General features: G+C 40.7%; 12 protein-coding genes and 1 long non-coding RNA gene across 25 annotated transcripts; 5 read left to right on the plus strand and 8 right to left on the minus strand.

The window, feature by feature from the left end:
* Positions 1-24,900: 24,900 nt before the first annotated feature.
* fgf20a (fibroblast growth factor 20a) lies at positions 24,901-26,787 on the minus strand. Its single transcript, NM_001104739.2, is given in 3 exon segments — positions 24,901-25,765; positions 25,862-25,965; positions 26,118-26,787. Coding segments are annotated over 3 exon segments (639 nt in total). The 5' UTR covers positions 26,410-26,787; the 3' UTR covers positions 24,901-25,522.
* A 269-nt stretch (positions 26,788-27,056) lies between these two features.
* Positions 27,057-54,823, plus strand: LOC101164731 (calcium uptake protein 3, mitochondrial). Of its 3 annotated transcripts, XM_020706783.2 has the most exons (16): positions 27,057-27,377; positions 27,964-27,999; positions 30,204-30,321; positions 34,188-34,219; positions 34,380-34,458; positions 37,729-37,776; positions 37,863-37,945; positions 38,710-38,781; positions 41,484-41,525; positions 44,218-44,313; positions 45,674-45,762; positions 45,893-46,064; positions 47,391-47,499; positions 48,699-48,856; positions 49,268-49,336; positions 54,084-54,823. In XM_020706783.2, exons 1-15 carry the CDS (start codon positions 27,150-27,152, stop codon positions 49,334-49,336), a joined length of 1,431 nt encoding a protein of 476 aa, XP_020562442.1. In that variant the 5' UTR covers positions 27,057-27,149; the 3' UTR covers positions 54,084-54,823. The 3 variants fall into 3 exon arrangements, with proteins under 3 accessions (XP_020562442.1, XP_004073627.1, XP_020562443.1); XM_004073579.4 differs by lacking the exon at positions 27,964-27,999 and having other exon boundaries at positions 27,071-27,377; XM_020706784.2 differs by lacking the exon at positions 44,218-44,313 and having other exon boundaries at positions 27,074-27,377.
* Positions 54,824-56,763: 1,940 nt separating this feature from the next.
* Positions 56,764-71,391, plus strand: zdhhc2 (zinc finger DHHC-type containing 2). 3 transcript variants are annotated; one of them, XM_020706785.2, is made up of 14 exons: positions 56,764-58,222; positions 60,476-60,502; positions 61,982-62,076; positions 63,739-63,859; positions 64,008-64,077; positions 64,190-64,222; positions 64,618-64,738; positions 64,872-64,910; positions 67,309-67,441; positions 67,893-68,019; positions 70,025-70,108; positions 70,222-70,340; positions 70,756-70,823; positions 70,912-71,391. In XM_020706785.2, the coding sequence occupies exons 1-13, from the start codon at positions 58,096-58,098 to the stop codon at positions 70,794-70,796; spliced, it is 1,137 nt and encodes a 378-aa protein (XP_020562444.1). In that variant the 5' UTR covers positions 56,764-58,095; the 3' UTR covers positions 70,797-70,823; positions 70,912-71,391. The 3 variants fall into 3 exon arrangements, with proteins under 3 accessions (XP_020562444.1, XP_011478823.1, XP_004073628.1); XM_011480521.3 differs by having other exon boundaries at positions 57,029-58,222; positions 70,904-71,391; XM_004073580.4 differs by lacking the exon at positions 64,872-64,910 and having other exon boundaries at positions 57,074-58,222; positions 70,904-71,391.
* Positions 71,392-73,944: 2,553 nt separating this feature from the next.
* Positions 73,945-80,277, minus strand: LOC101165240 (CCR4-NOT transcription complex subunit 7). Of its 2 annotated transcripts, none has more exons than XM_023959372.1 (7): positions 80,076-80,277; positions 79,552-79,675; positions 78,749-78,942; positions 77,433-77,594; positions 76,175-76,319; positions 75,477-75,587; positions 73,945-74,884 (listed from the first exon to the last, which is right to left on the minus strand). In XM_023959372.1, the coding sequence occupies exons 2-7, from the start codon at positions 79,666-79,668 to the stop codon at positions 74,753-74,755; spliced, it is 861 nt and encodes a 286-aa protein (XP_023815140.1). In that variant the 5' UTR covers positions 79,669-79,675; positions 80,076-80,277; the 3' UTR covers positions 73,945-74,752. The 2 variants fall into 2 exon arrangements, with proteins under 2 accessions (XP_023815140.1, XP_023815139.1); XM_023959371.1 differs by having other exon boundaries at positions 79,846-80,277.
* Positions 80,278-82,932: 2,655 nt separating this feature from the next.
* LOC101161735 (myotubularin-related protein 7) lies at positions 82,933-98,051 on the minus strand. The gene is made up of 14 exons (XM_004073646.4): positions 97,826-98,051; positions 95,327-95,449; positions 95,070-95,232; positions 94,774-94,931; positions 94,561-94,689; positions 93,691-93,825; positions 93,378-93,510; positions 89,712-89,821; positions 88,859-88,984; positions 87,896-87,945; positions 87,615-87,815; positions 87,345-87,479; positions 85,307-85,433; positions 82,933-85,229 (listed from the first exon to the last, which is right to left on the minus strand). Exons 1-14 carry the CDS (start codon positions 97,847-97,849, stop codon positions 84,912-84,914), a joined length of 1,932 nt encoding a protein of 643 aa, XP_004073694.1. The 5' UTR covers positions 97,850-98,051; the 3' UTR covers positions 82,933-84,911.
* Positions 98,052-102,297: 4,246 nt separating this feature from the next.
* LOC105354974 lies at positions 102,298-104,072 on the minus strand. The gene is made up of 2 exons (XR_909483.3): positions 103,643-104,072; positions 102,298-103,558 (listed from the first exon to the last, which is right to left on the minus strand). It is a non-coding gene; the product is annotated as an uncharacterized LOC105354974 (long non-coding RNA).
* A 315-nt stretch (positions 104,073-104,387) lies between these two features.
* On the plus strand, positions 104,388-119,167 carry slc7a2 (solute carrier family 7 member 2). Of its 2 annotated transcripts, XM_011480522.3 has the most exons (12): positions 104,388-104,677; positions 105,419-105,805; positions 105,883-106,038; positions 107,690-107,855; positions 107,956-108,092; positions 108,171-108,393; positions 110,739-110,878; positions 115,674-115,776; positions 116,308-116,519; positions 116,594-116,760; positions 116,838-116,946; positions 118,325-119,167. In XM_011480522.3, exons 2-12 carry the CDS (start codon positions 105,436-105,438, stop codon positions 118,477-118,479), a joined length of 1,938 nt encoding a protein of 645 aa, XP_011478824.1. In that variant the 5' UTR covers positions 104,388-104,677; positions 105,419-105,435; the 3' UTR covers positions 118,480-119,167. The 2 variants fall into 2 exon arrangements, with proteins under 2 accessions (XP_011478824.1, XP_020562448.1); XM_020706789.1 differs by lacking the exons at positions 104,388-104,677; positions 110,739-110,878 and adding an exon at positions 111,110-111,246 and having other exon boundaries at positions 105,436-105,805.
* A 1,541-nt stretch (positions 119,168-120,708) lies between these two features.
* pdgfrl (platelet derived growth factor receptor like) lies at positions 120,709-124,999 on the plus strand. Its single transcript, XM_004073583.4, has 6 exons — positions 120,709-120,949; positions 121,379-121,652; positions 121,726-121,877; positions 123,391-123,684; positions 123,922-124,058; positions 124,135-124,999. Exons 1-6 carry the CDS (start codon positions 120,895-120,897, stop codon positions 124,321-124,323), a joined length of 1,101 nt encoding a protein of 366 aa, XP_004073631.1. The 5' UTR covers positions 120,709-120,894; the 3' UTR covers positions 124,324-124,999.
* Positions 125,000-127,405: 2,406 nt separating this feature from the next.
* mtus1 (microtubule associated scaffold protein 1) lies at positions 127,406-149,543 on the minus strand. Of its 7 annotated transcripts, none has more exons than XM_020706792.2 (15): positions 149,293-149,543; positions 143,070-144,898; positions 142,331-142,565; positions 141,622-141,819; positions 140,607-140,696; positions 139,899-140,015; positions 136,502-136,713; positions 132,487-132,553; positions 131,160-131,374; positions 130,735-130,840; positions 130,589-130,662; positions 130,406-130,501; positions 129,885-129,998; positions 129,701-129,798; positions 127,406-128,263 (listed from the first exon to the last, which is right to left on the minus strand). In XM_020706792.2, the coding sequence occupies exons 2-15, from the start codon at positions 144,786-144,788 to the stop codon at positions 128,041-128,043; spliced, it is 3,564 nt and encodes a 1,187-aa protein (XP_020562451.2). In that variant the 5' UTR covers positions 144,789-144,898; positions 149,293-149,543; the 3' UTR covers positions 127,406-128,040. The 7 variants fall into 7 exon arrangements, with proteins under 7 accessions (XP_020562451.2, XP_011478826.2, XP_011478829.1 ...); XM_011480524.3 differs by having other exon boundaries at positions 129,885-130,001; positions 149,293-149,542; XM_011480527.3 differs by lacking the exons at positions 141,622-141,819; positions 142,331-142,565; positions 143,070-144,898; positions 149,293-149,543 and adding an exon at positions 140,915-141,162 and having other exon boundaries at positions 129,885-130,001.
* A 1,271-nt stretch (positions 149,544-150,814) lies between these two features.
* Positions 150,815-158,986, minus strand: vamp7 (vesicle associated membrane protein 7). Its single transcript, XM_004073584.4, has 8 exons — positions 158,767-158,986; positions 158,191-158,371; positions 158,026-158,083; positions 157,763-157,900; positions 154,867-154,957; positions 151,992-152,059; positions 151,769-151,861; positions 150,815-151,682 (listed from the first exon to the last, which is right to left on the minus strand). The coding sequence occupies exons 2-8, from the start codon at positions 158,334-158,336 to the stop codon at positions 151,614-151,616; spliced, it is 663 nt and encodes a 220-aa protein (XP_004073632.1). The 5' UTR covers positions 158,337-158,371; positions 158,767-158,986; the 3' UTR covers positions 150,815-151,613.
* Positions 158,987-159,368: 382 nt separating this feature from the next.
* On the plus strand, positions 159,369-168,606 carry LOC101162457 (DNA-directed RNA polymerases I and III subunit RPAC2). The gene is made up of 5 exons (XM_023959374.1): positions 159,369-159,488; positions 161,636-161,733; positions 163,126-163,202; positions 165,173-165,255; positions 168,397-168,606. The coding sequence occupies exons 1-5, from the start codon at positions 159,450-159,452 to the stop codon at positions 168,442-168,444; spliced, it is 345 nt and encodes a 114-aa protein (XP_023815142.1). The 5' UTR covers positions 159,369-159,449; the 3' UTR covers positions 168,445-168,606.
* Positions 168,607-177,382: 8,776 nt separating this feature from the next.
* Positions 177,383-193,649, minus strand: ednr (endothelin receptor). The gene is given in 8 exon segments (NM_001104844.1): positions 177,383-177,739; positions 177,826-177,934; positions 178,031-178,164; positions 178,239-178,388; positions 183,389-183,593; positions 183,684-183,796; positions 184,604-185,063; positions 193,465-193,649. Coding segments are annotated over 7 exon segments (1,242 nt in total). The 5' UTR covers positions 184,994-185,063; positions 193,465-193,649; the 3' UTR covers positions 177,383-177,598.
* Positions 193,650-226,985: 33,336 nt separating this feature from the next.
* cysltr1 (cysteinyl leukotriene receptor 1) lies at positions 226,986-232,232 on the minus strand. The gene is made up of 3 exons (XM_011480530.3): positions 232,058-232,232; positions 230,494-230,684; positions 226,986-229,606 (listed from the first exon to the last, which is right to left on the minus strand). Exon 3 carries the CDS (start codon positions 229,590-229,592, stop codon positions 228,558-228,560), a length of 1,035 nt encoding a protein of 344 aa, XP_011478832.1. The 5' UTR covers positions 229,593-229,606; positions 230,494-230,684; positions 232,058-232,232; the 3' UTR covers positions 226,986-228,557.
* Positions 232,233-262,349: the final 30,117 nt, after the last annotated feature.

Here is a 262,349-nt window from a genome sequence, read left to right on the forward strand (position 1 = left end):
ATCTGTGAATTCCTGGCTGTTGGTGCGTTTCATCGAGCTAAAGGCTGCACACCGTCCTGTGCAGGTTTCTCGCTCAGGAGCACAGGTGCTTATCACCAGCATCCTGGGACTTTGAAGGCTCAGGAAAAAGTTAATCAACAGCTAAACTTTCAGGGCCAAGTGTGACAAATAGCACAGATTTACTCAGGTTTGGTTGTTCCTACCATTTAATCTTGTGCAGCTTAAAATGCCGAAAATTAGCTCTTGATGAAAGACTTTAGAAGTGGTTTTTGTTGTTTTTAACACGGTTGGTAAAACTAGTCACCAACCAACCAACTTGTGCTTAAAGTTTTGGAAAAATTCTTTTGTTCAGGTTGCTTCTTTCTTATTAAAGTGTTAAATTGATTAGCAGCTGTTTACAATCTTTTTTGTAAATGCAGCTTAAAAAATGAACTACTCGCACGAAGATTATCATGTTTTTAACTAATAAAAAAGGAAATACTGAAGTATAGTTCTCTAATTTAATGTTCAGACGTGTTTAAACTTTTATCTTTTTCAAATGAAAACTATATTTTTTTAGCAGTGCATTATTTCTCTTCTGTTAATTTATCATAAAAGAAATGTGTTTGGTTAAAAGGAAAACTGCTCAGAAGAAAGAAAGTTTGGCTTGTTTCTTTTATTTAATTTTTGTAGGTTTAATGTACGTTTTCACATGAAAGATGTCACAAGTTGCAACAGTTTCAGTGACAAAAAGACACAAATGACATTTAGACATTGTGTGTTTTTCCATTAGAACCTAATCCCAGATTTTCCAGCAAGAATAAATGAAATCCATACAATTAAAAAGGTGCAAACTGTTGCCAATTTGCGCATTTCCATACTTTTCTGGATTTCTAACAACAGCTGGTTTCACTTATTTTGTGTTAAGGCGTATCTGAATGTTCAGCAAATACCAAGTAAAAAAAAGAGTTTCCACTTTGTGCTTTTATGTAGTTTAAAATCTTATCCTTTTATCTGATCAGTATGGAAGCGATTCTGTAGCACAATTAAAAATAAAAGTCAAAACCAGATATGCTTTTTCATTTTCAAAATGAAGCTGCATTTTTTAACTCAAAATTAAAACGAAAAAGCAATCCCCTCTTTGCATTTTCGTTTTAATTATGACACAGAATAAGCGGTTTTTAAGTATAAAATGAAAGAGCATTTCGAAGTATTGATTTTTCATTTTAATTTTGAGTCATTTGATGCAGTTACATTTTGAAAATGAAAAAGCATTTCTGTTAATTCATTTTAATTGTCAAATTAGACATTTCTAAATGAATTTTGCTACACATTTACCAGAGAACTTTTTGAAAATGAAATGTCAAATACCATTTTCTTTACCATTTTAATGAAGTGACAGAATAAGAGCTTTTGAAGAAGAAAATGAAAAAGCATTTTGGCGGATTGCTTTTTCATTTTCATTTTAAGTCAAAAAAATGCAGCATCATTTTGAAAATGAAAAAGCATTTCTGGTTTTGACTTTTATTTTTAATTATGCTACAGAATCGCTTCCATAGATCAGGACATGGAAACATTGTTTCCAAGTTTTCTGACGCTTATAATACTTTAAGATAATTGGAAACAAAAATCACAGAAATGTTAAAATTAAAGGAGGTGAACTAAAATAGAGAAAATACCTTAAAAAAACCAGAGAATTTGGAGTAAAAAATAACTTAAAGGGAAAAACAATCCTTTTGGGTGATTAAAAACATTTTCTTTAAGTAAGAAAACAAATGCTGTGATGTCATGTTTCATCTGTTTGTATAGAAAGTGGTTGCTCATGTATTTTGTGATATATTGTATTTGTGTGTTTACTTTTTTACATCACGGCCAGTGGACGACACACAAAAACTAGCCTTTGGTTAGCTATTAATCTTAATAACAAACAAAAATATTTTTCTAAACTTGATTATAATCATTGCATCATTTTTAAATAATCCTTTTCTTTGGTGCTAAATTAAATTTCAACAAATTGCACAACAAAGATGACAAAAAGGATTTTAAGATTTAATTAGATTTGCGTGCAACCTGTCAGAATGTGACTAAACCTCAACGTTTTTCACACTTAAGTAATCAAAAACCCCAAACACACGAAAAACAGCATTTTACAAACTTTAAGGAAAGGAGAAGATATGACTGTAAACCATTTCTCGTCAACTCTACCATGGAAATTGTGAGCAAACCTTTTTGCTGCTCTGCTGTGAGCGGCTCTCTAAACCTTGAACTGGAACTGTCTAGTGCTATCTATTCTGTTTGTGTAGGAGTGACTGAGCATTCTTTCGGAGTTGAGTCAATTTGTTTGACTAAGCTGGATTTTGGAAGACGGCCCGCAGACCCAACGCCTTTTTTTTTTAGATTTAAGGATCTCTCCAGACTCCGTCAGCATTTGAGGGGGGTCTCAAAAATGCAGCATCTCTCTGTAACACAGCTAAATATCATTTCTCCTCTTTTCCATATCTCTATAATTTTTCCTCTTTTTTGTGTGGTTCTTTGAAGTAAACAGAGAAAAGGTCCCAGGCTGTAGCAAATTACCCGAGGACTGAAGCATTTTTGACATAAGTCCTACGAGACGAGGGAGAGCCACTTTTCCTGGCGGCCCCCCTTTGGCGGTTTTAATCTGTGGCTGAGGGAGACAGCGGCGCTGACAGAGTGATGGGTCAGCTGGACGCGCTTCCAGGCTGAAGCAGAGGAAGAGCCAGGAAAAGGGCCACTGCGGACAGATCAGCACCGAGACAACATCCCAGGACGGCGGACACAGGCAGGTCAAAGCAGGATGAAGCTCTGAAAAACCCTGATTTTAAAAATCTGAATTCACTGGACTGAATGGCTGCACGGTGGTGCAGTGGTTAGCGCTCTTGCCTCACAGCAAGAAGGCCCCCGGTTCAAGTCCCGGCTGGGGGACATGAAAAACACAACATCAATGGGGGACCTTTCTGTGTGGAGTTTGCATGTTCTCCCTGTCCATGTGTGGGTTTTCTCCGGGATCTCCGTCTTCCTCCCACCGTCCAAAAATATGCTACATAGGCTGATTGGCAACTCTAAATTGTCCATAGCTGTGACTGTGAGAGTGAATGGATGTGAGATTGAGGATATTCTACCCTGCGACAGACTGGCGACCAGTCCAGGGTATCCCTTGCCCATGCCCAAGTGGCCGGGATAGGCTCCGGCAACCCCGTGACCCCGAAAGGGAATAAACGGTTAAGAAGATGAATGAATGGACTGAATCAGCAGGAGATTTTAAGGTCAGAGATCAAAGTTTCTTTCATCCAACACCATATGCACATTGAAAGACACAAACACAGTATCTCCTGCAAAGTCCAGAGCCTTAATAAAACATTTTTTTCTGAATGTGGATGCACATTTTTGCATTTTTACAAACTTCAATTAATTTTGAGATGTTATATTTAATAAAACAACAACAACAAAAGTTTCCACCTTAAATTAAAACCTGGAGTGGTGTAGGATGGCTCACGGGTGCTACCCGCCCGCGACCTCACCGCCTCTTTTGGCTGCACTCATTGGCTGCTACCCTCCCCTTAACATCTCCTTCTTTCCCTACCACCCTTGTCAGAGCTCCATGCGACAAATTAACAATAAAAACACCTTTTTTACTCCAAAATGGCGGCTTTTCTGTTGGTTTTATCTCCACATCAACTTTGTTTCCAACATTTTTTTGATTAACAGTTTCCCAAAGTTTCTCTCAAGGAGTTAGGAGCGAGTAAACCGAAATCCCTAGGCATGATCAATGTATGGCAGCCTGTTCCTGAGGTCAAATGTTAACAAAATGTTGGCCGTGGTTGTAAACTTAACCAAAAAAAAAAAAAAATTAAGAAGAAAAAAACATGTTATATTTTGCATGTCATATTATGCAAAAATGTGGAAATTTTGGGAAAATGATTTCCCAAAATTTGCTTTGGTTATCCCGGATACATACATGTATGTTGGTTTCCTTACTGGATTCTGAAAAAAAAAGAAAATTTGGCCCCATTTTCTTTATTTCTTGGGATGGTTTCTCACGCTGTGATGTCATCATATTCCCCAAAAAAAGTATGTGGTGGGGGTCAAATCTTTGCTAAAACGTGCAGTCTTAAAGTTTGACTCCACGTTATCTGAGCTTAAAAAAAACTAAAGTCATATCTCTGTGAAGAAAAACGGATGGTATAATACTTCAGTTTTTTGCAGAAAGTGAGCAAAAATGGTGCAACTTAAAGTTGTGGAGTCAGGTTTCCGGAGGCTTTAAAGGACAGCAGAGGTCTTCAGTTTCATTGGACTCTCTGGTGGGTAAAGCCCAAACATCCCATCATTGGGGGCTTCATTGTCATGGAAAACATGCTTAAAGCAGACAGGAAGTAACTTGAGCCAAATAGGAGGGAATCGAATCAGACATTGCTAGCTTGTTTTTCAGAGAAGGGGCAATTATATTTGACATAAGGCGCTTTTCCCTCATGCATCAGTGCTCCCCACTTTCAGCGGCTGCTATCACGTTGGTCCAACAGTCTGGGTTTCTTCCTCCCAATTTGACAAAGTCATTTTGCTGGAGCGGACGAACAATGGCTGCACTTTCAGAGATCCTATAACCTTCCTGATTCATTGTGCTCCATTCAAGTGCAGCTCGTTGTTTCCAGCTTTGTTCTACTGTTCGCCTTTGACACTTCGTTTAATGGAAGGACGTTTGTTAATTTGCTGTTTTGAATTTTTACAATCACCTTTTGTGCAGTCTGCAAGAGTTTTCCTGTGAATTTTTGCTTAGGGTTGCTGCAGGTCTGTCCGGCCTTCGTCACCCCATCTTCTATGCCCCATGGGTGGGCTGTCGCCCTACTTGCCTGCAGCTAATGCGAGCTGCAAACTCTCACCTTGTAATCCGTGGGATGTACTTCTAGACGGCCCCCTTTTTAAAAATTTGGTGAGAACCAAACAGGTCAGCGAACTGAAGAGAAGCTGCAGGCTAAAATAACCCCAGAGGCCATCAAAACATACGAGCTGCTGTCTATCATTATCTACAGGCAGAGCAACCTGGGACCTTTGACACGTACTGTTGATGTGGAGGAGAGAGATACAGTTTTCTTTAAGAAAAAAGCTAATTTGATGATAATTTTGACAGTTTTTCTGCTTCATACTGTTAAAACAAATTTGGTGGAAGTGAAAAAGTGTGCAGACATATGTTCAGGGATGCCTGTGTCGCCGTAAATAGGGTCTCTTTGGGTTTAAGTTGATGTGTCAACAACTAAGTCTTGTTCTAAATAGCCTAACAGTTTATAGCATCAATGCTATGAGCTTGGAGATGCCCTGGATTGGCTAATAGAGACTTGTAAACATCTCTGCGGAGCAGTTTACCTCAGCCTTCCTCATTTTATTATTTAAAAAAAAAACAAAAAAACAAATTTAGCTTCAAGAATAGTCTTGTTTTGGTTTGATTTGTCTCTGTACTTCTGGAGGAGAGACGATGAAGGTTCTCATTCGTGTTAAGGTTGAGTCGTGGACTGAAAATCTCTTGAAACGTTTCACCACTCAACCAAATGGCTCCATCAATCACTTCATCAGTCTGATTGATGGAGCCATTGGAGGAGTGGTGAAACATTTCAAGAGATTTTCAGCCCGGACGCAGGGACTGAAAATCCAGACGTCATTGCATCTGGACTGGCTGTTTGTGTGGACGGGTCCCCCAAAATGTTGTTACCCTACTTAAATATGAATGCAGTCTTTCATGGGCTCTAAATTAATTGGTTGGCCCCGCCCAGGAAGATGGCCACTTTGACCAAACAAGACAGACAATAAAATATACAGATTTCTTGCAAACTAAACATTTAAACTCCTGCAAACAAAACAAATTTTCATTAAGTAAGAAAAAAAAACCCTCCAATCCTTACAATCCAAAAGGTAATCAAACAAATCCGAACTCCCTTCCCTCTCTACTTCCTTTTGCCCAACCCTCATAAACAGGAAGTGAGAGCCTTGGCTGCCATTTTGTCATCTGGGAACCAGGAAGGAGAGGTAAGAAACTCAACAGAGAAATATCGGTTTACACAACGAAGGAAGTCAGACCCCTTAGGAATATAGTTTGCTCAGAATCAAGACCATCGTCAAAAGTGGCTATTCAAAATTTAGCCGGAAATGGAACAGACTGCCTTCAACCAGGAGGCTTTGAGGTAGCATTTGTGTGGGCGCCGTGCAAACGTTTGAGGGAAAAGATGTATTGTTCAAATAATGGATAGATGGCAAAGACTGTTGGAGGAAGAGCAGAAAGTTATTACAGGATACAAAGAGTAAATGGGATTCAAGGCTAAAATTAGACTCTAATGCAGGACATTGTCGGGATTCAGGTTTGGTGAATCAACTTAAATACAAGCTTTAAGCCCCTGGTAAACATACTGATAGAAAATGGGAAGTTTGTGATGAGTATGACATCATAAAACATGTTTTATTAAAATGTAGGAAGCACACTGATCAAAGACAAATACCTAAAAAAGAACCTGTAAGCCCCGATGACTGAAATGTTGTTTATATAAATGTATTCTTTTTTCTTTTTGAGGAAAACAAAGATGTTTAGAAAAGTTTGAGAAGAAGAAATGATGATGGGAAAGGGGGGAAGAAGGAAAAAAAAAAGACAGAAGAGAGGATGGACATTCACTACAGTTATAGATGTAGGACTTAAGCTATGTTTACACTCGGCTCAGCAATGCGCATTGAGGCTCCCGCGTAAACGCGTGGAAATGCAATTTTCAGATTTCCACTTTCAAAACTCTTGCGTTCACTCATTGTCACGCAAGTTTTTTCACCAGTTTTGGGGCTTTACATACAAAATGCACATCCGCTGAAGGCGCGGAGAAACTTTGAGTTGAACTTTGACCTGTCAGATACTTGGATTTGGTAGTGGCAAATTGAAGATGCTCCCTTTAATTTGTACCAACTGTTTGAAGGTTGATCACGGAGGAGGTACTAATAATTGCGGTTTTTGCCTGGCTGGAATTATACGACACAAAATCTTTTGCATATTGGAAGAGAGATGTGAAAGATTAAACCTGGAGCAAGATTTGCTCGATTTGCACCACTTCCACATTTTTGGGCCGAGACTTTTCCAACTCAGAGCATGCACTAGTACCGGCAGTATAGTTGGACAGCGCTCACATGCATCACATGACGGCTGTGTACGTTCCGTAAAGGACACAAGTAGGCAAAACTACTTTGTCACAAGTATCAAGCCAAAGTTCTACTTTGCATCTTATTCATTTATAATCTAATGTTCTTGTGTGCGTTGAGGTTGTGGGGAGGATTGTGGGCATTTTGTGTGTTTTTCTAATATTTTTTGCGTTTGTGTTTGTGTGAAGGTTTCTGGTTTTGACTTTTAAGTTGGAAAAGATTTTTATGATAAACACTTTTGTGTAACACCTAAAGTGCTTTATAAATAAAGATGGATTGGTTGAGTCAACCTCAATCAAGTCATCAAAACTCCATCTACAGTGAGTCCTGCCAGGCATTTCGGAAGCAGCACAAAATGCTGCAGGGGACTCGGTGGTAAAAACCTCATCTCCAAGGAACTGGTTGAGCGTGAAGCTCTCAGATTGTGCGTTCGGTGATGTGCGCCTTCCTGAGGCCACAGCATCCATGTCCACATCCAACGCACGGAGGACAACTCTTCCAGTGCGCTCTCCTAACAGTGTCGCGTGAGACCAGCACTTTTTATCATGGCTTTGCTTTCTCTCTTTTTTCTTTATACAGCTCCTTGTTTCAAGCTTCTTCAGAACACATAGATGCCCCCCCCCCCTACTGTCTATGACTTATCTGTTTTTTTTTTTTTTTTTTTTTTAATGCGTGGACCACCAACCTCTCATCTCTCCTGATGACTAAAGCTGAGGAGATATGATGAAACAGACGAAATTCAGCTCACAGCTACGGGATCTGGTGGTACTTTGTCTGTCCCATCTTGATGGCTCTGATAGAATACCACGATAAGGAACATGAAAGTACACTCTGATCAGCTTTTTTTTCTTCTCTTTTCTTGCTCTACAACTTCACAGCAGGTAGGACAGACTCTATTTTGGAAGTGGGGTGGATGCTTGTTCGCCCAATTATTCTCCTCGTGGGTTTTATGCACATAGAAATGCATTATTCTTCAGCCCGGAAAGAAGAAGAAAAAACCTACAGATATTAGCAATCTTTGATTACTGAGCTGCCGCTTTTGTGACTGCAGTTGGGATCGGGAAGATACAAACAGGATCAGGTTGCCGTGCCAAGAGGCAAAGCTGCTCAGTCCTCCTTCAGCTTTATTTCTTTCAAGTTTTCTAATCTCAGTTTATCTTCTGAAAACAATGATGTATGTCTGTCAGGCTGAGAAATGTATTTGATGTTTCTCTGGTTGTCTTTGAAGCGTCCTGCTGCTTCGTCCAGTGTGTTACCTCCTTGCTGCAGATTCCAAATAAAAGAACTCAGAATATTCAACTCTTTTAGGCTCTCCTCTCTGAAGTCATTTGTTTCAATTGCAAAGGTCTGTTTAAAAAAATAAAAAAATAAAGGCTGTTAAAGTAATTCCTGTTAATACCTTTCTAATCCACTGGCTTAAGCTTCACTGAAACGATCTTTTTTCAGATTGGAGATTTTTGGCTGCAGTTTGAAGGAGGAGGGAGTTTCAAACAGCTGCCAGTAGTTGTTTTTTTTTCATTTCTAGGATTTACTTTTGTATCGCACAACCAGAACAAAAAGAAGGTTAGCTGAGTTTGAAGATTTACTCACTTTCGATTGCAAATTGTTGAAAGATTTCAAAGCAACAAGGAAGCAATTTACTAAAAATGAATAAACACTTGGCTTATACTAAAAAAAAAGATGTATAAAATTGTGCAGTAAAGAAAAAAATGTGAAGAATCAGCATTTTTTTAAAAGTGACCTAATATTTTATGGTCTTTTCTTGAGAATCAGTGCTTGATAGGATAGATCTGTTAATGTTTACTAGAGCTGACAGAAAAAAATCAGTCAGGGCTGTAAAATGGTAAATGGTGTATACTTTAAGTCTGACTGATTGTCTGAGCAATTTTAAATGCAGTGGTCTTATGCTGCTTTTAGGCAAAAACTACATTTTCGAGAACATAGTTTCTGCAGAGCAGCAGTAGTTCATTTGAAATTTCCCTCTGAGTTATGGGCGTGGCTGTTGACTTAGAATAAGCCTGCTCCCTCGCCATTTTCCATTTGTTTACATGCACTCCTGTTAGCTTGCAGCCCCTCACAGCTCCAACTTAACATTACTGGTGCAACAAAAACAACAAAGAATATCAGAGCTATCTATCCTGCAGTTCTGATCCAAATGCCAGGTGAGACGAGGAGAACAGAGAGGTGGATGGATCTTGTCTTCTACAAGTGGATGCATCAGAATGGAGCAGAGCAGGGAGCCTCTGACTTAACACTCACAAGCTAATTTGGAAAAGTTACTATTTGATATTAGTTTTGGCAAAACTTTGTTGTTTTGTATTGTTGTTTTTTTTTCCTTTGAGAATACATGAAAAGTATGCATCTGTGTTCATTGAATAGTCCAATTGCATTTAACCTTATTAAAATAGTTAAAAACTATTGGAGAGTCCGTCCAATAGTCGAACCTCAGATCCAGGAACAACAGTGCGGTTTCCGTCCTGGTCGTGGAACAGTGGACCTGCTCTACACTCTCTTTAGGGTGCTGGGGGGTTCATGGGAGTTCGCTCATCCAGTCCATATGTGTTTTGTGGATTTGGAGAAGGCGTTCGACCGCGTCTCCCGTGGTTTCCTGTGGAGGGTGTTCTGGAAGTATGGGGTCCAGTGAGCCTTACTAAGGGCTGTCTGGTCTATGTGTGACCGGAGCAAAAGCTTGGTTCGCATAACCGGCAGTAAGTCAGACCTGTTCCCGGTGCATGTGGGACTCCGGCAGGGCTGCCCTTTATCACCGGTTCTGTTGATAGTTTTTATGGAGAGAATTTCTAGGCGCAGCCAGGGGCCAGAGGGGGTCTGGTTTGGGGACCACAGGATTCCCTCTCTGCCCTTTGAAGATGATGTTGTCCTGTTGGCTTCATGTGTGCATTGGGGTGGTTTGTGGCCGAGTGTGAAGCAGCTGGGATGAGGGCCAGCACCGCTAAATTTGAGGCCATGGTTCTTAACCGGAGAAAGGTAGTTTGTTATCTCTCGGTGGGTGGAGTGTCCCTGCCCCAGGTGGACGAGTTTAAATATCTTGGGGTCTTACCATTTGAGTAAGAGGTTGACAGGCGGATCGGAGCAGCGCCCAGTTATGGGGTCGCTGTACCGGTCCGTTGTGGTGAAGAGAGAGCTGAGCCCGAAAGCAAAGCTCTCAATTTACCGGTCGATCTTCGTTCCAATTCTCACTAATGGTCACGAAGTCTGGGTGATGACCGAAAGAACGAGGTCCTGGATACAAGCAGCTGAAATGAGCTTCCTCTGTGGGGTGGCTGGGCGCTCCCTTAGAGATAGGGTGAGGAGCTTGGTCGCCCGTGGGGAGCTCAGAGTAGAACTGCTGCTCTTTCAAATCAAGAGGAGCCAGTTGAGGTGGCTTGGGCATCTAGTCTGGACGCCTCCCTGGGGAGGTGTTCCAGGCATGTCCCACTGGGCTGAGACCCCGGGGAAGTCTCATGACATGATGGAGAGGCTATGTCTGTCGGCTGGCCTGGGAACGTCTCGGGGGTCCCCCCAAAGGGGCTGGAGGAAATGGCCAGGGCAAGGGAAATCTGGGCATCTTTGCTTAGACTGCTGCCCCCCGTGACCCGGTCCTGGATAAGTGAAGGAAGATGGATGGATGAAAATGGTTAAAAGCATGTTGGCCTCAAACATTTTTATCTTACCAAATCTGACCCTTTTTGCAAAAAGTTTGGACACCTGTGAAATACACAGTCAAAGAGTTACAGCATTTCAAAGAGCATGTATTATTTAAGTGTCATCTCTGGTGTAAAGAAATGCAAGGATTTTTTTTTTACTGGCCAGGAGTCTTTGTCTGTAGAGTGAGCACAGAATGTACATTGTGTGTTGCGGGGTATTCAACCAATCAACAAGTTTAGACTGAAGATAAAAGACCTAACAGGAGGAAAGTATGACGGGAACTGCTGTGAAATGATCACTCCTGAACAACTTCAGCCTTTGTATCTTTTTGACTGAAGGGGGAATAAAAGGATAGCCAGCACAAACAAAAAGGTTTAGTATGAACCAGTTTTACCACATACATATGATGCGGCTAAAAAGCTGGAATGAAAAACCCAAAAATCCATGTCTCAAAAAGCACATATGTTGTAAAGGTTTGTGACAAAAAAACAACATAGAATCGAGAGGAATGACCCACAATAATGTGACAGACTGATAAATACTGGAAAAAGCCGACTCTAGTCTGTTTTTCATTTGTATTTTCATTTTAGGTGATGACCGGGTGGTGTGTTTTTATTCATCCATGTTTTTCACCGAGCGTAAAGCTGTATTACAGAGCAGATGACTGTTAAGTACTGACCACACTACTGAATATCATTTTTCACAAGACGGTGTTTGACCAAAGCATGACATCATGAAATGCTGTCAACTTGTAAAAATACATCTCCTTTAACTGTTCGTTTACATAGTAGCCACTGAAAAATGAAAGAATTTATGAATTTAAAACTGATTTACGGATGACGTTTCTGTAACACTTGAACTTTTTATGGACATTTTTGTTTCCTAGAGACTGAACCTCATTGGTCACTGACCCTGAAAATGCCAGTTTTGGTCTGCTAAAGTAAGCACGCACGCCTTGGCAACGGTTGGGGAGGTCAAGCCGTGCAGGCGGTGCTTGTGTCCAAAGGAGCTGCACTGATACTATCAGCAAACAGGGCAATCAAACACCCGGCGGTTGGACCTTTGCCGTCTAGTCGTGTTTAACATGCGCGGCTAAACTTAAAGTTAGCCGTTAACATTTCAACTTGACATCTTGCTTCTTGGCACGGCAGAAGCTGCAGCTGTAGAGGTTCAGACGGGCTTTTGTCAACGCTGTTATGATTACATGCTGCATCTTTCCGGGTCAGACCAAAGGAATGAGGTAGTCCCTGTGAAAATAAACACAACCTGCAAGACTTATCACACCTGATTGTAAAACATCCTCCAATGACAACATAAACCCCTTGCCTATATGTTCCTTCAGGGCCTGGGATTGTAGGTGCGGTCGTGATTGGTCACCACAGGTGAGGCATGTTAGGGAAACGGCGTGCCTTCCTCCTTACAGAAAACTGTCTTTGTTTGCCTCTGACAGGGGGAATGTGTGGCTTAGCATCTATGTGGCACTTTGAGCGCTTGAAATGAGTCCCCTGTATTTTCTTAATGTGCAGGGAGAAGCCTTTTGATCCTCCCGAGCAGGTGGGCGTCGACCATCTGACATAGAGGTTTTGTGGATCATTTAGCTTCAAGGTACATTCAGAAAATGTTTCACTTGTGAAATTGCAAATTTTCTTCCAAATTGGGATCTGCTAACCCGTCTTAATTCAGTGGAAGCACATTTTTAGGTCAACGAAGAAACAAATTTCGGTCAAAAAAGTTTGAGGTGTGACCAAACGTTATAGATAAATCCAAAATTCAGCAAAGTCCCCGTTTTTAGAGGAAACATTCTATCATATTACATGATCTGTTTGCGGTGAAAGCATGGGAAATCATTTTGTGAAGCTCCAGAAGGCCTGAATATGATATTTCCTGTGTTTTTCAGCTGCTCTTTTCAAGGCTAAGATCCGCATGATGATTAGTTACTGGGACGTGAAAAGGTATGCGTGCCGTACGAGCGAGGGGAAAAGGAGGAAGAGGCCAAAGCCCCATCAAAACCCCTCTGTGTCCAACAACTGCTAATCTGCGTGTTCTTGTTACACTGCTCACTGAGCTGTGAAGGCTCTCGGCAACGACCTTCCACATGCTATCATTACTCCTGCTGACTTTAGTGACTTTTTCTGCAGATTCTGTTGAGGTGGACATCTGAGATGCACTGGATGGGTGTCACACATTTGGGTCCCTGCACTAATTGTTACAGAGAACTTCGCTCTTAGGCGGAAAGCAGCAATGTATAAAATCATTTATTTCAGCGAATCAAAAATAATCGATGCGTTTTTTTTTTCTTGTTAAGCTATGTTCACAGCCCCCTCTGTAATGCACGTTAAAGCTGTCCCCTCTGACGAAAAGTCTACGTCTACTATGTAACTGTCAACAAGTGTTTTGGGCTTCTGCGTTCAGGCGTTGCTACACAAATTTCTATGTCTGTTTTTAGGCTCTACCTGTACACGTGTCGAAAGTTAAACCGGTTGAACTTTGACCAATCAGGGAATCATATTTGGTAGTGACATATGGATGGGGTCCCTTTTAGTTAATTTGAAAATTAACGAAATTTATAATTCTAGTTTGTGTTCCCCAATAGAATTGCAGGACACCAGTGTCTTTCATATATCTGAATAGAGCTAAGAAAGAAAAAGCCTTTCCTGAATTTCCACTTTTCAATATTATGCACCTAGCTTGTTTCAACTGATAAGAAGAAGAAGCCCCTCCCTGCTTGTCTAGTGTGAACACCATGGGCTATGACGGCGTTCAAAATGCATGTTAAACGCATTCTTGAATGCATGTCAAATGCCTGGTATATGTGTGTAGCTTTACATGAGTAAAAAAGGACTGGCGTGTCTTAGCAGGGCTTTAAAATCAATTAATGGATCTTCTAAAATGCATGCAAAGAAACCAGTCTTACAGAGTCCATTATTGAAGAGTGAAAAAGATGTGCAAATGGACTCAATCCAGTTATTCTGCAATCTTCCCTCAAACCGAAGCCCAAAATTAATACAAGTTAATTATTTAGATTGTTATTCATTACTAATTTTTATTTATTTGTCTTGCCCAGCAGGAGCAAACAGATAGGAGCCTACGGCCTCTTGCGTTGAAATGTTACTATCAGGGGGTTATTAATCTTTGGACACATGAGGTGTATATTTGAATAAATCCTTTTGGTATTTAAGGGTTAACTGTATTTATATTATTTGCAAAAATGTCTTTTTGGACTGTATGGAAAATGAAAAGATATAGAGAGTAGGATATTAGAGATACAGAAAACAAAGTTGGAGAATGATTAACGTAAAGGAGGGGGTCAGGGCAAATAGTTGCTGGAGGTTTATCATTATTATGGTCAAATGTAAGGGTTGAAAGGGCGGAGCCTGTCAACCAACACATGCTAATGTTACAAACATACCTGTTTACAGCTCACACGCACATACTTATGCATATGTACACATCAATTCCCTACATATATTTACTTTTTTTTTTTTATTGAGATAATAGTAAAGAAAAGCAAATTGTGAACATACTTCAAACCAAATGCTAGACACCGCAGGAGGAATAATTGTGTGAGCTCTTTCTCCTGTCCCCAGAGTTCATAATGTTTGATTAATTACAGACTTCCTTTTTTTAATTTTCTAGAGACAAATGTAGAATCATCCATGACAAAAATTACCAGTGCAGCAAATACAAAAATGAATCTCAATGTATTCCACGCGTTTCAGAAGTTAACAATTACTGTTGAAATAATCAATTGGAAAGGTTCATAAAAAAAATAAAAGTAGGCAACAAACCATCATTTGGAGAATGCATGTTTATTATTTAATGGTGTTTATTTTTAAAGTATTGATCACACACACTGACAGATTTTTGTAGACTAATTAAGCCTTCTGTATTCTCTCCCTCTCTTCCAATGATTATTTAAACTCTGGAAAGCTTTTAAACTTGTCCATCTTGTTCCATTTCTTGCAATAATATCTATGCATCCCTTTTATATATTTTCCTTTCTTTGAATTTGATAAACTAACTTTGCAACAACTGCAGCTCTGGTGAAAAGAAACTGATCTTTACTGGACTGTGTTTCAGTTTCAGTTTGCATCTGTCTGAGGACAGCTTGGTTTCATCTTTACAATTCTGTGTTTGACCTGAATTTTGTCCTTAAAAGTGAATTGTTAACAATTCTAACCTAAATGGAACTCTCTGTGTTTTTTTCATGCAATCAAACCAAATTTAAGTCAGAAGTGATGTTTGTATGTCTGTAGTTTGGAGGTGAAAACCTAAAAAAACAACAATTGATTTTATTCTTTAAAATTTTTCCAAAAGTTAAGCAACTTTAGAATCATAAAGCTGCATTGTACTTTCATTTTTATGACACTTAAAAGCAAATATGATTGTTTTTAGGTGCATATCTGAAGGGTTGTGATCAGAGCAATACTTTCAATAGCTGCTTTCATTCTCTCCATATATTGTTCTGCTTTTTTAAGTGAAATTTTTACTACAGTAGCTTCTGTTACAAATCCCTATGTAGTTTTTTGTATTTACCGTTAATGTAAAGTAAAGTAGAACATGATTGAATCTTAAACTAATAATTTTTAAGCCTTCATGGCCTGATAGAACTCTCGGAAACATCTTAAAAGCTTTTTTTTACTGACTTTGAAAAACACAGCAGTGCTTCTGTGCGAAAAGAATAAACTGCATCCACTGCTACTTGGTATACATTTCCTTTAAAGGGTCTATACCATGCAAAATCAAAATGTTGCCTGTCAAACCTGGAACACAATCCCAGACAGCATTGGACAGCTCTCCGAACTTCCATCTTTCTCAAAACAATTAAGATCATGGCTGCTGGAAAATCAAATTTGCACTCACAACTAACTCTGGGGAAAATGCCATAAAACTATGTCCTAAACAAAAGTCAAAATAAAACATTGGGGGGGGGGTTGTAGTTGTTCGTTGCATTGCTCTGATTTTGATTGATGTATACCGTGGGGAACTATGTAACTTAATCTATGATATGTTAATTTTTTGTAATTTTATTTCATGCAATTTCATGTTAATAATGTACTTTTTTTATTTTGTTTTATCTACAGTCTCTTGGTGGCTAGCCATGGTCAGCACGGGACAGATGAGGTAAATTAGCTAAGGCTATTAGTATGTACAATGTTTCTCTATTTTTAGAGCACTCCATATTGTTTTTTGTTTGCATTGTCCCTTTATTAAATAAATAAATGCAAATACAAAGTATGCAAGACATCATTGGTCAGGAGCCTGACTGCTAAGGCTTATGGATCTATCTCATGCCCATCTTTCTGGATCAAAAATACTGGCATTCCCAAGACTTCTCCATGTTGAAATGAAGCTAAATAGTAAATCACACTTTAAATTGTAAATCTGTAAAGCTTCACTTCCTGTATTTTTTTTTTTTATCATATTGTTTTCCAAAAAAACAAATTAGTTAAAGGTGTGGTGAACTTTAGATGAAGTGTCAATTTGAAATTTGGGTCCTCTTGACTTCAATTTGGCATGCAGCACTAGAAATGTGTATTTATTTTGATGAAAAATGGATCAAACCAGAGTCTTCCTCACATTAAAATGTGAGGAGGAGGGGGGGGGTGTCATTCGTTGTGTGCTTTTGCTTCTGCTCAGCAGTTCATTGCAGTTCATTTGCTGCGTGTTGCTGTTCAGGGCTGCAGGTTGGCTGTGTTCAACCAGCTGTCTTGCAGCCTCTGTAGTTGAGTGATCTGTCTTTCTTGGAAGGGGGATTTCCTTCCTGCAAAGGCTCTCAAAGTTATTACTGCGGAGGAGGATCTGGGCTCTGCTGCAACGTGTGTTTGAAGTTCCCCACTACATTTGCCCTGCTAACACTCCCAGAGATCACAGTGAGAGCAGCCAAAGCAGCACGGAGCTCAACCACCAAAACATCGGCGGATATTGTTTTCATTTATCATGCACTTCGTGTGACGCCTCTGCAAACTGTTTTAATCCACTTTCGCTCGCCTTTGATGCACCGCGTGGCACAATTAGTGACTAAAGGTAAAGGTGTGAAAGCAATAGGTTACAATTTTATTATTCCCACTGAATTAAAAAAAGGAAAAAAAAAGAAAAAGGAGGAAAAAAAGGTGGCTTTTGGGCTGCCCTCCTGGGGCCTCACGACTCGCCAGGGCTTGTTCATATTTAGCCCTGTGATTTGCACAATATTTCTTTAACAGCTCCACAGCTTTAATAAGTCCTGGTTCTGCGCTGGCGCAACCGTTTGACAATTAGTGAACATTTCCTAAACAATTAATTTAGTTTTTTAGAGAGGATTTCACTCTATAAATCCCTGCCTCTGATCATGTTTCACTCTAGCCGTTTTCTTCTGTGGCTCTTTAGTCTCTGAACTTTTGTTATCATTTAGGCGCTTTATTAAAATCACAGAGAACCACTGAGTTGAAAAAGTGAAGCTAACTTTGGAACCTGCAGTCCAATCTTCCACGACTGCAAGAGAACTTTGAGAAATATTGCTCCCTATTTCCAATGAAAAGAGGGAATGTGTCTTTAATTTGGTCGGTTTGCTGCAGACCTGGAGTTTTGTGGTGTGGACCATCAGCGTTGGACCTCCCTGAGCCGTAGAGGAGCCGGACGGAACTTGCAGCTGATGTCCTGGTAGATCTAAAGATCTCATGGACAATTGTCTGTGAAAATACCATGACAGTTAGGTCGCATTTAAGATTTCCAAAATAAAGTAATAATACAAGAAATAATAAAAGGCAGGAAAATTCTATCTAAGGAGCTGAATATTTAATCTGAGAAGGGAAACGGGGAAAAACTGTCTTTTAAAATGATCAATTTTGCATTTTGACATAGAAACAAATTAAAACAAACTTGCTAGACTAGGGGTCTGACTATTCATTTTAACACCAATTTAATTCATATCACAATTTTTGGTTGACGATACGATTCACATTTAATGTTCGTTCATTTTGAACCATCTGATTCACGGACCTAAGATCGATCCAGGCAATCGGGGTGCTTTTCAGTCACTTTGTTATTTTTGAAATATTCACAGATGTATACAAAAACATCACCCTAAGTTCAAACCAACACCCAAATACACCCAGTCTTTATATGATTTACACTCAGCGCTTTAAGATCGCTCTTAGGACAAAACAGTCTCAAAGATTTTGGGACCGTGACGCTCCGTCCGTGTTCAGATGGACAACGGCTTCTTACCAGTTCGTTTGAGTCAGATACCGTATGACTTTCCGGTCAAAGGGAAGACCTTATGGTGCGTGGCAGGAAGTTCCGGAATACACTCCAGCGATGAACCCAGAGAAACATCCGATGTTCATTAATCCATCCCAAAAGCGGCAGTGATGGCGTCTTTTTCAGAAAGTTTGTTTCTCTGGGACATCTGTTAGTTTAGTTTTCTTAAGTTCAGCCCGCTGTCATTTTTTTTTTTTTTTTTGCTGCTGTCACATGTGTGTTGTCTGCTGTGATGGGATTTCATCTTTTTTTTTTTAAATCTTTTAGTAAAATAAACCTGTAGTAAAATATGGTATTTTTCAATATTGATATAATTGACAGATTAATCTGGTTGGATTAAATATCGGTAAATCGTTACAACCCTATTATTTAGGCATCCACTGTGTTCTGATCATGAAAACTTGGATGATGCATAAAAAATGAATTGACAAACGTTTTTTTTCTTTCAATGAAAAATCGTTCAAACGCAATGCATTGTGGTCTACATTTGCCAATCCGGTGAGCATCAGAAATTTGTGGGGCGTTGGATTTTTGGAGTTGTAGATTCAGACACCCCGAAAAAACAACGAATGCCCTCGTGGGCTGAGCAGTGAGTGAACTCGGAACAGGTCCAGGTGTCGATGTTGCCAGATGTTCGACTTTTTGGGCCAACTGCTCGAGCACGTCTGGGTAGATTTTCATTACTGTTCGTATTTCTTGCTATCCTATCCTTGTAGTTAAAATGTTTAATAATATTATCAAAAAATAATTAGATTGATTAGCTTTCATCTGCTAAAAAGATCCAGCTTAAGGGTAAAATAAAACAGTTAATGTTAAATTTTTAGTGGAATTAAAGGAAGTCCCTTTGTGGGTCTGCGTGTTCTGCGGTCACATGCAGAAACTGTTACTCTCCTGTGCTGGATGTTGGCCAGAAACTGGCATTTCCTGCTCTCCGCTGAGCCAAGATGGCCAGTGGAAGAGCCGCTTTTCATGGCGGATTCTTCTCATGTGTCGTTTTTTTCTCTCCCCTGTCTTTAAGTCGTTTGCTCTAAGCCCCCTTTTCTCCTCTTCTCACCTTGTTTTGTTATTTTACCTGCAGTGCAGGTGTGAAAGGGTGAGGCCGTGAAAAAACATTTGATTTCGTAAGCCTGTCATGAACAAATTCCGTTGACTGACCTCCGCATCTCGGCACACGATGACAAATGGGTTTGCAATTTTCAGCCTGACTGAGGGGCAACAAAGCACATTTCCACTTTCACTGGTCGGCAGCGCCAGGGTAGAGTCTCCCCTTCGTGGACATGGAGCTTTTCTCAAAGCCGGACTCTGTTTTTTTTTGGGCTTTTTGTTGGCCCCATGGTTAAAATAGACAATTACACTTGGAGTAACAGAAAACAAACATACTTAAGAGAAAGCCTGACTTCACACAGTGAGTCATCTGTTGATGAAGAGAGAAAGGCTTGTTTTTCTTGCAGCAGACTTTGGTCTTTTCTTTTTTTTTACATCTGCTTTTGTTGTACAAAGATAGAGATCCTGTCCATTCTGTCTGCTGTAAACATCTTGCTGTCATTTGGCCGTCACCCCTTGCTTTTCCCTCGACAGTAAGAAGTAAACAGAAGATTTGAATTTGAAACATAGCTTCAGTAAATGTGAGAATATCTCAAATGACAAATCTTTCATATGACTGTTTTTGGGGCACAATATGGCCTTTTTTATTTTATTTTGGCAGTATGGGAAGAAAATTCCGCCCATATCTTCTCCCAGTCAAAGTTGCATTCATCTATATTGTTTACTGCCTCAAACAGACATTGACGGTATTGGAGAACATTAGAGAGACTTTACTAGAGATCATTTGCTGGACTTTAAATGTGTAGTTGTAGGGTTAGATGAGCTAATTCTTCTCTATGGGTTCTGGTAAATCGCCTGTCCGTCCTGGGGGAGGATCCCTCCTTCATGTGGACACCCCTGAGGTTTCTTCGTTTTTTCCGGATTGCGTTTTTTTCAGGAGTTTTTCCTTACCGCGAAAAGGGGTCTAAGGGCAGGGATGCCAGTTTAGTTTAGTCTATTTAGTAAAAGTTTAGTATTATCCTATTGAATGATCCTTTTTCATTGTATGTTTACCTTACAATTACTGGTACGAAGCCCACTGAGTCGACTGTTGTGAATTTGGGCTATACAACTGAAATTGAATTGAATAGAGAACTGTATAATGACTGGTGTAAAGCCTGTTGAGACGACTGTGTTGTGAATTTGGGCTATATAAATAAAAATTGAACTGAATTGGACTGAGTGACCCGTCTGCATTCCTAACAGGAAGTACCTGCTGGCTCCAAGAAGCCAAACTCCCCAAATAAACAGCTGTTGCTCAGTCATTCTATTTGCCAGAATAACCATTCTTGCTCTATTTTTTTTAAACATGTTCTTGCTAATTATAATTTGTTTTTGTGATATTTTTTGTCTCTGTAGTGCAAGTTTAAACTGGCCAATCAGATGCCTCAAAGGTTTCATTAAGAGTTTTTGTGTCGGCTGTTGTCGATTAGCAGGGGAGCTGACTTTGGTCAAGCTCACTCCTGATTGGCGTGAGCTTGTCGTATTTGTCCAACATAGATGCAACAATCCTTTAAAAACAAAATGCAAAACACGTCGACAACCTTTACATAAACCATTTTCTAAGGGTGACATCACACTCTATCCAGGCCTCTTATGCTGTCCATGCTTCAAACTTGTGTTTTCCTGCTGATTGGATGATTTCTAAAATCTAAAAAAGAGCTAAAAGCAGTCGCTGTGGACAGGAACTAACTGACCTTATTTTCTGGCTCTTGTGATCTCCTGGGAGCACAAATTGTTAGGCTGCACCAAAATCAAAGGGACTTAGCACAGCTGCACTCTCATACTCACAGACGCTTCCTTGGGTCTGCGTGTTTTGGGTGCATTCTGATCAGAAAGAAAACATAAGAGAGCATGTATGTCGCATATTTTTCATGGGGAAGATTATCACTCGATTCAAGCAGTTAATGGATGTTTATGAGTTTGCATCCAAACTGCGACCGTCCGGCGTGGCGATTGTGTCCTGTAGAGATGGCCTTTGCCGACAGACTAATTGATGCCTTTTAGGGAGCAATTTTCCAGTCCAAATGTCAGGAGCTGATTTGGGGCTCTGTCATGTGGACACAGGGGTCTTAGGAAGGGGTGACACTTCGACTCTGAAGGGATTCCCACACTAGTTAGTTGCTGCTTTCGTTTTATCTGTATGCTATCCATCTTCTTAAGGAAGAAAGATATGAACCTAACATCCATTTGTGACCAGATTAGATTTTTTTGTCTATTAAAAAAAAAGAAAAGAAAAAAGGAATAAACAAATAAAATATGTGGTAAACATGCTTCTACTTGAAAGCCAGTTCTTTTTGGGTCAGTTGTGTTGTTTTGAAACATAAATTTTAGGTTGTAGAGTAGCATTAGCAATCATACATCTATCTTCAGAACACACTGAATCCCTTTTAGGGTCACTGAGCTGCTGGAGCCGATCCAGATGCTGTTGGGTAAACCCTGAGCCGGTCACCAGTCTATTGCAGGGCCACACAACCACACACATGTAGAGACACCAATTCACCTGTGAAGCATGTTTTTTGGACTGTGGGAGGAAACCAGAGAAAACCCACGCATGCACGGGGAGAACAGGCAAACTCTCCACAGAAAGGTCCCAGTTGGGATTTGAGCCCTTCTCGCAGTGAGGCAAGAGGGCTGATCACTGCACCACCATGCAGTCCTTAAATAATCACAACAGCAAATTAGGTGAAAACTAGACATTTATGTTGGTGAATGAGAAACTTCTAACTACTTTTTTTTTTTTACATTTTCCATTGAAATTAAAAACATTTGTTGCAAAAATCCTGAAGTCTATCAAAGATTACATACAGGGAAGGAGAATTTCTCCATCAACCTTTATAGGGTTTGGATAACAGAAGATTCACTTAAAGAACTGCTTCGAGAATCTATTTTAAAGGGTTCCTAGTGGTCAAAATCCAAAAACTTTTGTCGTTTTGGAAGACACAAGTTCTGCAGAGTTGCAGGAGGTCATTAGATATTTGCCTCTGAGTTGTGGATGAGACCAATTCTGCCCCCTATTCCCCTCCACGAGAGCTCAGATTAAGGGATCGTGTGGCTCGAACCCTGTATTTTCTTATACCGTGTATTTCCTTTGTCACAAATACAATCTGTTTCAAACTGTCTGCTGGTGATTCCCACTTCTTTCTCTTTCGGCTTTTCCCATCAGGGGTCGCCACAGCGAATGATTTGATTAAAATAATTCACAGAAATACAAAATTCAAGTTAAAATTTACTTTATATATGTCCTCCATCATCAGGAAAAATGCCACAAGAACATGTTTAAAAACACCCAAAACATATTTTTTTGTGCAGTGGGTCTTTCAGTTATCTCTTGTCTTTACATTTTGGTTAGATTATAAAATCTTCTTACGACATAAATCCATCATTCGGCTAAAGATCTTGATGTTCCTCTAGATTCTGCAGGATTTGAACAAACACTGTCAGGTGATGACACGGCCTTTCACACAGAGTTATCTTGCTTTTTGTTCATCATCCAAACATCTCTGTTTCTATGTGTGTATCCATGGAAATTCAACATGGGAGCAGTTTTTTTTTTTTTTTTTTTTGGAACCTGCACTAAGCTGGAGTTTCAGTAAACCAGAGGTCCTAATTGCTGCTTGCAAACATTTCCCAGCAGTGACAGCAAAATTATTGAAGTGGAGTGCAAAGCAGGAGGTGTGTGGTGGGGGAGAGAGAGGGAGGAAAGTGAATTTTTCAGATGAGAAAAAAAAAAAAAAACAGGGAACAAATATGGAAAGAGCGGTAACTGGAAGTTTTAGACACTGGCCGTGGATTTTTGGCTCAGATGAAAGCCCAAAAGTGTCGAGTGGATAACGCTATACTTACACTTCTGCTGTAATCCCTATAAACACGCACTCAGCTAATAATTTGTGCGCACAGCAATTTACTAAGGAATAAACAAACAACAAAGAGCCTGAAATCAATAGTTGCAGGATTGCAATGACACGAAGCTGCAGACAGCGTCCCAGCGCAAACACACTCTTAGAAGTGGCCTCGGCTTTAAAGGAACAGGTGAGCTCCTGGGTACCTCCCCTGTCTTCTTCGGCGCAGCCTTCTAAATATAGAAATTATGCTCCCTGATAATTGGGGGCAGACAACAAAGCCACCTCCTCCCATCTGCTGCTCAGTCAGATGCCCAGCTGACAAACAGCAGGGCTGAGATCAGAGTGGGAGAGTTCCAGGGAACACCTGTGCTGTCTGCCTGGACCGTGAAGACACCTGCCTGTGGACCCACGCCACGCCACGCCACGCCACGCACACACATTTCATTTGGTTTCCTCCAGAGGCCTCTGAAGCCGAGGAGGTGCTGAAAGTCAGGGAGGGTCTTCTAAGCGTGTGAACCGACCCTAAAGTGGGTTCGGATGAAGGGGTTTAAGTGTTTTCAGTGGGAAGCCACAGACCACCTGCAGTAGGAGGAGGAACAAAAGCATCTGTCCCGGGGCAAAGCAGACTCCTACAACACGGATTAAACAGGTGCCAGCGAGCACTCCTGGGCATCGGGTATCACCAGTTAGGAGGTCCTGAGTGTTTCAAGGGATGGCCACAAAAGAAGAAGTCAGGAGAAGAAGAAAGGGGCTTGATTTGCACAAAGTCTGCTTTGCGTTTCCATAAAGGTGCCAAGCCTTTGGGCGGAAACTTAAGACTTTTTGGAGTTGGTTTCCACAGAACACTGGTTTTTTTTTTAAATCTTAAAACATATTTTTCTGCTTCTTCTGAAAGACAAGCAGCAACATCTCCCCCCAAAAAAACAATCAGCAGTTATGTCTTTCATGCCATAATGAGTCTGTTTACTGGACGGACGGGGGATGTCCACGTGTGCGCAGCTTATAATACACTTCAGGATGCTGTCATTAATCGACAGCAGGAGCGTGTTGATGTTCAAGGTGTGCAGGTGGGAAAGTCCCGCCGCGCTGCATCGTAGACGGGAGAGAGTTGGCAGCAGGGTTGATTATCCATATCGAAGCACCCCCACTGACTCTCCCCCTCACACACACACACACACACACACATGCTGACGCTCAGATCACAGACTGCGCTTTCATGCTTCAACAAAGATCTGCTCCCAACCGTGAAGGAAACTGTGCACAGACATGAGCGTGGCATCCAAATTTACAATCAAAAAACACACTTTAGAAAAAAAAAATTCATATTTGACAGCAAACGAGGTTTTTGAAAGGATGCCGTAGTCTCTTTGGTGGTCCAATAGGACAAACAATAATCTGTAAATCGTCTGCAGGGGTTACTCGGTCCATATTGCGCTGACCTCAACTTTTCTATAAGCTACAGGACCTCAGCGAAAGGTCAGATTTTATTTGGCCCTGATGGTCTCGTTGCTCACGGCGTTCAGGAGGGCAGCTTTGAAGTTTTTTAACGCGCGCTCCAAGTGGAGGATTCATCCGCCAGCAGAATAGCATCCATAAAGAAAGACAACAGTGATTTTGCGAGCGGGTTTTATATGTTTAAACTTAGAAAAAAGTCAAGTTAACTCTTAAAAGTGGATTTCTTTTTCCAACACTGGTTCATCCGTTTTTTGACATTGATTCCAAAAGCTGATGAGGGGAAGGCTCAGGGGATGAAATGCCTTTTTCTTCGTTTTTTATTCCTTGGAAATTAGAAATTGTACGAATTGCAGAATTTTTTCAAAAATTGCCTGATCTTAATAAAAATAAAAAGTCAAGTGGCTTTTTTTGCAGGTTTTTATCTAGACCTCAGTCTTTTTCTGGTATTTGATTGTTTTTTTTAAAGGTTTTTTCAGTATAAAAAAGTACAATTTTTATATAGTGGATACAGTTTCTAGTGGTGTTTCTATGTTTCAGGGTACATGTAAAAATATATTCTCAAATAAATAAATATATAGCATAAATACATGTATTTGAAATGAATAAATAAACGTCTATACTTTGTTTCCACACAGTTCTCCATACAGGTAAAAGGAAAAAACAAGAAAATTCCTTCAAAGTCCTTCTAAACAAACGATGGCTCCCTGTCAGAGCACCTTGGGAACATTGTGGGAATATTACAGGTTCCCACCGCTCCATGCCAGCTGACGTCTCAGTTCAGCAGACAACAGAGGAGATGCTCCGCAGCCCCTCAGCTCTGTTTCCCATTTGTATCCATTTCCACACAGTCCCTTTGAGTCCGGTCTCAGAAACAAACGAGCCCCTCATGCAAAGACAATCTAGCCTGTCTTCGTGGCTGCCGAGAGATGGCCCCATGCATTCCTACAAGAGGCCCCGGTGCCTTTATCCCTGCCGGTTGGCCTGCTGTCCACCAGCCTGCGTCGGCCTCATCGCCGCCTGCGTCCCTCTCTTCTCCTCCTCGCCTGCCAGGGCTTTAGGCAGCTTTTTCCTGATCTGAACCAGCGGGTCTCCGTGTCTCAGCTGTGTCCCAGGATATCCCTGTACAGCTCTGGCACGCGATCAGGGTCCACAAACCTGGGCAAGAAGTGCGTGAATTTCTGGTGCCGCTTGGATTTAGTCCCGTTCCTCGGCGTCCCATCTTTATTTAATCCCACAAAATAAGGTTCTTTGTCTCTGTGTTTGTAAAGGTTGGAAGCGTAGGTGTTATACCAGTTCTCCTCAAACGTCTCCTTGAAGACACATTCAGCGGTGAGCCTTTCCTGAAAAAATAAGACAACAGCAGACGTCTTCAGTTGGAAAATATAAACATTTTTTAATGGTCTTGACAACATTAATAAGCAAATAATGATACCTACAGAGCCGTACAACTCTCCTTTGTCGTTCATCCCCAGGTAAAGCCCACTGTCCACACCTCTAATGCTTATCAATCCTGCAGCAACGCTTATGAATTCCAAAATACCTGCAGAAGAATAACAGTTGTTCTCTACAGATTTAAACAGTGATAAAAGTGAGAAATCCCACCAATCCAAATACAAAATAAAAAGTGTCCTCTGCTTTTTGTTTTGGCACTTTTTCCTTGACTTTTGAGAGAATACAGATCTAAAGATTTACCAAAGCGGTTGTGGTCCCTCCTCGTCCCCTGCACTGTACCATCCGGAAGTATTTGCAGGTGAAACCCAGTTCTGCAGTAGAGCTGCCTCCTCCTCAGAGTGCCTTTCAGGTGCGTCAAATCCGCCTGGTTGCTCTGGTACAGCTTGTCCCCAGGTAAAAGGTGCTCGCCCAGGAGAGTCGGGCTGTCCCCCGGAGGTGTCAGGAAGAAGTGGGACGCCACCTGAGCGACACCGTGGATGCCATGCAGGACGCCTCCAACTTCCCCCAGAGTTGCAGCGGGAGCCGCGGCCATCGCGCCAAAGCTCGGCGGGTAAAGTTCAGAAAGAAGGTCCGGTCGGACGGAGCGCTCTTGTACCTGGTTGTCAGATTTCTCCTTTAGTGCATGTTGATACACCCCCCCACCCCCGCCTCCTCGGTTACTTAGCACATGTCCCCGAAGCGAAAAGACGCACAGATTTCTCCACCTCTGCTGGTTCTTCTAGCGACCTGTGCGCGCTCGCCGTCTTCATCAGCTGGAAGTGGGCTGCATTTTTCGCGCATACCTGTTCACCCTGTAGCGGGTGACGCGTGATTGGAGCCACGCACGAGATGCAGATTGAGTTTGCTGTAGAGCTGAGTGAGCACTGCGGCGCAGCCAGGTGAAGGCGCTCTTGGAGGGCTGAGCTCAAAGTGGCAGGGGTGGTGAGGCAGGTGCAAAACCACAGGACTACTAATGGGCGGGGCTGTCACAGTTGAGACGTGCCCTGGCAGGGATTTTTTTCTTCTTCTCCTGGGGCAGAGAATATACTACTACTCACACGTTGGGGGCAGAGTTGGGAGCGCCTTAAAAATAAAACCAAAGCCAGAAAATATGTGCCCCCCATGCCATGTGTGCGTCGACTCTGTTTGTGTCAACAGTTTGTTCACTTTGAACCCATCTGACGCGTTTAAATTCCAGAGCGCACTGAAATACCCACCGCACGTCTCGCGAGCTCGTGGGTTCCTGAACGGTGGCGCGTGATCGGTTACGTTACGACAGCAGTGTAAACAGTCATGGCAGCTATGCGCAGGCTTGTCTCGTTGCTCGGCTCCAGAGCACGAGCGTTTGCGTCGCGCGGAACGCCGGCAGCTTCGACCAAGGCACTGAAGGTCATCGCAGCGGGAGCTTGCGTCAGCGCTGCAGCCGTGGCCGCCTATTATCACCGCTGCGGCGGGGAAGGCCGCATCGGCGCGCGGCTCCCGCATCTGCTGGGGCTGCCGTCCGTGTCCGCCTCCGACAAGGTAAAAGAAATCATCGCGACGTTCGGTTGGAAGCGCGCGGGTTTTACGCACATGAATAAACGTCTTGGATCGCGGTTTTTGCGTCATTTTTGTCGGGAGCTGTCCACGAGGTTTGGTGCTGAAACAGCAAAATGGTCAGAGACTTTATGGGTCACGTGACAAGGCAGCTGCGACACGCGACCGTTTAATTTGCGTTTATTGTTTTTGTTGCAGGAAATGGCCGCGTTGTGACGTCAATAAGAAAATAAACATGCGCATTGGTTCTCTCCTTATAGCGAAGTATGTTAAATAAATAAAAAAAGTTATCTACATGGAAGACATATAGTATAGCACATTTTGTGTACAATTCAATCAAGTTCAAAATAATATAGGAGTGATCATTTCAATGAACTTTATTTAAATAAATGTAACAGTGCGGATGAAAACTTTTCAATAAAAACTAATCAAATGCAGTTGAGAACAGGTGGGTCTTTTAACTAAATTAAAAAAAGTGTTCTATCTGATCTAAGGCTTCATGAAAGTCTGATCCAGATCTGTGGAGCATAGAAGTTCTAGAAGCTGAATTGATGTCTGGTTTCTACTCTAGGAACTGACAACAGACCGGATCCAGATGACTGGAGAGGTCTGTAGTTTAATCTTGTATTTTTGTGCCAAATCATTCAAGGCTTTACAAACCAGCAACAGAAATCCAGTCTGTCCTCTGGCAAACAGAGCCAGCAGTCCTCAGAACTGGACTGATGTGCTCTACCTTTTGGTCCTTGTCACAACCCGAGCTGCAGAGTTGAGAATAAACTGCAGTCTTCCGTTTTATTGGTATTGTCCTGTTACAATCAAGTCCACTTAAGATGAACATGTGTGCTAGTTTTCCAAAGTCCTGCTTAGACATCAGATCATTAATCCTTGAAATTCATTTAAAGACCCACTCCAATGAAAAGTCTGTTTTGGGTGTTTTCTACATGTTCTTGTGGCATTTTTCTGATGATGGAGGACATAAAAAAGAAAACTAAGATTAAAATGACAGTATTTCTTTATTCAAGTCATTGTGAATCAGGAGCAGATGAAAATATGCCGTTTGAAAAAGATCTATTTGTGATGTAGAAAATATGCACTCCCTGCTCCGCTCCCTTCTTCATTTTTCCTCGTCTGAGCTGGCATCTGGCTCCAAACTGTACGGCTGGATAGCTCCAATATTGCTTGTCATTGTTGCTTCACCGGTGAAGTTAGGTTAGGTGTGGTAGGAGTTATGCTAGCGGGAGAGCGTGTAAAACAGAGAGCTCTCAGTGCCAACAGAGCCACCCACAACTCAGAGGCAAATTTCTCATGAACTACTGCTGCTCTGCAAAAACTGTCCTATGCAAAAAATGCCTGCAAAATAGACAAAAATATGATTAGAGAGGGCCTTTAAGATGGTAACTGGCTAATTTTGAGACTATTAATATGTTTATCCAAATTTAGGTCTTTGTCCATCACTGCACTCAAGTTTGTTGCCTGGTTTGTGCTTCTTTTTTAGATGAATAGTCGCTCTGGCAACCTCCAACTATTTCTCTTTAGCCCCCAAAACAATAAACTCAGTTTGTTTAACTGACATAAGTTGTGACTAGATTTATTTTTAACGACTACAATGCTCTGCATTCTCCTGATAAAAGAAAGAACTCCACATCCTAATTTGTGATTATTTTTCCAAATTTAAAGTTTTAACATAAATTTATCTTACAAATCTTCAGGTTAGATGTGAAAAATAAACTCTTTAAACTTGTGGGGGAAAAAAGTTTTTGTTTATTTATTATACATTTTTTGACCATCTATCTTTAAGACAAACATTAGAATCAGTAAAAATAAATGGTGAAAAGGATAATATGGAATCATTTGACTAACTTGGAGCCCAGTCTTGTAAACCAGAACTGCTGTAAATACAGCACGAAGTGTAAACTTTTAGTTTTGAGGATTTATAAAATGTAATATTTTAGGTTTTCAGGCACAGCACTGCTATTTCTAGAAGGAACAAGCCTCGGAAAGGATCTAAAACATTTTAAAACCCTGATTTTTGTTTTGTTTTTTGTTACAAAGCTGTTAACTTCATTTGTTAGCTGCAAAAACCTAAAGATTTACAGTTTTATGAAGACATAAAAAATCCTAAATACTGCCTGATTATCAGTTCTTATCAGTCAGTCCTGTGCTAAGCCTCACTCAGGCTTCTCTGTTTGCGCTATTTTAGTTGCTCGTGCTATTTCATCCGGCCGACTTCTCCCCATTGTTCCTCATCAACACATCTCTCTGCTTCAGCTCAGGCGTGTGCTGACAGATGCACAGGATGTAAACAAATAAAGAAGTCATGTCTCTTGAGCACGCTTAATCCCACGCAGAGCAAACACGTCTAGTTTGATATGTGTGGGTGGGAGGGAGAGACGCTGGATTGGTGTCCTTACAGCGGAGCTATCCCGGGACGCAGGAAACTGGACCCTCGTGCTTGGCAGAGGGTGGGGTATTTGATGAGGGGAGAGGGGGATTAATGGTTCTTGCATTCCCTGGGTATTTGCCGTGTGCCCAGTGGACCTGGCGGCGTGCCACTTTACAGAGTGAGGAGCTCTGTCCTCACCGGCCCAAGCCTTCTGATCTGGCTAGGTTTGAGCAGTTGTAGGGACATTATCTTCTGCTCAGAGACGAAAAATAAGTCTGACATAATGTGCGCTCCATTATTGAATTAAAGTATGGGGCCTTTGTTGTGCCATGCGAGCAAGGCTTTCCGTGACAAGAAAAGCCTCAGACAAGGCGTCATTCAGACAGCATTATCATTATCACTGATATGGTTTCTGCGTGTCCTTTCAGGCGAGGCCCTCTGGTCTGGAAGACAGATTTCGGCTGTTCAGCTCCGTGGAGTTCGAGGGGCAGCTCTACATGACTCCACTGAACTTTATTGAGTCGGTGACTCTGAACGAACCCAGAAGTGAGTCCACACCAAGCATTAGATCTGGGGTCTGCAACCTGTAACTCTTAAAGACCCATTTGGGTTGAGTTTACAAAGTTGGAGTCACCAAGTCTCACTTTACCCTTTGGAAAAATAAAACATTGATTTTCATTTTGTTAGTGTCACTATTAAGATAAATATATATGAACTGTTGTTTTTTTTTGCATGAACAAAATGTAAACACAAAGATAAATTAGCTTTTTTTTTTCAAAATATGAAATAGTATATAACTTTTGACAGAGGTTCACGTTTTCCTTTCAAAATAAAAGACACCACGTGCCACATGGTAGCATCTCAATGCAGCAAATGTAGTTGAAGGTAGCGTAATGTAAGCAGTGATAAACCAGTTTACAGTTGGTGGAGCATCTGAGCCAGACGTTTGTAAATCTAATTCAATTCAATTTTATCTATATAGCCCAAATTCACAACAAAAGTCGTCTCGATGGGCTTCGTATAGGTAATTGAAAAAGTTAAACATAAAAACCAAAAGGATCATGAATACATAGAATTCAATAGGATAATACTAAACTTTAACTAAACAGACTAAACTAAACTGGCATCCCTGCCCTTAGACCCTCCTTCGCAGCAAGGAAAAACTCCTAAAAAAACTGATTCTGGAAAAAACGAAGAAACCTCAGGGGTGTCCACATGAAGGAGGGATCCTCCCCCAGGACGGACAGGCGATTTACCAGAACTCAGAGAAGAATTAACTTATCTAACTCTACAACTATATATTTAAGGTCCAGCAGACGAGCTTCATCCAGACGGAGTTTGGATGAAGGTTAGTTAAATCTAACTAACCAAAATGAAATCTGAGCTAACTAAGTAATCCTTACCATATTTTTTTAACCATAAAATCCTTGAATTTGTTCAAAAATAGAAAATCTGCTTTATAATCCAGCACGCCTTAAATCTGTTTGTGCTCATTGACCTCTCACTGATTTTCTGTGATGTTTTAGTTTGACTGTCTGTGAATGACTTGAATAAAGTTTTAATAAGTTTACTTTACTACTTTCTTGCTTTACAGTAACTTTTTAAAATAATAAACCTTTTCTTTCCACAATGGGGGATGATGCCGCAGGTGGCAGACCCCCGCTTCATATGCAGGAAGATTCATGTTTGAAGCGCTGTAGCATCAGGCTTCTTCACAGCGCTCAACCTACCATTTGGTTTATTGTCAAAAATTACACATTTAGATTTTTGTGAGACATTTAGAACTTCAATGATGGGATGTGTTTTGTAATTTTTTTGTTTTTAGACAAAAAAAAAACGCATCAAGAGTTACACAGATGTTCATTAAACTAACAGTTCAAACAAACAAGAATTTCCTATTTATGTTAAAAATATCTATGGATTTTTTTTACTACTGTGGTATTGCAATTTTCTAAATTAAGTAGAGATTTAAAGACTTTGGAACAACTCTTAGCTAAATGTAAACAAACTGTTTTTTCCCCTTTTTTTATGTTTTTTTTTTGTGGCTGGAGTCTTTCCAGTGACAAATGTCTGATTCTCTAGTCCTTCTTAAGATGATCAGATTCACTTCAGTCGTCCATCCATCCATCCATCCGTCCGTCCGTCCGTCCGTCCGTCCGTCCGTCCGTCCGTCCGTCCGTCCGTCCGTCCGTCCGTCCGTCCGTCCGTCCGTCCATCCATCCATCCGTCCATCCATCCATCCATCCATCCATCCATCCATCCTAGCCCCTGTTATCAAAGGTGGGGTACACCCTGGATGAGTCGCCAGTCGTTTGCAGGCCGATCAACCCTTCTTTATCAAAAAGGACTTTTGTTTCTAACACATTTACGGAAAGTTTAAGAGGATCAGACATCTTTAAAGAAGTACAGTTTAAATATAAGAGTTTTTAAACATCTTGGCTAAACAAACAAAGAAAAATGAATACATAAATTGGAAGAAGCTTTATGACAGACTCGAGGTCCATTTGCTACTATAAACACAAAACAAACAAAAATACTTAAGGATAAAAAATTAAACATTCATCGAAGTAGAAAACAATGACATAAAACTATAAAAACAATAAACAACCAAAGACTAAAACTGCTGCTGACTAAAAAACCTAAAAGGAAACAGAAAATAGGAAGTTTTTTTCCAAGGGACACTGTTGTGTTTGTGTCTGAATTCGCTTATTGCTACATACTTAGTGCACTATATTGGGTGTTCGCCATTTTTTGAGGGGTGTCTAAATCCACTATTCCAAAATCCAGTGGCCTGAAAATATCCCAAAAGTCTCTGTTAAGACCCAGCGTAACAAGAAAAGATACCAAAGCTCTCTAGACTGGTGAATATAGACCACAATGCATTGCGTTTGAACGATTCGTCATTTGAAAAAAATTCTTTAAATAAAGTTTTCTCAAATCATCTACATTTTCATAATCAGAACACAGTGAATAAATAATCATTCTTTGTTAAATATTCATATTTATCATGTTTTTACTTCAGCAAAAGGGCGACGTCATATTTGCTGTTTCAAAACAAAACAACACAACACAAAACACGTAGTCGGAATGTGTCCGAATTGCATGACAAACCAGGGCACTGATTGTTTTTCTTCTTCTTCCTCTAAATGTTCCGCAAACTGCACACATTGTGGCACACTACTGCCCCCATAGGTAAAGCTTGGAGTTGCTTTTCTCATTGAAAAATGAAAACGACCATCAGGAGTGAAATATTTTTAAACTTATAATCGATTTGCCTACTTGCAGTTACTTTTTTTTACTCATTGGGTTCTGCATTTATATATTTTAAGCGTTTATCAACTGAATGGTATTTTTTTTTTAAAGGAAAGCTGGATTAGCTAGCTTGCTCTCTTAACGTTTAACCCGGCTACTTCAATCTTTTGGTGGTTAACAGTGAGATTTCAGCGAGGGGTTTATGTTTGACCACTCGGTGAGCGCCACTCATCCCAATCGGTTAAGAGCTGCTACAGCAGGAAAAACTCCTGTTTCCTGGGAAACGTAGTCAGAAAAGTTCCTGGATAGACAGCAGAGAGCATCACCTAACAAAAAGCCCATCGTTTTGTTTTTCCCTAAGTTTTAGGTATATGTTGTCTGTGATTTTAAGCCATGAATCTTACAGTTTTTAGGTGGCCACTCTAAACGACTTCCTTCAGCCTATATTAGCTCGATTAATTATTATAGGCAACAACTAAACAGCAGTTTTTCTGTTGATTTCTGGAATATCTGTGCTGCTGTGGGCATGTGAAGTGTCATGGAACAATAAGTCAAGGCTTGAAGTGCTTTAGCCATAACACCTGCATAAAGATAGAAATCTTTTTCAGCAAGCCCACTTTTATGGCTCATTTATGTGGCAACAAGTTTGCAGGGACCCACAAAGACCAAATGACTTAGCATGGATGCCATAAATGTCCTGATAAGGGAAACGTGGAGCGCGATGTGAGGTGTGTGGCCGGCTTTATTGATGTGGTTTGTCTGGGATTTGCAAACAAGATGCAATTTATGTCAGTTTCAAACATTTTTTTGTTTTGTTTTGTTTGTAATTACGCTGTTTAAGAAGCTGGGTGATGAAATACCTGTGCAGATTTTGAAGCGTTGATGAAAAGGCTCCGCAGGGCTAATCACATCCAAACTCCCAGACACAGACTTTTAAAAGGTGTCAGGGTTTTCTCTGTTATCAATGGGAATTTTTTACAACACGCCCCTCTTATCTTCCACTTTACAGGCCATTGGAATGTGCTCACGCCAACAGGCAGCTTACCTTTCCGGACATTTAAACACCTGTTTTCACTTTTGCTTCCAGGCTGATTCCTTGTTGCAGAATGCATGAGACAAATGTATTTCCATAAGACTGACCTTTAATGTTGTTGTTTTAGGCAAGAAAGGACGGAAGAGTCTCACAAAAAAGGTGAGCCGGCTGTGAAGCTGCAGCGTCACAGAAACCCCTCCTCATTTGTGAGAATTTGCTGCGATGGCTGTAATGCAGACAACCAGCACACACACTACATGATGATCACTTAAGCCCCAGAAAAGAAGGCATAACTCGGGATTTTCGTTTATTTTCACAGGAGTTAGACAAGATTCTGTCGGATACCCCGGCTGTTTGGAATGGATCATCCAATTTGTTCAGGAACCTTCAGGAACGAGGTGAAGTTTGATTTATTGCTCGCGGGTTTTGCAGAACGTCAGGGATTTCCTTCTGTCGCTCATTTCATTCATGATTTTACCCGGGAGCTGAAGGTGTGGGCTGCAAATGCTGCCTTATCTCCTTATCAGTTTGTTAACACCTCGTAGTTTTAGTTGCATGCAATCTCTGCAACATTGAATGCTTTGTTGATAACACACAGAATGATCCTCAGTTGTTTATTTTAATAGGAAAGACTTTTTTTCCCTCTTATATCTCAGTTAAACTGAGCAAAAGAGCTGAGAGATGTAATTCAATGAAGACAAATTTAATTTAGTACTTTTTTAATAAAAAAAACAAAAACAAATAATGTACTACTTACTGTGCGCTTTGGCTCTTCCTACTTTGCAAACTATCTTAAAGGGCCTTGATCATGCCAAATCCTAGTTTAAGTGTATTATATGTTCATTCCTCACAAAAAAACAACCCCAAGCCCAAAGCAGAATTTTGATTTATTGAGGCAGATCTGTGTTTTCCTCTAAAAGTCTGTGCTCTCAGCGGCAGACCCTCCCAATTCACAAAAACGAGCGGGTTCTCACATTGTGAGGTAGATAAGAACCGCCCCTTCCAGGAAGAGTGCGCTGCCAGCTCCGCCCCCAGGCTAAAACACACACACACCACTTTGTTCGTTGAGCTAGCGGTGATCGGCGAAAACTTTAGGGTGACGTCATGAAATGGGCGGCACCCACAAGGAGCGAATGATCAGAGCCCGAGGTATTGAGTCGTCTTACTTCCGGGTAGGAAAATGAAATGCAAAAATAACACATTTTTCATAAAAATGTGTTAATTAGTGGGCCAAAGGGAAGGTATGATCATTGATATATTTTAGTCGTAAAGGCTTGAGACTAGCATGATACAGACCCTTTAACAGGCGGAAATAGAAGAATGTCAGTTGATGCCAGCCATAACAAGTCTTAACACTGCAAAAACAAAGCATTTTTGTCTAGTTTCTAGTAGAAACGTCTTGTTAGACTTGATATAAGAACTTTAAATTTTTAGTAGGATGTTTTAACCCTTGTGCTATCCTAGGCACTTTGTCATTTGTCATCTAGACCTACTAGACAGTGGGCTGAACCTTTTTTTCTTCAATGATTTGTGATCTTCACTGGTTGTCATGGTAAGAAAAACCCGCCAATGGTCATCTTGACCCCATAGGATAGCACAAGGGCTATGGAAACTGTCTGTTTAAAAAATACAACTTTTACATGAAATTTTAGGGACAAATTTGTCCTAAAATGTTTAATTCTTGTCATATTTTAAGACAATTGTGGTCTATAAATAAGGATAGTTGGATTGTTTTAGTACCATAAATAGGATGCATTTGGGGGAAAGCGTACAAATTTACCAACTATAAAGATAAAAACTTGGTTTGAGCAATATAAAATATATTTTAAAACATAATATTTCATAAAACCAGAGGAATACACCTAAATATGATTGTTATAGCCAGATTGAATTTGTCTTAGAAAGGTGGGACATCGCTACTCTGTTGGCTGATTTTCCCCCCAACTTTTTTTAAAAATCTTGTTTTGAGAAGGAGATGTTTATAGTACTTTTATTTGATTAATTTATTAAATGAGATTAACAGTTTATTGTTACTCAACCAATCAGAATAAAGACCTGAATATGATTAATGTTGATAAAACAGACCATCTTTGAAGGCTTTGCATTCTTCCTTTAATAAAACGTCAAATACATTTGGCTCAAATGGCTCCATCGTCTTCCCCTGCAGCTTCAGGACTTCATCTTTGTTTGGTAACATTCTGCTCATCGTCCTCTCAGGCTTGTCATCAGCCGGCATCAGATACAGTTGCAGCGCTGCGCCGGGCCTCTCCAGATGTTTCTGAGAAGAGTCTGATTTCATTCAATGCGGGTCGTAAAGCTCCGAACACAGAATGCCAGTGTGAGCGGAGGCCTCCCCCCCCCCCTTCAGGGTTCCGTGCTCCTCCAGCCGGTGTAGCTGGGGGTGCACCAGCGACCGCTGTGTTGCTTTTGCTAAGTGGCGGTGTCGGGATTTGAGGCTTTTAATCCTGCTGTTAAACGCGGCAGCTTTGTCAGGGGAGAGAGGGAAAAAAAGGACGGGATTGATCTGTGAACAAAGCGTTTCTTCAGAAAATGAGGGAGCTTTCTGAACCCTGCTATGTCGAGGCATGTCCCACTGGCCAACAACCCCCCCCCCCGCCCCAATCACCGTGGACATCATGAAGCCAGGGAAGGGCATTGGATTACATCTCCGGGACTGCCACTCTGTATGAAGTGTTTCTGTGGAATTCTTTGTATTGTCTAACATCTACTTGAGCTCAGGGGAATGAGCTGTTGGGTGGAGGAGGAGCTGGTGGGGGCTCCCTGTAGGAGTGAAGGTGTGTGGCATCGATGATTTTTTTTTCTTCTTCTTTTTTCTTTAAAGCTTAAAGGCTTTGAAGGTAAAGATCTGTTGTCATCTTAGGGTTGGGTGAGATGACGGAGCGGGTCACTTTTTCCCCCTAAAAACAAACCAGCTCTGATTCTCTCTTTCAGCCCAACAATTTGTACATTTATTTTTCTTACCCCCCCCTCCCCTGGGGGGGTAAAAACTTTTTATTTTGCCGCTTGTTTCTTCCCGTGGGTGTTCCTATTTGAGGAAATCTCTCCCTCTCTCCCTGCAGCAAACTGGGTACCTGGCTTCGTTTCCCATAACAGGCAGAGCAGCCACCCAGAACTATCTGCCCTCAATTCTCTATCTTCCCGGGCGAACAAAAGCTTGGGAATGCTTTCAGAGGCAGGAGGGAGAAGCCTCCTGAGATGTCCTCTGACACTTACTCTTCCCTTCTCCGTGTCACACAACAAAGGGAGCTGGAGAACGCCACACAAAACCTGAATCGGCCGTTCTCAATCAGTGACAGATCACTTGAGAGTGTATTACACCTTGTTACCCAAGCATGATCAGAAGCCAGAGGCTTTAAATTTGTTTGGGTTTGTGTCCAGATAGGTCAGCTCGGTTGGGAAGCCCGTGTTTGTGTGAGTGGAAGCATGAAGTAAAAAGGCACCTTTTAAGATCTTATCTGAAGATTACTTATGTCTACAAGCCTGCCCCCTGTTTCTTTGGACAGCTTATTCATCCCACCAGCATGACTTTGAACATCTGTAAACACCTCCAGCTAACCAGTTAACGCCATTTGATGTCATCTTGAGTGCGAAAAAGGAACATTTTGGTTTTTGTTTCTTGCTTTGATGCGTCCTTCTCTTTGTTGCAGGTGTCATCAGTTACACAGAGTATCTCTTCCTGCTCTGCATTCTAACAAGTCAGCATCTATTATTTGACGTAAACATCATGTCGTGTTTCGTGTTTTAAAGGATTCGCTTGAAGCCCTTTTGTGTTTGATTTCAGAGCCTCACGCCGGCTTCCGGATCGCTTTCAACATGTTTGACGCTGATGGGAATGAAATGGTGGATAAATGGGAGTTCTTGGTGGTATGAGCCTCATCTGGATTATCATGGATAACTGCATTCGCTGCAAAAACAGGCAGCCCCAAATTAGGAAAAATAACACTAATCTCAGGATGAAAACCACTAGATAGTAGTAAAATGATCTGTCCATGCAGAAAGTTGTTTTTACTTGATTGAAAATCTTATAAAAGTTATCAAAAGTATTTAAAAAATTAAAAATAAGATAAAAAAGCTAACTGTTAGAACAGTTTACAGTGAATGTTGTTCAGATCATTAAGTATTTCTGTGCTAGTTCTAAGCAAATGGTGTGTATTTCTTTAGTTTTGTGCTTTACTGTAGTTTATTTTGATCACAGTGACAAAATTCTAGTGTAAAGAGTGGAAACAACTCACATTTCAGCAAAATGAGAACACATTTTTAGTACAAGTTGGCCCACCTTAATAATTCCTGATCAAATCTAAAACTAGCACTTAAGCTTAAATCGAAATGTTTGTTTCCGAAGTAAGGTATGCCAGTCTGAACCCCAAATACAGTGAAATTTGAGTCTTAAATAAAGTTTTTCTATTGTTAGGAGTAGAGGGCAAAAGGCTCTTTTTGCTAGATCCTCACTCTCACTGAGTAAAAATCTCTCGACTGTGGTGATTTTGAGAAAAACTTGGAAAGGTGTTGAGTTAAAATGACTTCAAACTTAAAGTGTCTTGAACGTCTAAAAGCGAGGTTTTAAATATTTGCATTCGTTTGCAGCGTTTTGGTTTGCAGTCGTTCTTGATTTGTGTTTTCCATTGTAGTTGGAAGAGATTTTCCGCAAAAAAAAGGACAGAAAAGAGGTCAACGAGGACTCTCAAAAACTGGACCAACAAGTGAGTTTGGAAAACTTTTTTAGTGTGTTTTTTTGTACTTTTAAAAAAACTATATTGTGTCTGTTCAAAGACAAGGAAAAAAAAGTACAGCTTGTGTTCCACCTGACAGAGAGCCCAGAGCATGCAGCCTCTCTTCCTCTTTTTCCTCACTTTTAAGCCCTTTATAGTGGAGTCGGCTGTGTGTGCGTGTTCGTGCACGCAGGCCTCTTTTAAAACAGGCCAAATGCCGGCTTTCCCTTCCACTGAATGCAGCACCTTTATGCTTAACATCCCTCAAAGAAAGGGAGGGATTTGAATCCGTGTCAGCCATTGTTTTACCCGGTCACAGAGATTGATTAGCTGTTTTAGTAGAGACATGTGCATTACTGGTGCACAGTTCGTGTCTCTCCTGAAGAAGATGGTAATCAGAGTGCATTGGTTTGGCATGTCAGGAAGGGGAATGCCAGGCTAGCAGCTGCTTTGGTTTGACTTTTTCCCCTTGGAAAGGAGCTCAAACCTCAGTCAGTTCTTTCACAGTACTGCATTTCAGTTTTAGTTCAGTTCCGTTCACTTATTTATTCCGTTTTAGCGGCAAAATAACAAGTTAAGTTGTCTCAAAAGCTACATAAAAAGCAAATTAGATCAAATCAACCCCCTTGCAAAAAGTAGTACACGTGAAGTTTATTTTGTTAAGTATAGTTTAGTATAATTATAGCAATTATACTATAGTCCATGTACGTATCGTGTAGGAATTTCAATTACTAAATACTTCTTCAGACTAAACCTTTGATGTCTACAATATATAGATAATCTATGACGAGTAAACTTCAAGTATACTGCCTCACTTTTATTATAGACTAAGTATGGTTGTAGTATACTTGAGTAGATTACTTTTTGCAATGGGCCACCACCTTACTCTTTATTTTTAAGTAAATTCTATTCAAGTTTTTACACTAAATGGCCTCTGAAAAGGCTGTTAAACTGATTTGTTTTAACATTTCACATTAAAACAAATCAGAGTTGGGTTGCTGATGCTCAGCGGATCCGACAGGCAGCTTATCGATTGGTCAGAGATTCAAAAGCTTTGGAAATAAACATTCTTCACCTCTGTGAGATATACAGTGTTTTAGCTGAATAAATAGATATTTTTGTCTGTACTTTTACATTAGCATCCCTGAAATGGGGATTAGCCTCACGGTATTCAGTACTTCAGTATCTGCCAATGCATTGTTTATGGTCAGGGAAAAGGTCATAGTGTAATTACCTAAAGCTTGCTTTAAATTGTTGGGCATTTTCTTAGTTATTTGCAGGGTAAACAAAAACTGGGGCACAATTAGCAGGATGTAGGGATGTAAAGGATACAGATAAAAACATTGATAAAGTAAATCATATTGATAATCCTTATAAATGTTTTATTTTCCCTGTAATTCTGGTGTATCCCCATAGTGCACTATACGCATAAATTGAACTTTTCTGTGGTACAGAAAGTTATTTTGCATTCATGTTGTGTTCGAAAATGTGTTGTTTGTCTGACGTTCGTGTGTGTCTTCTAAGTCAGAGCGGCATTTGTCCCGATTTTTCCAAGAGCATATGAAGGTAGCATTTCTCTAAGTTAGTGTTTTCACCTGAGGGGCATCAACCCATTGATGCAATTGGCGCTAAAATGAGAGCAAAAGCCACAGTTTTCAAAGAAAAACCTCCAAAATATTTCATTTTAAAACACATATACACATTTTACAATCAAAATTAGAGCATGTTTTCGTCCAGACTCCATGTTATTTCTGGTTCTTGAGAGGTGGTTTACCAAAACACCTTAGTCATCTCTTCCTGGTCCGCCCTTTCTTTCAATTTTTTAGAACCCCTGGTGGCCCATAAGTCAAAAATGTTGCCCACACCTGGGTTAGGGAGTAGTGAGTGAATTCAGACATTGCTAATTTCCGCTTCCTGTCAACGGCGAACTGTTACAGGTGACAACTGTGCTGGACGAGTAAATCTTTTGGTCAACAGCCAGTGATTCATCTCTACACCTTTACAATCACAGCTGTTTTTATGAAGCCTTGTGTTCACACGTGTTATAGTTTTTATAATCCCAACGTTTCCTGTTAGCCCCAGTCTCCCTCCAAACAAAGCTAAAAATCAGTCTGGAACACCATTAAAACTGGTTTGACGTCCCCCACTGGGCTCCTGCAGGTACAGGCAGCTGTATTACAAGATTTCACTTTGTAGGCTTGCTTGTTACTCTTGTAGTGAAGCCAGAGGTGCAACTCCAGCTGCGTAGGGGGAGATTGTGGTCTTGCAGGGTAAAACATGCCTGAAGGCTTTCATCTTCTTAGGGCTTCTTATGCCGCATGCAGGTGGATGTAAACAGGCAGGGATGAACCGAACGATAACAGATACTCTTTGAGGTCTTATCACACAAACACAACATGGAGGAGCTTATTCTGCAAAGGGCAGATGTTTGTATCTCTGGACGGTCTTCAATTAATCTTTCACCTGTATAACTATCAAAAAGATCATTAGAATAGGCACTCTAGATTTGGGGAAATAGCGATGGGGGTAAAAGCTGGGGTCAAGAGGAGCAGGAGGAATCTGAAAACATACAGCAGAGTCATGTAAACGTAAATTTCTCTATTTGAAATCGCTGCCTACCACCTTCTTTGTCTTTGTGAGGAATGAATGAGTCCTCAGTTCTGTAAGCATTTTCTCCCTCCTTTGTGTTTCAGAGCCTGGAGCTTTACGGTCATCGCCAATCTCAGCCGCACAGTGTACGTATTGTTCTTTCTCCCTGAAGGAAAAGGAGCAGTTCTGCTTGGTGCATGCGCTGTTTGGACCACGGCCCTCCCCAACCCGAGAGAGTGCAGGAAACATAGTTGCATCTCAGGGGTTGACACCGCCCGCATTTGTCTCGGTTAACAGCCGATAACCTCCCTCCCCGTTCGCTGCACTCGAAGAGCATCACTCCGCACACGGTCTGCCAACGTCGGTGTGGAAGTTTAGGAGCTGCTGCTGCTGTTTCATTCAAAAAACCTCTCCGCTGAAGACTGACGATGTTTGACTTCTGCAGTGTTTCGCTTCAAGTGACACGATCGAGATCGATCGAGATGTCTGTCTGGAAGGAGCAGCTAAAGTCTAACAAAATAACGCATTTGGTTGTTATTAAAGGGTATCATCTGTTCAAGAAAGTGGGGGAAAAATACATTTCCAAGATCACGCGACTGTTTTGAGGGCCGTGATTGGGCTCGTTTTTAATTTTTCATTTTTATCCATTGATTGCACATGAGAACTGGATTGAGTGAGTGTGACGTCACCCATAGAAAATGGCTCACTTCCAGCTCCAACGAAATGAAGTCAGAGAGCCTCTTATGTCAACATGCGTAGAACACAAGGTGCTTGACATAAAAGACATACGAATGTAGGTTAAACAATAAAAAGTCATAAAACACAATAGACCATAAACACTTTTATGTGAATAAACAGTTCAGTGTGCAACATGAGCTTAAAGAAAGCAAAAACAGTCATCATTTTATTCCTTTCAAAAAGTATATAAACAAAAGTGTTCAGATTTGTAAAACTGTCTCAACCGTAACTTTTCAACCCTGTAAGCGTGAACCAGCGCATTGTGCTGCGGAGAAAAGCGCCGGTATGTAACACGCACACGAGTGTTGCGGACCGGCGCAGAGCCGCTTTTCTCTGCCAATCAGCTGATTCCCGTTGATTGCGTAAGAGGAGCAAAGCAGGCTTTGACAGAGACATCATTCATTCATTCATTCATTCATTCATTCATCTTGATCCGTTTGTGCCTTTCACGGGGCTGCTGGAGCCTGTCCCGGCTACTTATGGGCAAAGGCAGGGGACACCCTGGACAGGTCGCCAGGAGAGACATCTCTGGTGTTAACGTTTTTGACGTTTAAAGCTGGAGGAAAAAAAAAACTGTAACTGTAAAGGTCGGCATTTAAATACGTGTTTTTGGATCAAAAAAACAGTGCGAGACGTGAACGTCCGGCTCCGGCTGATGATGTCAGGGCGCCATGTCGTTGTGTGCAACCAGGCCATCTTGTCTAGAAGGCACTGAACGGATTCAAAGACAGAGGGTAAAAATGTACAACTGATAAACCTTAAAAGCCAAAAAACAAAACAAATAAACAAATAAATGTATTATGTAAATGGTAGGTTAAAAAGATGAGTCTTCAATTAACATTAAAAAATTCCCTTATACACATAAATTCTGTCGCCAATTTCTTATGTCTTTTTTGCAATGTGGACGCCTTGTTGAAGCTAGACATCGTCAGTGAGAAGTGAGTGGTCATAGTCAACGTCTCTATGGCAACCCCTCTCACCAATCAGGAGTGAACTTTCTGGAAAGCGGGCTACACACAATCTGTCAATCAAACGTTTCGATTGGTGGAGCAGCGTGCACCAACTATTTTTATTGAGGCATCTATGTGGCAAGTTTATAACTGGCCAATCAGAGGCCAGTTACTAAAAACAGTTATCTCGAAGTGTTTTATAGAAAAAGTATAATAATGATAATAATAAAAAAAGGATTTTTAAGAACATGTTAAATAAAAAGGTAGCAGAGCGAGAATGGCTATTCTGACAATCCTAATGACTGAGTAATAGCTGCTTATTTTTCCATAAAAGTCTATGGGATTTTGACTTCTTGGAGGCAGCGGGTACTTCCTGTTTGGAACGTAAGGGGGGGAGGAGTCACTCAGTCCACTTCTCATGTACAATCAATGATTTTATCCATTAGGCTTAAAAGAGGAAAACCTAAATATTTAATGAGATATTGTGTTGAAGGCAGCAGAGGATTTTAAGAGGCTTTCAGAAAAAGGAAAGAAATGATTATGAACAAACATGCTGTAGTTCAAAAGTGGGTCTAAAAGTCAATCTATCATTCTCTACTCAGAAATATTTACACTATTCTTTCCATCGAGCATGACGCGAGCACATTGCACACATACTTATGTGTTGCAATATTTCTGTAAGTCCTCCAGAAGACGCCTCTTGCTTCTCAACTGCAGTGAGTGTATGTTAGGACCCAAAATCAGAATCTGAGCATTCTTCCTCAGCAGTTTGACGTTCGAACACCGTGTGATAACCTGCATTTACTTCGCAGCTCGGCTTCAAACGATGACATGTGCCTGGATTGAGTTACATAGCTGAGCTGGCACGAATCCTCCTTCAGCTCCTGCATGCTTTGGACATTTGCTAAGCACAAAACGCAGCCAATGGGCTGCATGCATGGCTGCACAGCACGCTCAAGTCAGGGCTGCCTCGCACGGTTCCTGCATGCATTTGTGTTGAAATACGCTTCACCTTTCTGCTACTTTGTGTGCTTGTTTCTCCAGATCCTTCTCCTGTTCCTGCCTGTCACTTTTTTTTTTGACCTAATGATAGTAACATGTTGAAGGTGTATTTTGTCCTCTAACCGCTGTGCTTCAACTGCTACCGCAGGTGCTTAGAAAAGACGGTCAGCATGTGGCGGCCCCTGGCATGTGGGATGTTCTAAGGCGGGGTGCGAGTCAAGTTCTGTTTTCTGATCTCTCTGAGGTAGCCAGACACTCTTTAAGATTCTCCTTCAGCAAATAAAATCAATAACACACGTAGTTCAAAGAAACTGCTGCCAAGAAATAAATCCGAATGTAGAAGTTTCTTGAAATTAAAAGTGAATCTTTTAAGGAAACAGAAAAATGCATCCAAGACGAGAGTGATGGCATGTTTACCGATTCTGCTGCATGGACCGTGTTTGGATCATGCAGAAATGAGAAATATCTGCCCACTGCTTGGATGGGAGCTTACTGGAAAAAGGCAACTTTTTATGACAAAACTGCAAGATCATTTTCACAAACTAGACAGTTTTTAAAGTTTTAGTTTTTAAAAGTCAGTAGGAATCATGCTATATTGGAAAAAACTTGTTTTCCCTGCTTTAAGTTAAAAAATCTGTTAAAAAAATTGTCTTGGTGACATTTCTTAAAATAGGTTTTGATGTCCTGCTCTTTTAGGACAAAATATAATCTTGATATTAACAATAAACACTCGTTTTTAGTTATTTTAAGATCAGCTTGTCTTAAAACTGATATGTGAATGTATGTTTACCCCCCATATTGTCATTATAGCAGTAAGTTGACACGATGGTAGAAGCGTCTTAGCGCAAAATTCATTAACTTTACATGGAAAAAGCCGGTTTAGCCTCAAAAAACTGCTTCTGTGCACCATACAAGATTGCGCCCCGGGCGACTGCCCACATTGCCCATAGGAAAAACCGTCACAGATACCAGGTCTTTTATATATCGGTATAGAGCTTGACCCCAAAAGGGATTGAGGGGTGTCAGAAAATATCTTATCCTGCTGTTGTTAAATATCTTTTGTTAGTAGTCAAGTCAAACTTCCCGGTTTCCCTAAATCTAGCAAGTGTGTTTCTTGATACAAGATCCCTCGAATAACAAAAGTCTATTCATCTTACTGATAAGCTACAAGTAAGTTAGTTTTGTCTTATGTCAAATGTAAGTGTACTTAAACAAGAAAATACAAAAACACTTGGTGAGATTTTGTGTTTTTGTACAAAACACCATCTCACCTCTGCAAATTACTCAATGCTATCTACAGTCTTTACCCATTTTGTTCCATTTTTTTCACGAACTGTTTTCAAACTTCTTTGTCTTGTCTTTTAGAAAAAACACTTGCTCCTTCCACATGCAACCTTAAACCATTAATTAAAGTGTCTCTCTATGGTTCTTGCACTTATTTTTTAACATTTTTGACAATTATGAGCCCTAACCCTAACCCAAAAGTTGTTGTGAGATGGAAATGTTTTGTTGTTTTTTGTGCCGCCTCTTGAAAATGCGAAAAGGTGCTCAGTTGACCTACCTGTTTAAATAAATGGACAAATAAATTCTGCTCCTTTTCACAGCTCGGGGATGCCAAAACAGAGACAACGCTGCTGGTTCATTTTTTTGGCAAAAAGGGAAAAGCTGAGTTGAAGTTTGAAGATTTTTACAAGTAAGTTCACAAATTCTGCCAACTTTGGGATTACTGTAGCTGTCACGCCAAAGTTCAACCTTCAACAGCTTCGTTTGTGACCGTGGGTGTCTCCTCACCCCTTTCTGCTGTCCTCCCCTCTGTCCTCCAGGTTCATGGACAACCTGCAGACGGAGGTGCTTGAGATAGAGTTCCTCTCCTTCTCAAAAGGCATGCCCACCATCAGCGAAGAAGACTTTGCTCGCATTCTTCTTCGCTTCACCAATGTAGACGACGTCACGGGGTATCTGGAAAACGTGCGTCACAGCATTCCAGATGAGAAGGTGAGCTTTTAAGCTTGTTGGGAAAAACTGGACGCTGTTTAACCCTTTATAACAATGTATCATATTTGATACAGGGATTTCTGAGACTCCTATCTCATAATGTAATCCATGTTTTTGGTCCTGTAGTTCATGATCCTTCCTCTAGAGGCAGTAGAAGGGGTTTTCCCGCTAAAAATATTATTAGTTTCTTAAAATGAAAAAAGAATTCAGAATTTGTTGACATTTAATTCTTTATAATACAGCTACCATGTTAAGAGTGTGACGGTGGGTAAATAAGGTGCTTCTTTTTTGCATCTTAAACTTACATTGTTGTAGCAAAAATGTAACAAATCCCCCAATGTATCATAATTGATACTACTTATATCTTGTAAAAAATAATATTGCAAAATTACTTGGGTTTAAAATCAATTTTATTCCAAAAACATTTTAATTTTCAGTCAATTCTTTGGGCTTTAAAAAACCACTGTGCAGGTTAGAGTATAAAATCATGTTCTTGTCTTTCTGTAACCAAATCGGATGACTAAAAAACAACAAAATGGAGAAGAATGGGTGAGTTAAAAAAAAAAAGCGTCATAACACATTGTTGGGCTGCATACTTCAGCTGGGCAAACGTGTAATTATTGTGTTTCGTGCTTCTCTGGAGAACTTTTCTTCTGTGAATTAGCTGTTGAGTGAAGCAGCTTCATTTCAGCTTTAATTTGTTTCCTCTCTTTGCACGCTGACCCGAGTGAAAAGGTGCCAGCAGCTCCTCAGCCGCCCGGAGTAGCCTGTTGCGAGATCTCTATTGATAACCAAGTGGTTCTCGTCATTAAGCTAAGCGATATTTCTTGGCTCCAGCGCGGTTAAAACAGCAAAGCATCACAGATTAGCCTTCGCTCCGTTTGTCAGGCTGTGTGTTGTGCGTTCTTCTGGGCCCCCCGGCAAGAGAAACAGCTAGTAGCCGCAGGACGGTTGAGTGGACTTCAATGGACTCAGTGTTTGAGTCATCAGCCAAGCCTGAGATGTTTGGGGATTCATCACTTTTGTTTTTGTTTATTCAAGTATCAGGTTAATCTGCTTTAGAAAAGCCTGACCTCTTCCCAAAAGCTACCCCCCAACCCTCCCTGGCTGCTGACAGCTCGGCGTGTCCATACCGCACAGGGAAAATCCAGCGCTGTATACTTTGTCTGCTTGGGTGTGTTATCTACCTGATGGCTTCAAGCTGCTGCACACACCAAAGGATTCCTTGCAAGATGAAAGGAGCCAGATTACGTATTGTGTGAACATTAGCACCATCCTCTGCTGGAGTGTCCACACAGGATTTGTTCTTTTCTTTTTTTCTTTTAGGGAATCACTTTTGAGGAGTTCAGATCCTTTTTTCAGTTCCTGAACAACCTAGAGGACTTCACCATCGCCATGAAAATGTACAACTTCGCCAACCGCTCCGTTGGCCAAGGTAAACCCAGTTGTTCAGATGCAGGTTCAATGACATGAAATCCAAGACCTTTCTGATGACTGTGGAATGTGCTAAAACCATTTACTGTAAAATAAAATAACTGAACTGAGTGACTCCTCCGCCTCGCCTTCCAAACAAGTACCCACCGCCTCCAAGAAGCCAAAATCCCAAAGACTTCTATAGAGAAATAAACAGAATAACCATTTTCGCTCTGCTACTTCTTGAAAAAACATGTTCTTCTGGTTTGCAAGTTATAAACTGACCAATCAAATGCCTTAATTAAAGAAGGTTGGTCTCACGTCGAACGTTCAAAACGTTTTTGTGTGACCCAATTTTAGGTGGTCGGGGTGTTGTCTTCCAACGAGCTCACTCCTGCTTGGCGAGAGTGGTTGCCATAGAAACATCGACTCAGACTGACTCTGAACTAGAGTTGTCTGGCTCCAATGTGGCGGTGTCCATATCTGAAAATAATGGCGACTGAATTGACTTTTGAGCCATTTCGTTGGAGCCGCTAGATGACATCACACTCACTCAGTGCAGTTCCCACATACAGTCAGTGGTTAAAATGCTACATTCAATACACCAAGCCTGTAATCAGAGTTAATTTGATGATTTAATGACAGTTTTACGCTAACATAAACCAGAAATGGGTTGAAGTTAAAGGTGTAGAGCTGCGGTCACCTGTCAATCAGGACTGCACTGTTCGAGCACAGTTTCACAGTTAAGTGCAAAGGGAAACTTTTGCTATTAGAAATATTAATACATTTAAATCTTTTAAAAACACAAAAAACGTTTCAAATAATGCAAAAAAATATATTTGTCTAAAAATTGTGTAATTTTACATTAAAGTTCCTGTCTTTTCAACAAAACCCCCTAGAAATCTGAGTCAAGCCACTTTCAAATGAGCTTCAAACAGGAAGTCAAAGTGTTGCCCTTTAAAAAAAAACAGCTTGTGCAAACAGTGAGCAGCTGGATTAAGCAGCTTGATCTTTACCCACTCCCTCAAAACACACAGAATGTATTTTTTTTCCTTTCATAGTATGTGAAGACATATTTGCATCGTAGCTTCAAATCACACAGGGTTGATTTATACGGCAGATTTTAATTTTCTCCTTTTTACATTTAGCTTCAAAGCCTGTGATTTGGCTTCCTCTCCTTTCACAGGGCTATTTATAGGTTGTGCCTCATCTTTTTTTCAGATGAGTTCGCTCGAGCTGTCTACGTTGCCACGGGGATCAAGTTGACTCGTCACCTGGTCAACACCGTCTTCAAGATCTTTGACGAAGACCACGACGACAAACTGAGCTACAAGGAGTTTGTTGGTGTCATGAAGGACAGGCTGCACCGAGGCCACGGGGTGAGGCTCCTGTGCGGGCGGCAGAGCCGTTCTCCTCCCTTCTCAGGGTGGGAGGAAAGTGATGCAGAGGTGCTGGTGTTAGATGTTGCTCATATCAGCTTTCCTAAATCTCCTCTGGAACTCACGGGTGCAGGAAAGGAGTCCCACCGAAAGACAGGTTGATGATGAGCTGAGAAATTCAGGAATAATTCCCTGATTTGGTAGAAATCAACATGTTCTGTTTCCCCAAAAGTTCACTTGAAATGCTATGAAATATATAATACCTTATAATTGTTTCTAAATTACACTTCTTTGACGTCTCCAAACACCTCATCATTGCTTCTAATGTGTTGATTCAAGACATGGCAGTACACTGCCCCCTAGTGGAGGATGTCGTAAATGTGTGGCTTCACTTGTTTTTGTCTTTCTCAGGGTCTCAGAGTGGAGGAAAAGTTTACTTCGTTTAAGTCCTGCATGAAGAAAGAGCTTTCAAGCAAATAGGTACACTTTTTCTGACTTTACCCACATTTACTGATCGCCTAAACATTTGATCATAGTTGGGGGGGTAAAAAAATGCATGAACTGCTTCAATATTTCTCCCAAGCCTCTGACACTGCAGCACCTCTGAGGCCCACGCTCTGCTCACCACGGGCATTAAGTTACACTGTAATATTAACGCCTGAACAACTGCCACCGGATAGCAGCTTAGATCTGCATACATGAGCAGCACAGTTTGGAGCTGGATCAATGTTTCAAAGGAAATGCAGTTCTCAGGACAGAGCTTATTAAGGAGCCAAAATTTAAGATTGGAAGGAATCTTGAGGGGGAAAAAATCCCCCACAAAAGATATATTTTAGTTTTTAATTATAAACTTTGGCCCAGGATGTTTCTGGATAAAATGTATTTATCTGTCCTCACAAAAAGTGCGAAAATCTGAGATAATTCCACAGAAAGTGGATTAACTTGATAACTTAATGTCTTTAACAAACTAAAGTTTTTGCTCTAAAGACACGACATACACAGTAAAAGAGTTGAATCTTTTCTGATTCAGTTGTTTTATGTTGTCAAAAACTTCCTTTGATATTTTTATAAGACTGTTTGCCTGGAGAGAAAAAATTAACGTTTTGCTTTAAGACTAAACTCCTAAACTTACTTTTTTTTTGCCCACAACACATGTTTGCTAGTTACTAAAAATATTAAAGTTGACTTTATAACAAACATTTCATATGAAAATAATCTAAAGATCACAATTTATAAAATCTTGATAAAAATTGTGAGCCAAAGCTTTTAAGATATAGCTTTTTGTATTTAGAAATGTATTAAATAAAGGCAACATCTCCACATGTTCGCATGTGTCGGCATCTTTTGAGTTTTAGATCGGAGGCTATTTATCAATTTTGGTTTTTAATAAAATAAATAAATATGACCCCATGCAAATACACAATCAACCAATAAATCTCTCATAAATATATAAAAAGATCATGAAATTGTGAAAAACCAGCACACTGATTTTAAATTAGCCATTGTATTATTCAATATATTTCATTTTGCTTTAAAAACATGTTCATTATTTTAAAACAGCATTTTAAAATATTCATTTTTAATCATGTTGAATTTTACTATATTTCTGTCTTTTTTCAGAAGCTCATATTTCAAAATCGAATATTTTCCAAAGTAGCTTTGTTTTTATTTCATGTTGCTGTTTTTCACAATGGCTGATTTATTTCATGAAGAGCTTTTTCAGCAGAATGGGTCTTTCTGTCAATCAGTGAAAGTGGGCGGGATCTAAACGCTCATTGGCTGATCCATGGAAATCGACTCATATTCCTCGATACCCGCTCAGCGGTGTGCCAGTCAGAGATGACATATTTCAGTGATATCCGCGAGGCTTTGCTGACATTAGAGGATCAAATAGAGACAAACTATCTGTCTGCTGCAGAAGATGCAAACATCCACAACTCTGTTTTTGTAGTTTGAGGGTTTGTGTGGACCAAACCACAAAGGAGCTCCGGTCGTCAACATCTTTCACACTCCTCATTCTTACGCCATTCACTCACAGCTCACATCGTGACATATGTCGGCTCGCAGGAGGATCGACAGAGTGAGACCAGGCAGCTGTGCAAAGCGGGACAAGCCTGCTCGGGCCTCCTGAACCTTCTGATATTTTTCTATTTTCAATGAGACAATGATTATAATCAGGTCCTCTGGTTTTATTTTTCCCTCTCAAGAAAAATGTTGAACCTTTCCTGCGATGACGTTTCTGACATCTTAACACTCTCCATGTACATTGTGCATCCATGCATTGTTACTGAGATAAGCACAAGCAACCGCTCCATGTGGCTATAAGGCTCAAAACATTAGCTTGTTGCCCCTCCCACACGCGGCATGGTGCGTTCATGGAAACTCCAGTTCATAGAAGCTTAGTGGAACTCCAACAACCACTCAGCCTAACTTAGACCACTACTATACGTTCATGAGAAGATGAAAATTGCCAAACTGACCACAAAACCAACTGAATTATGCACACTCGCCCAAAGCCACTTTTATCCGCAAATTTAGAACCAAAACTGCCCAATTTCTTGTAACACTGTGGATGTGTTGAGGTGCATACTCCCCCTACTGTTGAGGGGTGTGCATTGCGCCATCACGTTTGCTGAAGCATCTTCGATCGATGTAGACAGGGGAGTTAGGGTGCTGCTGCTCATGTCTGGGTAAAGGAATAGCCAATCACAAAAGTGTCTCCGCCTTGTCTAGTTTGATTGACAGACAGACCCATTCTCCTGAAAAAGCTCTTCATGAAATAAATCAGCCATTGTGAAAAACAGCAACATGAAATAAAAACAAAGCTACTTTGGAAAATATTGATTTTGAAATCCGAGGTTCTGAAAAAAGACGTAAAATTATAATATATTCCACATGATTAAAATGAATATATTTAAAATGCTGTTTAAAAATAATGAACATGTTTTTAAAGCAAAATGAAATATATTGAATAATACAATGGCTAATTTAAAATCAGTGTGCAGGTTTTTCACAATTTCATGATCTTTTTATATATTTATGAGAGATTTATTGGTTGATTGTGTATTTGCATGACGTCATATTTATTTATTGAATTAAATATTTATTTATTTAATTATGAACAGTATAGGACTCCATACAAATGTGGCCCTCTTTTAATTAATTTTTTTCCTATAAATGTTTTTTTCTTCTATTTTTCATGTTTTGGCTGTTGTTAATTGCTGCCTCCCAAAATAAACGAACAAAACCCACATTTGTTTGATTAACTTTAAAATCCCGGAAGAAACTTGTCGTTGGGTTCTTAAACAACTACTGGGAGAACATGAATAGTCTTTGTTTCTGCAAATTTGTAAAGGCAATTACATCAAAACTGAAAACAGAAATCTCTTTTGAAGAATAAAAATAATTTTTGACAACTTTTAATCATGATCATGCCGCAGTAAATTGATTCTGCGGTTGCCAATGGTTACTTTTTAAAGTTAAAAGCAACTTAGAAAATATTCAGGTTTTTCAAAACATGCCGTAAGTTGTTTTCAAGGACATAACAGACATAGTTTCTGCAGAGCGGCAGGGGTTCGTTAGAAATTTGCCGCTGAGTTGTGGGTAGGACTGTGGGTGCAGACCAACTCCGCCTCCTCTTCCCATCGCCAATACCTGTGAGCTTTGTGTTTTAGATCAGTGTTTTTCAACCTTTTCTGAGCCACGGCACACTTTAACCTTAAAAAAAATCCCGCGGCACACCAGCATCCAAAAAAAAAAAAAGGAGAAACTCATGGTCTGTATTGATCTACAGTCCCTCCACAATCTCACATGCATTTTTGAGATAATTGTGTCAGAAAAAGCTGGAAACTGCAGCTGTTTTTTTCTAAAAGATGCAATAAAAGTTAAGTTAGAATATTTAAAAACAGTTTGATGTGTGTTCGTTGGTTTCAAGACGTTTAACAACAGATCTCCTTGTGCGCTTTCACTCTCACAACCCAATGCATCATGGGAGATGTAGTGCATAAAACGGCCGGAGATCGGTTTTCGGAGCTTCATTGTTTTGTTCACTTGTTCCACGGTCTGATACCGGATTCTGTGGGAAGCTACACCGCAAAAGACGAGCTTTAGCTGGTATTTTTGTTAGAACTGAGCGACTTTACGAGCTAAATCGGGACAAGGAAGTGAAGACTTTAACCACTTCTGATTGGTCAGACTGATGACATGTGATTAAGCCCCTCAAGAATGATTGGTGGAGACAGTTAAAGGGACGGGACTTTTCCAAAATACAGCCGAAGGTCCAGCTGAATCGCGGTACGTCATTCTTATCAAAATGTCTTTAATAAAATAAAATAAACGCAAAGAAAAAGTAATTTTAAGATCTTTTATATTCCTAACTCCTCAGTGTTTTATCAGGGCCTGTTTGGATGAACAGAGAGCTGAAATCCTGGAGATGGTAAATGTTTTTAGATCAGTTAATGAGGGCAATTTCCCACGGCACACTTGACCATCTCCCACGGCACACTAGTGTGCCGCGGCACACTGGTTGAAAAACACTGTTTTAGACAATCTGCAGCTAGCTTACAGCTCCTCACATCCCCAAGTAACATTAGCGGTGCAACAAAAATGACAAGCAACATTAGAGCTGTCCAGAGGTGCAGTTTTGAGCCAGATGTCAGCTCAGACGAGGAAAAAGGAGATGGACGTCTAGTTGTCTGGAAGTGCATCAGAATGGAGCGGAGCAGGGAGCTCAGCGTATTTTCTACTTCACAAATAATCTCTTCTTAAAATGGGGTTAATTCTTCTGCTCCTGATTCCCAACAATCTGAATAAGGAAATACTCAGAAAAGCAATTTTAATCTTAGTTTTTTTTTTAATCTGTCCTCCATCGTGAGAAAAATGCCACAAGAACATGTTAAACACACCAAAAACCCAATTTTCACTGGAGTGGGTCTTTAAAAAATGACAATGTTTAAATCCACTCTGAATATTGACATTGTTTGCTTTCCAATGACCCACCTTATTGCTGCAATACTTATTCTGAAGCTCAAGTTTTCTCACAGTTGAGGTTCTGCAGTGCTCTGCTGTTCTGCTTTTGTGTTTTTGTCGTTCCGTGTTCCAGTTTCTAAATTTGTCCCCAAAAACGACAAGACATCGAAGCTCAGCGTTGTTCATCCATCTGCTTCTACCCGGACGGCAGTGAAGATGTCTCTTTTTATTTCTTTTCTTGTCTCTGCTTTGTCACCAGACGAAGGCTTCGGCTCCCCGCCTCGCAGGCTGGACGGGTGAACGCATGCTGCAGCCTCTGACGGAGCTCGTGCCTCTATTTGAATCGGAAAAGCCCGCTTACGGAAAGCTGTTACATCCAAAAAGTGACCCACTTGCTTGGTGATACTTTACTTCAGTTGCACTGATCATATTCCTAAAAAGATCTTTAACGTTACATTATTTGTGACTTTATTTATTTCCCTTTAAAGTGAGAGACACTTTCTTATTTAAATATTTATTCATTTATTTATTCTGAACTTTCTTTTGAACATGAAAGTTAAAAAAGAATCAGAGTTTTCTGCTTCCTTTCCACGTTCATCTGGCTTTTTCACCCTTTAACTACGGGCAGCTAACAATGTTAATCATTTCTTGGCTGCTGCAGCAAAGTGCTATTATGCCACTGGCAGGGATGACCTCTTTACAAATGAACACTCACAATAATGAAGCCATATGTTTGTTTCTGTCCTGAAACATTGAGATTAAACTGCTTTTAAGCACTCCACCTAATAGACGGATGAGGACAAAATGATGATTTCCATAAAAAGAGTCTTAAGTGACGTGAATAAAAATGACATTTTGCTCCGGTTTGACTTGTAAAGAGCATTTAAGGACAGTTTGTGTTTGAAGTGTGACATTTAGAGTAAAGTCTACCTCCTTCCTGAATCCGCTTGTTACATCGAGTCGCCTTTGCAACACAATAAAGACAAAACTTTTGTCGTACTCTGTGTCTTTTGCAAAATTTTTTTTTTTTTTTGTGTTCTTGCACATAGGAATCGAAGAGTCTCCTTCCTCCCTGCAGCCGCATTTTTTCAGTGTGTTTACAGTGGACTGATGGCAGGATAAATGCTTTCAGCTCAATCTGAAGGGAAATCATTAACATTATTAATCACCAGGAACCTGCGACGAGGCGGGTGCTCCAGACCCATCGGGGACTTTCATCTTCTTTAAATGATTAATTTGATGGGGTAATTATTTGCTCACATTTGAATCTTGCACTCAGGGAATGGACACAAAGGGGTCTTTTAAGGATTTCATTCACTGCAGGTCATATATAAAAAAAAAGGAGATTTTTACAGCAGAATTCCTGGCACTTTGACATCCTGAGAGTTGAGGTTAGAACATATTTGATATATTATTATATATATATACAATATATATATATATATATATATATATATATATATATATATACAATATATATATATATATATATATATATATATATATATATATATATATATATATATATATATATATATATATATATATATATATATATATATATATAAAACATATATTATTCTCCTTGTAGAGAAGGAGGAAGAGGAGGAAGAAGAGAGCAGCTTTACTGTTTTATTGTACTTAAATTATGCTAATTGTTGATAACGAACAGGTGAAATTAGTTTGGTATGAAAGAAAAAAAGGTTTTACTAGCTAAACTTTTACCAAGCAAGTTTTCCTGTAGATGGAGGGAAACAGTTGGGCTTTTAGGAATGAGAGGAATCAGGACCAAGCACGGTGGAGGTTCTATCATCATTTGTCCTTTTCTGCAGCATGGTTTTCCTTAACAGCTGAAGTACCAGAATCTGAACCAAGCAATGTTTAAGACTCAGCTTCATCCAATTAGAAGCCAAAAGGATATATTCTAGTAAGAAAACTTCAGAGCAGCATCACTTAGATCAAAGTTAAAAGTGTTGTGACCTCAAAACAGGTAAAATAAAAAAAAGTTGTAGTTTCCCTTTCGGCTTTTCCCATCAGGGGTCGCCACAGCGAACGAGTCGCATGGTAAACTTGGCAATGTTTTACGCCGGATGCCCTTCCTGACGCAACCCTCTCAAAGCAACCGGGCTTGGGACCAGCACAGAAGTAGAGAAGGGAACAGGGAGCAGCCCGGAGTCGAACCCTGGGTTCACGGACGGAAGGCGCCGCAAACCAGCACGAGCTAAACCGGCTCCCTAGGTAAAATAAAAAAAAAGTAACTGGATTAAAATAAACTGAATCTTAACTCAATTCTGATTGGCTGATTGTCCATTAAAAGTGATTATAGACACCTAAAAGAAGAGCCAGAATATTTTATGTACTGGTAATTGCGCTGGTCTAAACACCAGTTGGTTACTGGAACAACACAATCTTGGACATTGGTGGACACACAATGTACCACAATCGGAATGTAATACTTGATTTTTTTGTGCGTACAGCAGAAACAGTTCAGTTCCACTTTAACTTCTAAAAAAATCATCATATTTTCACCTTGTTTTGGTAAAGGTTTAGTCTGATGAACAAATGGTAAAAACAAAAGGAAGACTAATGCAGCAGAATTAGGTGGGAGTGGGACTTTATCGCAATTATCTGCCAAAATAATAATACCTAGTATAGCAAAAATTTCAAACAAAAAAAACCCCCAATAACTTCACAAATACAGCCGTATGTAACTAAGTAAGAGTTCTGTTTTATTGTCATAAATTCAGTCACCCTTTTCCAAAATGTATTAAAATAAATATGTGAGTAAATGTAAGCTCTTATTGCTCACCTCCGATGGTGACAGAAACGTAAAGAACTTAAACTATAACTAAAGAAGAACTATAGGAGAAAACAAAAAATCTCCTCAAACCCTGAACTTTTGCAGGATGAGGCAGCAACTACCTGCACAGAAAGCAGCGGAGATAAACTGTGGATTCATGACTTGACTGAAGAAAACCTGAAGACAAAACAAAGTGTGAATAATAAAAACCCATCCAAGAAGACAAACCCCAAAGAGAAAGACCACTGTACACATTTAAGTTGGATGTTTTGCTGTTGCTCAAATCCTGGCTGGGTTCTTTGTGCTTGCATGCTCTCCTTTGACACGTGTTCTTCCCACAGGCCAAAAACCCGCTTCATAGGTTCGTTGGTGTTTTAAATTGCCCCTAGGTGTGCATGAGTGCGTGTGAGTGACCCTGCAACAGACTGGCGACCTGTTCAGGATGTACAACCAACTGTAGGTGGGATGGGCTCCAGCACCCTGGAAGGGATTTAGTGGGTTCTGAAAATGCATGGACGGGTTGGGTTTGGGTCTTCAGAGAAACAACTTTTATTTTTCATCACCCTCATGCACACAATTTTGGGCCCACAGAGAAACATTTTGTGTTATTTGAACATCTCAGGTGATGAAATGTCATGAATCAAACAAGAGGTCTCCATGATGAAACCCTTCTTTTTTAAAATAAACCTTTCATTTCAGGTTTTGCTGCATTTAAAACAACTTTCGTTCCAAACATCAGCAGACATTTGTGATTTCTGTTGGTCTAACTCTATAATGTGTCTGTCTGCAGCCGCCCACTCACCTCTTTGACCACTTAAGGTAAAGCGACATTTGAAACAAAGAGGGAGAGGGGAACAAAAGCCTCTGTGGATGCTGCAGATATGAAGCAGCCGGGACCACGTGGATCTGTCAGACGCGCTCCTCCACGACAGGAAATGAGAACATTCTGGTTATAAAATATGGAGCTGATCATTGTGCATTCAACTGCAGACTTGTGCATTTAGATGGGAGGTAAATACACAGCTTGCGCGTGTTGAGGTGTTTCCCTCACGGAGGGTTTACACTCCCGAGTTTGAACCCGATGAACTCCATCTCCTGCGCACAATGAATAAATAAATCCCCTGACTTGCAGCATCTCTCGGACGCCATGGCAACCCTGAAGGGGGGCAGGAGGGGCGGACTCCTAGCCCTGCATCCGAGCGAGAGTAACGAGCCTTCTGGTATTGTGTTGTAGTCTGTGGTCAGGACGACTAAGGGGAGAGCTCCGCGCAGGCAGCAGCGGCTGCAGCAGCAGGGGGGTGGAGGCAGGCTGGAGTCTGGCGTAGGATGTTGCGTCTGAAGCTGATCAGACTCGGAGCTGCGATGCAGTGACAGCCTACAAGGCGGCGCACACAGACTCACGCACGCAGCGACGGAGACGAGGGCAGGAGCAGCACACGAATGCGCACCGGGAAGGATCCGCTCCTGGACCATGGCACCGTCGGGATCGCGGAGTATCAAGCGGGGCTGCCAGAGAGTTCTGTACTGGATCCCGGTCCTGTTCATCGCGGTCATCGTGGCTTGGTCGTACTATGCGTATGTTTTGCAGCTTTGCATTGGTAAGACGCAGCTGTTTGCGTATCCGGCTCAGAGTCAGGTGTGTTGGGGATGCAGGGAATTTACGCAGCAGCATGTGGACATGACAGCACATTTACGCAGACCGCAGGAAAATGTTACGCTGGACTTTTTAAGTATGCATTTTTCATGAGGGGTCATGAAGTGAGTTTTCCCACAAATGCAAGGGTGGAACTAGGCGTTAACAGGGATGGACCTGTACCTCACTGACAATGACACAGAAAAACAGATGAAAAATGTCCATACAAAGATGATTATTATTTACAAACCATAAAAGCATGGATTCAAAACTCAAGATTATTTAAAAAAATCTGCAGTTGGTTCCAATATCAAAGTATTGGAACAATTGATAAAAATAATTCCCACATGAAGTCAACAAAACACATCAAATGCGGCATTTAAAGAAGGCATTATATCGAGATATTTGACCAAGTAAAATATAATTCAAAATTAAACTTAAAAATCCAAATTTATTTTTTAAATAAAAATATTTAATGGATTTAAATCTGACATTTTATTGTGTTGATTTTGCATATTTATTTCTGCAAGACTGGCAATCTGTCCGGGGTGTAGCCCGCCGTCACCCAACATCAGCTGGGAAACGCTTCAGCAAGAAGATGGATAAATATTCTATTTAATATTAAACTAAAAATGCATTGGTGAACATATTTTTCTAAATGCAGCTCCACAAGTTGAATGGTCCAAGTCCTAACAACTTGCTTAAGTGGGGTCAGGCTTAAGTCAGTAGAGGCACTGGACTCCCCTTTTAGCTCCGCCCCTGCATTTGGAGTAACACAGGACGTAAGGAAAGGATTAGACCATCTCCCTGCTGTTACTATATGAGCAGTAGCTTAAAGTCTTACAGTATTAGCTGCAGGATTGTGCACTCGTCCAGATCTGAATTTATATGCAATGCCTCAGACAGCATTGGTTGTTGGCGAGGATTCCAACCTTAATGGATGTTTGGGTCAGAGCTGCTCTCTGACTGCTGAAGGTTGGATGTTGTGGTCAGGCCTCCTCGATGAGCGCTGAAGACGGAGTTGACCTGGATTGGAACGGTTTCTAGGATGTCTCAGAGGGGTCCCATCTCTTGCGCCCCATTTGGCAGCCAGTCAGACTACTTCAAAGGAAGTTCTTATCAAAATACAGGGGATGTAACTAAAATGGTTTAATGAGACCAAACCCGAGAATAAAGGGAAGAACTCTCAGGGAATGTGTTAGCTTTTCCCTGAAGGAGTTCTTGTTTCAAGGCTGATCCGACTTCTATGCAGTTGGTCGCTTTAGTTGGTCACCAGATTGTCAAGAGAAAATTCCACTTCTTTCTACTTTGGTTTGCTTTTTGTAGAACCAAAGTAAAATTGTGTATAACTTTGTTTACACGGGACATAGCGATGAAAATATCATCCTGTGAACATGATGCTCAGGCACCAAGCATGTGCTCAGTGGACAGACAGAGCCAGTTGTGTGAAAGTATCATCAGCTGATACTCCTCAACTGAGTTAATCCCATTGTCTGGCTTCCATGATTCACCCCAAGCAATCTGCCGCTGACCCACTTCCTTTGAAAGCAGCGAACTCCAGCGTCTGAACAGCTGGTGCTCTTTTATCAGAAAATGTTGAAATCTGGAGGTGTGAATGGGTTTCGGGGGTGCAGTACCTTTTTGCAGGCACTTTAAAACTCATCTTTGCACATGGCCTTGATCACACTCACACGCTCACTGTCGGTCTCTGGAGGCATGTATGCTGGCAAGGCAGCATGCTCACAGTTTTTGGCCGCATGCCTTGACTCAGCTCCTTGGAACACCCTTTGCATGGGTTTGTGTGTGTGTGTGTGTGTTTATGTTTGTGCACTCAGACGAATGGTGCGCTCAGCCTATCATTGCAAAGATATTAGGACAAATGTGAAAATAATGTCTGCCAACCCTCCAGTAGATCTCCATCTGTCTGTTTTCATTTCTTAGGATGAGGTTTTCAGGTTTATTAAGGCTCCTCAAACAAAGATGTCTTATTTTTGTCTAGCATCATAGAAATGCCTGAATGTACTATAGAAGTATAATCATCTAAACTGGCTGCAATGTTGATTTTGTGAGAATGGATGCTCAATTCAAGGACAGAATCATCTTTTTTAAAGTCTGTTCTCAGGTCCAGCAGTTTGATTTTGTAATGAAAGACAATATGCGTTTTATTCTGTTTTTTAAACACAAACCTGACTTTATCTCTCAATCACATATTTTCCAGAGTCCATAGAAGACACGGGAGAAAAGGGTAAGTGTTTTAAAATGCCTTCTGACATCGAACGAACCCTCAGCTGCTGTGTGTTTGATGCAGAGCAGAGTTTATGGGACAGAGGAGGCTTAGCAGCCTTCGAGCCCCATTACAACACTTTAATCAGCTTTTATCAGCGTAAAGGGTGTCATATGATTTCAGCAGGATCTCTGCGGTGGCCGGAAGGCTTTCATTCAATACCTATTTCATACTCAGAGGATGACTTGCAAGGAGGCCAGAGCAAATTTGCACTTCTGCCTAACCCGGCGTCATGGATGCTCTGAGGGCACACAAGGAACAAAGGAAAAAAATGCAAACATATATTATGGATAATTGAACCACCATTTTTTGCTGTTCCACATATGAAATTTCTGGGTTTTTTGTGATACAATTGTGATATGTGTAACTCATAAGTGTGTTTTTGCGTTCGTCATTCGGCGATGTGTGCAGATTACCATTGAGGGTTACGGCCGACGGGTCTTTACGGGAATTCGGTTTTGAGCTATTCAAAACCTGTGGTCGGTTTAGATTAGACGCCTATTTTACATAGTTTATACATGATTGCTACGTAAATCCAAAATGTGGGAGATTTTTGCGAGACGCACAGCACCATTGGAGCCGCACGACATCAGTAAGCAGTAATTGGTCCTAGTCGCTCTGAGTCAACTTTTCTAAGGTGGCCACCCTCACCAATGCCAAAGGAGCTTGTTGGAAGTCCACACCCCTACCATTTGAAAAATACACAAAATCTGTCAATCAGAAGTTTTGAATGAACCAGCTGGTGCTTCCTGTTTGGAACTTGAGGGGATGGGGTCACTCAGTCCAGTTCTCATGTCAAAGTCAAAACAAAAAATGTAAGTGATTAAAAATGACAAATGAAAAAAAAATATGAACGGTTTTATAGCGTAAAACAACAGTAAATTTCTGCATTAGGTTTGATAAGCACAACAGAGAGAACCAAATTGTTACAGAGACACTTCGTATCCATCCTTGGTCTCATCCTTGTGCATAAATAGTGGTATTTTTTACCCTTGGTAAACCAATTTGTTTCTGTTTTTCAAGTAAGATGAGAGTTGTTTTTTTTTACTTTGCAGGAGTTTCTGCTTCAGTTATTTTAGGTTCGACTTTGCTTAAAAGCGAGATGTTAAAGTTTGATGGACAAATAAAGGAAAAAAATTGCACCCTGATTATCAGTCAGTCAGCAAAATCTCAGCCCAGCCGACATTTAAAAGCGTCTTTCGTAATCCTTCTTTCAGCTGCATTTTTATCCACATTTGCAGACAGGCTGGGTGTGCATTACCACACTGAATAATGATCACTGATTTCAGCGCTACATTGATTTTCCAGGAGAAAAGAAAAGGCATGACAATGAATCACACTAATATTATCGACACAGAGAGAAGCTGCAGACCTTGAGAGACTGGTCAAGCCTGTGCGAGTGAAGGCTCACGGTGCCGTTGTGATGTTTTCCGTTTGCAGTGGTGTACTTGCTGGCGTACCACGTCATTTTCCTCATGTTTGTGTGGGCCTACTGGCAAACCATCTTCACCAAGCCGATGAACCCCCTGAAGGAGGTGAGTGTGTCTGCTTGTGACTCGACTGGGATGAGAACGCTTAACCCTTGTGCTATCTTAGATGACCCCCCCTTACATTAACGTGTTCTCCCTACCATGACAAAGGTGGATAAAGGTGGAAAGATTTCATGTAATCCATGGACACCAGTGAAGATCACAAATCATTGAAGAAAAAAGGTTCAGAGCACTGTCTAGTGGGTCTGGATGACCCCACTCCCAACGTAAAAGTGCCTAAGACAGCACAATTACAGACCCACTCAGTTATGATTATCATCATCATCATCATCATCATTTGTTTATTTATAAAGAACCTTCCACCACTAGCCAAGGGTGTACACATGGAGAGCAAAGCATACAAGAATTGAAAGCACAAAACCAAATTCAGCATCGTAGAGACGTGAATAGAATAAATAAAAACCATAAAAACAAATTAAAACATCATAAAAACAAAGAAAGAAATTAAAACCAGGGCTAGGCTGATGCTAAAACGCTAAAATGGAGGAAAAATTATTTCTTAAAACTCTCCAAGAGCGTGACCTCTCTAGTTGCCGGTGGCAACTGGTTCCATAGTTTAGGAGCCAACACAGCAAATGGACGGTCCCCCCGAAACGTACGTTTTGTTCTGGGAACCATTAACACAGGCTGGTCCGTGAGGACTGTACTGTCTTAAAAGCAGGCTGGAGAGGTAGGAAGGGGCTATCCCTGCCAAGGACTTCAAAGTAAGGACCAGAATTTTGATAAAAAAACAAGTATTCCACTGGCAGCCAGTTCAAAGAGGCCAAGATTGGTGTTATGTGGTCAAACTTCTTTGCCCCACAAATAACGCTTGCTGCTGCATTTTGGACCAGTTGCAGTCTGGCTACAGACGCCTTGGGAAAGCCAGCATGTGAAGAACTGCAATAATTTAGTCTGGACAACACGAAGGCATGGATCTCAATTTCAAGGTTCGTTTTTGATACGGACTTAATCCTAGCCAGACGTCGCATTTGAAAAAAGCAGGACCTGGTCACAGCGTTTATTTGTAGGTCGAGCATCAGGGCAGCATCAAGTTTCACACCCAGGTCAATGATGTCGCTTTTAGCCAAAATAATCGGGGGGGGGGGACGGTCGCTTTCTAGGACATAGTTTCTGCAGAGCGACACAATTTGAATAAAACTAATGATCAAGAAAAATGTTAAAACCATAAAAAAAAGGGTTTCCTTCTGGAGTGGGACTTCAAGGAGAACATGTAGGTTACAGCTTCCCACTGCGGTTGATGGCTGCATTTAGACTAATAAAATTTGCAGCAGATGAGTCTGGGGCAGCAATTGGCCTGAGAGCAAATATAAATGCATGGTGGAGAAGATGCCTCCACTTTTTTATTTAAATCCACATGCTGACCGAGAAGGGACAGATGGATTCCTTAAGTTTTGGGTTACATCAATGCGTTTTCTGCATGCTGTGTTGTTTAAACTCTCCGTTTCTACCGTTTCATCATAAATCCCCTCCATGTTTGAAAGTAATGCTTGAGCTCTGTGTTGCTCCTCCCCCTGTTTTCCTGCAGGGACGCCAGGAGCCAAACAAATGAAATAGCCTCTTTCTGATTCTCACTCGCTTATCTGGTAGAATTTGTCAGCTCTTGTTGAAAAGCAGTTTTATTTGTCTTTCTTCTGCCCTACAAAGTTCCACCTGTCGCACTCTGACAAGGAGCTGCTGGAGAGTGAAAACCGGGGGGAGTCCCAGCAGGAAATCCTGAGGAGGATCGCCAAGGATCTGCCAATTTACACTCGCACCAACTCTGGAGGTACAGCACACGCTGCTGATGACGCACGGCAGCTGGAGGGGTCTGGATTTGAGTGTAGCTCATTCAGAACTTGTGTAATTCTGCATGCTGAGGTCAGGGGAAGCTGCTTTTGATGGTTTGTGTGATTGAATGGACTGTGTTTTCTCAGCGATCCGTTATTGTGACCGCTGCCAGCTGCTGAAGCCTGATCGATGCCACCATTGTTCAGTCTGTGATAAGTATGGCTCTGAGCTCCCGCTTGTATAGAGAATAGCCTGCGCAATATATATCAAACTCTGGCAGACGGAGTAAAATTTAATTACACGTATGTCTGACCCTGCTGCATTACAGATGCATCCTAAAGATGGATCACCACTGCCCCTGGTACGTACTATGCTCTTTCATTCAACAGACACCTGTGACACCGTTCCACTGCATTTCAGTGTTATGAACTCCTGCAGTAAAACACCTACATCACTCCTCAGGGAGGCCAGAGCGCAGAGGTAGAGCGGACAGCCTTTGTTTGGAGGACCAGGCTGTGTTGAAATGCAGAACCCCTTTGCTCCAAGTTGTCAGTGCATCTCTGCCATGAAAAAAACTATAAAATAAATATTTACCATTTAGTTTAAAGTAAAGTTTCCTTTTTTTCTTTAGCACACTTAGACTTAAATGGATGTGGACACTGCAAAAAGAATGTCATCATAAAGATGCTTTTGCAAAAAAACAACAACAAAGGATTGGCTTTCTCCCAACCTGTCTGCACCTCTTTCTTTCAACAGGGTGAACAACTGTGTGGGATTCTCCAACTACAAATACTTCATGCTGTTCCTAGCATACTCACTGCTTTATTGCCTTTTTGTAACAGCAACCGATCTTCAGTACTTCATTAAGTTTTGGACAGTAAGTACTGCAAATCGCAACCCACATAATTTATTTTCGGAAAGTTTCAAGACGCAAAAATTGTTAAAAGAAATTAAATATATAGTTTAATATTTGTTTTAAAAAATGTGTTTTAATGTGTTCTTTTTGCAAGGCTGGTGGTAAAGCACATTTCCGTCTGAAAGAATACCTGGTATGCATAAATTAGATAGCTAAAAATACTAAAGTAGAGGCTGGCAGCCCAATAGCGTTGAGTTCTTAGCTGACTCTTCCAAAGCTTTTCACACCTTCACTAGTTTTTTGGGGGGCTTTTTGTGTTCGTCCTGCCAGCAACTCTGGGAGCATTTCCCAGAAGGCCGATGGGGTTTAATTAAAACCAGAAAAGTCTGTGAGAAAACAGATTTCCCATCTGTAAAAAGGAGAATGGAAAAGAAAAAACAGAAAATGAGGAGAGGAATCTACTCAGAGATGCTTCTAAAGATGTTTGCTGGAGTTTCTGCAATTCCTGATCTGAGTGTACGTTTAGTTTTAAGAGCTGAAAACATCAGATTGCACAAAAAAAGCAGAAGTTATTGTGTTCTGAAGAAATGAACCAAAAGATTCATTTTCATTTCATTGTACACGCGTATGATGCAAATTGTACATGTGCACAGTGACAATAAAGGCAGTCTATTCAATTCTAAAAAAACACAAGTTTCCAACTGTTTGGGTTGGATTAAGACTAAATTTCGCCACGGTTGACCATTGAAACAACGACAGTGACCATGGCTGAGAGCAGTTTCCCAATTGTCCTGCCTTTTTTTTTTTGCAATCCCACCCTGCTCAAACATACCTACCTCTAATGACTGTCATTATTAGGGTTTTGCAGAAGCTGATGATGAACTGAATCCAGTTTGCTTAACCCTTGTGCTATCTTAGATGACCCCACCCTTCCTTGAGGTGTTCTCCCTACCTTGACAAAGGTGGATAAAGGTGGAAAGATTTCATATAATCCATGGACACCAGTGAAGATCACAAATCATTGAAGAAAAAAGGTTCAGAGCACTGTCTAATGGGTCTAGATGACCCAACTCCCAACGTTAAAGTGCCTAGGATAGCACAAGGGTTAAGCAGGGCAATATAGAAAACATGCAGGACAGTGTTCCTAGAGCCAGGGTTCGGAAACACTGCTTTAGAGAATTGTTAAGAAAGAGTCAACATTTAAAAGAAGCTTTGCAGATCTAGATCTTTCTATTCTATTCTATTTATTTTTGGGTCCAGATCCTGCAGAAATTTTCTAAAATGTGGATGTAAAAATATCCCTATTTTAAAACAAAAATACAAACGTCATACTATGTGGAAAACAATCAACTATAAGAAAAAAAGTCCTTTATTTAATTCAGAGATGAAGTAATTGTATATGTAGTTTTCCAACAAAAAGAGTAATTTAAAGTGAATGATGTCTAAAGCAGGAGCTGGGTTAGTGGCTCATTATTTGTATGCTGGTAGAAGTTTATCTTTATAAACCTCTCCTGGGTGCACCCTCTTATTTCAAAGTACAAATAACAGGAACAAGAAATAAGTTAAACAAATTTTAATACTTAAAAAAGTTTTTTTTTCAAATAAGTAATATTAATTAATTGATTAATTTAAAAAAATCTGCTAATGAGATGAGAAAATTCGTCTTACAGAAAATTCTTACTTTAAGGAAAAAAATTATTTTCTTAAACTAAGATTTCTTTGCTGTTGAAAAACTGTCTAATTATGTAGAATTACTTTTCTTGCAAGTCAGAAAATAAGAGTGAATTTTGTCTCCAGTCCAGAACATTCTCAGCAGTTTGATTGGTCATCCTGAAATGAACAGACTTTCTAGAGACTCAGTTTTACTCCACTAAAGTTGCTGTTTAAATGATGGTAGGAGTTTATCTTTATAAACCTCTCATGGGCGCCCCGCCCCTTCTGGCCACACTGGTAAAGATTTTCTTCAAAAAAAAGTTACAAACTATAGGATATAAGACATTTTTCCTCTGTTAGAAGTGAAAAAATGTGTCAATAAAACTCAGAACTTTTCTTGGGAAGATTTCTTCACATAAGTTGTGCCGTCCTGTCCTTTTGGGACAAATGAAATCTTTAAATTAGCCATTAACACTCAAATTTATTCGTTTTGCTCTAGTAATTAGAATACACAATTTTAACCCTTCTTAGATGACCCCACCCTTTTATTGACGTGTTCTCCCTACCATGACAAAGGTGGATAAAGGGGGAAAGATTTCATGTAACCCATGGACACCAGTGACGATCAAAAATCATTGAAGAAGAAAGTTTCAGGCCACTGTCTTGTGGGGTCTAGATGACGTTGGAGGCACGTTAACGTTGGGAGTGGGGTCATCTGGACCCCACAAGATAGCCAAAGGGCTAGACATGTAGTTTCTCTGACTGGAACTTTTTGCTGTAACTTCTAGTGAGCCTGAGAGTCGAAAACCTTTGCAGCCCGCTGCTTGCAGCACCCCCATAGAGTAGAATTTGTCCTGCGGTCCAGCTGAGCAGCCGGCAGGCATCTCCGGTGTTTGTTCTGGTGCGTGGCGGCCTAAATCCTGCTTCTCTTCCCTCAGAAAGGCCTCCCGGACACCCAGGCGAAGTTCCACATCCTCTTCCTCTTCTTCTCGGCGTCCATGTTTTCCGTCAGCCTGGCTTCGCTCTTCATCTATCACTGCTGGCTCGTCTGCAAGAACAGATCCACGCTCGGTGGGTGTGCCCCCCACCACCACCACCACCACCTTGCTGCTGCTGTTTGCAAACTAATCCCAGTTTACCTTTTACTATAAATCTGAAGGAAGGGTTCGCAGCATTTTTGTGCCGCTTCTTAAACGAGATGAGCTCTGCTCTCTGAGCCATTGTCAGTGTGAGTCCCTCATTAGGAGGACACAGTGGGACACTTTGTCTTGAGGGGAGTGGATAATCCAGGAGTAAGTTACAGAGTAATGCAAGGAAACAAGGCTCACAGCAGCAAGCGGCTTGGAAACAGACACGATCTGCTGTTCAGAAGGAGAACTCACACCTGGTGAAGATCAACAGACACTTTCTCTTCCCGTTGATGCCATTCATCTGCCGCCTGACCGATCTCCTGTCATCACACAGATAACAGATTTTATGAAGTCTCAGAAGGCTGACCGACTTCCTATCTCTGTTTTCCCAGAGGCAGTGCGAGCTCCTGTGTTTCGTCATGGCACGGACAAGAACGGATTCAGTTTGGGGGTCAGTAAGAATTTCCGCCAAGTCTTTGGAGATGAAGCGAAGTACTGGCCTGTTCCTGTCTTCTCCAGGTAAGACCATCCACCGGAGGCTCCTTTGGGAGTTTCTTCAACTTTCCAGTTTGCTCTAACAGTTTATCTTTAAAAGCTGTTTTTTTTCACAATGCTTTTAGGTCCAACCCCAGCTTCTCTTCTAAAAGATTTTTTTCATTGTATTATACAATAATTCCACAAAAAACCTGAAACTGTAAACAAAAACTAAATTCCGAGTGGTAAATTTCATTTTTTTTACTGCAAAAATCTAAAAAATTGTGACCAAACTGATTTCATGTTTCTACAACAAATATCAAAATTGTCAGGACACAATAAAAATGTATATAAAAAAAGCAAAGCAAAGACAAGTTCTAAACAATATGTAAAAGACTTAAAAAACAGAGGAAGCTTCCCTGAAATATTTAGGAAGTTACAGGGATTTATTCCAACAGGTATCACAATTATGTGTCAGAACTGTTATCGTGTTTGTTCTAAACAAAACATTTTGACGTCCATAAACCTTTTTGGTCTGCATCATTGTAAACCACCAACATGAGCAGAGACTAAGGATTAAGTAGATGATTATTGAACGACTGGAAGAAAAATATTAAAATATTTTATAGTTTTAAACTCCAATCATCTTTTGATCTATTTTAAAAGCCTTCCCAGTGGTCTTTTAATCATGATTGTGCTGTTTTTGGCCAAAAAAGAAACACGTGTGTCATCCTGAGACATCGTTTCTGTGTAGTGGGCGGAACTAATGGTGCAGAGTGAGCCTGCCCCCATTTCCCATTATCTCTTTGTTTATATTACATACATTTTGTTAATTTAGGTCTTCCAACATCAGAAAAAGGCTACAAAATGTGTTAAAAACACGTTGCAAATAACTCACAGTACGATCAGTGAAAGCACGACCAGAAAACAGACGAGACAGAAGGATTGCCGGTGTGGGTACCGGATGTTCTCGGGTTGCCGGATGTTCTCGGGGTCCTTCGGGGTCCTTCGACCAATGATGACGTCACACTATTTGATTGGCTGTAAGTTGCCACGACCAATGAGTTAACGTCGCTAAGTTTTTAAAAAAACTTTATTGACAATTGCGGTATCATACATTAACAATGACATTAACGTTAACAACGAACAATTACGATGTAATCAATATTGCCTCGAAGATCAGTCACCATTGCCAAATATAAAATAATGACATAGAAAATAAAGAATAGAGGGGAAAAAGAGAAACAATGAACATAACACACAAATAAATAAAAACATAAGTAAAATAAAATAAAGGAACATAGAAATAAATCTAAGTAGTCTAATACTAGTTAAGTTAGGGGTACTCGTGAAGTTTGTATTTCTGAACAAAACTAAGCAATTTCAATCTTCTTTTTCATATAATGAAGTGATTGAAAGCAAAAACAGAGCTCTTTATTAAATGTTATAAAAGTGGTTTGGTCTTCAAAACTTGACCTCACCAAGATGGCGGTGCTCTCCTCCCATGAGGAACCACGTGATGTCTCCTCTAGTGATATAACTCATTTGAAGGGCCCTGAAGGACCCCGAGAACATCCGGCAACCCGAGAACATCCGGTACCTACACCGCGAAGGAGGGTCTAAGGGCAGGGATGTCCAGTTGAGTTTAGTCTGTTTAGTTAGTGCAATTTAGCTTTTTCCTATTGAATTCTGTGATTCATGATCTTTTGATTTTATGTTTTACTTTTTCAATTACCGATACGAAGCCCATCGAGACAACTGTTGTGAATTTGGGCTATACAAATAAAATTGAATTGAATTGAAATTGAATTGAATTTCACAATGAAGAAAAGGTTTATGCTTCAGGTCAGCAAGCACAAAGCTCGGATGCTGTGATCCAGTCCATGTGCTGACCTGTCAGACCTAATTGATCAAAATTTGTTAATATTTTTTGGACAACTGGAAAAGGTAACCAGTATTTTAACAGAAAAAGATTTCGAAAGCATTTGTAAATGTGTTGGATCTGAAATTACAGTCAGAATAAAATGTTTCCTCTTTAATGATTTTATAGTTTGGGCGATGGCTGCTCATTCCCAACCTGCCTGGTAAATATGGACCCCGAGTCACCCACGAGCTCCAACTCTGCCAGCAAGAGGTGAGCGGGAACGGCTCCAATCCTTTCAGATCAAAGAAGCCATTCATTCCTAACACGCAAGGTTAAATTGGATCTCTAAGTGACGTTTTGTGAGTGTGTGTGGGTCATTTTAGTTCAGCAGAGGGCCGCCATCAGTTCCCGTCCAAACCGCTGAGAGAGAGCCAGAGCAGGCTGCTCACCAGCACCCCCTCCTGGGCAGAAAATGAAAGTGCAGCAGACAAGGAAAGGAAAGGTAACTGAGTTCACCTTGATTTATGCAGCACTTTTTTTTTCTTTTAACACGTACGTTCCTTTGCAAAGGAAATGCATAATGCAAGACAAAATGATAAATGGCACCAATAAAATGAAATATAGATCATTAAATAAATGAGCAAAAAGGCCATAATGATAACTTTTTAATCATAAGTAAACATATTTGTACTTTTACATACAATGCATGATGCACTGAATTCAATAAATATCAAGTTAAAAGAGATAAATTGTTTGCATGGTTTTATTATTGGAATTGGTTAGGCTGCTGAACTGGAATATCCTTTAAAAAACGTTTTTTTTAACCTTTGAATTAAAGAAAAACAGCCTCCTACCTTTATAATTCATGCCGAATGCAATTCATGAAACACATTTTACTTTTCTGTGTCTTTACTTAGGCGCCAACAACCCTGGAATGACCATAGAGAATGAAGCTTGAGTCCGGTCGACAACTTTGAACCACAAAGTGGGTTTACAGTCACACAGAAAACATGCGGCGAAAAGTGAGATAAAAACATATTTTTGTTTGGTTTTCTCCTCCACCAGATGGATGGATGGATGGATGGATGCCGCCCCCCTCTGTGCCTGTCAGAGTGTGACGTGGTGTAGACATCCGCCCCCTGAGGCGGAGTTATTCTTCTTCTCGTTAGTTATCATCGCTATTCTTATCACCTGTTTGTCTGAGTCCGGCAAACGGAAATCCGAATTGCATTCCAGCGATCGGCTGTGATCTGTATGTAAATATGCACACGGCAGTGGTGGAGTTGATGTTTTGTATTTGTCTTTTCTAAATGAGCATCAGATGAATTTTTCCTGAAAATTCTGTACAAAATAATTAGAAAAAGCAGTTTGCCAAATGTTGAAGATGGTTACAAAAAGTAAACGTGTGGATGTGCAGACGGTTAGTTTTCGGCGTGTTTCTTGAAGGAGGCGGACTCTTCTTCCCTCCCCATGGAGTATTGTGTAAGTGACGCATGTTCTCATCTCAGGATGTCAACACAAACTTGTTTTCGAAGCAAAAAAAAAAAAAAAAAGTGTAGTCATTAGTAATATACAACAAGGGCTCTTTTGACTCCTGACAGCACGAGTGAGGACATTTCACCCAAAGGTGCTCTGTGCTGCTAAAGTGTCCAGTCCCCCCCCCTCCCCTCTCTCCTCCTCTTCCTCCCTCCTGCCAAATATCTGAAGTACTGTTTGGCAGTTCACACCAAGCTGCTGGCCACAAGCTTCCTGACTGTTTCTTTCTCTGGCGGGTCGGCCGACCCACTGCTGCGGGAAAAAAAAAAAAAGTTTCTGTGAGTCTGCTGCAGATTTGTTCATCTTAAAGAACCCAGATTGCGTCAGGTTTTGTCCGGTTTCACCTGCTGTGGCTGCGCTGAAGAGTAAATTTACTGTAGTTACATGTTTATGGACAAAAGTATTGGGACGCCTGACTATGACATTGTTATTTCTGTCTGAGTCCGTCTGCTAAAAACTCCACACCAACCAGTGTTTTAGCTTTAAAACATGTGGGTCTGTAGTAGGTAATTTGCTGGATGTGATTGGCCCACACCACTATTTTTCTTCTGTGGAATTTCCAACCCTCCATCTGTTTTCCAGACCTACTGAATCCCTTTTGGGGGTTGCTGGAGCCTATCCCATGTCTCATTGGGTGAGGCAAAATCCACCTCATTGTGTTGCAGGGCCACATGCACATTCTAGGAGCAATTTAGAGAAACCTATCAACCTATGAGGCATGTTTTTGGACTGTGGGAGGGGGCCCAGACTTGAGCGGGGGCTGGGATTTGAACCAGGGGTTTTCTTGCTGGTAAGCAGGGGCACTAGCCACTACACCACCGTTCAGCCCCATGGCTGAAACAGAGCAAAAGGTCAAAGTGTTTTTGGTGCACCTCAGTGGAGGAAGTGTGTTCTGCATCGTTTCGTCGCCATTCTTGGCTTTGGATTTTAGGATGTGCAGCTCAACGTGCAGCGGCCACCGATGCTGTGATTCAATAGATACTGATGCCAAGTTCTGAGTTTGTTGACCCCACAATGTGAAATTTGAAAAAAGGTAAATGACATGCACTTATACAGCGCATAAGTGCATGACCCAACTCCCAACGTTAACGTGCCTAGGATAGCTCAAGGGTTACCCACCAGGAGCAGTGTGGGGTTCTTGCCCAAGGGCACTTTGACCTGCAATCTTCCGATCAGAGGTCAACCGCTCTACCTCTGCACCACGGCGTGATGAAAATGTGATGAAATGATACAAACACATACAATCTGCTACTGCAGGCCACCTGTTCATCACAGGGCTAAATTGATGCAAATTAGCTGGAGCACACTCCTGCAGTCTGATGTTATCTGCCAGGATAATGCACCAGTTTGACTATTTCTCATGTTTTGCCCTGGTTAGTGTCTCTGCGGCCTGTCCTCACGTGAACAGGTGCCTCATGTGGACGGACACACAACCCCTCTCACCATAGGGGCAGTTTTGAATGTAAATCTATATTATAGTCTGTGAGAAAAAGCTAGCTGCGCAGTGGTTGGCGCTCATGCCTCACAGCAAGAAGGCCCTTGGTTCAAGTCCCTTTTTGTGTGGAGTTTGCATGTTCTCCCTGTGCATGCGGGGTTTTTCTCCGGCTTCCTCCCACCGTCCAAAAAACATGCTTCATCTGCTAATTGGTCACTCTAAATTGACCCTAGGTGTGAATGTGAGTGTGTAATGGGTGTGACCCTGTGACAGACTGTGGACCTGTCCAGGGTGTCCCCTGCCTTTGCCAATAAGTGGCCGGGATGGACTCCAGCAGCCCTGTGACCCCGAAAGGGATAAACGGAAGAAAATGAATGAACGAAAAAAGAATGAATAAAAAAAAGCTCCTTTAGGATGTTGTAATTATGGAAGAAATGCATGAAAAAGAACACAGCTGGGATCTTCTTGCTCCAGGGGCAGAAAGCTCAAACTGGAATGAAACTTTCATTTATCGCTGCATCACGGCTCTTCTGAACACCTTTCATTAGGTCCCGATACTTCTGTCCACGCAGCCGCTCCAAAGTTCTTTTGATCGTGGAGACTTTTGGGACAGAAGATCAGAATGTTTAGTCTTTAAAACAAACAAAAAAAATCGTATATATATATATTTTTCTATTCTGTCTGTATAGATCTTGACGACAAGGATGTGAGGCGATGAAATGTACAGCTGGTGATGCCTTTTCAAAATAAAACAAGCTCATTTTCCATTTCAGCCAGAGTTCCAACAGCATTTTTTTATGGTACAAAACTTTATTTACAAAACAAAAACATTCCTTTTTTGTTGCACGTATATATATGTATATCTATATATATATATACATATATATATCTTTACTCCTTTGCAGTGTGGGAGGTGAACTGCAGAAAATAAGGGGGGGGGGGGCTCTGGCGGTCAGTTTGTGACACAGGCAGGTTACACTTCAACACACGTATGCACGTCTGCACACTGTGCTACTAGTACTACACAGCATTTATTTCAGCTTCAGGACATGCGGCCATTTGACGCAGCGAGAACAGGAAAGGCGTGGCGTTGATGAGGTTTGGAGGGTAAAACCGGCTTTCTCCTGTTTTCTTATTTTATTCCAACACTGAAATGTTACAAAACCTAGATTGCAATAAAACTGAAAGTTCACTCTGAAGAGAGTAATTTTTAAGCCCCCACACACCTAAGGGGGCGGAGCTATGAATCACTTTGAATGAAGGCGGTTCCACACACACTTTCCTACATTCTAGTAGCTGTTGAACATTTTCAGAAATGCAACAGAAAAACTTTTTTTTTTCCTTCTTCATCCAGAGGAGGAGGAAGGAGCTTCTTTACAGGAAAACCTCCTTTATGAGAGTGAAACGCACAGATTATCATGCATGTAAACGCACAGATTCCTGCTCTGATGAATGTGGGGTCGTTGTGTTGAGCTCACAATTAAAAAAATTATAACGGGGGGGGGGGGGTTAAAACGGAAGGACGCAGCTCTGCTTTAAGGCTGAGTGTGGTGGAGTTAAAGGTTTTTTTTTTTCACATATTCACAACGTAAAAAACAAGAAAAATGTTGAAAGGGAACACAAGAGGAGAGACGCACACCAGGAACATGTTCAGCTTTCCACATAAAATCAGGTCAGAGCTTTAAAGTGCATGAACATTTCTACAGAACACTTTAGGAAAACTAAAATCCCATCTTTTCAAGCATGTTAAATGGAACTGAACAGCACATGGTCTGTAGGAATAAAAGCCTCGGCGGGCACCATCGGCTCCGGCGGCTGCCATTCTGAGGGAACGGCTTGCTGAATGACGCTGCACACGTCGTTGTGGTTCGTTCGCCGTTTCGTCAGCTGGCCGCCGGAGGTCGGACTCTGTGCCGTGGCGGCGGGAGAGCGACGGGGCGCCGTCACGACAGCTGCTTGTTGGCCTCCTCCTCGTACGCGTTTCCCGTTCCGTTCTGGACGTAGGCAGAGGCGGAGCCCAGGCCGTACAGGTGACCACAGTACTTTGCATCGTCGATGTGATCCTCAAAGAACATCTGAGGGAGTTTTAAAAAAAAAACAAAGTATTGTAAAAGCAGAAGAAGATCAGTTTATCTGTTGCTTTAGAGAAATGCTGTAAACTGTACAAAAGAAATATTCAGTGAAGGAGTTAGAACTTAAAAAGTCTGAATTCTATAAGAAAAAAACGTTAAGGGGAAAAGATCTGAATTTTCCAAAATAAAAGCATTATTCTGGAGCTACTTGAAAATTTGAAGGGAAAAAAGTCATTTCAACGTGTTGTGTGTTTGTGGTTAAGAGTAATTATACAGTCAAGAGGATGGCATCATCTTCATTCATCTTTATTTTCAAATCAATTAATCACTTAATATCAGCATCTGTATTTTTTTATTATGTTTTTCCTTCATTTTTAATTTTAGAAATAAATCAATAAAATCAAACCAAACCTTTTATTTTGAAAAACGTGAAACTTTTTTTCATGTAGTGACTTTTTGTGCAATTTAACCAACAAAAAAAATGTACTCTCTGTAATATTTAATTGACAGTAATTTAACACAATAAAAAAATAGAATAAAATAAAATCCAGAGCATTCATTTCAGAAACCTTCTCCTCCTCTTCCTCGCTCTCACCTCTCTCATCTTGAAAAACGCCATGCCTGTGAGTAAGGAGTCAGAGCCGGCCTGATGCTGGGGTCCGATCCTCTCCAGCTCCAGCTGCTCGGCGACTTCCTGCAGCCCGCCCTGAACGCAACATTGCCACAGGATCAGAGCCCAGCAACATCTGACGTTTTTACAGAAACTCTGCCCATAATGACCGAAATCATTCAGCTTTTTCGGAGTTTGGAAAAATCGATTGAGCGATAAATCGCGATACGTATCGAATCGTGGGACGCTTGCCGATGCACACCCCAAGTAAATATAGTAAAACTCCTGTCTTAGGTTGAAATTTAGAGCATAAAAGTAAAAAGTCTACATTAAAAGATGCCTTTTTTGGGGGAGATTAACCTCCGGTTAATGGGACTGAGTGTCCCCAGCAACCTTACAAAGTGGTGAAAATCTAGAATTCTACATTTCAAATGTCAGAATACTGATGTCCAATTTAATTATAATGTTTAAAATAGTTAAAGTTTTACACCGCCGTTTCTTTAAAGTCTGTTTATACCAATATCTTAAGTATTTTTCTTCTAAAGAATCAGTGAAAAGCTTAAAAGTACGATTCTTGTTTTTTGCCATTTTGCTCCACAACTAAACAAAAAGATGAATTTCTGGAAATCTTAGATGCTACTTTAAAGCTGGTGTGATATAACAAGCAGTCTTTGCTTGGGTACCTTCAGGTTTTTGCAGCTCTTCATGAGGTACTTGACATCGTAGATGACCGGGAAGTACAAGCGGAGAATCTCAAAGAAATCAGCCTCCTCCTCCGGTAGGTTTGCATTAGAAAGAATTTTGATCAAGTATCCAAAGTCGTAGCCGCTGCGAAACACAAAGACACCGTTATTGTAAAACTCCAACCAGCAAAAAAAAGAAAGAAAAACGTTTTACTTCCAAGCACAGATTGTAGGAAAACTGTAGGAAATGCTACAGTTACAACAGCTGTCCACTGGGGGGCGACATTGCCTAAACAAAAACAAAAAAACTGGCATATGGGGTCAAATCAGAATCAGCTAAAGGTGAATGATAGATCAGATTTGAGAAAAGACTGTCTAAAAAAAGTTTTAAACTAGACAAATATGAAAGAAATGTTGAAAATGTGAAAGACAAAAATTGTAAATTTGAAAAAAAGAATATTAGTAACAGCTGCTGTTTGGCAAATTTTAACGTATGTTTTTTCCTTTAGACCTAAATTTACAGTTTTAATTCTGACTTTTAGTTAGTCGATCCTAATTTTACCCGGGGGGCGGAGCTTTGTGCTCATTGGCTACCGGTGTTTGATTGACACCAGGTGACAGGTTTCAGTGATGTCGTTTCCACCCCCAAACAGCATCTGTTGACGGCCCCGTCTGTGTCATCCCTATTCAGATGTGACGTACAGTAGTGATAAGAGCTTTTTCTTCTTTTTTCCCTACATTTTTTGAATTTAAAATATTTCTCTTTCAAATTTATAACATATGGTTTTGAGTCCAAAGCTGTTTTCAACAGCTCTGCTTGTCCTGTGAACTTTTTCTTCTGCCTCGCCGCATCATTTTCAGAAACGTTTAGGGCGTTCACATCCTTTTGCGAAGGAGATTGTTTTCCTTGTTTTGGTTCGTCTCTCCTCCGGTAAACCGGCGCTGAATACAGAACAACGATAATGACTGAAGGAAGTCGCCTTGAAAGAAAAAGTGACAACATCCAAACCTAACGATAAGAAGGAAAGTCTTTGGTGCTGCGCAGATGTGAAAAATCGTTCAACTTAAACCTAAATATCTCCTAAAAAGGAAGCGATTAGCTAAAAACAACACAAAAAAACAGGTAGAGACATATAGGTTTGTTATAAAATAAAAGATGCAGCGGCGCGGGATGCAGAGTTTGTTATTTAAGCTTGAAAAAGACGATGACTTTACCGTCAATAACAAACGTGAAGAGCAACTATTGATGGGGGGCTACCTATGGAAGGAGAGCCACTTGATTCCGTCACAGAGCACCACTCCTGATGTCATCAGCAGCTCTGCAAAGAACAGCGTCTCGATGCCTTCTTCCTCGTGCTTCTTGAACTGAATTCCTGAAGTGGTCAGGAGCTCGATGGAGTCCTGCGCGTACATGTCCTCTCTGGTTAAAACAATAAATACATAAATGAAATAAATAAATAAAACACATCTCTGTTTCTAAGCTTCACGCTTTCATTCCAAAAAAACAACAAACAAAACGCCACAGAATAACCATTAAAAAACTTAAACTTTGTAGGTTTGCTCAGCAAAGAGGGAAACCTTCAAAAAAAAACTTAAGGCAGGAATAGATCGACTAGGATCTGACTGGATGCTGGAAAAAGTGCAAATTCTTCCATTTGGGAACGATGGACAGAATAACGCTTGACTTTGAAAAGCATCGTTGAACCCACGGGGGACCAATCGTGTGAGAAGGGATGAAAGCGCCGCTCTTATTCTGAAAGACAAATGCTTCTCCTGTAAGCCCCGCCTCCTCCGTCCCAGAACATCCACCATGGATTTCTCCAAGAATCTTTAGATGTTTTACATGATTCACAAAACAAACATAACTTAAAATTTTTTTTAAAAAGCCACCCAAGCTTACGTAAAAAAAGTAAAAAAAAACCCCATCTGTTTAACAATAAAAAACAATTAAAAAAACACCTGTGCTTCCTATTTAGAGCATGCATTATTGCTATTTTTTTCATTAATTACTTGTATTTTTCAGGCAGCTTTGATCTGTTTTTTTTTTTTTAAATATAAAAACTCCTATTTTCATTCAGGATGCTTTCTCTTCGATTAATTTAAATCCCCTTTGTGCGCCTACCCCCTCTGATAAAAAAAATGTAAGTTGTGTTTTTGGAGGGCTTAACATGTGGTGGTGGTTTTTTTTTTTGATGATACATAAAGAAAATTAACCTTCGTCTTCCTCGTCTGAGCTGGCTCGCCCTTTTTGTTGCACCGGTCAATATCAGGTCAGGCGGTATGAGGGGGCTGTAAGCTACCGGGAGATTGTGTAAACAGAGAGCTCTCAGCAACAAGGAAGGAGAATAAAGGGTAGAAACTGCAGAAACTATATCCAGGAAAATGACAACTTTTTTTTGTGTGTGGCTAAAATACGGAATAACCATAATTTAAATCTGATTGGGAATGCTTTTAAAATAGATCAAAGGCATATAGGACTTTAATGTGTTTTGAATTGAATTGTTTTTACAGATTGTGAAGTCGTTCATGGGAATCCAAGCGGACGAGTCTGTTTAGACATAGTGAGAGACTCACGTGAGGCTAAACTTAAAGTTGAACTGCCACGTTGACGTCCCGGGGGGGTACTCTCCCTGCTCGTTCATGAAGGTCAGGCCCAGCTGGATGATCTTCAGCAGGTCCACGTTGCAGCGCAGCAACTGGTACTGATAGTCGGCATTGCTCCGGAACTCTCCGATGGGTCGGGCTACAACTCCTGGAAACTCTGTGTCCTGAAAGAGGCAAGAACGAGGGACCGTGGACACCAGTGACAGTGGGTGGGTGGGAGGATGGATAGATGGATGGATGGATGGATGGGTGGGTGGGTGGGTGGGTGGATGGATGGATGGATCGATGGTTGGGTAGGTGGATGGATGGATGGGTGGGTGGATGGATGGATGGATGGGTGGGTGGATGGATGGGTGGGTGGATGGGTGGGTGGGTGGGTGGATGGATGGATGGGTGGGTGGATGGGTGGATGGGTGGGTGGATGGATGGATGGGTGGATCGATGGTTGGGTAGGTGGATGGATGGATGGATGGATGGATGGGTGGGTGGGTAGATGGATGGATGGATGGATGGATGGGTGGATGGGTGGGTGGGTGGATGGATGGGTGGGTGGATGGGTGGATGGGTGGGTGGATAGGTGGATGGATGGATAGGTGGATGGATGGATGGATAGGTGGATGGATAGGTGGATGGATGGGTGGGTGGATGGGTGGGTGGATAGGTGGGTAGGTGGATGGATGGATGGGTGGATGGATGGATGGATGGGTGGATGGATGGATAGGTGGGTGGATGGATAGGTGGATGGATGGGTGGGGTCTCTGAGCATCTCTCACCATTGCGATGTAGTTGTACTTTCGGATGACGTGCCGGATTCTCTTGAGCTCCTCTTCCAGGTTACTGGCCCAGACCTCACATATTCTTTGGCTGTGGTCTACAGTGGCTGCGGGCATAGTGCCACTTCACCACGCGTGGAGATGGGGGGCGGGGGATGATGAGAGCATCATGAAAACACAGACAAAGCAGCCGAAACCACATGAAAAGAGCCGCTTAGTTAGTAGTAGAAGTCATGTGTGTTTTAGCCGCCTGCTAGCTCGTAATTTAAAGCAGCACTGTTGCTAGCTTGTTACCTGTTAACAGTTAGCGGGTTGGAGGTAAAACTTCCGAACAAGAGGAGTGGCGACTGTGCGGTTTTCTCACACAAAACATTAGTTTCGATCAACTACACAGGAGTGGTTGTACAACAGGACAGGCACGAGTAAGTAGCAGCAGTGCGCGCGCGCGCACACACGCCGGGGCGTCACTTCTTTTCTTTTTTTTTTTTTTGGGAGACTGCAAAGGTTTTGTTTCGTTGACTCACCGTTCCCCGAAACGGGCGCGCGCGTGTTTGAGCGTGTGCTATCTGAAAGCTGGCCGTGTGTTCTGTGATATCTGTCAGCAGGGAGGGGAGGGGGGTGTTCCGCCAACTTTGAAATACTTTTATATTCAGTGGGGCTTGATGTCAACCTACGGCTGCCATCACAGCGGACCCCACACAGTGACGTCATTACGTAAAGTGAAACGTCAGGACGTAAGGACGTTTCAGGATCCTCATCCGTAAAATGTGAAAAAAGGTTTTCCAATAAATGTTTGTAAAGAGGAATATATAAATTTTAAAAAGTACAAATAAACGTTATATATTTCTTATTAATTACTAATTTATTCAAGGTGAACAGGCTCTCGTTGAAAGTGTATATATAATTATTTTCAAAGGATATATTATTTTTAAAAATTATACTGTACAGATTTTTTTTATTTTTTCACAAAATATATTTTCTTTTCAATTTATATTAAAGTAAAATAAACTTTTTTTTGCCCCTAAAGTTATATTATTTTGGTAAATTACTGAAAAAGTTTTACACAAATAAAAATGTTAGCCATGAAACCAAAAAGGCCACATTTTAAATTCAAGTAAAACATGATGCAGAGATAAATTCGTTTTTCAAATCACTTGTTTTAATAAAAAAGTACAATTTTCACAGACGCATCATAATCCAACGTTCGCATTTTTGTTGATTTTGATCATTTTATGACCACTCTAAGATGAAAAAAAAGAATGCATATGATTGACATCTTTAAGGGAAACATTTTCAACAAATATGGACTAGAGGACATTTAGGGTGAAAAAGATTTTACCTTTAACTTTTATTGTTGAACACAAACCCTCAATAACCAATATGTTGTGTAAATGCCCTTATAATTTTTCATACCTTATGTAATTTTTGTAATGTTTAATTTTTTTCTATGTTATCTGTATTTCATTCTTTTTCTTTTTCTTTGACCTTTAACCCCTCATCCCGTAAGTTAGTAATTCATAACATTTCATTTTCTCCAGCACTTCATTCACAAAGGAAGTTTTTTCAACATTGAGAATAAATTCGGGCATGAAGTATTTTACACAGCTGCAAAAATGATGACACCAGTGGTTCTTTTTGTGATGCCAAACCTGAAACTATGACCCACATTTTCTTGATTTGTACACATCCTCAGGTAGGATGTGTACTTTTTAAAACAAAATAATTTATTTATAAACATATTGTTGCTTCACTTCCTCATCTTCTATTTATTTGCAACACAAAGACAAAATGGGACAATCTCCCACTATGTAATTTTTTCTAAAATAAAAAAAATCAGTGGCTAATATAAGATTACAAAAAAATCGTTTTTAGTAAATATTATTGCATTTAGGCTGCACGGTGGCGCAGTGGTTAGCGCTCTTGCCTCACAGCAAGAAGGCCCCCGGTTCAAGTCCCGGCTGGGGGACGTGAAAAACAGAACATCAATGGGGGACCTTTCTGTGTGGAGTTTGCATGTTCTCCCCGTGTATGCGTGGGTTTTCTCCGGGGTCTCCGGCTTCCTCCCACCATCCAAAAACATGCTTCATAGGTTAATTGGCAACTCTAAATTGTCCATAACTGTGAGTGTGAGAGTGAATGGATGTGTGATTGAGGATATTCCACCCTGCAACAGACTGGCAACCAGTCCAGGGTATCCCTTGCCTATGCCCAAGTGGCCGGGATAGGCTCCGGCAGCCCCGTGACCCCGAAAGGGAATAAACGGTTAAGAAAATGAATGAATTATTGCATTTTTCATGCTAATTTTTTCTGCAATTACTTCTCTTTATTATAATTTTATCAGTTAATGGTATTTTTCGATGCTCATACATTCCACGTTCATAAATCATTTAAACATTTTGTTATTTCGTGTTTTATTTAAAAATATGTAAATACATTTTTATAAAAAATTACATAATTTTAGATTTTATTTCTTTATGTTTACAACTGTTTGTATTTTTGTCTTAATTAATTGGAGAATCAAAAGAAGCAAAACAAATCTCAAATAATACATTTTGCAAGACATAAAAATTGATATACATATTATCAATATCTCATTTTAGATTGATTTAAAACTTTATTTAATTTGCAATATCATCGTTAAAAATGTTATAATATTGAATCAAAACCATGTTGATTGTTAATAAATGTTATCCTGCAACATTTTATTGCTCTTATATAAATGTCAATAATGTCAAAAATGCTTTTTTTTTCTTATTATTGAAGTTTAAAACAATGTTTCAACGTTTTTGGTCATAAAAACATAACTGAAATAAATCATGAATTGAAAAAAAAAATTCTGAATGAAAATGTCTTGCATACGCAAAACAAATGATCACAATATTTGCTTATACTTCCTAATTAAATAAAAATGTTCTGAGCTCTTCAATCGGATTGATGTATTTTTCGATTAATCGTAAAAAAAAAAAAAAAAAAAAAAAAAAAAGAACAAAGACCATCGTTTGTTTGTTCACCTTTCGGCACATTCCCTCATGGGTCGCCACAACAAATGGTTTGGCAGAGAGTTTTTTGCAGAATGCTTTTCCTGACACAACCGTGTATTTTATCCTGGATGGGGACCAGAACAGGGGGGCCTGGACTTAGTCCTTTTTTCTTTCAGACAGATTGGGACTTCAATCAAATGTCACAAAACTGCCATTCACGAACCTTTAAGCTGCAGGGGAACATAATTTACATGAAATACATACCTTTTTTTGTAAGATTTTTTCATATTTGACATTATAGATCTAACAAGGAAAGTCAGCAGCAGTTAAAATTTAAACGAGTCATTTTTAAAAATGTATTTTTCATGGTTTTCTCTTTTGACAAAAAAAAACCCAGCTGTTGGTTTCAATATAACTTTATTCGTGTACCTTTGCAATAACGGTGGTTACAAAACATTGAGATCAAGCGGAAAAAAAAAAGGTGAGCACTCTTCAGGAGAATATGGCAGGTGATGAATAATGACTTAATTTATGTTACAATAAAACAGACACATTTGAAACTTTTTGTTTACTTTTGTTAAAGCACAAAACTGTCAAAGACTGTCAAAACACAATAAGAAGTGCTTAAAAAAGAAATACATGTAACAATAGATCCTCATGCACAATCGTTCTAGCATTGTTCATTTGCAAAAGGCGCAGTAACAAAAATGCATGATATAAAGTTACACTGATACGTTTTTGCAGAAGAAAGATTGCACGTTTCCGTCAAAACTCCTGGGAATTGTGTCCTGACCATCGACTGTATATGAGGACTGGACTAAGTGAATCCTCCCCCCTGGAGTTCCAAAGAGGAAGTACCTGCTGACTCCAAGAAGCCAAAATCCCCTAGACTTCTATTAAGAACTAAGCAGTTTATTTTTTTTAATATGTTCTTGCTAATCCTTTATTACATGATGTTTTTCTGTAGTGCTAAGTTATTCAAGTTATAATCAGATGCCTCAATAACAGTATGTGGTCAAAAAACATGTAATTGACAGATTCTCATGATCAAACAAGTTCACCCCTAATTGATGAGAGTGGTTGCTATAGAAACGTTGACTCAGACCCACCGGTTACGTCCGCGTCCAACACGGTGGGGCCCGTATCACGATTGAATTGACGTCATTTGGTTGGAGTCGGAGGGAAGTCATTTCCTATAAGTGACCTCACACTCGCTCACTCTAGTTCTCATATACAGTCAATGGTCGCAATCCAACAAGTTGATGTTTGCGTGATTCAGTCTGCTGACTCAGCAATCTAACCTTACAGCCTAAAGCTGATCTGATGTTAAAATCTTCCAGACAAATGTGTCAGAGAGAAAGGAGACTCAGATATAAAGCTATTTGGCCTGAAAGGTGTAGATAAATGAGATATTATCAAGCTTCTATCAATCCATAAGCTATTGCACATGGAGACTTGGGTGCTCAAAAGGAGGTTTTTCAACTATAAACCATTTATTTATATTCGTAAAAATAAGTTATGATGCTGGTAATCGAGTTTATTTACCAATTTCCTTGTCGATAAACTGATTATAACTCAGCTTATCAAACTAAAATCAACTAAGATCAACAGATTGCGAAGACTATCCCAACAACTATCTTGTTCAAGTTTGATTTGTTTTGGGAAATCTTGAATGCACATGAAAATATCATAATTCGTTTTTGACAGAGCTGGTTTGTGCCTTGCACTTGAATTTGTACCGATCAAACTTTTTCCCACTTTGGCCAACTTTAAACCTAATACCTAAAAATGTGATTCATTAGATTTGGAAAAATGGTAACGATTTCCATTTATTTGGAAGGGATCACACAGAAACACAAAAACGGGATAAATTAAAACCATAAGGTTCTGATCTGGTATCCAGAGCTGCTATATCATCAGAACTCCCTAACTCTGCACAGTTCGGCTGTTAAGCCCTTCAGGCTTAGTGTTGAGGCTTTGGTGTAACTTTATAGTTTATGTAATGTTGATGTTTGGAGTCTTGTCTGGACCTCTGTAACTCACAACTCTCAACCTTAACCCTATCTGGCAACTTCTATGTAAATACAAATGCTTCCAGCGTATAATAGATAAAATGTAAACAAACATATTGCAGCTGATGAACGAGTGCAGCTCTGAAACTCGACCACATGGAAGACCAGAATTGTTTGCAGGCGCACACGCTCTTAGGATGTTTGGTTTTAGTTGCTATTCTTAATTTTCAACGTCCTGAAAAAAAGTAAATTTTCTTTATGTTTGTATTTAGTTGATGTTTAACGCTACAGCGAGCAGTGGTGGTCGTAAAGTTTGCTCGAATGGAAAACAGTAAAATCTGCTCGAATGGAAAACAGTAAAATCTGCTCAGGCCGCTGAATAGACGGCCTCATCGGAGTCGGGGTCTCTGGCGCTCTCCTCGCTCAGAGGCGAACGGCAGCTCAGGTCTGCAATCCCGGACTCCTGGTCGCTGCCGCTCGTCTCGGCTTTCAGGCTGGAGTCGTGCGGCGGGAGGATGGCGGTGCTGCTGTCCAGGTCTTTTGGAGTGCTGCTGGGCAAGAAGCTGCTGGTGTAATCTTGAGGAGTGTTGGCCAAAGCCAGGTTGTTCCCAGGATCCCACGGTGGGAGGCTTTTGTCTGAGGAGGCGGTGCTCCAGCTCTGTTCACGCGCCATCTCTGTGATTTTCTATTCATGGTGCGTGACACAGTCATCTTCTACAGTTAGGAAAACAGAGTGTTCCGGTGGGTCTGTTTGTGTCTCACCTGCTTGTGTGAAGCCAGCTGCTCCTCCAGCTGCTGCGTCTCTTCCTGGATGGCCCGTAGGTAATCCTCCACAGATTGTCGAGGATGCATTCCCTGGTCAAATCGGTTGTACAGTCCTCTCCAGAATCTATGCAAAGGCAGAACATAGAATATTAAAGTTATTATTGCATTTCGGGCAGCCGTGGGGCAGCCGTGGTGCAGCGGTAGGGCGGTCAACCCATGATCGTGAGATTGCAGGTTCGATTCCCGCCTTGCACGCCCATGAGTCGATGTGTCCTTGGGCAAGACACTGAACCCCAACCTTGCCTCTGGTGAGAGTGTTCGGCCGCGGAGTGTGAATGTGTGTGTGAATGAGTGTGACTGTGTGAATGGGTTTGTGACTGTAAAGCGCTTTGAGCCTTGTAGGTAGAAAAGCGCTATAGAAGTATTTGCCATTTACGCCATTTATACTAAATCAACGACTATAATTACAATAATGTCTTAGGATACAGTTACATGACGTAAAATAACAGATGGGAATATGAAACCAGAATAAAGTAGCAGTCTTCTTCATGCAAACATGTCTCTGAGCTTCTTATTTTCTACTTTATCGATACTGAAAGCCGGCTACACTGACAATAATTTGGTTTTGAGTCACCAAGGTTCAGAATTACTTTGTTTTAATTTATGACTTTTTTCCTCGTTCATTTATGACGTTTTTCCTCGTTTATTTACGACTTTTTTCCTCGTTTATGGCTATTTCCCTCATTAGTTTATGACTTTTTCCTCGTTAGTTTATGACTTTTTTCCTGTTAGTTAATGCCTTTTTTCTGGTTTATTTATGACTTTTTTCTAATTAATTTATGACTTTTTTTCTCGTTCATTTGTGACTTTTTTCCTCGTTTATTTATGACCTTTTTCCTCTGTAGTAGGTTTAGTGGATGTCATCTGGACTTGGTTTTAAAGTTGGAAGACGTTTCACCTCTATCATCCTATTAACGACCCGAAACCAGATAGGCTAAGTGGACAACACCTCCAGTTTCAGGTCTAACTCCTCCCCCAATGAGCGCATATATACCAGCTCTTAGACCAGCTATTTCAGAATTGACAAAGCCTCTTGGATAAGAGGTGAAACGTCTTCCAACTTTAAAACCAAGTCCAGATGACATCCCCTAAACCTACTACAATGGAACCAACCTGGATGAATGAGAGTCTTCATAGACACGACCTTTTTCCTCGTTTATGACTGTTTTCCTCGTTAGTTTATGACTTTTTTCCTCGTTTATTTATGACTTTTTTTCTCGTTTATGACTGTTTTCCTCGTTAGATTATGACTTTTTCCTTGTTAGTTTTTGCCTTTTTTTTCCGTTAGTTTATGACTTTTTTCTCGTTAGTTAATGACTTTTTTCTGGTTTATTTATGACTTTTTTCCTCGTTAGTTTATGACTTTTTCTAATTAATTTATAACCTTTTTCTCGTTAGTTTATAACTTTTTTTCCGTGCATTTATCTGTTTTAAAGTCGTAAATTTAAAATTTTAAAGCACATAAATTTACGAGAAGAAAGTTGTAGATATACGACTTTCTTCTCGTAATTTAACAGTTATAACTTTTTACTCGTAAATTTAGGAATTTAAAGTTGTAACTGAAAGAAAACATTTTTTTGGAAACTGGCCCTCATATTCCATCGTAACAATCTAATATTTTCAGTTTTGATTTTATTTTTTAAAAGGTAACTTGAAATACCCAAAAGAAGCTAGCTCTATTCTTTGTGTATTAACGTTTTCCTGGTAAGTGTATGAATTGGACAACACTGCCCTCAAATGAGCACCTAAACTCTGTGTCCACTGATTGTCACTTTCGTTGTTCCCAAATTGTCTGGGATGCAGAAATGGAGCCAGGGATGCGACATGTACTTCACTGTGTTGAAACCTCCTCAGATTTTTAGGTCCTTTAATTTTGGATAAACCGTCTTTGTATCTGGTAATTTAGTTCAAATGTGTTTTTAGCAAATGACTCCACAGTCTATTCACATCAGTTTTCTCAGTGTCAGGTACATACTTGAAACAGTAGGGGGCGGTAGATGGTCTCAGCAGCCCTTGAGTCTGGCTGTGGTCTGGTCTGTACAGAGGGTTGATGTAGTCAGCACGATTCGTCCATAAGAAACTCCATAAGGAGTGAGTTTTCTCATGCACTCTGAGTCAAAAAAAGACAAACAACAATTATTTCCTCAGAAAACAAAGTTTCAATCCAAAAAAAAAAATCAACTTAACAGACATTTCTGTGCAGAAATGAAGAATAAACTTTGTAGCAGCAGGTTATAGAACTCACTGCAGCTCTATTCTCTCCCGCTGACAGTTGCCAATAAAGTTTCCATACTGACAGGAATAGACGTGGTTGTGAACGGTGATCAGGAACTTCTCGTTGTACTGGAAGGCACAGGGAAACTGCTCCATCAGCTGCCACAAGCACTCCAGGAACTGATCGATGATGGGAGAAACCTCTTTGGGGTCTCCATCCAAGTGGCTGCACCTGCAGAGAATGAGGACACGCTGGACTGTGAGCACAGTCCAAACTGTAGATAGGATAAAGGAAATCGGTTTGAGCCAAACCTGTGAGAAAACTTGTGTCCGAACGAGATCCAGTCTTTCTCAATGAGAACCTGTCCGGATAAATAAGGGTGGATTTCATAAAAGATGACCTCTAGAGTGTTATTACCATCACAAGTCAATGACTTTTGAGAAAAGCCCTAAGCCTTAGTAACATGCACCCATGACCCGTACAGATGCTGCATGTTTTTGGGTTGTGGTTCGGTGTCGTACGGCACTGTCTAGTGGGGTCTAGATAAAGTTCAGTTAAAGTTAAAGTCCCACTATCTGTCGCACAGGTGTGCGAAATTTGTTCTCCGCATTTGGGGGAGCGGTGAGCTCGGTAGCATTAAGGGTCCATTCAAGGGCGCTCACTGGGTGATGTTAATTACTCGCCATTGATATGGAAATTACCCCATTACCATTGTTCATTCCCCTCTGGGAATCAAAACCTGGTTTCCTGCGTGGTAATCTTTCACCTTACCAACCGAGCTACCCAGCCGCTCCCAATGTTAAAGTGCTTTGGATTGCACAAGGGCTGGTCGTTAGTAAGTAAGCCTCTTCCTGACTGCTGCACTCACATTCCCGGGATACACAAGTGTCCGTAAGATACCTGTAGGACGTACACACCATCTGTCGTCTGTCACAGACTTCTGAAATTCACAAGGGGGGGATTCGAAAAAATGAAAAATTGGTTTGATCCATCTGCGTCTCACCCACTTCACCCTTACTTTACTCTTGTTTGTTTAAATGTTCACAAATCTTTTTTACTCAACGGGCTTATCGAGCAGTCTACAACCTTGTGACACGTTTGCCCATTTTTTTGCCCGCAGACAGCCCATACCCACCCGTAAGGGCAGACACAACTACGGCTTTCACTAGTAAACAAGAAAAAAACTGAACTAAGGCCATCATAACAAAACGGTCATGGTTCCTTACCCGGCAGCGCTTAATTATAATAAACAGTTATAGGTTGGGTGTAGCTACCATCAGTCCTCTTAGTGTCCTGTAGAAGGGATCCAGCAGTACGGAGGCCACCGAACACACCTGCGCAGTGCGATCCCAGCCATCTGAACAGTGAACCAAGACACTGACACCTTCCTCTGCTATGGCCTGCACATACACAAGACATGCAAAAAGATGCTGTTCATGGATGAAGGTAGCATGTAGCCCGGACAAGACCTCAGGCTGACGCAGAAAGCTTATTTGAAGATTCCCAAAGCAGGAAGAACATGCAAATTCCACACGGAACATGGTATTTTTAGCTAAAAATGAAAACAGATCTAGTTCTGACTTAGTAGTTTTACTATGGTAAAACCACACAATTAAATATATGTTTTTAGAGTTTTTTATTTCCTGACTATAAACAGATTTAAATTGAGTTTTGGATTTTTTTGGTCATTATTGTCCGTAAATGCTTTTTTTGTTAAAATTCGTTTTTCATTTTAATTTAAACTGTTTTAAGCACTTTTAGACTAAATCAGCAACATTTCAAGGATTTCTCCAGGATCTGTTTAAACCATGATGTCTCATTTTAAATTAAAGTTAAAGAAAAGAGTCCAATAAAAAAAGAAAAGAGTAGATATGACAATGGAAATGAGTAACTGAACTTAATAATAAAGTGTTTCCATTCAGAATAAATCAAATATAATATTTCAGATATTCAGATATTTTTTTTGCTTACATTAGCTGTGTTTGTGTGTGTGTGTGTGTGTGTGGGGGGGGGGGGGGGGGGGGGGGGGTAACTGACAAACAGAGATGGTCTCTTCCCACACAGACTGCTCGAGTGATACTGAAGGAAACGGAGAAGCAGACAGTGGGGATTAGACTCCAGACTGACCTTAGCGATGAAGATGCCAGCGTCCAGAACGGCTTTGATGTGCTTCAGCCAGCCTGAGCTCTCCAGGCCCTCCAGGAAGTCAGACATGGAGGGGGAACGCAGCTCGCTCACTGTAAACACCACACAGCTGTGTCACGAACTCAAGCAGACCTCATTGAGCCGCCCAGTTTTAGATCCATGCATAAAGCCGGCTTCGTCCTCTGCGGGGTCGCAGGGTTGCTGAGGCCCATAAATTAAAATCCAGGCAATTTTCTGGGTTTGTGTTAGACCAACATCAAATGTTTGACTTTTGGATTGACATTTATTCGGAAAAAAGAACAGACTTCAACGAAAGTGCAGATCACAAAGTAACTTTCTGTTAGAAGAAAGCAAGTCCAATTGAACTTCAAAGACTCCAATGAAAATCGTGTTTTTTTTTGTTTTTTTTAACAAGCTCTTGTGGCATTTTCTTGATGATAGAGGACAAATGTAAAAAAGAAAAAAACTTAAATATTGCATTTCTGAGTTTTTGTTTATTCAAAACATTGTGAATCTGTAAAAATTGAGTATTCCTGCCCCGAACTCTCAGCAATAGTTGCACCACGAAAAACTATTTCCTAACTGTTAACAGTGAAGCTGCACACAAGGAGTGGGACAAATCACAAGAAAAGCACCAATGGGCTCCTTGTGCAGTCCGCAAGATTTTGAGGATTTGAAAAAATAAAAAATCTGTAAAAAACATCTGATTCTCACTTACATCATTCTTCTTACTAACCCTAACCCTTATGATTGCATTTTTTTTAAACAAGTGTTCACTTATATGGGGTCACCCGTATGGGGTCAAATAAGGATCAGTTTAAAATAAATGAAAACCCAGATTTTAAATTTGAAAAACAAAACAAAAAACAAGACATTGTGAATTAGAAAATAGATTGAAATTTGAAATCAAGACATTGTTAATTGGAAAAAAAAGGAAAAATGAATATTTTTAAATTAAAATAAAAAAGCTCAAAGCCCCGCCCCGTGTAAAATATATGATCAACTCAGCAGCAAAAACTTGACACTGAGTTGAAACTGAAAACTGAGAAATGAAACCAAAGAGAGAAGAACAAAAAAAAAGTTAGAAGTACAAATGTTCTTTTTATTCAAATTTTGAATTTACAATTATTTTTCTTCAAACCTTCAATATTTCTCTCAAGTTTCGATATTATTTTTTCGTGTTTAAAATTTTATTTTCAAATTTTCAATAATTCCTCCACGTTAACAATGTGTACATTTGAGCTTAAAACTTCCTTGTTTTCTTTTTCAAATTTACAACCTGGTTTTTCATGTATTTTAAGCTGATCCTAATGCAAAAATGTGCTTCACCCTACAGCGCTGACGAGCGATCTACGGCCTTGCCGTTTCCTGGGGGGCACCTGTCTGCCTCATGCAAGTTTGCTTATCTTTTACCCGTCTCCCCCATAAGGACCGTTGTGACTCAGGCTTTACTGAAGTGTGCAGTAAGTTACAAAAAGTGATCACAACTGAGAGCAGGAATAACCCTACAAACATGAATTCAAATCATTCTCATGGCCTCTGCCCCCCCCTTGAGGAGGTGTAGTAGCCTTGGCCCTCCACCCCAAAATAGCTCTGAAATGAAATCAGATGGATCCCGTGTTATAGGGGTGACCCCTGCATGACACCCAGAAAATTCTCCTGTGTGCTCCAGCAGAACTTGGTTCAGTCTGAATGGGTTGAATGATTCAAATGTTACCCTCTAATAGGGGTGGGCGGATCGATCTAAGTCTCGATGGTAGTATGGTAAAGTATGGATACTAGCGTGATGAGATCCACACTTTCGTTGCGGGTTTTCTTTTATACCTACAGTGAAGAGCTTAGATTTACTCACAGCGTTCATGCAAGTGTCTGTCTGCAATGTTTTAAGGGTTGAGCAAAAAAAAAAAAAAACAGCCCAATTTGAGTGGAAAACTGCCAAATCTGGCAACACTGTCTATCTGCGTAACCCCCCCCACGGCTGCTGCTAACACCTTGCCCCTCCCCTCCCCGCTTTATCAGCCATCAAAAAGCCACATGCTTGTACTAGTGGCGGGATTGTTTGTTGTGTTCTTCCCATTTTTGTGTTTGCTGGTATTTAAACCATCAAATGGTGTCTGAGCGGCTGTGTCTGTACCTCAACCGCTCCCCCAGGAGAGGGGTCAAATGCAGAGGACACACTTGACACACCTAGGTGTGTGACAACTAACAGGACTTCAACTTTATTACAGTGTTGCTTTTTTATGTTCACGACCACAGGGCGCACTGGATTATAAGGTGCAGTCTCATTTATGGGGGATTTTCTGTATTTAAGGCATACAAAAGGCGAACCGGGTTTTAAGGCGGGGGCACGTTAACACATACCGGTAAAACATGCATCCTAGTGTGCGTTTTAAAAAAGGAACTGGGAGCAAAACTGAGTTGGTTGTGATTTATTTTTTTATCTTTTCAGTCATCAGTCATCATCCAAAAATCCATCAAAGTCCTCATCTTCTGTATCTGAAATGAACAGATGGGCTGAATTTCTATCAAACACGCCAGCTTCCCTTTCGTCATCGTCAGAGTCCGTCTTGTTGCCGTGCGGCTCCTCATCAACGACGCCGGCTTTTGCAAAAGCTGGAAGAACAGTGCAAGCAGACACGTTACCCCAAGCTTCTACAATCCATTAACAGACCGTGACGTAACTCGCCCGGCGCCGCCTCCCAGTCTCAGAAAAACAGTGTTCGCCATCCGTCATCCACCGCTCCCACGCCGCTCCCAACCTTACTTTGGACGCCCTGTTCACACCGATGTCCACCGGTTGGAGTTCCTTCGTCAAGCCTCCCGGAACGACAGCGGCTGTGAGATGTCGAATCGGTCTTCCAACTCGGGGCGCCTCGCCTTGTTTCCGCGGAAACTCAGCCGCGTCTTCTTGACTTGTCAGAGTTCGTTTTCCAACTTCCTCCACTTGTGAACCATGGATTCATTCATCTTGAATTCTCTGGCAGCTGCTCCATTCCCATGTTCCTCCGCATAGCTGATAGCTTGCAGTTTAAACTGAGATTGTCTCTTTGCAGCATTTCCAGGGTTTCCAAAACAATGTTGTTCTGCATAATTCACATACCTGTACTTTTGCACTATACAGGGGGTGTCTTCTTTCACGTCCTCACTTCCCTCCTTACCGTTCTCATGCTGGCCTCTCCTACGTCCTCTTTACCGAAGTCCCACAACAACACATTAGGCGCACTGCACCATAGGGCGCTCCGTACATTTTAGGGAATATTTAAGACTTTTAAGTGCACCTTTTGGTCGTAAAGGTACAGTATTGACTTCTTTTTTTATCACTGCCTTTATTTGAAAAATATATGTTTGTTTTTTGTTACTCTGCGTAAGCTTCTTTAAGATTTTGCACTAATTACCGTTTCCTTCTTCTTCTTATTGTTTTATACCATTACTTATATAGATGTTTGATGCATGTTCAGTTCAGATTGTTGTAATTGTTTTATTTGCAAAGAGTCTCTGTTTTGCGTTTTATCACACACTTACTGTAATGAACAAAAATTATGTATTTTTCAAAAACTTTCTATCATCAAACATTTCAAGAAAAAGTATTGATATTGGTATAGATATCGGTGATACGGATCGGATCCCCAAATTCCCAGCATCGCCCACCTTCCAACATCTTCTGCTGGCTGTTCCTCATGACGTGGATGTTCTCGATGCCCAAGAACTGGAATTTGATGTCGGAGTAATTGTCTTCATTTTCATAGCCTTTTCCAGCCGCGCGGTTTGCGATTGCATTCAGCTGCAAGAGACGACAGGAACGTCAGTTATTGAAGACTTTAAAAAAATAAATGAATAAATCAAAAACTCTGTTCAGCACGACAGGGCTGAGCTGTTTTGAAAGTCTTCACTGCGAGGATCAGCAGCTGGACTAAACGGAGTCCACCTGAACACACAGCTCGGGCAGACACGAGGTTCTCACCTTAGGCCTGGTGTCCACCACATACATGAAGTCGCTGTGGGGGTTGGACCTTAAGACGGCCTCCAGCATCTGCTCATCCTCCAGGCAGCGAGCGCTGAAACCGGACAGCGGCTGGCTGCTGCGGCAGATGGCAGCCTGGAAGGAGGCACGATGGAGTTCAGCTTTAAATAAAAAAGAACTTCACTATCTGGGATTTAGAACAGATTCACATTATCGTTCATTTATTTATTTTTAATTCTGGGGTTACAATTCAAAATAATCCACAACAAAATGTTCTCGTATCCCTATTTAGGAGTCACAAGGGAGCTTTCAGGGATTCTCCCTTCTGGATCTTTTGGGTCTTTGGGTTAAGCTAAGACCTTCTGTTCTGGGAAGCTGACCTCACACATGAAGGACTCCCAACTGTCCAATCAAGACTTGATCTTACACGAGATGCACGACTTTCCCAAAGAAAATGAACTTTAAAAAGAACAGATTGAATGTTTCATTCATGCATAAAAATGGACATCTGATGTGTTCTTTATGAACATTGCTGGGAGGAAATGGGTAGGACAGATTTGGAATTTCACTCACTAAACCTCTTCCTTCGTCTTTTCCTCACACATATGTGGGCACAGTCCTATCGTAAAGTGATTGACATGCACTTGTCATTATTGTTCCTTTTTCAAAACCACTAAAACAAAGCATCGCATTTTTACATGGTACTGGTAGTACTATATATGTCGGTACAGGTACCAACTTGGCACTGAGGTTCGGTTAACACATCCCTAGTTGAGAAGTGTAGACCAATCATGAGACCATTTCTGAGACACCCATGATGCTTTTGGTTCCTTTGACACATAAAAAGGGGCAAATGGGGAACGGACTTACGTGGTTATCTTTGCAGTAGTACGACAAAGCAGGAAATCTGCCCCTGCTCCTGAACTTGGAGCTTCCGACTATGACGGGGGGAGTGGCCGAGTAGGGTACCAGCAGGTCAGCCGGGTAGGTGTCGCTGACCTTTTAAAAGACGGCACGGATAGAATTCAGAAAATACTGAGGTCCATGCTAAGAGAAAACACCCAACGGGAGCAGCTCCCTGACCTTGTAGTGTCGATTGACAGAGGACAGTTTCCACTGGGAATTTGGAAGTCCCATTCTACGGTAATCAGCCCTGGCGTCCACAAAGGCCCATTCCTGCCGCCTCTGCGCTTCAGGGACATTCGGCTTATAGGAGAAGCAGTACAGCTCCTCGTATTTCTCTGCAAAGAGAAGAATTGGATCACAACTTCTACCTGGCGAGCAAAACATCTTCTGAATCCCACCGACTAGCCTCAGCAAGCAAGAGAGACAAGACAACAATGCTATGATTGGTAAAGCCCATCCAGGCCAACGCTCACCTGGCTGGGAGAGGCGCTGCAGGGACAGGAAAACATCCAGGCAGTCAGACTCCTGAGGAACGCTGAAATGCAGAACCTGGAAGTTCTTACAGTGAATGAGCAGAGGACACCCAGATTCAGTGGAGGCCTGTTTCTCCACGCAGCACACCAGACTGTGCAGCACCTGGTGAAAGCACAACATGGAACATTTCATTTGAGGGTTTTCCTATTTGTGTGATTCGCTCATGCCATCATTTCTCTCATGAAATGATACCCACCCATGTTTCCCTGCGCTGTGGGGCGAGGCTCTCCACAAAGATGCTGTGTGTGGCGGTCAGGTACAGAGTGCCAACCCTGCTCCTTCTGGGGGAAACTCTGTCCAGGAGCTTGACATTCTCCACCTGCGGAGAAATGATCAGGAATGGAGGACCGCCGCTCTTCATCAGTCGTCACTCGCACTAAAACCTTGAAAGTGTCTTTTTACTAAACGCTATGGAAAGGTCAGAAGATCTTTGAACAATGATTTAGAGCCAATACTTTCTTAATGTTATAAAACGGATTCACCTTGAGACCTGATATGCATACAAAGAATTTAGAGTGTAGTTTTAGAGTAATTCAATTAAACTCAGCTGTTTGGTTCTTAATCAGAATGAAGCAAAATGACCGAGCTGCCCATTTTGGTTATAAATGAGATCCAAACAACAAAAGATGTCATAAAACTTTTTGCTACCTGATGTTTGCAAAAACACTTACTGTGTATGAAGAGAAACCAAGAAACATTTACTGTAAAGTTTTTAAGAAATGATTCATCAAAATCAGCAGTTTTGTACTTTGAGTGAGTAGAGCGAGAGGACAAAGTTACCCTCTTTGATTATGAATTACTCCCATAAAACAAAAGGGGACACAAAACCTTTTGCTCATTGACAGTTAGAATGATAAAGAATACAAATAACATAAGCCCCAGAAAAACATTATAGGAGATTTTTTTAGAGAAATTGATCTTCAAAATCAGCTATTTTGTCCTTTGAGTAGAATCGAGAAGACAAAGTTACTATATTTGATTATTAATTACTTCTTAAAAACACAAGGTGACAAAAAACTTTCTGTTTAGTGATAGTCACAAAGATACATACTATTAATAATAAAAAGCCTAGAAAGAATAACAGATTTTTTTAGGGAGAAATTAATCATCAAAATCAGCTATTTTGTATTTGAGTGAGCAGAGCGAGACCACATTTGTCATTTTTGATTATGAATTACTATAAAAAAAACACGAAGTGACACGAAACTTTCTAGCCATTGATAGTCACCATGAAAGATACTACAGATAACCTAAAACTCAACAAAAGATTTTTGTAAATATTTAGAGAAATTCATTCTCAGCTATTTTCTTCCTACTGGAGCAATAAGCAAGTTACCCCATTTTAATACAAATTTCTTCAAAGCAACATCAAGTGACAAATTGACTTAACTGATGATCCCCATCATGACACCTACTATTCAAAAAAATTAGGACCAGCAAAATTTAGAAAAAATTCCTTGAAATCAGATGATAAAGTCAAAGAAAAATGAAATTTTTCCTTAAAAACACAACCCATGTTCAAAATAAGCACCTACTATGCATCAAACTGAGACCTGCACAATGTATTGTACAAATGATGGAGAAATCCACTTTTACATTCAACAGTTTTGTTCTTGGTAAAAGTACAGCAAAAAGGAATAAATTCCAATATTCTAGTATAGAGTTCTGCTATTTCTTTCAATCAAATCTACGATGCATAGAATAAAAACAATATTAAATACATTTTAATTAAACTAAACTAAAAATGAAACAGTTTTGGAGAAATTGGGAAATTATCTGTTTTTGTACTTGGTGGAAAAAGAATAGAATAGAATAGAATAGAATAGAATAGAATAGAATAGAATAGAATAGAATAGAATAGAATAGAATAGAATAGAAACACAAAGGGGAAATTACCTGATGGTTCGATTGTGAATTTACTCCAACCAAAAAGGGAAAAATTACAATTTTTACTCAGATATTTTTACAATGACATGTTACATTTATAGAAAGAAAATTGCCAATAGTCACTACACAAACCAAATTTAACATACAGTTTTAAAAAAAAAAAGAAATTAAAATCAACTTTTTATTATTTTGGATTATGGTGTTCAATCCCATGACGTATAATAAACCTTTTGTTTATTCATGCATATTAAACTTCATTACAGTCCCTAAACTGTTTTGGAGAAAATACAGCTTAAATTTATCATTTTTGTATTTTTTACCATCTCACAGACTTTACATTTGTATCATATGCATATGGAACATATACACAGATTATTATAAGGTTACAAAGAAATGACTACTTGTTATAGTATTTTTACTTATCACCTCATAATTAATCAGTACAGGACAGACCATTTTGAAGTTTTTTTGTACAGTTAATTTGGTAGGGTTTGTTTTAATGCATTTCGGCATGCACCTTTTTAAAATATTCATAAAAATATGACCACCAAATGCTCGTGAGGCGTTCGAGTGCAGCCTTTGCCGTAATGTTTGATTAAAACGCGCATTAGAGATTTCAGGGCCGCTTTTTAAAGCAGCACATCACCATCTGCAGCACGCATGATCTGCACGCGTGTCAGCGGCCCTCTACACTGCCAACACAGTTATCTCATGCACGCGCATGTTGAAACGAGCCTGCTTTTGTTTATTCCCCGTCAAAAAAAAATGTGCGTGTTGTTGTAATGGGGAAAATGCGCAATCTGGTTACCTTCGGCAGTCGGATGTGCTCCATCAACCCGTGCTTCCTTGTCGCTGAGTGTCAGACGGCATCAATGTCTTTACAACACTCATCATAGGCCACCCTATTGTATATTCTGTGGATTTTATTTAAGGTTAAAGGCGTTTGGTAGCAGATCTGATGAGGACAGCGGCTACAATTTTGCCTGTGGTGTTTTAAATCGGAGTTGATCTGCAGGGTCCTAAAGTCCACCCCTTCGGAGCAGCTGCTCTGACGGGTAACTTGTGCCTACGTCATCGTCATGTTGACACGCCCTCGATTGGGATACCGGAAGCAGCTGAATTTTAGAAATGAAATATTATCGACTACAACCAAATTTGATCTATATTTGTGCTGCATATATTATTAAAAAAATGATATTGGCTGACTGTTTCTCTTATTTAACAACAACAAATTATGTATCTATATATATTATATATATATATAATGTGTAATATATGTATAATTATATATAAATATATATTATATAAAATCTACTTAGATGCCACCAAAGGCTATAGAAATCATTGTCATGTGGGCGCCGACGACCTCACCAAGATGGCGTTGCGCTCCGCCACCGGTGGCCAGGCTTCTCAAGCGGGCGTGTCTCCTCTAGCGACATAACTCATTGGAGCCAACAGGAAGCCTTTTCTTTATTACTTGCTCATAAAAGAATAAATAAAATCAATCAAAGAAAAAGGGTTTTCCAAACTGCAGTTTTTTGTTGTTGTTTAGTAAAATAGAAATCATATGTTGAACTGAAACGAAAAAAGTGAGTCGCTGCATTCCTATAAAAATAATAATAAGGCATCATCACTTTTATGTGTAGAGAAAGAAAAACATTTATTTTGGAGGCTGGAACAGTTTTTCTTTTTGGATATACCAAAATTACTAAAGATTGCACAAAAATACAGATGTGTGCTTAAATGTGGCATGAAGTGCAAAAAAGATTTGACTTTTAGACACAGCTGGAACTTCCATTGTTTTCTGCAGATGCATGTTTTGCACCTCCTTATTTTTTTGGGTGGGCTGTGGTGAGTCATCCTTCACACTGTAGCTTTAGAGGCAATGGTTAATGAGCAGATAATGAGGTTCTTTTAGAAAACAAGCAGAAAAAAATATTAGCAGACATGACCATTCTTATCTTCCATGTAGGACAAAACTATAAAACATTTCAGTAAAGACAAAACAAATCTTAGGGCTAGATCTTAGGGCTCCAACCTGGTTCGTTTGTCCTGACTAAGTTAACCAGAATCAGTTTTCTTCTTAGATTATTCTCTGCCAATAGGAATCACCAAGCATGTTTTGTGGGGTGGAGTGCCATGCATGCACAAGAGAACATGCAAACTCCAAACAGAAATAATCCAATTAAGATTTGAACCAAGGCCTTCTCTTTCTGTCCTCCAATTCAATGTAAAGATTAAAGTTGATTTCTCGAATGCATTGAGGGGTTTGGCACTAAAAAGTCAAATATTCCTCATCTTTGTGCATCTGTTCTGTCACCTTTTACTTCGTAAATGCTCACATTTTGTTTCTAGTGTTGTTTCAATGTGCTCTGGGTGTACGTTCTATCAACATTTCTGCTTGGCAAACCTAATTTGCAGCACTGCAACGTTATGTAACGGCAGCAAAAAGCACAAGTTATAATGAAGTTTGAAAATCCAATACATTCCAGGGCCACGCCTGTTGATTCTGGATTTCACAAGTGGTTCACCCGAAAGCACTTCTTGTCAAAACATGTCAAAATGTTCCACTCAGCAGAGTATTTTAGGTCATAATCTGAAAAATAAAAAAACAAAACAGCTTCTCATCTCAATTTTTGCTGAGATTCCCCGCGAGAAGATTTCACTTATTGCCCAATCCCGTGCACATTTAGCTCCTTTTGACAGATCCACCCCAACACATTTGGGAGTTATCCGACTGGGAAAAAAAGTCTGACAAAGATTTTTTTTTGTCCATTCAGATCAGTAATCTTTGGGATTTATGCACCCCGCTTAATATCAGTTTTGAAGACAGGAAGATGCTGCAGCGTGCAGAGAAAGCTTTTCCTAAACATGCTTTAAAACTCAGACCGCAAACTATATTGAACTGTTGGAGCTGTTTGACAAAAAATAAGCTTTTTTTATGCCTCAATTAGTGCTGCAGAAAAAACCATGGAGCCTTTCTTTGCACATTTATGATGTAATAGCTGCTTTTGGGGGGGGGAATTTGCAAAAATCATGAAGACGATTAAAAGGAAACCCTTTTCAATTAATGCATACCTTCAAAATACATATAAATAATACTAGTTTTGTTTAGTCCTTTCTTAGTTTTTTAAGAGGCATCTATGAGGAGTTGGACTGGAGTTAATTTGCGGACATAAGAAGCAGAAAAATCCCAAATTACATTGGAAAATTTGATTGCTGCTGTCAAATGAGCTAAACATCTAATTCATCCCCACTCAGCTGCACATCCTTGATCCAAAATGTGTTTCTAATAATTTAAAGCATGAAAGTATTTGTTCTTTACATGCAACCTCTATTTATCTATTATTTTTTTTTTTTAATTTAGAGCATAATCCACTACACTAAACAGTACACTGACCCAGATTCAGTCAGGAAATGACTTGTGTTGGAGCCTGGAGTGATTTATCCTCCGTCTGCATCAATAACACCAAAACCTCATGTTCAATAAAAAGAGCATTAAGTCAAAGCTTCAGAGTCCAGACAGTTCCAAAATGCAATATGAAGGCTTTTTGTTGAACAAAATAAACTCAATTATGTTTCTACACCAGGACTCCTGAGTAAAAGCAGTCGTGTGGGAAAGAAAAGAAAAAAAAACAACCCACCCAGATAATAAGGCTAAGAGGACAACAGAAAAACATCTCTTTATAACTTTACAGCTTGATGTAAAGCTTCTGTTAACCTCTTAAGAATACATCAAATCATTGTTTTTTTGTGCGCATGTGAATTATAATGACCATCGTCACACAGGGAACGTTTTAAGAAGCCAATTAAGGCGATTTTAATTTACTTTGAATCACACATACTTTAACACAAAACAGTAGATTTTGCATTGATTTCTATATAATGTGAATTAAACTACTGTGTACACTTTTGCTTTTCTGAAGATTTGTTTACAATTCCCTCGGCAACACGCATACAAGCGACCACTTCCAATGAAAAGTCTATGTAGACGCACTTGGACTTGGCAGTGATGTACGGATTGTGTCTCTTTTAATTCACAGAAGTGCCGACCTCTTAAAAATCGATCTTAGAGGAGAAATGAATAACTGTGGAATTATTGGACACCATGTCTTGCGTGTATCGGAATAGAGCTGTGAGAGAAAAGGCCTGGAGTGAGATTTGCAATGCTATGACCTTTCGTACCAAGCCTCTTTCTACCATGGAGGGAAAAAAAGTAATGTAATGAGATTTTCAATTGTAAATTTACAACTTTTTTCTCGCAAATTTACGAGATTGTAGTGGAAGTGAGCACAAAGTGCAGCAGGTGAACGCCGCGCAGCAGAGCAGAGCAACTAAACTCAGTTGAACAGGTGAGCTGAATGTTTATTGCTAACGATATAAAAGTTTGGAAGCTCATTTGTTTGATTTACGATTTATGAATGTTTTGTTTATTGATGGACTGTTTGCAGGATCTCTGCAGCTCGTTGATGAAGACATCGGCATCCCTGCAGCTGTTTACTTCCATCCTTTCTTCCTCAACCAAAGACCAGATCTCCATGTCTGTGACGCTTCCGCCTGCAGGAGCCCAGTTTTCAACGTTCTGATGCTAACAAACCAGACTATTTTCATTGCTCCTCCGTTGTTTTGTGTTGAAACCAGGTGTTTCCTTTAGAGGAGGGGACGTAAAGCCAGCTACGCTGACAATAATTTGGTTTTGAGTCTCATCATCCGGTTCCTAACTTTTTATCAGACAGAATTAAGAATCCTTTAGTATCAATAAATCACAAGACAAAGATAAATTTCTTAATAATTATGTAAAAAATAGACATAACTCTATTTTAGAAATCAACAGAGCACAACTAAAATAAGTGCAGATTATTTTAGCGAACACTATTTTAGAAAAAATAGACATGGCACCGTTTCAGAAATCTTCATCACTTATGCAGATCAAGTATCTTAAAATATGTGCAGATTCATTCGAACAGTCATGAATATAATTAGGCATAAATGATTTTCAGAAGACACACTTGTGTATTTACCGTCCGCTTGGTGATCCCTTTTGGCTTGTTAAATGCCTAGATTTCCACGGCAGCGGCAATTTAGAAATTGAAAAAAAGTGCATTTGCTTAGAAACAACATAAAACAAGCAAAAACATTCCTACAGCAAATATCACTGATACAGTTTTGTTTGTTGGGTCAAATTTGATCAATTTGGCAGAAACTTGAACACCAGGCAACAGGAGACAACGACATTGTAGAGAACATGTATGAAATATGACACACAGAATGGAGATGAGATTAAAAAAAGAGAATCAAAAACATTTTTTATTGCCATTCTATGACTTTAGTAACAGTGTCAGGATAAAGTATTTCAGAGAGCCACTGTGTTGTACTTTAAATCCCTTCATAACGTCAAAAACGTCAAGATTTCAAATTACTAATCCTCCGCCACCATGCTTCACAGCTGGAGGTATTAGATTTATTTTTCACGGCTATCCATCGTTGCTACCTGCTTTCTGTAGTCTCTTGAAGAGAATCAGTGTTCTCTTGACAGTTTGTTCAAACATGCTGAACTTGTTTTGTCTGTTTCACGTTGTACAGTAGAAACATTTCTTCCAAGCATTTAGCGTGTTGACTTGATTTTGTTTCCCAGAAAAAAAAATCTGTTTTTATTGTTTAAAAAGCACCTTTAGAGTGAAGAACTATTATTCGTTTAAAAAACGCCTCTTTTAGATTTTCCAAACAGGATGCTGATGTGTTTTATCGTGCTAACGAAACAGACCGGGTAACTGAATTAATACAATTCCATAAAGGTGCAGATTCAAATGCAACAAACCCTTTTCATTGGAAAGCCATTTGTCTTTTAAACACTGATTTTGTAAATCTATTTTCAAATATTTTGCCAGTTTAGTCCTCATCTATTATTGAAAGTGGAACTTTGAAATCAAATGTTTTACTGTAAAAATATATATTTATTTTGTCCAGCAAGGTCTATAAAGGTCATGTTTATTTGATAAAAGGAAGTTTTATGTGCCAAAAAATGTCTCTTTTGCGTTACATTTAGAGATTAAATCCGACATAAACCTGAGGTTCTCCACGGAGATCATTTTATTTACTGCCTGATGCGTCATCACCGGTTAAATTTAGCCCATCGTCCTGTTGTAATTTTCCCAATTGAGATGTCAGCATCTTTTTATTTGTATTTTTTTAACCAAAGACCTTCCTCATCTTCTAAATCTTGCTGTTGTCTGCCTCATCAGTAATTGTTCTCTCCAGCACTTCCTGGTTACAGTGACGTTAACTGGAGCGAGCAGTCCCACCGTCTGCAAGGCAAACATCACTCAATCTGTTGACCGTGTCCACATTTTTGAAGCCAGGTCACTTAACCAACGTCGGCCAAATGCATTCAATTGGCTGCACACTATTAGTGCATGTCAATAACGAAATACGGCGAGCCAGTTGGCTGTCCATCCTTTCCATGGAGACAGTTCAGGCTGCTTGAGGGGCAAGAATGCCCAGTTAGAAGAAGAAGAAGAAGAAAAAAAAGCAGTTTTCTGTCCTGAAAGCAAAAAAAAAAAGATCCAAACAATCAATGATGATCGTTTTCTTTACAGGTGACTCAGCTTAAAACACAAAAGGTTACCTGAGTTGGATGATTGTTCAGCTGTTCACAAAAGAAGGGCCTCCCCTCCCCATCAGCCGGCTGCAGTTCAGGTCTTCCGGACTGCTGTCCATGATCTTCAGCTGCTTGGGTGGACAGCCAAACTCAGGAAAGGCTTGTTGTGATGCCTTTAAGACACACACAACACAACAGTTCTTGAAGGCAGCTGCCACCTTCCCACTGAGGTCCTGAGCTAGTTTGAGCTGGTCTCAGCAGAAACCTTCACTTCTCTGAACTCAGTCCTATTTCTTATTGTTAGTCTGATAGAAATGTTGGCATTTTCCCTTCCAAGGGGGCGTTTGGTTTTTGTTTTTGGCAAAGGAGCACCAAAAAAGCTGCTATTGATTTTATTATGCTCACGAGTCCAATAGCTCATGGTACATTGAGCAATACCTGTTTTCCATTAGGAGGACTTCTTCCCTTTAACCCCCTCCCCAACCAGGCACTATCCACCCTTCATTGACCAATCAGCATCCATGCTTTTAGCAGCACTCATGTGGACTGAACTGGGTAAACAGTCCCACAGTTTGTCAGCGAATGTTGCCTAACAATTTATCAGCTGACGCTAAGCGTCAAGACAGATGACAGGTATGTGGAAAATACTTTAAATATTCACAAATACTTTAAAAAAAAATAACTGTGTGTGTCATTCCAGAAGGAAAGCAGAATTTGCCTCCTCAGAGTTTCAATCCTTTCAAAAATGCCCCCTGATTTACCCCCCCAGTCTCCGCCTGCATCCATGCCCCCTTTTCAGCTGCAGCCACTGTAAGGGGCAAGGCAACTGCAGCTCCTATGAGAAGCACCATGGGCGGAGGGGAGGAGCTTGATTCAATAGTCATTTAGCTCTCTGCGTTCCTGTAAGAGTCGGATGTTCATGAGATCAGAACTTCTCGCCTGATTTCTTCTTCTGTGCAGCTGATCTGGCCAAGACAGAGCGCTGTCCAAACTTCTGGCTGCTTTTCCTTTTTTCTTTGGTCTCAACTTGGATCTTTTATTTCTATACACAGCAGCTGTGAGGTACGTCTCTCAGAAAATTTAAATATTAATTCTAAATAAGTTGTGCATGCATTCAGATATATAAAAAAATGTGTTTTTAACCTTTATTTTAACCTGCTTTCTCTTCAACTTCAGTGCATTCGTACTGTAATAGAGTTTGCATGCTCAGGATCATAAACGATCACATTTCAATTTGTATTAATTTATGGTTAAGATGGTGCAAACGCATGTTTTATCCACATTTCTCACTTTTGCACAAATGCAGAACATGTTTTGTCAATGCAAATGTTACTAATGAAAAATCATTTTTGCAAGTGATTGCCTCCTTTCATCCAGGCCACGCTCTCCTGATGAATGCAGCTCTTTGAGCGTTCAGAAGAGCCCCCACAACAATAGTTTCTAATGCTTTCACCATGCTTGCAGGGCTTGGCAGCCCTCCAAAAAAACCGCGAGGCTCAGTTTGACGGGTTAACATCCCCTTCTGCTTACATGTTGCATAACTGGGTTTTCTCTGAAGCTGCAGCAGCTCCCAATGCCAAACGAGTTGAACTGCACCAGACTCCTGCACGATTCAACCTTTGCCTTTGCCAGTTCAAGAACCTTCCGCTGAGTGTTAAAAAGGGGCACATATTGATCTGCATTTCTGCCGTCACTTGGACAAAAATGTGTGACTGTTTCATAATTGCGTGCACTTTATGCTCCAGATAGTTGTATCTTGTAACACATTGACATCCAGCGTTTTCCCTCTTCTCTCCTTCCCAGCGTCTACAGGTGACAACATGCTGGAGCAGGTCCTGTCGTTCAGCCGCTCCCTGGTGCGCAGGAAAGTGGTCGACATGAACAACTTGGAGGACTCCAAGCTGTGCCGATGCCTGGGAACCGTGGACCTCATTGCCCTGGGAGTCGGAAGCACACTGGGTGCTGGGGTCTACGTCTTGGCGGGAGAGGTGGCCAAAGGAAACTCCGGCCCCAGCATTGTCATCTCCTTCCTCATCGCCGCCCTGGCCTCAGTCATGGCCGGCCTCTGTTACGCCGAGTTCGGAGCCCGAGTACCAAAGACCGGTTCTGCATACCTGTACAGTTATGTGACCGTGGGGGAGATCTGGGCCTTCATCACTGGCTGGAACCTCATCCTATCTTATGTGATTGGTGAGTCAATCAACCAAACTCAGATCCATTTGTAGAAGTTGGTTTTACTACAGAGTGCGCTCTTTGTTTTCTAACAGGCACATCATCCGTTGCCAGAGCATGGAGCGGCACGTTTGATGAAATGATTGGAGGACATATAGAGAAATTCTGCAAAACCTACTTCAGCATGAACTCTCCGGGGTTGGCTCCTTATCCCGATTTCTTTGCTGTGTGCCTGATTCTATTGCTCTCTGGTAAGGCGACCGAATAAATCTATCTTTCCAAAAAATTGCAGTTAATGCAGCAATATTAAAGAACATGTCAAATTAAGTAGCTGATTTTATCCAGTGATTGTGAGTTGGATGGTTAGAGGACAAGCCACAGAGATGCTAAAAGGATATTTTTTGTTCAATTGGCTCTTGTTTTGGGCTTCTTTTAATCCATCAGTAAGGAAAAACTTAATATCAATTTAACCTTTTTGGATTTTCTTGATCCGCATCCCTCAGATCTTCTCCCACTCAGAGAAACAAGTCATTCCTGTCTGGTACTTTAATTCAGAGTCAAAACATTCATCTTTCGAGCTCAGACTGAAATTAAAAATCACATGATGAGGTGTTTAAGCTGATCTGCCAACAAAGTTATTTAATTACGTGAGAAGGGGCAGAGGAAACTAGTCCGGTGGTGGTGTTGTTGTTTTTTTGAGTGCAGTTTGAAATAGTTTAGAAGAAAAGCTGTTTTTCTGTGAAGAATCTTCTTTCCTGGGGTTTTTCAGTTTCTCTATTGCTATTGAGTCCTGACCATCTCTCATCAGCTGAGTCAGATAAGTTTTTTCACACGCTGTTCGGGCTTGTTTTTATTGACCTCCTGGATGATGTCTCTTTTGGATTTTGGTCCAAAAGGCAGACAACTTTTCCATGAGGGACTACTGGAGAATTAACTTCATGATGCTCTCTACAGACTCAGATGTTTCTACTACGGCGTTTCTTTCCTGCTTGAAGTGTGACGTGTTTATAAGATAACTTTTCTGAGCAAATCCTAAGCCAACACGACTGGCATCAGGTTTGGCTGCGGCGAGAAAAATTGAACTCAGCTTCCATTCGAGATTTAGTTCTTGATGTTGGTCGTGGTAGGTTTAGACAATTTTTCCCCTCAAAATAGCCGTAGTCACATGCACCTATACAGGGGTTGACCTGGACGGGTGCTGCAGGCTTTTGGGTTGTCTGGACCTGTGGAGGGTCGTGGAGAGGAGTGGCTGCATCTAACATGGAGTACAGGTGTATCTTGCAGTTTCCTTGAAAATGTGCGTGGACGGAAGCCAGCACTTACATCAGTGGTTTGGATTCGAAGACTTGCCTTGTTCAGATGGAGAAATTGCACATTTAGACTCAATTAGCCTACTTTGTACTCCACTGGTCTGTTGGACTCGGTCTGCACAACCTCAAATCACATTTGGCAACTTGGGTCAAATAGATTCATAAAATATTGAGCTTTGGTTTTCTCTTTGCTAGTAAAAATACTCATTAGTTTTTATGTCCCAAACTTGGTCCACAGGTTGACGTAGTGGTTCAAAACCCGACTGGATCCTTTCTGAGTGGAGTTCCCATGTTCCCCTTGTGCGTGCATGGGTTTTCTCTGGACACTCAGGCTTCCCTCCCACAGTCGAAAAACATGTTTTTTAGGTTAATTGGCATCTTTAAATTGCCCCCGTGTGCATGTGAGTGTGTGGCCCTACAGCAGACTGGCAGCCCGTTCAAGGTGTATCCGGCCTTTGCCCGACAGTTGCCATGTCTGGCTCCAACAGCCCTGTGACCCTGAAAGGGATTCTGAAGATGGATGATTCTAAACTACCAAACTGAAGCAGAGTATTGCTCAGTTTTAAGTTGTGTTTTGTTTTTGTGTTCGCAGGACTTTTGTCATTCGGAGTGAAGGAGTCAGCCTGGGTCAACAAAGTCTTCACCTCCGTAAATGTGCTGGTGCTCCTGTTTGTCATCATCTCCGGCTTTGTCAAAGGAGACGCAGTCAACTGGAAGATCTCTGAGGAATCCCTCATAAACTTCACTGTGGTCACACGGTACGGTTCCGGCTCCGTAACCGTCAGTCCAACCGTTAGTTCATCACTGCAAATCAACGCTATCCAAAACTGGGATGAAACAACCACTTCTTCATTCCAGAAACTTGTCAGTGGCGGCCAACGTCAGCAGTGACTATGGCGTTGGAGGATTTTTGCCATATGGGTTTAGTGGCACGTTGGCTGGAGCTGCCACCTGCTTCTACGCTTTTGTTGGATTCGACTGCATTGCGACAACTGGTGAGGCTCTGGTCCTGCGGGTTCTGACGGACCGTGACCGGCTTTCGTCAATCCTGAAACGCATTTGTCTCTCAACAGGGGAGGAGGTGAGAAACCCTCAGAGGGCCATCCCCATCGGCATTGTGGTGTCGCTCACCGTGTGCTTCCTGGCGTACTTTGGTGTGTCGGCTGCCCTCACCCTGATGATGCCTTACTACCTGCTGGACGAGAAGAGCCCCCTGCCCATGGCCTTTGAATATGTGGGCTGGGGTCCTGCCAAATACGTGGTGGCTGTGGGTTCACTGTGTGCCCTGTCGACCAGGTAACCCTCGAGTAATTTGTCTTGACTGGATAAGCTAAGGACGTTAAAAAAAAAAAAAGATCTGTAAGGATTTTGGAAAATAAAAGCAACAAGGAAGGACATTTGAATTTCTAAGAAACTGTTAGTTCATGAAATACAATCGATAATTCTGACCATAAATCTCAGCCCGTGTCTTGTAATTGGATTGATTCCTGTTGCTTAACAGCATGCGGTGGGTGCAAAGCTTAATTCCCTATCTGGTTTCAGGCACCAGCATGTGTCTGTGCTGTAACTTTTGTCAATTCAACAAGTTTGGGTGCATCTCAAAACAACTTATCGTGTGACTTAATTTTGTCTTTCTTTCCTGTCAGCTAAACCTCAGCGTCCTGTCAACAGAGCGGTGTGGATGTCACTCATTGACTTCCCTTCATGATCTGTATTGACTAGATAGTGTCCACGCAGACAAATCAATCAAATTTGGGACAAGTCTGTGCTTACTGTTGGGCGGTCATGATGCACATCTTTGGCTTATCTCTGAGCAGGCAAAGCAGCTGCTTGTTGAACTGCTGTGCTGCAAATTTTCTTGCTTGGCGTGTGTGTTTGCACACGGAAAGGGCCTCGTGACGTTCCCAAACAGCTGGGATGTACCAGCTGAGAGCTTGGACACATGTTTGACTGACAGAATATTTATTTAGAAAATTTCTTAGGATTTTTCTGAAGTTTTCAGGTTACTAATATATGAAATGGAACTATTTTTTATTATTATTTTAGTGACCAACTTCGTTCAGTCAAGCTAGATGCCTGCAACATTATTCATTAAACTTTGACGCGGTTAAAATGGTACAGTAGGATGTCATCTACAAAGAATATCTGACGCAGTTTGTGAGAAATTAACAAAAAAAGGGTTAAAGAAGCCTTTTGTAGGTTTCCTTTTTAAATTACAAATTAATATCAGAATAAATCGTATCTCTGAATTGCAACATAGTTGTTTTTTTCCTAAATTGATCCCGATTTAGTTTCTCTGACACCTCAAGAAGTGACGAGTTTGCAACCTCACAACAACTACCTTGTGATTTCTTCAGATAACAAACAAACAGCTCACATTTTGGAAGTACAACTGTTGTGCAAAGTTTGCACAGGACTTTTCTAGAGGAAAACACCAGAAAAAGGTCAATATTTGATGAGGCAGCAACTAAGTGCAATCCTGATTGAAACCTTTGATAAATTAGCAACTTTATGCAGTTTTGATTGAATAGTCACATCCAAAAAAGATGCTAGCTTAATAAAAATACATTTTTATTTCATATTTGATGTCATTAAAGATCTTATTTTTTATTAATATTCTGTATAACAATGATCAGATTAATGGTATTATAAGACTTAAAATGCATAGAACAAAATTTTTATATTGGAAAAAACCTATCAGACATTATTGGAATTTTGGATTGGAACTTGTACATTTCATTTAATTAAAACAAAACAAAAAAAGACACAAGAAGACAAAGAAAAAAAATATTTATACATAGACTTTGTTAACCCAACCCCCTATTATGTTTTTGCTTTTGATTAGTTGCTTTAATTAGTAGGGAAGCAAATAAAAATAATCCCACACACAATTCATTTGTATCATTAATTGTTAAATTTCCAGTGGACCATATCCTTAGTCTATTCAGGTGTACCACACATGCAATGTATTTATTCCATGAAGTGAGGCAGTATACTTAAAGTTTTCTATACTCTATTTATTTTTAAACCTAAAAAGTTCCAATTTGGTCTGAAGAAGTATTCAGTTATTATACGTCCTACACTAAATGGTCCATACTTGCTATACCTATAAGTACACATAATAAAATAAACTTCAGGTAAGTTTACGTTTCACCCAAAATAAAAATAACATTTCTACGAAACTGTAATTAGCATAAATGTAAATTTGAGCATGCGTCAGTGTTAAGCAAACTTCCATGTATCCTTCCATCGTCTAAATGCACTGAATCCCTGTTGAGCTCACAAGGTTGCTGGAGCCTATCCCAGTTACTGTTGGGGAAGGGTGGGGTACACCACTCTTGCAGAGCTAAACACACTGTAAAAAATTTTCTTGTGTGTTTACGTGCTTTGGACAAAATGAAGTTGGTCGCTAAAAAATAAGAACCATGTTTGAGGAAGAAAGCCTAAAACAATTTGTAGATTAGCTAAATAAAAGCCCCATAATTGGAACTTCACAGAGGATGTGAATGACAGGAACGAAAGACACTTCTTGACTCTAATCCTGCTCTGAAGCTTTGAAAATGTTGCTGTCTCTGTGTGGTTGTGGGTTGGGGGCTCTGGACTAACGTGTTGGTCTTGCATGTCTCTGCTGTCTCATGCAGTCTGCTGGGCTCCATTTTCCCCATGCCTCGTGTAATCTATGCTATGGCAGAGGATGGGGTGGTTTTCAAAGCCTTAGCCCGAATCAATCCTAAGACGAAGACCCCAGTTATTGCCACAATGAGCTCCGGTGTAGTTGCAGGTGAGAGCCAGGGAGCATCCAAGGTAGATCTTAGCTGATGTTTCTCCACCAATCAATTGTGAAAGAGACAATCCAGTGCATGGGGGTGAATTGGGGGGTTGGCGGCGACTGAATTTGGCTCGCTGCACTCTCAGCCTTCAGTCACCATGTTGTTCTTTCACAGTTGTGCCGGTGTCATGTTTTTCTCTCCCAGAATGCCATCAACTTAACAATGAACCCTCTTCTCCCTAGCCTGTTGGGCTCCATGTTCCCTCTGCCACGCATTCTCTTTGCCATGGCACGAGATGGTATTCTGTTCAAATTTATGTCCAAAGTGAGTAAGCGTCAGTCGCCTGTGGCTGCCACCATGGCAGCAGGTACCACTGCGGGTAAGCTCCAGACAAGGACTCGCCTCGTTGGGTTGCTTTGTGGTTTTGTTGGGGCTATTTTGTATTTCACTGTCATGTCATTAACTTGTGGTGGTTGCTGCATGAACGTGGTGGTGGCGTTTCCGAAAGCATGCGGGGGGGAAAAAAAAACCCTCTCTAAAACAATCAGTGCAAGGAATGTCTGAGGATGTCAGTAACAATGGACGCATTTGATTGACTCTAAACACTTCACAAAAGGAGAGCGCAGGACGTCAGAAGTTTGGTTTTTGCTTCTGAGGTGGAAATGTAAACGGTTTCATTGATGCTTGTAATAAGTGCAACTGCAAAGCCAAACACTGTAGTCGTCGAACACTCGATACACCTCCGACATGAGGCTGCAACTGTGCAGATTTTGCAGGATGAGGACATTTCCTCCAAATGTGTTTTCTTGGAAAAGTTCTACATCACAGGTGTCAAACTCCAGGCCTCCAATGGGGCCAGTGTCCTACATGTTTTTCAGCTAGCTTGCGTCAGTCACACCTGCCCTCACGGGTGGAGACGGGCTGTCTGTGGTCAAAAAGAATTGGCAAACCTGTACTGGGCAGATGACCCGCCCCAAGGTCGTGGACCGTCGGGTGGAGCGAAAATGTTCATGCACATGTTTTTCTACTGGTGCACTGCAAGTGAGAGGTCGTAGCAAACATGTAAACAAAACATAGGGGGGAAGTAGGTGAGACTCAGGGGTGTCATACAGATTTTTCCTTTTGTCAATCCCCCCAAATTCTGAGCACTATGCAGGGATTACCATAACCGCTGGTCAAGAGATTAGTGTGCGCTCTTTGTGAGCAGCCTGACTGTTGGAAAAGAGGAAATTAGACAGTACGAGGGGTAGTTTGTGTGGACAACCTCGCAATTGCAAAGACGTATCACCTGTACACCCTGGGGTTGCGGCATTTGCGCGGGATCAGTAAGGGGCCCACCTTACCACAGCGTCACCCGTACGTCACAAGTGTGTACGACCTACATTATACTTAGAAATACAAATACTTCACGATACATGATGTCTCTCAAGGTGACGTCATGAAAATGACAAAGATGCGGCTGCTCCTCTCTAGAACCCTCCAGGCGCTCAGACAACCCAAAAACCCGCAGCAGCTGTACGGCTCAACGTGACGAAGGCTTCAGAGGCAAACCACACCTGAACCAGGTTATTAGCAGCAGATTGGGCTTTGTCTCTGGAAAACCAGGAGGATACAGTTTGACACCCGTATACTAGATCAGTGTTTTTCAACCAGTGTGCCTCGGCACACTAGCGTGCCGTGGGGGATAGTCAGGTGTGCCGTGGGAAATTGCCCTCATTAACTGATCTAAAAACATTTACCTTCTCCAGGATACCAGCTCTGTGTTCATCCAAACAGGCCCTGATAAAACACTAAGTAGTTAGGAATATGAAACATCATAAAATACTTTTTTCTTTGTGTTTATTTGATTAAATTAAAGACATTTTGTTAAGAATGACGGTACCGCGATTTAGCTGTAGCTACAGCTGTATTAGGAAAAGTCCCGCCCCTTTAACTGTCTCCACCAATCATTCTTGGAGGCTTAATCATACATCATCAGTCTGACCAATCAGAAGTGCTTAAAGTCTTCACTTTCATGTTCTGATTCTGCTCATAAAGTCTCTCAGTTCCAACAAAAATACCAGCTAAAGCTCGTCTTTAGCAGGTAGCTTTCCACAGAATTCGGTGTCAGACCGTGGAACAAGTGAACAAAACCATGAAGCTCAGAGACGCGAGTCTATCTGCGTGCGGCGGCTGTTTGCACTACATCTCCCATGATGCATTGGGTTAAAGTGACAGCGTCTCGGCGCACAATGAGTCGTCTTTGTTTAACGTCTTGAAACACAACGAAGACACATCAAACAGTTTTTAAATCTTTTAACTTAACTTCTATTACATCTTTTAGAAAAAACAGCTGCAGCTTCCAGCTTTTTCTGCCACAATTATCACAAAAATGCATGTGAGATTGTGGAGGGACTGTAGATCAATACAGACTATGAGTTTCTCCTTTTTTTAATTTTTGGATGCTGGTGTGCTGTTTGTCAAGGTTAAAGTGTGCCGGGGCTTAAAAAAGGTTAAAAAACACTATACTAGATGATGCACTTTTTGGTTTTTCCCAAGGTCAACGTTGAAAATTATAAGGCTCCATAAAAAATCTGCCAAAGTAGCTGCACCTTTGTAGTTTACATTGTGTTTCTGGGAAAATGCATGCGTGAAAAATGTTAGTGAGGAAAGTTGATGCCAAGACGACATGTTCAGTGTGTAACAGTATGAGATCCACAGAGAACATTTGACGAGTCCCAGCCATGATTTTCATCGTTGAGAACAGACATCGAATGGCTTTGCCACCTAAGTGTGTTTATAACAAGAAACTCTACAGAAAAATCTCAAGTTTGACCTTTCATCTACATCTTTTTTCAAGTTTTCAGAGTTAAAACATTTCATCGTTTGTGTTCCACGCAGAATTATTAATGAGATGATAAAAAAAACGCATGAGCATTTTACTATAGTTTAAAGCACGGCTGTCAAGTAAGAAAAAACCCAGGAGAAACTGCAGATAGTTAAGGATTGGTGTGATTTGCTTATATCTCACCTGGATATCGGCATTTTTTTGGAACATAAATTACACTTGAAGTTTTATTATTTCTTTTTCATCCCCAATAAGATCTCTGGGCAGTGGTGCAGTGGGCACACACCCACAGCAGGGCAGGGATTTGATTCTTTCGAGCAGAACAGTTGCAGCTAAATTCAATTGTCATAAAACTATGCTAGATTATGACACAGATTACTTAATATTAGAATAACATGAAACATTGTCATTCCCTCACAGATACTAGATAGATTATTCAGATGTGACATTCTTACAGATAAAGAATGATTCAAATTTTTTTTAAACGTTTTAAACATATTTAAGTTGCTGTGACATATGTGAGGAAATTAAAAACTACTGAAATAGTTGTTAAATATTTTGCAAAACTCCGTTACCTGAGATAACACCCTACTGTTTCTACAAAACTTCTTATTTATTTGACCACAAATATTATGAATCGTAACATGTTTATTGGAGGTTAGGCTCCCTAATTTGGAATAAAAACCCTATAAATAAAATTGGATTTGATTTGAATGTTGTTAAAACACTAAAGCTTCATCTGTCATGAATCATAAAGTTAATATACTTTCACTTCGTTACATTGAGCACCGCGTTTGTTTACTGGATCAAAACACATCTTTTGCAGCTTTATCCATGCTTAACTTTTCCTCTGGTTCTGGTTATTGCAGTGTTAGTTTTAATCCATAAGAACCCAGATCTATTTTTCCTGAAAATAAAAATATGCGGGAGACCAAGTGGACCACAGAACACATTTTTGATGGTTTTCTGTCGTGTCACTATGACCTCCTATGAGGTTAATTGTTTTATTTAGGGATGACACCTATTCATTAACCTGTCAGACTCGCCCTCAGGTTATACGGCGGAGGCTAATTTCTATTCCTGTATGTAAAATAAATATACAGGAGGGGGAAAGCAAAAAGACACAAATCCAGTTTGACTCCTTTCCGAGGATATTAGGGCACCAAATAATAGACTTTATTGGTATTTTAACTGTACAAAAAACCCGTTTACGTCTGTCTAAATCGCTTGCATAGAAAGTCACAGTACAGCTTTGAAACTGACTTTATTTAAGAACTGCAGAGCAGAAAAAAAACGAGGTGATTTCAAAATTCCTATGAAGGAAACACATTTTTAGCAGCTTATGTAATTCCATAAACAGTCTGGCTTTTGTGGTTGAATGTTCAGCTCTCCCTGCGTTTCTCCTTCCAAAGCTTTCCTGCTCGGTGTGATCAAGTGTTTGCACAGTTGCTCCATGTGCTCAGATTGAGGCCATCAGCCCTGCAGAGAGCGCGATCTGGACTGATTGAACAGTGAGGAGGCACAGCGACTCCTAAACGCAGATGTGAGCACGTGACAGCACAGAGTGGGAGAGTTTTGATTTTTTCTTTCTTTCTTTAATGTCCTGTTTGTTTTTAAACCCCTGTGGCGGTGCGTCTGCCGCTCTGTGTTTGAACGCCGCTGCTGCTGAGATCAGCTGCACATCACAGGCTGGTGCTGCGATGCAGGTCAAACGCTGCACCGTATCTCACATCCAACCACGCCTGGCGTGGGCGGCGATCGCAGCTGCCATCGTTGAAACAATTCTGATCAGGAAACACGGCTGCATGAGATTCCCCCTCACACCTGTGCAATTTTGTGTTTGTTTGATCCTCTGAAGAACAAGATCATTCTTTTCCTGATTGCATCAACTCTACTTTAAATGTGTTCATTTCTCCAAACATTCCTTGTCGGGAATCCCATTTAAATGCGTGTTTAAGTGTATTTATGTTATTCCACAGCCATCATGGCCTTCCTGTTTGACCTGAAAGCTCTGGTGGACATGATGTCCATCGGAACACTGCTGGCTTACTCGCTGGTTGCTGTCTGTGTGCTGATTCTCAGGTTGGTGCGTTTCCTTCAAATCTCCCACAAACTGACCTTTAGAAGACTTTTTTTTTTTTTTTTTAGCAACATTGCGAAATAGCTTTTCGAGCAGGTTTCTCCAACGGCCACAGGCATGATTACATAGTTTGTTGCTGGTGATGTAAGAGCTGTGAATGCCCCCATTGTACAGACGTTCAGTGGCTGCTTGAGTAAATGAAGCTGGGGACAGCAGCTCCTTCACTTTTAGTACAGGGAAAAATCAAAATCCTTCTCAAAAAAAGATGTTTTTTTCTTGTTATGATTAGAAAAGTGGGATGTCTAAACGCATAGCGATGTCTTGCTCTTTCGGGACAACATTAAATCTTATTATTAGCCACAAATGCTCATATTTAAGCTCTGTTATTGAGAATATTTTGTATTAGAAATAGTTTTACATCTTTAAAGTGGGTATATTTGTACACTTTTGCCCCAAATCTATACTATATTAATGTAATGCTGTCTTTATTTCTAAAGTATAGATGGTCATGCAGAATTTGATGTGTCCTCCAGGTACCAGCCGAGTGGAGCGCTGGAGCGCTCGGAGGTAAAAGGAGAAAGGGATTATCTTTCCTCTGAAGGCCGTGAGTCCGACCTGACAGAATCCGAATCCCACCTCAACATGCTGAACGGGGGCAGCTCCACCCTGCAGACCGTCCTCCACCCTCCTGCTGCGCCCTCCGTGCGTTCATCTGGCGTGGTGAACACGTCCATCAGCGTCCTCGGTGGGTCTCAGTCCGGCGTCTCCTCAGTGACCTCCGTGCTTTTGTGACGTGATTTTCTTTTCTCTCTCTCTCAGTGGTGGTCGTGTGCATCGTCAGCTATCTCACCACCTATCACTTTGAGGCGCTTTGTTCTGCGGAGGCCTGGATCCTGGCGCTGCTGTCCACGTGTCTCCTTGTTTTCAGCGGCTGCGTCCTGATGGTCTGCAGGCAGCCGCAGACCTCCAAGAAGGTCTCCTTCATGGTGGGTTGCTGCTACGCAGAATCCAGTGCTAATAACCCTCTGAACTGACAGCTTTTTGTGTTTCTGTCTCCCCGCAGGTGCCTCTCCTGCCTTTTCTCCCCATCCTGAGCGTATTCGTCAACATTTACCTCATGGTCCAGCTGAGCGGAGACACTTGGATACGATTCTCGGTGTGGATGGCTATAGGTGAGAGAGCCAAAACAAACGATGTCTAACAGTTTTCCTTGACTCACCTTTGGGAGTCAGGACGGGTGTGACCGCCTAAACTCAGCCACGTGTCCACCAGACATGGCCGAAATCTCAATTTTCCTTTGAGTTTTGGGACCAAATGTTGCCAAACCTTCATTTACTCCATAAATAATCATCCAAACATGCTCAGATACCTGTTTCTCTACATGTGGTTCCCACAATACTTGGTAAAGCCGACTACTGTAGAAAGATTTAAAGGAAAATATTTCCGACAAAGGCAGATAACTAAGATTTCCACCTCAGCTCAGTAAACCTGTCTATGCTAGGCTAGTATAGATTTTAAAAAAACAGCATAAAGTGCAAGCACAGTTATGACATCACAGCTTTGTTAAAAGTCAGATTAATTTCTGTAATAATAAACCTATTCTTCTTAAAGACTCTGAGTATTTATTTTAAATCTATTTTAAAAGCGTTCCCCTTTCAATTAAGGCTGTGCTGTTTTTTGCCAAAATGGAAAAAAAAATCACCAGTGTTGTTTTCAAAGATGTATTTTCAGCAGAGCAGCTGTAGCTCTTTAGAAATTTGCCTCTGAGTTGTATGATCGTTGGTGTTGAGTGAACCTCCTCTTCATCGCCCTCCTCTTCACCGCCCTATGGCAGAACAGGGAGCTTGTGTCCCGCCCAGCGTATTTTAGCATAATTTTCTTTAGATATATCCTCCTCCATCAGAAAAAAACACCACAAAAACATGTTCATCGGAGTGGGTTTTCAAGAAGTCTTTTGAAATAAAGGGGCACTTTATTTTCTTGGTCATACTTAGATTCATTTATTGTTTAAAGTACATGTGAGTTGTAGTTGCAGAGGTCTGATGTTCTGTTTATTAAATAGAATGTATTTTATAAAATTTACTCATTTGAAAGGTGTATTAGTTTTCAGAAAAAGTTATTTTCAAAGTCATAATCTTAGAAATTGGGATAATTTCATGTCTGTTACAGTCTACTGGTCCCATGTTAATCTTTTGCTGTTTTGCGAATCTTTTCAGCTGAATCTTTTTATGTTTTTTTCTTCTTTTTTTGACTTTGTCAATCAATCACCTTAATACCATCTCTCCAGAATGCATTTACATCAATCTTATTTTTATATGAACTTTGAGAGTTAAAGAGAATAAAGTGTTCAAGCGTTTATGTTTGTCTGTGAAAAGCGCAGAAAGTGTGTAGTAGTAGGAGTTTTACAACCGTAACCCTTGTGCTATCCTAGGCACTTTAACGTGGGGAGTTGGGTCATCTAGACCCACTAGACAGTGCTCTGAACCAGTCAGACTCATCAGGTTTATTTTTTTTTTCTGTTTTCAAATAAAAGTACATTTTTCTTTTTAGGATTCCTCATCTACTTTGGTTACGGCATGTGGCACAGCGAAGAGCGACAGCACCGAACCGAAGGGACGCATGAAAACATGAAGACGCCCGGCATCGGCGCAGCAGACAAGGAGCAGGAGCACTTCATCTGCCCAGAGAAGACCAGCCAGTGTTGAAAAAGTTTTCCCATCTCAGCTTCAGACCAGGAGGGGGGGGGGTGCGCATCTGCTACTGCTGCCCTTAAGCATCCAGCAGCTCCGCCTGCGTGAACCCGCAGCTTCCTGTGCCTCGCCCCTGCAGCGGCGTCTCCATCACACTAACACTGCAGCAGGATCTCAACCTGTTGGTCTCCTCTATGGAGCAACACGACACAAAGACTTTTCCATTAACGCCAAAGCCAAGCTGTGACAGAGATTCCTCAAGGTTCTGAGGGGCCATGAAGTCCAGGGTCTCTAGGGTCTCTCTCCATGGAGAGGAAGGTGGACGTTTGATATTTCTCAGAAAGCTGTCCTTTGCCTTTTTCTTTGACTTTATTTCCTTCCTCGCGTGATGTTTCTGGCTGTTTTGATACGCTTTCAGAAACGCAAGAGGCACGTCGGTTACTGATAGCCTTGACTCTCCCGCATTTGGAGGTTGAGGCTTGCTTTGAGGCAGGCTCCATCCATCCACAGTCATTTAAAAACCCGCCTAATGTCCGTCAACCTGCGATGTTCAGCCACCAACCGGGACGTCTGCACCGACTGTGTGGATGGAGTCTTCCAGAAGGGTTACATGGAAAATACCTATATTCACGTTGGACCGCTGTGATGTCACATTTTTTCCAACTGCACAAAAGACAATGAAATAAAACTGTATTTTCCAGAATTTGATGCATCCTTAATTTCCGTAGACCTTTAACAAAAGCTATAAACAGTTTTTTTTTTTTACTAGAAACAAGCTCCTTATAGTTCTTTTTTTTTCTTTTGGGTGCTTTTGAAGACTTCCTACACTTCTACAATTGAGCTTTGAATTGTGAAGTGAGGATGTTTTGAAAGAAGTTCATAATTAGAGATTTATGATTTTTTTTTTATGATTTTCTTTTTTATATTTAAAATCTGATTCCCTGATTGGTTCAAAGTTCAACCTGGTTTAAATTTCAACGTGTGTTCAATGGTTTTGTTTTTTGTACGTAGAGCACAAAAACACTGTAACTACACTTTTGGATGTGCCCTAAACGCACCGTGCCATAGGCTTTTCCTTGGAGGCGGCCTCTTGAACATGCGTCGCCAAGGCCGGCATGAACGTAGCTTAACCCTTGTGCTATCCTAGGCACTTTAACATTAGGAGTTGGGTCATTTAGACCCACTAGACAGTGTTCTGAACCTTTTTTCTTCAATGATTTGTGATCTTCACTGGTGTCCATGGATTACATGAAATCTTTCCACCTTTATCCACCTTTGTCATGGTAGGGAGAACACCTCAATGTAAGGGTGGGGTCATCTAAGATAGCACAAGGGTTAAAAGGCTGAATACATTTAACAGAAGTGAAGACAGCTGTGAATGATCATAAACATGAACCTGGCGTGACTGACAGAAGGATAACCCAAAAAAAAAAACACGGAAAAAAGACCAAAAACATCCCTAAAAACACCAAACCGGAATGCATAGTCCCACAATACTTTTTTAACTGTAAAAAAGTATTTGGGATCAGCCTGGAAGTCCAAACAAACAATTTGTGGTTCATTTGTTGATATGTAATTTATCAAATCAAATTACTTAAAGAATATATCTAAAAAGTCTGGTCGTGTATCTTTCATTTTCACATGATTCAATAACATCTTGAGAAATGGAATCGATACATAAAAAATACAACTAAATGACGTTTGAAATTATGAATGAAAATGCACTTTTTATTTCAAGTAACAACATCTAAATGTTTTTGACATTACAGCTTTAAACATAAAAACCTGACATATTTGGGGTCTTTGAGACTGTTTGGTTCCAAGTGCTTAAATAAAGGTTATCGTCTCAATTTATTCTGGCATTTTTTCCAGGGGTTTAGTGAACACACGTCCCTCGCTGTGCTCCACCTTCAGCCAACTGTAACTGACCCAACCTGGTGGACGCAAAGCCGCTTGTGATTGGACGTCTTTTTGTTTGCATCACATGTACGTAAAAGCCAAAAATGATCCATTTGAAAGACTTTTTGCCAACAAAGTTTGTTTGTAGTTGTAGTTTTCAACCAACACAGCTATAACTTTCAGTACTAGATCGATTTTTCGGGACATTTGTTATCCTTTACATCCCCACTAAAAGGTTCTAGACAAGAACAGAAGAGGGGGTCATTCACCTTGTGGTCCAGCAGAGGGCGCAAGAAGCCCACATTTCTTCTTTTCAACCCTCAGAGGAGGGAGGAAACACAAGATCTTGGAAAATGATTTTTTTTTTTTGCCTATGAGTTCCAGTTTTTGAGTCAGTAGGATGGAGCTGGTAATCTAAGCAGGGCAGCTGGAGGCTGCACGGGTCCAGCGAAGCCTCAGCCCGGATCTGTTCGTCTTCTGATCCCCCCCCCCTCACCAGACCTGCTCCATCTCTGCAGGCGACGTCTGACCATGAAGCCCTGGCTGGTGCTTTGCCTGGCACTGCTCTGCGTTGAGCTCCAGAACTGTGAGTAGATGTGGAACAAATATCTATTTGACCAATCAGGAGCTGGATTAGATCACTCGGTGAAAGCTCAAGTTTTCCTGCTTTATTAGATCTTTATTCATCTTGATCTGGGGATCCTCAGGAAGTGATCTGATGCTTTTGACGTGTCAAAGTTGTTGGCACAGTGTTCCTGCAAAACGACTTGAACCAGTCAGATATGAAGGAATGCAACACATGTTTGTAATTATGCTGACCTTTCCTTCATGTCTTAATCTGTGCTGACATTTGGAGCAAAAGGACAAACGGCAGAAGCCAAAACTTCAGATTCTGAACCCGCCGATGAAACCAGAGCAGACACAGAGGCTGGATTTTCCGACTTCCTTCCTGTTGGAGTGTTGTGACAGCTGGGCGACCCGCTCGCCTCCCTCCTCTGTGCCTCTGTGCATACAGGTGCCTGCCAAGCCGTCAAGCGCAGAAAAGATGTGGGGGAGAACCCAAAACGCTCAGGCGGGAGAAGAGAGAGGACTCGTCACCCCAACCTGAGCGACAGGAAAGGCAAAAGCCAGTCTCTGCTGACCCAGGTTTTGGACAAAGGCCGCTTCCTTCGGCTGGGTCAAAGCACGACCCTGACCCCTGCAAGAAACCTGGAGCTGCGCTGCAAAGGGACCAACATGGGATGGTCCTACCCGACCTACCTGGACACCTTCAACGACTCTCGCCTCAGGTGCTGCGAGGAAGAGGAGGGGGATCAAGAGAGTGGATGCGAGAGTCTCACCGTTTTTGTTTTTTACCTGCAGCATCAAGCAGAGTGACAAATACAGCCAGCTGACTCTGACATCCACCTCTGCGGCGGACACCGGCTCCTACAGCTGCTGGGTGATCGTGTGCGACGGAGCAGAGTGCCACAAGGACCAGGACCGCACCTACGCCTCATACATCTACTTCACAGGTGATTCCCTGTAACCCTTGTGCTATCCTAGGGTCTTTACCATTGGGAGTTGGGTCATCTAGACCCACTAGACAGTGCTCTGAACCTTTTTTCTTCAATGATTTGTGATCTTCGCTGGTGTCCATGGATTACATGAAATCTTTCCACCTATCCACCTTTGTCATGGTAGGGAGAACACGTCAATGTAAGGGGAGGGGGGGGGGGGTTGTCATCTAAGATAGCACAAGGCTTAAAAGAACTGCCGGCTCTGAAATGAGGACGTGACAGGTTATTTTTGGGGAGTTTTAGTCACCAGAACGCGCTCAGTCTCATGATGGTCGTCAGTTTTATTGATGGGTGGAATTAAAATACAACATAAAAGCGTTTTAAAGTCTTTAAATGAAAAAATTGGCTCATTTTGATTTATTGCAGGTAAAAATTTCTAAATCTAACCAAGTATTTTTGTCTAGTTTAAATATCTTATTAAGACAAAACTAACGGTAACTAACCGTACTTACTAGTAACTTTTTAGTTTTTATGTCAAGACAAGAAATCTTAGATACCTTGAGGTATTTCATCCTGAAAACGTCTTATTAAAACTAAAATCTCTGATGAAACCTTACAGTTTTAAGCAGTAGTTAATTTTGTTAAAAGTGTGTGTTTTTTTAAATAATTTTTTGACTTTTAACTCAATACACACAGCTTTAACAACACAGGACAAAAGTGAAACAGAAAACAAACACATACATTTAGTTTTGATGTCCGTCTTTAAGGTTATGGTCTACATAGAAAAAAGGATAGTCGGACTGTTGTGCTTAAAATAGGTAATATTTTCCAATTACCAGAGCAATATACCTAAATATAAGTCTTTATACCCTATTTAAAATGTTTTAAAACGGCATCACATCACAATTTTTTTAAATAAATCTTACTAAGAGAAAATCTGTTGGTTTCATTCACTAATTCAAGGTAAAATGTCACAGTATTGTGGGTCAACCACTGTGTCATTTTCTAGGACATAGTTCCTGCAGAGCGGCGTAGTTCATTAGAACTTCACCTCTGAGCTGTGGTCAGGACTGTTGGTGTGGAATAAGCCCACTCCACTTCCCATCATCCAGCTGTTTACACGCTCTCCCACTAGCTTACGGCCCCTCACAACTCCTCACAACAAAAATGGCGAGCAATATCGGAGCTATCCAGCCGTGCAGCTTTGATCAAGATTCCAGCTCAGACGAGGAAAATGAAGACGCACATGGATCTAGTCGTCTACAAGTGGATGCATCGGAATGGAGCAGAGCCGTTGTAGCTCCAACAACTACAACCTCTTTCCAGACGCATTTTTTTCATCTGCTCCTGATTCACAACACTTTGAATAAAGACATGGTCAGAAATGCATTCTTAAGCTTCATTTTTTTTTATTAGGATATGTCCTCCATTATAAAAAAAATAACACAAGAGCATGTTGGAAACAACATTTTTATGGGCTTGGGTCTTTTAAACTTCTGTAATGTTCTTCATCTCACACGTTGACCAGACAAGGACAACATCTTCGTGCCGTCAGCCATCCATTTTGAGATCGTGTACCTGCGCCCCGACCGGCCCGCCGTCGTTCCCTGTCGAGTGACAGAACCAAAAGCAACGGCGTCTCTGCACCGGGAGGTCCCCCCGGAGGAGATTCCCGCCAACGGGACTCTGGTGACCTACGACCCCACCCTGGGATTTGTGCTGCAGCGACCCAGCCCGGAACATCAGGGAGTCTTCTACTGCAAGGCTGCTTTGAGCGGAACCCCTCAAGTCTCCACCAAGTACCAGCTGCTGTATGTGGAAGGTGAGGACGAAGCGGCCATTTCAGTGCAGGGAGGGGTAATATTTCTGAGGTAAACTTTGGTTTTTGAGCACTTCAGAAGATGAAAGGTTTTCCAGTGTGTGCATGTCTGCCCGGTGAGATGGACACATCTTGGATTCTGGAGATGGAGGGAGTATGAGATTATGGAAAGTTGAGGTGCAGCTTCAGGGACGTGTTGCTACAAAAGTGAATGCTGGTTGAGAATGTTTGTGTTGGCAGTTCCCAGCGGGCCTCCATTTGTGAGCCTCGAAGTCTCTCCGGAGTTTGTGAGAGGAGGTGAGAGCATCAACGTCACCTGCACTGTGCTGGGAGACCCCGAGGCGGACGTGAGCTTCACCTGGTCGCACCCTGGTCAGGTAAGAGGGCGAGGACGAACATCTCTTTTTCGAGGCGAAGGCTCCTCCCCTCACCGATTCGACGTTTAAATCACAGGGTGTCCGGCCCGCTCACATCCAAACGTCCTGGAGGTTGGTCAACAGAGGCGTGGGCTACACCACACGGGCCTCGAAGAGCACCTTGACAGTGGAGGACGTTGACACTGTCGACTTTGGGAACTATGTCTGTAAAGCCAAGAACAAGCTCGGCGAGACGACTGTTTCAACCAGCATCAAGCCCACATAGCTCCAAAACTGTATATGAGAACTGGACTGAGTGACTCCTCCCCCCCGACGTTCCAAACAGGAAGTACCCGCTGGCTCCAAAAGCCAAAATCCCATAGAATTCTATAAAGAAACAAACAGTTGTTACTCAGTCCTTCTATTTGTCAGAATAACCATTCTTGCTCTGCTTTATATTTTTTTAAACATTTTCTTGCTAATGCTAATGGATTTCTTCCTTATTGCAAGTTATTCAAGTTATAAACTGGCCAATGAGACACCTCAATAAAAGTAGGCGGTGAGTGCTGGTCATCACGTCCAACATTTAAAATGTTTGATCTCCTGCTTTCAAGTAGACTTGATTCCAACAAGCTCACTCCTGATTGGCTAGAGTGGTTGCCATAGAAATGCTGGCTCAGATCAACTCGGACCAATCACTGCTTGTTGGCTCCAACATGGTGACATCTATATGGCGACATCCTTCCGTTGGACGTGGAAGTAAACCATTTTGTATGGGTGACGCCACTCTCACTCAGTCCAGTTCTCCTTTACAGTCAGTGTTCCAACCAGCAGCTCAGACAGTCGATCATCCACCTGCTGTCGTCGTGTTGAGCTTCAATAACAAACTACCAGATAAAAACCTTCGTGCATGTGCAGCCGAAATTAGTGTATAAATACAATAAAAATATTTACAGGTTTTACTGTTTAATAGTGACTAATTATGAGAAGGCGTTTGACCGCGTCGCCCGTGGTTTCCTGTGGGGGGGTGTTCTGGGAGTATGGGGTCCGAGGAGCCTTACTGAGGGCTGTCTGGTCTATGTGTGACTGGAGCAAGAGCTTGGTTCGCAAAGCCGGCAGTAAGTCAGACCTGTTTACCGCGGCATATTGGACTCCGACAGGGCTGCCCTTTATCACCGGTTCTGTTCAGAGTCTTTATGGACAGAATTTCTAGGCGCAGCCAGGGGCCAGAGGGGGTCTGGTTTGGGGACCACAGGATATCCTCTGCTCTTTGCAGATGATGTTGTCCTGTTGGCTTCATTGGGGTGGTTGGTGGCTGAGTGTGAAGCGGCTGGGATGAGGGTTAGCCCCGCTAAATCTGAGGCCATGGTTCTTGACTGCCCCATGTGGAGGTGTTTAAATATCTTGGGGTCTTGTTTATGAGTGAGGGAAAACCCCCCACTGTTATGCGGTCACTGTACCGGTCCATTGTGGTGAAGAAAGAGCTGAGCCACAAAGCAAAGCTCTCAATTTACTGGTCGATCTTCGTTCCAATGCTCACCTATGGTCATGAGGTCTGGGTCATGACCGAAAGAACGAGGTCCCGGATACAAGCGGCTGAAATGAGCTTCCTCTGTGGTCTGGTCTGGACGCCTCCCTGGGGAGGTGTTCCGGGCATGTCCCACTGGGCGGAGGCCACGGGGAAGACCCAGGAAATGCTAGAGAGACTATGTCTCTCGGCTGGCCCCAGATGAGCTGAAGGAAGTGGCGGGGGGGGGGGGGGGGGGGGGGGGGGGGGTCTGGACATCTTTCTGCTTGACTGCGTTAATGAGATTGAGGACTCAAAAATGTGAATCAAATAGGATATCAGTGATTATCCAGGGTTAGGTGTTCCCTCCAAGACTGAGATGAGATGTTAGATCATGGGAATCTGGAGCTACTGCTTCACCAGTTTTTTTTACTGTTTTCAAAATTTGAACAATTCGAACAGAAAAAGATTTGAACAATTTAAGCATCAAGTAGCAAAAATATGTCAACCCCCCCCCTTCAACTTCAGACAGCCATCCAAGTAAAATTATTTTAAAAAATATATAAAAAATAAACAAAAAATAAATAAAAGGTTATACAGGCAATCAACACAAGAATGTGAACTTCTGGGATAAAATAAAATAATTCCTCAGGTGTTTCAGTCCACTGACAAGTTTGTTTATGAACAAGGCATTAAAGAAGATTGCTTTCAATTAATGTTTTGTCCCTGTAAAAGTAGACCCTTTAACCCTTGTGCTATCCTAGGCACGTTAACATTGGGAGTGGGGTCATCTAGACCCACTAGACAGTGCTCTGAACCTTTTTTCTTAAATGATTTGTGATCTTCACTGGTGTCCATGGATTACATGAAATCCTTCCACCTTTATCCACCTTTGTCATGGTAGGAAGAACACGTCAATGATCATCTTGACCCCACAGGATAGCAGAAGGGTTAAGTCAGCAGGCAGATGGTTTAAAAATGGAGACCATGTTGTGAAAAATATCTCCTCCCTTCCTTCCATAACTGCATGTAACCTCTCATGAGGAAGTGTCCTGAACACCTCTCTGTACCAAAGAGTGACAGTGGGAGGGGGGACTCCTTTATCCAATGTATCAAGATACATTTCCGAGCGAATAACCCTTGTGCTATCTTAAATGACCCCCCCCCCCCCCCTTACATTGACGTGTTCTCCCTACCATGACAAAGCTGGAAAAAGGTGGAAAGATTTCATGTAATCCATGGACACCAGTGAATATCACAAATCATTGAAGAAAAAAGGTTCAGAGCACTGTCTAGTGGGTCTAGATGACCCCACTCCCAATGGTAAAGTGCCTAGGATAGCACAAGGGTTAACATGGAGTTTCTCCAGAAGCTTATAATGTGCAGTGGGAATCTGTCATTTCCTCGAGGGGAGGCCCAGCAGGAGGACACCTGGATCCTTCTTGATTTTTAATTTGAAGATCTCACTGATCACAGATGAAATATGCATCCAGAATCTAGAAATTTTCCTATATTCCCAAAAACAGTGAAAATATATTCCTCTCTCCAAATTACAGTTTAAGCACAAAGGAGACAGAGTGGTCAGTTTTAAATACATTTTTTTAAAGCATCAGGTCTGTTCCGTCTTTGTCCATCTGAGTCTGGTTTGACGACGCGCCGCGTGCCAGGCCGGCGTGCTAACGCGCTCCACATGTGGAATGCGACCTGCAGGCTCAGAACATTCTTTGCTCCGGTTCCAGATTTTCTGAACGGTTGGTCGAGGTCGATTCCCAGCTGGGCTGCAAGAGTCATTTAGGAAAAAAAAGAAAGAAGAGCAGCTCTGTGCAAGATGCTTCTGATTCAATATCCAAGTCTGCACATCACCGGTTTTGATTTTTTTATTTATTACACCAACTAAACAGCAGATTTTATACAAGACTTTATTGATTGCATATTTCAAACAGGGTTGGTACATCAAAACGAGGTTCTCTCAGGTGACGCCCCTGACGTACACAAACCTGGTTCCTGAGCCTAAAGTCGTGGAGCTGAAAGTCACAGGTGAGACACGAGCACAGAGCAAACTGGTCCCTTTGTCAGAGGAATAAATAGGGAAGTGAAATGTTTGAGGCCCAACCTTTAAAAGAAAAAAACAAAGAAATTCTGAACGTGTGGATGAGCGTGGTGATAAAAATGTCTGTTATTCCTGTGACAAATGTTCCTGAAATCCAAACATTCTTCAGGTTTTTAGAATGAAAAAAAAACAGCCTGAACCGCGCCGACGTCTGCAGGACGCAGGGGAACCCACCAGAACACATGCATGTGCGTGCGTGTGCACGTGTTCCGAGCATCGGGACACGCAAACCTCTGAACACATCTACATAACAAAATAGAGTTTCGTAGAAAAATCGCTGAACAATACCTCAAAGGCAAAAATCAAGTGCTTCTGTGCAACATTTTTCCACAGTGGACAAAGGTGTCAGTTTATTTGACCTTTAAGGCTCCGTGGACCGCCGCCCGCTATCTGGGGGAGAGGGGGGGGCTGGAGAAGAGGCCCGAGTTGCGAGGCGACTGAAGGCAGAAGGAGCCGGGCGGCGAGGAGGGGGACGTCCTGCGGGGGCTGCTGGGGTCCCCGTTGTGCAGCTTCCAGAGCAGCTCCTCCTTCTCCATGGACAGGCGCTTGTTCACCTTGGACTCCTTGGACAGCGACTCCTGCAGGACGGCCTGCTCCGTGGACAGCTGCCTGTGGAGCGGCAGCACAGCAGGCCCGTTACGGCGTTTCCAGGATGGATTATGGGTAATTTTCTTTAGGAAACAAACGTCTAAGAATAGCATTTCTGGAAAGCACTTTTCAAATGTTTCTGAAATCTCATTCAGGCGTTTATAAAAAAAATGTTATGGTTAAAACCTTTTTAAAAAAAGCCACTACAATGAAAAGCTGTTCTTAACTTTTGTGTTTGCTGCTATAGACGTTTTTAAGCCCACCGTATGTTCAAAGCGCACGGCCATCAAACACGCGTTGAAAGTTAAACGAGTTGACCAATCAGGGAGTCTTGGTCCTGATGTCCTGGTAGCTTTTTCTTGTTTTTTGTTTTAAATCACAGAAGTTCCAAGCTTTTGAAAATTGATCATAGAGGAAAAATGAATCAATGTGGTTTGTGCCCGGCTGGAAATCAATGGTTGTGTCCGAATTCCCTCACTACTCACCATCTAGTGCAATATAAAGTGAGTTCGCCATTTTCTAGTGCTGTCTGAATCTACATTTCCAAAATTGAGTGTCCTGGAAATTTCCCAGAAGTCTCTGCGAAAAACAAGTGTGCATCGATGCTCACTAGATCGTGAATATAGACCACAATGCATTGCGTCAGACCATTTTTTGCCAAAAAGCATGGTGTCCGAATTCTTTAAAACCAAGGGCACTAGATAGTTTTGTAGTAGTTAGGGGTTAGGGCGGGAATTCGGACACAGCCTATGACTCCAAATCTTTCATAAATCAGAATAGAGCTGTGAGAGAAAGACATTGGAGTCAGATTTTCAATGCTTCCACATTTTTCACCCCCAGCTGCGAGTACCTGTGCTAGTATCAGTAGTGACAGTCCAGAGTGAACGCCGTAGGCTAAAAGCATTTAGCGCGTTCTTGAACGTGCGTCGCATGTGAGCGGCGCTTCCTCTGCCTTCCTGTCAGTAGCAAAAACTGACACACACATGCAGAAAGTCTTATCCGAGTACAAGTCGCACCCCGGACAAACCATGAGGAAAAAAAAAACCTGCAACTTATACGCCGAAAATAAAGGGAAGGGAAGAGGGGAGGGGTTGCTCCACCTCAACAATTCAGAGGTGAATTTCTATGACCTCTTGCTGCTCTGCAGAAACTATAATATGTTAGGTTGACTAGAAAATAACACTATTATAATATAAAAGACCACTGGAAACACTTTTACAAAAGTGAAAAAGATGTTGAGAGTGGGGATTTAAACCATACATTTAACAAAAATCTCTATTCCTTGGATACGTGTCAATCTCAGGCTGCTTTGTTCTTACTTTTGTTTTATTCTTTTTTTTCCCCTGTGATTAAAAAAACCTTCTCCAACTGTTAAAACAAAAACGCTTTTTATTTTAACCTCTCTACTAAAATAGCGCAGATGAATGATCATCCTCCATGATTCTGGAGGGTTCATACCGAGACAGAGCAGCATGTCTTTCCATTCGAGCCTTCAGGTCTTCGTTCTCCTGCTGGGCCTTCTTTAGGCTCTCGTCCAGCTTGACGTTTCTCTCCGTCTGTCGCAGAGAAACCATCAAGCAGTGAAGCAGCAACAAACAAACCCACATTCAAACTCCAGATTTCTTTGGGACCACATTCTGACCAGCTTTTCAAAGTCCACCAGTTTTTTCTCCTGCTGGTGGAGCTGCTCGGTTTTCATATCCAGGACAACTTTGAGGCTCTCCAGCTCCTGCTCCAGATACAGGATGTGCGAGTCCTTCTGCACAACACAACACTCAGTCAACACAATTGCGTTACCTGTAGTGCCCCGCTGTGCAGAGACCAAAAGATGAAGAGGAGGGACTGCTTCGTCTTAAAGCGGCACTTCAGCCGAATTCAACTCCACGTAGGGGGGGCAGCGTTCCCACTGACCCCTCCCTCTGTGGCTTAGATTAAAACTTTATTGATTTAAGACTTTATTGATCCTGAGGGGAAATTGCATTGCTGTCCATTAGTCCCACTTAATAAAAAGCACAAAAATGAAACTAAAAAGCAACAAGAATCATTAAAGTTGTATTGAAAAATAAAAAACTGCATAAAAAGTGCTTTAATAAAGTGAGTTGCCACACAAACGGCACCAGAATCCAGGGGGGGGGGGGGGGGGGGGGGGGCACGCTTTGGTACCTGACTGGTTTCAGCCAGCTCTCTCCTCCTCTGCTGCTCCACCTCCAGCTTCTTGGTGAGCAGAGCTTTCTCCTCCGTCAGCTCCTGAACCTGTTTCTGTTCATACAAACACAGAAACAGAAATGTTTTCTTCTCTTTGAGAAAATAAACAAAAAAACATTGAATAAAACACAGCTTACTCACAAACAGAGCAACTTCAGCATCTTTGAAGGACTTGTCCAGAGTCTGCAGCTCCTGGCTGTGTGTCTTCCTGAGCTCTGAAACATTGACGTTTCCGTAAGGCGTCAAGAGTCACGAGGGGGCGGGGCTACACGTGTGACCGATCTCACCTTCTAGCGTCTTCTCCTGCTGCTGTCGAACGGCCTGCAGCTGCTGCACGTGCGCGCTCTCCAGCTCCAGCTTCACAGCTTCATGATGGGCTCTCAGCTCGTCAATCTGTAAATAACAAAAGCAATAATGTCTTTTTGTTTGTTACTATCAGTAGGAGAAGCGTGTGAGCGTTTGACAGAAACACTCCTGTTTTCGGTTTTTATTTAGTGCCATTTTACATAATATAAATAACGCATAAATGTGATAAAAATATATTTAGTTCAGAGAAACACTATCTATAGTCGTCTCTTGACATATAACAGTTCACCCGTTGTGGGACCACTTTATAATCACACAAATGTGAGTTTTCTACATGTATGTTTGTGTCCATTTCACAGCATCGTCGAGGAAAGCAGACAGACTGAGGAGCCTAACGAAGCTACACCTGCTGCTGCGCGAGCGTCCGATGCTTGGCGGCCTCCTCCTGGTGGCGGAGGTGGACGTCGTCCCGCTCTGCCTGGTAAAAGGCCTGCAGCTTCTGCTCCAGCTCCAGCAGCTCCTTCTGGTGCTGGTTCTGCAGTTTGTGCAGGGCGTCCTCCAGGCCGGCACGCAGCTCCTCCTTCTCCTTCTCCAGGCGGTCACATGAGGCCACAGAACCGACTGTGCAAAAAACACAAAACAAACGCTGAAAACAGACAAAGAAGAAACGGGAACTTTGGTTTGGGAAATCCAGTCGTTCTGATAAAAGTCTCTAGAAAAAGATGGAAACTGGAGAAGCACTTATGGAAAAACAGTCACAATAAGACTAAACCATAACGAGGTTTCAAATTGGAAATCTTTTTTTGTGGTTTGTTTTCTACGACTCAAAGGTTATTTTCTGCCCTGCAGAGAGAGTCATGAATGAAAATAAATTATCTCCAATCATTTGACTCCAATTCTGTACAAAAGAAGCTTCATAATTCAGGAAGAAAAAGGTCAAGACTTTGTCTGAGAAACTGAAGTTTAGAGCATTGAAACGTGAATGTTAAAGGGAATCAGTTCAGATGTTTTAAGGGCTTTCGGGTTTTTCCTTTAAACTGTATAAATGAGTAAGAACCAGGGAAGCAAAATATTTCAAAATAAGAGTTCAACAATCCACAATCTGACAACGGTTGCCATGGTAACATCAGGAACATCTATTAAAAGACCCACTCTGATGACAATGGTGGGACTTAAAAAAATGTGGCTTGAACCGCAAAAAATACAGACTCAAACGTTAAGTTTAAGTGATTTTAACAAAGAAAACGGGTTTAAAAAGTTCAGCAAAAGAAATGGGATCTAAAGTATTTGGTTCTAAAGTTAACAGGGAGAAGTTTACGTCACAGCAAACAAAACATTTGGCTTTTACAGTCAGGTGGTTGTTTAACCCTTTAACAGGAACAAAGTAAATCACTTCTCTGTAAAAACACTAAGAAAGCAAACGCATGAGGACAGACATAACACCGACGCCTCTGTGGGTTCAGACAGGCTCCACTGCCCGACATAAGGTTTATTTGAGGTCGCTGACGGCGCCGGAGCGCTCGCCCTATAAGAGCAGTCATGTGGGAATCTGGAGGATGTGACAGAGGGAGGAGCCGCCCAGAAACGGCTGTATGAACACGAGGCTTATTTGAGTTACAGGCCAGTTCAGATAGACTGGCTATACTCTTCTAAAGAGCATTTTGGGTAAATGATATAAGCTTTAAATTGAACTCAGAGGGGATGAGCATGTTCTGTGGAGGTGCAGGACTCACCCAGCTCCTGTCGAAGGTGGAGCTGCTCCTGGAGGAGCTCCCTGCACTGCCGGCTCGCTTCATCTCGCTGCAGAGACAAACAAGCTCCTCACAGTCCCAGTAGCATCACACTAACAAGTCTAAATAAGTCATTCATTGTTATAAAAAGAGCATTTTAAGGAGATGACGAGAGATGATAAGTTCTTAGTGTTTCCAGCTTCTCTCAGCTCAGCCTCACAGTTAAGTTTGGATGTCAAGAGCTCCCGCTTCACTACAAATGACGACTTCTGTGAGCGTGCTGGTTCAAATCCACACTCCAAGCAGACAGACAGACAGACAGACAGAATGACATGACAGAGCAGGCCAACGACAGCAGAGCCATCAAGTTTACGTCCTCCATCCTCCCGATCTGCTGGAATTGAGTCAAGACAGACGACCGTTACCCGTTGTGCAGCGTGAGGAGCATTAAGGCACAGTCTGCTGCCAGAGCAGCCCATGGTCCAGCATCAGTGTGAGCTCCGGGTGCTGGAGCCCCCCCCCCCCCAGTAGTAGCTATGGAGACCCAGTCATCCAGAACGAAACAGTGGTCCACATGGAGAGGCGCTTCCTGCTGCGATTATGTCTGAGGCAGGACTGAAAAAGCCGCTTCTCAGGCAGGACTGAGCGGCTGCAGGGCGCTTTACCGTACTGCTTCTAAAAAAAAGAGGCTAAGGAGGAGGGTTTGAGCGCAGCCTCCCCGCCGCAGAGGAGCGGCCACTTTAAGAGGGAAGTGTGGGCGCAGCGGAGTGACATCAGCCTGATGCAGGACTGCTCACTGACCCACCCAGAGGAGTTCCAGGATTACAAACCCCCACACTTCATCTCCACCTTCTGAGGTCCTTCCAAAAACACAGAGCTCAGTCACAGTGTCCACATGCGGAAGACGTGTTGACTGTGCATTTTTAAACCCATCACATGACTCCATTTCTGCTTCACACTTTCAGAAGACACACGTTTGTAAAATGGAAACACACACACACATCTATCTTATCTGCACACCAGACACAGATGGAGGATTTAAGGTCAAGTACTGCTTTAGGATATCTAAATATTTATAGTTAACCTTTTACCCCCCCAGTTACACAAGAGCAGCACAGGATCCCAAAAACAGCCCTCAGGCTGCCCCAACATGTATGACTAAAAATCTAAAAAGACAGAGAGATTGGGTCTTAAGCAGCTAAAGTAATAATAAATGTATAAACTTGACGGATATGTTTTATTATTAGTCTTGTTTTAAAGATCCACTCCAATTCAAATGGTGCTTTTGTTGTTTTTAACTTGTTCTTGTGGCATTTTCCCGATAAATGGAGGAGATATTAAAGGACGTTAATTTCTGATGAACTGCTGCCGCTCTGCAGAAACTATGTCCTAGAAAACGACAGGTTTTTACATTTTGTCTAAAATTATAATTAAAAGACCACTGGGAACGCTTTTAAAATACAACCAAAATTAATCAGACACTTTAAGATACTTTATTCAAGGTAAATTCCTGTTTTTATAGACTGATGCAGCTTTTATTAGTTGAAAATTATTGTTTTTTTCCCATGACAGAAATAGTGAACTATTCATTATTTTTAAATAAAAAAGTGGTACATTTTCTGTTTTTTAATGACTGAATTAATGATGCACTGACTTTTTAAATGTTGTTGCAGATGCGACAATGACAAAGAAAGGATCGACTCGCTTTAACAATGTTCATTTTCAGATGTGAGTTTAAAGTTTGTGTCCTTTAAACTGAGTTGAACAAGAGACATATACATAAATATATCTATATATGAAGCCCTCAGGGGTTGTAAAAAAAATGATCCTCTAAATATAGAACAACACATGATAGAAGAGTGACGTCAAAACGCTATTTTCTACTGATCACATTCTAGTTTACTGAAAATAAAACGCTCAGCTAAGAACGACAGAAGTTGGTTTAAAAAATGCCGCCTTCCTGGACTCCAAACGGTTTTTGGTTTACAGATAAAGACGCTCCGTCCATCCAGACCGTTTGACTGCTGTTCTCAACCATGTCGGGCCGCCAGCTGGCACATTCTCACACCACCAGGACAAGCCTCAGCTTTCTTATCTCCCCTCCATGAGTGGCCAACTGATTCCCGGCTGCCTCTCATGATGGCAGGCATGCGCATTAACACCGGCAGCTCTGTGCATCCAACCCCACAGAGGCCAAAACGCAGGTAATGCAACCGAGTGTCGCCGTATCGACTGACAGCTGTTAAAAATAATAGCGGGCATGAAATAGTTAAAGCCCACTCAGTGGGAGGAGGAGGAGGAGGTGGCGGCGGCGGCAGCTGCTTTTCTGCCAGTGGAACAAGCGTGTTTTTAATATTTGGTAATGCGTTTGGTTTCACAACCCAGCTGCTCAAGCAGAAGAATATGAGTCAAACGTCAGTGACTCAAACCTGGGCCTCTCACAGCCGAAGCAATCGCTCTTAAAATAAAGCATTGCCACAGATTCTGTTCCAAATGTGTTGTGCAGGAATGAGCTGGAGATAATCAACCAGGAGGGGGGGGGGGGGGGGTCACATGTTTTAGATGACAGTCAGGTGGATTTGATCTGCTCGTTCACAGCCTGCGGTGAAGTGTGGCCTCGGTGGAAGAGAGTCTCACTGGAATGAGCGGATTTCTGATGTCACTCAGCGAGCGAAGAGTCCGTGTTGATCGGGTCACAGCAAACAAACACAAAGGTCACACTCCTCTAGATGAAGCAGCGGCGCTTCTAGTACACAACTGGTTAAATGCTATAAAGCCTTCAACCCATTGTTTTTCTGTTTCTCTTTCTTTATTCTAGTATCTTCCTCCATTTTTTGTTGCTTATCAATTATTCAACTATTCAAATGTTTCAGATTTTTCCAGCTAATACTTTTGGTCCTTCAAATCCTTGAACTTTTCAAGATGTTCTAGGAATTTTGCCTCTATTGAAATCCATGGGGAAGCCTTGGTGCAGAAGCTCGCTGGTTCGATACCCGACACTGGCATTTTTCGCAACAAATATATTTTTTGTTATCGTGCTGTTTTCAATTTATTTATGGTCAATTTGGATCATTTCTTTATTTACACTTTAAGTTTCATTTTCATCCAGCCTTATAGCATTCAGGCCTGCATTTTCTTCTGGAGATGCAGCTCCTTCTAGTTTGTTTTGTTTTTGCAGAGCTAAAAAAACCAAAACAATATTTAGTAGTTTATGAAGAAGTGACGTAGAACGTCAATCGTAGAACCACATTCAAGCAGCAGCACATCTGCGTCTTTCATAAACAAAAGATTTGATTAAAACAGAAAGTCCTGAACTGCCCTTCCCCGTCACAGTCCGGGGCACAAAGCAGCTTCATTCTGAGTTTTTTCCCCTGCAGAAGCCTGTGGCCTCAGTTTAATAGAGTTGCAGCACAGGGATGTTAAATGAAGAAACGGGAGCTCATGCAAACACATTCGCCTTCACTCCAACTTGGAGCTGAAACAAAACCTGGAACCTGATGGGACTTTACCCCAGTGCAGGTCCCTGCAGCCTAAAGCCTGGTCTGATCCTGGTTTCATGGAAAGTTAGAAGTCAAAGGAGATCAGCCAAAAGTTCAAAGAGAACGACTGAGACAGAGATGGACAAGTCTTTAGTGGAAAAGTACATGAACATTTAGAAAAGTCACAGGTCGCATGTTTCTGTTCTGTAAAATCTGTTAGCAGAACAAACAGAAACCAGATAAAAGGCGTTCATTTTCACAACTAGTTCCTTAGAGTTTCCTTTGTTTCTGTCTTGATTGTCATGTTATGACCGAGTGTTGATTGCATCTGTATAAATTCATGAAAAATGTTTGTAAATCAAAAGGATTACATTTTACAGGAAGCTTAATTTTTTTTATTAACAGAAAAAAAAAGGCTTTTTATGGTCCGATGATTCAAAACAAATATCCAAAGCAACAAGTGCAAACAGAGTTTGACGCCGTCTGTCCTAAAGAGCAGCACAGCTTTATGGGATTTCCAGAAATGAGACTTTTCTTACCTCAGCTAAGGTTTTCTGTAGGACGACGACCAGTGCTTGGAACCTTTGGTTACTGGCTGTGAGGAGTTGTTTAGGAGGACGGATGCTCTCGTTGTTCTGTTTGCTCTGGCGGACGCCGGCTTGCGGGACGCTCTGAGGTCCGGTCCTCGCGTTTGGTGGCGATGGCTGCAGCTGAGGGCGGCGGGAGCCGACCTTGGTTTTGTTCTTGTCCACTGCAAGAGGACACGAGTTAAATGTTGTGACAACACTGATCATCAGCAAACTTCCATCCATAACCACTGCAGACAAGGATTTCGCCCAAGCTGCTTCTGTCAGGTTAACAGGTAGAAAAAAAACCACAAAACACAGAAACTTCTGGATTGTTTTGCTCTCTTCTTAATTAGACAGGATGAGACCTTCCAGCTGCTCCTGCAATACAACGATCCCTCCATTTCTTCATTTCGTCTTGTGCTGGAAAAGCACAGGCAGCTCGTTACTGCTGTCGTTTTGATTTACATCAGCTTTATAAATAGATCTGTGATATGATAGGGACCATCGAGTCTGCCAGCGCAAAGAACATTGTCTCAAGGGTGAAACGTAACACAGAAAAATACAAGACTTTACTATTCATCACAACTTTGACTGGAAATCATTTCATGTCAGAAAGTGAAATCTGAGCAGCATAAACACAAAGAAGAAGTGAGGCTTAATGAGCAAAAAGAAAAGAATTTTAAGAATATCTAAAGACCATTTCGCATGAAAATCCTGTTTTTGTGGCATTTTTCTCATGATGGCAGACATTTATTCCGAAAATTTAACTTAAACTTGCACAAATTGTTGTGAATCAGGAGCAGCTGAAAAGATGCTGTTGGAAAAAGAGATTATTTGTTACATAGAAAGTATGCTGTGCGGGCCACAAACTCCCTGCTCCTCCATTCTGATGCATTGGCTTGTAGACGACTAGATCCATGTACGTATTTGGAACAGAAGTCCTTCACTTTCCCTCTGACACTAAAAGAAAATAAGAAGGTTTAAACCAGAATTCTGGATAAAATATTCAACCAAATTCAAACAGACGAAACTTCACGAGATTCTCCAATGAAACGTTGCAACAGCCTCAACAAATCAACAAACTGACCAAGGAAAAAAACCAACAACTGATGCTTTCATTTCAACAATGGGACCCAGTCTTACTAATACATGCGAAGCATGAAGTAAAGCTGTCAAAATGAGGTATAAAGTAAAGGATTTGCCCATGATGTCATGGTTACCAACCTAATTTACACTTTTTACACATTTACATCTTTTCTAAAAAGCATCGACTCAAAAGTCTCTACTTATTCAGAGTTGTTGATATTTAATACCAACTAAAGGGCCTCAGGAAACACTAAACCAGGCTGCCTCCATCTGAAAGGAGTACATTTACCCGACACTGCCCTCTGCTGGCCATCACCGGCATGAACCAAAGAATGCACGCAAGTTCAATTAAATGTTTGGAAAACATTTAAATAAAATACATTTGTGTTGTATGTATTCAATGAAACCTTTAAAAGTGTGTTAAATTTGTAAAAGAAAATAATAAAATAATGATTTTATATAAAATTTTAAAGGTTCATGCTGGACATTTAGCGCTAAAGTACAATAATGCTAAAAAAAAAAAACTATGACATTTGCACATTTGCGAACATATGAACATCAAGTCTGTCCTCGTCTTTGCAGTAACTTCACACAGTCTCACCTCCTTCAGCCACAGCTCCATGGCAACAGAAGACCAACAGCTTTTTCCCCAAACGCTCAGATTGCGAGTGGAAAAACATGTTACTCTCCGTTTCATTCTTCCACCCACGCTTCATCTTTTACTCTTCTGGGCAGCATGAAACACAGAGTGATTCAGGCTCTCAAAAGCATAGACTCCTTGGAGATATCACAACACAGCACAAAGCATGATGGGTAAGGGTGCTGGCTACAATCAAACACTTGTTGGGCTTTGTTGCCACAAATGTCAGTGGGAACCAATTCTGGTCAGTCTGATCAGCATTACAGAGCATGTGACTGACGGAAAGCAGCACAGAAGATGTGCTGTTATCTGCAAAAAAAGAAAAAGCAGCTTTCTGTGAATTCTTAAGTAAAAATAATTAATGATCTCACTTCACATCAAATAATCAAGGTTAGAACCGCGGAAAGTTACTGTGATTTAAATGGGAATGCTTTTCTGCAAACAGGAGCATTATAGGTAAGAGTCAAACTCCCAAATTGTTAATTGTTTTTATATATGTTTTCCTTTAACTCAAAGATGGAGGTTTAGGTCAGCAAGGTGGATGAATGAAAGCTGAACTGACTGCTTTGCAATCTGTAAACAACTCGTTCTAAAAATAGCTCCAGAAGCCACGGGCAGAAGGTCTCTGCTTCCAAAACGAAAAAAGCAGCGATGCCCTTCACTTAATTATTGAAGCACAGCGACCCACAAATTCAGCAGAGCTGCGTGACTAAAGTCGGCAAGATCCTGACTGGACTCACAAACCTGCTTGGAAAACCACGGTGTTCTTCCAGCATCCTGAAAAGCGCTGAATGTTTCGGAGCAAACCTTTGGCCGTCAGGCGAACGTGGATGTTTGACGGCGAGAGCTTCGGCGACCATAACATCTCAGAAATGCTTCAAAAAAAGCCGGTGTTCAAAAAAAGAATAAAAGACGGAAAACCAGTGAACTACAGCAGATGCTTCATGGTGGCTATGAAGGAGGCAGCGCACCCGTTTCCCCGCACTCTACAGCTCCAATAAGGATTGACTAAACAAAGTCAAACTGGTAAAAAGTCCAATGAGACCCCCCCACCCCTTAAACATTAGATGCCAAGTTCAAGATGGCAGGTCTCCCAGATGATAATCTAGTCCCCAGCTGTAAGCATTACAAAACACACAGAAGGTCAAAGTCAGATAGATGCTAGTGGGGGGGGGCAGATAGAAAAATAGAGGGAAAAAAAATGTAAATCCTTAATCCCCCCCTATAAATCCACCCTTCAGTGATTTTCTCTCAGAGCGCACCAAAGAGGCATCTGTGAGCCTCACGATGGCATCGCTTTCGCAGGGCTGGGATGCAAGAGGGGGGAGGGAGGGGGGAGGAGTAAACGGCTCATTTCAGCCAATAGGAACTCAACCGTGTCTCTTGATTCTTCCAGTTCAAAGCATCTTCCTACAGTATCAACACAGAGGCTGTGTTTAAAGGCCTGATGCAAAAGAACACAAAGAGGAGAGACCTTTTTACACCGAATATTAACGCGATCCTGCAGGGAAAGAAAAGTCCAACAAATGCCAAAGATAGACTTTTGTATAACTGTGGGAATACATAATAAATGGATTCATTATTACACCGGTAATATTACGTTCCAACACAGAAAGACACTAAATAAAGAACAATTCTTACCACATTCACTTGGAGCTGGTCGAACGAACCGAGACACATTGTTCCTTTTCAAAGGACTGATTCCAGAATCGGAGGTTTTGTTGGTGGAAGCAGGAGACTTCAAAACTCCTGTTGGAACTGGGAGAAGCAGAAAAGGAGAGTCATGAGTTTGGTAAAGTGAACGGATAAAAGTAATCCAGTTAAAAATAATCCCCCAAAAAACATGAATCAGGAAGTTACCCTACTTTAAAGAGCCACTCTATTGGGGGTTTTTAAACACGCTTTTGGCATTTTTCCAATGATATATTAATTAATTATATTAATTAAAGACATAATACAAAATTTAGCTTAAAATTGCATTTCTGAGTGTTTGTTCATTCAAATTGTTGTGAATCAGGAGCAAACGAAAACAGCTCATTTGTGAAATACACTGGACCCTCCGGAGCAATGCACTTCTGCCGCCCTGCAGAAACTATGTCCTAGGAAACCACACAGATTTGTTGATTTTGGCTAAAAAGATCATAATCATAACTAAAAGACCACTGGAAACGCTTTGACAACAGATCAAAAGGTGATTGAAGTGGATCTTTGAGCTTTGAGATGTAAACACGGATTTAATAAAGAGCAACGAGTAAATCCATTGCATTTCCACTGGATTTAAACCAGATTACAGAAACACACAGTTGAAAAACTACGAATGCATGAGGATTGTGAAGTCGTGCTCCTTACTTAGTCCGCTGCTTTCTCCATGCGCTGAGAGGAGTCGGTCTTTTACCACACTAGATTTAAATGGAGATGGTTCAGAAACGGCTCTTCCAACTGTTGAATGAGAAAAAGTACAATTAAGAATACATTGTGTGTATAGAAGTAAAAAAAAACAACAAATAAATACTTTTTTTCAAACCAAAAACTAATATTAACCCTACAACTATGTTAAAACCTAAAAATGAAACATGCAGGGAAAATAAAACATAAAATCCTTCAAACACGTCGAGGAATAAAGGTTTAGGTCAACATCATTTGCCATCAGCACTTACTGCTATGCAGCTTTCCTCCTGTTCCGTTAAAGGCAGCTAACAAAGGGACGATGCAAAAGCGAAAGGACCCAACAAGCAGGCATGTCAACAGAGTGAGGTCGCACTCAGACTCTGCGAGGAGGCTTTGTGCCGCAAAAGAGGAGCCGTTGAGAGTCCGAGCCGGGAACTCGGTCCAAGTGCAGCTTCGAGGTCCGCTGTGTTCAGCCATCGGCCTTCCAACTATGACCGCTCTCTCTGACCACCTTGCAGGACATCAGCTGCAGTGCAACTGTTGTTACTCCTCCAGGCAACGTTATGTGTTAAGTAGAGTGGAAGGGAAACTGTTGCCATGACAACAAAAGGAGAAAGCCCCCCGCAGTTTGGAAAACAGGCCTTCTCAGTCCAGGTGACAGAGTATCCCACCTTCTCAGGAAACATCGAACCCGGTGAGGTGAACTGCTCATTTATTCAAAACACCTATCTGGTATTCCGCTCAGTCTGTGCCTTTCTGAGGGGAAAATGTCACATTCATAGAGAGAAGAGCCAGAGGCAAATCAAGCTCTGACCTGAAATGGGTCAATATGTGAGCAGCAGATCCTCCTCACATTCCCCCAACGTGCAGCGAAATCCATATCTACTGTGTTTTGACCAGGAAAAACGGCGCCACACGCAGCTTTTTTTCCTCTTCACGCCAAAGTCATGACATATGTCGCTGTTGTGAGACTGACCTGGTGTGCTCCGGGCTCGCTGCCCCAGCTCAGCGCAGCCCTTCAATGATCCCGGGGTTCTGCGTGTGGGTCGGTAGATGGGAATGGATGGGGGGCCCATAACAGAGGGGCTGTTTGGGGTCTGAGGAGTCAGGGACCCGTTCAGCTTTGCCTTCAAGCCAGGAAGTGACCCTTCTGCTGCCTGAGCTTTCTGACTGCCTAAATGACAAAAATAAATTAATAAGTTAAATTAAATACGGCACAGAAAAAAAAAAAAAAAAACTTCTAATGAACATCAATTCAATGCACGATTTTTATCTTTTGATATTTAGGAGAAAAATATCAGTTTTATACGTTTTTATGATAACGACAAAAGTTTTCAATTAGTACTGAAAAACATTAAAGTTATGGTAACTTATACATTTATTAACCAAGTAATATTTTCAAGTTACTAGAATCACACAGACAGTCATGGTTCTTGTCATAACTGGAGGTTTCTGCTCTTTTTTCTCTCCATTTTTGCACAGATGGCTTCCCTAAAACAGATGTAATGAACGGTACACCAAGATTTGTTCAACAAATAAAAATGTCTGATTATGAAAAAGAGGGGTGGACACGAGACCAGAAAGAATTTGTGTCCAGCAGCGTTTCATTAAAACAAGTTTGGCTCAACAACGACATCTGCTGGTGAAACTTGGTTACTACAATCTATAACCATCAAGCGCCTTACCAGAGTTGTCCTTTAGTTGGATTAGTGGTGAACTTCTGGAGGTTTTACCCTCCGTCCTCCCCTGTATGACTGCTTTCAGCCTGACTGATAGAGGATTCTGTCTTTGACTTGGACTGGGAGGGGTAGGTTGGGAAAAAGATGCTCCTCTTCCTCGACCAGAAGAAGGTGCAGAGTGAGATGAAGCTTTTTTTGGATCCAGCGGGGCTCCAGCAGGTGTCGATTTGCTTTGTCCTTTCTAAAAACAGGACTGATTATTACTAATAAACAAACAGAGCTGGTAGCTGTTTATTATGACCTGGACTGCAAGCACTAAAGTGTTTTGGCAATTCTTCTTTCTTTCACACACTCAAAAACTCCCCAAAGTTTAAACGCATCTAGAATCCGGTGAAAATGAATTTTGAACCTCATAATGACCCCCCAGAAAATAATGTCACCATAGCATAGCAGGAGAAGCAGTCAAAAGTAAATAAATAAATAAATGAAGGGAATGGGGTCAACATCTCTTATAGGGCTAAAAAAAGAAATGAACAAAAAAATAAAAATCCAAATTCACTAACAAAACCAAAACCCATGTGTCAGAAATTTTCAAAGAAAGCTTTAAAATCATTATGGGATGGCCACAAGTCCTAAGGCTTGGTGGCCATTTAGTGGTAAAGTGTGAAATGAATTAAAGTTATCATTTGTAACTGCTGCGTCACAGATTTTAGACCAACATTCAGTGTTTCTCTCATGCACTCACCACCAAGCTGATCCTCTTCACTTCTCTTGAGAAGCTCTTGTCCTCCGTCTCTTTATGTTGGGGGGAGTTGGGGTCATTGAGGAGGAGTTGCGACACCTCACTGTCTGGGAGAGCAACGCTTGTCGTGACCCTCAGAGTGGCGACCGTATTGCGCTGTGGCCTCCAGGGGGAACTCTCAGACAAAGAGCGAGGCCAGGTGTTTTTGCCCGGGGCTTTGTCCCGACCTTCAGTTGAACCGGACCTGACCGGAGACTTGTTGGGCACATCCCTCAGTGGGGGGGTTCTAGCAGCCGTATGGGGGCTTGATGGGGTTTTTTTGGACGATGCGACAGCGGTTGGACTGCCAGGGAGGGCTGGAGGACCGGGTGCTGAGGCAGACTGAGTTGATCCATCACTGCCCTGGACTGCTGAGGCGCTGTCACTTGATGTCGGGTTGGGCCCACCTGGTCTGTTTTTGTTCTGTACATCCACAGCTTTCCGCTTACAGGATTGTCTAACAGCTGCTCCAGAATGTCCAAATCCTGGGTTGACTTGACTGGGAGCCTCATTCTGGGTTTTAGAGGTGGCAGACATGACTCTCCCCGTATTCTTCACTTTAGTGCGGTTAAGTCCAGCCGCTGCTCTCCCGTTTACTTCACTCAGAAAACTGTGTGGGAGCTGCTTCTGTTGGATGTTCTGTTGTTTTTTCAGGGCTTTGGCTTTTACTTCCATCGTCTTGACCCTAATGAGGGACGGCGTCACTCCCGTGGCCGGCCGCTGGCGAGGAGTGACGGAGACTTGAGGCCGTTTTACAGGTGGAATTTCTGGGCTGCTCGTTTTTTCCGTGCAGGGAGACAGAGAAGGGTGGCTAAAGATCTTGTTTCCGATGTTTTGATTTGGAGTGGATGTATAAATGCCGCCACGGCCTTGTGAAACGGATGCAGACGACACAAAGGTCTTGCACAGTTCTGGTGTCGTTCCTAGGGAAACGTTAGGCAGCGGTTCTCCTTCCGCACAAGACGAATTGCCGTCTCTCAGGACATCTGTCGGTGTTTCACAGATAAAAGTCGTGAAAAGATCTCCTGCTTCCTCACTTGGAAGAGTAAGAAGAAAGCTTCCGATGTTTTCTGAAGTTTGAGGAACCGTGTCATCTCCTTGTATGAAGGTGACACCGAGACACGGATAACCGGAACTCTCCTCAGACACTCCTGCCTGGGAGTCTGCGTAGACTTTTGGCAGACTTGTGGACTGCAGGGGGGAAACAGCGGGAAATGATGCGCCACTTTGAGCTGGAGAGAGAGACGAGCCATCCAACGAAGAGAAAACAATGAGCGACTGGTCCTGCAGGCAGAAACTTTTGCTTCTCATGACCATTTCCCCAGAGCTCAGAGAGCAGTTGTCCATCTCATCGGGTCCTCTGCAGAGGGTCCTGCCTGGTTTGACTTGGCTTTCATTTACAGGTGTGAAAACAAAGGCCTGGTTCATGCTAGACGCAACATGAAGGTGATTACCGGCATCACTGTGACTGTTAACCTCAGAGGAACCTCCGAAGAAGCAGCAGTCCTCGGTGGTGTCAGGTGATCTGCTGGCTCCTCCCTCATTCACGGGATTAATACTCTTGGAATCGGCTGACAGGCACCCGCAGGGACCATCGGGGGAAAGACTACACCGTCTGCCTCCCGGCTGCGGGGAGATGGTGCTCTCAAGCTCGTCGGCTGACACGCTAAATGTCTTGGACATTTCTGAGAGTCGATGGGATTCTGTCAACGTGGGGGGAAAAAAAAAAGTTTTGAAAGCTCTTGCTCAAAACGTTAATCCATCAAATTTGTCGGTAAGCCATCCAAGAGCATCTGTGAAAGGGAAGAAAGCTCATTTTATTCTAAACATGCAGCAGATCAATTCACACTTCTGTAACATCACTGAATTTTGTTGCAAAAGACGGTTAAGATCTCCACAAAACACCAACTTTGACATGATGCTTAGATTAAAAACAGAGGCCATTGTTTGTTTAATTCAGAACTGTGACCTTTGAACTCATCTGCCTTGAACTGTTAGTGCTGCATAATAAATGTTTTTCACATTAAGAGGAAAAATCCACACCTGACAAACCAGGAGTCTGCAACCTGCTGCTCAGGAGCAACAACACCTCCTCTTGGCTGAATACGAATCCAAATAATAGTATTTGTCTTAAAAGTAAGGGTCACTTAATTAGCATTTATTTAATTTAGAGTAGTTAAGTTTATAAACTTTTGGCTTTAGTGCACCTAGCAGATAGACAAAGTAAAGGTTTTACACCCCTGCTGACCTCAAGAGGCCATGTTCACTATACGCTTCCTTCAAAATGCAACGATTTCAAAAAGTGTAATTTCTTTTAGTTGTTCAGTTTGTGTACGAGTTTAAAGCACATCTGGTTGGTGGTTGTCTAGAGAGGAGTCGACCTAGAGTATTTTTGCCTTGCGTTGTTAACTTTTTGCTGTAGTACATTAGCTGCAATGTGATGATCCTGTTTGGCACAGGGCTCTTATTTTGAAAGAAAGTCATTAAAGCTTCTGTCAGAGGTAAAAAAAACAAACAATTTCATATTTTAAGAAAATGCTAGTTTCTCTTTCTATTTCTGTTTTTAATTCATACAAAAAAGAAGATTTATATTTAAAATAAAACAACAACAACAACATAAGTGCAAACTAGTAATTGTAGAAAACAAGCCCAAATGGCTTTTTTCCTGGTTAAGGTCGCAGACGCCCACCATAAACCGTTCTCTCACTGAGAGCCTTAGAGCGATCATTTAGCTTGGACTTGTTTAAGTGGTGAACTGACCCTGACCCAGTTCTGCAGGGCGGCTTTTGGGGCCACTGATGTGAAGAACCACAAATCAATGCGAGATTCTCCAGGAGTGAACAAAAACAATATAAAGATGGTTGCTTTCTACCCTTTCTAAAACCGTGACTCAGCAAATAATTAAAAGGCCAAGCATGATCTTCCACACACTGAACCAGTGGCATCATTTTTGTTTCTTTGTATCTGGAAAGCAGCTTAGCCATCAAAACCTGAGATAACCATTTTAGCTTTTAAGGTTATCAAATTATTAAAAGCTTTAAAATGTTTTAGTAAACAAACGTGGGGCTTCTGTTACACTAAGAATAATAATTTTAAAAATCTGTACTGTGTTTATGTAATGCTAGTTACCAAACCAATTAAGAAGAACTAGCTTAAAAATACTACATTTTACATATGTTACATTTAAATCAAATTAAAAAAGGCCATTACTGTCAAACGTTTTTCTAAATTGATGCATTTGCTTGATGACAATGAACAATAAACCTTTTACAGTCTTTTATTATGAAAAAAAAGTCTTTTCATTTATTCCAATATTGCACAAAAGCATTTCTGCCATTGTTTTTTTTATTAATTAACAAAAAAAAGGCCTTTAATTACACTTATTCTTTTTAATCATGAAAATTCACAAGTCAGTGAAACTTTAAAATACTGATGGATTTTTAAAAAAAAGGCACCGATCTGGTTCTAGGCTAATTTTACCGTTTAAAATCCTTCATTTGCAACATGATTGCTAATAAATGTAGGGAACAGGTTTTAATTACGATCATTTGGGACGCGTGACTTCAATAATGCTTTACATAATCATCACTGTGTTCATTCAAATGAGCTGCATTTTAAGTCCAACTTATCAGTAATTCTCCTCGTGTCAAAGTCAACAGCATGCAAAATGATGCAGAAAGACAAAAGATTCGGGGAAACCTAATTTCACAGAAAAATAAATAATTTGGTACACTGACCTTCATTATTCTCAATCTTTTCTCAATCCTTGGATAACCATTGAGAAATATGTGTATATATATATATAAAAACAGCAGCCAGATGGGTTTCATTTCATTTCAGCTTTTGGGATTCGATCCCATTTCTACTTTAAATCCAAAGCCCTAAATCCAGCCAACTGTTGGACAGGGCTGCATATCTGCTGCCATCTCACAACCATCCATGCATCCGTAACAAAGCCTGAATGAGCATGCCCCCCCCCGCGTTCATAGACCAGGGTTGCCCTCCCCTTCACGGAGTAACGCGACTTCTTTCTTACTGGCCTGCTGCTGCAGAGGATCGGCCTCTCCCGCCGTCTCGGCTTTCAGTCAACTTTGTGGCAAAGTCTGACGACGCACAACAGAACACCAGCAAATGGAAGTTCCTATTCCAAGATTAGAGAAACAAACAAACAAAAAAACACCCAAAAGGAAAGCATTGTTACCTTATCCAAGCACAGTGAAAGGCAAGTGAGCATTGAGAGCAAGACTGAGTTGGCATTCGCTGTTGCTAAGCAGCCAAAGTCCCTCTGTTATGAGAGAAAGGATCAGGCAGCTTTTAAGAATGGGACAGCCTGAAAGTGGAGTGGAATGACGATAGTGTGGGTACAAAAGAAAGATCTGATCTGACCTCTTTAAATTATGCATTCTGAAGATAATTTAGCTAAAATGTACTATTTCTGAGGCCAAATAAAACATTAAAAACTCTTCTTTGAAAATCTCTTTCCCGTGACAAACTGTATTCAACATCTTATCTGCTCAGACAGTGCCGTCAGATCTGAACACACGAGTTTGATCGGAGGAAGGCCAGTGACCTGGGAACGACAAGTTAATCTGGACTAGAAATAAGATACCAGTCACAAAAGACAAAAAGAAAGATCTCCACAGAGCCGTGTCAGTCACCTGTAAAATGGTATTAAATGGGGTTTTGTTATGTAATTAAAGCATTTCAACAATTAATCCCCTGGAGAGTGCTTCTTAATTCTTGAAAAATGTTTCAACAAATTAGGAAATAACTCAACAATGCTTGGCGAACAATTTTCTTACAAAGCCAAAGAAGTGATTGCCAAATAAATAATGTTAAAGAAACTTAAAAAAATAATAATCAAGAAACAGATAATTAAACCTAATTTTGCTAAAGCTCATATGGTGTTTAATAGTAATAGATCTAACAAATGGGAACACTAGAGCCAGACATTTTCTACACAGCCTTTGGGAAAGACCCAGAAGGCATCTCATAGCTCTGCATGGATGTCTGGACGTATCAGTGTCACACTATTAGTGTTACACGAGCTCATTGAGGTCTTGGTACATAGAAGAAATGTACCAGCTAAAAGCAAAAGAGCCGGTCAAGAAGGGACCAAAATCTATGTTAATCCAAAAAGATAAGCTTTTGGAAAAACACCAGCATGTCTGAGCGCTCTACAAACTGAACGAACAAACAATAACAAGTACACAAAAAGAGATTTGTAGGACTAGAACAGCCAAGCAAGCGTGAAGTGTTGAAGTGGTTAACACCTGACCATTTTTAAAAGCAACCAATGGAGGTCTAAAATAAAAAAAGATGAAAGTCAACTGTTCAGGCTATAATGAGAGTGCCAAAATCCGATACCAATTATACCAATCCTGATTACTTTCAATTATGAGAAAGAACGAAGAAAAAAAATACACTAGTCCTACATCAAAAATTGTTTTAAAGACAATTTTGGGGGTGGATTACATTCTTTCAGATAGTATAATCTAGGCATCTGAACCTTTAATACTGAAAAAAAAAGACATTTGGTCCAGTTTCTTATTGACCGAAACCCAGCAAAAGCCACAAAATACCACCTCACTATTCAGAAAAATAAGGTGTTTTTGTTTTTTTACTAGTAAGATATTCTTTTATAAATTTAGCTTTAAAATATTTACAGCATTTGAATGATAGTGCTGAATAATAACAGTGATAAAGTGATATATTTCTCTCTATATAATACTTTTAAAAACATCCTTAACTTAAACGTGAACGTCGAAATTCCTACTGTTTGGGCTGAATACAACAGCGACCCCTGCAGGTGACACGAGGCTCCTGCATGTGGGGCCTCCTAATTTAACACAACAGTAAAAAAAAAAAAAAAAAGATGTTTGCTTTAAAATTAGGAAGTTAAATACAGTTCACGGTTTTTACATGTTTTCTTTGAAAAATATTAGACAAAAAATCTTTACTACTCATTATTAGTTTACAAATACCTGAAGCTGTCTGAGGGTCTAACGGTTAGAAAGAAAAGAAATCGTAAAAAAACTAACAAAAACATGCTAAATTGTTGGTCGCTAACACGTAAACAACAGTAGAATGTTTTATTTATCAGGCTAAAATTGGAAGTTTAGGAGAGAAACTGGGAAATTGGAATTTAAAGGGGGGGTTTAAAAAAATCACCTGCTTACTGACTTACCACTGTCTTATCTGGTATTTTACTGGGAGTCCATAAGCACAAAGTGGGTTTTGAGCTAGCAACCTCGACGACGGTTCGGCGAACAATCAAGTCCCACCTGGTCAATTATCCTTTTCGTAGTAAACGATGAATTCAAGCAGAAGAAAGAAAAAAGAAAAAAAACAGAAGGTTGTTTCTGTGAACTTTGACCCCTGGTGGAGCAGGCGACGGCGGGGTTTGAAGTCCATGTTCAGCCGACAGAGATAACGAAAACCGGTGGAACGTAGATGGGATTAATTAAACGTTAACGTGCTTTAACTTCACCGGAACTAAACTTCAAAGAATCGGTCAAAGTCCCGGCCTAAAATTTTACTCTTTTTTTTTTGCATAAATATTAAAATCATTAAATAACTTCAAACAAAAAAAAAAAGAAATTAAAACGTTTTATTTATTTATCTATTTATTTATTTATTACAAAATACACTTTGAAAGTAGATAAATAAATAAATGCTGGTAGCTTATTGTTATTAATGTTCTTTTTGTAATAGCTCTGCATTGACTTAATAGTCTAAATAGGTTCTGAATACATTTGGATTTGTCCAATTTTTAGCATTTACAATTTTGTTTTTTAAATAGTTAATTGAAGATAAATCAATTGTTTAACTATGCGTTTTTAGTAGAATTGAATACCTAAAATGTTTTCATTTATAAACAACCTTTTTAAAAAACCTCTACAAATAGAATTGAATCTCCAGTATGTTTAAAATTGACGTATATTTGTAATTAATGACTTCTTTGTTTTAATAACAATTTTTAAGTAGAACTGAAACTCTAATAGGTTTAAAAATAGTTTATTTTTTTAAAACTACTAATTTGTTCTAATTGTTCTAAAGAGCGTTAAATCTCTGTAAAAAAAAAATAAAATTTGTTTAAAATAACTTCTGTTTTAATAATAGGATTGAAATAGAATAAAATTATGTTTATAAAGTTTATTTAAAATCCAACTTCTTTGTTTTAATTATGCATTTTAGTTGAATGGAATCTATGAGTATAATTGAGTTTATTTTTATAAACTACTACCAGTTATTAGTCCTAATTATGTTTTTTAAGTAGAATTGAATTTTTACTTTGTAAAGTTTATGATAAAAACAACACATTTGTTTTCATTTTACGTTTTAGATAGAATCTCAAAGATGTGTTTAAAATAAAGTTTTTTTCTTCCAAAATAACTACTAATTTGTTCTAATTATTTGTTTTAGGTAGAATTGAATCTCTGTTTATAAAAAAGTGCTTATTATTAAAAAAGCTAATTGTATAAATAATGCGTTTTATTTGAAGGTCTTTAACATCTACACACAAATGTTTTATTTATTACACTAAGTTTTAGGTTACCGGTTATTAATTGTAAACCACATTTAAACAAAACATTTCTGTTGTAATTTCTAATAATGAAATGAGGAACGTGTTATTTTTTTCAGTATATTATTTTCTGTTTGACTGCACTATACAGTTTTTTTAAAACATTGAGTCTTTTGTGACGAGATCCCAAACTCTCCGATTTTATTTGTGTAAATCTCGATGTACAGTTAAATATTACAAGATCATTAGCGGTACGATGCCATGAAGTGTTTTTATGTACAGTTGTTTTTGAAAAAGTGCATAGTGTTAACAGAAAAAACGGCACACTGAACATCTGAAGCCAATGGTAAAAAAAAGGAAGCTTTCTGTAAAGTCTACAGGCAAAGAGGAGGTTGCATTTTTGCACAAATCAGAGTAAAAGAAACAGAGTAAAATAAATCAATGTACAGTATTTATTTGTATGATCATTTTGGGATATTTTACAAGACCATCCATTATAGAGGACACTACAGTGCTCTCTATAGTTTTATCAAAATAATCACACAACTATATTAGGAGTTCTGTCCACCTCCTGCAGGACAAAAAGTGATGCTACCAACTGTAAGGGCTGTAGGCGGATGCTGACCTCAAAAAATAGAGCAATAGACAAGAACCAGTGATGCAGTTTTACTTGGACGTGTGCAGGACGGTACCACAATCTGAAGAAAAAAACAAAAAAACAAAAATCAAGTGCAGGGATGAGTCAATCAGACGACCATTTTCCACAGATTTCAGGCCATATGGCTGCTGTCCTTTAGTGTGAATGAGGCGAGACGGACTCTGGTCCTGAAGGCAAAGACGTGCAGAATCTTGACACGAGGAATCACGTCTTCCAGCCGTGGTAGAAGGCCAGGGGTCTTTTTCTGCTGTCCATTTACAAGCGGGGGCAAAATCAAGCACCTCTCCCTCGTCCTTTATCTCCCCGAGCCCACATGTTCTCGTCCTCATTTCTTGACACAAGAGGGCCAGTTGAGGCCTCCACAAGCCGCAGAGACGATGATGTAAAGGATCACCTGGAAAGAGCGCACCACCTGAGTTCAGGTCTCCAAGCAGGAAGACGTTTTCAGTCAGACAACAAGAGGAAGGTTTCCATACTTACAAAACACACCAGCACGACGAGGAGCGTCAGCTTGAGGTTCTTCATACACATGGCCCTGGTGAGGTTTCGACTCGTGGTCTTGAATGTGACGGACTGGCGGAGCAAAACTAAACGTTAGCCGGTGCTTCGACAAGTTCAGCTCGTTACCGTCTGAACTGAGAGCTGCGGCACATTAGACAACCAGTGGGCTGAATGTTGCATGACTGACAATATTCAAACTTACTGAATCCACCAGATTTTCCGTCTTGTCAATCAGCAGCTCTAGTTTTTCTCCTCTTTGCGCAACCAAATCTGTCAAAAAAAAAAGAACATAGTAAAACGTATGAACTTCTCATTTTGTTAACCCTAGACATATTGTAACCAGATTTAACATATTTGAGGCTTATTGTTCCTCATCTGCAAACTGAAACTACCAGAAGATTAGATTTCGAGGTCAATTTTGAAAGTGTTGTCCGAGCACAACAATAAGGTGGAGGTCATGATGTACTGTGCTCCCAAGTTATTAATCTTTCACCGTCTAGCAGATTTTTATCAGTGCAGTTTGCATGATTTTTTTTTTTTTTTTTTTAGTATTCTGCCTCCTGATTGGCTTTTGACATTGTCAATCAATCAATCAATCAGCGCCATGTCTCCTGTTCAGTTAGTCAAATCTACATAGATCTTCAATCGTCTTTGTTTTCGTTCCATAGAACTGGACTTATTTTTCTGGGAATGTTTGAACTGTGAGAGTTTAGTCAAGACAGAAATGTTAATGTCTGTCTGAGAAAAGTTTAAAGGTGTTTTACAACCTTTAAACAGCTTTGAGAAAGCAGATTTCCCTCATGGCGGGAATGTAACTTAAACAAGGGGTCGCTGTTGAACTTTTCTGTGTGCTTTATAGAGTTAGGAATCACGCAGTAGTTATTTTTCAAAAGTACGCCTTTTTCACAGCCAGTTTTTCTGTCTCCATGTGGTGACTTTGTTCTCATTAACCCTTTTTCTTGATGTCAGGGATTCTTGAACTTTAAGGCCAACCTAAACCACAGGGGGGCAGTAGAGTCACACAGCTAAATCTGCCCCACTGCTCACTGCTGATGAGCCGAATCATGAGATGCAAGTGTTCAGTGTTCGTTTTAACCAAACTCACCTGATCCAGACACTATGGAGCAGACAAAGACACGGATAGAAGTCCCGTTTGTGAAAATGCTTGTTTTTTGTTTTAACCATCTTAATCCCTCAAGGGGAAATGTCCTTTTCAGCACAGCCTGAGAACTCTCAATAGTTCGTCAGTCAACAGTCTGTAAAAAAACATTCAGGTTTGCTGGTTTCATGCAGCATCGTATGCGGATGCATGACCCAGATTTAGAGAACATCCCCTTAAGTTTGAAAATGAGAAAGAGAATCACAAAGACAACTGGTTCGAATAAAGAAGTCGTGGTCTCAGGATCATGCACATGAATTTCATATGCATTCCTTCTGCTCAGTCACATGTCCCACGGATTTAGTGAGAAAAAAAAAGAAACAGGCTCTTACATGAAATCCCAACAAGTTCACAGAGGGGTTTATAGATTTTCTTGTGTAAACGAGTCATGGTTTATTGGAAGACATAGCTGTTGAGATGCCAAAAATGCTTATTTGTAACTTGGAGCCTTTTGTTTACAATACACATTGATGCAACTGTTTTTGCTTTTTTAAATGAGTAATTAGGCCTGCACAACAAAACGCAAATGTATCGCGATAACGATACATTTGCGTTATCCATTTTCGCAGAAGTCTGCAAAAATGGATATAAATGGTTACCTTAAATGTGCTAAAACAATCTTATTTAGGCTGCCTTGGTGCAGCAGTAGGGCGGTCGACTTCTAATTGGAATATTGCTGGGTTTGATTCCTGCCTTAAAGTGTCCTGAACCTTACCTAACCTCTGGTGAAGCCAGAGAAAGGGTGAACTGAACTGTGAGTGTAAAGCAGTGTTTTTCAACCAGTGTGCCGCGGCACACTATTGTGCGGTGGGAGATGGTCAGGTGTGCCGTGGGAAATTGCCCTCATTCACTGATCTAAAAACATTTCCCATCTCCAGGATATCAGCTCTTTGTTCATCCAAACAGGCCCTGATAAAACACTGAGTAGTTAGGAATATGAAAGATCATAAAATACTTTTTTCTTTGTGTTTATTTGATTCCATTAAAGACATTTTGTTAAGAATGACGGTATCGCGATTTAGCTGCAGCTACAGTTGTATTAGCAAAAGTCCCGCCCCTTTAACTGTCTCCACCAATCATTCTTGGAGGCTTAATCATACATCATCAGTCTGACCAATCAGAAGTGGTTAAAGTCTTCACTTCCTTGTTCTAATTCTGCTCATAAAGTCTCTCAGTTCTAACAAAAATAACATCTAAAGCTCGTCTTTAGCGGTGTAGCTTTCCACAGAATCCGGTATCAGACCGTGGAACAAGTGAACAAAACAATGAAGCTCGGAGACGCGAGTCTTTCTGCGTTCGGCGGATTTTTGCACTACATCTCCCATGATGCATTGGGTTAAAGTGCCGGCGCACAATGTTGTGAAACGTCTTGAAACCACAACGAACACAAATCAAACAGTTTTTAAATCTTCCAACTTAACTTTTATTGCATCTTTTAGAAAAAACAGCTGCAGTTTCCAGCTTTTTCAGCCACAATTATCAAAAATGCATGTGAGATTGTGGAGGGCCTGTACATCAATACAGACTATGATTTTCTGCTTTTTCTTTTTAATTTTTGGATGCTGGTGTGCTGCGGGAATTTTGTCAAGGTTAAAGTGTGCAGTGGCTCAAAAAAGGTTGAAAAACACTGCTGTAAAGCACTTTGGGCCTTCGAATCAAATCAATCCCTTTATGCACTGGACCAATCTGATGGAGCTCTCTTATGTAGACGGGGGTCATTTGGAGTGTAGTTTAATTTATGTTGAAATGGAAATTATGTATTTAGTTGTTTTGCTAGTTGTTCATATTTCACAAGTTATTTTGTCATCGTCGTACTGATGACTAAAATCGCAAATTTTCCCTCATATCATGCAGCCCTACGAGTGACTAACGTCAAAGTTCTGTGTTGGCCAGGTCTCATTTTAAAAGTTCAGTTTACCGATGTTGCGGACCATAATGCCCTTCAGGTCATCGACTTGCATCTGAGTCTCAGTTACACGATCTGACCCCCGAGGATCTGATTGGTGTTTCTGCAAAGAGAAAAACCAACAAAAATAGAATAACATTTAGACATGATGGCAGGGAGCTTTACTGATCAAAACAACCAATCGTCTGCAGGATAAACATTTTCTGGGATCCTTAATCTTCAAAATTGACAGAACTGTTGCCCGAAGCCTTGGTTACAACTGCCATTACAGGTGGATACGGTCTGTCTGCGGATGAAATGAAATGCTCATGCACATTTTTTTTTCTACAAGCAATCTGTGAGCTGCAGGTCAATAGCCAAACAATTACCCTAACCCTAACCCAATTACCCTTTCAGTTCAACATTTTAGGGTAATAAGAGTGAAGTAGGTAAGATGCAGAGACGTCTTTTTAAAATCCCCATATCCTATGATTAAGGAGAGGTCAGTCATAATTAATCATCTCCTACTCTCCAACTACAACAAGGATTCTGGGAGAAAATCCCTTTGTAAAATCTGTAGGAAGTTTATGAATGTAAATATGACCATATTTGATATTTTGTTTATAGATTTTTCCCCCAAAATAGTCGAATTAGGACAGTTTGGTGATGTTTAGTCATGACTGTTGCTTCAGTCTCTTAAAACCAATTGAACATTTTTGATCCCATAAGTGACTCATATCTCTGTTTGAAATTCTTAAAAATGAAAAACCAAGCATTTCTTCGTTGCAGGCGTTTTTTCTGACACACACGCAGTGCTCTGTAGTTTTGGCATGGCAGTCCTGCCTCTTTTCTTTTGCATATTTGTGCGGCTTTAGTTTGAACCGATAAGGCCCTTTTTCCATCAATGCCACGTTAAATTTACATTTCCCCATGATTAAAACTGTCGCCTTTTTTCCCTGTCATCTGTGCTGCTGTAGTCTGCTTCTCTTTCTTTTTTTGAACCTACAGTTTCGCTCTTTATTTACATTATTTGATCAAATCTTGGTTCCATTTTTAATGATGTGGAGAAGTTTCAAACAGCACAATTTTAAGGCTCAGATGTGAGACTTTAAGACTTTTTTATTTTATGTAGATATTATTTCTAAATTCATAAATTAAACGCTTTTAAGACTTCTTATAACCCCGTGTAGGTACCGTAACCATTCGGCCTGCAATAACCGCTCGGGGTCCTTTCGACTGAGGATGACGTCACACTACGGAAGCCCCACTTGGACAAACTACGTAGCGTTGAGATCTGCTCGGGCTCTACATATTGTCATTTCATGTTTCCTTTTGTAACCTAATGTTCTTTTCCCTCATAAGATGTGTCTGAGATTATTCTCTGTAATATTTACAGAGATATTTTGCCACAAGCCACTTTGTAAAAAGATCTGTGGCTGTTAGAATGAACCTGCTGCTCCACACGAGTGAACCGTGTCTCTGAGCAGAGCAGCTGGAGTCTCGTAGCTTCGTGTTCGCAGGCTGGGAAGCTGCTTTGTTATAGTGTGCGGTCCGGAGAAGAGTTCAGAACGCAGTCTGTTCAGCTGCAATGCAGTTAATAATAATAATATTTAGGGCTACATGTCATGAGGAAAACTTAATATTGCGGTGACGATGTAACTTGGGGTGTAGGAAAACAACCAAAAACATCATTTCTATTTCACTGCAACAGTTTAAAAACTGCATTGCAAATGACCAACATCTACATAGGAGACGAACATCTAACACAAAAGGGCTCCATCCGATTGGTCAAAAACATAAAAGGGATTATTTTTGCTTCGTTAAATACTGCCATCAGATTGTTTTAGCATACTTAAGGTAACCATTTATTGCGATCTTCGCCGTCTTTTGCAATATGCATATTGCACAGCTTGATATTGCGATAACGATAAATTTGCGATATATTGTGCAGGCCTAATCATAATATTACCAAAAGCACGTTTAGAAGATAATCTTTCTCTGTGTCGGAGCTCTGTATGTTTACAACGGACCGCATAATATCTTCTTCTATGTTAGTATCGTAATTTATCCAGACCAATCACTATCTGATATTGCGATGACGATATAACTTGTGGTGTATGAACAAAGAGCAAAACAACCTAAAACATCATTTCTATTTCACTGCAACAGTTTAAAAACTGCACGTGATCGGACCAACAGACATCCAATCACATAATGTGACGTCAGCACTCTTCGAAGGACCCCGAACGGTTATTGCAGGCCGAATGGTTATGGTACCTACACCCCACAGGAACACTGAAAATCTGCACTCATTTTTCCTTTAAAAACAAAAAAAAACTTTTTACTCCTTCGACCATATCACTTCGATATTTGGTGGAAAATAAAGGACAATGTTTTTTTTAACACTAACACTGGAAAACCCTTGCTAATAATACATTAGAGGTTCAGATATTTGTCTGTCCTCAAATACCAAACATCCCTAAAACAGCACTTCCATGAAAATTCTTAATAAAGACAGATAATTGTATCTCTATGCTGCACAGGTCAGGAAAATGTTCAGATATAATTCAAATGATACAGATTCAAATGCAGCAGACAAAGGTTGACTTTAAAACGTACTTAAAATGCCAGAGTGGTCATGTGACCATCTGCTGATCTTTTTGTACATGCCACGATTGTAGAGAAGGAAGTTGAAACCCATTTGTCAATATGTTGACTATACAAAGCTGAAATTGACATGAAAAGGGTTTTTTTTAAAGAAAAAGGACGTTTTTAACTACTCTGGGGGAAAAACGAAACTAAAACCAAAAGAAATAGGAAAAAAAATAGAAGAAGTTTGCTTTTCTGGTTATGACTAAAGCAAAAGTCTTTTTCTTCTTCTAAAAAAAGTCATATGGCATTCTAAGGAAATCTGTCACGCTCAACCCACCATCTGAGCCGCCAGCGTTGAGGAGAATTCACTGTTCATGGCGTAGGGAAGGGCGGTTTGAGCTCTGGAGCCATACGTCGTCTGGAAGCGCTTCTTGACTTCGCCAAGAAAGGTAAATGCACGAGATCTTTCAAAGTCCTTTAACAGAAAACATTCAATCACGATAAATGCAACTACACGTATTTAAAGCTTTGTGCCAGTGTCACATCCTTCCCAACTATTGCTGAACATCAAAACAAAATAAAAAGTCCAAAGATACTCACATCATCAGTGATGCACAAGTATATGATTCTGTCATGGCAGATGTAATGAAAGAGGTAACTGAAAACAAAATAGAAACACCATCAGTTACACGTTCCCAGAAACTAGCCCTGATTGTGGGCAAAATAATGACAATTATTGAGATGAAGGAGCAAACTGGACCGTACCTGCCGTGGCTGTAGGTCAGTTTGTTATTCTCTGAGGGGATTTTGGCTAAAATTTGTTCTGTGACTTCCAGGAAGTTGCCCCCGCACCAAGCATGTTTGGCCAAAATCGTGGTTCCACGAGCCACCACAGCAAACAGGATTGCCATGGTAACACAGCTGGGTTCTCCGCTACGTTAGTTTTCTGTCAAATAAACAAGGAAAGGAATAAGCTTTTTGTTGTTGTTGTTTTTTGGTAGGTGGAGCTCAGGTAAAACAAAAATGCCCCCACCCGCCTTCCCTCCCTCCCACCGGAATTCCGTTAAGATGAGTTAGAAAGAAAAGGAAAAAAATTGTGTATTGTAGACAAAAAAATACTAAAAACGATTACACCCAACATCCCTATGCGTGTTATTGTGGTATAAATCATTGGGAAAAACAAAGACTGATTCGGCAGCAAGCTAGCGTAGTAAGTAATGTTGAAATAAACACGGAACAGTGGTGGCGTCAACGAAAAGACCAAAATGTTAATCAAAGTGTCAGTTCAAGTTTTTGTTTGTAAGTTAAACGTTGTTGCAAAAAAACAAAACAAAACGATACCTTAACGTGTCAGCGCCACTCAAACGAGCTAATTATTTTCCCACATTTATAATGTGTCAGCTGCTAGCAAGCTAGCTAATCCCTTTCGAGTGACTTCTGCTTTGCGGATCCTTTGGACCGGAAGCACACACTGACCAACGCTGGGTAATGTAGTTCTTTTTTGCAATTTCTTTCACAGTGAATGCTGCTCTTCTACCATTCTGAACTACACTTCCCTAAACTACAAATGACGATGTGTCTTCGTCATATGTTTTCATGCGTAAGAGCAACTGTTTAGGAATTCCCCTCAGTTTAGCCTTAAAGGCTACGATTACACGCTAAATTGAATGCATTTGCAAATTAAATGTTAAGGAATGTTACTTTTTAGCGCAGTGAAAGGTAGTACTTCATCACCAACCTAATTTAAGTTCGATCCGTTTATCTTTTCTTAATTGCATGTTTTGTATGTCTATGTTTAACAAAATTTATTTGTGTCATCACTTCAAATCGACATATCTCTTTATGGCAGACTAAATAAAACATTTATTCTTAGGGTTGTAGTCGGAATAAATGTCCAACCAAGCGGGTTCAGTTATTAATGAATAATAACAGCATGGCGACACTTTCATTTTCAGCCTGTAAGTCAAAAATAAAGGGGAAGAAACACAAAGCTCATACTTTGCAGTGCGAGCGACGTGAAAAGCATGGCCGGGGATGGCGAGAAGAAACCCAAACTGGAAATGGTAAAATAAGAAAATGTCGTTTTGTTTGATCAGTTATTTAGATACTTAACTGTATATTGGTTAAAGTTTGTGTAGGTGAAATATATAATAACACATCGAAGAAGCTAATGCTAGCTTTCTCCACCGCCCGGCTGCAGACTTCACGTGGAAGATGAAGTGTCTGTTCATAAGAAAATCCCTTTTACTCGTATATAAACATTTTTTGTTAATTTATATTACTTAAAAAGAAACCAAAATCATGTTTTATTTGATAAAACTGAGCTTATATTTTAGTGTGTTACTACATGTCATTGTTTACTTGGTCAAAATCCTGCGATGTCTTTTATCCCCACTAGGGGGCAGTATTTTAAAACAAGCAGTGTTTACTTAAGATTTGTGAACTAAAATGTACTTAAACGTTAAAAATATATATATTATAGTCCCACAAGTCCCTACTAAACAACTGATTTTTGTTTTTTGTAATTTATATTAAAATAAAAAAGTTAAACGTCCATAGTCTCAAAGATCACTAAAACAGAGAAACAATATTCATGGAGTACAAATTAATGTATGTAAACACTGTTGTAGGAGGAATATGGCTCTCAATTGTATTTTTTTCAGCAACAAACCCACTAAAATGTTTCAAGATTCACTTATAGTGGTCTACAGAAGGATGATAATAATAAGCGACAGCTCAAAAACAAGGGTAAAAACCTCTAAAAGAACAGCACCAGCAAAAATAAAGCCACAAATCCCGACTACAACCCAACAGGAGCCACAAAGTCCTACTCCACCTTTTAGTAAAATAGGACTCAGATTTGTGTATTTGTGGTATTTCTACTGTTGTGTTAAACCCTAATGAATTTTTTCGGGGCATGAATAAAAAACATAAGGACAAATGAGCCTCTTTTTCTAAATACAAAATATTTTACACCCTTTGACAGAGGTTCACATGACGTCCTTTCAAAATAAAAGACATCCTGTAGCACAATGGATCCTCTCAATGCAGAAAAGGTAGTAGTAGTGAACAAAAAACAAAAGAACTAATTAAGTGACCCTTTCCATATTTGAGGCACTGAAGTCCCCGAAAATGTAAACAATAGAAAATCTGCTGTTTAATCTGGAAAGATAAAATGACTTAAATTTAAATGTCGTTCAAACCAAATTATAGTTCATTTTGATTACAGTGTCAAAAGATGAGTGTAAAAAGGAGAAATAACTCATTTGAGAATGTGAACAAAAATACGATCTTAGCAGAAGTTCTTAATAAATTCTCTTAAAATCTAAAACTAGCACTTGTTCTTTGAAAATAAGTTCAACATTTATTGATCGTTAAAATAACATCCTTAAAGTGGAACCAAACATGACAGTGCTTGAATCAAATATTAGCAATTGCAAAAGGTAAATAAAATGTCATCATAGTTTTCTTAAATCAAGCATTTTAAGTTTTTTTTTTTAGTTTTAAATCAAGATTTTATGTTGTCAAAAGTATGGAGCAAAATTATTTTGACTCATTCTAATGATTATTATTTTTATTTCTTGATCCTAGTTCTTAATGAAACAAAAAAACTTCTTGACTTTGCTGAATCTGAAAGAGAGAAAAGCTTTGAAAAAACATTAAAACTAAGGTTTTACATCAAGTATCAAATAGTTTGCAGTGCAGACCTCTAATATAAATATATACTTTTTTTTTTTTCTAAAGTAAAGGGAGCCAGTTTAGCTCGTGCTGGTTTGCGGCGCCTTCCGTCCGTGAAACCCGGGTTCGACTCCAGGCTGCTCCCTGTTCCCTTCTCTACCTCTGCCGGTTCCAAGCCCGGTCAGAGAAGGTTGCGTCAGGAAGGGCATCCGGCGTAAAACATTGCCAAATTTACCATGCGACTAGTTCGCTGTGGCGACCCCTGATGGGAGAAGCCGAAAGTGGAAGAAGAAGACTTTTTTTAAAGTAAAGTTTGATTTGATCTGCTAAAAAAGAAAGTCTAAAATTAAAGTAGTAACTTAAAAAAGAAAATCAATGTGTGACTTTATTGTTGTTTTTCTGGTGATTCAAGAGTCAAAATTAAAGATGAGAAAACAAATTTACTTAGTTAATCTATAAAAAACAACAACAAATTCCTGTCTTTTTCCTTGACACATGTTTGGGAAGCACTGAATGTCTGTTTGGCTTTAAGGTCCAGGCTGATGGAGCCCAGGAGGACTGTGTGACGTTTGTGATGCACGATGAGGATCACACGCTGGGCAATTCCCTCAGATACATGATCATGAAGAAGTGAGGGCTTTTTGCTATCCTTTCAAACGCACAAAACAACAACAACACTCGCGTGTTTCCGTTTAGTTCATTTTTTAGCCCTGTAAGGCAAGAAAGTATGGAAGCATTTCTGTAGCATAATTAAAAATAAAAGTCAAAACCAGAAATGCTTTGACATTTTCAAAATAAGGCTGCATTTGTTGACTCAAATTTAAAAAGAAAAAGTATCCGCCAAACCGCCTTTTGTCACTTAAGAATCTTTTTTTTCAATAAACTTTATTGCACATTTTTCAATTTACAGAAATTCACATTCAGTTGCACAATAAAGAAACAATTGTTCAAACAAAACAAACAATAATAGTAATAAGCCCTTCGTGTGTCTTTGTTTATTTATTTATTTTTTAATGCTCATATACAAACTAAGTTAGAGTGAACAAACATTATAAAGAAACAAGATTTAGCAACTAGGCAAAGGCAAGAAAAAAACAATTAAAATAACAGTATTTTTGATACATTTTGATGAATTACTGTAGTTTTTTTGATTTTGTTTGGAATGCATTTACTTAGAAAAATATTTAAAATAATAATAAACAAAGGGCATGTTTTTTTCCATTTACATAAATGAATGAAAATAATAACAACATTGATGACATCAGAAATTCCCGGGTTCAGGTTTTCCATACAGAAAAGAACATCAAGTAAAGAAAAAAAGGGAATATTTAAAACTTTGAGTGACAGCCAATTGTGAATATGAGTCTAAAATATTTTTATCTGGTTGCAACTATAAAGAGATGCTCTGACGTTTCTGTTTCAGATGAACAGAATATTCATGGTTCCGATTAAAATGTGAATCTTTGATGTAAAAAATCTCCAACAGGTTAAATTTGAGATATTATTTTTAAATGTGTTTCTTTCATTGGAAGTGGGTATTTTTGTGTATAAAAAAAAAAAGATTTGTCCATTAGGGTTTCTAGGTTTCTAGGTCGCTTCGATTGTTTACACAAAAGTTGCAGTAAGTTTTTTTGTTTAAATGTTAGAGTATCTAATTTATTGTTGCATTTTCTATCTTTTAGTGGATTCTGTCACTTGAGAGGAGAATGAAAAATGCATAATGGAGGATGATTTTTAGTTTTATCTTTGAGTCATTTGATGCAGAAAAATGAAAAGCATTTCTGTTAATTTTTTAATAATCAAACAAGATTTTTTTATTTAGTTTTGCTACACATTTACTAAAGAACTTTTTGAAAATGAAATGTCAAATACTATTTTCTCTATCATTTTAATTAAGTGACAGAGCGAGCGGTGTCTTAATTTTGAGTCAACAAATGCAGCTTTTTAGTGTAATAATTATTGTTAATTATGCTACAGAAGGGCTTCCATAGAAAGGTTCTTGTTTTTTTCTCTTTTTCTCAGCCCCGACGTGGATTTCTGCGGTTACACCATCACCCATCCATCCGAGAGCAAGATCAACTTTCGCATTCAGACGAGAGGTGATCCGGATTTATTTATGTCTCCGTTCGTCAACTGTGTGTTTTTTTTTTTTATTTGTTTTTTTTAACCTGCACATGTGTGTAGCATGACCGGAAGACGGCATTGCAAAGCCCTTCTAGTAAACGGCATTTTTGGCCACACGTGTTCACAAAGGAAAAAAAAAACCCACCATCTGTGTGGCCGTTTGCCAGGTCGGTCACATGAAAGGAGGGAGGCTGCTGTTGAACCGCGTTTTTTGACTGCGCCAAGGCCCCTTCCTCACGGCCTCATCACAGCCAAAAACACGATTTTACCTCTCAGGCATCAGGGGAAAAAAACCCGGCTTCCCCCCTCGGCTGCAGACACAAGACCGCACTTCTATTTTAACGGCTCCACGGCGTGGAAAGGCTGCGTGAAAGTCATCCCCGTGTCAGTCAATAGAGGAGAGCCAGCGGCTATTGGTTTGGCGCAATACGTTCAGATCAGGGAAGCCTAAGAATGTTGCAGATCAAAAAACAACAACAACAAAAACCAAACAACTGTGGGTCCATCTGCTAATTTTAGGAGTTGTTTGGAAGCTTTCTGCACTTTTGGGTGTCGTCACCGGGAGATTTCTACCACAGAGGTGATGACCTTTTCTTCACGGCTGGGTTGAGGATGAGCTAGAAAAAAGAAAAGAAAAGACTTTAACTGACGGGATCAGGTGCAAAAATGCAAAAAAACAAAAACTGCTGTAAGAAAAGGCGGAGTAACTTTGATTAAACTTAAACAAAAATGTAAATATCTGCTTTAAAGTGATTAGAGTTAAATAAACAACAATGGATCCCTTTAAGCCCCTGATAGTTAAGCTGTCTGGGCTTTTCGGAAAATTATCTCTTAAATAAAAAAAAATATTGTTTTGGGGGTTTAGAACATGTTCTTGTGGCGTTTCTCTGACATTTATAAGGACAATTAAGCCTAAAATTGCATTTCTGAGTATTTCTTCATTTAAATCGTGAATCAGGAGCAGATGAAAAAATGAAAAAGAGCTTATTTGTGATGCACAAAATCTGCTCCCTGTTGCTACGGAGCCCTTCTGGTGCCAGTGGTTTAAAAAAATCGGATAAATCGGATTTCTTTCTACCCAGTGGCACCTGCAGGGCTCCGTAGAATCCACTGATAGACGACTAGATCCACGTCCGTCTTTGTTTTCCTCGTCTGAGCCGACATCCGGCTCTGAACTGCTGGGGCTGTAAGCTAGTGGGGGAGAGCAAACAGAGAGCTCTCAGTTACTTCCACGACTCAGACGTGAATTTCTAAGAATTTACGTCTATAAAACGACACCGAATTTTTGAGTAGTTACAAGACGGCTGGGAAGGCTTTTATTACAGGTGCATGAAAGAGAAATTTGGATAAAAAAGAAACAAAGCAAAAAAAATAATAGCTAAATCAGAGATAAATACGTAATAATGTGTTCTGCTGCGCAGTAAAAAGCTACCGTTTACACACACGCTAAAGCAATCTCATGACAACTTGAATGAATATTTAACGATATCAAAAGATGCGTGGCTTCCAAATAGACTTCTAGTTCTGACTTTTATGAGTTGTTTTGCTCTTCGTCCCTCCTCTCCAATCGTTGACTAGTGCCGCACATGGCAGGTTTTCCTCTGGGGTCACGTTGACCTCCTGACAGTTTGAGTGTCTGCGCTTAAAGAAGGCCATCGGTGGGTTTACCCCCTAATGGGTGGATGATGACAGCATCTGTGCAAAAAAAAACAACCCCAAAACCGCAGCTTTTGTTCTCCGAGCAGCTTATTGGAACGCCGGACTTGTCTGCGTTTATCGGCCCTCCTCGTGTCGTCTGTGGGGTTAAAGGTCAGACGACTCTCTGCTCTCCTTTTGCTCATCAACCTGAGTCTCTCTGGAGGAATCCAAAAACAAACAAACAGACTGCTCAAATGTGAGTGCTGCTTTGCTTCTGTTGTTGAATCGGTGCTCTGCTGTCCGTCAGGGGGAGTTCCGGCCGTGGAGCCGCTGCAGAAGGGTCTGAGCGATCTTCACCAAGTCTGTCAGCACGTCCTCAACACCTTCCAGGTACCGCCACGCCGCCATTTCCTCGTGTCCGTCTGCCCCCTTCAGTTAAAGCAGAAGAAAGGAAAAAAGAGGAATTTGAAGGCCGGCGGCTCCGTTCCTGGGGCTTCGGGTCCGCCTCCGCACAAGCCTGACCAGAATAATGAAGGGGGGGTTGGAAATGGATGAACCTGGAAAGGGTCAAAGCCGGAACTAGTCCAGACATTCGTTTTCTTCCCTTCGTCTGAAGTTGGATTTAAAGTGATGATTAGAGGCCGTGGAAAATGCAGTCCGTCCCCACGGGCCGCTGAAGCTGAGGGATGATGATGCTGCAGACCTGCCAGGGTTTTTCATTTATACCCTTAATAATAAGAATAACCAGTGATCTTCACTCCTCTGTGATGAAGACCATCTTTACCGTGTTTCCCACACTGCTGATTTATTATCGGTGACTGAAGTCCGGTTTCTCTGCAGCTGATTTCAGCTTCATTGGTTCTTTAGATTTTATGTTGGAATCAGTCAAATGTGATCTAGATTTTCCCTTCACCCACAAATGTCCAAATGGAAGCAAATCAGACGCCAACTTCAGCCTCGTGTGACGGATAAATACAGAAAAAAGGGTGACTAAAACTGCTAACTGTATGGTGATGATAATCATGTCGCTGGTGCGTCGCAATCTATCCATGTTTGAAGTAAAAACCCCCAGTTGTCTGTCTGTTAAATGCAGATTTCTTTTATTTTGAAGTGGGAGAGAGGCTCTTCTTCTGTTTAATCTTTCCCGGGGAGAGAAACTTTTCATTTTTTCTTAACTCTGCTCGCTTGGCGGTTTCAACTTAGAAAGTAGAAGACGGATGATTATACATAAAACAGAAAAAAAATGAGTTTTTTGTAGAATTAAGCTGTAGTTTGGAAATAGAATCAAGAAATCCTTAAATCAAGTTTGCTTGAAAGCAAACTTGATTTAAAGTTTGCTTTCAAGTAAATAAAATCTCTTTCAGGAGATGTAGTCATTTATTTTTTTGGATAGTTTTTAGTGTAGTATTGAGTCCAAATCACTCGGGGGATCGATATTTGTTGACAAAATAAAAGTAGCTTTGCTAGAAAAAAAGAAGAACTAATGAAATGAGTAAAGTGAAACTATTGGAGGAGGAAGTGTCAGGTCTGTGTGACTCCAAGAGGATTTCTCTACGTATCGATGAACCGTGTTGTTCATATTGACGCATATCTCTTAAAAGGTTGGACGATCATTTCCTGTCTCGGTCATGTGAGCATTCTTGCCTCGAGTTTGCAGACGCGTGCGTGACAAATAACCACATTCTTTTGTTTTTTTAGACTGCACGCACACTTTTATCTAGTCCATCTGGTGCATAAACAAGTTGTTGCTTCATGCACACACTAACCTGCTGACATTTCTCTATTCTTGTTGTGCTCGTTGTTTCATATTTATCCACACGCTTTTGTTTTGCTGGACTAGATGGGTGACTGGACTTCAGAAACACAGTGCTTGAGTTGGGCTCCATTTTGCAGATCGGGTGCGATTTTACACCCCCCCCCATCTGCAGTGAAGGTTGAGCTGTGAACTGGCCGAGAAGTCTTCCACACCATGCACCAACAGTAGCTGGGGATAGGCTCCAGCAACCCTGTGTTTTGACAAAGCTAAAACATTTCAGCTTTCACAGTAAAAAAAAAAAAAACGTAAACGTTTATGTACAGACTGTCTAAAGACGTGACAAAGATGTGACTGTAAGGGAGTTTCTGACGCGCACACACGCCGTCCCGCGAGCTTGTTGGCTCCCTCCAGACCTGCATATAAGTAGGTCAAACTTCAGTGAGGCCACAGAGCGTGATCCGCCACGCGCACGTGCAGCATCACTCGTGCTCCCTCCCCCACACGCGCCCACTTGAGTGCCGGCGTACACCGCGACCTCCTTAGGAGCAGCAGGACCATTGACTGCATACGAGCGCTGGACTGAGTGACCTCTCCCACCCCTGGCGTTCCAAACAGGAAGTACCCGCCCATAGAGTTCTGTGAAGAAATAAACAGCCGTTACTCAGTCATTCCACTTTTGACATGTTCTTCATAATCGTCTAATATTTTCCTGATAATCTTTTTCTGTAGTTAACTGGCCAACCACATGCTTCAAACAAAAGTAGGCGGAGCCTGCTGGCCCCTCACGTTCTACAGAATTCATTTTATCTTTTGATATTTTAAACAAGGGAGACTCAATGCGGAGAAAATATATGTAGTTAGTTTACTTCTAATTATGTCTAAATACTTTATACACAAGTGTAAACATGCTAACAAAAAAACAATATTTAATGTTTTCCAGAAAGAAATGGTTCTGTATGTTTGCCTTTATTATTTTTGTTTTATTTTTGCTTAAGCTGTTTTACATTGTTATTATTATGGTTTATTTTTAATTTTTGTTCATTTTCCTGGCGAAGGTGAAAATTGTCTTTTGCACAATGAGGAGTTTTGTGTTTGGTATTTTGCATGTGCAATATTTGTTAATAAAGTTATTAATTAATAATCAAACTTAATAACCACCAAGTGGCAGGGGTGTGGCCTTCCACCAAACCTACCCCTGATTGGTGGCAGTGGTTGCCATAGAAACATTGATTTGGACTGACTCGGTCCAGTCGCTCCTTACCGACGTCGTCTGGCTCCAACATGGCGGCATTAAAAGAAGAAAAAATTGCCGATTTGACTTTATTTCGATTTATTTTCGTCCTCATGTCGTCAAGACCATTAAGTTCCATCGTTTTCGGCTCTAGGAAGATGTCACTCAGTCCAGCTGTCAGATTTAGTCATTCGGACGCTCATTCCTGTATGGGAAAGCCGCTCTGAGGTTTGGCGAACCGGGTTGGTACCGGAGAAGTCATCAATCATCCTCCAGTGTCAGCTGTCAGCAGCAGCCGCCTTTGGTCACTGCAGGAACAGAGGAAGCCTGAACTGTTTTTGTCCTGGATTTTCCACTCGGATTAGTATATTAATCCTTTAAAAAAAGAAAAAAAGACATTGGAATTGGCTTATTTTAAACAATCAAAACAAGATAAATAGATTAAATAGATTTAGGTATGTTTAAAAAAAACCTGCATGGTGTGACGTCACAGTTTTGGTCTGGAGCTTCATTTCTTTCTATTCTTTTTTTTTTTTTGTTGTAGGCAAAAGTTAATGAGTACAAAGAAAGAGAAGAGAAGCCGATGGAATGACCTTCATCGCCATCAGGACTGAGGAGCTAAAGACTGTAAACATTGATTAATTTTGTTTTTTTTATTATAAGTATTTTGTTGAAGGAAAAAAAAGCTTTTTCCATCATTTGTGTTTATGTTTTAGTTGAACTATAACGTATAATAAAGGTATATTGTGTGAAACTCCTGTGCTGCTTGATTGATTAGTTCAATAAGGTTATTATGTAACAGCCTTCACTCAGCGGCTGGACTCAGTTCGGATGATTTTATTTTCTCATCCACTAATGTTACAGCGTTCTGAAGACTCTCAAAAACCCGAAATCGTCCGTCCGTCCGTCTGTCAGGTGGTTCAATGCTCTCATCAGTCTTTTGAGGCTGGACCCGACGAGGGAGGAAAACTGGAAGACGGAACGTCCTCGTTATCCGAGGAATGTGGTGTGAAGTCTGGGGGCTGAGAGGCGTCCAGGAAGGAGGTCTGTGAAGGTTCACAATTAGTCAGTGGACAGAAGGGGGAGACAACAAAATTATTAACTGATTTTGGGAAAATATATTCATCAAAAAATGTGAAAAAAGAACGTCCGAATTTCCTGTGTTCTAAAAACGAAGTCAGACTGGATTTATCCTCATTGAAATGTATTCAGACGTCTTTTTATTGATGACATTTGTAAATCTGCTACAGAATGGCTACTGATCTAGGGTCCAGATTGTTGATTGCCTTGATATTTAATTAATGCTGAAAGATTTCTATATTTTTATATATGTATACGTTTTGTTTTTTGTGAAGAGCTGTGCCTTGCAGCATTGTGTGGTTGTGTCTGCGAGAGTTTTGTAATGATTACATTTCAATAAACTGAATATTTAAAAAAAAAAAAAAAAAGTAATTTGGTCCCAAGAGAAAAAAAATAACTAAAAGAACCAAAGAAGTGGGACTAAACTGAGCAGGCCTGACCGGACTCCTGACACACTGGGGAAGCTTTATAGGCAGGGACAAACCATACTGGACACATGAGGGTTGGCAAAACAAACTAATCAAACATTTCAACTAGTTAATCAATGATTGCAAAGCAGAAAACAAACAAATGTATATAATATAAAAGTAGTCTTCAAAAAAAGAAGTGAACTAAATAATTTCCTTTCAAGAAGCAAAAATTAAGACTGTGAGGAGAGTTGGCAACCCCTCCAGTTTCCTAGTGGAATGTCCCAATGTCTTCTGCTGATTTCTATGGAGGGCTCACCTGGGATGGAAACTTAGAAACAAACAAATGAATAAGGTGGATAAACGATTTTTTCCACTAAAGACAAATTAACCAAATGTGTGCAACCGCTGTTCGTTTATTTTTATGTAATAAAATATTTTTATGTATGTGGTTTGAGGTTCAAACACCACAAAGTTCAAGTTGTTCCCTTCTTACTGTCACATCTCTGTTGTCACATACAGGTGCTTAAGGGCAAATATCACGTTTTTGTGGCATTTTTTGATGATGGGGGACTTAGGTAAAGGAAATTAACCCTAAAATTGCATTTTTTGAGTGTTTCTTTGTGCAAATAGTGAGTAAGGAGCAGACGAAAAAAACATAGTTTGACAAAGATTGTATTTGTGACGTAGATAATACGCTGGACGGGGCACGAGCTCCCTGCTGCGCTCCATTCCGATCAGCATAATGGCTTTTGCAATAGATCAGAAGATGATGGAGTGGGACTGTGAAGGTGTGCATTAAAACCTGCTGTCTCACACATGCAGAATATTTCGGTGCACACAGATGCCCAAGTCTCTCCCCTGCAGGTAAACATTTTGCAAGAGCATTCAAAGGGTTTCTGGGGAGAGAATAAGAAGAGGGAAGTATTGCAACTCGCTCTTTTCGTAGGCTAAAGAAGTTGACATGGCAGCGCCTGGAACTCATTCCAATTACCGTAAAATAAAAAAAAGGTTACATGGTTTTCCTAACAGTCGGCTCATTAAACGAAATGATTGCTGAAGACCAAATTAGAATGGGATGTGGGCTGTGATGTAAATAAATCCCCAGAAAACGTTAGAATTAGAAAAAATATTCAAGTTTCTGGCACGAGCTGAGCACAAACTACACACAGCTAATGATTGCTGCAACACAGGCAGAGGAAATGAAGGAAGAATTAACTGTTGATTCCCTAAGATAGAGGATTGCTTTAACATTTTCTTTATGTTGTAGTCGGTGCATTTGGATCCCCTTGTGTATCTGAATCTTTCCTGCATCTTTCACTGGATGATATTTGGTCTCACACACCGAAAAAGAGTGGAAAAAGCTTGACCCTAGAGAACCAACGGGTCCAATCTGGCTGCTATTTTTTCCTCTCCCCCTTTTTTAAAGTTTTAATTTTTCCCCCCTGTTTTTATAGTTAAGTTAATATTTTATATTCATATTAAGTTTTACATTTTTTTTAATATTTATTTTCCTTTTAGCTACCCCCTGTTACCCAAAATGAAGAAATACATAAACAAATTTTCAAAGTAACTTTAAAAGCCCAGAAGAAAATTGTTCTTGGGTTTTCCAGGATTTTTAAAATCCTTAAAAAAAACATTGTTTTCTTTGAAAAAATAATAATTTCTAAATGTTTTTAACCTAAAAAGGCCATTCAAACCTTTAAAAACTCAGACATGTGGGTCTTTTCCATGTAATCGCTTAAAAAAAAACAAAAAACACCCACATTGGTCATAAATCTTCAATGTAGGAAATTTTATTATTACATTTGTAACCTTCTCTAATAAAAACTATTTTCTTGTACCCTTTTGGGCATCATAAATCTTTTTCATAGTCTTTTTTTCCACAAATGCTGCTACTTGGGATTTTTGTATTATCATTATTAGGTAAAGAAGAAATACCGGTAAAAATTCTATTTAGCAATTTTAACATTGATCAAGAATGTTTGGTGATTTATTTCACTTTTTTTTAATATGGAAGGATATTGCATTTGTTTTCCACGCTTAATCCTCGAAAACCCAAGGAAAATAGTCTTCTGGACTTTTAAAAAGATATTTATTTGTTTTGTTAGTTTAACTAACAGTGCCCCAAAATTAATTTATTAATAATTGAAAAAATAAAATAAAATATTCTAAAACAAAAAATAAAACATTGGGATAATTTGACTCTGTGGGTTCTCAACCTCGGCTGACGGTCGTCACTCCTGCATTTCCATTCAACTGGAGCAACAATTTGAAGATAGTAGATGTGCTTAGAAGAGTGACAGAAACTCAGAAATCCAACTCAGAGCTCAAAACCACATCCAGCTGGAGGGAAAACAGCATTGTTGCTTTTGAGACTGTTCATTTGCAGCAGATGTTGGACACTGAAAAGCTGTGTGTTGAAGTCTGAGCTTACAAGTTTTATAGTTGATGACACCACACGGTGGTCCCTGCTTCACTGCGAGGAATCTTTCAACGTGATTTAAAGCTATAGATTTGCTGCTTTTTACTTTATTTCATTTTGTTTAACTTTTTTGCCTAGATTATAAGTTATCAATCCAAAATTGTAAGGCTCTGACCTCAGCCTTGTGGAAATTCACATCAAAACCTTTATTTATTTATTTTTTAAATCTTGGCTGCAAAATAATCTTCAACAGCAACACAGGCGATGGATTTCAGAAAGGTTCGCCTGCAGGAGAAACCTTCCTTCTGTCCATGCTTGTTTTTTGAGAAACAGCTGAGCAGAGACGGAGGATACAGGAAACTTCTAACATTTGGCGGTGTGAACGATTTTCCCGGAGATTTAATCGGCAGGAAATTGACTGAAACGCTCCCTCCTGGATATGACGCCTGTGCTGATAACGGCCACATGTCCAACACAATGTGCTTGAAGCGGACAAAGCAAGATATTTGACATTTTCTTTTGATGACCGCTACATTTAGATCTGAACCAAATGTGAAACAAAAAAAACAACAAAAAGACATGGAGTCAATTGTGTTTAAAATTTAGCCGGCTGATAGTAAATCAGTGAACTTTTGTTCACTTTAAACTAAAGTTCACACCACCAGAGAGGAATTTTGAACCACTTTTAAAACAAAAGTCTATTGAGGGGACAATCCTCAACAAGAGAGCCCCTTTAAGAGAAGTGGACCCCTCTATCCAATGGAAGGTCAAACAGCAGTTAGAGGTAAAATAGGAAGCCTTAGAATAGGAAAAGAACCCTAATCTTAAGGCAAAAATCACCAGAAAGTAATTAAATTATCTGTCCATGCAGCAAGTCATAATAAGATATAAATATCTAGAAACAATGAGGTCCATACAAGCATTAAAAAGCAAAAAAAATTGTTAGATAGAATTACCTTAAATTGAATGTTAGACAGCCTAAAAATACATAATTTTTGCTAGTTCTAAGCAAATGATTTGTATTTTTTGACTGTTCATGAATTTAATTGTATGGTTAATTTTGATTATAGTGACAAAAAAGTAGTAAAAAGTGGAAAAGACTCAATTTAGAACAAAATGTGAATAAAATGAGAATTTCATCACAAGTTGGCCCATCTCAATAAATCCTCATAAAATGTAAAACTATGACTGAAATAAATGTCAGTCTAACTTTACTGAACTTGAAAGCAACATCCTTAAAATTGAACCAAAAGTTACTGAAATTTGACTTTTTTGGGGTCTTACATAAAGTTTTTCCATTGCCAAAAGTATGGATCAAAAGGATTTTGACTCATTTTAATCATAATTTCCTGATTTCTAGATCCTGGCTCCTAAGAAGACATAAATATTACAACTGATTTTGGTGCAGAGAGACGTTTAAACTATACAAAACCTGGTCAAATATCTTGAACGTCTAAAAACAAGGTTTTGAATCTTTACAAGACTCAAATAGTTTGCATCCTTGTGTCAACTAAAGGGGTTAACCTGCCTCAAGAGCTTCTGATGTTCTTCTATTGTGCAATAATCCAGTCTGTCATGACCATCACGGTCTGGTTTGGATCTGCAACCAGACACAGCAGGGACGGACTGCAGAAAACCATACGGTTGGAAGAGTTGGTTCCAAAATTCCCTCCAAACAGGACCTGTACCGGTCCAGGGTCAGGGAGCGAGCTGGTATAATCTCCACAGGCCCTTCACATCGCAGACACAGTCTGTTTAGACTCCTCCCCTCGAGCTGGCGTTTCAGAGAGCTGTTGCTCTGACACACACGTGGATATTTAAACTGGTTTGAATGTTTGTTGTCAGAAGTCAGAACTCTGTCTTCCTCTCAGGTCATCGGCGGTAACCATCTCCAGAGTTCCAGATGCACTGCATCTCCCAGCAACCCAGTGCTGCATACCTGACTCTCATTGGCCAAATCAATCACAGCACACTTCAGCACTGTACTGAGCCTCACTCAGTGCGAAGAATTGTCTGTGCCACTCTGCCTGCATTACCAAGCATTACAGAGCCAGACCCTGTTTTGTCTCTGACTCCATTTGCCTGCCGCCTGCGCCGAATCTCCTCAGGATCCTGACTACTCCTCATTCTCCTCCCCATGCCCGTTATCAACCTCCGACCCCTGACCCTGATTTAGCTTTGTGGACTTTTAGCTGTGCTAATAAAACCTGCTGCAATTAGAGCCAGCTGTCTGCCTGTTCTGTGACAGTGTTTATGTTTTGCCTATTTTTGATTTCTAACACCTATTTATGCCTTGTCCTCATACATGAGAGCATAAATTACCAAAGTCCTTGTTTGTGCTCTCATACTTGGCCAAAAAAGCTGATTTTGATCTAAAGGTTTTGCAAATTAAAAAGATTTTGCTGTAACTGCAAGCAAAAAGTAAGAATTTAGCATGAGATTAAATTACGATAATGTTTTACGGTCAGCATAAAAATGAAAAATAGAATATGGATGAGAACAAAGTAATATATTTACGAGAATAAAGTCACAAAATTATGAGAGAAACAAGTCAAACCCAGAATTATGAGAAAAAAGTCAATTAGTTACATGAATAAAACATAATTTTATAAGTTACTACTTGAAAATTTAAAAGATTAAAATCATTAATTAGACAAAAGGCTGTTCATTAAGAAAAATAACCAATATTGTGTCTTAGAATGAGATGTAGAGCGTATTGGAAGCGTTTATATAACACAAATAGGGAAATACTGAATCAACATTGTGTTATTGACAAGTATAGGGACATTGAAAAGAATTTGACAAACTACCGTACAACTTTTTCCTCATCCATTTTGGATTTTTTTTCTCATACTTTAACAACTTTATTCTTGTATTAACTTATTTCATGGTGGCCCAATACTCCATGATAGAAAATAAGACTTTAGTGGTAAACAAAAAATTCAAAAGAGAATTGCTATAAAATAGTCTTTATTGTGGTTTAACCTGAACAAATAACTACTGTATAAATGCATTTCAGTCAACAAAAGCATCAGAAATAAAGAATATAGTCACAAATATTTACCGGGTCACATCATTATTAGCTTATCTGAGTAATATTTTCAGATGTTTTTGAATAGGTTTTGTGAAATGTGGGAGCTGTGGCCTCACAGGGAGAAAAAAAAGTCAGACTTTTTCGGAGTCTCTGATGTTCTAACCTGTTCTCCAACCCCAAAACCCTTTGGAAATTGTTACCACTTGTACTCTTTTTCTGTCTCATTTGGACACACGTCTTCACGTAGGATATCTGCCTGCAGTGTCAGCCTCACTTTGATCTGTTGAAAACAAATACTTCTTCTCTGTAATTCATAGATATCCCTTCATCTAAGTGGGTTCCTTATCCAGTAGAGTAATGCAGGGACTGATAAGTTTCTTCGCTGACGTCAGCCGTGACTGGAGCTTCACCCCAGATGGATTTTCACGCTCCAGTTAACCTGATATCTGTATCCTTAAAGAGGATGCCAAACTCTGCTCCCCCATGACTTTGATGATGCTCCAGAATTGTAATCTTACAAAATACAAAAAAATATATAAATATATTTCATGCATCTACACAGTTTCTGTTCACAAGCTTTTCAAAAGGCTCATTTGGTAAAATTCGGACTCAAGCAGCAATTAGAGGCAATTTTCAAAGATGTTTCCAGCAACAACTAAAAAAAGAAACATGTTGTCGTATGACCTCTGTCTGACGGAGTTACAACAATAAAAAATCACGTGGACAGATGATCTCTGGACTATACGAGATGCTACTTTGTGAGTAAAGACTTCATACGTGATCCTGGAAACAAGCTGCCCCTGCATTTCCTGAAGCAATGATTTATATATAAAGATTTAAAAAAAGACTCCAGCATGCAGCCGTCCACATGACTGAAGCCACCAATGTACACTCACCGGCCACTTCATCAGATCCACCTCCCTAGTACTGGGTTGGACCCCTTTTGCCTTCAGAACTCCCTTAACCCTTGTGCTATCTTAGATGACCCCACCCTCACTTTGACGTGTTCTCCCTACCATGACAAAGGTGGATAAAGGTGGAAAGATTTCATGTAATCCATGGACACCGGTGAAGATCACAAATCATTGAAGAAAAAAGGTTCAGAGCACTGTCTAGTGGGTCTAGATGACCCTACTCCCATTGTTAAAGTGCCTAGGATAGCACAAGGGTTAATCCTTGGTGGCAGAGATTAAATGAGGTACTTGAAACATTCCTCAGAAAGTTTGGTCCATATTCACACGACAGCAACACACAGTTGCTGCAGATTTGTTGGCTGCACATCTATGATGCCGATCTCCAGTTCCACCACATCCCATAGGTGATCTATTAGGTTGAGATCTGGTAACAGTGGAGGCCGTTTGAGTCCAGTGACCTCTCCCTGTCATGTTCAAGAAACCAGTCTGAGAGGATTCCAGTGATACAAGGTGGGATAAACAAATGCTTTCATGTTGCTGACACCAAATTCTGCCCCTACCATCTGAATGTGGCAGCAGAAATGGAGACTTATCAGACCTGACAACGTTTTTCTAACCTTGTATTGTTTAGTTTTGGTGAGTCTGTTTGAACCGTAGCCCCAGTTTTCTGTTCTGAGCAGAGAGCCGGTGTGGTCTCCTGCTGCTGTTGCCTATCTGCACCATGGTTGGACATGTTGTGTGTTAAGAGATGCTCTTCTGTAGACCTCTGTTGGAACCAGTGGTTCTTTGAGTTACTTTTGCCTTTCTATCAGCTGGAACCAGTCTGGTCATTCTCCTCTGACCTCTGGCATCAACAAGGCATTTCTGCCCACAGAACTGCCGCTCACTGAATATTTTCTCTTTTTCAGACTAATCTCTGTAAACCCTAGAGATGGTGGTGGGTGAAAATCCCAGTGGATCAGCAGTTTCTGAAATACTGAGACCAACCAGCCCGTCTGGCACCAACAACCATGCCATGCTCAAAGTCACTTCAATCCCCTTTCTTCCCCCTTCTGATGCGCGGTTTGACCTGCAGTGGATCGTCTTGACCGTGTCTAGACGCCCAAATGCATCGAGTTGCTGCCATGTGATTAACTGATTAGAAATGTGCGTTGACGAGCAGTAGGATAGGTGTGCATTAACAAAGTAGTAGAGCGTATGAGGCCCCGGGGAAGACCCAGGACACGCTGGAGAGACTACGTCTCTCGGCTGGCCTGGGAACGCCTCGGGGTCCCCCCAGAGGAGCTGGAGGAAGTGGCTGGGGTGAGGGAAGTCTGGGCATCTCTGCTCAGTCTGCTGCCCCGCGACCCGGTCCCGGATAAGCGGAGGAAGATGGATGGATGGATGGATAGAGCGTATGTTAGCGGTGAGGAAAGATGCAGCTCACTGTCAAAAGCTCAGGAACCGATTTTGAATGTTCCGGTTAAAAGACCATCTCCATTGTGAGGTAAAGTTTCAGCAGGTAGTGGCTACTGATTGGTGCTTGTTAGAGTAAAGGTTTGCAGTCTACATCATACTATACACGAAATTTACAAGTGGCTTAAGATTATTTACAATGATGGACTTTCCTGGTCAACTCAGGGCTGTTAGGTCTACACAGACCTCTGTATAAGAGTATTAACACACAATTATGCAGTGTCGGTTTTATGTAGCTTTTGTATTACAGCCTGAACAGGTACATTCCTGTTACTTTTTACATGCTGGGCTGATCTCAGAGTCTGTTCTTCTCAGGAGAATCCTGCAGATAGGATTCTGTTTACCCCCTGCGGACCCTGATTGTCGCTGCTTCTTCGCCATATCTGGAGCTGATGGGAAAGTTGCTTTGATGATAGATTGTCCAAAAAGGCTTAGGAGGAGCTGGTGTATTTCTGACTAGAGCGCGAGCTGGTGCGGTCCAGGCCGTTCACTTGGCAGGAGCCCTTCCAGCGTCCTCCTGAGCCCCGTTCATCCAGGGGGGAGGTTCTGTAGCACCAGCAGCACAGGCAGGACTACAACACAGCAACACACGTTTTCTTAAAACCAACCGCTTCATGAAAAATGGGGTTTTCTTTAATATCAAACCGGTATTTCTTACCTGGAAACAGTTTTTAAACTTCTGGCTGACAAAGTAGAGGGCAATTGGGTTAATGCAGGAGTTTAGAGAGGCCATGTTGATGCCAATGTAATCCATCACTAGCAGGAAGCTGGCAGGAAAGGAGCAGAGTTTACCGTAAAGACTACAGGAAGTCTAATTATCGAGAACAATGGGATCTCATTAGGTTGCCGCTGCAAATGTCTACCTGAGCAGCTCACAGCGGTTGGGGTCGTTCTCATTGTAGACTGTTTTCTTCAGGATACGACTGAGATGAAGGGGCAGCCAGCAGAATGCAAAAATCAGCACCAGGCAGAAGACTGTCTTTGCCACTTCTCTCCTCTAAACCAGAAATGATAGACTTTCTTCAGCGTTTCTGTCAGACGGTGAGACGAGCGGGCCTATGATTTACATACCTGCTTCATGTGATCGTTGAGTGCAATTCGCATGCCCTTTTTACGACTGAGCATCTCACAGGTCATGAGTGTGTAGAAGATTCCCGTACAGGCCAGGGGGAGGCAGAAATAGAAGCCAAACAGCCACCAATCTTTGGCTTCCTGGTAAAACTGTAAAAATAGAACAGGTAAAGAGTCAAAACGAACGTCTTGAGTTCAGACAGGGAAAATTCTGCATATGGGATATGACCGAGAGGAAAATGCTAAAACATGTCCCCCCTTGCTTTGTTTTCACATTGCACTTTTGAGAGTGGACCAAACTGCCTGGATAGCATCTTGCTATCTCATTCATCCTCTAAACCTGTTTTGGCCTTTTCAGGGTCACAGGGCTGCTGGAGCCTATGCCGGTCGCTCATTGGGCAAGGGCAGGGGACATCCTGGACATGTCACCGGTCTGTCGCAGTTTGACAAATCACAGACCTATGCACTCTCACATCTAGGGACATTTTAGAGTAACCAGTTAACCTATGAAGCATGCTTTTGGATGGTGGGAGGAAGTCGGGGTCACCGGTTGTGATACAAAGGCTACAGGTCCTTCCATTGGTGTTCTGTTTCAGGTCCCCCCTAGCCGCGACTTGAACCAGGGATTTTCTTGCTGTTAGGCAAGGGCGCTAACCACTTCACCACCGTCCAGCCGCCAAATTGATACATTAAGTCAAAACCAAAACGCATCAAAGACAAACTGTAAATTGCTTTAACTCTTTTTCGTGAGGCCTCAGCGCTCTGAGTGAACTTGACAGCTATTGAAAGTAAGTTTACAGCAAAACAGTTCACTAAGCTAAGTCAGAGCTACTTTTTTATCCATCTATCAAACCTCATTTTGGTGTCACAGGGTTGTTGGAGCCTGTCCCAGCCTAGGTAGATTACCAGTGCATCGGAGAGTCACACAACTACACACATACTCACATTCACACCAGGGGGGACAATTTAGACTCATCGGTTAACCTATGAAGTATGCTTTTGGACAGTGGGAGGAGAAAATCCTCGCTTGCATGACGAGAACATGAAATGACCCAGCCAGGAGTTGAACCAGGGCCTTCTCACTGTGAGGTCGAGAGTGCTGACCTCTACACCATCATGCAACCCCTACTTTGTTTATTTTACCATTTTTGGGTGGATGGCATGCAAATGTGTTGACACAGCTGCAATGGCACTTTCTGCAGACCATTTTTCATAAGTTGCACTATAAAGGGATGTCATGCCCCTTTGTGCAGCCATAGGAATTCCGCTAATGCGCCATGATTCCCTTCTCCATTTACTCTTCAATGTCTACAATCTCCTATTCTTTTCCACACAACTTTTGCCAAGGAAAAGAAAGAAAGAATATGAAAAAAAGAGATATTAGGCATTTTTGGGGGAATTCAGGCACACCAAGACTTTGTCCATCTTTTATCACATCAGATGAGCTTTTCAACCTGCCAAACGAAGCAGACTATCAGAGGAAGCAAATTCTGATCCAGTCCAAACAGCCCTGAAGTAAATGTGCCTTCAACAGGATATTGAATTGCATTTGTTACACTGAAAGACTTTGTGCTGGATGGCAAATGAAAAACGTCAATTATTTCAACGCTTCAGAAGCTTTTTGGAAAAATCCTCAATGAAATATCACATCCAACATGGATTGTTGGTCCTTTCTGTCAAAAAAAAAAAAAAAAAGAGTACAGTTTGTTGAAATTTCTATTAAAAAGTTTCTTAAAAGGTTTTTCTTGCATTTTTTTTTGGTATTTTTCCAAATGGAAAAGCAAAAATGTGGCAGGAATTTGGAAGACATTTTCCTTAATCTAATCCTCACTGCCTCAGAGTGAATTATTTTTCTTTTGGGATGACATTATACTAAAATTTCAGTGGAGTGTTATGTTTAGCGTTTAACCCAGAGGTGGGCACTGAGGGCCGCATTCCTGCATATTTTCCAGCATACCCTGCTCTGGCCTGTTCTAATTGGCTGGACACACCTGAACCAGGTAATCAGCCATGAGTAGGGCAAGATTATTGGCTGGACACACCTGAACCAGGTAATCAATCATGAGTAGGGCAAGACTATCTGGAAATCATGCAGACACACCGGCCCTCGAGGCCTGGAATTGCCCACCCCTGGTTTAACCTGATATCTCCTGTCTTGGAAAGGTCACATGTTTCAAATGTCTTTTCTTGTGCAGATGCAGGAACGCTCCATGAATATCATGAGAGAATGTCACATTAGGATGATTTGCATGCAGCTCTCCGTTCCAAAATATCTCTTTGAGTCTAATAATTACACATTGGCACAGACAAAAAGAGACCTTGATTAAACAAATATTCATCACATTAACGTTCTCCAGGCTCTTTGCTTTGATGTGAACCACTCGGTTGTCTTCTGTGCTTGAAAGTTGCACCAGGTGCGCGCTGAAAACTGTCCAAAGCCTCTTCCTTCCTGACTTAGTCCAAACAGTTTGATCTAAGTGAACATGTCAGATAATTTTTAACACGTGTGTTTAGGAAATCGATACATGCTAACTACAATCTGCCAAGCAACAGCTGCTCGGATCCTTATTCTAAGAAGTCCAGCTCCTCTTGGAACATCAGGCTCTTGAGACCATTAATTTCACTGTTATCTTAGCACAAATGCCCTTCTGCATTTTTTTCATCCTTATCGCATGTTTTGTTTAACAACTCCCCTTTTCACAGAGCCTGAAGTCTGCAGTAATCTGTCTTTAAAGTTTATTAGTTTGTTATGCGTGAATTGCAGCACTTTTGTAATATATGAAATAAGAGGAATCTCTGTGAACATTTATGAAGAAAGTGAAAATTAAGCAGAGTGCAAGTGTGGAAAGTGGAATGTACCATCATACGGTGCCATTTGCAGACTGTCATTGACCCAAACAACATGAACAGAACTTATGGGTCCCTTGCACATGCCGAAAAAAACCCCAAAAAATCTGTATGACACGCTTGCGTCTCACCTCACTTTTATGTGTTTCCTATGACCTGTTGCTCGCAGCACGCCTGTAAAATAAATGGTCGTAGTGTACTGTTCTACGGGCTTCCTGAACGGGATCTGACCTTGCTATTTCATGCAGGCCACTTGTGTGTCCTGAACAGGTTTGCCTACTTTTCACCCGCAGACAGCCTGTGTTCGCCTATAAGGGTAGTTGTGACTAAAGGCCCGTACACACCGGGACGAATATTCGCCAGGCGTTATTCGCCAGCGTTTTTCGCCACGTTTTTTGTGATCACACCCAGGCAATTTTCGCTGACGATGAGCCGAGCGAACATGCAATTTCATTCCCTGACATTAGATAGCGCTTAATGTAAAACAGAAATACTCCTGTACACAAGGTGGCGCTGCGCAACTTTACGCTTCTTAAACTCGCTTTTCACTCAGAAGAAGATATTAAGTATTTACGCGCTTGTCAGAATCATACAAAGAAAACCTGAATATTTCAAGCACCAGTTGCTCCAACTGGTGCTTGGTTCGGGGATATTTTAGAATGTCCGTCATTATTTCTTCGTGGCTGTGTAGATGCAACTCGGCGTCTATCTTCTTCGCTGGTATGTGAGCTCAGCAAGGCAGTTTTGTGTTTGAGCGCCCCCAAGTTGTGTTTTACTGTAACTTCAGAGGCTCCAGACACGTGTGCAAAAGCGCCATTCTCATTGGTCCAATAGATTTCGACGCGACGCGTCAAAAAAAAAAAAAAACGAACCCGAGGCTGATTTTTTTGATGCTTTGACGCGTGGCGTTTTTTCGCGTCGGTGTGCACACTCTAATTGGTGCCCTTTGTTTAGTCACGAGGCGTTAAACGTCGGCGAAAATCACGCGCGAAATTCGTCCCGGTGTGTACGGGCCTTAATGCTTTGGTGGAAGTACGTCGGCTTCAGTCACTGTTAAAATAACTGAGACCGACAAAGAAAAGTTTTAGATACGAACATTTGCATTTTGCTAAAAATGTGACATGAATTACGCTCATGTCATTCGCTTTTGTCTACGTTCATCCAAGGTTCTGTTGGACTACACCACATTTTCAGCACTTTTTCAACCATGTTTCTACCCTCTGACCTGGTCTCTGCCTCTGCCCCCTTTGCCTTGCTTTTGGATTTTTCAGTGGATTGTTTTTTTTTGTCGGATTATGTTGTCCGACTTAGATCTTCTAGCAGATCCACCTCCCTGTGGTTCGGTTGCTTTTGGATGTCTCTCTCTCTCTCTCTCTCTCACTACCTGAATAATCACTACACCCACACTATGTAAGAGAAATCCATGTTTTATGTTTTCTCCACTATCTTTTCTGGACTAAAGCTCCTCAAGATTTGGGTCAACCCATGAGAGGTAGGGGTGTGTGTGTGTGTGTGTGTGGGGGGGGGGGGGGGGTGAATTGTTTTTCTTCCTTTCCAGAGTAAAAAAAACAGCATCCTGTGTGTGATAGGGAACATTCACTGACTCTAGCCATGACTGCAATTGATCCCTTGTGCTATCCTATGGGTTCCAGATGACCCAATCCTTACATTGACGTGTTATCACCTAGCATGACACAGGTGGATAAAGGTGAAGAAGATTTCATATAAGCCATGGACACCATTGAAAATCACAAATTATTGAAGAAAAAATGTTCAGCAAACTGTCTTGTAGGGTCTAGATGACCCCACTCCCAATGTTGAAGTGCCTAGGATAGCACAAGGGTTACTGGACGAAAGATACAAGTCAGGAAACTCAGTCTTCAAAGAAATCCTCTGTCATCTCCACTATGAGTCCAAGCCATGAAGAATCACACCACTTCGTTGAGTACGACATCACTGAACCACTTCAGCTTCAGATAGACAGTGAAATTCTTCATCATTGAAACATCTCACCATCCAGTTACCATGACACTGCAAGCATAATCTTCACATTGGTTGGCTTGATAAGAGAAATCCTATGTTGGGGCTCATCCTGTGTGCAAAACTGTCTAAGAACTACGACAGAACCCTTCCTCAATAGACAGTACTGCGGAAGGGACATACTCTGACCCTAGTAAACACAAAACAACAGTTTTTGGATAAAGTTGTGTGAAAGTGTTTACTTTAATGAGAAAATTAGTCAACTGGTATCAAAAAACAGAGACAACATGGTGCCATTGCTCCTGTTTGTGGGTCACCCTTACCTTCATGTAGACGGTTGGCTGCTCCGGGTGCAATAGGCAGATGCGCAGTTTGTTGCCTCTATAGGGCATCTCCAACATGTCAAACGCCAGCGCCTCTGGGACGGCCAGCACAACGGCGACCAGCCAAATCAGTGTAACTTCCACCGCTTTCCACAGAGGGATCCCCATCCCCTTCACCCGGCTCCATGATGTCACTGCGTGGTAGCTACAGAATCAGGATGCAAACACAAAACACGTATGAACTGCTGTTTTTGGAGCCCACATGTCAGCGGTATGAGTGTGCGTGTGACCTCACCGGTCAATGCTGAGCGCACAGAGGCTGAGGACAGTGATTCCCACTGAGGCTTTCTGGATGAACGGCATCAGCTTACAAATATACACACCGAACGGCCAGTCTTCAGCTATTAACTACAAGTTATGAAAAAAAAGATATTGTTGAAATAATAGACAGTAAGTATCAGTCATGCAGACAGACCTCAATAAGGTTCATTTAAAGGTCTTTCTATCTTGTGTTAATCAAAATCAATGTTGCAGTTGCCAAAATCAACATAGCAACACAACAGAGCAATTCTCCTCACTGATAATATCTTTTTCTCAAGGGGAATAAGTTAAAAAATGGGAATGTAAAACTTTAAATTCTATTATTTTGGAGTGAGGACAGGGGATCCCATTTAGCCCATAGTTCTTTACACTAAATTAAAACACATTTCAAGTCTATTCATGTAAAGAAACAGCAAAAAGATCCCATTCAGGGTATCTAACATACCAGAAAAAAACTAAATTCAGCTTGACTGTTCTTTGGAATTGCCTGAAAACAGCTTCACAACATTCCTTCACGAGCTTGACTGTATCACATCAAAGACCATCATGTCACTTTTGGAAAATAAAGCTCTTAAATATAGAAGCGGTTCCAAGATGCGGTTACATTATGGCCAATTTTCTATACATGTTCCCAAGCCCAAGGATGTTTTCGTGAATCAAGAGCACTTCTGGAAATGACTGTGTTGGATGTTCCAGTTACTCAGTCTGCATTTACATTTGTTTTTGATTACTTGCAAGTTTGTGTCAATGTGCACTTTCACCTAACAGCCACAAATCATGCAAAAAAAAAAAAATATTAGCAAACTGGTATTTATACGTAAAAAAAAGTAGCATCAACCTCTCTTCCCCCCCCACACACACAAAGGGTGGTAATTAACACATTTATATGGTTACCTTGTAAACGTTTATGGGGATGGCGATGATGATATAAAGCAGATCTCCCAGAGCCAGACTCCCAATCAACACATTGGGCCCATTCCTCATGCACTTGTTCCTGTATATGATCCTCAGCAGTGTTGAGTTGCCAATGATGCCCACCACAAAGATCAGACAGGAGATGATGGTGTTCACATACTTGAAGGCATCCTTGATTTCCGTGGGCTTTACGCACATGGGCGGCGGGGGGCTCCTCGGGCGACCGGGCTGGGGCAGCGGAAGCTGGACCGAGGAATTGGTCTCGGAGACTTCTAAAGCTTCAGGCGCACTCTGGGAGTCCCGGACTAACCGGGAGGCTCCGACCTCCGTGACCATGAAGACACACAGCAGCAGCACACTGGCCCTCATCCTCACGGTTACTAGATGTTTGCACACGGGTGTTGCTTCTGGTCCGGAGTGGAGGGTCAGTCTGTCAGTCCTGCAGTTTGATTCAGACAATCATTTTCTTCAGAGAGAAGACATTTTTGTGTTGCTATCATCTAAGTACAAACCTTATTGACTAATTAAAAAAAAGTTTCTACATGTAAATATGAAATATAATATTGTGTGTTTTCTGTTTTTATTGTTAAAGCGCTTCGAGCTGCGCCAAATGCATGAGAAGCGCTATTTTATAAATACAGTTTGATTTGATTTAAAATAGAATTAAAAGTCAAAAAGCCAATACTTCAAATATATCGATACATTTACTTTTAAAGCAGTTTCCTGCATTTTTTTTTAAATTAAAGACTCTATTTGTTACTACTTAAAAAAAAGACCAATGATGAGATAAGAGTTTTTTTTGTTTTGTTGCAATTAACTAAAACTGGGATTGGATGACAATATGAAATCCTAATTTATTTTTAATTAAATTAAGAATCAACTTAATAACTTTTAAAACAGCATTGAATCCTATATTTTCTTAAGGGTTTTCTCTGCACTTTGCCTCCACTGTAATCTTTCTACCTGCTAAGTGAAAGTTTGTTAATATAGACTTAATGCTACGTTCACTATACGGTCATGTGTCGCGCGTTGAAGAACGCTATGAACACGGGTTCTTGAACGCGCTTTTTGCATGAGGTGTAGACACTTGTTTTTCCCGAATCCAATTTTAGCTTATGTACCTACAGTTGAAAGAGGCACGGTACAAATCTTGCAAATCTTGCTCCAGGCTTCCCTTTTTTACAGCTCTATTCCGATATTTTTAAACACTTTCACAACCTGATATGAGCAATTTCTCTTTCATGACCAATTTTCAAACAATTCAAGTCTCTGTGAATTAAAGGACGCTACCCATAGGTCATTATCCAAGTCCCTGATCGGTTAAAGTTCAATTGGTTTAACTTTCAAGGCATGTTCAGTGGACATGCATTTTGTACGTAGAGCCCAAAAATGGTCGTAGAAACTTGTGTCAAGAGTTTTGAACTTGGACGACCGAACTGCACACGTACACACGTTTAAATGGACTTTTAGTTGGAGGTGGCCGCTTGAACGTGTGTTGCCCAGGAGTGTGTGAACGTAGCATGAGGGAGCAATCCCACTGCTAACCACACGGCAACTATTTACAGCTGTTCAATTCTTAGGTGTCATTTTGCAGGTTTCTGTAAAATAAAATGACAAAAAGTTTGCAGTTTATTTTGGTTTGAAAGGATAACGCAGAGAAGGTACTTAGAGAAAATGTGTGTTTGGTGCTGAAGGAAAAGTAAAGATTTGTGTTCTCTAGGAGGAGACATGCAGCAATGTTAATAAAAAAAACAAAAGACTAAAAGCTTTTTGTACCGGCTGACTCCAAACACCTTTTGATCTATTTTCAAAGCTTTCCCAATGGTCTTTTAATTATGATTACACCAATATCAGCCAAAATCAAAAAACCTCTGTTGTTTTCTTGGACATAGTTTCAGCAGAGCGGCAGTGGTTCATTAGAAATTCACCTCTGAGTTGTGAGTGAGTTGATGCGGAATGACCCCGCCCTGTTTCCCATCATCCATCTGTTTACACGCACTCCCCCCTGGCTTACAGCCCCACACAACTCCAACCTAACATTAGTGGGGCAACAAAACAGCGAGCAATATTGTAGCCATTCAGCTGTACAGTTCTGAGAGGGATGCCAGATCAAACGAGGAAAACAAAGTTGTACATCCAGCTAGTAGTCTGCAAGTGGATGCATCAGAATGGAGCAGAGCAGGGAGCTTGTGGCCAATCACCAACATTACTGCAACTGTATTTTTTTCGTCTGCTCCTGATTCGAAGTAGCATCTACTTCACGCATACACATTTTTTCAGACTGTAGTTTTGTGTCTGTTCCTAATTCACAACAATTTAAATAAAGAAGTTCTCAGAAATGCAGTTTTAAGCCTAATTTCTTTACATATGTGCTCCATCATGAGAAAAATGCGACAAGTACGTGTAAAAAACAACAAAAACCAGTCTTTAACCCTTGTGTTATCCTAGGCACTTTAACGTTGGGAGTTGGGTCATCTAGACCCACTAGACAGTGCTCTGAACCTTTTTCTTCAATGATTTGTGATCTTCACTGGTGTCCATGGATTACATGAAATCTTTCCACCTTTGTCTTGGTAGGAAGAAAACGTCAATGTAAGGATCGGGTCATCTGGACCCCATAGGTAAGCACAAGGGTTAAAGCTTTAGGAAATAGGAGCTATTTCCTCATTTTTAACAGCTGTTACTTTTTACTGAAGAGCCGTTTTAAGATAAAGGATTTGAAAAATATTTTTCTGTGGTGGCCACCATCCTGCTGGATACAAACTTTCACTTTTTCCCTTTTCAAATCCTGCATTGATCTGTCCAGGATGTACTTTCCAGCTCCCTGGAGCCCCGGTGGCCCCCTTCTTAGGATGAATTCAGAATGAAAATGGATAGAAATTCTACAATACTGTTATTCTAAATAGTGACCTAAATGAAAATAAAAGAAATAAATACAAAGTGTGTGTGTTTTTTCAAGGAACTCTCCAAATACAGTAGATCCCACAACACGTGGCTGTTTTCACACAACCTTTAATCAAAGCTCACATGATGTGTGCTCATGGCAGCTGTGAGGTGGGCTCTCTGTTCAGCTGAAACCCTGACAACTTCCATCAAGGTCAGGCCGCCTTAGAAGTCGGATCAGGTTTGGGCTTTATGAAACTTGTTCAGGTCAAGAAAATACGCAATAATGTTTTCTTGTACTTTCATGTTTACACCGGACTGAACCAAAACTGTTTGATGTCAGAACAATAGCATTGAAAGTCTGTGACTCAGTGGGACTTTACGACTCCTCTTAAACCTCAGGGCACATTCACACCGGGTTGTTTTGTCCACACTGGAGTTGGTTTTCTCAAACGGACGGCATCCTGCAGAGGGATGAAACTAACAAGTTCAGCTGCTAACAAACAAGACTGTCTAAACACACTGTGGTTGGAAAACACCTAAATCAAATAAAACTTTATTTATAAAAAAGTGGTCCTCGTGCTCTCAGCTGGTTAAAGTATGGAGTAAACGAAAAAAGGAAAAGGTCAGATCAGATCATTTTGATCCCTCCCAGATAACAGACTTAAGGTTTTTTGGGAGCAGTTTGATTCCCTAAAGTGTAAACAAATTCAAAGAGGTGACATTTGAGGGCCTTCTCTGCTCATTTTGTGCCAAAATCCAACAAATTATTCAAGTACAGTATCCTTGCTTTGAGTCAGAAGAGAGCACTGGCCCATATTTACTTTCATAAACTTTTACCACAGATCAAAAAATATTAGGAAAAAATCACACAAACTATACCAAAACATAATCAAAGATAAAAACACATTTAAAACAAAAACATTGTTTTTTTGTTCTTGAAGTTATTGGTGGACAAAAATAAAACACAAAAACATGTTTTGAGGCTGCAAATTCTTTTCATTTATATTTATTTTGTAATCTATAAAATGTTAAACCATAAAATTTTAGTTAAAATAAATGATTTTGAATTTTTTTCAAGACTGTTCTTGATTTTTAATTTTATTCTTAATTTCTACTCCCTACTGATCCAGTAAAATTCACCCTTTGAGGGGTTTTATGGGATCCAACAAACATAAATCAACTGTAAAATAACCTAATGGGACCAGGTGAGGGTGAAAAACACCAGCTATGTTTATGGTTACGATAAATAAAGCCATGTATGCGTGTAACATGTAAGCTCCATGGACTGAGGATTGTAAATTCTCAAAGGAGGAAGGATGAATGTGTCTGTTGAATGTCTCTTTGTGCTCCATCCCATGACCCCTAACTAGATGAAGAGGCTAAAAAACTGGAGGGTGGCTCTACAAAATTAAAGTTTGGGGGTTGGGGAATCTTAAAAAAAAAAAAAAAGAAGAAATATCGTAGCGGGACAAACAGACCTCAGTTAACTGAGGTTGGCTGAAGAACAGCGTTTCTGTATTCAAGTTTGTATGACAGAGATCTTTCTTTTGCAGACAAAGCTTGGCTCTTAGCCTCTCAAGTATCACGTGCATCTCAAAGAAAGGCCCAGGGCATCTTAGGATAAATGGGCCAATTGATAATGAGGGCAATTTCCATGGCGAGAGGAGAACATTCAAATGTGGCCACACAGATGTTGACTCTGGATACGCATACAAACCTTTAGACGAAATATGAAAAGACAGAAATGCAGCATTTGTCGCCCTAAAGGGACGCGCTTTTGAACGCATTTGCATCCGAGCTTGTTTTTTTTGGCAGCAGACTGAGGCATCACAGTCCCAAAGTCCCAGCAGAACTTATTTTCCTCCCCATCCTCCCCATCCGCGCTTTCTGCTTAACTTACTTTAGATAAAACACCTCAAAGAAAAATGTAGGACTAGGGCCTTTCCTATAAAAATTTCAATCAGTCAGAACTCTAAGCTTTATGGACTATGTGTGCTTGAGAAATTCCAACATCCCTCTAGCTTGATGGATTACAGAGCGGCTCCATGGTTTACACCTTCAGTGGTCCTGTCTGAGGTTTTGTGCCTTCAGACGTTGAGCCTCAGCACATTTGTGCCCAACCAGAACTTCATGTGAGGGAAATGTAAAACATTTCTAAGTTGGAGTTCATTTTTGATTCTTTTATGCCAACTAAAAAGCTGTTTTTCCAGAGTTCCAAGTTCAAAATGTATGCCAGAACAGCCTGTTCAGTCAGATCTCCAATTTGGAAAGTCGAAAACAAAACAAATCAAAAAAATAAAACAAAATCTGTAGTATATATATTTTTGCTTTTGTATGTGCAGATACAGAAGTTGAACTAACTTTGTGTTAATGAATCAGCCGAGTCTATTACGTCTCCATGGAAAAAACCCATTCTGCTTGACCTACTTATGAGAACTTACAAGAAAAATCAAGGAAGAAATAATATGTGTGACAAATCAGAAGACAATCCATCTCTTAGCCTAAAGGGCCACCATTCATCATGTGACCGGTTCTTTGATTTACAGTGAAGGAGTTATTCATGGCTGTTTTCATGTAATGGTTTTATTTTTATCACGTTCTTATGGAAAACAACACTTATAAAATTGGTAACATTATTTGGGGCTTCATCTATGGTTTTGAAATTTGTGTTATTGTTATTTTGTACCCACTTTAGACTATTTTTTTGTATTGATTTGTATATTCAGATCATGTTTAAGCTCTCTCTCTCTCATTTCTGTTCTCTCTCTCATTTTTTTTCTCAAGCATTTTGTGTTTGGGAAGCCTCTTGATGATTGAGGTGACTAACTAAAAGCTATTTGTTTAAATTTTCCCTTTTTTTTTTACATTGTTTCTGCTCTGCTCTGTAGTGAGTACACACTTTTTACTTTTATGATAAAGTACCGTAACTAAATGTTTCTTTTAACATCAATATTCAATAGACTTCTTTTGTCCATGTCAGTGAGCTGGTCACTGGGAGGATTCAGGAATGAAAGGAAATGTGTGACTCTAGTCCCAAACCAGTCGTTTCCAGTGCCAGGATGACTGGAAAAATTGAGAGGCATCGATGCTACACAGCATGCAGCATTCAGTGTGCAGCTTGCTTGGTTCAGGTGGTGTTCGGCTGCACCAAGCTTGTCATTTAACTGTTTAGAAAGGGCTCAAACTTCAGTAAAACTGTGTACAACTTCAACATGTTTCTTTGTATATTTATTTAAAGACGCACTCCCATAAAAATGTCTGGTTTGGGTGTTTTTAACATGTTCTTCTGGCTTTTTTCTTCTTTTTTTTTTGATGATGGAGGACATATCAAGAAAATTAAGCTCAAAATGGCATTTATGATTATTTTTTTATTCAAATACTTGTAAGCTAGGAGCAGATGAAACATGTTGTTAAAAAACAAAAGTAGATTATTTACAGAAAATACACTGGGTGGGCTATGAGCTCCCTGCTCTGCTCCATTCTGATGCATCCACTTGTAGATGACTAGATCTACGTACGTCTTTGTTTTCCTCGCATGAGCTGCACAAATGAACTATGGCTGTTTTTACTTTTACTAAAGTGCATTTTGTTATTTTTATGAAACTCTTGATTTTTCACATATTTAAAAAAAGCTTGCATACACATTACTGAATACATTTAGTATTTTGAGTTACTCAACGATTTAGGCAAGGGATTACGCAACACTCGAGTAGAATACTAGAATATTTATCCTCGTGAAATTCTGTCGCTGATACTATAAGGCTCTAAGGAGGGTCTAAGGGCAGGGATTCCCAGTTAAGCTAAGTCCATTTAGTTTAGTCCAGCAATTACCTATTGAATTTTATGACTAATTTCATATTGTTGCAATATTGGGCTATATAAATAAAATTGAATTGAATTAAGCATGCTTTAAAACAATTACTTAATGTGGTTGCATGCAACCGCGTGATGCAAACCTACACAATATTTTTTATCTGGCTTTACACCGTACGGCTGGAGAGCGCCATTATTGCTCGCCATGATTGTTGCACCACTAATGTTAGGTTGGGGGTGTGAGGGGCTGTAAGCTAGCAGGAGAGAGTGTGTAAACAAAGGGATGATGGAAAGTGAGGACACGCTCATTCTATGCCCGCCGACATCTCAAGGGCAACTACTGCTGCTCTGCAGAAGCTATGTCCTAAAACAATTCAGGTTTTTCACATTTTTGGTAAAAACGGCTTAATCCTAGTTAACGCTTTGAAAATAGGTCAAAAGATGATCAAAGTCGGGCTTTAGGAGATTAGCCAGTGAAAAGCGTTAACTTTAAAAAAGAAAACCAATGTTTCAAACCAATAGTTTCTTAAAAGCCCTGACTGTTATGTCTTTTTACATTCAAAATGAGGCAGCACTCTCCAAAACTGCAGCTTAATGCAAATGTTAGGTCAGAGGCTTGAATTTTAATAAACAGCCAATAAAAATAGACTTTCCCATTGCGGAGTGGAATACTTCCACTTGTAATGGTTTATTGCAAACAAATAAAAAAAGACATCAGAGGAAAGTTGCAACAAGCTGGATTTACAGCTCCGTCTCAACACTCGAGGGCCGCTGCACTTCAACATCTGCAGCGTCAGGCCCCCCCTTAAGTGTTCCTGTTTATGCACCAAACTACTGAGAAAGAACACGAGCCATGTCGAAGAGTGGATGGGTTCACTCCAACCATAAAAGCAGCTGCTGACAGAGCTGTGAAAACAGACAAAAGCTGAAGGGGGTGGGGGGTTCCTGTGTCCTCTCACCAAAACATTTTATTTATTGGACATCAGGAAATTGTCTTAACTTGAAAATTAAAAGCTTAATACGCTTTCTAAAATAAAAAAACGAATAAAAAGGTCCATTCATGTCTTAGATCACAGGATCCTCCTTCAGACTTGCAAAGAAAATAAAATAAATAAAAGCACATGGATGAACTCACACACTTATCACAAGAAATCAGTTTTGAAGAATTTGGCCACGATCCATATAGATCTCTGTCCTGTGAATGGCGCCTTTGTGCTGCATATGCACTGCAGCTCAGTGCGTTATGTTAGAGCAGGTCTGTCTCATTTAATTGGAGGCCAGTTTGAAATGGGCTGATCCTCTTAATCGAATAGATTTCCATTTAGAAACCACATCTGACCTTGTAGCTCTGATGGCTCCACTTGTTCCACAACAGCAAAGAAAAGTGCACCAAACACACAATTGCTTTTTTGGAACAGGAAGTGCAGCAGGTGATGAATTTGGAATAGAAAAAAACGAAAGGAAAGGAAGAAACAAGCTTGAAAAAAAGGGACCTGCTGCAGCTGATCTGAAGAACAATAGAAGGAATGCACAGTGGAAACATCTGACAGAGAAGAAGTCATGAGGGCAACCTGAAGGCAGCAGAAGGAGGGGGGTCATGTGCAGCAGATGAATCACATTTATTGAATTTGTATGAAAGCCTTTATTCCCAAATTTAGATTTTTAAAGCAGCTTTGCAATTTACTTCAATTACATTTAAAAAGAAGAATAAGATGTTTTTTCTTAATTTGTAACTTTTGCACAATGCTGCATTCATGTCAGCAACTTTGGTCTTCTTTGAACTTCTTCTGGTTTTACTTATTTATTTAAAAAAATAAAGTTTGTGGTAATTTGGTTATTAAAAAGTGAAAAAAGGGGAAGAATCCAGTCACAATTTAGAAATAAAAATTGTATTAATCTCTTCTCTGTGAGATGAAAAAAGTTCTATTCTATTCTATTCTATTCTATTCTATTCTATTCTATTGAGGCAATAGGCCAGCATGCTGCTCAACCTCATGCAGGAAAACTGCAAAACATTTTTGTTGTATCAAAAATCGAAATAATATTAAAGAAATCGAATTAATGTCTTTGCTCTTTCTAATTAATAATAAACTTTTCAATACAATTGCATTTTTAATTCAACTTCTTTATATGGAACTTACCGCGCTGCGATGTGGAAATGCAATTTCGGGAAAAATTCTTCTGAATAATTATAATAATAATAATCCAGTAGAGATTCCTCAAATCCAACGTGTTTTGGAACTGAGATTTGTTCTTTTTTTGCAGTTGCGCGCTCCCGCAGGTGAGGTGGACGGTGCGCGCAGCAGCGGCTCCGCTCGGAATGAGCTCCGCAGCCTCCGCTGGACTTGGGCTTTATACGCGCCATTCGGGAGGCTGCACGCGCGGCCAATCACATCCCAGACATTCCCAACAGTGTCCCGCTGTTGGGATGCGAGAATTCCAGGGAAGGCTTCCTCTGAAGTCATGTTTGGCATTTTATGATGAAAATGAATAATTAATAGATTTGGGTTTATTATTATTATTATTATTATTATTATTATTATTATTATTATTATTATTATTATTATTATTTTCATCATCATCATCATCATCATCATCATCATCATCGCTGCATGTATATCATTTTTGAAGCACATTTACAAAGCCTATTGCAGCTCCAGCAGACAGCCCAGCTCTGTTTTTATTCTTGCATACTGTATTATTAAAAAACAATAAACATAATATTTAACTTTCATAGTTTCTTTTTTGAATGAAATGCAGCTTTTGCTGTGAATTTCAAGTTTACATAAATATCTTACACATCTTGCAGACTTTTGTTTTTATTTTTTTTAAAACTGCGTAAAAATTACAACCAAATCGAAGAAAACTCTCCTAAACTTTTAATTTCACATTTAGATACTGGAAGTAAAATTACAAAAAAAACAACATTTCTCAGTTTTATAACAGGTTTTTTGCACACAAACTTGTTTTCCTGAGTACTTAGTGAGCCAGTTGAAGGATCTGCGGCCCCTCATGCTCACAGATCTGCACAGGCACGAACATGCACACCACAAACAAAGGACCCTTTACATGGAGTTAATTTGATGGCACCCATCCCCTGCTCTATTTTAAGAGGTGACTATTCCTGGTGCATCATTACTGCCATTAGCACAGTCTCATATTATGCCATTAGCAGACATTATCACCATTATATGCGGCTGTGCACCTGCATGGCCAGCGTGTGTGTGAGGACAGAGAAGAGGATGTGTTTTTGTTCCTCCTCTGCAGATTCCACTCCAGGTTTAATGAACTTTTATTCCTGGTAGTTTGCAATAACCTTCCATTGGCAGTAGTGAATGTTTGACGTCTCAGCACTCTAGGAACACTTCTCTGTTGTGACGTTGACATCAGCTTTGGCTATAAATAATAATAATAATAATAATTTGTATTTATATGGCGCCTTTCTGGACACTCAAGGTCGCCTCACAGTACAAACGTATGTAAAAACATAAAAATACAACAAAGAAGTCCAAAACACAAAATAAGTTAACAGTTAAAACAGCAATTTCAATATTATGAGCTGAATTCATGACGAAAAAGGTGAGTTTTGAGATGTTTGGAAAACTGAGAGAGTGAGTCCGTATTTTGTAGATCAGAGGGGAGGGAGTTCCAGAGTTGCCGGGCAGAACTGCTGAATGCTCTACCCCCCCATGGTAAATTAAAAAAAAAGATTTTATGAAAAGCATAAAAAAAAACTTGATTTCTGCAGATTTTTCTGAAAATATGACATCATTTTAGAATCTGTGAACATTTAAAGAGATTTTTCTTTTGGGATTTGAGAGAACACTTCATCTTCGTGTTTAGGATTTATGACAAATATTTTTGGTTAGGAACATGGCTGGTCTGGATAAAGCGGCATCAGAGACAAACATCTGAGCTACAAACTGAAGTTCATGAGATTTTGGAAACGTTTCAAAAAACTTTGAAACCACAAAAAGACGTTTTACTTGCTTTCCGGTTCAATTGCAGCATCATTAACTCTGATCATCTTTTGATCTCATGTTGTTGACATCCTCTTTTATTTATAATTATGCAGTTTTTGGCCAAATAACAAAAGCCTGTGATGTTTTCTAGGACATAGTTTCTGCAGAGCAGCAGGGGTTTATTAGAAATTCACCCCTGAACTGTGGCTGGGACTTTTGCCGCATACCCCTTACCCTCCCCATTGCTGAGAGCTCTCTGTTTGCATCCTTTTCCACTAACTTACAGCCTATTACATCCCAACAAAAATGGCGAGCAATATCGGAGCAATCCAGCCGTACAGTTTTGATCCAGATTCCAGCTCAGACGAGGAAGACAAAGACGTTCACGGATCTAGTCGTCTACAAGTGGATGCATCAGAATGGGAGCAGGGAGGTTTTAATGCCACAAATACAATCTCTTTTAAACTACAATTTTATTGCCTGCTCCTCATTTACCATGAATTGAAACAAAAATACTCACAAATGCAAGTTTGAGTTTACTTAAAACCACCAAAAACACAATTTGCATCAGAGTGGGTCAACTTTTGCACCCCCTAACCTAATTTAACGTCTTCCCCTTTCTTTGCATTTGTGAAACTTTAAAAAAAAAACAAAAAAAACTCAACTAAGAATTCTCACGTCCTTCCAAAGGAGCGGTCAAGCTCATGATAAGGATTATGGGAGAAAAGCCATAACAAATCCTGGTCTGACAAACACTCCACACTGCGATAGCCGCTTGATCTAGCCCCTAACATAAAACAGCTGAGGCCGGACAGCTGAGTTTCCTCCACGCTCATGAGACAAGTGTTGAATGTTTGTTTCTTCTGGCTGCAAATCTGAAACGGATGTGCTCCTGCACTCCTTACACAATGTCAGCATTGCAAACATACAGTTTATTCAGGGGTTTGGACAATCGCACCTTCACAGAACATCGAGGCTTTCGTCCAAAACACTCACACATCTGCACATGTATTTTTTGAGCTTGCCGTTCACTCTTGATTGCATTCCATTGTACTGGAACACACGTCCGCGCCAAAGCATTGTTCTGCAAGGTGGAGCTCTGCACTTCAGTTTGTCCTTAAATATATAGGAATTACACATTTCCTTTTTTGGGAGGAGCTTATTCACCTCTTCTGCTCTTGTTATGGTTTCTTCCACCAACCACTCAAGAACATGACGCGCTGCCAGCTTCCCAAAGTGGTCCCCCCCAACCGGATTTCTTCAATTGTAGCTCTGCAGTGAGGTTAAAGCGGGGCATCACTCAAACTCATCCCTCAGGACATTCCCTCACACCGCCGGGCTGAAGAATGCTGCACTCCTTTAATAAAGGACACATGGTTCTGGTTGTTGTCTTTGCTGATTGCCTGTAAAGGAGGGACTAAATGCAGCTCTGAATCCTTTAAAAGCCCTTTAGAGTCACAAAATGGGTTAAAAACTATTGATTTTAGGAGACTGTAAATCCCTGTGGATGGTTTTGGGGGATTTTTCCCCCCAATCCGATATGCTTCAACTTGTAACCCCCCTTGGATCTTGCAGTTCTCCTCTTAAGGTCTTTTATCTTCATTATAAGTCATTTTTTGTGCCTCCAGTTTAAAAAACAGCTGCTGGAGAGCTCGGACGGCAAAGGATGCCACTTTGAAAACAAATTCAGGTCCGTAGGGATAAACTAATCTCTAGCATCACCCATTGGAAGCCATGTTGACTGAAGCTTACGCCACCCGACTTTGTTCATCTTAAATTGGACAATTAGGCTAAAAAATAATGATCTCAGCTTCAGATTACTTAAACACACTTTAAAATATTATCACCATTACTCAACCGATTATATAATTTTTTTATCTATTTTTATTTTTCAGACACTGTTAGATTCAGATTTTGGAACCAATTTTCCCAAACAAACAAATAAACGAACAAACAAACAAACAAACAAACAAACAAACGACCGAACAAACAAACGACCGAACAAACAAACAAACAAACAAATCATTGTTAAGATCAGGAAAACTTTATGGAGCCCCTAAGAGGACATTGAAGAAAAAAAAAGGTAGTTATATAAAAAAAAAATAACAAATAACATTTTCTTTTGTTTATATAACATTTTTTCTTTAATGTCCCTTTAGGGGCTCCACAGAACTTGAAATGTTTTTTTATTTTTAATTTCTTTTAACATAAATGTTAAAACAAATAAAATTAACCAATTTTCCTCTCTGGTTGTTATAGATAGAAAATAAAGACTGAAACATTGACAATTTACCTGTTTGCTGTTTGCTTTGGTGATTCGTGAAACCAGCCTGCAGTTCATTAACAGAACTGCAACTTTCTAAAGACCTACCATAGAGGCACTCCATTGAAAATGGTATTTTTGGTGTTTATAATGTGTTCTTGTGGCATTTTCCTGAAGACGGAGGACATATGTAAAGATAATTAAGTTCAACTTGTATGTCTGAGTGTTTCTTTATTCAAATTGTTGTGAATTTGGAGCAGACCAAAAAAATGCTGTTTGCGAAAGCGCTTATTTTGGACGTAGAAAATGCGCTGGGCGGGCCACAAGCTCCCGGCTCTGAGCTCTCAACAACATGGAGGGGAAGAGGGGGTGGGGTTACTCTGCGCCAATGGTCCCGACCACGACTCAGATGTGAATTTCTAATGCAGGTTTTTTGATTTGGGCTAAAAACTCCTTAATTATAATTAAAAGACCCTTGGTAACACTTTTAAATTGCTCAAAAGCTGATATAAGTGAATCTTTAATACATTTTTACCAACATTATTACTTCTTTTTTTTTAAATCAAAACGAATTTCAGCTACTTTTTCTACATAAAATAATTTCTATTTTTTGGTATTATATATTTACTTTAATAATTTTGCTGATTGCGTCCACACAGGAAGGTTGAATAGGTTAAGAGATGGAAGTTCTTATGGTTTTCTTTCATGTTACATTTTTCTAGATCTGAACAGCACTTTGTTCAAATATCTAGTTATTAAAAAAAGCTTTTTGTGAGTAAAGACTTAACTTAATGGTAGAACTTGAGAAAATTCTAACCAATAATTCTCTTTGTTTTGTATTTATGAAACAACTGGTACATGAGTTGGACATAAAAACTTAAACACATCTGTCCCGGTGAAACTGCATGGATTCAAAAACGCCAAACAGAAAAGCTTCACCCAAAAAGAGTTTAAGTCTGTGTCAGCTTGCTGTCACGGTAAAAGATTCTGTAAAAATAGGATTTTCTTTTCCATGTCTCTCTTTTTATTAAAAAAAAAGAAAGAGCAAAAGCTTCAAAACAAAAGAACAAAGTTAAAAAAAACAAAAGTTAGGATTTTACTGAATGCAATAACAAACCAGCATCAAAAGTCTGTGAAATGTTGTACCGACAGCTTCATTTTCTCCTTGTAAAACGGGTTTTGAGTTTGGAATGTAACTGTGTTGGTTCTTCAACAGAAAAATGATCCAAAGTCACACATTAAAGCAGTCACTGGTTCAATGGTTTTGAAAGAAAATCAAATGTATTTTTGTTTGATTGAGGAAAACCAGAAACATAATTGGATGTACCAGTCCAGATAAAGCAGATGGGATTCAAACCACAGAGGAAGATGGCTGTTAAATATAGTAGCTGCCAGAGATGGCGTGCATTTAGCACGTAAAGTCTAAAGCACAGATTGCAGAGCTGTACAGCTAGCAGGCGTAATGCTCTGCAGGATGCCAGTTTGCTGTTAGCAAACGTTTTTGTCAAGGAGAAAGAGGCTTACCTGCAATCTGAAAGGTGGGAGTGTCATGATTAGTGAGTTTATTTGTCAGTCTCACTCCATTCAGTGGTCCCTCCCCCCGTAAAAACATGGACAAAGACTGTAATCGTGTGGACACCAAGTTGCAATGTTTATCTTAAAAATATGTATGTATTTATTTACGTAAATTTAAATGTATGTAATCATCTGACTATGGGTTTTAGAGGTTTTAGAGGGTTATCGAGGACATAGTCTCTGCAGAGCTACAGGAGTTCATTACAACTCTGAGTTGTTGGCGGGACTGTTGGGGGGGGGGGGGGGGGGCTCATTTCCCATCATCCTTCTGTTCACACTCTGTCCTGCCAGCTTACACCCCCAACCTAACATTGCCGGTGCAATAAAGGCGAGCAATGTTGGAGCTATCCAGCCGTTCACTTTTGAGCCAAATAAAGACGTACGGGGATCTGGTCGTCTATGAGTCGATAGTAGTTTGTAGGTAACAACTACAAGCTTTTTCAAACGCGTTATTTTCATCTGCAATTTGACAAAATAAATACTCAGAAATGTTTAAAGTTTAATTTTCTTTATTTATGTCCTCCATCATGATAGAAATGCTCCAAGAACACGTTCAAAACACTAAAAAAAACCTTTTCATTGGAGTGGGTCTTTAACGTAGCCCTTCCATGATCTGTCTGTTTTTTTAATTTATTTTTTTATAACTGGACTGATTTAAAAAACCCCACCAACAATCAATTCTGCTGCAACATACAATCAAGGAACAAGATCTGGACCTCCTACGCAAGTGGGAATTTCCATTTCTGTTATCTTTTTGTCTCCAAGATCACAGTGTGGTCATGCAGATAAAGAATGATAGTACAGTCACCATGTTAATGGGGGGGGGGGGGGGTAATACTGGGACAGCGTCAGAGGAATGATTCTCTAAAACATTCAGTTTTCAGCTACAGCTCTATCATAAAGACAATGAAGGATTGTTGCTCAAGAGAAATGAAAACCTGTCCAAATCCTTTGTCTGTCTTTTCTCGTGGGACTTCTTTGGGACTTCTTCCTAGAAAAATTCAGTTTTTGCTTTAGAAACACCCAAATGACATTGGCAGAGGATGATGAAGGATGTGACATCCTGCATTTTTTTTTAAGACTCCCAGAATTCCACATGTAGGAAACTCTGGTTCTTTATCTGTGTGGTCTCAATAATATATAATAACATTTTCATAGTTAATTTAACAGATCTGTCAGGAGCAGCTTTTGGTAAAGAAGAAATGATGAATGAGACCCCAGAACTCAAGTCTTCACATGAGACCAGAGAGATGCCAACAACGCTAGCTGTGGAGTTACTGACTTGACTCTCCATTGGTGAGCTGAAAACAAGCGATCATAGTGAACGCTGAATGGACGGTTTTATGGATTTCACATTTCCATAGTCTGCTAAACTGGATCGAATTGACAGGAAATACCAACAATGTTTACATTGTCATCTTCTTAACCAGGTGAGTCCCTTTTGGGGTCACGAGGCTGTTGGGGCCAACCTAGCTACTGTTGGGCCAGGGCGGGGTTTCCAGTCTGTTGCAGGGCCACGAACTTGCATTCACACCTAGGGGCAATTTAGAGAGTTAACCCGCCGTTGTTCAAACTTTTGGCAAAGAGGGCCAGATTTGGTTGTGAGGGCCCAACCATCTGGCGTGCATTAATTGATCCTTTATAACTTAAAATGCAAATGAACTGTTTAATGACGATTTATCGTATTTCGGGCAGATACTCGAAGCAGTGTTTTCAGGTAAATACCCCAGGGCGGTTCAGTTAATTAACTCACCTGCTCAGCGTCCTATTTAAGCCAGGTGCGCAGTTGTTCATTCTTTCTTACCTTCAGCGCTCATTCTTCGCCGGTCTCCGAGGCCGCGGGTCTCCGTCTCTTTCGGCGTCTTGCTGTGTTCCCCCGTCCTTCGGATGGATGATCCCCATCTTTCTGATGTGGGGTTTTCGTTTCGCCGCGTCTGCTACGTCTGCTCTCCTTTCTTCTCCGATTCCGCGATGTTCTGGATGTCCGTGCCCCCCGATCAGGAGTAGTCCGGGTCTTCTCGTCTGCCGTGGTCACCCCAATTATCCACGGTGAGCGTCATGCGGTACTTTTCCCGTGTAGTTTTCTATGGCTGCGTCTCACTTCCTGTTTACTTCGGTGACGTCACGCCCCTAAGGACCCTGGGAATTGTGGTTTTGACTCCGGGTCCTTCATGATGCGCTTCTGATTCCTTTTCTGCTGCGTAGTTCTGTGTCGTCCGGTTGTTTTTTTTCAGGGGTTGTGGGGTCCTTTCTGTGGTTGTGAAGGCTGGCAGTTCTCGTTTGGACAGGTTTCTCATGCTGGCTGAATTTATCGTGGCTTTTAGCATTTGTTTTCTGTTGCTGTTTTGTTCTTTGGGAGCTGTGTGTAAATCTTATCTTTAATTTGATGCTGGCTTTATTATTATGGCGTTTCTTCTGTTTGTTTTCTTCGTTGTTGTAGCTGCTGGTTAGTTAGAATGTGAATCAGTGTCTCTTGGACCCGTCTCTGCTCTGTGGACATTTTTCCCTATGATTGGTCTCTCTTATGCAGCGTCTATGGCTCATTTTATTCACTCAGCGATCCTCGTTCATGGCCCCCGCACATTCTGCATCTGGTTCTGCTTCGCCTGTTTTTCCCCGCTCTGTGTACCCCAGTGGGTCCTGCCCTGTCCTCAGGGACTTGCGTCGGCCGCATTAGTGAGTGTGTCGGTCTCGTCGCGGCCTTGTTTTCTCGGCCGGACAGTTAATTTGTTATTCTCTCTCTAGTTTGGTTGGAGGTTTGTGGGGGCTATGTGATGGATTCTTCCGGGGCATCGTTTTCAAAGCCGCCACTGAGGGTGGCCCCTAGGAAGTGTTCAGGTTGATGTGACTTGATCTGGACCTGTTAGCGCCTCGCAGTTAATCTTCTGGGCATCAGTGGCCTGGTTCCCCATGCGCCTTCAGGATTAGTATACATTTTCTTCAGCTCCCCATGCTGTCTCCACGATTTTCCTCCGAACGCGATATAAGGCTGAGGATGACTGTCACTGATGGTCTCACTGTTCTGCCTCTATGCCTCTCAGTGGCGTCTCTTGGCCTTCAGTTGGCGCTCGAGGTGTTTGCCGGTTTACCTTTCCGTTGTCGTGGCAGTCCTCATAAAATCGACTTTATCGCCCTGTACTGGATATTTGTAGGCGATGGGTGCCCTTCATTTTGCATGTTATCGATGATTTCTTGGTGGCCAACTTTCCTCTGTATCCCTGGTCTTTTGAATCTCTGTGAAAAAACTTTATTTTCAAAATTGGGTTTCCACGTTATCTATAATGTACGGTCCTCCACCCGTCCGGATTTCTTTTTCTTCTATAGATTTGGGTGGTTCATTGATGCTTGTCTCTCCCCATTATGTCATCTCTAGCTTTTGTGCAGCATGTCGTTTATTCAAATTTTGGTTGGATATGATTCGTCAATGATTGGGCCACCTGACATTTGCTGTAGCTTTGGTCCTATGGTCATCCGTTCATCTTGTGTTCTTGTTCTGGGTTGTTCGATCCTGGGCCACGTGTTCCTGTTCTGGATTTTCGTGTTTTGTTTGATCTTTCCCTCTCTATGCCTGGAGTGGTTTTGTGATACCTGTTGTGTCTTCAGGCTCCCTCCACTTGTTCTCCTGAGTCTGCGCCTTCTGGTTTGGGGGAAAAGGATTTAAGAAGAGTGGTTTGTTTGTCCGGCCGCCAGAATCTACGGCTCTGATGGTTCTTAAGGGGTCGTCCGGTTATTTCATCCTTGGAGATTATATTAAGGCTGTTTCAATATTAAATGATAGTATTGTGTCATCGGTTGACTTTGTTAATGTTTAAATAACACCTTGAGCAACTTCTACCCTGACCGTAGGAAATATATATCACTTGCGCTCTCAAGCTTAGTTCAAGAGTTAAATCTTGTGTCCACAAGTCAGTCTTCTATCTGCTTTTTTTTAAGCAGATGACACTCTGCTAGATGCATCCCCATTTAGAGGCTTGTTATACTCCGCCTCTAAATGCTTAAGGTTCAGTCTAGCAAAAATACTATCAAAACCTATGATCCCTCATGGCTCTCAAGTTCTCTTTTGCAGTATCCAGTCGCCCTTGGCTAATTAAAAAATTTGAGAACCACTTATATCAAATACAAGGCATCAAATCCAGCCGAGCTGTAATCCTTTGCCACGTGGGATGTTGACCTTCCTCATCTACAAATCTCCTTGGCTACTCTTCCCATCTACTACTCCTCGATGGCCTCCTGAAGGTGCGTCCCTCTGAAACTGTCAAAGGTTACTTTTCTCATCATTGGAATATATAAAAAATTGGGTTAAGATTTCGTGCAGGTCATATATTTCACTATCATTTCACTGTTGGAATTTGTAATTATGGTGGTTTCTAGGGTGCGATAAATCCACAATGGGTCTTTACCTTTACTATCTACTAAATTTCACTTTCTCAGATTTGTTTTTTAAAAGCACTGTTATTTAATTTATCTCAATCATTTTGAAACTGATCAGTTTCTGGGATATTTATATATTCTTGTCAAGACTAATACTGCTTTGTTTTTATCTATGCATCGCATCCTGAGCCTGCGAACACCTACGCCCCGATCAGCTTCTCCGTTTCCAGGAAATGATGTCACCCATGCATTCCTTGATCTGGTGCTGCAACGATGACTGCTCGACGTACCTATTGCTGCACTGAAAGTGACGGGGCGTTGGACCTCCTCTGCATTCCAATGACACTTCTGACTGAATTAATGAATCAATGTCAACCGCAGAATGAATGTAAATTCTTCGATTATAGATGTTAAAAGAAAATTATAGCCAGGTGGAAGCCTCAAAATTTAGGTTGCTCTAAGTTGTATCATAGTCTGCGAGGAGCTCGAATCTGGTTCTTAAGCTCATTTGTTTGTAGTATGCCAAAGAAGCATAGTAATTATGGGCGTTGAACTCGTTCTTAATATTGGGATGGAACCTCATTATATGGATGTTCCTTGAGCGCTTATAATTGGTATGCCAAATGGAGAAAATTATGGCTATTAAGCTCGTTCGTGGTACTGTCGTTGGGAGCTTCGAAATAATGGATGTTACTTAAGCGCGTGTATATATAGTTGCCAAAATGGAAGAGTTTATGGCCATCAAACTTGTTCTTGGTTTAATAGAAGTTCCAATAATGGCTGTTAAGCATGTCATACGCCATCGGAAGCTTTGGATTGGATGTTAGGTTAGTGTATCATACGGGTTGTTTGGCGGTTTAAATTATAGTTCTGCACAGCGTTTTGCGGAAGTGAGCTTACGTTCTAAGATCACGTATAAGTAATTTTATGTTGGCTCCCCTTTTATTTCTTTCCCTCTCTCTTTCAGATAGTATGTTCCTCTAGTGGTTTCCACGAACGGGAGCGACCCTACGGTCAATGGTGCCGGGTCACACATAGCAGATCCACTAGATAGCATGTCCCCTTCGTGGCACTGTACTCGAACGGGGCGGCCCAACGGTCAATGGTGCCGGGTCACACATAGCAGATCCACTAGATAGCATGTCCCCTTCGTGGCGCTGTACTCGAACGGGGGCGGCCCAACGGTCAATGGTGCCGGGTCACACATAGCAAATCCACTAGATAGCATGTTCCCTTCGTGGCGCTGTACTCGAACGGGGGCGGCCCAACGGTCAATGGTGCCGGGTCACACATAGTAGATCCACTAGTTAGCATGTTCCCTTCGTGGCGCTGTACTCGAACGGGGGCGGCCCAAACGGTCAATGGTGCCGGGTCACACATAGCAGATCCACTAGATAGCATGTTCCCTTCGTGGCGCTGTACTCGAACGGGGGCGGCCCAAACGGTCAATGGTGCCGGGTCACACATAGCAGTCATACTGGGAAATGAAATGAAAATGGAATGCTGCCGAAAACACACCCCATTTTATTACACACTGATTATACATTCACATTTTCTCTTCTTCTGGATGATTTTAGTGTTGGGGGTTTTGTTACCTGAAAGTTTTATGGAAATTTTATGGAATTTTATGGAATTGAACGGAGCCTTATGCCAAACGAAAATATGTGAATGCCAACTTAAAGAATGTGGAAAAATGTCAAATAAATATTTCTTACTGCAAGAGTTGTCTGACTGAAATGGTGATTTTTTTTGCCATGGCAATTTCTTCATGTATAACAGAAAAGTATCTTTTGAAATTGATCTACCTGAAAACAGCCGTTGGCGTATTAAGCTTCACTGTAAAAATGCACCAATTTTCATTTGTTTTGAAAGCGGTGGCCGAAGCTGTCAATTTCATTTTTTTATTTTTTATTTTTTTAAGTCGACTTTTTGGAAAAGAGATAAAGTTTCACAAAGGGTAACACGATAGTGTTGCCACATGTATAAAAATGGCTTATAACCTAATTTAGATAATAACATTCAAGAAATCATGGACACAGTGTTCCGGATTATTGTGGCCCAGTGGAAATTTTGACTCCACTTGGCCAACGGGCCAGACTTTGGACACGCCAGTTAGCCTATGAAGCATGTTTTTGGACTGTGGAATGAAAATCTTTAGTCCAGAGAAAATCCACCCATTCGTAGAGAGAACATGCAAACAACACTCAGAACCACCGTGCCACTATGTAATCCTCACATTGTATTTTGATTACTTTTCAAGTACTATGCATTTACAGTATCTTCCAAAAACAATCACACAATAAGAACAGCATTAGAAAAAGTAAAGAAAGTACGCAAAAACTTTAAAACTATGCTTGATCTGATAAAGTCTGGATAGGCAGACTCCTCAGTTTCTATTACAAATGTAAGCACTATCAGATCCTTCTCTGTCCTTTTAGAGGATGGTTGACCAATGAAAAAACAGCATTCCAACTTCTGGGAGTTATTGGTCAACAATTCTGCTATTCTCAGGAATTGCAGGGCGTCAGCTAGTAGTGCCCTATCTCCATTTTGTGGTTTACTTTTGTTCATTGATCCATCGGTAACCGTTTGTAACCTTCACACCTGCCAAATGACTCAAATTATCAGAGGAAATGAAGTCCGGACCAGCCGCTCCGGTCAGAAAGCGCCCCTGAGCGATCAATCTAAGCCACGGCTGTCGGGGGTTGTCTCCCCTCAGCTGACTGAATGCCAGGTTCTCACAGTTTTGCAGGCTCACATCTGCGCGTTTTCATGACGCTCGGCAGTCTAGACCCTCTCTTTGCTGCACAGATAGTTTCCACTTGTTAAAAATGTAGGAACTGCTTCGTTTGTCGTCTGTCTTAGAACCCAGAGACATCCTGTCAGATGAAACACAAACGTTTAAAAAGGTTTGAAATGTAACCGTTCATGGGATTCATCCTGAACTGTTTCAGAGACTCACATAGCTTTAAAACCACATGTTGGTAGTAACTTTAGAGACCCACTCTGATGAAAATGGGGTTTTTAACATGTTCTTGTGGCATTTTTGTGATGATGACGGTCAAAATTAAGCTCAAAATTGTTTTTCTGAGTATTTCTTTCTTCAAATCACTTGGAAACATGGATGTTGCGCCAAGTGGGTCGGCTCTGCTCCGTAACAGAAAGGGGGAAGGGGGCGGGGACGCTCCACGCCAACTCAGAAGTGAATTTCTAATAAACTCCTGCCACTCTGCAGAAACTGTGTTCTAGAAATTGAAACAGGTTTGTGTTGTTTTGACTAAAAAGGGCATAATCATAATTAATGAACTAGCAGGAACGCTTTTGAAATAGATCAAAAGATGATGGGAGTTGCTGTTTAACCATGTGGTTAGGAACGGTCAGGCTTTTCAGTGCTTTCCGTAATGAAACAGTAGCGGGTTAAAAAAACAATTCCAACTTTTCTTGCGTATATTTGTCTGAACAAATTCAACCATCCTTTAAAGTGGTTGGTAGTTACGTACAAAGCAATGAGCTTCTAGGGTCATTATTCGCGTTCGAGTCCCAGTCAGAGGGATGACAAATGTTCTCGCTGTTGGTTTGTTCCTAAGCTCTGTTGATCTTTGTGGTTCATGTGTGACTTATATGCTGTCCTGTGATTGAGGTTTTTTTTTCTTTCATCCCTCATGCTCATATAAAGTTATTGCAGACTGTTATGTTCTCTTTTTATTATGTAGCTTTTTTTCTTCCTTTTTATTTTTTACATTGATTCAAGCTGTGCTCTAGCTGTGAGTCACGCAAACTTGTCTGTTAGAGAAATAAATGAGACTTTTAACTCCAGCATAAGGGAAGCACAAATGGGCTAGCTTCCAGATTTGTATTTTTTTGTGACTGCAAAAGGGAAAATATCCAACTCCTCCGCTGCAGCGTCCGTCCGAAATGAACCTTGTTTGTGTGACGGCATAATGTGCAAACACTGTTCCAAAGGGCTTTGGCATTACAGCTGAGTGAGCTGCAGGGCAGAGCTTCCAGCATGAGGATGAAGTAAATCTGTGTCTGCTTTTTAAAGAATCTCAGAGTTTAAAGTCCAAATCTGAAAGCAAGAATGTTCATGCCTTTAGCAGCGTAACCAAGGGACGGTTTAAACCCCTCACCCCATGCACAAGTCATAAAGAAGAAAACCACCTGACTGGTGAATATACTTTTCACCTTTATAATGGTCTTTGAAATATGAAACGTTTAATTAAAAAAAAAACGTTTATTTGATTGCATGCTAAAACTAAAACACATCTTTATGAGGTCACGCGTAGTTTAAAAAAGCAAAGAATTTGTCTTTTAACATTCAGTTCTGTGACTTTTGGCTCAACATTCGCTTCTCTTCTCATGCACTTAACGTTTCAGAACTTCCTGTTTTCTCTAAGACTGTGTTGTCAGTTTGATGAAATGCCTAAACTTGACAAGAATTCTTTCACCGTGGAGTGACTGCTAAAAAATATGCTGAATTGAATATCATAAGTAAAGATTCACTTTTTAAAAACGTGCTCAAAGATCCTGACAACCAGATGAAATTTGATGATGTTATTGCAGATTTACATGCATTTACTACTTATTTTATGACTGATTTGATGAGATCATTCTTTGTTAATTTAGAAAAATACAAAACAAATGATGTAACCAGACATGGCGGTGTGTGTCGTGTAAACAAAGCATTACTTGTTTTTTGATGTTTGGTGTTAACCCTTTAACATCAGAGATGTCTCTGGCGACATCTGAATAGCGCATTTTTCAACTTAGTGACTTTCACAGTGATGAGTTTGGGAGCCGCAGTTCGTTATGGGCCATTAAAAACTGTGTGCAGAGCCCAAATGGGAGCATGTGTGTATAGTAAAACATCCCCATAATCAAGAAATTTTGCAGAGGAAACAGAGATGCTCACGAGTCCTGTTTTGCAAGTCCAGGTTGAGTCTGAAGACTTTAAAGTTTTAGCTGAAACTATTATTTTATTGTCATCAACTGTAATTAAGCTACACACAAAAAATGTTTTAGACCTGACAGCAACGTCCTGCAGAGGAAAAACACAGAATACACAAATAAACAATGTTCAAGTCAAGTCTCTAGATGTGACTTGAGTCTGAGTCCCAAGTCCTTATCTCTGACACTGACTGGAAAAAAAAAAATGATGCAGCCGTCTGACCTCTCTGACTAGCCCCATTTTGGCAGGATATGACATCACAGAACTGTGGCATTCCCAAAGGTGGTCAAATAAGCAGCAAAATGATCTAACAGCTGTTAAACCTGGTGTTAAGACACTCCAAAAGGTTTTGAAGCTGAGGCATTTACAACCAGTCAATGAGAAAAGGAAGAGTTTGCGCTAAAGTTTAAGGTAACTGAAAACAGGAAATATATTAAAATGTGATTTTAGCTCTCAGCTCGTGTGTCTGATCGTAAACTAGAGCCATTTCTCTTTGGAATGAATACTTACTCCACTAACTTTAGTTTTCCTGTGAGCTTCAGCCTGAAATCTAAAGGGCTGCTGATGGTTTAACCATGCAACCATTTCTTGGTGCATAACTGCACGCTCCCGTTTGGAGACTTGGGGGTTTGAATGTTTTGTAGATGAATGGCCGAGAGAAGCGTTTGACAGATCATTAATGTTGATTTGTGCTTTGTTGGTGAAAGCGAGTGAGAGCAACAATGATGTCTAAAGCTGCTTTCTTAGGTCTGCAAAATGCTGAGACATCTCTCATCATCTTAGCGCAAGAATGTCATGACAGCTCTCAAATGTGTTAGTGAAATGGTGAGGATTTGACCATTTTCTGGGGAATTCTGAATTCCATATTTTGGTCCATATCCATTTGATGAATGTGGACCAAAATATAGCTGATGGAGCAAAAGAACAGCAGCAAGTCTGCAAATGCATGGCAAAAAAACAAAAAACAAAAGCTCACAGGTTATTACAGGTCCAGAAAATTTAGAGGAAAGAGGATTTAAATGAAAATATCCATGAAACATTAAAAAGTAATGCATATTTACTAAGACTTGTTGGTAAAACAGTGAAGAATTTAGAATATCAGAAGATTTTTAAGGGGTTTAAAACCCATTTTCTGAACACTGAAGTGGCTAATTATTGTTCCATGATGTATAAACTTTAAAAATGAACAAAGCTGAAGTTTATTTTCCTTTCCGAATATAGTACAGTTTTTATTTTATTTCTTTTTTTTGTTGAATTTTGGATGTCAGTCATTACAACCACATCCACATGTGGGAGTCATCAGCCCTCTGGTTTTACACTACATTAGCTTATAGGTGTGCCCCATCAACACTGTGCTGGACAAAGGTCAATCCTGAAAACTGTACCAGAAATCTGTTTAGGGATTTTTGGCCCAACACCCCTAATCTGTCCACATTTGCCTGAAGGGATTTCTAAAAAAATTCTGATAGACGATGGGAGGGTGAAAGGGTAAAAGTTCGGAGCTTTCCATTTGTCAGGATGTTTGACGCGTCTTCTACTGATAACCTCTGTGACACAGCAGACTGAAGTGTAAATAGGCACACTAATGCTCCCCACACCCAGCCTGACCTATTCTACCCCGGGAACAGGAACACCAACATCAGCAACTAGAAAACCTGCAGCACATATCCGATTTATTTTCAGCCAAGCAAAGTTTGTGATGTTTCTTCTCCCGAGGGCAAAGGGTCTAGTTTCCTTACTTAGCAACAATATAAACGCCGAAGACAGCCAGTGTCAGGATAGGTGGTTACTTCCTCTCCTGGAAGGCTCTGTGCAGGAAACGCTGTTTACAAGGAAAGCAGCAAAAATGAACACCGACATTCTGGAGCATTATTATGCTGGACTGCAAGGACCAGAGTATTTTTTGTTGTTGCAGTTCTTCTTTCTTACTGTGAGCAAAAATTTCATCACCATCACAAAAACTCTCCAAAACTTGTACGCACTTATTACTTGGTGAAAATGTATCCCCCTGGCTCAAAAAAAAAAAGATGATATCAGCAGGCAAAACCAGGTGAAAATGAATTTTGAGTGTGAAAAATTCACATACATATCGCCAAGTTAGATCCACAACTGAACTTTAGCTGACCTTTGACCTCTGAAAAGGGGCACCCCCTTGAGTCTTCGTAAAAAAAAAAAAAAGAAAAAAAACTCCTTGAGCATCATTGGATATACGGATCCTTGGCTTAAGCTGAGTGAAAAGATATAACATACAACGTGAACACATTAGGACTGTGAGTTTGGTTAGCAGAAAACCACCGTTGTCAAGGAAATCCAAAAGTTTACTTTTGCAGATTCTTCCAAAAATTGCATAGACCTGATCAACACGTCCAGGCAATCAAAAAATAAAATGGTTGCTATAGAGGAAAACCAACAGAAAGCTCTGACCAGGGTGGGCGGGGCAGACCGGTAGAGTTAAGGGGTGTGTGGCCACTATAGTGCATTTAATATGAATTTACACCTTAAAGTCTGCTTTCATTTAATGTGCCATTTCCAAGAAATAGGATTGGATTTTTGAGCAACGTGTGATCTAGACACATTCTTGAACTGACGTTTCTCTCTCAGTGACTTTTTGGTCTGAACCCAAGGGTCAAAGGTCAATTGCTGCAGACAAAGAAGGACAAGGGAGCATCAGGCATGACACGATGTAAGAACGTTTTCACAGTTGAACAGAAAAACACCATTGTAGTCCAGTTGGGTTTGGCTGCTGCAGAAAATGCAAGCATTTCTGTCTGCCGTAATCCCTTGCTGGTCCACAGCTGCCTTCACTGTGACAATCTCAAAATCTTCACCAAAGAAGTGTAAAGCATCTGTTCCAAGAGTTTATTCCTCTTCCAGCTCAGTCTTATTGCAAACCATTAAGACATTACTTTCTAAGAATGCCATAACTCCCTCTCACATCTGCATTTCTGCTCCTTGGGGCTTAAAAATATCACAGGAAGGCTCAACTGCAGGCTGCAGCAACGCTTCATTTGTCTTCTTCAATAAGTGTAATCTGCGCTGAAGTTTATTTTTCTTGTCTGGATTCTGAATATTTGCACAAGTCCTTTCCTTTGCTTTTCGGCTGCTCCCTTTTAGGGTTTTTACATCAAATCATCTGCCTCCATGTAGCCTTGTTCACTTTAACCTTTAGAGCGGCTGGGTAGCTTGGTTGGTGAAGGACTGCCATGCAGGAAACCAGGGTTCGATCTCCGGAGGGGAATGAACAATGGTAATGGGGCAATTACCATATCTATGGCGAGCAATTAACATCACCCAGTGATGGGCAAGACCCTTAACACTACTGCCAGGGGATGGGTCAAATGTGGAGAACAACTTTCCCATTGTGTAATAAATACAGTATTATAAAATAACCACCTTACAACCCTCATGTCTTTCTGTGCCTTATCCATGAACCTCCTCTTTGGTTTTTCTTTTAACCCTCCGTCCAAGTAGTTCCAATCTAAGCATCCTTTTACCAACATGTCCCTCTTTCCAGCAGGTTTGAATCATCTCAGTCTGGCTTCCTTGCATTTCCATCCACAACATCTATTCTTGATCTTATCCATTCTCATCCCTCCCAAAGAGAACCTTAACACCGTCATCTCGAATCCCTCCAGCTCTGCCTCCTGTCTGAACCAACAACATGGCATGGCGGCTCTCAACACAGTCTTCTACACCTTTCCTTTCCTTCTTGCCGACACTCTATACACCTGAACCTGTCCTCCACCTGTTCCAACCTGCTTGTACACGCCTCTTCCCTTCTTTCTCCAGATTGTTGACCCCAAGTACTTAAAGTCCTCCACCTTCTTCACCTCTGCTCCCCGTGACCTCACCGTTCCACTTGAGTCTCTCACACTTACACACAGATACTTTCTGAAGCGGATCTTCATGCCTGACGTCCATTCCTCTGCAAACGTTTTGGTCGACAGAGATTCCTGACTAAACTCATCTGTCAGTCTGTCCATCACCACAAAGAAGCTGATCCTTGGAGGAGTCCCACCTCCTCTCTCTGTTATCTGTTACAGACGTTCCCTAGATCTACAAAGTGCTGCTCCTTCCGACCAGTTCTGCGCTGGAAGAATCCTCAAAGCAAACAATGCATCGGTTCATCTCTTTCTTGATTTACAACCGAACTGTAGATCACATATGTTCACTTCTGACTTCAGCCTAGCTTCCACCACTCTTTCCCTATAATTTCATTGTGTGACTCTTCCGCTTCATTCCTCTGTAGCTTTTAGACTCCATAGTTTTTCAAGACTCGTTTCACTGAAAATTGCGTTTTTAACATGTTCTTCATCATTTTCTCATGATGGAAGACATATATGAATACAATTAAGATTAAAAGGAGAATCCAGGGTATTTCTTGTTTGATTGTGGTGAATCAAGCAATTGGATTGTAAAAAGCTTGTAGGAGTGACGTAGAAGCTACAATCGGTAGGCCATAAGCTCCCTGCTCTGCTCCATTCTGATGCATCCGCCTGTAAACTACTAGATCCATGTACGCCTTTGTTTTCCTCGTCCGAGCTGGCATCTGGCTCAAAACTGTACGGCTGGATAGCTCCAACAGTGCTACAGTGCCCACTTTTGTTATACTGCTAAAATATTAGGTTGGGGTGTGAGGAGCTGTAAGCTAAAGGGGAGAGCATGTTGAGAGATGGATGATGGGAAAGTGGAGTAGGCCCACTCCACATCAGCAGTCCTTCCCACAACTCAAGAGGTGAATGTCTAATAAAATACTGCTGCTCTGCAGAAACTATGTCCTAGAAAGCAACATTGGTTTTCATTTGGCTAATAAAGGCATAGTCATAATTACAAAAACCACTGGGGAGTCTTTTTAAAATAGATCAAAAGATGATCGGAGTGGGACTTTAAAAAAAGGACACCACTACACCTCTCCTTTTTTCCTCCTACTCTCCAGCCTCTTGTTAAACAGTCCAGTCAGAAGCTATACCTCAATACCTCCAGAGCCATTTTGTCTGGATCAACTGCCTCTGCGCTCTTCACCCTCTTCAATGTCTTCCCCACTTCATCCTCCCCGATATTTGCTACTTCGTCCACCAGAACAATCTCTTCTTTGTTCTCTCCAACCCTTTCCCTGATGGATGAATCAGCTTTTTAAAGTTCTCCTTCCAACTTTCCATCAACTTCTGGGACCTGTCAATACATTTCCATCTCCGTCCTTGATCACCTTAACCTGCACATCATCTTTCCCATCCCTTTATCTCTGTCCTGCCTACTGTTACAGATCTACCTGTCACACCAGTCCTCATATGTCATTTCTTTGGCCTTTGCCACCTCCACCCTGCGCAGCTTCTCCCTCTGTTCATCTGTCCTCTCAGCGCCCGACTCTTTTTGGCACATTGTTTCCTCTGAACACACTCCTGAACTTCTTCATTCCGTCATCAAGTCTCCACCAAGTCGCCACAGTCAAGACTTCCCTTCTAATCCATTTGTGCATTAATCATCTAGACATGCCCTGTCCTGGTTGGGGTCATGAGAGTAGTTGGAGCCCATCTGAGCTCCCTTTGAGCTACAGCAGGATACACAAGTCACAGGTTCCACACAGGGCATTTTTAGCTGTACTCAACATACAAATGATGCATATTTTTTTGGTCAAAAAGGTAAAAAAGTATATACAAAAAAAAGATGTGAAGACTCCACTGATGATTCTTTGAGTGACTAAAGAGACAGTTCAGGAAATGGAACCGGCACGGCCGTGGTCATAATCAAAACCACTTTAACCAGGAAGAAATCTGTTTATAAACAGGACACAAGTAAAAAATGGACAGGATTTCCTTTCACGGCGTTTGCTGGAGTGTCTGCATCTAAAATGCTCTTTGTTCTCTCTGGTTTGCACCCCTTCTATGTGGAAGTGAGAGCGTGGGACCTTCTGTCCAGATGCATGTTTGCTCAAGGGCATTTTCTGCAGATGCTTGGGAACAAAGATGCTTCAAACCCTGGTTGAAGATGATGCCTCGTGTCTGCCAGGCTGGGCATGCACTCGTGTGTAGCCTCTTGAGAGGAATGCCGGCTATTTCTTCCACTATTGGAAACGCACGTAAATCTTCGGGTCCCTTTTCTTTTTTTTGCAACAGAGGGACTAGTGGTCTTTAATGAAGCTCTCATGCACCCCATTACTGCCTGGCAGACAGCGTAATTAGGAGCGTATAGCGGCCAGTTGTTGTTTTTCCTCAAAAATACGTCAAGATTTTAGCAGATGACTTCTTTTCACTAAAGAGTAGATCCAATAGGAGAACTGCTGCTTTGCTGCATTTTTACATTTGATGCTGTGATCAACCCACTCTAAAACTATTTCCTTTTGTTTCAAAATGTACAGGTAATCTGGCATTAAGTGCAAATTCAGGGCCAAAAAATGGAGTTGCTTGCTCTTATGAAATCCTGTTACGATTACGGTACGTTTTTGGCTGCCTGTTCAATTTCATGTCAAAATTTATGTTCTTACTTCCATTCGTGGGTGTTTTGTGCTGCGATTCTGACAGTAATAACAAACCCAGCTGTGCATCTGCTTTACATATTTCTTCCCTTCTGGCCGAGGGTCTGAGAAAACCACAAGAATCATCGCCACCATTGTCTTCATTGACAGAAAATGACACAATCGTTTTTTTCTGTTGTTTTTTTGGAAAACATGCATGCAGGAATGATTGGAAAATCCGTGTCATTTGCTACATTTCATAATTTAATTGTAGCCTCTTGTTGTAAAGGAGTAAATTAAGAAAATAAATTTTAATATGACAGCACAAACATCAGAAATATTTCTGGTGGATGAGCGTTTGTGAAACAAAAGCAAGATGGTTTTAAAGTTTCAGGCTTTGTGACGCGACCAACACTCAGAAAAGTCAACAATTGGGGTTTAAATAGAATTGATTGTTTATTGTGTGAAATCAACGGCATTATTAAAAAAACAACAACAGTGAATAAAACATGTTGTGCATCGAGTTTCCTGATTGATGTTAATTTTTCGAGGCCAAAAGGTTTCAACAGCTGCATGGTACAGAAACCAGATTTCCCGGGTTCAGTTCAGCCAAGGCTCCCTAACGACTTCTTCATTCATCACATTTTTCTTTAATACGGTTTGTTATAATTGCACTATAGTAATAAGTGCATGTAAAATTTGAAACATTTGAAATTTGACGTTTTCTGACCTTCCTCTACCTATCCATGCTTTCAGCGTCCTCAGGTCTTCAGGTGCTGGTCTGCTGTTGGTCCCCAGGGTCAGTAAAAAAATCCACAGCGTGGCCACGTTTACCGCACCTTAAAACGGCTTTAAAACTGAATTGAATAAGTAGATTTCACACTTCTGTGTGTTTTATTTGATTCGATGGAATATTTCTATTTGTTTTTGCATAATGTGTGTGTGACAAGTGGCCCTTTGTCTGCGTCTGCATGTGCGGTTGTGTGGGTTTGTGCTTCTTTGTGATGAGTGAAGCCGAAGGTCAATGATGACCCTGATGAACAGACCGTGATCAGTTGACATGTGATGAGTGGAAAACCACAAAACATCTACATGATGAGAAAAAGTATAAAACATCTCTGAGGTTGTTGTTTTTTCTTTACACATCTCCATTTGGTGTATATTTTGTGTCACAATTGCGTTTTGTTTCAGTCCAAACAAGTTAAAAACATTCCTAAACAGTGGGTTACTTTTCTCTGGTAAATGTATGTTTTCCCTCTTCACTGACATACCGGTAAATATGGAAATGGATGAAAGCAGATTCCATCTTTCATCTTTCTTTCCTTTTTGCAAGCTCTGCATGAAAATCTCATTCAGTGGCCATGAATGTATTGTTATCTTACAGAGTTCAGCTCTTTTACATGCATTTTCTGGCACCGTCGTTCAGGGATGGTTTGTTTCGCAGTGTCTCTGAGATGGACATTAAACTTTATACCTAATCTGACAATTCTAAAACCCAAAGTTATTGCTTCACAGACTTTGGTCTTGCCGTTTTAAAACATTTAGTTCTCTAATAGTTAACTAAAAGTTATTCAACTAACTGACAACAATGGTAGATAGTTGTGTCATCTGCAAATAGATGAATTGTTTTAGAAACTTTGCAGATGTCGATGATAAACAAAGTGAAATGTAATGGACCTGAGACCAATCCTTGAGGAATGCCGTTACTTTTTTGCTGAACAAATTTAAATGAACTAATAGAGACAGTAAAAGCAGAAATAGTAAAGGCAAAAAACTGGGCTAATGAAAATGAGTCATTTTTGAATTGGGATAAAACAAAGTACACGATTTTTAGTAATCAACAAATAGGTGAAAATCTAATATTAAACGTTGCCGAAGTTAACATATGTAAAATCAGTCTAAATGTATTGAACTTTAAAATAACCTCCTGCAAATTAACCCAAAAATTACAGTAAATTTTGAGGTTTTCTTTAGTCCTAAATCTAGTTTTACTATAAGAATATGGAGCAAAAGGATTTTGACTCATTTTAATTATTATTTTCCTTATTTCTAGATCCTAGCTCTTCATTTCTAGATCCTAGCTCAATTTTCAACTGTGCTGATTTTAAATAAATCTTATAAAGGTGTAGAGTGGGCTCCTGGATGGCTCAGTTGGGTGTGTGGCGCACGGGAGACCAGGGTTTCTTTCCAAGGGGGCGCAATGAGTTTCATCCAGTGTGGGTCCTTGGGCGAGACCCGTCACCGACTGCTTAACTATGAGGCCACAAGGGGGCCCAAGTCTGGGTCTCCCTGCGCCGGTCCCCAGCCTGGAGAAAATAAAAGGTTGTCCTCCAGTGTCAAACTCTCTGCTGAACCACTTGTGCGACTCAGTGAAAGCTGTGGCGGCTGCTGGAGGGGTATTCCGAAAGCTGACACGTTTAAACAACTTAAAACCTGGTAAATTACAGCTCACTGGCCCTTTGGTGCAGTGTTCGCCCTGAGACTGGAAGGTCGTGAGTTTAAATCCAGGCCGAGTCACATCAAAGACTAAAAATGGGACCCAATGTCTCCCTGCTTCACACTCAGCATTAAGGGGTTTGGATTAGTTTTTTTTGAACCTTCAAATGGTTTCCGAGCGCGACTGTGTCTGCAGCTCACCAGGGGATGGGTCAAATGCAGAAAACACATTTCACACACGTGAGTTCCTGACTGCTAATAGGACTTTAGATCACTTTAAAAATACCTTCAATGTCTAAAAACAAGATTTTAAATCATTGCGGATTTTACTTTTGGAGGTGTTTGGGAAAGAAAGTGACTTATGTGTTCAACAATTACCCCCCCAAAAAAGTAACTTTTTGGCATTTTTAAACCTGTACTGACCAGGTTAGCATGGCAAAAGCCAGGGTTTTTAACGGCACCATAAATTTGACTGAAGGGAAGGAAGACTGGATGAAATTTTACGAAAGCCCACTGTCCACATGAATCACCCTAATGACCTAGTTTTACTGCACGCTTCTCAAAGGTCTTTGAACGGCATACCTTCCTCAGTTTTTGGCCTCACTTCTTTCGCTGGTTCTCTTCCTCACTGTCTAATAAAATGGAAAGCTTTGCAGTGAGGATTTGACTCTGACTTTGACTTTTTTGCCTCCCACCGAAAACTTGACTGTCTTGTTTGTAGAGGTGAGCCCCCACAGCTGCGAACTCTCGCTGAGATCAAACCCGCTGACACCCTGGGACTTGGACTGTCAGCTCTGAGGGAAACGAGCCCAACACGGTGCTGGCCGAACAGGCTTTCCCCACCATCGAGACATTCGGGTGTGCAAAAAGTCCACGATGGGTTTAATTCCATATACATTTAGATTCCATGTAATTTATTCATTAAATAGTTTAAAAGGAAGGAATGCTGTTTCATAAGCTGGGCCTTCGGCAGAAGTGTCAGGACGAGGGATGACTCTGCAGCCACAAACAGCTGCTCAGAACACACAGTACACAATAGATTAGCAGCTTTTTTTCTTTCAGTTATGGCGCTATTTATCATAAGAAATGATTAAAAGTGAAACGACATAAGAGCAGACAGCAACACATGTTTTTAAAATCTGAAACCATTGTGGTTTTGGAGGGGAAAAAAACAGACAAATTGCAAAGCTTAAACGCCTGATGATTTCTGAAAACACCTGGAACCAAACATCCATTTTTGTCTTTGTTCCATAAGCATTAAATGCCTGAAGGCTTTTATATGATTTGGGGAAGCGATGGGGCGATAACATTTTTAAAAGTTAGCAAACTGAAGGCCCTTTCTCCCCGTTTGCGTCACAGCATGGACAGAAATAAACGGAGGGACAAAAATATTTTCAGCGGTAAACACAGTTGCTGTCGTGGACTTTGTCAAGGTTCACAAGCTTCTTCTTAGAGCCACAACAAGCTCTATATGCAGGGGGGTGGTGACTCATCTGTAGGGTTAGTAAGTTCAGGATAAATGGGAGGGGCTGTTATGTTTGGTGGAACTTGTTGTGTATGCTGCATGAGAAGAGTAATTGTCTGTTTTAGATTGACAGATGCCCTTTGTTTGTCTGATTTAGTTTGACCCTACAGCTCTTCAGGGTTCAGACGGATCGTCTTATTGTGGATCAAATAATTTCTGTGATACTCCTGTGTGATGCAGAGCCAAAGTGGCCATCCTGAAGCCAAGTTATCGTGGCAAAATTTGCCTTCAATCTATTTTGAAAACGTTTCCAGTACTCTTTTAATAATCATTTTTCTGTTTTTAGATAAAATCAAAAAAAACTTTCGTCATTTCAAGGACATAGTTTCTGCAGAGTGGCAGTAGTTTAAAACAGGAACAGCCCTCCTGAAGTTGTAGGACAGGCCTATTCTGTGTTCATGTTCAAATCTAGACTTAAAACATTTCTGTTTAGCCGTGTATATGACTGGAAGGTCCTATCTGCACTTTTCTTTTCTTTCCTTCCTTTCTTTTTAAATCAATTTTCAAATTTTTCTTTTCTTTAAAAGTAAATTTTACGTTGATTATTTCTATGATGTATTGTGTTTTTAATGCATTTTTCTGTTTTGTGAAGCACCTTGAATTACTTTGTGTGTGAATTGTGCTATACAAATAAACTTGCCTTGCCTTGCCTAAAAGAAATTTGCCTCCGAATTAGCGCCTCCATTCCCTTTCCTGCTCTTAAGAGCTCACCAATTTACTGATGAGACAAAAATGGCGAGCAACATTGGAGCTATTCAGCTGCACAATTTTGAGCCAGATCCCATGCTCAGACATGGAAAAAGAAGATGTACATGTACTTGGAACGGACACTTTCTGTCTGCATGTCTGTGACTCGGTTTGACGACTTGCTGGCCCGCATTAGTCCAAGGAGGGGAAAAAATAAAAATAAGAATAAAATTAAAGAACCGTTTTATTATTGTCGCGATACAAATGTTAAAAATATCAAAGTTCGGGAAGAGAAGAATTCGATTCATTTCCATGTTGGTTTTGAGTTCCACCCGCTGATTACATTGTCATCACGGGCCAAAGCTGAGTTCCTGATTGGTTGACATGATATGAAATCTTTGCCAAAGTGCAAATAGTTGAACTCTGGACGCATCGCACCGCAATGCCCGAAACACGATGCCCGCTACACTGCCATGCAGCCGCCGGAGTTTCGAAATACATATTGGGACAAGCGTTGAGCAACGTATTTTGTGTGCGTCAAAAAAAAAACAGCAGTTGTGAAAAGCGTTTGGTGTGAACATAGCTTGACGATCAAAACGCACCACAGGACTTTTGATTGCATCTGTATGTTTTTTTTTCTTTCTGAATTCTGTGACTCTGGGTGTTATAAGTAAAACAAACATATTTTTTTTTTCTTATGATCTTCAAGTCGCAGGTCAAAATATTCAATTTCTTCAGAGACAAATGGGGTTTATTTTGTCACAGGGAAGTTGTCTGATTTACAAAAAAGGAAAAATATGACCAGAGAAATAAAAGCTAAAATTAAAGTAAGGTTCTAATACTGAGTGTATTTGTGTTCTTGACAACTATTACTGAGTAGGTTCATATCGTGTTTGCCCATGTTATGCTGATTAATGGATTTCCTCGGGGACACATCTGCTTCACTACTCCTAAAAGATTTCTTTGGCTTATTATTGATATTTTTGCTACTGGGAACATCTGTCTGTTAGAGACACAGTTAAAGCCAGAGATGAAATAATATCATGTGCTGATAGGGAAGTTGGCGGCGACCTTGGACTAGAACTCTGTGTTCTGGGCTGAGTTGCTGACAAGAGTCTCCCTTTCAGCCAGAGAAGTGCTTCCTTGTTTCTTGTCCAGAGCTCAGTTGAGCTATCACACCTGACCAGACCAAGAAGACTGTCCAAGGGAGCAAACTAGTGAGGATAATAAAGAGCATAGTAAAAGTATCTCTTTCTTAAGCAGATTTTTCCCCTTCATATAGATCTCCGAGAGCATTTAACAAAGATGGAAGAATAAAGAAAGGAGTTAAAAGTGTTGGTCAGAGACAGGGGCTATTTCTGAATGCCCTCCCTACCTACTCCTAAAAGATGATATAGTGCGGGACTATCTAGTGCCAAGGATTTTAACCCAATTTGGACACACGCTCACACTTTTTGTTAATGGAAAATACGACGTCCCCCATTTCCCGAAGTGCAAAACTCGTAACTATGAAGACTTTGCAAAGAATATTTATGAATCCACTGTGTTGTGAGGATAGAAATTTGGATGATTTATAAAAAATAAAAAAAATTACAAAAGTTTTTCAAATGAAAAATCATTCAAAAGATCTGCATTCAGTCTAGTGGGCATTGACCCACACTTTTTTTGTGGAGGCTCCTGGGAAATTTCCAGGGCATTGAATTTTAGAATTGTAGATTCAGACACCCAAAAAATGTTGGAGGCCCTATATTGTGCACCAAGCAGTGGCGGAACTCGGACACAACCACAGAGGGCCGGCAGATCCAAGGCAGAGGTACCGGAGGACAAACGGCGGGTCTGAAGTCGTAAGTCGAGTCGAGACAAGACAAAAAACAGGCAAACAATCAGGGATATTGAATATTTGTGGAGAATTGTCCTCTATCTGGCAACAAGAGGGGAACACAGGTGTTCTCAAATAACACAGGTGACATGCGCTGACATTCCTTCTACCATAACTCCTCAACCGTTTACGCAATTAAACATAATTCCAACTAACTTTTTGGGCAGCTTTGTGCTGATTTGCAACACTTTACCATAGCGAAGTGCTTACACAATACACGGCGGATGAGTTACAGCATGCCACATAGCGCGTGTTATTTAACTGTTGCCGGCTACATCTCCGGTGTTAAAGCGTCAATGCTGCAGGACGAGGCAGGGCCGAACCCGGACATCTGGGTTCAGATCGCATCTTACGAGGTCAAAGAGTCGTAAGATGCGGAAAACCTTTGATTGCTGCGAATCTAGCTTCATCACTCGGAGGAGGTAGAGTGATGATTACCAAAGATTCAGACTTTTCATCATTAAATTGCAACATCAGAACCAAGGAATCGCAGAAATTTTGCATAAAGTGGTTCTGTCTGGATCGAACTCTGTCTTTGAATATTACAGTGTTTTTTGTTTTTTTTTAAAGCGAGTTCAACAGAAACCCTCTCCTTAATTCGGTAGCAGAAAGAACTGAATGGCCCCATTGTTGTGGAAAGGACTACGTGTTACAACACAATCTCTTAACATTTTACCACTTTAACTTTAACTCCTCAGCATCTAGAGGAGCCAGTTGAGGTGGCTCAGGCATCTAGTCCGGATGTCTCCTAGACTCCTGCCTGAGGTGTTCCGGGCATGTCCCACTAGCCCCGGGGAAGACCCAGGACACGCTGGAGAGACTACATCCCCCAGAGGAGCTGGAGGAAGTAACCGGGGCGAGGGAAGTCTGGGCATCTTTGCTTAGACTGCTGCCCCCGTGACCCGGTCCCAAATAAGCGACCGGATGGATGGATGGATGGAACTTCAGAAAATCTTGGACTTCCATTAAGTTTTACCTGCGACACCCATGATCACTTGTGTACCTCAACCTCTTAGGGTGTTCCGGGCATCTATTACAATGCATCCTCCGCTGAGGTAGGCCCACCACAGGTTGATCAAGCCTGGGTGTGTGTCTCGCTGTTAATTGGTCCTTTTTGTCCATGTGATGTCACTTCTCCTCAGCCACAGCCAATGGCGTGTCCTCTCAGCGATGTTGGTCAGTTCTTTGATAGCCTGTCTTTTCCTGCATCCCACCTCCACCCTGATATTCCAGCCTCTGTCCTCTGCCTCAGCTGCCAAGTTGGAATAGCGCAGTTTTATTGCCCCCAAAACTGGAGTCGCCTAAAAAGGAAAGTGATCGTCAAACCTCTGCAGGCTGCAAAAACAAGACTGAGCATGAACAGAGCCTTGCGTCTGTCCTTTATTTGATTTGTTTCTAATTGAGTGTACAAGGAAAGGCCAACTCAAGGCCACGATACAAAGGTTACACAACCGTTTACTGAAAAACCCTCGACCTTGTCTGTGTACATGTAGAGAAACGACTCCACGCTCCACTCAGACATGCTGATTTAGTCAGACATTTGGCGGTGTAGATGAACAGACAATTCGACAAAAATCTGTGGGCGCACGGTTTCATGCTGCAACCTCAGCCACCCCTCCCACTGCGGTTCCCTGCAGCGCTAATTATCTTTTCATTATCTCTCTGCGCATTCGGTGCAGGGGATTTACAGACACAAATATTTTCCATTTCCTCTTGCTGATCTTATTAAATAGGTAATTACAAGAAGCAGCAAGCCCATGTATTTTTAGACAAAGATGTATCTTGTGTAAAGTAAACAGCTAAAAAACAAACAACAAAAAATAAATTTTACACAAATATTATTGATGCTTACAGCAGGAAATGCAGGTTTGGTTATTTCCCTTTGAAGAAATAGCGTTTGGTTTTCAGAATCTTTTATAAATACGACGTTTTGATTAATTTAGACTGAATATATGAATAAATTCAATAAAATCTACTGAGAAGAGCTTTCAAATCAACTAAACTTGGCTCAGGCTTAAAGTCAAGTGAAGTTTTTTTGTTCTTTTTTTAATGCAGATTTGAAATTTTCCAAGAAAAAATGATTAAAGTTGCCAGTGGCGTTGTGCAGGCTGCAGGTGCTGCAGGTGCTGCCCGCCCTCGCTGTCGTCTTTTGATCCGCCCTCAGTCGCTGGTGGCTGCTGCATGCCCCCCCACTCTCCCCCATTGCCCCTGCATATGACAAATTCAAAAAACACAATTTTTTGGTTGCATGGGGTGACGACCATGACGATGTCCTTTTTAGTAGGCAAACGTAAACCTTCTTTTGTAAACCACACCCACATACCTTATGTGTTCATATTGTTTGTCATATCTTTTCATTCAGCTTGAGCCAAGAATTCATGTAATCCATTTTCAAAACGTTCCAGTACAATATGTGCAAGAGACGTCGTTTTTTGCTAGCTTGCCTTGCTAATGCCGTACAAAACCTGCAAACTTTAACACCAAATATTTTCCCCAAATAGCTTCCTAACGATGCCCGAGGAGAAAGGAAGTTAGATAATAAAAACCCCAAGGAGAAGTTTATATTTGTAGACGGTACTAAATGTGATTTTTTTTTTTTTGGAGGAAAATTTAAGATTGCGGCCTCTTGCCCAGGTCAAAAAGTCAACGCAACTTTGGTTGTGGTAGTAATGTGTGAATTTTCGTGAAGATCGCTTTTGTACCACATTGTGCGAAAATGTAAAAATTTACAAATTTCAAATTTTGTCACTAAGCTATTTGTCTGTGGCCATCCCATAATAATTTTAAAACTTACTTTGGGTATCCCTGACACATGCATTTTTTTTTTTTTTAGCAGATTTTGAATTTTTTTTTTGTTTTAGGCCCCATAACAGATTTTGGTCCCATTCTTTTTGTTGGTTTCCCCTGCTTTCCTTCTTTTTTAGAGGTTGTTCTCTACGCCTACATTTTATTTGACCAGGTACTAGGTGCATTTAATTTTTGGCGAGCTTTTGAGCTTGTGGTGTGGGTTTCTGCTCTTTTTCCTTTTTTTAATAAGAAGAATTGCAAAACCAATCTAGTGGTCCAGAGTAAAAAGCTGCAGCTGCATTCATTTCTGTTGCTTGTTTTTTAGAAATGAGGACTCAAATTGAAATAATTTGAGTCATCACAGTCAAATCTCCTGATGTTTTTCTTGTGTCACACTTGTGGTTGTACTGACACAAAACATTTCAGTTTTAGTGTCCCCCCCCCCCCAGGTTGTTGCAAAGCAGAAAAACTCATTTTAACAACCAGACTTTAAACATTTGACCAGAAAAGACCATAATTTTGGAGACGTTTTAGGAAAAATATGATAATCAAAGACAAATATTTTCTGCATGGTTATATTTGACTTTTAAGTAGAGTTGTGATGAAAATCTATTACATATAGAGCTATTTTTATATTTCCTATACATCCCACAGATTAATCTTATCGCCACTATAAAGACTTTCAATTGAGTCTTTCTTAAAAAGCATTTTGTAGTTTTTACTGTTGGAAAATGACCCAAAACTGCAGAAGTGTGGACTTTTTGCTGACACTTTAAAATTGAATAAACATAGAAATAAAAACACAAACAAAAGGGCTGATAAAAGCAGGAGAGCTGAAAAGCAGACACTTATATTACTGATTACTGAGGAGGATTAGCTTCAGTGACCACAGCTGTGGGCGATTAGCTAATGAAAGACGCAGGTGAGAAGCAGGGAACGTCCCAAAAAAAACAAGGAAACATTACTGGAAAAAAGAAAACAACACAAGGAATCGATCCTAACAATGTTTTTTTTTCTTCAAAAGTACTTTTTGATTTAGAACCTTCAAAATAAGATGTAGAAATTGTTGCTCAACAGCTTTCTTGAGTTGTCTTTTTAAAGTCAGACTACATCTTTCTCAGATGAGTTCACATACTTTTTTTAAAGGGTTTTATTCAGGTAGAAATGTATAAAAAGAAAAAACAAGCTTGTGAGTTTGCAGATCTAAACAAATAAATCAACTAAGTAGGGCGTCTGAGGAAAACTGGTGGTTTTGTGACTGTCACACCATTTATCATGAATTATTTGGCAGAAAAAAAACACACAAGCAAACGTCTTTGATCATATAAATATTAGAAAAAAAGGCTTAAGGCCAGCAATAAAAGCCCACCCTCTGGGAGCCCCTCTGTTTCTGATCTCACATGGTGAGCATCAACACATGTTGCAATACTGACTCCCTTGTGCTTGAGAGAAAACAAGTTTTATTCTTAACCTTTTCTCAGAAACTAATGAGCTCCTGGAGACTGAGACACTTAAGGGGGTCACAAACCTCCACATCAGAATTCCCTGACTGACTGACATGGGGAGTCCCATCATCCTGAGCGGCCAGTGGGGACTTTCCATGCTTTCGCTGTGGCAGGTCGCCATGTGAGGTGCGACCAGGAGAGTCCGATCCCCGCCATGCTTTTTCTTTTACAGGCGGAAACAACAATCTGTTTGTGCAGACGCAGGAAGGAGCGGATCATGTGCTTGTCCTTATCTGTTTATGAAGGGGTAATACAGAAGCGTTCTATGTTTCAATCAGCAGGGCCGGCCTCAGAGGTGCACTCCTGCTCCTGACTTACACTTTACACAATGTGTGGATGTTTGTTGCCTCAGATAACACTGGAGACTTTGGTTTACGCTTAAATAATTAGTTTATAAGCTCATAAGAATCGTTTGGTTGGAAATTATTCCATTGTTGTTGTTGAGTTCATGTAGCGACGAAAACAAAGCAGCAAATTGAGCATCGTGTTCACTTTTTGTAGTGGTGCGCCCCCTTGTGGTCAAAACGAGTATTTTCTTACACAGGAAGGGTTTCGAACAGTCTGTAATGTAAACACAAGTGTATAGATGTAAAAATCAATGCTTATTATGATTTTTTATTAGCAATCAGATTTATTAATAATTTCGATTTTAATTCTGACTGAATAATTTATAGAAACTCAAAAACTAACTGGTATTTCACAGAAATGATGGATAAAAATCATCACATTAAAGAAGGGGAGAAAAAATAAATCTACTTCTCATTCTTTTTTCTTTATTTTAGTTTATTACAAAATATACTATTATGATTCACTATTAAATTTGTCTAATATTGGCTTTAAGGGGCACGGAAGAGTCTAAACATGGAACAAAATGCAAAATTAAAGATGCATACAGCTTTTTTCTGCTTTTTATTACATTACATTTTTATGCAGGTCAAATGCAAAAGGTCCCATGCTAAATAGAAAGTTACTATTCTGTAAAATGTACTGCTTATGTCTATTCAGTCCACTTACTGCAATTAAATTAACATATTATTGTGAAAATCCGAGTTAACGTCAGTTTTGCAAATACCTTCTCTCATTATAAAACTACCCATCGTCATAAGATAACTAAACAAACTTACATTCTGATTCTTTTCAATCCTTTTTTTTTTATCCCTACAGGGAAATAAATTCTCTTCATGTGAGTCACCGTGTTCCTGTCGTGGGCTCTCGTGGGGAGCTGTGAGGGTGTGACCTTCGGTTTGACAGTTGAATTGAACTTTAAAGCAGCTTGTCTGTCGGCGTTTATTATGATCATTCCTTTTTTGTCACAAACGTAGCGTGCAGTTTCGAACAGGTTTTTAATCACCTCTTTAATCATGAAAAACAACGACACCAAGACAAGCATGCAGGTTTAAGAACATCTACAGAAACAGTCGAGTCATTTCCAAAGCTGCACTTTTGACAATTTACATCAACCTGCAGAGAAGCCATCATAATATCGGGGAATGAAAAGGTAAGCATATGAAAGTACAGATGGACATGTGTCGTTTTGTTTTTTTCCAGCACCTGTCAACAATTTCATTCTAAAACAGAAGCAGAATGATTTCAACTAGGCTGGTGATGCTTAACACATCAAACATTACAATTAGCACCCCAGAAAAGTTAATAGTTATAAAGACTGTTAAAACAAAATGTTTTAAAATCTTAATAAGAAGGATTTACTTGGATGAATGCAACACAAAAAAGACCAATAAAATGAATGAGGTCACACGCTCACATGTGTTTGGTGAAAGTGACGAGTTTGAAGTCAAACCTCTAATGGAGTTCTTTGAAATCACAAAGATGCTCAGTTACTAACCAGTCCATTGCAAGGCCACATGCACACACACACACTCATTTGTATCTAAGGGACAATTTTGAGGTAACCCAAGACACGTGAGAGGAGGAAACTAGAGCACCCGGAGAAAACCCACACATGCACAAGCAGAGCATGCAAACTCCACATAGAAAAGGTCCCAGCTTGGATTTGAACCAAGGCCGTCTTGCTGTGAGGTGGGAGTGCTAACCACTACACCACAGCAAAAATCTAGAGCAGTGAACGGCTATTTCTTTTCATGTATTTAGCACGACAGGTGAGCCACAAAGCTCAATCGGTGGGATTAACCAAAACTTTTTTAAATAAGTTATATGTTAGAAAAAGGAAATAGCTTAAAAAATGTAAAAGGAAATTGTACTCAAAACCATTGAATTAAATGTACTTAATTAGAATGGCTGGAATATGGTCAGCTAACATTTAACTCCCTTTTTATCCATAAGTTGTAAAGAATTTTAGGGTAAAATTCTACCAAATTGCCGCTAGAGCCATTTAAACGACTGTGGAGGTCACATACTGCATTTGCAGGGACCTGCCCATTTACATGACATTTTTATTTTACAGCAGTTCATAGTTTAACAGTCTTTATGCAGGTAGTACGACAATATTTCTAGGTACCTGAAACACAACAAGTCTTTTCAGCATTAAGGGAAATTTCACAATCCTACATCAATAATAATAATCCACATGTGTTACATTCTGGGTCACGTTACGATTCTACATATCTTCCTATCGTATTGCAGGACAAACTTCGTTTATCATCAAGCCAGTGTGCAGCTTTTTCATAATAAATATCCATGTAAATAAGTAATATCTTCATTAAAATGAATACTGAGTAAATCAGCAACAAACATTGATTCATTCATAGCTTCTTGTCTCCTGTTTTTTGCTTCGACTGACCCTCAGTCACAGCTTCCTTCCTTCTTCTGCAGCCTCCAGTCGCATCCCGGTCTGCTTGTCTGATAATCCAGTTTCTTCCCGTGCGCTCTAACTGACATCCACTTGGCGGTCCTCCCCGGACTCTGAGATCATGGGCCTCAGTCTGGCCGTACGATGCAGGCTGTTGCTCCTCGTCGTCTGCCGCAGAGAGGACAGGCGGCTTCGGAAACCTTCTCCAGAAAAGAAGTACAGCAGCGGGTCGAAGCAGGAATTGGCGGCAGCCAGACACAGGGTGACCACGACGGACTTTTGGATGGCGATTTGCTCCGAGCAGCTTGAGTTTTCCCGGGACAGGGAGTGCAGGTGCACGGTACGCTGGATGTGGTACGGGGTGAAGCTGAAGAGGAAGGTCAGCAGGACGATGACGATCATTCGAATGGCCCTGACACCCGAGGCCTGCTGCCGACGAGCAGTTTGGGTGCGGGAGAGCAGCGTGCGGACTATTCCGACGTAGCAGATCCCAATGATCAAGAAGGGCAGGAGAAACCCAAACACCAGGCCAATGTAGTTAAGCAGCAGCAGCTTCGTCAACTGTTTGCTATCCTGTCCTGGAGGCTCAAAGCATTTGATTATGTTCGTTGAGTTGTCAACGTGCTGACCTGACATCAGGAAAGAGGACATCGAAAGGCTGCAAAAAATCCAAATGCACACACATACGATGCGGGATTTGTTCACCGTCACCAGCTGCAGGTTCTGCACTGGGTACACGATGGCTAGGAACCGTGTGACGGACATGGCGGTCATGAAGTAGATGCTGCAGTACAGGTTGACGTAGAGGAAGTAGGAGCTGATGCGGCAGAGGAAGTCCCCCTCTTCCCATCGACCCCTCCTGGCGTAGTAGCTGACCCGCAGGGGCAGCGTCATGACGCACAGCAGGTCGGACAGAGCCAGGTTCACCATGTACACGTGGAACGGCGTGGTCTGCCGCTGCGTTCTGAACAAAACCAGCAGGGCCAAGCCATTCCCAACCAGGCCAAAAACTGTAACCACCGAGTAGAAGGTGGAGTAAACCATATTTCGAAAGTCATCGATGGAAGGACAGTCGGTCTTATTGGTGCTGTTGGTGTAGTTGGGTGACTCCATTTGTGGGTTTGCAGCTGCCAAAAAGAGAGAGACACGATATGATTTTACTTTACATGCATCTCAGGTGCAGTGTTCTCATCACAGTCGGAAAAAGAGTCTACGGCTGAGGTTAAGAGTCAGATTGCCTGTGAGATAGTAGGCCGTCCGCTGGTGTGCAGCCCTTCATGGAAACACAGATAAGCAGTTGGTACTCTCAAATGAAAAAAACTGTTTAAACTGAAAAGTTCCTGTTCGGCCAAAGCTTCAATGTGTTGTATGTTTTCTAAACAGTTATGCACTTTGCATACTCCTCATACCCAATCGAGTTACATGAACATAAAAGGTCATCCGTTAGCCTTTTTACAATATTGCATCATGTAAATGTTTATGTTACACAGCAGCAGCTTCAGTGCACGTCACATCAAACCGCAATAATATTAAAACATAAACAATAAAGGATTAAGAGTGTAAATTATCATTTTGCTGTATACTGTTGTCAACAAAAAAACCTGACTCAAAAAAACTCAAATCCATATCATATATCAAATGTAGATTTAGTTTCTAAGTCAAGTGAGTCATTTCCACTTATCACTCTAGTTTTTTGTCATGTAAAACTAAACTACAATTAGGTAAATAAAAACTCCAAAAACTGCAAACCACTGCATTAGAACTAGTAAAAAAAACTTCTTATCGAGATGTATAACTTGGAGTAGTTCTAACAACTTGCCTTTATTTTTTTTTTAGCATCTTTTCCCTTTTTTAATTGCATGTGCTTTTTGAAACCTTATAAGATTGTTAGGTAAAATCGTCTTGCTGCATGATCAGATCATTTAAATACTATCTGGTGATTGTCTTAAGTTTACTGTTCTTTTGCAGAGTAGCAGGTTTTCTAATCAATCCTTAAAGATGACGTTTGTCTTACCAGTCAAAGTCCTTTCAGTCAAAGCAGCTGCTAAACTTGCCGTCTCCTCGGCTGCACAGAGTCCTTCCAGCTTCTGCTTGATGTCGCAGCAGCAGAGAGATGAAACCTCCTCCTCAGACGCTCAGCTGCTCTGACTCCTCTGCAGAGGAAGAGCGCTCGATGACATCACTAACCTGACAGCCAGATGGTTACTGTAAGTGAAAGACTGAGTGAACTGATAGCCATCACAGCCCAGAAAACTTTGATGTTGCTCTCCTATCTAGACACCTAGTGGCATTCAAGTCTCCCACAGTCAAGCTGTTCTAGCAAAATAAACGTTAAACTCCTCTATTGTCTATTGCCTTCCCTGTGAGTCATAAGGTTTTATTGGTCTTGTTCTTGTCTGACTAGTTGTAATTTAACTCTTTGTTTACCCAAGTAGAAGTAAAGTACATACCCAGGCTAAGGAGTTTGCGCACTTTTACCAAAAAAAAAAAAAAAAAAAGCTGAGCTGGCTGTTTTATCACAAGAGGCAGTCAGTCACGCTAACTTTTAATGTTTGGATTTCCAAATGCCTTGCTTGAATTTTGCTTCACTTCCTGCTTTATTTTGATAGTGGTTTCCATGGTGGCTCTTCCTGTCAAAGCATGTCAAAGTTTTGATGATATGGTAAAAGAAGATAAACTAATAATTAAATAGGAATCCATAAAAAGTCATCTTTTTTTGTTTGTTTGTTTCAATCTGACTCCACTGCAAGATTTAAAACCTCGTTTTTAGACATTCAGGATATTTATTTTTTTTTGCTCTCCAGCTTTTTGCTTAAACAGCATAGTGGAGAATTCTTTTGCCTTATTAAGATCTAGGATCCAGAAATTAAGAAATGATTACTAAAATGAGTTTAAAATCCTTTTGCTCTTGAAAACAGAAAAACTTGATCTAAGACTAAAAAAAAATCTAATTTCACTGTAATTTCGGGTTCAATAAATGTTAGTTTGGCATTATTTTGGAAACAGAAATTTAGATTTACGTTCTAAGAATGAATCTAGTTTCAGATTTTATAAGGATTTTTTTAAGACTTTTACTAAAATCATATTTTCATTTTTTTTTTTACATTTTGTTTTAAAATAACTCATTTCCATTTATTGCATTAGTTTTTGTTGTTGTCACTGTAATTAAAATAAACTTCAATTAGGTACATAAAAAAAGTATTTGCTTAGAGCTAAGTGTTTCTCCTCGGTAGTCTGTATCTTTGATGTAATTATTATTTCTTTATTGGTCAAGTGGGATTTAAAGGCAAACTCCATGAGCAACAGTATTTCTGCCTGCAGCATCTGTCTTCTGTTAGTCACAGCATTCCCAAGTTTCCATACAAACCGGTTTCTTTTTTTTCCCTTGCAGGTAGAATCCCAGAATTGTCTTGTCCTCCCCCGCGACTCATCTGTCGTCTTAATTCTGCTCTGAAACGCTTTCTGTTTGGGAAAATGGACTTCTAAACGCTTTAATTATCAAGTTAGCCCGTTAGCTTTTTCCTACTTCTTTTTTCCCCCCTGCAGTCAATTTCCCTTCCTTCATTATTTCAGCTCACCTTTATTGCTACACCTCCAACGGTGACACATCCTTGTAAAGTCATGCGCTGAGTTTGGTTTCCTGTACAGACAAGCCAAGCTGTGCCTCCAGTGCTAGTGATAAGGGTACTGAAGGAGTCCCTCCTCCCAGCAGTATTTCCTCTGAGGATGAGTGCCGTTTAATGGGTGCGGATAGTGCAGTGGAAATGGACCAACTCGTTTAAACCCCTGAAAAGTCTCTGTGGTTGAGAGGGCAGAATCATTTCATCTCTAACTCGTTTACTGCGCAAACATGTGGAAAGACAAACATTCACACGCATGACTGTGTGCACACAGAGTTATGACAATTTACTTGTTTGTGCATTAACGGCTAGACGTGTGCGAAGTGCATTGGCCCTTCTGGGACCTTTGAGAGCTGTGCATTTGCAGTTTCCCAGCTACACTGTTTATTGATTGTTTCGGCAATTAAGTCAGTATGACCAACAAGAAGCTTCTACAAACCAAACCAATTCCAAAAAGTTCACATGTATGAAAAACAAAATCATTCTCAAAGATCTAGTAATTGGTCAACATGTTCTGGTCGAGTCAAAGTGCGGAAAATGGAAGTTTCCTGCACACAGCAGAGTTTGAATTTTGTGGTTTTGATGCAATGTTGCAGTTTTTCAGTCTGTAATAATGGAAATCATCTTCAACTTCTTTTGTTTTTTTGGGAAAAATTGACCATGATCAGATTCAGAGGAAGATTTCCTCCCTTAAAAAGGTCCCCAAACTATTTAAGGACACTGTGATTAATATTTAATTAATTGTCCTCAGGTACCGACAGGTAATGTCACTCATGACCTGGTCAATATTAATAACACATTTGAAGGCTTTTATAAAAAAAACATATACACATCAATCCATCAGAGCAAAGCATTAACTCATTTCTTAACAACGTAAATCTACCCAAGTTAAATGAAGATCAAATCACAAACTTGGAGTCGCTGCTCTGATTGTCTGAACTTCATGAAGCTCTGTTGCTTCTGCCTTACAGCAAAGCTCCAGGCTCCGATGGCTTTCTTGCTGAGTTTTATGAAGAATTCTGGGAACAGCTGGCACCAAAATGGTCACGTTCATCAAGGAAAGCCAATCACCTAACATGAACTCGGCCAACATAATCCTTCTCCTAAAACCAGAGAAAGATCCCACAAGTCCTTCAAGCGATCCCCCCATTTCTCTGATCAATGCAGACGTAAAAATAATTTGCAAAGCAATAACACAGAGAATAGGAAAATAAAATCACTCCTCAAATAATTCACCCTGATCAAACTGGATTCATCAAAGGCAGACACTTGAGTGACAATGTCCGCAGTCTAGTTAAAAAACAGGAATTGACCATACGCTTGTTGGATGCTGAAAAAGCTTTTGACAGAGTAAATTGGAGGTTCCTCATCGCTGCCCTCCATAAGTTTTGGGAATCATTTATTTTTTTGAATGTACCTTTTTTCATCCCACAATGGGGAAATTGTTCTCTGCACTCTAACCCATCCCCAGGTTGGCTGTGCTCAGGGGGCGACGGCTGGCTGGGGAGAGCGGAAATTGATCCTCCAACCCTTTGGTTATTAGACGACCTGCTCTACTGCCTGAGCTAAACTGCCTCCCATTATTGATTGGATTAAAATATTATATTGCAACCCCAAAAGCATCAGTTACAACTAAAAAACAGAGGTCTGACAGGTTTTTTCTTGGAAGAGGAACCAAACAGGGTTGCCCACCTCCCCCTTCTCTTTTAGCCATATTTATTGAGCCACAAGCTGCAGCAAGAAGACAGCATGAGAGCATTAAAGGAATTAAAATAAAATAAAGCTGTCATAAAATAAGTCTCTACGCAGATGACATATTACTTTTTTTTAAATAACTCACGTTCTGTAAATGAAACAGCAGCAATTATTAATGAATTCTCCTTCATCTCAGACTACTCAATTAATTGGAATAAATCAGTTTTATCACCACTGAATAGTAATGCAGAGCAAAGACTCTTGATGCCAGTCAAATCAGGCAATATCAAATATCTAGGTCTTTATTTCTCCCCCAAATTATCAGAACTGGTGCTGCTAAACCACACCCCATTACTGAAAAGCATACAGGATGATCTAACCCACTGGGACAACCTGCCTCTGTCCCTCATGGGCAAGGTAGCCGTGGTTAAAATGAAAACTTTGCCCAAAAAATTATCAAAAATGATCTCTTCTCGATGATCCTCACACAGCCGCCTCTGAAGTGAATCAAAGCATTAGACTCATTCATATCAGGAATGGAAGAAAAAAGCAGGAAGAATTAGTCTAAAACCTAATTTCCATAACTACTTTCTTGCAAATAGATTACAATACACCTTTAAATCGTTAAAAACCAGTCCAGTGTGCCAGCTGCTGTTAGGCAAAGACGGACACATCCACACAGACTTACATTCACACATAATATAATAAGACATAATGGTAATACCAACATGCACTGAGTTCAAGGCATCCTGTCTGTTACTTGAAGAAAACCCACAAATTCACCCCCCCCCCAAAAAAAACCCCTGCAAAGTTGTTCGTATCGTAGATCTCACAGGTGTTCCTTCAAAGAGATTTTCACACATGGAAACTGATGAGTTTTATTGGTTTCATTTACTCCACTGAGGTAAAGAAAAACAGAATAAACAGAGGACAGCTCCACGAAGGCTGCCACGGATCAAGCAATGGAAAAAGTTGATGCAGACGGCTGATAAAAGTCAGAAACGTTGTATGCTGCTTGATTATGAGGAGAACATGTTTAAAAGACAAAAGGACAAACTGGATGCAAATAGGAACGCGTGAGATTTAGATAGAAAAATCAGGAAAATAAAAGAGCAGAATAATTAAGGAGGTAAAGAAAAAGATACAGTCATAAAATTTTACTTTTTGTAAGTATCCTGAAGCAATTAGTTGAAGAGGAAGTTGCATGTTTGACAGTAAAAGAATAAGGCCCTGTGGTTTTTCCTCCTTGGGCCTCCAAATCCCTAAATTACCCACTATTCAAACTTACTTGTTCACTTTAAACTTCGTTCAATTCGAGTTTTTTTAAAACTTGATTTAATACAATTTTGAAAATGAGTTGAGGCTGCTAAGAGACCTTTGAGTTTTACCCATCAGCATCTTTTTTTCTGAGAGTAAGCATTAAACATGAAAAAGCCCCATATTTTAATTTGCCCTAGATTCACGGAAACAAAGGGACTTTTACTTCTTCTTTTTTTTGTAAATGTCTGCAAACAAAGTAACTTCGTTGTCCTTTTTTTGTCTTAATCTACAGTAGGGCCTACAGAGATGATCACTAAATCCAAGAAGAAAATGGAATCAAAACATCTGTCAGACGTTAGTGATCAAATCTCTTTGGCAGTTTGCTGGTTTGGAGCAGCAAAGTGTGTCATTACTTCAAAGGCGGAAAAGGTATCGACAGTGCAGCAGGTGATGGTTGCGGCAGATTGATCTGGGACGGATTAGAAAATCTACCGCAAAGCTATATTCACATTGAAAACGCTGATCTTTCTCACCTTGAGGTTCAAGCCAAGGTCACACGCTGCAGAAACTTCAAGAGCGGTTTCTCCACATCCACATTCAAAGGATGTGTAGACTTTTAAAAAAACAAACTGCAGCAGTTTCTGTTCAGTTCTGTAAATTCTGTTCTGTTCAGAATTTACTAGAAGGAAATACATATGACAGTAGATATTTTGATACCATTAAAATAAAAGTGCATCCTGGCAACCCCACGGTAAAAATTCACAGCTAAAAATAATAAATAGTACATCAAAGTTCACTATCCAGTAACTAAAGACAGAAAATTACAAGTTATTTTTTGCTGAATAAAAGTGCATTAATTGTTTAAAATAAACCAGCATACCCAATTAATGTGTTAAAATTGCTAAAACCAGAAAAAAAAACTGAAGAAAAACATCCACCGTTGCACAACTTAGGCACTGTACTAGAAGAGGTGCAGGTTTAATGTTTCCTTTACATGTTTACAATGCTTTATGCAGTTGGAAAAAAAACCACAATGGTTTTTAGGCCAACTAGAAAAACGGCAAACAACGTTTTCGTTTAAACGTTTGGATGAAAACAGTCTGTTAAAATTGATGTTTCACTGTTTTTAACTCTAATAATCACTTAACATATTCCACCTCAGAGGCAACACCCCAGTACCACTAAGAAGTGTTGCCAATTGAAAACTACTTAAAATAACTTAACCTAGTAAATAAAAATTGGAGAGACAGACATTAGCTTATTAAAAAAATAGGACTAGCTGGTCCTACTAGTAATAAACTTAAATTTAAATTAATTTTATTTATATAGCACCTTTCATGACAAGAAAGACAGCTCAAGGTGCTGTCCATAAAAACAAAAACAAATGCAATAAAATACAATAAAATAATAATACAATTAGTAAAGATTTTGGTGTGTGAGGATATGTAACAAAATTAGTCCTATACTATCCAAGCCATAGCTAAAATATTGGACTTTTTTTCCTTATAGCTTGCCTGCAATATAAATTTCTTTTCTTTTTTTTGTGCAAAAAAAGATGAGATTTTGGATTTATTTAAATATTTTTTTACAACAAGTTCAATAATTTTACACATCTGATTGTTTATTTACATAAATATCTCAAATCAACGTGAATGAGATTTTACAACTAGTGTTAAAATAAAACATCTTGGGTAGATTGATAAAATGTGTAGTGCAGTGCACTGGCTGGGCTGTACCAGAGACCCTCTTTTGCTAGCTGTGATCCCTCCGGTGTGGTCATGGCACCGGTTCCCAAACTTAAAGGAGTTTAGGAGGTTTTTGAGTGAAGGGAGTGCTGTTACACTGCAAAAACTGAATCTTTGGAAAGTAAACTGGCACTTGTTTAAAAAAAACAAAAAAGAAGGGTCTTATTTTGTGTTCTTGCAAGAAATAATCTTCTAAAGATTAAAAATGATCTCAAAAGGTTTTTCAACAGCAAAATAATCTTAGTTTTAGAAAAACATGTTTGAGTGACTAGACCTTTTTTCTGAAAATAGGAATTCTTGGTGGGACCATCTTTCTTTTCCAGTTGGCAGATTTTCTTTTACTTAAAGAAACTTTCAAATTGTAGGAATTTGTGATTTATTTTAAGGGGGCCTGTTTTTGCAGTGTAGCATGTCTCACACAGACCAGCTTTGGTGAGAGGAAGCCTTGATTTAGGTTGTTATTAACCAAAATTGCTTACTTATTTATTTGTTTGTTTTTTTGTTAATTGCCTCTGGTTTGTTTATCTTTGAAGAAAATCATTTTGGGTGTTAGAAAAATAAAGACTTTTAGAAGCATAAATATATCATTTGCAGCAGAATTATCAGGCTCCTAAGTTTGTGAAAAGTTTTTAGCTTCTTGGTTCTATGAGAGGACAGAAGTTGTTTGATCCGCTGGTAAAATAATGGAGCAGAATACAAATGGATGCCATCTTGAAAAGATAAGCTAAAAGGTTCAATGAGAAAATCTGGCTTCAGGAGTCTGTCTGAGTTAGGAGTGTAGTTTGTTTTGGAGGCAAAAGCCTCATCTGCTGCCGCTCAACAGCAGAACTGGCACTCTTTGGTCTTGTTTGTTGTTATGCAGCCTAGCAGTACCTCTGCTGCTGTGAAAAAGCCCTTTCAAGGAAGTACAAGCAGCTTTTTTCTTTCTTCTAAGCTGATCCCCATCGACTTTCACAATCTTAAAACATTTGCACTGTTGGGAAGTCATAATGATTACAAGAAAAATCACTTTAACGAGGGCAAAATAAAGCAAACCTAAAATGAAGGCAAATTCTCTTGTAGGTGAGATTTTTTTTTAACTTACTCTAATATCTGATCATTTCTGATTTGCAATGAAACATGCCATTTAGATGGCTTTCTTGTTTGAACTGGTTGAACGCCTGCAAACAAGGATGTTTATTCAGGTCACCTTAACTGTAAACTGAACATCTCAGCAGTTCGGTGCAAAGAACTCGCCTGGACGTCTTTGTGGTTTTTGATGCTGACGAATTGGATTTACTGTTATTTGAAGCACTTTTGTTGTACATAAATTAGGTGACTGGTGCCGGTCCCGAAGAAAACACACGTCAAAACAATGAACGACCCGAGACCCGTGGCTCTCAATCCTGCAGCAAAGATAAATGCTTGGAAAAGCTGGTTCTGTCCCACATCAACTCCCTGGTCGACGAATCAGTAGACCCCCACCAGTTCTCCTACCGCCCCAACAGATCGGCAGTAGACGCGGTGGCTTTGGCACCTCACTCCACCCTGCAACATCTGGACACCAAGAACACGTACGCCCAGTTACTGTTCCAGGACTACAGCTCTGTCTTCAACACCATCAGGCCCCTGAAGCTGACTGCAAAACTCGCAGAACTGGGAATACCAAGTACAGAAACTGGATTCTGGTCTTTCTCACTGACTGACCACAGGTGGTGAGGATGGGGAAGAAGGTTTCTGCTGAGTTGACAGTCAGCACCGGAACACCACAGGGGCGCTGCCTCAGTCCAAAGCTCTTCTCACTCTACACCCACGACTGCACCTTCACCGACTCCAACAACATCATCATTGAGTATGCAAACAACACAACCGTCCTTGGCCTCATAAGAGGAGGGGACGAGTCTGCATACAGAGACCTGGTACACACAGGATCACCATCTACGGCGAGGACAACCACCTTGTTCTCAACGTAGAGAAAACAAAAGAAATAATCCTGGACTACAGACGGAAAGCACAGCCACATCAGCCGCTCATCATCAACGGGACTGTGGTGGAGCGGACCGACTGCCACCGGTTATGGGTCTGCAGATCACCGACAGCCTCAGCTGGGACAGAAACACCGTTGCCACAGTGAAGGAAGCCCAGCAGAGGCTGTACTTCATCAGGCTGCTGAAGAAGGCCGGACTCAAGCGCCGGACCCTCACCCAAGCCTGCAGGGAGCTTGTGGAAAGCATCCTCACCAACAGACTAACAGCCTGGTTGGGAAACACCACCATAAAAAGAGAAGAAGATGCTGCAAAGTGTCATCAACACAGCTGGAAAAAATCATCGGTTGCAACCTTCCATCCATCGAGACCATCTATAAACAACGCAGCGGGAGGAGAGCGACAAAGATCATCAGAGACAGAACACCACCCCGCCCACGCATTGATCCAGTGTGTGGACTCAGGCCACAACCTCAGACGTCTCAGGCCCGAAAGCACACCACACCACACGCTTCCACAACAGCTTCTTCCCAGCAGCAATCAGAATGCTGGCACAGGACCTCAGAGAGGGTAGACTGGACTGAATCATACAACATGACATGCCATCCATCTGGGACACTAAGTGCAATAAACAATTAAAATCCACATAAGTGCAATAATTTTTCTGAAAGGTTGGGACGCTGCAATAGTCATATTTATGTATATTTTATACTTCGTATTTTGTCTTTCTCTATTTTCACCCTGACCTGAAAGATGCCAAAGAGAAATTCTGATATACTGTATGTGCAAACGGCAATAAAACCTTGAACCTTGACTGACACTCTGGTAATACAGAGTTTTAATAGCAAAAACAAAAAAAATCCAATTGTTTGGATCCACTGGTTTCATCCTGTCAAAAAGAAAACAAACAGAGCCACATGATTGATTGGGGCAAACACTAACAAAGGAATCGTAAAACCTAAAAAGTTTTCTACAACATAAAACCTTTCTAAAAACTTGTTTAGGCAAATCTGAAAGCTTTTCAACGTAACGCTGCAGGAAAATGCATTAAAAACAAAACACGTGAAGTGGAAACCAACCAATTGCCCCACCCGCCTGTTTCCATTGCATACAATCAACACGATCACAACACATCAGTGTCACATTCTGCTCTGAAAGAAAGAAAAACATCAAATGTTTGCATCCGGTCCTAATGGGTTAAATGGAAGTGAAATTGGCAATAGTGTATGCGGTCAGGCTTTGAATTATGCCTCTATTTCATGAACTTTATTGTTGTGTGAGCTCATTAGCACTGGCCCCACTGGGAAACAGATTGTCCACTCGGGCTAATTAGATACATTTACTTCATCACGTAAATTCATCAGAGCTTTATTTTTTTATTTTAAATCACATCTTCATTTCCTTTCGTTCCAACAGTGAATCCGCTTCCTCCGTCTAACCCGGTCTTCTGCACCCTCCATTAACACCAGCTACCTTCGTGTATGAAGGCGCCTTCCTCCTCTTCTTCTTCGACCAACAGTTTTCCAACTTCCAGCACCGATGCATTAGCTGTACTTTAAGAAGAATCTGTGCACTGATTTTCAGGTTTTATGTTGTATGATTTAAAAGTATGGGTTTAAGGGGATAATGATAGGAAGGCTGAGTATCTAAGTAATTTATAACAATCTGCACTATTTTTCATTTAGATAAATTGGTTACCAGTGGCTGGTTGCTTCGTTTATAAGTGTAGAGATGTCAACATAATTTCTTGGACACAAGTTTGAAAAAGTTTTTTTTCTAATGAATACTTATATTTCCTTTATTTTTTTCTTTATTTTTTTTCTTTTCTAACTCGTTCTGTCCAACAACTGAGCAAAAAGATTAGAGCTGAAGAGCTTTTGTGTTGGACAGGTTCTACTATCACAAAAAGAGGTTGTATAACTTAGAAAAACCAGAGTGTAAATTTGTATAAACCCCTTTTTGTTACTTTATTATTTTTTATTTATTTGTTACATTTAGTGTGTAGGGGTGGAGAGGGCAAGAATGTGAGAGGGGGGGAAAAGAGTAAATAAGAAGAGAGTTGGAGAAAGTGGGGGAAACACGCACTTATTTGAATGAGTTAATATTTTAAGCTGTGTAACAATTATACCAGATCTGCTGGAAAGACAAATATTACGTCAAAGGTGAAATTCTGACACGAAGATGAGCGGAAGACATCTGTCCATCAATACAATGCGGGTAAGGAGGAGGGGAGCAGTGTGGCAGTGTGCACGTGGGGGTGGAGATACATGCAGGATTCCGAAGTGAACCGTTCATGAGGGGAACCAGATCCTCCCCAGCCAGACCAGGAGAGGGGGGGAGAGACCCCGAGACCGGGAGGGGGGGACGAGGGTCCGTCCAAGCAACCCAGAGATCACCGCGCAACCACAGCTCCACCCCCCCACAACTCTACCCTCTACAACCCTCCTCACCCGCCATATTATCCAACCCCTCCTCCCATACCCCCCCCCTAATGCCCTCCCCACACTGCAATGGGAAAGGAGAGCCACAGGGGAACCTGGTGAGCCAGCCCCGAGGTCTGTCCCACCCATGCACTCGTGCACACACACTCACAATCTTCTGGATGCCCCCCGTAACCCCCCCCCTCCTAAAGAGACAATAAATAAATGGAGGACCAAAAATACTTATATTTCTTGATGTACAGTGTCTATCCATGTCTAACTGTCTTTTCTTTCCCTTTATTCCTTCAGCTCCTCTGGGGGAATCCCAAGATGTTTCCCGACCAGCGGACAAGATAGTTTCTCCAGGTTGGTTTCTAGGATTCATTTGAATGAGAAGTTGTGTCCAAACTTTTGGTCTGTACTGTACTTTGTGACTATAAGTATTTGTGAAAGCACCTTTGAGATACTGAGAAATAAATAATTAAGGCTTAACGTCTAGAATATTTAGTTTTGTTTTTGCTTCGTGAAGTTAAAGATGTTAAGGTGGTTTTTTAGCCTCATTTGAAGGCCCAAGTACTGCTATAAACTATGTCCAGGTTAAAACAGGCCATGTATGAAGAGGCTTTATGTCACTAGCTCGGTTATATGGGCAAAAGTAATCAGAATGAACGCCTGATCTGAATAAAAATGCGTCATGTAAACACTCCGTTCGGAGTACTCTACCCCGATCAGACTCGTTCGGATCAATATTTCCTTCTGATCGAGATAGATGGGTTATGCCGATTGTTCATCCGATTGTTGTGCATGTAAACAATTTATTCCTATTGTGGTCACTACTGCTCTGGTTTTACGTAATGCATAGACGGTGTGGAGCTTTAGAGCAGGAACAGGACCAGACGACTGCTCTGTGCGAGCGAACCATGTCTCTGACCAGAGCAGCCGGACTCGTAACTTCGCTGGCAGGGGAGGGTGCTTTGTTACGGTGTGCAGTCCGGAGGGGGCTTCGGACTGCACACCGCCTGTCCGCTCTGTGTGAGCGAGCTGCTGGACTACAAGCAGCGGAGCAGCTTTGGTACGGTGCGTGAGCTAACAGGAATGCAGAAATGCCGCTCTGCACAGTCCCGAGAAATAATAATAATCACGTGAAATTATGTTACCAATCGTGTCCAGCCAAACTAAAGGCTGATGTTATTCCCACATATTAACGTGCAGCCAAGAAGCACATTGCAGCAAATTTTAGTTGCAGGACTGCACCCAAAGCCAAATATTGTTGGCGCGTATTAGCCTAATTCTAACTCTTATTTCTGGTCTGTGCGGCCAGTGCTAAAGCACTGGCTAATCATAAAGCTCTGGGCACACAGATTTAGAAAATTATGAAAGAATAGTCACTTAATAATAATTATAACAATAATAAAAGCACATTTAGAAGATCATCTCGCTCTATGCCGCAGCTTTGTTTGTATACTATTTCTTCTTCTACGGTCGTTTCTGGTATTTTAGACAGTCCTGCACATGTCCAAATGATTTATCCCGAACAAAAGTGTGGCGTATGTAAACGTTTGTTATAATCGGATTAAGTTTTTCTGGAACCATGTACACAGATCAAATTTAATCCGATCTTTGATCTGATCAAAGATCTTTTGCAGACGTTACCGCAGCTATTGATTACATCACACGACCGGCTTCCACTGCATAATCTGAAATGTGTCATGTTAGTATTTTATTAATTTTTTTACTGACCTGTTAATTATATAATTTATTTTCAGTGTTTAACGTGGGGGGAAAAACAAAGCTATCTTTTTAGTCGTGTTTTAGTTTTTCAGTAAAACTGGCAAATGTATCCAAACGTTTGCCTTCGCATCTCCCCCTGCACACATCCAAGACAGTAAATGACACACTGAGGGATTTCAAATTATTATTAACCACTTATGCAAGCTGAGAAAGATCCTTTTAAGTAAACAAAAAAAGGGTTTTGTCTTCTACAGATTTGCAGCAATCAAAGAAATATAAAGGTAAGTTTGTGATCACAGTCACTACGAATAGATTTTATACAAATAAAAGATGTATATTACTTGGTAATATCTAAAAAGATTAACTGAAGAAAACATGAATCACTAGAAACCTCTTCTTCAATTACAATCTGCATGGTGTCCAAACACAGGAAGCTAAGAGGGCCGGGAGATGGTCAGATTATAGGCGTCTGACGTACAGCAACAGATGGAAAATATTCACCGGTCATGAACTATGGGCTGATAATGAGCACGGGGGTTTGCATGCAGGCAGGAAAGCCAACTGTAATATTGTAAACAAAAACAAAAAAGTAAAAGTTAGGAGATTGTGTGTTTTATGTGGAATTTTTTTAATAATGGATGACATATATATAAAGAAAATTAAACTTACAACTGCATTTCTGAGTAATTCCTTACTCAAATCCTTGTGAATCAGGAGCAGACAAAAAAATGTGATGTTGGTGCTACAGTTGGTTGGCCACAAGCTTCCTGCTCTGTTCCATTCCAATGCATCCACTTCTACATGACTGGATCCATCTACGTCTTTGTTTTCCTCGTCTGAGCTGAAATCTGGCTCAAAACTGTATGGCTGGATGACTCCAGTAATGCTGACCATTTCTGTTGCACTCATTATGTTAGGATGGGATTGTAAGCCTGCAGGACAGCACGTTGATGGATAGATGATGGGAAATGGGGACGGAGTAACTCCGCACACATACAGTACGGCCCTGTGGGTCCTTGAGCACCTGCTCTATTTGCCCAATACTTAAAATAATGGCTACGATATTCTACCGTTGCTTTTTCCTAATAATCAGGGGGTTTTGATCTGCCGGTTCTGTCTCTGCGGCTCCACTCGGACTCAGAACTGCCAGAGAGAGAGAGAGAGTGAGGGACAGTAAGAGAAACTGCTGTCGCTCGGAAAACTGAAGAGACGCGACAGTGAATCCACTTGTCCTAACTCGTCGCCGTCCGCTGACTGAACGAGCTTCAAAATGGTTAATATTTGGGGACATCAATTCAATTCAATTCAATTCAATTCAATTCAATTCAATTCAATTCAATTCAATTCAATTCAATTCAATTCAATTCAACACAGAGCAGATCGTGCAGAGACAGGAAGTTGGGTACCAGTAAGTATAAAATAAAGCACCGGGAGGGCTTTCAAAATCAATTGTCCACATTTATGGGGAGTTTGCAGGTTCCTCACTACTGGTCTAAAACAGACACTGAAACCGGGAAAGATCACGCTCGAAGCCTTTTAGCAATGAACAAACAACTACAGTGGTGGACAAAATAGTTGGTATCCCTCAGTTAAAGAAAGAAAGTCCACATTGCTCACTGAAATGACTTGAAACGTTCAAAAGTAACAATAAATTAAAATTTCTTTAAAATTAAATAATCAAAATCAGCCATTACTTTTGAGTTTTTGATTAACAGAATTATTTAAAAAAACAAACTAATGAAATAGGGCTGGACAAAAATGATGGTACCCATAACTTAATATTTCGTTGCACAACCTTTTGAGGCAATCACTGCAATTAAATGGTTTCTGTATTTGTCAATGAGCCTTCTGCACCTGTCCACAGGTATTTTGGCCCACTCCTCATGAGCAAACTGCTCCAGTTGTCTCAGGTTTGACAGGTGTCTTCTCCAAATGGCATGTTTCAGCTCCTTCCACAGATGTTCAATGGGATTCAGATCTGGGCTCATAGAAGGCCACTTCAGAATAGTCCAACAATTTTCTCTGAGCCATTCTTGGGGGTTTTTGGCTGTGTGTTTTGGATCGTTGTCCTGTTGGAAGACCCATGACCTGCGACTGAGTCCAAGCTTTCTGACACTATGCAGCAAATTTCTACCCAGAATGCCTTGATAATCTGGAGATTTCATTTTAGCTTGCACAACTTCAAGACACCCTGTGGCAAATGCAGCAAAGCAGCCCCAAAACAGAACGGAGCCTCCTCCATGTTTCACAGTAGAGACAGTGTTCTATTCGTTGTCTGCTTCATTTTTGAGTCTACCAACATAGAGCTGATGTGCCTTACCAAAAAGCTCCAGTTTTGTCTCATCCGTCCAAAGGACATTTTCCCAGAAGCTTTGTGGCTTGTCAACATGCATTTTTGCAAATTCCCGTCTGGCTTTTTTATGATTTCCTTTCTACAGTGGTGTCCTCCTTGGTCGTCTCCCATGAAGTCCACTCTGGCTCAAACAAAGACGAATGGTGCGATCTGACACTGATGTACCTTGATCTAGGAGTTCACCTTTAATGTCTTTGGAGGTTGTTCTGGGCTCTTTGGATAAAGAGAGCTTAGCTGACCGTGGATTCCTACATAGAACAAGAGTCACGTGTGATATATCTGTCAGGAACTGGAGGTGTAGGAGGCATAATGCAGGAAAACTGCAACTTATGGTGAAAAAAAGGTTGCTTATAAATGACTCAACTCAACTCATCTTTATTTATATAGCACTTTCAGTCAGTGCTGAACAACAGAAAAGAAGAAAACAAACACTAAAACATCTTAAAACACAAGATTAAAAATAGAGAGATAAAACAATAAAAACCAGTACAGCAACACAGCAATAACAGAAGTCTCATGCTGTATTAAAAGCCAGAGCATAAAAATGGGTTTTCAGGCGTGTTTTAAAAATGGACAGTGATGGAGCTTCTCTTATGGACAGTGGCAGAGAGTTCCAAAGCTTTGGAGCAGCGACAGCAAAAGCTCTGTCCCCTCTGAGCTTCCGTCTGGACCTCGGTACCTCCAGAAGCAGCTGATCAGCTGATCTGAGGCACCGGGCTGGCAAGTAAGGAGATAGAAGTTCAGAGAGGTACAGCGGGGAAAGATCATGTAAAGATTTAAAAACAAATAAAAGAATCTTAAAGTGAACTCTAAAATGCACTGGCAGCCAGTGGAGCGAAGCTAAAATTGGCGTGATGTGGTCTCTCTTACGTCCTCCAACCAGAAGACGGGCAGCTGCATTTTGAACACGTTGGAGACGTGAGAGAGACGACTGGCTGAGTCCAACATACAGAGAATTACAGTAATCCAGCCGGGACGTGATGAACGCATGGATTACTGTTTCAAAATGTGCAGCTGTTGAAAAAGGTTTTACCTTGGGAAGTTGGCGAAGATGAAAGAAGCTTGACTTCACCACTGAGTTACAATTGTATCACTTTCACAGGTGTTTCCTACATACAGGTATTTTCCTACATCATAGTTGAGTAGTTATCAATTATTACTTTAAATGTTACCTAATTTCCATATTGTTTAAAGGACACAAAAAGGTGTGTTGTTTTTGCTGCCCTCTTCCGACTTTGAGCCCCAGCCTCTCTAAAATCCTGTGCACGTCCCTGGTCCTGCCCACCAGTCAGAGCCGCCCTGCAGAAGCTATGTCCTAGAAAGTTTTTTTCAGGTTTTTTGATTATGGCTAAAAACATTAGAATCATGATTAAAAGACCACAGGGAACGCTTTTTAAAAAATAGATGAAAAGATGATCAAAGTGGAATCAAAAAGCTTTGATTTTCACTGCTGACAAGGTAACGTGGCTACAAATAGATGTAAAAAAAAAACAATTCTCTCCTGAAATCAAACGATCATCCTGTATTTGGTAAAAGGGTGTCTTTATTTCCTAATATGGGTGTCTTTTCAGGTGTTACAGGTGTGTATATATGTGTTGCTCATTACAAACCCATTATAATTACAATTCACAAGTTTGGTAACAAATGCTGCTATGAGTGTTTGGCAGGTGAGGTGTCACACTGTTTCCTTTAACAGAGGTGACTGAGTATCACTGTGATCGCTGCTCTGGTTGCCGTGGAAACGACTTGGGTGCTTCATTCTTCCTGCAGGAGATTCACACATAACAAACCTGACACATGTTTGCCTGCATGCTGACTAAACCAGCAGAAATGAACGCATCTTCAAATAACTTCACTGGTTTTCAAGCAAAGCCCTGCAGGTATAGACTGCCCCCCCCCCTTCCCCCAACACACCTTGTGACTAAGCACGGTGTGAATTTAAAGTCAAGTGTAGATCCAGTCCGTGCTGTTTTGGGACTTGAACTGAAGACAAGAAAAAAGTGCTTCCAAATAAACTCTTTGTTTCGTGGAAACGGAGACACAGGGATTTGGAAAATGGGGAAACATGAGGAAGGAAAATGAAGAACCTGCTGTCAAAACACAGGTAAGTCTGGACACGTTTCCACGTTTTTTAATGGAGACTCAGGTACGTGATGAAAGAAGCTTAGTTAAGGTGTGAAAACTTCTCTCATTTTTCTGATCATTTATACAAAAATCTTTTTTTTAAGTTTTCCATCTCTCTAAAAAGATTTTTGAGGCGGCTTTATTTTTCTTGAGATCTTTGGTTTATGTGATTTGTGGGAAAACTGTCAAAAGTTTACTTTTCTAGGAAGAAACTAAAAAGAACAAATGAAGGATCATGACATTTGAAAAAATAAAACAAAACTCCAAGAACCGAGATATGACAAAAAAATAGACATTTCCAGAAAACTAAAAGAGACAAAAAAACAGAAATGTCTCAGAAAACAAAAAACAATTTCCAGTCATCAAAAGGAAATGTTAAAAAATTAAACAAAAGAAGATGCCAGAAAAGGTAGACAATAATATTAATGATGATCATCCATTTTATTTTACAGCCCCTTCCTCAAGGACACTGTACAAGAGCAAAAGTCAATCAAATCACAAAAAAATGTACAATAAAAGCACAATAAATAGAAGATGACAGACACTGAACCGTAAAATCAGAGAGAAAATGCAAATTTAAACAGATGAATTTGTATTTGAAATGTTGGTAGAGACTCTTCGTCACGGAGGTCAGGAGGAAGGGAATTCCAGATTTTGGGAGCCGAGCGGTTGGAGGTTCAACTGTAACGAGACGGGCAGGAGGAAAAGGGGGCCGGACACAGGAAAAGGAGTGGAGAGATCAGAAAGGAGCATTGATTTGGAGAAGGTCGGAAAGATATGGGGGAGCCAGGTTATGGGGGGCCATAAAGGTGAACAGCAGGACTTTGAATGTGGAGGTTCTAGGAAGCCAGTGGAGCTGCATGGGGATCTGGAGATGATGTGGACCTGTTGGAGCTTGTTAAGGTTTGTTTTGAAGGAGGCCAAAGAGGAGAGAATTGCAATGACCTAGACTGGAAAAGACCAGACTGTGAACAAGAATAGAAGCAGAGTGACAGTGAGGGAGGGGCGAAGGCAATTAATGTTACGTAAATGAAAATGGAAAGACCGTGCATTGTTACTGATATGAGATTGAGTGCAAACAATACAATAAACAATACTTCGCACTGAGTGAGGCTCAGTGCAGAGACGGTTCCCTCCGGGGACCAGAGGGGGAGACAGAGCTCTGACTTATGACAGGAGCTAAGCGATGAAAAGAAGAGGACCGAGGACGGGACCTTCAGACACGCCAGAGGAGACAGATGAGGGCTGAGCTTTAAATGATTTAAATTGGATGAATTGGGTGCAGCCTGAGTGGGATTGGAACCAACGGAGGGGGGGGTGTTGTTGTAAGACCAAGGGAGGAGAGCCTATGGAGGAGAAGGAAGTGAGAGATAGTATCAAAGGCCGCACTCATATCGAGGAGGTTAAGAACAGCGAGAAGTCCAGAATCAGCTGCAACTATAGTTCTTTACGCTTCTGACCACATCTGCCACCGAGAAAGTTAGGTGGTTTATCAAACGACATCATACAGTCATCCAATAACATTTGTTCTCCAATTATTACTATTTTTAATGTTTAGTAACAATTTTGCTTTTTTGATAGTCGTTTTGATCTTTAATACTTTTGCACGTTCAGTAATTTGTTGACGGGATTTGGACTTCAGAGCCACCGTAGTAATGTAAGCTATGAGGTGTTGGTGTGGTGTTAACCCCTCCGGTGTTGAACTCTGCAGGTCACATCTGGTTTTACAGGTCCTGATGGAGGTGAGCTCCCAGTGCTGGCCTGCTTCGCCCACAGAGGCGGTGCTCGCTTCCTCCAGAGGATGGCTGCGCCGCTTCCTCCTGCTGAAGCTGATCACGGTTCTGCTGTTCCCCCACGGTGACGGCCTTCCCCCGCTGGTGGGCTGTGTCTTCAGCCTGCGGGCTTTGTCGCTCCTTCGGTCCCCTCGCATCTCCACCAAACCCTCCACCGTGCTCCTGGCCCAGCTGGCCCTCACGGACTGCCTGGTGTTGCTGCGGTGGTTTCTTCAGGCTGGGGTGATGTTCTCCTCCGCGATGGAGAGGAAGATGAGCCGACCGATCGGCTGTCTGGCGGTCGTGAGGTTACTGAGCCAGCAGTTGCTGGAGAGCCACCACCTGGCCTCTCTGCTGCTGCTGGGTCTGCTGGGTCTGGAGGCCGTGTTGGTGTCCCGCTGGCCTCAGCAGACTCGGAGGTTCAGGACTTCTCTCTGGGCGCAGCTCGGCTGCCGGGTGGTCTGGACATTGGTTCTGCTGGAATTCACACTTTTGCTGCACTTGAGACTTTTGCAGACCCTCCGACATCAGGTTTACCCTCCAACACTGCCTGCTCCGTCCCTCTTCCTCAGGTGGATGTTATGGATGCTGAATTCATGGCTCCTTCGTGTTTTCTTAAACAACAAACCACAAAGGAGGAGGAGTTTGTCTCACTAAAAGCTTTGAAAAACACAATTTTCACAATTCAACGCCATTAAGGACTTTAATGGACTGCTGTGGTTAGTGTTTTTTTTTACATGCTGTTGTTCCTCACGTCTCTATGCTGAAACCACAGATAATATTTGCAAAAACATGGAAATTTCACACCTAGTACTTCAAATCAAAGCCATATTTATTTACATAGCACTTTTCTTACCTGTTAGACTTCTGCACACCAGAATGACTGGCAAGTTAATTGATTGAAAAAATCCTTTAGCCTTGGAGGCAAGTATTGGAGGTTAGACACAGGACAAGTTGGTGGGTAAAAATGCTATAGTTGGATAATAGTTTAACAGTTAATAGTTTACCATCCCCAATTACAAATTAATTACTGAGCTACAGCACCTATGGGTGCAGCCTAGTCCATTTCTTTCTCTGTTCAGTGGATCTTCATGTCCACAGTGTCAGAAGTCAGAGCACTGTCTCCCCCACTGGAGCCGTCCCCAGAGTTCCGGCCACACTACAATTCCCAGCAACCCCCAGCGCACATTTCCGGGATGCCGCACACTCTCATACATTTACCATTCACTCAATCAACCACAGCATACTTTAGCACTGCACTGAGCTGAGCTCGGTGCGAAGTATTGTTTATGCTATTCTACCTTCCTTACTGAGTGTTATACTTGGACCTGATCCACTCCGATGAAACTTCTGTTTTTGGTGATTTTAACTTGTTCTTGAGACATTTTTCTGATGATGGAGGACATATATAAAGAAAATTAAGCTTAAAATAACATTCCCGAGTATTTCTTTATTCAAATCATTGTGTATTAGGACTAGATTAAAAAATGCGTAGAAAATACAGTGGGCGGGCTGCAAGCTCCCTGCTCCGCTCCATTCCGATGCATCCACTTGTGGACGACTAGATCCATGAACATCTTTGTCTGTGCATCTGTATTGCTCCACTAGTGCTCACCATTTCTGTTGTAGCGGTGATGTTGGGTCGCGGGTGTTAGGGGCTGCAAGCTGACGGGAAACCATGTAAACAGATAGGTGATGGGAAGTGGGGGTGTAGTTGCTCTGCACCAACAGTCCAGCCCACAACTCAGAGGCACCTTTCTGATGAACTACTGTCTTTTGCAGAAAAGATTTCCTAGAAAATGACACAGGTGTTTTGGTTTTGGCTAAAAATGCTTTGAAATTTTCCCTAATGTTGATCAGAGGGAGACTTTAAGGGTTGGGACATTTTTTTTGTAACCTCATGGTTCTGTTGTTGTCCCTCAGCAATACACTTCTCTGCTTATGAGGAATTTCTTTGTTGATCCAAGCTCTTTGCAGATATGTGGAGTACCAGCATTTGTCTGTGCAGCATTCATGTTTTATTGACAGTTTATTATCTACTGTTTTAGGACTGGTACATTTTCAGATTGTGCTGCAAATTCTTTGGGTGAACTTCTGGAATCAGAAGTCCAAAGTCGCTCAAATCCTCCCCACTCCCTTTTGGAAGATTAAAAAACAATGCCATGATGATGGCACACACGCTTTGGAGCATGGTGTGCTGCATGGATCTCTGGTGCCGTCTGAGCCACTAAGAGCCTCCGGGCGATAATAAGGAAGAGGATTTAAACTCTTCCTTTAAAATTACTTCCTGGTACATCTTAAGCAGAGTGGAAAATTATTTTCCGTTTTTCCGTCCTTCCAAAGCCAATTCTTGGATTCCTGTGTAACAGGCGGAGCACTGAAGACATTTGTGTTGTTTTTTTTTACTGACAGTTTAAAATGAGGTTAAACGAAGTAACTCAAAAAACTGAAAACTTTTTTTTTCCTTGATGGAAAAAAATGTTGTTGGAATATTCCCTTTCATGACAGGTCACAGGAGGCAGATCAGCCAGAGAGAAGACTCACAGATAGATTGACTTCCAGGCGAATCCCTTTCGGAATTATTAAACGACGGTGAGGCTGAAGCAGAGAAGAAGAGATCAACTGAAGATTCACAGAAGAAGAGAAGGAGTATCTGCAGCAAGAGAAACCACCATAAAGTTTATTAACGGAGAATCCACCTTAGCTGGTCAGGAGCGGCGCCTGACAGGCTGCGACCCCCAGATAGTTCTGAGATTCCTGGAGAGGTGTTGTAGGCTCATGATGAGGGTATAGTGAGATGGAGAAGGAACGCAGCCAAACAGTGATCACAAGAAAGAGAAATGTGGAAGTGTGAGCCTGCAACACTTAAGCTCCTGATCTACGTGATGTTCTCCCAAGTTCACCGAATCTCCACCCCCGGGCACTGGTGGATACTTCAGACTAATGTGCCCAGATTGTTTTTCTAATTGTTGCTCTAAAGATCTTGGAGATGGGAGATCCACATGTCCCCACAACCACAATGCTAAAAAACAAAAACGCTCACCATCAGGACGAATGGCTGGCAAGGGTCACAAAGGACCCAACGAAGGCCAGACTTGGGTCTAACATCCCTTATGAAAGAAAACTATGTAACAATTTACTGGAAAATATATTTATTGAGGTATATTGTATGATTTGTATACATATATTTATAATCCCTCTTTAAATGTATGACTTATGTTTTATAATATTGTGGGATATTACATAGTATATAAGTCAATATAGGATATTTCAGTATATAAATCACAATTAGTTGCATAGTAAATTACCATATATATGAAAAAAAATGGCGGAAACTACTGTATTTTAATATGCTGAAAAATACATTACTTCCATATATTGAATACATTTTCAATAGACTGACTATATTGAGAAATGTATTACTGTTGTGTAAGGGATAATTAGTTTCAGTTTACACTTTTTATCTTATTCAAACACAAAATGAAAATAAACACAAAGAGTTTAAAGTAGACAGATAAAACAAAGACAGCGTGCTTGAAAAGGAGTGGGTAGAATAAAAATCTTGTATGATCCCACCCCTTTTTACAACACCTTATGTTGTGCATATTTCTATTTACGTTTTTTTTCCCCTTAAAACATTCACATTACCATGTGTATAGCACCTGTGCAGAAGTAACTTTTGTTTTTATTGATCATTTCTGGCCTGATTGTCATGATTTGACATAGCAGACCCAGACGCTGGGACCTGGAAGAAAACTCAAGATGTATTACAACGAAAAGGATTTATTTTTCCAGAACGGAAAGGTAAACGAGTCTTTTGAGTTCGTAACTGGAATGTGGGCGGCCAATGACAACAGTCTTGCCGTAGCAGGAGTTTTAACGTGGCAGGAGACGAAACGAAGCGGGAGTCGTGGCTGGAGTAAAGAGTGGCAGGAGTCGAGGCGTGGAGAGAGTCGGATCAGATGCTCTTGGAGAGGACAGTTCCAGGTGGACACTCGTGGAAATGGACCTGAGAGCGAGACGAGTAAACAATGTAATCTTTAACTTGAAGACAAGACGAAACTGGCCGACCAGACAAAGCACCATTAGGAGCAACGAACTGGCGATGAATGCTGGAGCTGGATCTCCTTATGTAGGCTGGTAGTAGATGAAATGAGTGTCCACAGCTGGTTCCAATCAGGAGAGTAGAGCAGAGAGGGGAGGGGGAAGAGAGACTGCCAGAGGCACCATGACACCAATGTTCCTTAGTGACATCTTATAGGTTTTCTTTGAATATATGTAAACTTTTGTGCTGAGTTTGAAACCTTCAAACAATCCGTTCCATAAATCCACACCATAAATTAATAAGCACATTTTCTTTTTTGTTGTTCTAATGCACTACTTTTTGAAGTTCAGCTGTTTTTTTAACTCGTAACCCCCATCTCTGTCCTTAAACATTTGTTGTATGTTTATTGAAAGTATAGGGCGTTTCATCTCTGCCATAAAGTGAAAGGGCGCAAAGAAAACTGAGTGGGCGTATTCAGGAACTGAGTGAGTGAACCTCACAACCGCGCAGGCGCAATTCTAACCGAGCAACCCCGTATTTTACAACTGCGGGCCTGCAATCCTAACCGATCCTGTGCAGTCAATTTTCTTTCGTGCCCTCACCAGGATTTATGCTTGGGGGCAGCAACCTTTCTGGTTGATCTGATTGGCCGTAATTTGCATGTCTCATCGTCGAGGCAGCGGGGCGGACTTTCATTTTTCAGCAGGGGGGTTAACAGCGGTTCTTGAGCTGCATGCGGGTCTCTGCCACTTATCATATTTTCTATGTACCGTACTTTCACAACCATAAGTCAAAAGTCTTACATTTTCTCCAAAATGTACGGAGCGGCCCTAATGTGTTGTTGTGTGACTTTGGTAAAGAGGACCTAGAAGAGAACAGCATGAGAACGGTATGGAGAGAAGTGAAGACATGAAAGAAGACACCCCCCACCCCCCATGGTACAAAGGTGCATAAAGCAGAACCCTGGAAGTGCAAAGAGACACAATTGTGAAGCATAGTTTAAGCTACAAGCTATCAGCTACGCTGAGGAACACGGGAATAGAGCAGCCGCAGTTGGGTTAAGTTAGATCTTCACAGATTTGGACTTCCGCCCTCAATAACTCTTTTGATAAATGTTCAAATGTGTCAGCAGATTTCTAAACTATTTTGTATTAAGACAGAGAGTGACCTACAAATGCATTTCTAAAGAAAAAAGATCCTTTTTTTCTCCTTTTAATCAAAATTGTTTGCTTCAAGCTGTCAATGCAGACATGCAGCTAACCGGCCGGCTGCAATGAAAAGCTGTCCATCCTCCGCTCCTTTTACTGGGAGGCAGCGCTAGGCGAGTTACGCCACACTTTTGGACTGTAGGACTTAAGCTTGTCCTGACGCGTCTGCTTGCACTGTACTTTGGAGCCGCACGGCAACGAGACGGACACTGACGATGACGAAAGGGAAGCTGGCGTGTTTGAAATTTAGCCCAGATGTTCATTTCAGATCCAGAAGATGAGGACTTTGATGGATGTTTGGATGCTGATTGATGACTGAAAAAATAAATCCCAACCAACTCAGTTTTGCACTCGCTGTCTTTTTAAAACACACAACATCATGCATGTTTTACCGGTATGTTGTAACGTTAAATACAGAAAAAAACATCCATAACTGAAACGGCGCCGTTTAATCCACTGCTGTAATATTGTAAGTAAAGGAGTTTGTTATGGAAAATAATATGGCTTTAATTGCGTGTTTGTGTGTGTGTGTCTGGCAGGTCAGTGCGTGGTCTGGCCCTTTGATTCTCACAGTTAGAAATGTCGGCTCTTTGTGTCAAACTTGTTCGCCACCCCTGTTTGTGTTACAGGCTTTATTAGAAAAAACGGCAGATGTAACGTGGATTAAAACCCTAACCAACGACCCAAAACCAAGGTAAGAAAATGCAGCGGGTTTTTGTGTGCTGTAAGTTTTTCTCATGTGAAAATCACTGCATTTGTTACCGTTTTAATCCACGTTACAGCTGGATTAGACGTGCAAATTTCGGCAATCAGATCAACCAAAGGTTCCTGCCCCCAAGTGACAAAATTGCCCCCTTAACTCTGAGTGCAAATCCTGGTAAGGGCGCGAAGGAAAATTGACCGCGTGGGATCAGTTAGGATTGCAGGCGTGCAGTTGTAAAATACGGGGCCTGCGCGGTGAGGTTCCTCACTCAGTTCCTGAATACGCCCGCTAAATTGTCTTTACGCCCTTTCACTTAATGGCAGATATAAAACACCATAGAAGTAAGTTATTTCTGGCTTTGAACATAATAAGGGATGTTTTTAGTTTCACTAGTTCCTATAGAGAATTTATTATATATTCATAGAGAATTTCACCATTGTGGAATGAATAAAGTTTATCTAATCTAATCTAATCTAATCTAATCTAATCTAATCTAATCTATCCTAATAATTCAATAAACCCAATAAACCAATAAAATAATTTAAAAAACATCAAAATTTGTATGTGTCCCATTATCCACACTATTCGAATTGCTTTTTTTGTAAGATATACAAATACTGCAGATTTACTGTACTATCAATATGGTAGTATTATGGATGAATATATTAGTAAACATGCTTTGTGAGTCAGTGTATGGCCGTTCTCCCCAACACTGCTGTGCTTTTAGCCAGTTTAGCTTTGACCTGCTTCATTTGTGGCTTCCAGCTTATTTTGTCATCCATAATTACTCCAAGGAACTCAATTTCAGTCACCCTTTCCAAAACATGATTATCGATAGTAACTTTTATTTCTAAATCTGCAGGAATGTGGCGATTTCCAAAAATCATGAACTTTGTTTTGTTGAGTTTATTTTTGTCGAACCATTGTTTACAAATTCACACAGATTCTCCCCTGTACAGACTATACTTGTGTCATCGGCATAAAAGTATTTGAGTGTATTTGACACCATGCGTATCTCAATAATTTATGATGAACAGTGTTGGGCCTAATATTGATCCTTGTGGTACTCCACAGCTTAAATTTAGCTGGGAGGATTTTAAATTTTCCAGTTGTTCAAACTGCTGCCAGTTTTTAATGTAACCGTTTCACCAATTTAATGCCAGTCCTCGTATTCCACATTTTTCCATTTTGTTTATTAAAATATCATGATCAATAGTGTCAAAAGCCTTTTTCAGATTGATGAACACTCCTACTCTATTATCTTTGCCGTTTATGATTCCTTCAGCTGTTTGAATAGTTGCCATGGATGGTTGATTGGCAGCAGATGCTGGAGCTAACATGGAGGAGTTGCACAAACGAAATTAGACCAGATACCTGAATCTGCCTGACAGAGAAAGTGTATGGAGGTCCCTTTATGAGCCAACTAAAGATTTTTTTTTGGGGGGGACAAACGGTGCTTCCGGCATCCACGCTCCTTGGCTCGCTGGAAAGAAGAGCGTCAACGAGGATGCCGAAAAAGACCAGAGGGCGGCTGAGGATTAAGAGGAAGATTCATGGTGTAACAAACTGTCAAACGACGGGAACTGAATGACCCCGGTTGGGTCGCCCAGGTGAAGGTACGCTGTGACCCTGCGTTCATCACTGAGGTCGTGTCCAAGCGGCATTCTGAAAAATTTTCAAAAAAATTCTTATGGCTTTGAAGACTTTGTGTCACTTTGAGCTTAAAAAGTTGATTGATGCCGATGCATTTTTTTTGAGGGGAAACTCTCAAATTGCATAAAAAATGGGCTAAAACCTTAAAAACTCATAGCAATTTTTTTTCTGTGCTTCACCTTAACTAACTCCACTTGTCTTCTCTGAAAACATTTTTTGCTGTGGGTAAAGAATTATAAAGCTTCCCAGTTCTCCACTCGTGCAGATGTAGGCTAAATATTTAAACATGCCATGCGAGTTCTGGTAAGAAGTTCCCTTGGTCAAACGCAAAGACGTGATTAGTGGAGTGTAACACTGATTACTGTCTTTCCGTTAGGCTACTTTCACACTGTCTTCTGTGTCTCATAGTGAAACTAATCAAAGGTGATTTTTCTTTTTTTTGCTGGTATGTGATGCACCTTAGATTGTTTTTTAGGTCAACTGTGGTTTCAAATCTGACAAATATAAATCTGAAAGGACATTTTCTGACTATGTGAGCCAGTTCTTTGCTAAAGGAGAGCACAGCAGCTTCAAAAGTGGTCCAAACACGATGCGAGGAGCATTTGCAGAGTGAGACTCTCATGTTCTGCAGCTCATGTCAGAGGCACAAGATGCTGACGGGCAAAAAAGACTTTGCACTGGAAGTTTCATGTCTGCAATGTCAGGTTTTTGACTATCAACTCATCAACCAGAAAAGATTTGTGTCTCTAAATGTTATAAATGAGTGGTTTTACTGAATATGTTTGCATTTTTCATCATTTGATCTTGTTAGAGTAAGAACATTCTGCAAACTTTTACTCTGAGGCACAACTGCAACCCCTTCAAAGGCACAGCTCAGATCTTTATTCCATTTACTGTTACCGTTAGCAGCGGTAATCCAATTTATTTTGTTTTAATGAGAAGGGCAGCAAAAGATCAGAAATTAGGCATCAACCCCTAAAAGCTGAGATTAGACGTCACTGATCATGCGGCTGCATCAATAAAGAAAAAGCTATCATAAAAACATGGAGCCTAGAATGGTCTCCTAAAATGTTTGCCATGAACTGCAGCAAAAACCATTCTGAACATTTATGGAAACGTCGGTCAAAAAAATAATAGTTCTGATTATGTATTTTTATTTTTTAAATGTGTAAATGTTTAGCCTGCAAATTTCAAACTTGCTATTGTAATAAAATAAGACTTCAGAGTCAAATTAATTGTGATTAGTCAATTAGTCAAACTTTGTTCAATTTTTTTTTAATTCCAAATTTCTATGACATCATAAAATGGGTATTTTCTGTAATAATCCATAATTCTCCCCACAAATCTTTTTAAAAATAAAATACCCAAAAGAGCTTTATAGTCTTAAGCCTCAACAATGTTTTACCAATCATAATTTATTTAAAAAATATATTCAAATGACTGCAAATCTTAAAGGCCCCGCCCACATCTTCACCTTGTCAACAGGTTGGCTAAAAAATAATAATCCAATGTGCTAATCCCCAGTTAACCCTTTTTAGTATTTTCTGATACCTTTGCATTATTTTATTATTACACCACCTTAACTTCTCCATCTCCCTGCAGTCAATGCTTTTCGTCTTCCTCAATCTCCTGCAATTCGTCTGAGTTTTTAGGCCAGCAGGGGGAGCTCTGTGGATTTCAAAAGGGGTTTCAGCCAAAAGCATCATCATGATGAATGAAAAACCTAAAATTTATTCAAAAACTTCCACAAACTTTTCATTTAAAAACTACAATTTCTACCAGTTTGGTCGAATGTATCGGTTTTACCAAATATATGAACAGATAATCTGTTTAAACGATTCATGCGGTTTATTTGTTTGACAGATTTTGACATAACCATAAGAAGTTATATGTTTTAGGTTCTTCAGTTCTCTATTATTTGATTTTAGCACTACTTGTTCTGTACTTTGACTTCACCCTCTTTCTGTTTTGGCCCCAAACTGGTCCCTCCCCTTATCTTCTCTCCCCCAGCTCTCCTCTGTTTTACGAAAACCCAGAATGAATCCAGGTCAGCCTAATGCAGACCTCCCTCCCATAATTCCTTTAAGTAAATGAGGCTCCTTGTTTGTGTTTTGCAGCGTGCTCTTTTTCTGGCAAAGAATCTGCCCCTCATCGCTAAGCAGGGAAAAGAATTTTGGAATTTTGGCTCCATTTGTTTTTTATCGAAACAGCTTTCCATCTTTGGTGCAAAGCCTTCTGTCTTTGTGTGTCAAACTGACAAGATCTCGGCCTCAATCTGGCGGTTTTGAGGGGATTCTAGGGTCAGCAGCTGCTGTGGATTTGAGGTGACATTAGGAAATCTGAACACCAGCTTTAACTAGAATGTAAAAATTGACATTGAGGTGGTATTTCTTAACTAAACATTTCCAGAGTCCAAAAGCAAAAAAACATACAAACTATGCACAGAAAAGGCTGAATAGGAGTCATTGCGCCCCCCCCCCCCCCCCTCCCTGATCATGCGTGTGCAGGACATCCCTGTACTGCAGGAAACTGTGGTTTCTACAGGAACTGATTTAAATAGCGAAACCTCCCAAAAAAAGGCTTGCATGAACCCCAGGTTCATTTAAATTCTTTGAGTTCTGCAGAAATCTTTTTTCCCCTCCCAGCTGCAGCTCTATAGGTCTCGAAGATTGAGTAAGAGTGAGGCTTGTTAGTAAGAACACTTCAGTCCATTCTCATGAAGCTGCAGCGTCAAGTGTTCCTGGAACAAATTAATTAAAGCCGTTAACAGGACTGAAGTGGGGGGGGGGGGGGGGGTCGTTTCGTTCCCGGGATGCTCCCTGTTTGACTGTAACCGCCCAGAAGAGGAGGATTTGGCAGCAAAGCCTGTAAACTTGTAAATCAGTTAGTGGTTTAATTTAGAAAGGAGTCTAAAACCATTATTTTAAAGTTCTTTTTGATATTGTACAGAATATTCAGTTGAAACACAGGTCAACAGCACCCCCTTGTGGTTAAATAATGTTACTGCATTTCATTTGGATGTAGTCCGATTATTGTTGACAGCGACTTGTTTTTGCGTCACAATCGGGAATAAAATTCAACCATAGTTTAATCTGATTTAGTTGTTCAAGAAAAAAATTTTTGATTACATTTTGAAAAGATAGTTTACGCTTTTTGAAGAAGCAGCCATTCATTTTTTTTAAACTGAACAACTGAACTGAAATAGAAACAAAAATAGTTTGCGGTGCCTCCACAGACTGGAAACAGGAAGGATAGACTACGTCACCCTTCAAAAAAAATTCTACTAAGTTCATATTAACAAAAGTTTTCTTTAACACAAGTTCAAATCACACTGTATGTAAAAACAGCCAAAAAAAGGGAAATGAACCTAAAGGTCATTTAAACAGACCCAATCTGATAGGTGCTGATGTCGGCTAGCCACAAGCTCCATTCACTGATGCATCCACTAGTAGACGACTAGAGCCATGTACGTCTTCATTTATCTTGTCAGAATCAGCTCAAACGTGTATGACTGGATAGCTCCAGTATTGTTCAGAATTTTTTGTTGCCCCACTAATGTTAGGTTGGCGGCTTGAGGGTCTGTAAGCATGAGGGAGAGAGTGTAAACAGAGAGTTATCAGTTGTGGGTGACGGGAAGGGGGGCAGGGTTGCTCCGCAGTTAGAGACAAACTTCTTATGATCTCCTGCCGCTCTGCAGAAACGATGTCCTAGAAAGCACCACAGGTTTTTTTTAGATTTTGGCTAAAAACGATATAATCATACTTAAAAGGGAATACTTTGAAAAAAGATAACAAAGATGATAGGAGTGGGACTTTAAAACATATATACATTTTTAAAAAGCATTACATTTTACTTTTAAACAGCATCAAACAGCATCCTTTTGTCTGAGAAGCCGCGGGGCCTCGTCCAACTAAAAGTGAAGTATATTACTCTGTTGTGTTGATATTGGAACACAACATCCAAACAAAAACAACCCAGCCATTTAACGTCCCTTCAAACGCCTCAAATTCACGGACATGCGTTGCCACGGCAACGCCAACGGCTACTGGGCCCTCCGAGAGGAAGATGAGGCCTCCGGCCTTGAATGGTAAAGGAGAAAACAATGCCCCCCCCCCCAGCTGGAGCAAAACATGCATCCAAGTGTGGAAGGTCATCAAACAAGCTGCATACAAAACACTGTGAGCAAAAAAATAAACTTTAGAGACGTTATTTGTAAATTTTTGATGCGTTTGTAGTCCATTTTTTAATTAAATATTGTCCAGAAATATTGAGAAGTGATCTGCATTTTGGAAGAAGCATTTCTGATTTTTGTGCCACCACGTGTCTACACAACCTGTTGTGATGTTTTACAACAGAAATGTTTTGATAAAGAGGTTTTTTTTCACCGGCTTAGTGTTGTTCAGGCGATTCAGCTTTCACTGAACCGCACGGGTTTGGAGGAGATTTTTACCCCGTGTGCCCTTCCTGACACAACTCTGCAATCTATTTGGGCTGGGGACCGGCACAGGGACCCCTTGTGGGTTCACAGCCAGTAGCGTGAAGGGTCTTGCGCAATGACCCACACTGGATGAAGCTCATTGCACCCCCTGAGAAATGACTCCGGATGTCCCATGTGCTAGTCCTACACGCAGCCAACTGAGCCGTCCAGCCGCTTTTGTTTTAACCCTTGTGCTATCCTAGGCACTTTAGCATTGGGAGTTGGGTCATCTAGACCCACTAGACAGTGCTCTGAACCTTTTTTCTTCAATGATTTGTGATCTTCACTGGTGTCATTGTAAGGGGGGGGGGGTCATCTGGACCCCATAGGATAGCACAAGGGTTAACCTACTCAGCCCATTTTTTGGACTGTGGTAGGGAGCCGGAAGAAACTCACTCATGCATGAGGAGGTTTTTTTAGAAGAAACTAAAGACAAATCAATTTAATTCATTAATTAGATCTCATACAGTATGTGGGATCTAGAATTTTTACTCTTATATTTTATACAATATTTGATCATATATTTATTTGTTTAATGCTTTTTTAGTCAAGTTGTCCTTTTTTACGTATTAACTTCTTCTAATTTACCGTATATTCCAGGTGTTTTAGACCTTTTATGCATTAACTTATTTTAATGTCCATATTTTGGCTGTTTTTACATTGTTTTCTTTTTTTTCTTCCTACATTTTAGACTGTGTACGTTTCTCACCCTTGGCTGGGGTGTTTGTGTCTGGGCTCCCAGAGTTTTGGCCCTGCTCGTCCTCTGGCATCTCTTGTTCCGGGTCCTCCGAGCCACCCGGCCCGGTGTGCCCACGTCGGGCGCAGTGGACCTGGGGGTCAGGGGTCTGTGGGGCCTTGGAGCTGTCATACAAGGATCTGATAAATGTTTTTTTTGTTTTTCCAGCATGGTCAGTTTACTTTTTCCTTGCCTTTAGCAATATTCATTTTGTTTGATAATGAGGAGTGGAACATTTTTAATTTTAAACCCTCAGCAGTGAGTTTGTCGATTGCATCGACTGCTTACAATGACGCAGGAATAAAACTGCCCCCCCCCCGCATTGTTTTCATTCAAAATGCAACATAAAGGTTTCAAAAAGTTT

This window comes from Oryzias latipes, chromosome 10 (genome assembly GCF_002234675.1).
Source record: "Oryzias latipes chromosome 10, ASM223467v1".
NCBI lineage: Eukaryota > Metazoa > Chordata > Actinopteri > Beloniformes > Adrianichthyidae > Oryzias > Oryzias latipes.

Coding starts and splice junctions, on each gene's coding strand:
- LOC101162457 (XM_023959374.1), top strand. CDS start 159,450: ATGGCCGGGGATGGCGAGAAGAAACCCAAACTGGAAATG. Junction 159,489..161,635: donor AGAAACCCAAACTGGAAATG/GTAAAATAAGAA, acceptor TTTGGCTTTAAG/GTCCAGGCTGATGGAGCCCA. Junction 165,256..168,396: donor ACGTCCTCAACACCTTCCAG/GTACCGCCACGC, acceptor TTTTTGTTGTAG/GCAAAAGTTAATGAGTACAA.
- pdgfrl (XM_004073583.4), top strand. CDS start 120,895: ATGAAGCCCTGGCTGGTGCTTTGCCTGGCACTGCTCTGCGTTGAGCTC. Junction 123,685..123,921: donor CCAGCTGCTGTATGTGGAAG/GTGAGGACGAAG, acceptor TTGTGTTGGCAG/TTCCCAGCGGGCCTCCATTT. Junction 124,059..124,134: donor CCTGGTCGCACCCTGGTCAG/GTAAGAGGGCGA, acceptor TTTAAATCACAG/GGTGTCCGGCCCGCTCACAT.
- zdhhc2 (XM_020706785.2), top strand. CDS start 58,096: ATGGCACCGTCGGGATCGCGGAGTATCAAGCGGGGCTGCCAGAGAGTT. Junction 62,077..63,738: donor CGATGAACCCCCTGAAGGAG/GTGAGTGTGTCT, acceptor TGCCCTACAAAG/TTCCACCTGTCGCACTCTGA. Junction 64,078..64,189: donor CATTGTTCAGTCTGTGATAA/GTATGGCTCTGA, acceptor GCTGCATTACAG/ATGCATCCTAAAGATGGATC.
- LOC101165240 (XM_023959372.1), bottom strand. CDS start 79,668: ATGCCCGCAGCCACTGTAGACCACAGCCAAAGAATATGTGAGGTCTGG. Junction 75,588..76,174: donor AGAGCTGCAAAAACCTGAAG/GTACCCAAGCAA, acceptor TGTTGCGTTCAG/GGCGGGCTGCAGGAAGTCGC. Junction 74,885..75,476: donor CGTTTTTCAAGATGAGAGAG/GTGAGAGCGAGG, acceptor AAACTCCCTCAG/ATGTTCTTTGAGGATCACAT.
- LOC101161735 (XM_004073646.4), bottom strand. CDS start 97,849: ATGGAGCACATCCGACTGCCGAAG. Junction 93,511..93,690: donor TGGTGGACACCAGGCCTAAG/GTGAGAACCTCG, acceptor CGTCTCTTGCAG/CTGAATGCAATCGCAAACCG. Junction 88,985..89,711: donor CTGGCATCTTCATCGCTAAG/GTCAGTCTGGAG, acceptor GTGTATGTGCAG/GCCATAGCAGAGGAAGGTGT.
- slc7a2 (XM_011480522.3), top strand. CDS start 105,436: ATGCTGGAGCAGGTCCTGTCGTTCAGCCGCTCCCTGGTGCGCAGGAAA. Junction 106,039..107,689: donor CCTGATTCTATTGCTCTCTG/GTAAGGCGACCG, acceptor TTGTGTTCGCAG/GACTTTTGTCATTCGGAGTG. Junction 108,394..110,738: donor CTGTGTGCCCTGTCGACCAG/GTAACCCTCGAG, acceptor TGTCTCATGCAG/TCTGCTGGGCTCCATTTTCC.
- vamp7 (XM_004073584.4), bottom strand. CDS start 158,336: ATGGCAATCCTGTTTGCTGTGGTGGCTCGTGGAACCACGATTTTGGCC. Junction 158,084..158,190: donor CTGACCTACAGCCACGGCAG/GTACGGTCCAGT, acceptor TTTTGTTTTCAG/TTACCTCTTTCATTACATCT. Junction 157,901..158,025: donor ACTTGTGCATCACTGATGAT/GTGAGTATCTTT, acceptor TTTCTGTTAAAG/GACTTTGAAAGATCTCGTGC.
- LOC101164731 (XM_020706783.2), top strand. CDS start 27,150: ATGGCAGCTATGCGCAGGCTTGTCTCGTTGCTCGGCTCCAGAGCACGA. Junction 34,220..34,379: donor GGAAGAGTCTCACAAAAAAG/GTGAGCCGGCTG, acceptor TTATTTTCACAG/GAGTTAGACAAGATTCTGTC. Junction 48,857..49,267: donor GGCTGCACCGAGGCCACGGG/GTGAGGCTCCTG, acceptor TGTCTTTCTCAG/GGTCTCAGAGTGGAGGAAAA.
- cysltr1 (XM_011480530.3), bottom strand. CDS start 229,592: ATGGAGTCACCCAACTACACCAACAGCACCAATAAGACCGACTGTCCT.
- mtus1 (XM_011480524.3), bottom strand. CDS start 144,788: ATGTCCAAGACATTTAGCGTGTCAGCCGACGAGCTTGAGAGCACCATC. Junction 130,663..130,734: donor GCAGGAGAAGACGCTAGAAG/GTGAGATCGGTC, acceptor TCAATGTTTCAG/AGCTCAGGAAGACACACAGC. Junction 130,502..130,588: donor ATGCTGAAGTTGCTCTGTTT/GTGAGTAAGCTG, acceptor TTGTATGAACAG/AAACAGGTTCAGGAGCTGAC.